At 43.2% G+C, this 288358-nt stretch overlaps 3 protein-coding genes and 1 long non-coding RNA gene across 5 annotated transcripts; 3 read left to right on the forward strand and 1 right to left on the reverse strand.

Moving 5' to 3' along the window:
• The first annotated feature begins 57792 nt into the window (after nucleotides 1-57792).
• On the forward strand, nucleotides 57793-61183 carry LOC130369529 (protein spinster homolog 1-like). The gene is made up of 2 exons (XM_056574889.1): nucleotides 57793-58013; nucleotides 59597-61183. Exon 2 carries the CDS (start codon nucleotides 59622-59624, stop codon nucleotides 61134-61136), a length of 1515 nt encoding a protein of 504 aa, XP_056430864.1. The 5' UTR covers nucleotides 57793-58013; nucleotides 59597-59621; the 3' UTR covers nucleotides 61137-61183.
• Nucleotides 61184-72810: 11627 nt separating this feature from the next.
• On the forward strand, nucleotides 72811-83334 carry GRXCR2 (glutaredoxin and cysteine rich domain containing 2). The gene is made up of 3 exons (XM_056574890.1): nucleotides 72811-73143; nucleotides 74884-75081; nucleotides 83110-83334. Exons 1-3 carry the CDS (start codon nucleotides 72811-72813, stop codon nucleotides 83323-83325), a joined length of 747 nt encoding a protein of 248 aa, XP_056430865.1. The 3' UTR covers nucleotides 83326-83334.
• Nucleotides 83335-83381: 47 nt separating this feature from the next.
• On the reverse strand, nucleotides 83382-91523 carry LOC130369532 (uncharacterized). Of its 2 annotated transcripts, none has more exons than XR_008892802.1 (3): nucleotides 90990-91039; nucleotides 83790-83911; nucleotides 83382-83649 (listed from the first exon to the last, which is right to left on the reverse strand). It is a non-coding gene; the product is annotated as an uncharacterized LOC130369532 (long non-coding RNA). The 2 variants fall into 2 exon arrangements; XR_008892801.1 differs by lacking the exon at nucleotides 90990-91039 and adding an exon at nucleotides 91255-91523 and having other exon boundaries at nucleotides 83388-83649.
• On the forward strand, nucleotides 91089-212300 carry PRELID2 (PRELI domain containing 2). Its single transcript, XM_056574891.1, has 6 exons — nucleotides 91089-91263; nucleotides 125536-125593; nucleotides 127727-127800; nucleotides 137323-137483; nucleotides 171484-171589; nucleotides 205237-212300. Exons 1-6 carry the CDS (start codon nucleotides 91189-91191, stop codon nucleotides 205291-205293), a joined length of 531 nt encoding a protein of 176 aa, XP_056430866.1. The 5' UTR covers nucleotides 91089-91188; the 3' UTR covers nucleotides 205294-212300.
• The last annotated feature ends 76058 nt before the right edge of the window (nucleotides 212301-288358 follow it).

A 288358-nucleotide genomic window follows, 5' to 3' on the forward strand; every position in this document is an offset into this window, starting at 1 on the left:
GTGTTATAGGTCCCTATGGGACCTATAACACTGCAAAAAAAATTTTTTTTTAAAGTGTTAATAAAGGTCATTTAACCCCTTCCCTAATAAAAGTTTGAATCACCCTCCTTTTCCCATAAAAAAATAAAACAGTGTAAAAAAAATAAAAATAAACATATGTGGTATCACCGCGTGCGTACATGTCCGAACTATAAAAATATATCATTAATTAAACCGCACGGTCAATGGCGTACGCGCAAAAAAATTCAAAAGTCCAAAAAAGCATATTTTGGTCATTTTTTATAACATTAAAAAATGAATAAAAAGTGATCAAAAAGTCCGATCAAAACAAAAAGCATACCAATAAAAACTTCAGATCACGGCGCAAAAAATGAGCCCTCATAACGCCCTGTATGTGGAAAAATAAAAAAGTTATAGGGGTCAGAAGATGACATTTTTAAACGTATACATTTTCCTGCATGTAGTTATGATTTTTTCCAGAAGTGCGACAAAATCAAACCTATATAAGTAGGGTATCATTTTAACCGTATGGACCTACAGAATAATGATAAGGTGTAATTTTTACCGAAATATGCACTGTGTAGAAACGGAAGCCCCCAAAATTTACAAAATGGTGTTTTTTCTTCGATTATGTCGCACAATGATTTTTTTTTCCGTTTCGCCGTGCATTTTTGGGTAAAATGACTAATGTCACTGCAAAGTAGAATTGGCGACGCAAAAAATAAGCCATAATATGGATTTTTAGGTGGAAAATTGAAAGGGTTATGATTTTTAAAAGGTAAGGAGGAAAAAACGAAAGTGCAAAAACGGAAAAACCCTGAGTCCTTAAGGGGTTAAGGGTGTCCTTACACCAAGTCTAAGTGTGTTGTGGTTTTTTTTATTTTAAAATATCCAAATAAAAGCTACATTTTATTATAAGGAAGAATAAAGAATATTTTTTAACGTGACATATAATTGCATAAACTATACAGCTATGAAATAAGTAACCCCTAGAAGATGCAGGGAGTACAGGTACATCCTGTGTCCGATCACGGTTATGAGGTGAGTGCTGGAGCTGCACTTGCATTATAGACCACAGGTCCCTGCTGTTATCAACAGCCAGGGACTCGCCAGTAAAGCGATTGCACTGATGTCCGCAATTAACTCTGGTAGTCTAGCACTCCTCTGTGCTCTCTCTTCTGTCTGATAGGACAGGAGAGAGCACAGAGGAGTACTATCAGATAGGAGAGAGCACAGAGGAGTCCTATCAGACAGGAGAGAGAACAGAGGAGTCCTATCAGACAGGAGGGAGCACAGAGGAGTCCTATCAGACAGGAGAGAGCACTGAAGAGTCCTATCAGACAGGAGAGAGCACAGAGGAGTCCTATCAGACAGGAGAGAGCACAGAGGAGTCCTATCAGACAGGAGAGAGCACAGAGGAGTCCTATCAGACAGGAGAGAGCACAGAGGAGTACTATCAGACAGGAGAGAGCACAGAGGAGTCCTATCAGACAGGAGTGAGCACAGAGGAGTCCTATCAGACAGGAGGGAGCACAGAGGAGTCCTATCAGACAGGAGAGAGCACAGAGGAGTCCTATCAGACAGGAGAGAGCACAGAGGAGTACTATCAGACAGGAGGGAGCATAGAGGAGTCCTATCAGACAGGAGAGAGCACAGAGGACTACTATCAGACATGAGGGAGAACAGAGGAGTGCTATCAGACATGAGAGAGCAGAGAGGAGTGCTATCAGACAGGAGAGAGCCCAGAGGAGTGCTAGCCCACCCTCACTTACTGGACTTTGTCCATGCCTGCGCTCAGCTTGGACAAAACCATGATTTTATAAGCCATGATTTCTATAAAAAGGAAATAAAATTTTCCTACGAAGTATATAAGAAATGTTAATGTTTTGCCAAGATGTAAAACATATAAAAAGTTTTTGTATCTGACAGTGCCCATTTAAGGGGTTAAACAAATTTTCTGAAATATAACTATACTTTGATAACAAATAAAAAAGAAAATTTCCTGATTTCTGCTGTGTGCCGATGTGGTGGTTGCAACATGATCCAAGGTCAAGACTGATTCTTCTTCTGTTTAGATTACACATTACATAATCCAAAGCATTTAGGGAAGAACTGGAAGAATTACAAAGCAACCATGATAAATGTGATAATTGTATGTATGAGCCCACGGATATAATTTCCCTTCACCTGAGATGAGTAACTTATGGTGGGCTGAGCAGCACAGTCATCACGATAATAAGGGATAATTAAAAAGGCAAATGCATTCAGTGAAAATTTGGGTTCAATATCTTCTAGATTAGAGAGTAGGTGAAAAACAAACATACATAGCAATATAGAATATGCTTTAAGTAAAATATACAATTTAGAAAAGTTAAGCAAGTAGTAGAGACTATAGGCTACAGTCACTTAAGAGCTCATGGTCAATCTTGTGACATAAGATCAGTAACAAAATAATTTTATTGCATATGATGTACTTAAAAGCAGTGTAGATGGTCATAAGTATGGGCATCATTATAGTTTTTGCATTCCCTGCATTTTTTCAAAATGTGTGCTGTGTTACCATTTAATTTACCGTATATACTCGAGTATAAGCCGACCCAAATATAAGCCGAGGCCCCTAATTTCACCCCAAAAACCCAGGAAAAGTTATTGAATCAACTTTAAGCCTAGGGTGGGTAATACATCACCTCCCAGTCATCATTCAGACCCCCGTCATTAACACCCCCGTCATCATCACCCTGTCATCATCCAGACACCTGTCATCATCACCCTGTCATCATCCAGACCCCTGTCATCATCCCCACCTGTCAATCCCTTCAATCAGTGGTCTTCAACCTGCGGACCTCCAGATGTTGCAAAACTACAAATCCCAGCATGCCCGGACAGCCATCGGCTGTCCGGGCATGCTGGGAGTTGTAGTTTTGAAACATCTGGAGGTCCGCAGGTTGAAGACCACTGCGGCCTTCGTCATCATCCAGACCCCCCCTTTAGTTTTCTACTCACCTCCCCTCTGTGGGAAGGAAGGGTGAGCTGGCCGGGCCATCTATGCTGCAGGGAACGTCCGGTGGGGAGGGTTAGTCGTTCCGGGCTGTCCATCTTCACCGGGAGGCCCTCTTCTCCCCTCCGGGCCCGGCCCCGAACTAATGACGTTGCCTTGACGACCACGCACAGGGACGTTCATGCGCAGGCATGCTCACTGCACCCCTTATTAAATTCTGTGAGGGGTGCAGTTTCCAAAATGGGGTCACGTGTGGGGAGTTCCACAGTTCTGGCACCACGGGGGGTTTTGTAAACGCACATGGCCCCTGACTTGCATTCCAAACAAATTCCCTCTTCAAAAGCTCAATGGCGCTCCTCCTCTTCTGAGCATTGTAGTTTGACCGCAGAGCACTTGACGTCCACACATGGGGTATTTCCATACTCAGAAGAAATGGGGTTACAAATATTGGGGGTAATTTTCTCATATTACCCCTTGTAAAAATGTAAAATTTGGGGAAAAACCAGCATTTTAGTGAAAATATTTTTTTTTTTCATTTACACGTCCAACTTTAACAAAAAGTCGTGAAATACCTGTGAGGTGTTAAGGCTCACTGTACCCCTTGTTACGTTCCTTGAGGGGTGTACTTTCCAAAATAGTATGCCATGTGGGTATTTTTGCTGTTCTGGCACCATAGGGGCTTCCTAAATGCGACATGCCCCCCCAAAACCATTTCAGCAAAATTTGCTTTCCAAAAGCCAAATGTGACTCCTTCTCTTCTGAGCATTGTAGTTCGCCGCAGAGCATTTTACATCCTAACATGGGGTATTTCCATACTCAGAAGAGATGGGGTTACAAATTTTGGGGGGCATTTTCTCCCATTACCCTTTATAAAAATGGTAAATTTGGGGAAAAAACTGCACTTTAGTGAAAACATTTTTTTTTTCATTTACACATCCGACTTTAACGAAAAGTCATCAAACACCTGTGGGGTATTAAGGCTCACTGGACCCATTGTTACGTGCCTTGAGGGGTGTAGTTTCCAAAATGGTATGCCATGTGGGGGATTTTCTGCTGTTCTGGCACCATAGGGGTTTCCTAAATGTGACATGCCCCCAAAAACCATTTCAGAAATACTCACTATCCAAAATCCCACTGTTGCTCCTTCCCTTCTGAGCCCTCTACTGCGCCTGCCGTACACTTGACATACACATATGAGGTATTTCCTTACTCGAGAGAAATTGGGTTACAAATTTTGAGAGGATTTTTCTCCTTTTACCCCTTCAAAATTCAAAAACTGGGTCTACAAGAACATGCGAGTGTAAAAAATGAAGATTTTGAATTTTCTCCTTCAATTTGCTGCTATTCCTGTGAAACACCTAAAGGGTTAACACACTTACTGAATGTCATTTTGAATACTTTGAGGGGTGTAGTTTTTATAATGGGGTCATTTCTAATAAGAAAGCCCTTCAAATCCACTTCAAACCTAAACTGGTCCATGAAAAATTCAGATTTTGAAAATTTTGTGAAAAATTGGAAAATTGCTGCTGAACTTTAAAGCCCTCTGATGTCTTCCAAAAAAAAAAACTCATAAATTTTATGATGCAAACATAAAGTAGACATATTGTATTTGTGAATCAATATATAATTTATTTGGAATGTCTATTTTCCTTATAAGCAGAGAGCTTCAAAGTTAGAAAAATTTAAAATTTTAAATGTTTTCATAAAATTTTGGAATTTTTCACTAAGAAATTATGCAAGTATCGACAAAATTTTACCAATAACATAAAGTAGAATATGTCACGAAAAAACAATCTCGGAATCAGAGTGAAAGGTAAAAGCATTCCAGAGTTATTAATGCTTAAAGTGAAAGTGGTCAGATGTGCAAAAAACGCTATGATCCTACAGTGAAAAATGGCCTGGTCCTTAAAGGGGTACTACGGTGCTTAGACCTCTTATCCCCTATCCAAAGAATAGGGGATAAGATGCCTGATCGCGGGAGTCCTGCCGCTGGGGACCCCCGTGATCTTGCACGCGGCACCTTGTTTGTAATAAGTCCCCGTGTTTTCTCCGGGTCTGATTACCGGCAACTACTACAGGGCGGGCGGCGTGTGATGTCACTCCTCCGCCAATGTGTGATGTCACGCTCCGCCCCTCAATGCAAGTCTATGGGAGGGGGCTGACAGCTATCACACCCCCTCCCGTAGGCTTGCATTGAGGGGCGGAGCGTGACGTCACACGTGGGCGGAGGCGTGACGTCACACGCCGCCCGCTCTGTAGTCGCCAGTAATCAGACCCGGAGCAAACACGCTCCGGGAACTGATTACAAACGGGGTGCCGCGTGCAAGATCACAGGGGTCCCCTGCGGTGGGACTCCCGCGATCAGGCATCTTATCCCCTATCCTTTGGATAGGAGATAAGATGTCTAAGCACTGGAGTACCCCTTTAAGGGGTTAAAGGGGTATTCAGGAAAAAAACTTTTATTTATTTATTTTTTAATCAACTGGCTCCTGAAAGTTAAATAGATTTGTAAATTACTTCTAATAAAAAATCTTAATACTTCCAGTAGTTATCACCTGCTGAAGTTTAGTTGTTCTTTTCTGTCTGACAACAGTGCTTTCTGCTGACACCTCTGCTTGTCTCAGGAACTGTCCTTAGTAGGAGCATATCCCCATTGCAAACCTCTAATGCTTTGGACAATTCCTGGGACAAGCAGAGGTGTTAGCAGAGAGCACTGTTGTCAGAAAGAAAAGAACAACTCAACTTCAGCAGCTGATAACTACTGGAAGGATTAAGATTTTTGAATAGAAGTAATTTTACAAATCTGTTTAACTTTCTGGAGGCAGTATATATATATATACCATATTTATCGGGGTATACCACGCACCGGCCTATAACACGCACCCTCGTTTTACCAAGGATATTTTGGTAAAAAAAGTTTTTTACCCAAATATCCTTGGTAAAATGAGGGTGCGTGTGTGTGCATGCGTATACCCCGATACACCCCCAGGAAAGGCAGGGGGAGAGAGGCCGTCACTGCCTGCTTCTCTCCCCCTGCCTTTGCTGGGGTCTAGAGCCCTGCTGCCGCCGCTTCTCTCCCGCTGGCTATCTGCCCTGCTGCCCGTTCTCTCCCCCTGACTATCGGTGCCGGCGCCCCATTGCCGGCGCCGATAGCCAGGGAGAGAGAAGCGGCGCCGGCAATGGGGCAGCGGTGCCGATAGCCAGGGGGAGAGAAGGGGCAGCGGCCTCCGGTGTGCGTCCCATGCGTCGTTGCTATGCGCTGCATGGCACGGCGCAATGACGAGTGACGTCACTGCTTCTCGCAGCGCATAGCAACGACGCAGGGGACGCATACCAGAGGCCTGGAGCAGCGCGGACCCGATCCCGGCAACAGGTAATTATACAACCGGGGATTGGGGAGGCAACGGGGCAGCGGCGCCGGCAATGGGTGCCTCTGCCCCTTCTCTCCCCCTGTCTGTCAGCGCCGCTGCCTCATTGCAGGCACCGCTTCTCTCCCCCTGGTTATCGGCGCCGGCAATGGGGCAGCGGCACCGATAGCCAGGGGGAGAGAACGGGCCGGCAGCAGCAGGGCTCTAGATCCCAGGACAGGCAGGGGCAGAGAAACCAGCAGCGACGGCAGGTCTCTGCACCTGCAAAGCCACTGCAGTTCATTGATTTAAAGCGCCCGCTTTAAATCATTGAACTGCAGCGGCTTATCGGCGTATAACACGCAGGTAGACTTTAGGCTAAAAATTTTAGCCTAAAAAGTGCGTGTTATACGCCGATAAATACGGTATATATATAAAAAATCCCCTGGAATACTCCTTTAAGAGGTTAAGATTACAATATGTTTACAACAAGGAAATAGTTAAAAAAAAATCTACAAAAAACAATTGTAGAATTTCTGTTTTTATTTTCTAACCCAAGAAAGCAATACAAGTGTATAAAGTGTATTCATGTACAACAAAAAAATAGAATGACTCCTATTTTATATAAACAAACATTTTACTTTTAGTTTGCACTCACTGGCTACTTTACTAGGTACACCTTGTGAGTACCAGGTGAGACTCCATTTTGACTTCAGAACTGCCATCGTTCTTCATGGCATACTTTTATAAGGTGATAAAAACATGCCTCTGAGATTTTTGTCCATGCGGACATGATTACATTACACAGTTTCTGCAGATTTGTCTGCAGCACATTCATTGTCTCATCAGACAGGGAAATGTGCTGCCCTAATTAGACCATGATCTCTGTCCCTGCCTACTGGATGATCTTCCTAGGCAGGGACAATTCTGCCTATAGGCAAAATAGGCAGCCGCCTAGAGCGCACTCTTGATGGGGACGCTGCTCTGCCCGCTGCAAGAAAGTTAGTAACCAGCTGGCATCTGAAGCACCCGCTGCAAATCAGAACCATGTGCCCTGCCAGAACCACCGTCTCGTGGGGGGGGGGGTTGTTACAGTGTGTCACACCAGTAGTAGTGGATTACATGAGGAGGAGGTTTGTTGCAGTGTGTCACCCCAGTAGTAAAGAGATTACATGAGGAGTGGGTTTGTAACAGTGTGCAGTGGCGTTGCTAGGGTTGGTGTCAACCGGTGCGGTAGAAAATGGTGTCACCCCATACCTTCCCCCCTCAGTAAGTTTTTAGCCTGTTGTGACAGACACCACTGTTGTAGCACATTGTGAGAAATTCCAGTATAATAATCAGATATACCAGTTGCCACAGAATGGGAAAGTATTAAAGAAGTTTTCAACATTTAAATATACAGCTCCCAGAATTACTTAAAGGGGTACTCCACTGGAAAACATTTACTTTTATATAAACTGGTGCCAGAAAGTTAAACAGATTTTTAAATTACTTCCATTTAAAATATTAATCCTTACAGTACTTATAAGCTGTTGTATTCTCCACAGGAAGTTGTGTAGTTCTTTCCAGTCTGCCCACTGCTCTGTCTGTCCATGATAGGAACTGTCCAGAGCAGGATAGGTTTGCAATGGGGATTTGCTCCTGTCACGATGCCGGCTGGCAGGAGGTGGATCCTCTGTGCCAGAGAGGGATTGGCGTGGACCGTGCTAGTGGACCGGTTCTAAGTCACTACTGGTATTCACCAGAGCCCGCCGCAAAGCGGGATGGTCTTGCTGCGGCGGTAGTGACCAGGTCGTATCCACTAGCAACGGCTCAACCTCTCTGACTGCTGAAGATAGGCGCGGTACAAGGGAGTAGACAGAAGCAAGGTCGGACGTAGCAGAAGGTCGGGGCAGGCAGCAAGGATCGTAGTCAGGGGCAACAGCAGGAGGTCTGGAACACAGGCTAGGAACACACAAGGGAACGCTTTCACTGGCACAATGGCAACAAGATCCGGCGAGGGAGTGCAGGGGAAGTGAGGTATAAATAGGGAGTGCACAGGTGAACACACTAATTAGAACCACTGCGCCAATCAGCGGCGCAGTGGCCCTTTAAATCGCAGAGACCCGGCGCGCGCGCGCCCTAGGGAGCGGGGCCGCGCGCGCCGGGACAGGACCGACGGAGAGCGAGTCAGGTACGGGAGCCGGGGTGCTCATCGCGAGCGGGCGCCACCCGCATCGCGAATCGCATCCCGGCTGGAGGCGGAATCGCAGCGCACCCGGTCAGTGGATCTGACCGGGGCGCTGCGGGAGCGAGAGTGTAGCGAGTGCTCCGGGGAGGAGCGGGGACCCGGAGCGCTCGGCGTAACAGTACCCCCCCCCTTGGGTCTCCCCCTCTTCTTGGAGCCTGAGAACCTGAGGACCAGATTTTTATCTAGGATATTGTCCTCAGGTTCCCAGGATCTCTCTTCAGGACCACAGCCCTCCCAGTCAACCAAAAAGAAGGTTTTTCCTCTGACCTTTTTGGAGGCCAGTATCTCCTTTACAGGAAAGATATCTGAAGAACCGGAGACAGGAGTGGGAGAGATAAGTTTAGGAGAGAAACGGTTGATGATGAGTGGTTTAAGAAGAGAAACGTGAAAGGCATTAGGAATACGAAGAGAAGGAGGGAGAAGAAGTTTATAAGAGACAGGATTAATCTGGCACAAAATTTTGAAAGGACCAAGATAGCGTGGTCCCAATTTGTAGCTGGGAACACGGAAGCGGACATATTTAGCGGAGAGCCATACCTTGTCTCCGGGAGAAAAAATGGGGGGAGCTCTTCTCTTCTTATCAGCAAACTTCTTCATGCGTGATGAAGCCTGTAAGAGAGAATTTTGGGTCTCTTTCCATATGGTGGAAAGATCACGAGTTATTTCATCCACAGCGGGTACACCAGAGGGCAAGGGAGTAGGGAGGGGGGAAGAGGGTGACGGCCGTACACCACGAAAAATGGGGATTTGGAAGAAGATTCAGAAACTCTGAAGTTATACGAGAATTCGGCCCATGGTAGAAGATCTGCCCAGTCATCCTGGCGGGAGGAAACAAAATGCCGTAAATAATCACCCAGGACCTGGTTAATTCTTTCTACTTGCCCATTGGATTGAGGATGATAAGCAGAAGAAAAGTTTAATTTAATCTTGAGTTGTTTACAGAGAGCCCTCCAGAATTTAGACACGAATTGGACGCCTCTATCCGAGACGATCTGCGTGGGCAACCCGTGAAGACGAAAAATGTGTACAAAAAATTGTTTTGCCAACTGAGGCGCAGAAGGAAGACCAGGAAGAGGGATGAAATGTGCCATCTTGGAGAATCGATCAACGACCACCCAAACAACAGTGTTGCCACGGGATGAGGGTAAGTCTGTAATAAAGTCCATACCAATCAAAGACCAAGGCTGTTCGGGAACAGGCAGAGGATGAAGAAGACCAGCGGGCTTCTGGCGAGGAGTCTTATCCCGGGCACAGACAGTGCAGGCTCGCACAAAATCCACAACATCCGTCTCCAGAGTCGGCCACCAATAGAAACGAGAGATGAGTTGCACGGATTTCTTGATGCCAGCATGACCTGCGAGATGGGAGGAGTGACCCCATTTGAGGATTCCGAGGCGTTGGCGTGGAGAGACGAAGGTCTTCCCTGGAGGAGTTTGCCTGATGGAGGCTGGAGAAGTGGAGATCAGGCAGTCAGGAGGAATGATGTGTTGCGGAGAGAGCTCTACTTCCGAGGCATCCGAGGAACGAGAGAGAGCATCGGCCCTAATGTTCTTATCGGCAGGCCGAAAGTGAATTTCAAAATTAAATCGGGCAAAGAACAGAGACCACCTGGCCTGGCGAGGATTCAGCCGTTGGGCAGACTGGAGATAGGAGAGGTTCTTGTGATCGGTGTAAATAATCACTGGAAATCTTGATCCCTCCAGCAGATGCCTCCATTCCTCAAGTGCTAATTTAATGGCTAGTAGCTCTCGATCCCCGATGGAGTAGTTCCTCTCCGCCGGAGAGAAGGTCTTAGAAAAAAAAACACAAGTAACAGCATGCCCGGAAGAATTTTTTTGTAGAAGGACCGCTCCAGCTCCTACTGAGGAGGCATCAACCTCCAATAGGAAGGGTTTAGATGGGTCAGGTCTGGAGAGCACGGGAGCTGAAGAAAAGGCAGACTTGAGCTGTTTAAAGGCGTCTTCCGCTTGAGGAGGCCATGACTTAGGATTGGCATTCTTTTTGGTTAAAGCCACGATAGGAGCCACAATGGTGGAAAAATGTGGAATAAATTGTCTGTAATAATTGGCGAACCCCAAAAAACGTTGGATAGCACGGAGTCCGGAGGGGCGTGGCCAATCTAAGACGGCAGAGAGTTTGTCTGGATCCATTTGTAGTCCCTGGCCAGAGACCAAGTATCCTAGGAAAGGAAGAGATTGACATTCAAACAGACATTTCTCCATTTTGGCATAAAGTTGATTGTCACGAAGTCTCTGAAGAACCATGCGGACATGCTGGCGGTGTTCTTCTAGGTTGGCAGAAAAAATCAGGATATCGTCCAGATACACAACAAAATATAAGAGATCACGAAAAATTTCATTAACAAAGTCTTGGAAGACGGCAGGGGCGTTGCACAGGCCAAAGGGCATGACCAGATACTCAAAGTGTCCATCTCTAGTGTTAAATGCCGTTTTCCATTCATCCCCCTCTCTGATGCGGATGAGATTATAAGCACCTCTTAAGTCCAGTTTGGTAAAGATGTGGGCACCTTGGAGGCGATCAAATAGTTCAGAGATGAGAGGTAGAGGGTAGCGGTTCTTTACCGTGATTTTATTAAGACCGCGGTAGTCAATGCAAGGACGTAGGGAGCCATCTTTTTTGGACACAAAGAAAAATCCGGCTCCGGCAGGAGAGGAGGATTTGCGGATAAAGCCCTTTTTTAAATTTTCCTGGATGTACTCAGACATAGCAAGAGTCTCTGGGGCAGAGAGAGGATAAATTCTGCCCCGGGGTGGAGTAGTGCCCGGGAGGAGGTCAATAGGACAGTCATAAGGCCTGTGAGGAGGTAGAGTCTCAGCTTGTTTTTTGCAAAAAACATCCGCAAAGTCCATATAGGCCTTAGGGAGACCGGTTACAGGGGGAACCACAGGGTCACGGCAAGGAGTACTGGTAACCGGTTTAAGGCAGTCCTTGAAACAAGAGGGACCCCAACTCTTGATCTCCCCTGTGGACCAATCCAGGGTTGGGGAATGGTGTTGAAGCCAGGGTAGTCCAAGGAGAATTTCGGAAGTGCAATTGGAGAGGACCAAAAACTCAATTTTTTCGTGGTGAGGTCCAATGCACATTAGGAGGGGTTCCGTGCGGTAACGCACGGCACAGTCCAATCTTTCATTGTTAACGCAATTGATGTAGAGAGGTCTGGCGAGACTGGTCACTGGGATGTTGAACCTGTTGATGAGAGAGGCCAAAATAAAGTTTCCTGCAGATCCGGAGTCCAAGAAGGCCTTAGTGGAGAAGGAGAAGGTAGAGGCAGATATCCGCAAAGGCACAGTAAGACGTGGAGAAGCAGAGTTGACATCAAGGACTGTTTCACCTTTGTGCGGAGTCAGCGTACGTCTTTCCAGGCGGGGAGGACGGATAGGACAATCCTTCAGGAAGTGTTCGGTACCGGCACAGTACAGGCAGAGATTCTCCATGCGGCGTCGTGTCCTCTCTTGAGGTGTCAGGCGAGACCGGTCAACTTGCATAGCCTCCACGGCGGGAGGCACAGGAACGGATTGCAGAGGACCAGAGGAGAGAGGAGCCGGGGAGAAAAAACGCCTCGTGCGAACAAAGTCCATATCCTGGCGGAGCTCCTGACGCCTTTCGGAAAAACGCATGTCAATGCGAGTGGCTAGATGAATGAGTTCATGTAGGTTAGCAGGAATTTCTCGTGCGGCCAGAACATCTTTAATGTTGCTGGATAGGCCTTTTTTAAAGGTCGCGCAGAGGGCCTCATTATTCCAGGAAAGTTCTGAAGCAAGAGTACGGAATTGCACGGCGTACTCGCCAACGGAAGAATTACCCTGGACCAGGTTCAGCAGGGCAGTCTCAGCAGAAGAGGCTCGGGCAGGTTCCTCAAAGACACTTCGAATTTCCGAGAAGAAGGAGTGTACAGAGGCAGTGACGGGGTCATTGCGGTCCCAGAGCGGTGTGGCCCATGACAGAGCTTTTCCAGACAGAAGGCTGACTACGAAAGCCACCTTAGACCTTTCAGTAGGAAACTGGTCCGACATCATCTCCAAGTGCAGGGAACATTGTGAAAGAAAGCCACGGCAAAACTTAGAGTCCCCATCAAATTTATCCGGCAAGGATAGTCGTAGACCAGAGGCGGCCACTCGCTGCGGAGGAGGTGCAGGAGCTGGCGGAGGAGATGATTGCTGAAGCTGTGGTAGTAGCTGCTGTAGCATCACGGTCAGTTGAGACAGCTGGTGGCCTTGTTGCGCTATCTGTTGTGACTGCTGGGCGACCACCGTGGTGAGGTCGGCGACAACTGGCAGAGGAACTTCAGCGGGATCCATGGCCGGATCTACTGTCACGATGCCGGCTGGCAGGAGGTGGATCCTCTGTGCCAGAGAGGGATTGGCGTGGACCGTGCTAGTGGACCGGTTCTAAGTCACTACTGGTATTCACCAGAGCCCGCCGCAAAGCGGGATGGTCTTGCTGCGGCGGTAGTGACCAGGTCGTATCCACTAGCAACGGCTCAACCTCTCTGACTGCTGAAGATAGGCGCGGTACAAGGGAGTAGACAGAAGCAAGGTCGGACGTAGCAGAAGGTCGGGGCAGGCAGCAAGGATCGTAGTCAGGGGCAACGGCAGGAGGTCTGGAACACAGGCTAGGAACACACAAGGGAACGCTTTCACTGGCACAATGGCAACAAGATCCGGCGAGGGAGTGCAGGGGAAGTGAGGTATAAATAGGGAGTGCACAGGTGAACACACTAATTAGAACCACTGCGCCAATCAGCGGCGCAGTGGCCCTTTAAATCGCAGAGACCCGGCGCGCGCGCGCCCTAGGGAGCGGGGCCGCGCGCGCCGGGACAGGACCGACGGAGAGCGAGTCAGGTACGGGAGCCGGGGTGCGCATCGCGAGCGGGCGCCACCCGCATCGCGAATCGCATCCCGGCTGGAGGCGGAATCGCAGCGCACCCGGTCAGTGGATCTGACCGGGGCGCTGTGGGAGCGAGAGTGTAGCGAGCGCTCCGGGGAGGAGCGGGGACCCGGAGCGCTCGGCGTAACAGCTCCTACTATGGACAGTTCTTGACATGGACAGAGGTGTCAGCACAGAGCACTGTGGTCAAACAGAAAATAAATAAAAAAAGAAAAGAACTTCCTGTGAATCACTTATACAGCAGCTGGCAGGATTAAGATTTTTAAGTAGAAGTAATTTATAAATCTGTTTAACCTTGTAGCACCAGTTGATAAAAAAAATGTTTTCCAGTAGAGTACCCCTTTATGCAGTGGTGAGGTTATGCTGGGAGTTGTAGTTTCACTCACCATAACTGTAGAACTTACAAGTGACTACAGCTCTGATAGGACATAGTGAGGAGAATACACAATGATATCAGTGACTACAGGTGACGTCTTCTCTATAGTCTTTCCTTATCTAATTCAGATGGCACATACCGCCTCGTCCAGCTAAAACTTCTGTCTGTAGAATGCGACGCCCAGATGACTCCTTACTATGTCAGCGCATTCTCATCCTCTATATGAAAACAAGTATTATTATAAACCTGCCAGACACTGTACACTGCACTCTTTGATTATAAACCTTCCATACACCATACCCACTGAATATAATACTACCACACATCTGTACATTCTGAATATAATACCAACACATACTGTACCCTCTGAATATAAATCTTCCACATACTGTACCCCTGAATATAATACCGCCACACACTGTACCCGCTGAATATAATACTACCACATACTGTACCCTCTGAATATAAATCTGCCACATACTGTACCCTCTGAATAAAATACCGCCACACACTGTACCCTCTGAATATAATACCGCCACACACTGTACCCTCTGAATATAATACTACCACATACTGTACCCTCTGAATATAAATCTGCCACATACTGTACCCTCTGAATATAAATCTGCCACATACTGTACCCTCTGAATATAAATCTGGTGGTGTTGCTAGTGGATGATTGGGGTGCTAGTACTGGGGGGTGTTGCTGGAGGATGATGAGGGTGCTACTGGCCATCCCCCCTGGCAGTATCACCCCCATCATCCATCGGCAGGATCATCCTCCTGGCAGGAGCATCCCCATCATCCACCATCAGGATCTGCTGATGGAGGTGCTGCTGCTGGGGAGGTTTGCTGGTGGATGATGAGGGTGCTACTGCCAGGGGGGGGAGCATTAGGTAGGCAGCAGTTCCCCCACTTAAGGTAGGCAGCAGTTCCCCCACATTAGGTAGGTAGCAGTTTCCCCACATTAGGTAGCATAGATTCCCCACATTTGGTACCAGTTACCCCACATTAGGTAGTAATTTCCCCACATTAGGTAGCACAGATTCCCCACATTAGGTAGCACAGATTCCACACATTAGGTACCTCAGATTCCACACATTAGGTAGCAGTTTCCCCACATTAGGTAGCACAGATTCCCCACATTAGGTAGCAGTTTTCCCACATTATGTAGCAGCTTTCGCACATTAGGTAGCAGTTTTCCAACATTAGGTAGCAGTTTCCCCATATTAGGTAGAAGTTTCCCCACATTAGGCCGCAGGTTCCCTTGCATGTTCCCCACAATAGGTCAAAGTCTACCCACATTAGATCGCTGGTTCAAACAAACCACCCCTCCCCCCACACAAAAATAAAAATAAAACACAACACACAGTCAGAGAGAGACACACACGCACAGTCAGAGACACACACACAGTCAGAGAGACACACACTCACAGACAGAGAGACACACACACACACACAGACAGAGTCACACACACACACAGTGTCACACGCAGTCACACACACAGACAGTCACACACAGACAGAGAGTCACACACAGACAGAGAGTCACACACAGACAGAGATAGCGACAGACACACACACACACAGAGATACACACTCACAGACAGAGAGAGAGACACACACACACACAGAAAGTCACACACAGTCACACACACAGAGTCACACACAGACAGTCACACACACACACACACACAGTCACACACACACACACACACAGAGTCACACACACACACACAGAGAGTCACACACAGTCACACACACACACACAGAGTCACACACACACACAATCTCACACACACACACATAGAGTCACACACACACACACACACACACACACAGACAGAGACATACAAACAGAGATAGAGTGAGACAGACACACACTCACTCACCCATCCAGCGCAGCGCTCCTTCTCTCCGGGCGCTCTGCGAGTGACGTCACTTCCTCCGGGGCGCCCCTGCGGAGGCACGTCGGGCCGGCGCAACAGAAGACGTGGGGGCTCAGGCCGGTTCACTGTGCAGGTGACGGGGGGGGGGGGATGGGGGGATGGTCCTACTAGTACAGAGAGACAGCGCAAGTGAGGACGGGGGGGGGGGGTTGCCGCTTATACGGAGACAGCGCAACTGAGGACTGGGGGCGTACCTGGTGTCATCCCATAAGGATGGTGTCACCCGGTGCGGGCCGCACCCCCCGCACCCTGGTCGCAACGCCACTGACAGTGTGTCATCCCAGTAGTAAGGTGATTACATGAGGAGGAGGTTTGTTACAGTGTGTCACCCCAGTATTAAGGTGGGGTATGTCAAGGGGGCGGAGCCAGTGGGCAGGGTCAAGGGGTGGCAAAATTAGCTTTCGCCTATGGGGGCAAAAATCTTTGCACAAGCCCTGTTCCTAGGAAACAGACCCCCACCTGGGTGATATTCCTACATTGAGAAAGTGCAGAGCGTTGTGTGGTCAAAAAACAGTCAGACACATCGGGAAACCAAATCGGTAAACAAAAGGTAGACCAGAAATTATGTTGGAGTCCAAAAAGCCAAGAGGTGAGACAGAAGACAAACAGACAATTATAACAGGTCAGGCATGCCAAGATGTAAGGTAAAAACATCCGCAGGCAAAGAATAGTCAGGCACAAGCAAGAGGTGAGAACACCAAAACAAACAAAATACAAATGCTAGTAAGAGGGATAAGAGCAGCAATCACAAGCAAACATACAGCATAGAGAAGAGTTTAAATATCCAGCCCTCAGACAAGCTTCACTCTGATTGGTCTACTTTCTTTCCCTTTCTGAGGCTCAGTTTGAACTTCAGCAAGTTGTCCTGACCACGTCTACTTGCCATAATGTAATGAGTTTGTTACATTATGCACTCCGGCCGCACAGGCTGGCCGTGAGCGCATGGTCCCCTTACCTGCTGCTGCCAGCAGGGCTGGGACTCGCATTGCGGGACGCGCCCACATGCGAGCCCCAGTCCTTCACTCTCCGGGGGTTTTTCCGGCCTCCGCCTCTCTGCTCCAGCGCGCGTGTACCCGTCCCATAGGGCGCGTGAGGCGGAGCTTTAAGATTTTAAGGGCCAGTACGCTCATTAATGTAATTCACCTGTGGCTCATTTATAAATTCCTCCACCCTCCTCACTCCCCTGCCAGATCTTTGTTGCCTTGTGCCTTAGAGAAAGTGTTCCTTAGTATTGCCTTGCTGTGTATCTGATCTTTTGCTTTGTGACTTTACCTTGCTCCTCTGTTGCCTGCCTACTGAACTCCTGCTACATCTTGACTACGCTACTGTGCCATCTGCCCTGACCTTCTGCTATCCAGACTACGAGCTGCCTTATCCCTCCTGTGCCTTGCATCTCCTCAGCCGCCTGTGTGGTCGAGCCATGCCAGGGGTAGCGACCTAAGTGCCACCTGCAGCAGCAAGTCCATCCCGCTTTGTGGTGGACTCTGGTGAAAACCAGCAGGCACATTAGACTCCGCTCCCTGGTACGGTCCGAGTCATCTGTCACACAGGTCCAGCGCATCCACATCCACCGGTGTTCCTGTCTTCTGAAACGTGAGTGTTACAGTGTTGCTGCCATTTGATTGACTTTGTTAATTCGTGTTAACAAAGAATTGAAAGGTTAATTTAACTATTTGTGTTAACAAGCAATTGGACAGCCTTATAAAGTGGCCAGTGAGTTTATATCTTGCAATATATGCCCTGAGCTTTTAGGTTCTAATCTCTTAAAAATAATTTTCTACTTTTTTCGTCATGTCATTTTTAGGTTTAAATTCTGTGATGAATAATGGCTTAATATATCTTTTGGTTAAGTTCACATTTAATATTTTCGTTATTATTTTGCCCTCATTTTAGAGCTCATTTTAATCACTTATTTTAACCAACAGCAGGAGTGGATCTACTTCCATTTTTTGTGCTAGACCTAAATGCTCCTGAATAGTATTTGTCTGGATGCTATATAACTCAGTTATCTGGGCTATAAATAAACCTGATATACAAAGTGCTGACTTACTAGTCACAAAATAGTAGCGTGTTCGGGAGGGAGGAATCCCGGCAGGGGTCTCCTATGCTTCCCGCGGGTAACAGTTTTGGCGCTGCAGGGCTACACCGGCGGAGTGGAAATTAGCAGTCAGAGCTTTTTTGAGGTTAATGAACACTTTTTATTAAAAAGTCATAAAAAGGATCAGGTGTTGACAACGCGTTTCGGAGGGGCTCCCTCCTTCGTCAGGTCCGCGTCAAGTCACAAAGATCCACGTCAAGTCACAAAGGCTTAGAGCAATGTTTCTCAAGCGCGGTCCTCTAAACCCCTCCAACAGGTCATGTTTTTAGGATTTCCTTAGTCTCTCATAGGTGATATAATTGTGGTGATGCCTGATTCAATCACCTGTAGAAATCCAGAAAATATGACCTGTTGGGGGGTCTTGAGGACTGCACTTAAGAAACACTGCCTTAGAGGGAGCATTGCCAGCAATGCAGCTAAAATTCATGGAAGGCCACAGACAGGCAGTAGTAAAGAGAGGTTGCCTGGAATGAGAGAGCAGGGCCCAATTTGAACATTTGCACCAGGGCCCATGAGCCATTAGCTAAGCCCCTTCTTAAAATTTATCCATCTGCACTTTTTATCCCCCAGCTGATGCTTTCCCAGTCACTGAAGAAAAGAGATCAGTTTGTACAGTAAACAGAATGGACTAAAGGTTATCTGAATTCACAAAGTATACATTTGAATTCCCAATGTCCATTTTCTGAAAATGTAACTGGCATCTCTAAGACTATCCGCAAGGATTAACTAAAGCAAAACATATTTTAAAGCTTGTGTGCCTATTTCAAGCTAATAGCCCTGCTGTATGGTAAGCATTCTTCTTTTAATTAGTAAAGGGAATTCACTTAGCATGATTGAGGCACTTTGTCTGAGCCTTAGGCATTAGAATTTGATATCGACCTGACTAGAATTTTTTAGGTCTCTGTTCTCCTTTTTCTTGCAGAACAATGCCTGTTATTAACAGAAATATGAATAATTAACAGAATTATTTGCCGTTACAACCAGATTACAATGCATCAAGATTGATCTGTATTCTTAGTATAACAAGCTTTCTTATCATCACCACAAGTAGTCAACACATAAGGATTATGGTGTATGGTTTATAACCTCTACTGTAGTGACTGTATACTCAGAATGATACATTTTAAATCTGGCCATGCTTTAACCTGTTAAAGAGTACCTGTCACCAAACTAAACTTTTAATATATTGTTCCATATGTAATTATGATCTGGGAAATACAGAAGAAGGAGAGGCGCGCTCCTAGTGGAATATTGTATTATGTTCAGGTATCCTGTGCTAGATCATGCACCTTACTATATGGTGTTGCGCTGAGAGCACAACACCTTGATATGCATGTAGAGTCACTCGGAGCTGGTAGCTCCAGATTGGTGGCTGCCTCAGCGTCCTTGATTGTGACCTTCAGGTATGTGTCAGGATCCAGACTAGCGGCTGGTGAAGACACTGGAGTTGGACCCTCTGTGCCAGAGAGGCGATGGCGCGGGTCGTACTGGGGGATCAGTTCTAAGTAGTTACTGTTCTTCACCAGAGCCCGCCGCAAAGCGGGATGGATTGCTGCGGCGGTAACTACCAGGTTGTGTCCCCCAGTAGCGACTCGACCCCTCTGGCCGCTGAGACAGGCGTGGTAGAAAAGGACAAGGCAAAGGCAAGGTCAGACGTAGCAGAAGGTCAGGGCAGGCAGCAATGGTTCATAGTCAGGGGCAACGGCAGAAGGTCAGATACACAGGCTAGGCAAATACACAAAACGCTTTCTCAGGGCACAAGGCAACAAGATCCGACAAGGGGAGGACGAGGAAGTGAGTATTTATGCATTTTAACTTGACTGGGCCAGGCACCAATTAGTGGTGCACTGGCCCTTTAAATTCCAGTGAGCCGGCGCACGCACGCCCTAGGGAGTGGGGCCGCGCGCGCCGGGAGGAAGACACAGCAGGACCCGACTGGTAAGTCACTTGGGATGCGACCCGCGGGCGGGGACGTCCCGCCACGCGGATCGCATCCCCGCCGCAGGCAGGGGGACAGTGCTCCTGGTCAGGGACAGTGACCAGAGCGCTGCTACAAGTCGAACGCCATGAGTGCTCCGGGTAAGCCGCGGGACCCGGAGCGCTCGGCGTTACAGTACCCCCCCTTTAGGTCTCCCCCTCTTTTTGGAGCCCAGAAACCTATGGATGAGCTCCTTGTCGAGGATATTGTCCTTGGGCTCCCAAGACCTCTCTTCGGGGCCACAATTCTTCCAGTCAACAGGACATTTTTTTTTACCTCTGACGACCTTGGAGGCGAGGATTTCTTTTACCGAGAAGACGTCAGAGGACCCAGTGACAGGAGCAGGAACGGTGACCTTGGGGGAAAAGCGGTTAAAAATGAGGGGTTTGAGAAGGGATACATGAAAGGAGTTAGGAATACGAAGAGAAGGAGGAAGATGGAGCTTGTAGGAGACAGAGTTGATTTGACTTTTGACTCTAAATTGCCCGAGGTAACGAGGACCCAGCTTGTAGCTAGGGACGCAAAACCGAATATATTTGGCCACACTTTGTCACCAGGGCAAAGACAGGAGGAGTTCTTCTCTTCTTATCCGCATGTTTCTTCATGCGAGAAGAGGCCAGTGAGAGCGACTTTTGAGTCTCTTTCCAGACAGACAAGTCCAGGGTCAATTCATCTACGGCAGGAACTCCAGATGAAGTGGGAATGGGGAGGGGGGAAGCGGGTGACGGCCGTACACCACAAAGAATGGAGACTTGGCGGATGACTCAGAGTTTTTTAAATTGTACAAGAATTCAGCCCAGGGTAACAGGTCGACCCAATCGTCTTGGCGGGAGGAGACAAAATGTCGCAGGTAGTCACCAAGGATCTGGTTTACTCTCTCCACTTGTCCATTGGACTGCGGGTGGTAGGCGGAAGAAAAATAAAATTTAATCTTCAATTGGGTGCAGAGTGCTCTCCAGAATTTTTAGATGAATTGAACGCCTCCGTGGAGACGAAAAATTTGCAAAGAGAATTGCTTCGCCAACTGTGGCGCAGAAGGGAGACCTGGAAGCTGGACAAAATGAGCCAATTTGGAGAATCGATCAACGACCACCCAAACGACAGTGTTGCCATAGGATACAGGAAGGTCAGTGACGAAGTCCATTGCTATGTGGGACCAAGGCTGTTCGGGCATTGGCAGAGGAAGGAGAAGACCCGCAGGCCTCTGGTGAGGAGTTGTGTCACGTGAACAGACAGTACAGGACCATACGAACTCAGTCACATCTTTTTCAAAGGCAGGCCACCAATAGTGTCTGGCAATCAACTGAATGGATTTTTTGATTCCAGCGTGACCCGCAAAGTGGGACGAAGATGTGGAGGGACATACATTTTTCCTGGAGGAACTGGCACCAGAGAAGCAGGAGCAGCAGAGATCAGACACTCAGGAGGGATGATGTGTTGAGGAGAGGCTTCAGCTTCTGTGGCATCGGTGGAACGTGATAGGGCATCCACCCTGACATTCTTGTCTGCAGGACGAAAATGGATCTGGAAGTTGAAGCGGGCAAAGAACAATAACCACCTGGCCTGGCGAGGATTTAAGCGCTGGGCGGACTGAAGGTAGGACAGATTTTTGTGGTCAGTGTAGATGGTGATAGGGTGAAGGGATCCTTTTCATAGGAGATGTCTCCACTCCTCTAATGCCAACTTAATGGCCAACAATTCACGGTCACCAATAGCGTAGTTCCTTTCAGGAGAAGAAAAAGTTTTAGAGAAAAAACCGCAAGTGACGTTTATTCCTTTAGCGGTTTTTGAAGAAGGACCGCCCTGGCTCCTACCGAAGAGGCGTCTACCTCAAGGAAAAACGGTTTCAGAGGATTGGGCCTAGTCAAGACTGGGGCGGAGGCGAAGGCGGCCTTAAGGCGAGTAAAAGCTTCTTCCGCTTGGGGAGGCCAGGATCTTGGATTCGCATCTTTCTTTGTTAGTGCCACAATGGGAGCCACGATAGTGGAGAAGTGGGGGATGAACTGACGGTAGTAATTAGCAAATCCGAGGAAGCACTGGATAGAGCGAAGTCCCAAGGGGCGTGTCCAATCCAAGACCGAGGAGAGCTTGTTTGTGTCCATTTGAAGACCTTGTCCTGAGACCAGGTATCCCAGGAAAGGAAGACAGCTACGTTCAGAGAGGCACTTTTCAGTTTTGGCGTAGAGATGGTTAACACGGAGGCGCTGGAGCACTTGACAAACATGGAGGCGGTGTTCCTCTAGGTTGGAGGAGAAGATTAATATGTCATCAAGATAGACCACTATGCAGGTATACAATAAGTCCCGGAAGATTTCATTGACAAAGTCTTGAAAGACTGCAGGGGCGTTGCAAAGACCAAATGGCATGAAGAGGTATTCGAAGTGGCCATCTCTGGTGTTAAAAGCGGTTTTCCACTCATCTCCTTCACGAATTCTGATGAGGTTATATGCGCCCCTGAGGTCAAGCTTAGTAAAAATCTTTGCTCCGCTCAGACGGTCAAAGAGTTCCGAGATGAGAGGCAGAGGGTAGCGGTTCTTTACAGTGATTTTATTGAGGCCGCGGTAGCCAATACAAGGGCGTAGTGACCCGTCCTTCTTGGCAACAAAGAAGAATCCTGCTCCGGCAGGAGAAGAAGACTTCCTGATGAAGCCTTTCTTGAGATTCTCCTGAATGTACTCCGTCATGGCCTTAGTTTCTGGAATGGAGAAAGGGTAAATCCTTCCAAGGGGCGGTGTGGTACCAGGGAGCAAGTCAATAGGACAGTCGTAGGGCCTATGTGGTGGTAAGGACTCTGCATGCTTCTTGCAAAAGACGTCAGAAAAGTCCTGATAGGCCTTCGGAAGGCCGAGCAATGGAGAAGCGATGGAGACTTGGCTAGTAGGTACCGACTTAAGGCAACGTGTTTGGCAGGAAGAGCCCCAGGATTTAATGTCCCCAGTGGTCCAGTCGAGGGTAGGAGAGTGACGCTGGAGACTGGGCTAGCCCAGAAGGATGTCAGAGGTGCAGTTTGGCAGAACAAAAAATTCTATAGTTTCTTGATGGAGAACCCCCACGATCATGTGCACGGGTTCTGTGCAGTAACGCACGGTGCAATTCAGGTTTTCTCCGTTAACCGAAGAAATACGGATAACAGGGATGATAAATCGGTTGATGAAGGAGGCTTTGATGAAGTTTCCTGCTGAACCAGAGTCCAAGGCCTCCGCAGAGAAGGAGGCTTTAGCGGCTGGAGAAATCCGTACTGGAATAATCAGGCGTGGAGAGGAAGAATTTACACCCAGTGACGCCTCTCCCACGTTCACTAGGTGCGAGCGTTTCCCTGATGCTGAGGACGAAGAGGACAGCCCTTTTTAGAAATGTTCAGAGCTCGCACAGTATAAGCATAAGTTCTCGTTCCTCCGGCGAGTCCTCTCTTGCTGGGTCAGGCGAGAGCGGTCCACTTGCACGGCCTCCACAGCGGGAGGCACAGTAACAGGCTGCAAAGGATGCTGGAAGAGAGGAGCCAAGCGTGGGTTTCGCCTGGTGCGAACAAGATCTTTCTCCTGGCGGAGCTCCTGACGTCTTTCAATGTAGCGCATATCAATGCGGGTAGCCAACTGGATGAGTTCAGTAAGGGAGGAGGGTATCTTTCGTGCGGACAGACAATCCTTAATGTGGCTGGATAAACCTTTTTTAAAGGTTGCGCAGAGAGCCTCATTGTTCCAGGCCAACGTACAGAATTGTATGGCAAATTCGCCCACTGTAGAGTCTCCTTGGACAAGGTTCAACAATGCTGTTTCCGCAGATGAGGCACGGGCAGGTTCCTCAAAGACACTGCGGACTTCAGAAAAGAAGGACAGGACGGAGGCAGTGGCAGGATCCTTGCGGTCCCAGAGCGGCGTGGCCCAGGCCAAGGCCTTCCCAGATAGAAAACTGACCACGAACGCCACCTTAGACCGTTCTGTGAGGAACTGGTCCGACAACATCTCCAGGTGCAGGGAACATTGGGACAGGAATCCCCGGCACCTCTTAGAGTCCCCGTCAAACTTATCCGGGAGAGACAAGCGGACTCTAGCAGTGGTAGCGGCAGCTCGGAGAGGAGGGGATGCTGGAGCTGGCGGAGGAGATGGTTGAGGCTGTGGAGGCAAAAGCTGTTGAATCATGGCGGTCAACTGCGACAGCTGTAGTCCTTGTTCGGCAATCTGCTGGGACTGCTGGGCGACCACGGAAGTGAGGTCAGCGAGGCTTGGCAGCGGCACCTCAGCGGGATACATGGCCGGATCTACTGTCAGGATCCGGACTAGCGGCTGGTGAGGACACTGGAGGTGGATCCTCTGTGACAGAGAGGCGATGGCGCGGGTCGTACTGGGGGATCGGTTCTAAGTAGTTACTGGTCTTCATGACAATGTAAGAATGAATAGATTATATTGGGGACATGTTTTGCAAGAATTTTTGTAAGAATTTTTTGCAGCGCTGGGGATCTCTCATCTGGAGCCCACTGTGCCGTACTTAGTTGCATTTTAGTTCACCAGAGCCCGCCGCAAAGCAGGATGGATTTGCTGCGGCGGTAACTACCAGGTCGTGTCCCCCAGTAGTGACTCGACCCCTCTGGCCGCTGAGACAGGTGTGGTACAAAAGGACAAGGCAAAGGCAAGGTCAGACGTAGCAGAAGGTCAGGGCAGGCGGCAATGGTTTGTAGTCAGGGGCAACGGCAGAAGGTCAGATAGACAGGCTAGGCAAATACACAAAACGCTTTCTCAGGGCACAAGGCAACAAGATCCGGCAAGGGGAGGAAGAGGAAGTGAGTATTTATGCATTCTAACTTGATTGAGCCAGGCACCAATTAGTGGTGCACTGGCCCTTTAAATTTCAGTGAGCCGGCGCGCGTGCACCCTAGGGAGCGGGGCCGCGCGCGCCAGGAGGAAGGCACAGCAGGACCCGACTGGTAAGTGACTTGGGATGCGACCCGCGGGCGGGAACGTCCTGCCACGCGGATCGCATCCCCGCCGCAGGCAGGGGGACAGCGCTCCCAGTCAGGGACAGTGACCGTAGCACTGCTACAAGCCGAATGCCACAAGTGCTCCGGGGAAGCCGCGGGACCCGGAGCGCTCGGCATTACAGTACAGTATATTCAGATAAAGGAAAAAAAAGGATGAAAAAGTGGATGTTTTTCATGGCGCCTTGCCTATAATAAAGTTTTTTTAAACAAAGTTTTTTAAACAAAGTTTTTTAAAACAAAATTGCAATTTATTGGTAAAAGTGCAACTGAAAGGTTTCGAACCCAGACCGGGTTATTCATCAGGCAGAGTGTTACATAAAACGCGCCAACTTTAAATGTACAAACTGTCAAGGGCTACTGGGTCACAGTTACAGTGAGGTTAAAAACTAATGATAATTTATTGCTACTAAAAGAACACTGCTTTAAAACCACTATGCGTAAAAATATATTTCATGACAATGTAAAAATGAATAGATTATATTGGGGACATGTTTTGCAAGAATTTTTGTAAGAATCTTTTGCAGCGCTGGGGATCTCTCATCTGGAGCCCACTGTGCCGTAATTGCATTTTAGTTCTCATAGGAACAGTTCGCTTTAGTGCTGTATCAACAGAACGATCCTTTCTGTTATTCATAAGGTATTCTTCAGTGCTGTGGACCCATTTCTGTTATGCGCAAGTGTCATGTAGTTTCCCGAGGTAGATATTAGTATACTGAAGGTTGATATGTTTTCATCTTGAAGCCGGATATCGCATTCTGCATCTTGAAGCCGGGTATCGCAGTTGCGCCAGTTGTTTTTCTTTAGGAGAGGGAATCTCCGACTTTGGTTTTTCAAGGTCCAGCAGGGTACGCGGAGATCACAATGAGTATGTGTATATGATACTGAATGGGATAATTAGCTTGTAGGGCTACAGTTTGCTTGGTTGTAAATCAGCTATGAAATCTGTCAGCATCGGAGTTTATCTTGTCTCATGGTCATTTATATCTCCCAGGTTTTTTGCTTTATTTTGCAGCGCTGGAGACCCCCAGATTCAGGCCCACTAAATAGCGCACAGTGTCTCCGTAATTAATTTTGGTTAACTGTGAGGAGGGGCCGTTATTAGACCATTTTCTTTGTGATTAATAGTTGAATGTTATACTTTATCACTATGTGCATCCTTTTGTGTCGGTATGAAGAATTAATACATTTTATTAATATATGAAAATAAATGTACAGGGCGATCTTATCAGGTTTAACATATTTAGAATATGTACAGGGCGATCTTATCAGGTTTAATATATTTAGAATATGTACGGGGCTTCTCATCTACTTTTTGGAATGCCTGTTTAATAAATGTCTTAGATATTTCTTTTCTTTGAAATGGTTTTCCAGAATTCTTGCATCCTGTTTAAATGTGTTATCCTCTGTGCACTTTTTTCGAATACGTTGGGACTGGCTGTAAGGCACGTTTTTTAGCCACTGTTTGTATCAAACTATGTCCACTATCAAACTTCAGATAACTATTAACATCAACTGTTTTGAAAAATGTAGAAGTGAGGAATTATTTTTCATTATGGGAAATGCATAAGTCCAAGAAATTTATTTTTTCAGGACTCGCCTCTAATGTGAATTGAAGATCCCAGTAGTTGTTATTGAGAGTAGTAAGGAGGATCTTAAATGATTTTTCAGGTCCAATCCAGACAAAGAACAAATCATCAATGTTCCTGTGGTACATGATGATATGTGGTGTTAGAGCAGGATTTCCAAAAATGAATTGGATCTCTGAGGCGCCCATGAATAGATTAGCATAAGCTGGTGCGACCATAGCAATCCCTTTGCATTGTTGGTAGACTTTTTTTATGGTACGTAAAGAAGTTGTTATGTAGAATGAATTCCAGGCCTTTGATCAGAAAGCATTTTTGCGCAGGTGGGAGTTTGTTATCTAGTTCAAGAAAACCTAAACTGTGTTAAATGTTAGTGTATAATGATGAAATGTCACAGGTGATTAATTGGTATCCGGATTCCCATGGTATTTCTATTAGAGTTTCGATGAGTTGCCTGGAATCCCACAGATAGCTAGAAATTTGTAATGTCGATATAGTGAGTTAGGTTGCTATTGAGGGAATTGGTGTTTGAAATAATGGGACCTCCAGGTGGGTTACTGAGGGATTTATGGATTTTTGGCAGAAAATAGAAGTGTGGTTCATTTGCATTACTGATCTTAAAATATTTTTCTTTGTCTTTATTTAAGATTTTCTCTCTGATGCTTTTCCATTTGAGCAAAAGGATTGTGTGCTATTTCTTGGTAGAATTCCTTATGTGACAAGATCCTTTTTTTCATGGCCATGCTTTCTTTTTTAGTAAGATTAGATCTGGTTTGTTCTATGGGTTGCTTGAGTTATTGTGAGACCAATTCATGGAATACTTCAATATTAGGACCCCTTGCATGGGTTGGGAAAAAAGTAGATAGTAGCTTGACCGCTCTATATATTATTATTCCATCATTTGTGTCCATTTTGTCCAAGGAATTCTGTTTCTCTCCTGCCCCATTGTTTTCTTTTATGGCAAAAAATCTTTCTACTGTTAGCTTTCTGATGAATCCTTTGAGATCCAAAAGTAGTTGGAAGTCATCCCTTTTGTGGGATGGGCAAAAAGAGAGACTTTTTTTTTCCAATAGAGAGGTTTCATATGGCGTGAGATGGTATTTTGATTTTAATTGATCTGCTGTTTGTGTTCTTGTTTCTTTCCTCATTTCTTTTCTCTCTCTTTCTTTTCCCTCCTTGCTTTCTATTTTCCTTTTGTTCATCTTTTTCAGGAACATAGTGGGAATATTGGGTTGCTTGGCTATACCCATCCCTAAAAAAGGTTCAGATGGAGATTGATTGTTATCATACTGTAATGTTCCACATGTGTTATTCTGTTGGTTGATATTCCTATCTTTCAGATTTAACGCTAGGGAGCTTCTGTTGTCAGTGTTATCTATTATGACTATGTTTTCGTCTCCTTCAGGTAGGTTTCAAGGTGTTTCTGAAGGTGTAGGAATATGAAATGAGGGAGCTTCATGTATAGATATTTCAAAATCTATCAGATCAGACATCCCCTGGTGGATCCTCATTGGTGTTTCACATTGGTGGGTCTGAGGAGAGAATGATAATTGGTTTTCCCTTTTATTCAATATATCCCGGATTTCTTTATTGACACTTTCATATTTTTGGGATAAATTGTGGCTGGCTTGGATAAAAAGTGATTTGGGAGTACTTATGCATTCCTATTGGCTAGTAACCAGCATTTCTGGAGTTTGAAACATTACTTTAACTCTTGATGTATGTGAGATTCCATGCTCTGTGTGTGTGTGTTTGCTGTAGGGATTTTTATTAGATCCTGTTCAGTCTTTCCTGAGTTCTTTCTTGGGGTTAAAATATTGTTCGTATTTTTGTTCCTTAGAGGTTCCTCTTTTTTTTAAAATAACATATTGGTGAACTGTTTGTTGCTATATCCTGTTGATCCAGTTTGGTTATGCCTTGGTGTTCCGTCCTTCTGTTGGGGTTTCGTCTGATGTGATAGCTTGTTATTCTCTCTTAGGTGGTCTCCAGTGTACTTTTCTCGTTTGGAGTTATTACTATTCCAAGCCCAGGGGTCACCTTGTGAATGGTCAAGCCTATCTCTATGCAGTTTACTGGCCGTTTTTTCAATAATTTCCCTTTCTAGTTTGGAAAACCTAGAGATGATATGGGAATTCATTTTGACGTAGTTTGTGTACTCTGAAAACATTTTTAGTTCACCCACAACATCATTATTCAATTCTTTACACAATGATAACCTTTTTTTCACATAAGAAATCCAACATTTTAAATGTGCATGAATCTATTAGTTCATACAAACCTTTAGTATAGTCATTGTCATTTTTAAAGGTAGATCCAAAAGTCAGTCTTAAACCTCTAAGGGTAATTCTTTTTTGCAGTATGTGTTCAGAAATTCAACATCTATCTGGTGTTGCATTTCATCCTTCAGTTTTGTCTCTAATTTTAAGAATAGTCTAGTCATAAGTTCCAAGTCTTCATCATCCAGGTTGCTGCTGTCGCCATTAGCAACCTGGTTACCTGTGATTTCTTCAGATGTAGGTTCCGTTAGCTTGCAGATAAGTTCATCTCTCTGCTGTAGACGATGAGGATAGTAATCCATGCTGTGTATCCCACTGGAGCTGCAAACCTCAGAGAGCTGCATCTCTAGTCGGAATGGGGTGTTCGTCCACCCGTATGATAAATCTAGGAAATAAAGAAAAAGAAGAGGCGCGCTCCTAGTGGAATATTGTATTATGTTCAGGTATCCTGTGCTAGATAATGTGCTGAGAGCAAAACACCTTGATATGCATGTAGACTCGCTCGGAGCTGGTATATCCAGATGGGTGGCTGCTTCAGCTTCCTTGACCGTGACCTCCAGGTATGGTATATTCAGATAAAGGCAAAAAAAAGGATGTTTTTGATGGTGCCTTCCCTATAATAAAATTGCCAAAGTTTTTTTTAAAACAAAATGGATATTTATTGGTAAAAGTACAACTCAAAGGTTGTTCTTCGTTAGGCACAGGGTGTTACATAAAATGCGCCAACTTTAAATGTTCAAACTGTCAAGTGCTACCAAGTCACCGGGTCACAGTTACAGCAATTTTAAAAACTAATGATAATTGATTGTTACTAAAAAGAACACTGCTATAAAACCGTACTTAGTTGCATTTTAGTTATCTTAGGCCCAGATTTATCAAAGAATGTCTACGGTTGAGCTATTTCCCCACATTTATTTTGGTGGGTTTGACTAGCATGCATCTTATTTATCAAGATGATGAATTTTGCGCAGCTCTGCTGTGGTCGGAAAGGCTCTACCACATACACTTTTTCTAGATGCTTGTGAGGGAGGGAAGTAGACACTTTCCCGGGTCCTGAATTTGGAAGGCTAGGTGTTTTTACTTAATTTCACAGGGCTGTCGGGACATTTTTACTTGCATTTTAGACGCTACAATCAAATTTGATTGCGGTGTCTATGGGGTTAAAGCCGGACATCACCGTGATCAGTGTTGTCTGGCATTAGAGATGGGTCCTGCGGCAGATAGCGGCCAGCTCCTGAGCGCGTCATAGAAGGGGAGTGGGACGCTGTCGTCCACAAGATGTTAAAGGTTGAATTGCGGAATGAAGAAGTGATTCTCACACCAACTGGTAGGTGGTGCAGCTTTGCGTCTAAAAAAGTACCTTTCTGCACAAAATAGCGACTTTAACAAAAGTCGCAAATGATAAATATGTGACCACTTGTTACGCCGAGCGCTCCGGGTCCCCGCTCCTCCCCGGAGCGCTCGCTTCTCTCTCTCTGCTGCAGCGCTCCGGTCACGTCCTCTGACCCGGGGCGCTGCGATCCCGCTGCCAGCCGGGATGCGATTCGCGATGCGGGTAGCGCCCGCTCGCGATGCGCACCCCGGCTCCCCTACCTGACTCGCTCCCCGTCTGTTCTGTCCCGGCGCGCGCGGCCCCGCTCCCTAGGGCGCGCGCGCGCCGGGTCTCTGCGATTTAAAGGGCCACTGCGCCGCTGATTGGCGCAGTGGTTCCAATTAGGGTAATCACCTGTGCACTTCCCTATATTACCTCACTTCCCTTGCACTCCCTTGCCGGATCTTGTTGCACTTGTGCCTAGTGAAAGCGTTCCCTTGTCTGTTCCTAGTCCGTGTTCCTGACCTCCTGCCGTTGCCCCTGACTACGATCCTTGCCGCCTGCCCCCGACCTTCTGCTACGTCCGACCTTGCTTCTGCCTACTCCCTTGTACCGCGCCTATCTTCAGCATCTTCAGCAGCCAGAGAGGTGAGCCGTTGCTAGTGGATACGACCTGGTCACTACCGCCGCAGCAAGACCATCCCGCTTTGCGGCGGGCTCTGGTGAAAACCTGTAGTGGCTTAGAACCGGTCCACTAGCGCGGTCCTCGCCATCCCTCTCTGGCACAGAGGATCCACTACCTGCCAGCCGGCATCGTGACAGTAGATCCGGCCATGGATCCCGCTGAAGTTCCTCTGCCAGTTGTCGCTGACCTCACCACGGTGGCCGCCCAGCAAGCCCGACAGATCGCCCTTCTAACCCGTCAGCTGTCGGAAATGTCCACCATTTCGCACCAACTTCAGTCGCAACTTCTCCAGCAATCTTCTCCTCCGCCAGCTCCTGCACCTCCTCCGCAGCGAGTGGCCACTCCTAGCCTCCGCCTGTCCTTGCCGGACAAATTTAATGGGGACTCTAAGTATTGCCGTGGCTTTCTTTCGCAATGTTCCCAGCACTTGGAGATGATGTCGGACCAGTTTCCTACTGAAAGGTCTAAGGTGGCTTTCGTGTTCTGCCTTCTGTCTGGAAAAGCCCTGTCATGGGCCGCACCGCTCTGGGACCGCAATGACCCCGTCACTGCCTCTGTACACTCCTTCTTCTCGGAAATTCGAAGTGTCTTTGAGGAACCTGCCCGAGCTTCTTCAGCCGAGATTGCCCTGCTGAACCTGGCCCAGGGTGTTTCTTCCGTTGGCGAGTACGCCATTCTGTTCCGTGCTCTTGCTTACGAGTTGTCCTGGAATAGTGAGATTCTCTGCGCGACCTTTAAAAAAGGCCTATCCAGCAACATTAAAGATGTTCTCTCCGCACGAGAGACTCCTGCTGACCTACATGAACTCATTCATCTAGCCACTCGCATTGACATGCGTTCTTCCGGATGGCGTCTGGAGCTCCGCCTGGATATGGACTTTGTTCGCACGAAGCGTTTTTTCTCTCCGGCTCCTCTCTCCTCTGGTCCTCTGCAATCTGTTCCTGTGCTTTCCGCCGCGGAGGCTATGCAAGTTGACCGGTCTTGCTTGACACCTCAAGAGAGGACACGACGCCGCATGGAGAATCTTTGCCTGTACTATGCCGGTACCGAACACTTCCTGAAGGATTGTCCTATCCGTCCTCCCCGCCTGGAAAGACGTACGCTGACTCCGCACAAAGGTGACACAGTTCTTGATGTCAACTCTGCTTCTCCACGCCTTACTGTGCCTGTGCGGATATCTGCCTCTACCTTCTCCTTCTCTACTATGCTCTTCTTGGATTCCGGATCTGCAGGAAAAATTTTTTTGGCCTCTCTCATCAACAGGTTCTACGTTCCTGTGACCAGTCTCGCCAGACCCCTCTACATCTATTGTTTTTACAATAAAAGATTGGACTGTCTCGTACGTTTCCACACAGAACCCCTCCTAATTTGCATCGGACCTCATCACGGAAAAATTGAGTTTTTTTTTTTCCTCAGGTTCTTTGGCCCCAAGAAGAGGGGGAGACCCAAGGGGGGGGGTACTGTTACGCCGAGCGCTCCGGGTCCCCGCTCCTCCCCGGAGCGCTCGCTTCTCTCTCTCTGCTGCAGCGCTCCGGTCACGTCCTCTGACCCGGGGCGCTGCGATCCCGCTGCCAGCCGGGATGCGATTCGCGATGCGGGTAGCGCCCGCTCGCGATGCGCACCCCGGCTCCCCTACCTGACTCGCTCCCCGTCTGTTCTGTCCCGGCGCGCGCGGCCCCGCTCCCTAGGGCGCGCGCGCGCCGGGTCTCTGCGATTTAAAGGGCCACTGCGCCGCTGATTGGCGCAGTGGTTCCAATTAGGGTAATCACCTGTGCACTTCCCTATATTACCTCACTTCCCTTGCACTCCCTTGCCGGATCTTGTTGCACTTGTGCCTAGTGAAAGCGTTCCCTTGTCTGTTCCTAGTCCGTGTTCCTGACCTCCTGCCGTTGCCCCTGACTACGATCCTTGCCGCCTGCCCCCGACCTTCTGCTACGTCCGACCTTGCTTCTGCCTACTCCCTTGTACCGCGCCTATCTTCAGCATCTTCAGCAGCCAGAGAGGTGAGCCGTTGCTAGTGGATACGACCTGGTCACTACCGCCGCAGCAAGACCATCCCGCTTTGCGGCGGGCTCTGGTGAAAACCTGTAGTGGCTTAGAACCGGTCCACTAGCGCGGTCCTCGCCATCCCTCTCTGGCACAGAGGATCCACTACCTGCCAGCCGGCATCGTGACACCACTGCATGGTCAAAAAGAAAAAGTTCTACGGGTAGGCAAAAAGAGTGAAACTGTCTATATCAAAAGACACATAAAAGTTGCCAAATATGCTGCTTGCGCCTGAACTGCGCCAAGGCATAGACAAAAAAAAAATGCTCTAAAACAATGATAAATCTCCCCCATAGTTTATCAGAGTTCTTCCAGGAACAGTTCGCTTTAGTGCTGTATCAACAGAGTGATCCTTTCTGTTATTCATAAGGTATTCTTTAGTGCTGTGCTGTGCTGTGCCCACCACAAACATGCTAGCATAATAATAACAATACATAGGCAGTATATTATACTATCCTGATAATGGGGTTAACATACTTCCACTCTAACATAACACACATATTTATACATACTATATACCCAAAAGACTATCTTGCAATTTTGCTATAACACAACAAATGTACCCAATAATGTTTCACATAGTCATGTTATAATCAACATACCTGAAAATAGACTAAATATGTTAAACCTGATAAGATCGCCCTGTACATTTCCATATATTCATTAAATGTATTAATTCTTCATACCGACACAAAAGGATGAACATAGTGATAAAGTATAACATTCAACTATTAATCGCAAAGAAAATGGTCTAATAACGGCCCCTCCTCACAGCGAACCGAAATGAATTACGGAGACACTATTCACTATTTAGTGTGCCTGAATCTGGGGGTCTCCAGCGCTGCAAAACAAAGAAAAAACTGGGAGATATAAATGACCATGAGACAAGATAAACTCTGATGCTGATAGATTTCATGGCTGATTTACAACCAAGCAAACTGTAGCCCTACAAGCTAATTATCCCAGAATGCGACACCCGGCTTCAAGATAAAAACATATCAACCTTCAGTATATTAATATCTACCTTGAGAAACTACATGACACTTGCACATAACAGAAGTGGGTCCACAGCACTGAAGAATACCTTATGAATAACAGAAAGGATTGTTCTGTTGATACAGCACTAAAGCGAACTGTTTCTATGAGAACTAAAATGCAACTAAGTATGGCACAGTGGGCTCCAGATGAGGGATCCCCAGCGCTGCAAAAAATTCTTACCAAAATTCTTACACATTTACGTATAGGCGCAGTACCACCATAAAGAACAAGCTGGTTAGGAGAAAATTCACAGCTTCAGAAGCTAAAAAGCATAAAACATGGTCCTTTACGACTGCAACATAAAAACCGAGAGGAGGGAATTACAAAGCAGCCTGCAGTAATTGAATGAAGAGACCGAGCACAGCACAAAAGACTCGGGAGGAAGATAAATCATGCAGAGTGAGAACACACCCTACAAACCCAGGATGAAAAACACAAAGAAGGTATTTGTGAGAGAAATATAGGTGCTCGACACATAAAAAAGTATGTGTGCATGATCAGCATTAGGTATTGAGTAAAATATTAAAAATATTTTTGTGGGATATGACAGGTACTCTTTAAGGGTAAAACACACGTTGCAGATTTTCTCCAGCAAAAAAATGTGCCAAAGACAGAAGTGGATAAGGATAAAAGTGGTAAGTATAACACCTTCTTACATTTTTCCCCTTCCAGTTGGATCCACTTCTGCCTTTAGAACATTTTTTTCCTGTAAAAAATCTGCAACGTGACCTTGTGGAAACTGTGGAAATTCCGTCGGCGGAATTTCGCTGCAGAATTCAGCTGTACAGTAGAATTCAGCTTGCAGCAGAGTACCCTTCGTTTTAATGAAATTCTGCTGCTCTGTTCAGACTGCAAAATCATTGCAGGGAATTCCAGCGGCAGAAAGTGTCAAAAAGAGTCAAAAAATGAACATGTTGATTGTTTGGGTGGAATTCCAGCGGGAATGCATTGCAGTCTATGTCCAAAGTATCCGTCGGTGCCTGATGCAAGGGGACATTCATCCAGCCTTAGTAGTGTGGACAAGGCTCAGTCAATCAGCCCAACCATACAGAAATATATGAAATAGAAGCATGGCAATAATGAGTTGCTTGTTTTACTTAATATGCAGGTCGCAGGATTCTGCCTTGCCAGATAGTCTTTGAATAGTATGAAATTCAGGAAGAGATACTCGAAACACAACCTGCTTAGCTAATACAGAAGCATGTAAGATGATATTAGGATGTCAAAACAAAAGTGTGTTCACTCAGAATAGCAAGACATCTAGGACTAAAATCCATACCTGGAGCGGTTTAGTAATTACTAAGATGGCATTTTACAATGAAAGCTTTCCTGCTGCACAGCACTCGTAGCTGAAGAGTCAGTCAAGTCCTTATTTTAAAAAGCTTTTTAATTTTTACAATAATCATAAGCTCTCTGGATATATGAGAAGTGTTATTTCTAATATGACAATTCACGCTGTGATAGAATCATTAGGAAGGATATTTAGAATGGCTACTTTTAGCGATTTTCTAGATATTACAATTTTTAATTTCGCTAACCAGGGATGCATTTCATTTACTCTGTACAAATATATAGACATGTTTGTGTAATTTAATATGGCTTGGAAATGCAAGCTTTAATTAGGATTTCTTGGCGTGCGTGTTTAATTCCTGTCCCACTGAAGGGATCTTAATAAGGTGACTTCCTGCCGAATGAAGCATGAGGAATTGTTTTCATAACCGAATGATAAAGTAATGATTATGATCATGCATCAATGACTAGGTGGATTTGGGGTTGAACATTTCACTTTACTCGAAATTCAACAGCATGATGAACAGCTGGGACGGGGTACCACAGATGTTTTTACGTGTTCAGCTGCAATTTGTATTAGTTTGCTTTCTTCTATACATAAAAAATAGGGAAACTTTAATAATATGGGAGAGGGGCAAATGATCATAGATAGGGGAGAGGTAACTTGGGTAGTCTGGGAGGGCTATTGGACTCTGTTAGCCTGATTGGCTGGTGGTGTGCATTGGGTGGATGGAGTGGTTAATTTGGTCACAGTAGGAGGAAAAAGGGACCTAGTTTTTGTAGCAGCAGTCTGTAATAGTGTGGGGGTTCCTCGAAGCGGAATATAAAAATGGCGAGGAAGGTGGAGGGAGGGAACTAAGTAGGTTCCCTCTTGGGGTTGATGGTTTTAGGTTTTGCAACTGTCTGCTTTGGTTAATTTCACTTGGGATGTGAGACATTGGCTTTAGTGGCACAATGGAAAATTTTGTGACATGCAGGGGATTAATTCTGGTGCCTCCAAGCCAGTGGATAATTATCAGCTGGTGTGAAAAACCTGCAGGTGTGGTAAATAGGGGACCATCTTTAATTGTCAGACTTTAATTGTGGACTTTTATTGATGGATTGGAGTGAATAACTGTCTCATTTAGCAGAAATTACTTTATGTTAGGAATAGCAGAAATAATCCTACTACTATTTCTTCTCCTGTCTACTAGTGTGTTCCGGGTGGTTCATATACTGTTTTACAGCTGGTCTATTACTCTGAATCAGCTGGTCAGGGCTGGTTAGGAGTGGAGTTCCTGATCAGTTAGTCTCTCCTTAAAGGCTTTTGAAGTGTGTATTATAATATGCTGTTTCCAGCATTCCTTATGTGTTATCTAGTGGCTTGTTCTAGGCTAGTTTGTTCTTTCAGTTTCAGTTGGTTGAGCTGCTGCTCTTAACCTCGTTGCTTAGTTCTTTGATTCAACTTCTGTTCAGTCTTAGTCTTGCTTCTTGGCCTTAGTGAATGCTTCTTGTTCTGCTAAGGTTAGTATTCAGTTCAGGGTTATCAGAGGGATATTTTTTAAGACAGTGAGTCTTAGTGTTGTTTAGTGTTAGGCATAAATCTAGGGAAAGACTAGGGATATAGCTAGCTAGGGTCAATTCATGTTTATCATCTTCTGCTTCAGTTTTTGACCACCAACTCATCATTCGCTTGTTCTATCATCCATGCATCATCATCATCTGGTTTTTATACTATACTGGCAAGTTGCTTCTTTCTTAGATGTACCTTCCAGCATATGTGCTTTGTATGTTTATCTTTGTATGTTTACCTGTTTAACAGACAAGTTGGTCCTTCTTTAAGTTCTAGGGGTATCTGTGTACCGGGAGCAACAATTAGGACAGCAGTTGAGTTCTAAAGGGGAAGTCCAGGTCAGATATCCAGCTGACATTGTCGCCTTTTCAAAAAATGCCAAGCAATGATCAAAAAACTCGAACCAGCAGACCACCTTTTCCAAAGACATCTGCCTTCAGGATCTGTAATTTTTTTCATCTAAAACCAACAGAAGCTTAATCTTGTTGACTATAAGTAACCTTTTAAGGCTTCAAGAGTTTCTCCTAAGCACATTTAACCTCCATTTTTATGTCTTAAAAAGAATGCAGTAATTCACACTACAGTAATCCATTATTCCCAAAAGAGATTGTGCTATGCTTGGTTTTCCTTTGTATCATAATTTCTGGATGGAAAGTTGCAGTACACTGCAGGAAATAAGCATTTCTGAGAGGGAACATTCCATTTATAAATATGGTAAAGTGAAACATTCAGAACATACATAAATAGTTTTACATTTAGAAATATATATCTTCAATATATATCTTCAATATAAAATTATGTTTTTGAACATGGTGTATATCAGTCAATGCCTAATAAAAACATAAAAAGCAAAAAAAATAATTATTAAAAAAAGCAGCTTTAGGAGGGATGAAAACACTTGTCATGCAGTAGCTCGGATCACTATTCAAAGCTATTGAAATGCATTCATTGAGATAATTAGTTCTGCCTGTTGTATTCTGTAATAAGTGGGTTAAAGTTGGAATCCAGACTGCAGGTTCTAGATGCCTGGACTTATAGTTTGTCTAAGCAGAATGGGGCAAGGATGTGGGGTGGGTGAAGCACAGGAAGCAGAAAGAAAGGTGAGAGGGAGAGAAGGCACAGGTAGAAGTAGGTATCACCAACTTCCCCCTTTAAGGCAGCAGCAAAGTACTGTCACAAGCAGCAGCAGAGACAGCACATCTCAGGTGCAGTGGGTACTAAATAGCAAGGCAGACCACACTACCAGGATGGGACCTGTGGTGAGAAGGGTTCAGAACTGATCTCCCACTTACTAACATAGAGCCCTAGCATTTTTTGTAGCCCCCACTAGAGTATGCTCAATACATATAAATTGTACAGCTTGTATTGAGTTAAATAGCAGCTGTATAAATTCACAGGCTGTGAGATCACCTTGTGGTGGCTACAGGCAGCCATTTTTACCATGCACTATACAACTAGTATTTACAACAACAACAACAAAAATTCCACTTTTCTATAGACTATAAACATAGAATGGGTTTGGACACGGTTCAACTGGGCATTTTTAGCCTAAGTCAAATTTATCAAGAGGGTCTAGAACTGAGACTCTCACCAATCACTCTCTTCCGTCTCCTTGCAACAGTGCTTCCCTTGTTTATTTTAGCAATTAATGGGGTCTCAGTGCCCTGATCCCAACTGATCAAAAATGTTTGCATGTCTCTATGACATGTCAAATGTTTTATAAAATGACAGTTACATTTTAATGTGTTTCTGTCAGTTAAATAAAACTATTGAAATATCACAAAGACGCTTTACTGTCACAGTGGTGCGCCTTACTCCCTGGCTCTCAGAGATCTTTGTCTTGCTGCTTCATTATAAGTCTATGGGACAGAAAGGCAAAGATTTATGAGAACTGTAGAATAAAGTGTACCACCACACTCTTATTCCCGCTATTTCTCCTGATCAGTGGGATGACAGGGGCACTTTAAAAAACAAAAAAACACATTTTTATTTTTCAAAGGGCTCAGTAGCTGTTGAGGCACATACTTTGTAAAAGCCTCTGCTCAAATGAGAGCATTACCCTCCTAGCCAAGCCTTACTCTGGCTTAGGAGTTCTACAAAGTTTGGGAAATATTAACAAAAAAAATACCTGTACTGTTGACATTCAGTTTGGACTTATCTCTGCAGTGACATTGCTAGGGTGGTGCAGACCACACCGGGTGATACCCCCAAATGAGGTGACACCACCAAGCGGGATGTAATCATCCCTTGATGGTGTCAACCCATTTGACCGTCGGGAGTTACACCAGGAGACACATGTCCAGGAGCCCCAGGTGAGCACAGCTCTCAACTCTGTGTGTCTTTAAAGTATTCACCACTGAATGACTCTGGGGCTTTAGAGTAGGAGGTATGTCTTTCCAATGCTGCCTATGCCGTAAGTTAGAGAAGAGAAGAGGACGGGAGCATCAAAGTGATGCTGAGGAGCTGTGGGAGTCATGTTACAAGTGAGTTTTGTTTTAATTTTTTCCTTCATATATGGGGACAGTAAAGGGGTCCTGGCTACTATACAGGGGCAGTGAGGGGGTCCTGGCTATTATACAGGGGCAGTAAGGGGGTACTGTCTACTATATTGAGGCAATGTGGGGCTACTAACTACTTTATGAGTACACAGAGGAGCCTAATCATTTTATGGGGGCACAGTAGGGGCCCAATACTATATGGAGACAGAGTGAGGGTCATAACTAATATATAGAGCAACGTAATCCAAATGGAGAGTTTGTAAATTGTTGGGGATTGTGCTGAAATGAAGAGTCTAAAATGTTTGTTAATTAGATTTTGCATTGTGGATGGAAGAAGTCTTCATGATGCCTGCGCCAGAAGACAAGGAAAAGGGAACAACTTTGATCAAAGAAGACACTATATGTGAGTCACCAGACATAACCATATATGATTGCTAATATGGTCTGCAGAGCCTGTGTAGTGCTGGTATTTACCTCTCTATGGTCACTGAATGGGGAAATATTGGTCTGTATATAGTGGATTTGATTCAATAACTGGATAGTGGTATTATCCAGTCACTATGTAATGTAGTGGTCATTGTGTGGTGGTATTATGTGTCCTTTGTGTACTGGTATTATTTGCTAATATTTTCAGAATACTGTATATGGTCAGTAACAGTATGATGGTAATATATATGGTCATATGGCCTTAATATACTGGATTTGGTCAGTAACAGTATGTTGGTAATATATATATGGTGATAACATTTACACCTTGCTTACTAGTAGTTTTGGAAATATTGGTCCCAGTATATGGGATCTGGGCCTGAGTTGAGACAACAGACAGGGCATTGACTGGCCAGGCTAGCTCCTACAAAAAAAAGCAAAGTTAAGTCTGCAGGCTCTGTAATGTGGACTCCAACTAGACCTAACAATTACCTGTGGCGGTGGACATAACATAGGCCATTACAAAAAGTATGTCACTGAAAAAATATACACACTAAAAAATAGCGGACTTGTAGTGTACAAGATAATGTAACCCCCCAAAAAGATACATTAATAAAAAAAATATAAGATTAAAAAAGTGTAACTTTATTTATCACAGTAAGAATCAAGATAAAAATTCACATAAGTGGCACCAGCACAAATAGAGTGGAAACTATACAAGTGATAAACCCTTAAGCAATGGACCTTAGGGTTGTCATTATATAGTGTGGTACATGCAGTGCACTACAGGTGCATCTTAAGTAAAAATATACTGCATTTATAGTATACCAAACCACAGAGGCACTAAACAACTGCACATGAAGGAAAATAAAGCCAAAAGCAGGGAGAACAGACTAAAAATTCATACCATGTTTAGAGTCCAACCCATGTATAGCTACCCCGAAGCACATTTCGCTTTTGTTCACCATGTCAGAGGGTGTGGCTAACTCTAGTCATGGTACTTGTATGGAAAAAAAACAAAGCCACAAGACCTCTAACCAAGGATCACCAATACTCTATTTAGACAGTCCCCTCGGTAAAATCTTAAAATTGTTTCATCTCCCTCCATTCCAGAGGCTTATGGGTCATCACTACAGGCATTGTTAAGTGCCATCTCATCTCTTTTACCTCAGAGGAGAGGTGGGTTCAGAGTTCTTGTTACGCCGAGCGCTCCGGGTCCCTGCTCCTCCCCGGAGCGCTCGCGGCGTTCCTCTCTGCAGCGCCCCGGTCAGACCCGCTGACAGGGAGCGCTGCACTGACATTGCCGGCGGGGATGCGATTCGCATAGCGGGACGCGCCCGCTCGCGAATCGCATCCCAAGTCACTTACCTGTCCCGGTCCCCGGCTGTCATGTCCTGGCGCGCGCGGCTCCACTCCTTAGGGCGCGCGCGCCAGCTCTCTAAGATTTAAAGGGCCAGTGCACCAATGATTGGTGCCTGGCCCAATTAGCCTAATTAGCTTCCACCTGCTCCCTGGCTATAATACCTCACTGTCACGATTCGGCTGGCTGGAGGTGGATCCTCTGTGCCAGAGAGGGATTGGCGTGGGCCGTGTTGGTGGACCGGTTCTAAGTTGCTACTGGTATTCACCAGAGCCCGCCGCAAAGCGGGATGGTCTTGCAGCGGCGATAGCAACCAGGTCCTATCCACCAGCAACGGCTCAACCTCTCTGACTGCTGAAGATAAGCGCGGTACAAGGGAGTAGACAAGAGCAAGGTCGGACGTAGCAGAAGGTCAGGGCAGGCAGCAAGGATCGTAGTCAGGGGCAACGGCAGGAGGTCTGGAACACAGGCTAGGAACACACAAGGGAACGCTTTCACTGGCACAATGGCAACAAGATCCAGCGAGGGAGTGCAGGGGAAGTGAGGTATAAGTAGGGAGTGCACAGGTGATAACACTGATTAGGCCTGCTGCGCCAATCAGTGGCGCAGTGGCCCTTTAAATTGCAGAGACCCGGCGCGCGCGCGCCCTAAGGAGCGGGGCCGCGCGCGCCGGGACAAGACAGACAGGGAACGGGTCAGGTACGGGAGCCGGGATGCGCATCGCGAGCGGGCGCCTCCTGCGTCGCGAATCGCATCCCGGCTGGGAGTGATATTGCAGCGCACCCGGTCAGCAGGTCTGACCGGGGCGCTGCGAATGAGAGGATGCTGCGAGCGCTCTGGGGAGGAGCGGGACCCGGAGCGCTCGGCGTAACAGTACCCCCCCCCCTTGGGTCTCCCCCTCTTCCTGGAGCCTGAGAACCTGAGACTTTTGTCTAGGATGTTGTCCTCAGGTTCCCAAGATCTCTCCTCTGGGCCACAGTTCTCCCAATCCACCAAAAAAAATCTTTTACCTCTGACAATCTTGGAGGTCAGAATCTCCTTCACAGAGAAGACGTCAGACGAACCGGAAACAGGAGTGGGAGAAACAACTTTGGGAGAGAAGCGGTTAAGGATGAGTGGTTTAAGGAGAGAGACATGGAAGGCATTGGGAATACGGAGAGAAGGAGGAAGAAGGAGTTTGTAAGAGACAGGGTTAATCTGGCACAAGATTTTGAAAGGACCAAGATAGCGTGGTCCCAGTTTGTAACTGGGGACACGAAAGCGGACATACTTAGCGGAGAGCCATACCTTGTCTCCGGGAGCAAAAATGGGGGGAGTTCTTTTTTTATCAGCAAATTTTTTCATCCGGGATGAAGCCTGTAAAAGAGAATTTTGGGTTTCTTTCCATATGGTGGAAAGATCACGAGTCACTTCATCCACAGCGGGCAAACCAGAGGGCAAGGGAGTAGGGAGGGGAGGAAGAGGGTGACGGCCGTACACCACGAAAAATGGGGATTTAGCAGAAGATTCGGAGACTCTGAAGTTGTATGAGAATTCGGCCCATGGTAGAAGATCTGCCCAGTCATCCTGGCGGGAGGAAACAAAATGCCGTAAATAGTCACCCAGGACCTGATTAATTCTTTCTACTTGCCCATTGGATTGGGGATGATAAGAAGAAGAGAAGTTTAATTTGATCTTGAGCTGTTTACAGAGGGCCCTCCAGAATTTAGACACGAATTGGACGCCTCTATCCGAGACGATATGCGTGGGCAAACCGTGAAGGCGAAAATGTGTATAAAAAATTGCTTTGCCAACTGAGGCGCTGAAGGAAGACCAGGAAGAGGAATAAAATGTGCCATCTTGGAAAATCGATCAACGACCACCCAAACAACTGTGTTGCCACGGGATGAGGGCAAGTCCGTAATAAAGTCCATACCAATCTGTGACCAAGGCTGTTCAGGAACAGGCAGAGGATGAAGGAGACCAGCAGGCTTCTAGCGAGGAGTCTTATCCCGGGCACAGACAGTACAGGCCCGCACGAAATCAAGAACATCAGTCTCCAGAGTCGGCCACCAATAAAATCGAGAGATGAGTTGAAAGGATTTTTTGATGCCCGCATGGCCTGCGAGGTGGGAGGAGTGTCCCCATTTGAGAATCCCGAGACGCTGGCGTGGAGAAACGAAGGTCTTCCCTGGAGGAGTTTGCCTGATGGAAGCTGGAGAAGTGGAGATCAGACAGTCCGGAGGAATGATGTGTTGCGGAGAGGCCTCTACTTCAGAGGCATCAGAAGAACGAGAGAGGGCATCGGCCCTAATGTTCTTGTCAGCAGGGCGAAAATGGATTTCAAAGTTAAAACGGGCAAAGAACAACGACCACCTAGCCTGGCGAGGGTTCAGTCGTTGGGCAGACTGGAGATAGGAGAGATTCTTGTGATCAGTGTATATAATAACTGGATATTTTGATCCCTCCAGCAGGTGCCTCCATTCCTCAAGCGCCAATTTAATGGCCAGTAGTTCTCGATCACCAATGGAGTAGTTTTTCTCCGCCGGAGAGAAGGTCCTAGAAAAAAAACCACAAGTAACAGCATGCCCGAAAGAATTTTTTTGTAGAAGAACTGCTCCAGCTCCCACTGAGGAGGCATCTACCTCCAATAGAAAGGGTTTAGTTGGGTCAGGTCTGGAGAGCACGGGAGCAGAAGAAAAGGCAGACTTGAGATGTTTAAATGCGTCTTCCGCTTGGGGAGACCAGGACTTAGGATTGGCATTTTTATTGGTTAAAGCCACGATAGGGGCCACAATAGTGGAGAAGTGTGGAATGAATTGTCTGTAATAATTGGCGAACCCCAAAAAACGTTGGAGATAAGCGCGGTACAAGGGAGTAGACAAGAGCAAGGTCGGACGTAGCAGAAGGTCAGGGCAGGCAGCAAGGATCGTAGTCAGGGGCAACGGCAGGAGGTCTGGAACACAGGCTAGGAACACACAAGGGAACGCTTTCACTGGCACAATGGCAACAAGATCCGGCGAGGGAGGTGAGGTATAAGTAGGGAGTGCACAGGTGATAACACTGATTAGGCCTGCTGCGCCAATCAGTGGCGCAGTGGCCCTTTAAATTGCAGAGACCCGGCGCGCGCGCGCCCTAAGGAGCGGGGCCGCGCGCGCCGGGACAAGACAGGCGGGGAACGGGTCAGGTACGGGAGCCGGGATGCGCATCGCGAGCGGGCGCCTCCTGCGTCGCTAATCGCATCCCGGCTGGGAGTGTTATTGCAGCTCACCCGGTCAGCAGGTCTGACCGGTGGCGCTGCGAATGAGAGGATGCTGCGAGTGCTCCGGGGAGGAGCGGGGACCTGGAGCGCTCGGCGTAACACTCACTTCCCCTGCACTCCCTTGCCGGATCTTGTTGCCTTGTGCCAGTGAAAGCGTTTAATGTTGTCCAAAGCCTGTGTTTCCAGATCTTCAGCTATCCTCATTGACTACGAACCTTGCCGCCTGCCCCGACCTTCTGCTACGTCTGACCTTGCCTCTGCCTAGTCCTTCTGTCCCACGCCTTCTCAGCAGTCAGCGAGGTTGAGCCGTTGCCAGTGGATACGACCTGGTTGCTACCGCCGCAGCAAGACCATCCGGCTTTGCGGCGGGCTCTGGTGAATACCAGTAGCATCTTAGAACCGGTCCACTGACACGGTCCACGCCAATCCCTCGCTGACACAGAGGATCCACATCCAGCTAGCCGAATCGTGACAGTTCTTACTAGGTGTTTTCAGTTAGGGGAGGTTCATTGTTGGTCTTTATGGATGTCAATCTGCGTGTTTGGACTATGATTTGCTGCCACTTTATATTTATACCAGTAAGAGGTCTAGAGTTAGCCACGCCCAGGGCTCAAGTCCTGCAGGAACGCGTGGGAACTGGGCACTTTTTCCACAGCTAGAACACTGTTCCCATTAGATGGACCAGCCCTATAGTGGAAATCTTGGGTAAGTGTTCCTCCACTCTTTTTTCCCAGGACTTGACCCCTGGCCACGCCCACTAACAAAGTGCCTAATAAAAAAACATGCATTGGAGTAGATAGACATGGGTTTGACCTTTCACATGACATTATGGGCATTCACACAACGATTTGTCTACACGGGGACCGGATCCGGCTGGGAGATGGGAAAACCAGGTGCTCCCGTATTCCAGCCGAACCCGTACCCTATCTCATTCATTTGAATGAGCCAACCGGAGTCAGATAGTGACTCCGGTCGGCTCATTTTTTGCACCGTATCTGTCTTTTGATCGGACCTAAAACTGTAGTATACTATGGTTTTAGGTCCGGTCACAAAACCGGATACGGTGCAAAAATTAGCTGACTGGCATCACTATCTGACTCTGGTCAGCTCATTAAAGTGAATGATAATCACTGTCTTCTATTGGATCTTCAAAATCAGTAAAGAACAAACTGTTATCCAGTTAAAGTTGTAACCAATGTCGTAATTGTTGTGCCCGGCTCCTAGCCAAGATTCTCTAAAAAGAACTCTATAATGTATCTGGACTGTTGAGCAGGTACATGGACATCTGTGTATATATTGCCATAGTAACATATTTTTGCTCACCAGTTTGCATGAGTAAGTATTTGTGTTATCATAGTTTAATGTAATAAAATGTATATAATCTGTTGTACATGAAAGTCATGGTGTAGAGTGTTTTCTCGGTGTCTTGCAGCTCTTTAGGGGAGGTATCCTGATCTATTCAGCAGAGACGACATTTCCACCTCACCGCCAGCACCGTGTACAGTGAAGCAGATACAAAGATTAAGTGTCAAGTAACCGTTAGTATAACACATAGAGTCACTGGGGGAGATTTATCATTAGGTGGCTATTGTAGACACAGATCTACCCCTTTACACTGCTTGTGTAATTTACACTTTTGCTCAAGGTTTACAAAAACTGTGCACTCCTTTCATAAATTTTGTGCAAATATAGAAACGCCCCCCCCCCCCTATACACTACTTCTGTAACTCAAGCGCTGCGGAATCTGTAGGCACTATATAAATAAATAAAATAAATAAATACCTCACACTTCATAGAGCTGTGGCATTTTCTGGCAGTACACTACTCACATAGCTAGAAGTGCTGGAGAAGCAGTGTGTGCCTAACAAAACTCTGCACAATAGTAAAATCATGAATCTTTATAAAGTACACAGAGGGGGAGATTCTCAAAGAATTTTGCGCCAAAAATAAAAAATAAAAAATGTTGGCGGAAAAAGTATCGACCACATTTTCAAAGAGCTTTGTGCCACAGTTTACACTGTTCCCATCAGTCTTCTAAATGTGGGCGTGTCCACGTGTATTGTCTGCTTTACATGATATTTTCAAAGTGGTGTGAGTCCAGTAAAATTTCACACCAGCTTTTTGATAGTATAGAAATCACAGAAATGGTTGTAGTTTTATTGTTTTTATTTTCTTCTTATTGTAGATATGTGAATGTGGAGGACTACCTCAGATTCAGCGGACTGCGATGATGAACAGCGTTTTTTTTAATGTCAATAAAAGTGTTTTTTTAAGAAAACATTTTTTTCAATGTGTTGTATTTTTTTATAATGTCATTTTTAGGCTTAGTAGTGGAAGCCGTCTTGTAGACAGAATCCATAACTAAGCCGGGGCTTAGTGTTAGCCCCAAAATCAGTTGGCACTTACCCCCAATTATTTCTCCCCTGTACCCACCACCACAGGGGTGCCGGAAGAGCCGGTACCAACAGGCCCGGATCGTCAAAAATGGCGCTCCTGGGCCTAGGCGGTAACAGGCTGGCGTTATTTAGGCTGGGTCCTTGCCCACCCCTGGTAACATCAGGCTTTTGCTGCTTTGTTGGTATCTGGCTGATAATGAAAAAATGGGGGAACCACACACGTTTTTTTATTTATTTATTTGTAACTGGTATATAAGACAGAAAGGTTAGGGCACACTGGGTGGCAACTTCACCTGTAAGGAATGTGCAGTTCAACCTCGGCGATCTTTATGAGTGCCCCCTGCGGGGTGCATATATTGAAGATGAAGTATTAATAAATATGGTACAAAAGGGGTGTATGTGCACTCACTGCTCAATACAGGTCACTGCGTTCCGGCGTCCGGGTCACGGGAAGCTGGGTCTCAGCGTGGATGCATCTATGTAGTGCTCATATGCGTCCACGCTGAGACCCAACTTCCCATGACCCGCACCCCGGAACGCTGTGACCTGTATTGAGCGGTGAGTGCACATACACCCTTTTGTACCGCATAGGGTTCCAACTATTTTCAGTATCAGCCAGATACCAACCAAGTAGCAACAGCCTCAAGTTACCAGGGTGGGCGAGGACCATTGTTACTGGCTCTCCCCAGCCGAAATAATGCCAGCCTGTTACCGCCTAGGCCCAGGAGTACCATTTTTTACGCTCCGGGCCTGTTGGTACCGGCTCTTCCCGACAGCCCTGTGGTGGTGAGTAGCGGGGTAATAATTGGGGGTTAGCGCTAGCTGTTTTTGGGGCTAACGCTAAGCCCCGACTTAGCAATGGATTCTGTCTATAAGACAGCTTCCCCTACTAAGCCTGAAAATTCAATTATAAAAAACACAACACATTGAAAAACATTTTTTATTTAACCCCTTAAGGACCAAGGACGTACCGGTACGTCCTTGGTCCTGCTCTTCTGATATAACGCGGGGTTACACAGTAACCCCGCGTCATATCATGGCGGGCCCGGCGTCATAGTGAAGCCGGGACCCGCCTCTAATAGCGCGCAGCGCCGATCGCGGCGTCGCACGCTATTAACCCTTTAGCCGCGCGCTCAGAGCTGAGCCGCGCGGCTAAAAGTGAAAGTGAAAGTTCCCGGCTAGCTCAGTCGGGCTGTTCGGGATAGCCGCGGCTAATCGCGGCATCCCGAACAGCTGACAGGACAGCGGGAGGGCCCCTACCTGCCTCCTCGCTGTCCGATCGCCGAATGACTGCTCAGTGCCTGAGATCCAGGCATGAGCAGTCATGCGGCAGAATCGTTGATCACTGGTTTCTTATGAGAAACCAGTGATCAGCATAGAAGATCAGTGTGTGCAGTGTTATAGGTCCCTATGGGACCTATAACACTGCAAAAAAAAAGTGAAAAAAAAAAAGTGAATAAATATCATTTAACTCCTCCCCTATTAAAAGTTTGAATCACCCCCCTTTTCCAATAAAAAAAAAAAACACAGTGTAAATAAAAAGAAAAATAAACATATGTGGTATCACCGCGTGCGGAAATGTCCGAATTATAAAAATATATCATTAATTAAACCGCTCGGTCAATGGCGTGCGCGCAAAAAAATTCCAAAGTCCAAAATAGTGCATTTTTGGTCACTTTTTATATAATTTAAATGAATAAAAAGTGATCAATAAGTCCTATCAATGCAAAAATGGTACCGTTAAAAACTTCAGATCACGGAGCAAAAAATGAGCCCTCATACCGCCCCATACACGTAAAAATAAAAAAGTTATAGGGGTCAGAAGATGACAATTTTAAACGTATTAATTTTCCTGCATGTAGTTATGATTTTTTCCAGAAGTCCGACAAAATCAAACCTATATAAGTAGGGTATCATTTTAATCGTATGGACCTACAGAATACATATCAGGTGTCATTTTTACCGAAAAATGTACTACGTAGAAACGGAAGCCCCCAAAAGTTACAAAACAGCGTTTTTTTTTTTCAATTTTGTCGCACAATGATTTTTTTTCCCGCTTCACCATAGATTTTTGGGCAAAATGACTGACGTCATTACAAAGTAGAATTGGTGGCGCAAAAAATAAGCCATCATATGGATTTTTAGGTGTAAATTTGAAAGAGTTATGATTTTTTAAAGGCAAGGAGCAAAAAACGAAAATGCAAAAACGGAAAAACCTTCGGTCCTTAAGGGGTTAAAAAACACTCCCCCACAGCCCTCGACAACCATTTTATTGAAATTTAAAAAAGCTGGTCATCGTCGCAGTCCACCGAATCTGACATAGTCCTCTGCTTTCAGGTATTTAAAATGAGAAGAAAAGAAAAACAAGAAATATGGGTAAGTAAATTTTTTGTGCTCTCCCCTGGGGAGAGTGCATATAATGCAGTGTGTTCATAAACAGGGAGCCTCCAATTGTTGCTAAACTACAACTCCCATCATGGGGGCTGTTGTTAAGCAACAGCTGGAGTCTCCCTGTTTGGGGACACACTGCCAGAAAGGCTCTGTTCCCATTATGCAAAATGCACAATGGGAACAAAGTCAGGCCTGGACTATGCAGCTCGAACTGTGCATCCCCTTGGTGGGGCACTTTTAATAATACTACTCCCATCATGGACAGACTCCGTTCATGATGGGAGTTATAGTCCAGGGGCTGAGGTGCAGATCTCAGCAGGTCATTCTGCTGAGACCAGCTGCAATCTGCATTTAATTATTTAACAAGCCGGAGGCTCATACGGCTACACTTTACTGCCGGCTCCAGGCTCCTGTATACATCTCTCACAATTCATAATCGCCGCCGCCAGGAGACCGGAGCTCTGATTGGTGAATAGCTATTCACCAATCGGAGCTCCTGTCTCCCGGTGGCGGCGATTATGAAATTATAAAAAGTGTATACAGTATTCCCTGCCTGGAGCCGGCGGGGAGCGCAGTGTAGCCGCATGTGCCGCCGACTTGTTAACTTGATGGGCAGATCGCACGGGTCATTCTCCAGAGACCCGCAGCATTCTGTATTTATTAAGTGTAAAAGCTGGCGGCACATCCAGCTAAACTGCGCTCCCCACCAGCTCCTGTATACACCACTCATAATTCAGAATTGAGCCGCATGTGCCGCTGACTTTTACAGTTAATAAATGCGGATCGCCACGGGTCTCTGGAGAAAGACCTGCTGCAATCTGCCCCTCAGCCAGTGGACTATAACTCCCATCATGGGCAGAGTCTTTCCATGATGGGAGTAGTAGTCCTAAAAGTCCCGAAGCTGGGGGATGTGCAAGTGCCATCCCTCAGCCCTGCCACAGAGTCTGCCCATGATGAGAGTTATAGTCCAGGGACTGCGGGGCAGATCTCAGTAGGTCATTCTCCAAGGTCCTGCTGTGATCCGCATTTATTAACTGTAAAAGGCGGCGGCACATGCGGCTACACTGCGTTGCCCGCCGGCTCCTGTATACACCACAAAAGTATCATAATCCCCGCCCGGGAGACGGGAGCTCTAATTGGTGAATAGCTATTCACCAATCAGAGCTCCCATCTCCGGGCAGTGGCGATTATGAATTATGAGCGGCAGGGGCAGACACAGACAACAGAGGGCCCCTGTGCAAAGAATATGCCTGGGCTCCCCCCCCCCCCCCCCACCCAGGTAATATGTTTGCTAGGTAAGCAGGTAGTAAATTAGGTAAGTAGAACATTCTCTAAGTAGGTAGGCAAGTAGTAAGTTTGCAAGTTATTTAGGCAGGTAGTAATTTCAGTTTGTAGGAAGGCAAGTAAAAGGTTTGCCGCTAGGTAGGTAGGTTACTGTATATACTCGAGTATAAGCGGACCCGAATATAAGCCGAGGCCCCTAATTTCACCCCAAAATCCCAGGAAAAGTTATTGACTCGAGTATAAGCCTAGGGTGGGAAATACATCATCCCCCCCTGTGATCATCCAGACCCCCGTCATTAACACCCTCATCATCATCACCCTGTCATCATCCCCCCTTCATCATCCCCTTGTCATCATCCCCTTGTCATCATCCCACACCCCCCCCCCTTCATCATCCCCTTGTCATAATCCCACCCCCCCTTGATCATCCCCTTGTCATCATCACCACATGTCATCATCATCACCGCTTGTCAATGTCTGATACAGTGGTCTTCAACATCATCCAGCCCTCTCTCACCCCCTTTAGTTCTGTACTCACCTCTGCTCGGCGCTGGTCCGGTGCTGCAGGACTGTCCGGTGGGGAGGTCGTCCGGTGGGATAGTGGTTCCGGGCTGCCATCTTCACCGGGGGGGCCTCTTCTCCGCGCTTCGGGCCCGGAATAGAGGCGTTGCCTTGACGATGACGCAGAGGGACGTTGGTAATGAACGTACCTCTGCGTCGTCGTCAAGGCAACGTGACTATTCCGGGCCTGAAGCGCGGAGAAGAGGCCCTCCCGAGGAAGATGGCAGCCCGCAACCACTATCCCACCGGACGACCTCCCCACGGACAGTCCTGCAGCACCGGACCAGCGCCGAGCGGAGATGAGTACAGAACTAAAGGGGGTGAGAGGGGCTGGATGATGTTGAAGGCCGCAGTGGTCTTCAACCTGCGGACCTCCAGAGGTTTCAAAACTACAACTCCCAGCAAGCCCCGACAGCCAATGGCTGCCCAGGCTTGCTGGGAGTTGTAGTTTTGAAACCTCTGGAGGTCCGCAGGTTGAAGACCACTGAGGATTCACTCGAGTATAAGCCGAGGGGGCTGTTTTCTGCACGAAAAATGGTGCTGAAAAACTCGGCTTATACTCGAGTATATACGGTATACGTTTGTTAGGTAGGCAGGAAAAGCATTTGCTAGGTAGGTAATATGTTTGGTTGGTAGGTGGGTGGCCACGTTACATTTGGTAGGTAGGCCCTTAGTCCAGTGTTTTCCAAACAGGCTTTGGCTGTTTGGGCATGCTGGGAGTTGTAGTTTTGCAACAGCTGGAGGCACTCAGGTTGGGAAACACTGGACTAAGGGCCCAACTACCCACCAAAATGCCACTTTCTGCTGCAAAACTCTAACTTCCAGCTTAAGACTGTCCGAGCATGCTGGGAGTTGTAGTTTTGCAACAGATGGAGAGACAATGTTTCGAAAACACTGCCGTAGTTAGTATTTCCCAACCTGGGGGCCTCCAGCTGTTGCAAAACTACAACTCCCAGCATGCCCGGACAGTCTTAAGCTGGGAGTTAGAGTTTTTCAACAGCTGGAGGCACCCAGGTAGGAAAACAATAGACTAAGGATCTACCTACCAAACCTGAGTGTCTCCAGCTGTTACAGAACTATAACTCCCAGCATGCCTGGACAGCTAAAGACTGTCAGGGGAATGCTGGGAGTTATAGTTTTGCAACAGCTGGAAGTCCCCAGGTTGGAAAATACTGACTAAGGCAATGTTTTCAAAACAGTGTCTCTCCAGGTGGTCCAAAACTACAACTCCCAGCATTCCCGGACAGTCTCTAGCTGTCAAGGCATGCTGGAAGTTATAGTTTTGCAACAGCTGGAGGCACACTTATTTGTAAACACTGGTGTAACACTGGAGGCACACTGATTTGTAAAACTGGTGCTGAAACAATGATGACACTGAGCGCACCGTGATTCACTGACCTGCAGGAAAAGCAGAAGGCGGCGAACAGAGAACGGGACACCAATATTGGAGCAATGGGGGAGCATAGACAGTTGAGTTAGTTTCTTTTGGAATAATTTTCATCCCTGGCACAGTGGATAAAACTAAAATAAAATACTAAAAAAGCCAGCAAGTAGAAGTAAAACGTCCGTCTTTATTCAGGGTTCTTCCTTAAAAGCCTTCACGGTGGCAGACAAAACCGTGAACATCAAAAATATGAAATATTGCACAAACAGAGGGGGGTCCCAAGCATGGCTGACGCGTTTCTGATCTATCGATCCTTACTCATAGCCTGTAGATCCTCAAATGAGGCACCCTTATATGCTCCAGGGCTTATTCCCCATTCCCACAGGAAGGGGAGGGACAGGTCCACATCACATGTGCACGTGATTAAAACAAAAACATGGGAACAAACACAGATAAATTATTCGGAGACATATCAGTTATGTAATATTAAATCTGTTTTGCTATTTAGACCATGGGGTTGAACGCAATTCAAAAGATAAATCCACAAGATTTCCCTATTGTGGAGGGATCGAATATGGTCATCTCTCCTTTTATTTAGCTTCACCTTCTCAATGCCTAAGAACCTGAGGGAAGTGGTGTCTGAATTATGACATATTAGAAAATGTTTAGATATGTTAGAAATGTTCAAGCTTAAAGGGCCAGCAGCATGTCTAATGTGCTCTTGCATGCGTTTTGTAAGGGACCTTTTGGTGGAACCCACATATGTTAAGTGACATTGTGTGCACATGATTTTATATACAACAAAAGTGCTATCACAGTTTATAAAGTTGTGAATGATATGGCATTTGCCATCCACTGTACCTTCTATTTTCTGGCATTTTTCGGCAAAGGGACATACCACACACCACGATTTACCACACTTGTGGAAGCCCTTGGTGCTAATCCACTGGGTGGTAACACTAGCCGTGTCCACCATACTGGGAATAAGGAGATTGGATAGAGTAGGTGCCCGCCTCGCTGCAAATCTCACACCTGACTTTATGATCTCCCCTACCGTGGAATCTGTTGATAGCAAAGGTAAGTGTTTAATTACAATGCGTTTGATGTCATTAAATTCTGGACTGTACGTGGTGACAAATGTAGGACAATCTTGTGATTCAGTTGGTTGCTTACTTGTAAAAAGGGATTTTCGATCCATAGGATCCACTCTCGACTGAGCTTTTTTCAAGAGCCATTCAGGGTAACCTCGAGCCGCCAGGCGTGTGCATGCTGCATCAGCTTCCCTGCGGTACACCTCGGCGGAAGAACTGTTCTGCTTAATTCGTATAAGTTCACCTACTGGTACGGCTCTTACTGTTTGTTTGGAATGGCATGAATTCGCCCTTCGGATGGTATTGCCTGATATCTTTTTTCTGTAAGGATCAACCTCAATTTTATTTGTATCAGGGTTGCCACGTAATATGACATCCAAAAAGGGGGTTTCCCTTTTACACCATGTGTGGGTAAACGTAAGATTGAACCGATTATTATTGATATATGTCATGAATGCATTAACGGTCAGATGGTCAGACGACCAAATGATGGCCACATTGTCTACATACCTCCCATACCATGCGAGGCATGTGGAAAATGGATTGGTGTCAGAAAAAATAAACTGCTCCTCCCACCAAAAAACAAAAAGCTTAGCCCGAGCTGGTGATGACTTTGCTCCCATTGAAGCACCCGTGCGCTGCAAATAAAAATTGCTACCAAACATAAAATAATTGTGTTTTAACACAAAATCTACCACCTCAATAATGTAATGTCTCAAATCCACAGAATATTTAGAAAATCTCATCAGTATATCCGAGATAGCTGATAATGCCAGGTTTTGCAGAATACTGGAATAGAGCGATTCAATGTGGCAAGTAAGCCACGACAGAGAATCGCTCCATGTGAATTCATCCATGATTTTTAGCAAGTGCTTAGTGTCCTTGATATAACTTGGGCATTGCATAACCAGAGGTTGCAGTACTGAGTCCAACCACTCGCATAGGTGCTCGTTATGGGATCCGATCCCCGCCACGATCGGACGCATCGGCGGCGGGAATCAGTCCTTATGCAGCTTGGGTAGCGAGTGGAAGATAGGAATAATTGGAGCAGGCACGAAAATATAATCCACTTCTTTTTGGGTCAAAATAGATCTGGCTTTCCCCTCTTCCAACAGAGTCAACAGTTCTTTTTTAAAAGATTCAGTGGGATCCCCACAAAGTTTAAGGTAAGTTTTATCATCAGATAGTAGATTTTCATTTAAATTGATATACAGTCCCGTGTCCATACATACTACCGAGCCGCCTTTATCGGCGGATCGGATCGTCAAATTTTTGTTTTTCTTTAATTTCTTTATGGCAGCAGCCTCCTTTTTATTCAAATTAGGACGAGTTGTATTGGACATTACTTTTGATTGTAGATTAACCAAATATTTCATGATAAGGTCCTGGAACCAATCAAAAATTGCTGGTCTGGTCTGTATGGGGTAAAAATTTTGGTTTTTAGTGGAGAAGGTATGTGCAGTATTCACTTCATCACAAATAGATATCCCACTATTTTCAAGGAGACAGAGATCTCTAAAACAAATTTGTTCTGCTAATGTATGCATTAGTGGTAAATCAGGGTTTATAGAAAGCTGAGGTGGGTCCAATGGTTCATCAGCATTTTCCACAAAAAAATGTTTCTTAACTGTTAAAGTTCTCAAAAATTTATTTATATCCAAAATTGTCCAATAAACATCAAAATGATGTGTAGGAGAGAAACCCAGTCCTTTCCAAAGGACCGAGGTTTCTTCATCTGTAATGATTTGTGCAGAAATGTTAATGACTTGAAAATCCTCTTTTATTACTTTTTCCGTTTGTCCTTGTTACTGTTACGCCGAGCGCTCCGGGTCCCCGCTCCTCCCCGGAGCGCTCACAGCGTTCTCCTGTTCGCAGCGCCCCGGTCAGACCTGCTGACCGGGTGCACTGCGATAATGTCCCCAGCCGGGATGCGATTCGCGATGCGGGACGCGCCCGCTCGCGATGCGCATCCCGACCCGCTTACCAGACTCGTTCCCCATCTGTGCTGTCCCGGCGCGCGCGGCCCCGCTCCCTAGGGAGCGCGCGCGCTGGGTCTTTGTGATTTAAAGGGCCGGTGCGCCACTGATTGGCGCATGGGTTTTAATCAGTACCTTCACCTGTGCACCTCCCTATTTATACCTCACTTCCCCTGCACTTCCTTGCCGGATCTTGTTGCCATTGTGCCAGTGAAAGCGTTTCCTTGTGTGTTCCTAGCCTGTGTTCCAGACCTCCTGCCGTTGCCCCTGACTACGATCCTTGCTGCCTGCCCTGACCTTCTTCTACGTCCGACCCTGCTCTTGTCTACTCCCTTGTACCGCGCTTATCTCAGCAGTCAGAGAGGTTGAGCCGTTGCCGGTGGATACAACCTGGTTGCTACCGCCGCTGCAAGACCATCCCGCTTTGGGGCGGGCTCTGGTGAAAACCAGTAGCAACTTAGAAGCGGTCCACCGACACGGTCCACGCCAATCCCTATCTGGCACAGAGGATCCACCTCCAGCCTGCCGAATCGTGACAGTTACGCTCCGAAGCTCTTCTTCCTATGTTTTCTGCCACCGCGCCTTCCTCATTTTTTGACTGTCTTCTTGCATTGCGATTCTTGTGAGTGTTCACATATTGCGGTTCTGAGTCCCCGCTAGTGTCCGTGGTATCTGAACGATCTGAATTTTCAGTAAACTCCTGGTCAGAAGAACTAAATTTACATGGAGCGATTCTCTGTCGTGGCTTACTTGCGACATTGAATCGCTCTATTCCAGTATTCCGAAAAACCTGGCATTATCAGCTATCTCGGATATACTGATGAGATTTTCTAAATATTCTGTGGATTTGAGACATTACATTATTGAGGTGGTAGATTTTGTGTTAAAACACAATTATTTTATGTTTGGTAACAATTTTTATTTGCAGCGTACGGGTGCTTCAATGGGAGCAAAGTCATCACCAGCTCGGGCTAACCTTTTTGTTTTTTGGTGGCAGGAGCAGTTTATTTTTTCTGACACCAATCCATTTTCCACATGCCTCGCATGGTATGGGAGGTATGTAGATGATGTGGTCATCATTTGGTCGTCCGACCATCTGACCGTTGATGCATTCATGACATATATCAATAATAATCGGTTCAATCTTAAAGGGGTATTCCAGGCAAAAACTTTTTTATATATATCAACTGGCTCCAGAAAGTTAAACAGATTTGTAAATTACTTCTATTAAAAAATCTTAACCCTTTCAGTACTTATGAGCTTCTGAAGTTAAGGTTGTTATTTTCTGTCTAAGTGCTCTCTGATGACACCTGTCTCGGGAAACGCCCAGTTTAGAAGAGGTTTGCTATGAGGATTTGCTTCTAAACTGGGCGTTGCCCGAGACAGGTGTCATCAGAGAGGACTTAGACAGAAAAAAACAACCTTAACATTAATGCTTATGAAGAAATATAAAATCCCATCCCTTCCCCAATATCGCGCCACACCCCTACCCCTTAATTCCCTGGTTGAACTTGATGGACATATGTCTTTTTTCGACCGTACTAACTATGCAACTATGTAACTATGTAACTTCAGAAGGATTAAGATTTTTTAATAGAAGTAATTTACAAATCTGTTTAACTTTCTGGAGCCAGTTGATATATAAAAAAAAATTTGGGCCTGGAATACCCCTTTAAGTCCCAGGATGCCCTTGGTCCCAGTGGGGTTAAAAGGTCAAAAGATTAAAATATATAAACTAAGAAGACACTGTGAAGTACGGGCATATACTCGGCAGGCCTGGAGAAATATTTTTCTAAAAGATGTTTTTATGTACTTGATGTATTTCTAGGTGTATATTAATATTAATATATATATATATATATATATATATATATATATATATATATATTTCAAAGAAGAAAGCAGCACTCCTAAAGCTTGAGTAGGTGCCTCCAGCTAGGATCCGGGTCCAGGATCCTGCATACGTAGTTCCAAGGAAAATGCTGTGGCACTCAAGGTATGGTGAAAAAATGAAAACTATTTATTCATCCCAAATGTGCAAAGAGCGACGTTTCGATGATCTCACACCATCATTATCAAGTGGCTTGATAATGATGGTGAGAGACCATTGAAACGTTGCTCTTTGCACATTTGGGATGAATAAATAGTTTTAATTTTTTCACCATACCTTGAGTGCCACAGCATTTTCCTTGGAACTACGTATGCAGAATCCTGGACACGGACCCTAGCTGGAGGCGCCTACTCACGCTTGGAACTATATATATATATATATATATATATATATATATATATACACACAAATCAAAAAATATGTTGCAGTCTCTTGTAATACCTTTTTTATTGGACTAACAGAATTTTGTAGAGACAAGCTTTCAGGATTCCTCCCTTTATAAAGTCCAATAGCCAAGGACTAATGATCAAAGGACTTTATAAATTATCAGGGAGGAATCCCGAAAGTTTGTCTCTACAAAATTATGTTAGTCCAATAAAAAAGGTATTACAATCTGTATCACTGGACTAATACGGCTACTCACATTTACTATACAGATAAACACATACCTGAAGATGGTTTAGAACCCTGTGATGTCACACATGCTTGTGATGATGTCACCGTAAGCTGTACAAGGAGGTGCGCGCCGGCTACAGTCTCTTCAGTGTGTTTTGCATTCACAACCTGTGGTGCAAAGTGTTTCTTAGAGAGTTTCTATTTGCGATAGAGAATTCAAGATTTTGACCGTTCCTTGTCTGAAGAGAGAACCACAAGGTAAGTCTCAGCCTCTTCTATTCATACATACACAGGGCTTTTTGTTTGACAGTTTTTTTTTTATTGCTGTTGCTTTTTTTTTTTTAGCAAAAAAAAACAAGAAATTAATTTCCAAAAGAAATAACAAAAGTTATATTTCTCATAGAATTGTGACAATACTTGGCTTAGGCATTAAACATAATAAAACGCACAGATAGTATCATGACCAGAGCTTTTTCTTGCAAAAATGCAATTATGCCCAAAAAAGCCCCCAAGAAAAAGAGTCCTAATTCATGAAGTTCTAAAAGATATAAGTCTATGAGAAAGATTTGGTGGTGTAGTAAAAGAATAACAGAAAGATTAGGGCAGAAATATAATAGTATATAATAGAATTCTGTGTGTACTAACAATAGAAATACTCCGGGTACTCCGAAAGGGAAAACATTTTTCAAATCAACTAGTGGCAGAAAGTCATATAGGATACAGATAGATCCCAATGAGGTGGGGTAGGTTCATTATTAGTAAATGTATATAGCAGGATAGCCCAATTGTATCTACAGTATGAAGTTCACATGGCCCAGTGACCATACAGCCAAGCCCTTATAATCCACCATTACTGGGACAGATTCAGAGTTGTCAGATATTACCAGGACCGGACAGGTTCAGGGTTATCAGATATTACTAGGACCGGACAGGTTCAGGGTTATCAGATATTACTAGGACCGGACAGGTTCAGGGTTATCAGATATTACTAGGACTGGACAGGTTCAGGGTTATCAGATATTACTAGGACCGGACAGGTTTAGGGTTATCAGATATTACTAGGACCGGACAGGTTCAGGGTTATCAGATATTACTAGGACCGGACAGGATCAGGGTTATCAGATATTACTAGGACCGGACAGGTTCAGGGTTATCAGATATTACTAGGACCGGACAGGTTCAGGGTTATCAGATATTACTAGGACCGGACAGGTTCAGGGTTATCAGATATTTCTAGGACCGGACAGGTTCAGGGTTATCAGATATTACTAGGACTGGACAGGTTCATGGTTATCAGATATTACTAGGACCGGACAGGTTTAGGGTTATCAGATATTACTAGGACCGGACAGGTTCAGGGTTATCAGATATTACTAGGACCGGACAGGTTCAGGGTTATCAGATATTACTAGGACCGGACAGGTTCAGGGTTATCAGATATTACTAGGACCGGACAGGTTCAGGGTTATCAGATATTACTATGACCGGAGAGGTTCAGGTTTATCAGATATTACTAGGACTGAACAGGTTCAGGGTTATCAGATATTACTAGGACCGGACAGGTTCAGGGTTATCAGATATTACTAGGACCGGACAGGTTTAGGGTTATCAGATATTACTAGGACCGGAAAGGTTCAGCGTTATCAGACATTGGTAACCTCAGGGAAGACGTCTCCATATAAAACACTTATAGAGAAGCGTCTTCTTCTGAGGCTGCGATGGTCTTAGTGTTATCTTGTGGTTCTGTGCTGGACATTTCTGCTCTGTATGAAGGATCTATTGTATAATGACAGGAATGATGACATGTTGTCTAATGTCTTCACTTATCTCTCTCTCTCTAGTGTTTTCAGGCTCTGACCTGTGACCATGGCCTCTCCACAAGACCCATTGCTGAAGGAGGAGGAAGAAGCAATGGAGGACCATAGTGATATGGATGTAGAAAAGGGCGATATCCCTGAGAGGCAGAATCTGCCATCTCTAAGCGTGATGTCCACCGCACGTTCCATCATCACCGTAGTGATCCTCGCCTTTGTTAATTTGCTCATCTATGCAAATCGCTCCAGCGTGGCGGGGGTGCTGCCTTATATACAGAAAGCATATGACACCAATGCTAGTCTGTCCGGCTTATTGAATACATTGTTCATTGGAAGCTACGTGCTGGTCGCACCAATTGCCGGATATTTGGGCGACCACTGTAATAAGAAATATACTGTTTGCGCAGGAGTCATCGTTTGGCTGAGCATGACACTTACCCTGTCCTTCATCCCTGACGGGTATTTCCTGCTCTTCCTGCTGACGAGTGGACTGGTTGGAGCCGGAGAGGCGACTTTCTGCACCATCGCCCCCTCCATCATTGCAGACCTTTTTACAAGTGACCAGCGGACCCGCATGCTGAACGTGTTTTACTCCGTCATACCTGTAGGCTGCGGACTAGGATACATCATCGGGCCCAAAGTGACTGATGCAGCAAGGGGCGATTGGCACTGGGCATTTCGGGTCACCCCTGGCCTGGGCCTCATAGCTGTGGCTTTGATGATTTTGGTCACAAAGGAGCTTCCAAGAACGACTACAAACGGGAAGAAGAACAACAAATCCCAGAAATTTGCCAAATGGGCGACAGATCTGAAAAAACTATTTAAAAATCGAAGCTTCATGTTAACCACCATGGGATCGACGGCTGTATCCTTCATAGTGGGAGCCATAGGTGTATGGGGTCCGTCATACCTGACCCACGCACGAACACTCCTACAAGAGAAGGACCCTTGCCGTGCTGAACCGTGTGACTATCACGACATCCTAATATTTGGTGTGGTTACAGTCGTTTCCGGCATTCTGGGAGTTGTAGCAGGGACGGAGATAAGTAAAAGATATCGCAAATCCAACCCACGGGCGGACCCGCTTGTGTGTGGATGCGCGATGATGCTCTCTGCCCCTTTTCTTCTGTTGGCATTGACTTTTGGCAACATCAGCCTCGTTGCCACCAACATCTTCATCTTCATCGGAGAGACGCTTCTGTCAGTAAATTTCACCCTCATATCTGACATTATACTAAAAGTAGTAACTCCGTGGAGGAGATCTTCAGCCCTGGCCGTGCAGATGACAATCTATCACCTCCTAGGTGACGCCGGCAGCCCGTACCTCATCGGCCTGATATCTGACACCTACGAACGAGGATATGCCAAATCCCCTCTTCTGAAATACCGCAGCCTGGAGTATGCCCTCATGACCTGCACCATAATGGCAGTCATCGGAGGGGCCTTCTTCATGGCCACGGCCCTATATATAGAGAGGGACGAAAAAGAAGCAGAGATGGAATCAGAACCTCCGTCATCCTCCTCCTCCTCACTGCTTCCTGCCGATGAGGACCGCGCTTCAGACTGAGGAAAAGTCATTGCTTACATTTATCTCGTTGACTTCATTAAAAAAAAATTAAGAAAAAAATAACTGCATTTGTTCTATGTTCCACTTTACCCCTTATTCTCTACCCAGAGGCGGACACAGACAGCAGAGGGCCCTTGTGCAAAGAATGTGCCTGTTCCCCCCCCCCCAAAACATCAATTGTTCAGCACCCCCCCCTCCATGTGTCACTCACTCAGGTGAACCCCCATATGTCACTTGCTGTTTAAGTTTCTAATTATTTATTAAGGCCTCCCATATGCCGCAGCTCATTCAAGCCCCCCACATTAGGTAGCATAGATTCCCAACATTAGGTAGCATAGATTCCCCACTTAGGTGGCATATTTTCCTCACATTAGGTAGCATAGTTTCCCCACATTAGGTAGCATAGATTCCCTACATTAGGTAGCAGTTTCTCCACCTTAGGTAGCATAGTTTGCCCATATTAGGTAGCATAGTTTCCCCACATTAGGTAGCATAGTTTCCCCACAATAGGTAGAACAGATTCCCCACATTAGGTAACATAGTTTCCCCACATTAGGTAGCATAGTTTCCCCACATTAGGTAGCACAGATTCCCCACATTAGGTAACATAGTTTCCCCACATTAGGTAGCACAGATTCCCCACATCAGGTAACATAGTTTCCCCACATTAGGTAACATAGCTTCCCCACATTAGGTAGCATAGTTTGCCCACATTAGGTAGCACAGATTCCCCACATTAGGTAACATAGTTTCCCCACATTAGGTAGCATAGCTTCCCCACATTAGGTAGCACAGATTCCCCACATTAGGTAACATAGTTTCCCCACATTAGGTAGCATAGCTTCCCCACATTAGGTAGCATACTTTCCCCACATTAGGTAGCATAGTTTCCCCACATTAGGTAGCACAGATTCCCCACATTAGGTAACATAGTTTCCCCACATTAGGTAGCATAGATTGCTCACATTAGGTAGCCATAGCCCCCCAAACACACAGACAGACACAGAGACACACAGAGACACACTTACCTGCCCTGCACAGCGCTTCTCCTCTCCGGCAGCGGCCTGACGAGTGACGTCACTGACGTCCTCCTGAGCGGGTCTGCAGAAGTACGTCACTTGTACGACGTCCCTCGTCAGACCCCGGTCGGCCGGAGGCAGACTCACTGTCTAAAGTGCCCGCTGCGCTATTATACTCCGCAGCTGCTTTAGAACAGTGAGCAGCGGCGGCGCCAACCCTACCATGAACCTACTAGGCACAAAAAAAAAGGGGGCAGCAAAATGCTGCCCCTGAAAAGTGCCACCTGGGACTTATGGTCCCACCAGGTCCCATGGTAGGGCAAACCAGAGGCGGCTCTAGACTTTGTGAGGCCTTAGGCGAAACTTGAACATGAGGCCCTGCTTTATTTTCTGCTGAAATTACATGGTGGTCCGGCTGTGAGATGGTTATACTGTGACATCACTGTGTATTATCCCTGTACTGTGACATCACTGTGTATTATCTCTGTACTGTGCCATCACTCTGTGTATTATCCCTGTACTGTGCCATCACTGTGTGTATTATCCCTGTACTGTGAAGTCACTGTGTATTATCTCTGTACTGTGCCATCACTGTGTATTATCCCTGTACTGTGACATCACTGTGTGTATTATCCCTGTACTGTGACATCACTGTGTATATTATCCCTGTACTGTGACATCACTGAGTGTATTATCCCTGTACTGTGACATCACTGTGTATATTATCCCTGTACTGTGACATCACTGTGTGTATTATCCCTGTACTGTGACCTCACTGTGTGTATTATCCCTTTACTGTGACATCACTTTGTGTATTATCCCTGTACTGTGACATCACTGTGTATTATCCCTGTACTGTGACATCACTGTGTATTATCCCTGTACTGTGACATCACTGTGTATATTATCCCTGTACTGTGACATCACTGTGTATTATGCCTGTACTGTGACATCATTGTGTATTATCCCTGTACTGTGACATCACTCTGTATATTATCCCTGTACTGTGACATCACTGTGTATTTTTCCTGTACTGTGACATCACTGTGTATTATTCCTGTACTGTGACATCACTGTGTATTATTCCTGTACTGTGACATCACTGTGTGTATTATCTCTGTACTGTCACATCACTGTGTATCATCCCTGTACTGTGACGTCACTGTGTATTATCCCTGTACTGTGACGTCACTGTGTATTATCCCTGTACTATGACATCACTGTGTATATTATACCTCCCTGTACTGTGACATCACTGTGTGTATTATCTCTGTACTGTGACATCACTGTGTATTATCCCTGTACTGTGACATCACTGTGTGTATTATCTCTGTACTGTGACATCACTGTGTATTATCCCTGTACTGTGACATCACTGTGTGTATTATCTCTGTACTGTGACATCACTGTGTGTATTATCTCTGTACTGTGACATCACTGTGTGTACTATACCTGTACTGTGACATCACTGTGTATTATCCCTGTACTGTGACATCACTGTGTATTATCCCTGTACTGTGACATCACTGTGTATATTATCCCTGTACTGTGACATCACTGTGTATTATGCCTGTACTGTGACATCATTGTGTATTATCCCTGTACTGTGACATCACTCAGTATATTATCCCTGTACTGTGACATCACTGTGTATTTTTCCTGTACTGTGACATCACTGTGTATTATTCCTGTACTGTGACATCACTGTGTATTATTCCTGTACTGTGACATCACTGTGTGTATTATCTCTGTACTGTCACATCACTGTGTATTATCCCTGTACTGTGACATCACTGTGTATTATCCCTGTACTGTGATGTCACTGTGTATTATCCCTGTACTATGACATCACTGTGTATATTATCCCTCCCTGTACTGTGACATCACTGTGTATTATCCCTGTACTGTGATGTCACTGTGTGTATTATCTCTGTACTGTGACATCACTGTGTGTATTATCTCTGTACTGTGACATCACTGTGTATTATCCCCGTACTGTGACATCACTGTGTGTATTATCTCTGTACTGTGACATCACTGTGTGTATTATCTCTGTACTGTGACATCACTGTGTATTATCCCTGTACTGTGACATCACTGTCTATTATCCCTGTACTGTGACATCACTGTGTATATTATCCCTGTACTGTGACATCACTGTGTATATTATCCCTGTACTGTGACATCACTGTGTGTATTATCCCTGTACTGTGACATCACTGTGTATATTATCTCTGAACTATAACATCACTGTGTGTTATCTCTATACTGCAACATCACTGTTGATACTTACACTGCACTGTGACATCACTGTATATATTAAGCCTGTATACCCTTATGCCACTGTACATATTTACCTTGCACTGCGAGTGACAATACAGGGTAAATATGCACAGTGACATCACAGTTCAGAGTTAATATAAACAGTAATGTCTCTGTACAGGGACAATAAACAATTTTGCCACTACAGGGTTAATAAACGCAGTGTTGTCACAGTAGAGGGTAACTATACAGTGATGTCATTGTACTGGGAAAATATACACAGTGAAGTCAGCATTCAAGAATAATAAACTGTGATGTCACTACAGGGTTGTTATACACAGTGACATCAAATTACAGGATGAAGCACAGTGATGTCAGTTTATTATGAAGCACAGTGATGTCACAGTTTATAATGAAGCACAGTGATGTCACAGTTTATTATGAAGCACAGTGATGTCACAGTTTATTATGAAGCACAGTGATGTCAGTTTATTATGAAGCACAGTGATGTCAGTTTATTATGAAGCGCAGTGATGTCACAGTTTATTATGAAGCGCAGTGATGTCACAGTTTATTATGAAGCGCAGTGATGTCACAGTTTATGAAGCGCAGTGATGTCACAGTTTATTATGAAGCACAGTGATGTAACAGTTTATTATGAAGCACAGTGATGTCACAGTTTATTATGAAGCACAGTGATGTCACAGTTTATTATGAAGCACAGTGATGTCACAGTTTATTATGAAGCACAGTGATGTCACAGTTTATTATGAAGCACAGTGATGTCAGTTTATTATGAAGCACAGTGATGTCACAGTTTATTATGAAGCACAGTGATGTCACAGTTTATTATGAAGCACAGTGATGTCACAGTTTATAATGAAGCACAGTGATGTCACAGTTTATTATGAAGCACAGTGATGTCACAGTTTATTATGAAGCACAGTGATGTCACAGTTTATTATGAAGCACAGTGATGTCACAGTTTATTATGAAGCACAGTGATGTCACAGTTTATTATCAAGCACAGTGATGTCACAGTTTATTATGAAGCACAGTGATGTCACAGTTTATTATGAAGCACAGTGATGTCACAGTTTATTATGAAGCACAGTGATGTCACAGTTTATTATCAAGCACAGTGATGTCACAGTTTATTATCAAGCACAGTGATGTCACAGTTTATTATGAAGCACAGTGATGTCACAGTTTATTATGAAGCACATTGATGTCACAGTTTATTATGAAGCACAGTGATGTCACAGTTTATTATGAAGCACAGTGATGTCAGTTTATTATGAAGCACAGTGATGTCACAGTTTATTATGAAGCACAGTGATGTCACAGTTTATTATGAAGCACAGTGATGTCCCAGTTTATTATGGAGCACAGTGATGTCCCAGTTTATTATGAAGCACAGTGATGTCACACTTTATTATGAAGCACAGTGATGTCCCAGTTTATTATGAAGCACAGTGATGTCCCAGTTTAATATGAAGCACAGTGATGTCACAGTTTATAATGAAGCACAGTGATGTCACAGTTTATTATGAAGCACAGTGATGTCACAGTTTATTATGAAGCGCAGTGATGTCACAGTTTATTATGAAGCGCAGTGATGTCACAGTTTATTATGAAGCGCAGTGATGTCACAGTTTATGATGAAGCGCAGTGATGTCACAGTTTATTATGAAGCGCAGTGATGTCACAGTTTAAGATGAAGCGCAGTGATGTCACAGTTTATTATGAAGCGCAGTGATGTCACAGTTTATTATGAAGCGCAGTGATGTCACAGTTTATTATAAAGCGCAGTGATGTCACAGTTTATTATGAAGCGCAGTGATGTCAGTTTATTATGAAGCGCAGTGATGTCACAGTTTATTATGAAGCACAGTGATGTCACAGTTTATTATGAAGCACAGTGATGTCACAGTTTATTATGAAGCACAGTGATGTCACAGTTTATTATGAAGCACAGTGATGTCACAGTTTATTATGAAGCACAGTGATGTCACAGTTTATTATGAAGCACAGTGATGTCACAGTTTATTATGAAGCACAGTGATGTCACAGTTTATTATGAAGCACAATGATGTCACAGTTTATTATGAAGCAGTGATGTCACAGTTTATTATGAAGCACAGTGACATCACAGTTTATTATGAAGCACAGTGAGGTCACAGTTTATTATGAAACACAGTGACGTCACAGTTTATTATGAAGCACAGTGAGGTCACAGTTTATTATGAAGCACAGTGACGTCACAGTTTATTATGAAGCACAGTGACGTCACAGTTTATTATGAAGCACAGTGATGTCACAGTTTATTATGAAGCACAGTGATGTCACAGTTTATTATGAAGCACAGTGATGTTACAGTTTATTATGAAGCACAGTGATGTCACAGTTTATTATGAAGCACAGTGATGTCACAGTTTATTATGAAGCACAGTGATGTCACAGTTTATGATGAAGCACAGTGATGTCACAGAGACTACAGAATGTACAACTGTACGTATGATGAAGATGGCGGGATGCTATCGGAACGTCACACATACATGGGGGAATAAAACACTTTGTTTTTGCACCTTATCTGGGAGTGCCGCTGGATCTTTAGTTTTGTAGATAGATAGATAGATGATATATAGATAGATAGATAATAGATATGAGATAGATAGATCAGTGTATCCCAACCAGGGGGCCTCTAGCTATTCCAAAACGACAACTCCCAGCATGTCTTTGGCTTTATGAGCATACTGGGAGTTGTAGTTTTGCAACAGCCGGAGGCCCCCTGGTTGGGAAACACTGCTCTATCTATCTATCAATCATCTATCTATCCATCTATCTCCTATCTATCTATATCATATCTATCTATCTATCTATCTATCTATATCATATCTATCTATCGCATATCTATCTATGATCTATCTCATATCTATCTATCATTTATTTCCTATCTATCATCTATCTATCTATATCATATCTATCTATCATCTATCTATCTATCATCTATTAATCTATATTTCTATCTATCTATCTCATATCTATATATCTATATATCATCTATCTATCTATCTCTCATATCTATCTATCTATCTTTCATCTATCTCTCATCTACCTGAGATAGATATGAGATAGATAGATAAATAGAAAGATAGATAGATACATAAATAGATGGATATGGATAGATGGATAGATAGATAGATATGAGATAGATAGATATGAGATAGATAGATATGAGATAGATAGATAGGAGATAGATAGATAGATAGGAGATAGATGGATGGATGGATAGATATGATATAGATAAATAGATATGAGATAGATAGATATGAGATAGATAGATATGAGATAGATAGATATGAGATGGATAGATAGATAAATAGATAGGAGATAGATGGATAGATAAATAAAAAAAAACTCCAGAAGAGCAGCACAACAAAATTAAGAAAACCAATGCAATGGTGCACGCTGGGTGTGGACCTTGGTGAGAGGTTCACTTGTACTAGAAAAAAGCAAGAGACCAGCAGCACACAGAAAAATTAGTGCAAAAAAGGTGGAGATTTATTGCATTATCCCAGTGTACAAAAGAAGCGACGTTTCAGCGACCTCTCGTCGCCGTTCTCAAGCTCCTTGAAAACGGCGACGAGAGGTCGCTGAAACGTCGCTTCTTTTGTACACTGGGATTATGCAATAAATCTCCACTTTTTTGCACAAATGTTTCTGTGTGCTGCTGGTCTCTTGATTTTTTATTTTTTTTTGGATAGATAGATAGATAATAGATAGATGATTGATATAGATCAGTGTTTCCCAACTAGGGGGGCCTCCAGCTGTTGCAAAACTACAACTCCCAGTATGCTCATAAAGCCAAAGGAATGCTGGGAGTTGTAGTTTTGCAACAGCTGGAGGCCCCTTGGTTGGGAAACTGATCTATCTATCTATATCATATAAATTTATCTATATCATATCCATCTATCTCCTATCTATCTATCTATCTATCTATCTATCTATCTAATCTATCTGTCTATATCATATCTATCTATCTATCATCTATCCATCTATATCATATCTACGTATCTATCATCTATCTATCGATCTGTCTATCATCTATCTATCCATCTATTTATGTATCTTTCTATATATCATCTCTCTATCTATATATCATCTATTTATCTATCTTTCTATCTATCTCATATATATATATATATATATATATATATATATATGTATCTATCTATATATCATCCATATACCTATCTATCTCTCACATCTATTTATCTATCTATCTCTCATCTATCTGAGTTAGATAGATAGATATGAGATAGATAGATATGAGATAGATAGATATGAGATAGATAGATATGAGATAGATAGATAGATATGAGATAGATAGATATGAGATAGATATGAGGATATATAGATAGATATGAGATAGATATGAGATAGATAGATATGAGATAGATAGATGTGAGATAGATATGAGATAGATAGATAGATATGAGATAGATAGATATGAGATAGATATGAGATAGATAGATATGAGATAGATAGATATGAGATAGATAGATAGATATGAGATAGATATATATGAGAAAGATAGATGCATAAATAGATGGACATAGATAGATGGATGGATGGATAGATATGAGATAGATAGATAGATAGATATGAGATAGATAGATAGATATGAGATAGATATGAGATAGATAGATGGATATGAGATAGATAGATAGATAGATAGATAGATATGAGATAGATATGAGAATAGATAGATAGATATGAGATAGATAGATAGATAGATAGATATGAGATAGATAGATAGATATGAGATAGATAGATAGATATGAGAAAGATAGATAGATGCATAAATAGATGGACATAGATAGATGGATGGATGGATAGATATGAGATAGATAGATAGGAGATAGATATATAATAGATAGATAGATAGATCAGTGTTTCCCAACCTGGGGGCCTCCAGCTGTTGCAAAACTACAACTCCCAGTATGCTCATAAAGCCAAAGGAATGCTGGGAGAACAGCTGGAGGCCCCCTGGTTGGGAAACACTGAACTATCTCCCACTGTCTGCTACAACTTTCCCCCTCTCCCCCAAGAAAGTTACTTACTTTAAAAGGGCAGCATCAGCAGTGGGCAGGTAAGTCTTCCATACTGGTGGTGTCCGGGCCTGTATACACACAGCGGGACAGCGGGCCTGCTCCACAAGGTCCAGCATACAGGGGAGTGAGAGAGGGGGAGGAGCTTCCTGTCTGCTCTTCCCAGTCTGCATAGCGCGGCCCCTGCGTGGTGACAGGGCTGCTGGCTGAAGATTTATTTAAAAAAAGGATGCCGGAGTAGATGGCTCCGGGGGGCGTCGGGTGCAGCGGGGGCTCGGGCCCCTTACTGGTGGCCATGAGAGCTGCTAGTGACCTACTGCTGCTAGGGGGGACACAAGGGGGGGGGAAATCATGATGTAGGGGGGGCCGTGGCCCCCTCTGCCCCCCCCCCCAGAGACGCCACTGGCTGCAGGGGTGGTTGAACGCAGCGTCCATCCGGGTGCTGTCAAACTTGCTGTGGTCGGGGAGTATGCGGTGGTATGTGGCCTATTGCTCGCCTCTGGGGCCGGACCTGGAGAGGGCAGCGGGCCCCCTCTCACGCTGGGCCCCTGTGCAGCTGAACCGGCTGCGCAGGCGATATGTCCGCCCCTGATGAGCGGTGTATCAAGGAGCCGGCTTGTTAACTTAATAAATGCGGATTGCAGTGGGTCTCTGGAGAATGACCTGCTGCAATCTGCACCTTAGCCTCTGGACTACAACTTCCAGTTATTGTCCAGGGGCTGAGGTGCAGATCGCAGCAGGTCATTCTCCAGAGTCCCGCTGCGATCCACATTTTCTAAGTTAACAAGCCGGCGGCACATGTGGCTACACTGCGCTGCCAGCTGGCTCCTGTAAACACCTCTCATAATTCATAATCGCCACCGCCGGGAGACAGGAGTTCTGATTGGTGGATAGCTATTCACCAATCAGAGCTCCCGTCTTTCAGGGCGTGGATTCTGAAATGTGAGAGCTGTATACAGGAGCCGACGGGGAGCTTTGTCCCATGATGGGAGTAGTTGTAGTTTAGCAGTGTTTAGGGACGGCTCCTGCATCCCCCGGTTGTCTTAGTAGAAAACTTTCCTACGTGTCCTTTTTGGTGGTGTATTTTTGCCTAAAAAAAACGTATTTGTGCAAAAAACTGCATCTAAACAAAATAAACGCACATGATAAATTAGTATCCACTGTAGACTGCATTCCACAATGCACAAAAAAATAGAGTACTTGCTTTTTGCTCTATCAAAAAAGACACACAAAAAAGACGCAATGAAAGTCAATGCGCAAATTTTTGCGCAAAAAATACACAAGAAAAAGGGGTAAACTCAATTATAAATCTCCCCCACTGAGTATATATATATATATATATATATTCATGTACACATATCTGTCATTTCACTAGGGCTGTAGCACTAACCATAAAACAGTCCACAGTAATGTCTCTATATCTTGTCATATGTCTAATGTATTTTCTCGTGTGTCCTCATGCTCAGGATACTTTCCTGGCCACAAGGTATACCTGTAACCTGTTATGCACGTATCAAACAGTCAAAGGTAACAAATGTCTAGACTAAATTATATATCTAGTGCTCTGGGGAGAAGTGTGTTATGCCAAGGGATTCCAGTAGCCAAGGTATTGGGTAAAAGGCCTCTGGCAGCCCAATCTGTCTTATATTGTGTTAACAGTTGCATAAAGTATTTTATAGTCAAGCGTAACTTTATTTGTCATGTTTCTTGAGAGCGTGTATGGACATTATACAAGAACTCTTTATTTTCATTGTTCATACTAAGGTTCAGCCTGGAAATGGATGCTAATGGCAATGCCCCAGGACTGCATGTGGCCCCTGTGGCCATTTCGTTCCTCCGCCCTCCCGGACAGGGCGTCGAGGGTTACTTTATTCAATTGGGGGAGTTTTTGATATCCCAGTACGGGATGATGTGGCCCCGTATTGTCCTCCTGCCCTATCAGGCAGAGACCCTGCATGTCCCCAGGGCTCCCCTGCAGAATACCCCCATTATGTATATAGGTTTGCCTCATTTAATGTATTGTTGCTTTAATGTTTGTACCACATAATTGCTATCCAGAGGTCTCCAGTGACCCCCCCCCCCCCCCCAAGTGACCCTATGGGCTCCCTGCACAGGCCCCCTATATAACCAGGGGAGGGGCTGCAATCTCTCTCTTAGCACATTGCTACTTCTGCTGAGGTTAAGTCCAGTCAAGTTGTTCCAGTGTCTGTGTCCAGAGCATTGGAGGCCTCCAGCCTAAATTCCTGCAGCCACAAGTCAATCATCAGTAAGTGAAGTCCATCTGTAGTCACCGTGGCCTGCACTTAAGTCAGTCTAACTACTGCAGGTCCCAGCAAGCCTGCAAGATCCCCCTGTATCACCTACCTGGGATATTTGGCTGTACTGCAAAGACTATATCACCTGTCTTGCCTCAGTAAAGTTGCCGTTACCCATAATCTGGCATTGGTGTCTTCATTGCCCCTGCCTAATCCAGGATCAGCGGTATTACCATCGGGTGATTAAGGCTAAACCACGCCCTGGCGTCACGACAAGAAGAGGTTAATACCATCTGCTCCTTGGGCCATAACATCTGCTCTGCATCTACCCTGCACCTCAAACCCCAACACCACAAGTGGTTAGTTGGAATGGTCAGTTAAGCACAGGGTTGTTACATTTCAGCCATCGGACACTGCAACACTCATCATCCCTCACACAAACCAACTACAAGCCTACTTCTGGTGTCCAAAACCTGACAACTTGCCAGCTAAGTATCCATGCTAACTGTCTATCTCCCACTTCTGCCTACCACATTGTTCTTGAGCATTGTAAACCAGCCCTACAAAGGTGGAGGTTCACTAGAGTCCATTCATTTGCCCTCAACACAGTTTAAAGCAGCTACAGCAACAGATCCCCCCCCCCCCCCCCCCGGAATTCCACAGATATTGAGTTGTATTTCATATATTGTATCCATCGCAGAAACGATGAGTGTGTAAATAAAGACTTAATTTCATACTTGGCCTGCTGACTTTGATGTGTTTGTAAACTGAGTCACATAGAGGATGTGAAAGCTAAGGTGATGTAGTTGTCACCTCACGTATATGATTACTTCTTTCATGAGTATTTATTAATACTTAATAAGGTGGTGTTGGTTGAAGTTACATGAGAAGATCTTAAGCCTTGTGTGAATTATTTATCACTTGCAGAAACGGATGAAGACAAAGTGCACAGAAAGCTACATTGACACATTCATGTTTAGTTTTGCAAGAATTAAAAGAATATAGAAGCAAACTTCAGCAGCTTATGGATGAACTGGAGAGAAAATTAAGCCAAAAGTATGAAGACAGACCTAGGAAAGTAAGATTTAAGATCTCATCAGCATTCAGTGGCCGGGTCTTGAAGCAGGTGTTTGAGGATGGCCATGAACTGGAGTCACCGGATGAAGAGTATCCTCACAGTTTTCTACATGAAAGTTTTGAGTCCTCTGAACATTATTACAACCCAGCAGAAATGCATTCACAATTCTATCCAACAGCTCGCCTGACGGCTCAGAGAATAAGTGTTTTCAAAGATGGCACCTCTTACCGACTAGCTGGAGACCCCATGTTTTCTGGTTGTCATGGGATAGGCAAGAGTGTAAGTACAGTGGCTGTGGTTTTTATTTGTCGTACAGTGGCTGTGGTTTTTATTTGTCTTGTTGTTGGCATGTTTTTCAATTAAATTATATCTTCTTTCTTTACTACTAACTCTGACATAACAAACACAGCATAATTCTGTTTTCACACTGTGCAGTAATATAACAGGTTTCATTGTATCCTTTCATTTCCAAGCATTTTCTCAACATTTTGCAAATACGGCAATATGGCTGCAATATATAAATGCTAATGTATACATAAATTTTAGGCTGGACTTACACAGAGTTCATTAAGATAAGGCTCTTTTCGGTGCCCGTTTGTTGTATGTGTTGAGACATCTCCCGGTGTACATGGTAAATCTATCCCTAGATCTCTATTAGGCTAAGTTCTCACTTAATACAATGTAAATTTTATGGCATACATAACTTCAGAAACCTGGGAAAAATAGATACCGACATCCTTATACCACAGTTTGCCCCTGCCTGACCCACTCATTTCAGTGTGCTACAGCGGTCTAAAATATTATTGTTTTTTTTTTTGTGGGACTGAGAAGTGTGGTTGACCATAGACGCCAAGTTAGGACTTCTATTACAGTCTGAGCAGAGCAGTAATTTGACAGTTCGCAAAAAACACAAGAATTGCAGTGTATTTACTTTTCAAGTAATGAAATGTAATCACATAGTGAAGTCTTATACGGGGACTACACGTAGTAAAAAAAAAATGTAAATGGTGTTAAAAATTTAAAATACCCTAAAAGAAAAAAAAATGCTAAAATATGGTCATTAAAAGGTTTAGGTAGTTTGTTTCATAGTTAAAGGGGTACTCCGGTGGAAAACTTTTTTTTTTTTTTTAAATCAACTGGTGCCAGAAAGTTAAACAGATTTGTAAATTACTTCTATTAAAAAACGTAATCCTTCCAGTACTTAATAGCTGCTGAATACTACAGAGGAAATTATTTGACATCACGTGCACAGTGCTCTCTGTTGAAATCTCTGTCCGTTTTAGGAACTGTCCAGAGCAGCATATGTTTGCTATGGGGATTTTCTCCTACTCTGGACAGTGCTTAAAATGGACAGAGATGTCAGCAGAGAGCTCTGTGTTCCAAAAAGAAAATAATTTCCTCTGTAGTATTCAGCAGCTCATACGTACTGGAAGGATTAAGATTTTTTAATAGAAGTAATTTACAAATCTGTTTAACTTTCTGGCACAAGTTGATTTAAAAAAAAAAAAAAAAAAAAAAAAAAAAAAAAGGTTTTCCACCAGAGTACCCCTATAACATTCAACACAAAACGGCTGTCTGGAAATGTTGTGAGATATAGGTTTGCAACATCTGAAGGTCCACAGTTTGGAAGGCATTGATCTAGAAGTTCCCTGCTGTCCTCTTATATATGGATCACAAATAACAGTGACATGTTAACAGGCTATTAGATCCCAGTGATCTGTACATACAGATAAGCAGAGAGGACATACTTTTTCTGATTTTTTTGTTGACGGGAAACCATTTATTTCCCTTCCCAGTCACATCATCGGGTTGGACTGTCAAGTGAACACTTTGATGGTGCAGACTGCACTGTGGATAGAAGCATCAATCTGAGCATATAATGAAATAAACTTTTGGCTCAGGATTCATGCCATTAGCCTGTTCATTTACATGGTGCCAGTGAGAAAAGGGTAAACTCAAATCTATATAATATTACTGCTATTTATGTACTATAATTACTTTACCATAATTCTTTTATAGACATCTGATGTAATAGACTTTGGCAAGATCATAATTTACACCAGTAATTTAAAGATTATAAGAACTCCTGTTATCAACACAGAAGTGTCAGACAATACCAAATGGTCGCCAAAAGAAGGACGGCGAGCGCATCAGAGAGATTTATGTCATACAGCTATGAAGAGCTATGAGAACAGTCTGGTTCACCAACACACCCAGGTGAGAAATATGAAAAAGATAACGCCTTTTCTTCTTTTTTTTTTATTACATACACTGTTTGTGTGTTACACTAGATGTATAGTAAAGGAGATCTCCATCGATATAAATAGTGCAGCATAGATTAGGGAATATTGTCATGATTCTTGCGTATGCCTATTTAAGCTGACATGCCATTTATAGTTTTTTCTGCCAGCTTGACTCCTTCTCCCTCTCTGGTATGACTCTTTTAACAAAGGCAAACATTTTTTTTTAATATCGCTGATTTTGCAAATGCTTTAGGGGTGGAGTCACATCATAATGAATGTACGGTGAGTTCTATCTAAGGGCAGCAAGTGATAGACTAGTGACAAAGATCTTGTGTTAACTAAATCACCTTGCAGAATATCCTGTGTTTTATTGTGTATAATGAGATGCAGCTTTAGCCTTTCTTCCAGTGAGGGGTTACACCCTGCTTGTTCTTATAAGCAGGAGGAATGGGAGATAAGTATCAAGCTGCATATCATAGGACACAGTACAAAAACTGCACATAGCATATAGTATAGACAGGCCAGAGTCAGGAGAGTTGTATAACACTACAGCTAATAGTTGTACAGACTGACCTGCTATATTACTGTCTCTCATATAGACAATGCATTTCGAGAGCGGGCCGCTCTCTTTTTCAAGTCCTTTACAGAAATTACATACAATCAATGCTTTATACATAAAAAGTTTGAAAAAACCCGGGAGTTTTGCAGGATGGGTGACGTAACGCACTTGGAACATCACATCCTGTTCACACAGGTAAGTGTATGTGACCAATCAGAGCATGTGTGAACAGGATGTGATGTTCCAAGTGCGTTACGTCACCCATCCTGCAAAACTCCCGGGTTTTTTCAAACTTTTTATGTATAAAGCATTGACTGCATGTCATTTCTGTAAAGGACTTGAAAAAGAGAGCGAACCACTCTTGAAACGCATTGTCTATATGAATAAAATAACTAAAATCGAATCCACGGTATCCATGGTTCTTTGAAATTTGCGGTGTGCACCCGAAAATTACCTGGCTTTTTTCTTCCCCGCTCGCCCCCCGCCAGTGGAAACCCAAGCATCCTTCAGCCACCCTCCACATCTACTATAGATGTTAAGCTCTGAGCCCAACATCACCAGGTACGTGAGTAATCGGCAACCCCGATTTAACCATCTCACCCCTGGTAACGGCACAAGGCAGTGCCTTCCCCTGTCTGCTTCTTTTTGTCTTTGCATATATCTGCTCAGATTTCATAAAGTAGCATATATAACAGTATATTCTGTCCCAGAAGTCTGAGCAAGTGCAACTTTTAACTCTGTGTGTTTAACCCCTTAAGGACCAGGCCATTTTATACCTTAAGGACCGGAGCGTTTTTTGCAATTCTGACCACTGTCACTTTAAACATTAATAACTCTGGAATGCTTTTAGTTATCATTCTGATTCCGAGATTGTTTTTTCGTGACATATTCTACTTTAACTTAGTGGTAAAATTTTATGGTAACTTGCATCCTTTCTTGGTGAAAAATCCCAAAATTTGATGAAAAAAATGAAAATTTTGCATTTTTCTAACTTTGAAGCTCTCTGCTTGTAAGGAAAATGGATATTCAAAATATTTTTTTTTTGGGTTCACATATACAATATGTCTACTTTATGTTTGCATCATAAAATTTATGAGTTTTTACTTTTGGAAGACACCAGAGGGCTTCAAAGTTCAGCAGCAATTTTGAAATTTTTCACAAAATTTTCAAACTCACTATTTTTCAGGGACCAGTTCAGTTTTGAAGTGGATTTGAAGGGTCTTCATATTACAAATACCCCATAAAAGATCCCATTATAAAAACTACACCCCCTAAAGTATTCAAAAAAACATTCAGTAAGTGTATTAACCCTTTAGGTGTTTCACAGGAATAGCAGCAAAGTGAAGGAGAAAATTCAAAATCTTCATTTTTTACACTCGCATGTTCTTGTAGACCCAATTTTTGAATTTTTGCAAGGGGTAAAAAGGAGAAAATTTTTACTTGTATTTGAAACCCAATTTCTCTCGAGTAAGCACATACCTCATATGTCTATGTTAATTGTTCAGCGGGCGCAGTAGAGGGCTCAGAAGGGAAGGAGCGACAAATGGTTTTTGGGGGGCATGCCGCATTTAGGAAGCCCCTATGGTGCCAGGACAGCAAAAAAAAAACCACATGGCATACCATTTTGGAAACTAGACCCCTCAGGGAACGTAACAAGGGGTAAAGTGAACCTTAATACCCTACAGGTGATTCACGACTTTTGCATATGTAAAAAAAATATATATATTTTTTACCTAAAATGCTTGGTTTCCCAAAAATTTTACATTTTTAAAAAGGGTAATAGCAGTAAATACCCCCCAAAATTTGAAGCCCAATTTCTCCCGATACAGAAAACACCTCGCATGGGGGTGAAAAGTGCTCTGCTGGTGCACTACAGGTCTCAGAAGAGAAGGAGTCACATTTGGCTTTTTGAAAGCAAATTTTGCTCTGGGGGCATGCCGCATTTAGGAAGCCCCTATGGTGCCAGAACAGCAAAAAAAAACCACATGGCATACCATTTTGGAAACTAGACCCCTCGGGGAACGTAACAAGGGGTAACGTGAACCTTAATGCCCTACAGGTGTTTCACGACTTTTGCATATGTAAAAAAAAAAAATTATTTTTTACCTAAAATGCTTGCTTTCCCAAAATGTTTACATTTTTAAAAAGGGTAATAGCGGAAAATACCCCCCAAAATTTGAAGCCCAATTTCTCCCGATTCAGAAAACACCCCATATGGGTGTGAAAAGTGCTCTGCTGGCGCACTACAGGTCTCAGAAGAGAAGGAGTCACATTTGGCTTTTTGAAAGCGAATTTTGCTCTGGGGGCATGCCGCATTTAGGAAGCCCCTATGGTGCCAGGACAGCAAAAAAAAAAAACACATGGCATACCATTTTGGAAACTAGACCCCTCGGGGAACGTAACAAGGGGTAATTTGAACCTTAATACCCTACAGGTGTTTCACGACTTTTGCATATGTAAAAAAATATATATATTTTTTACCTAAAATGCTTGTTTTCCCAAAAATTTTACATTTTTTAAAAGGGTAATAGCAGAAAATACCCCCCAAAATTTGAAGCCCAATTTCTCCCGAGTACGGCGATACCCCATATGTGGCCCTAAACTGTTGCCTTGAAATACGACAGGGCTCCAAAGTGAGAGCGCCATGCGCATTTGAGGCCTAAATTAGGGACTTGCATAGGGGTGGACATAGGGGTATTCTACGCCAGTGATTCCCAAACAGGGTGCCTCCAGCTGTTGTAAAACTCCCAGCATGCCTGGACAGTCAACGGCTATCTGGCAATATTGGGAGTAGTTGTTTTGCAACAGCTGGAGGCTCCGTTTTGGAAACAGTGGCGTACCAGACGATTTTCATTTTTATTGGGGAGGGGGGTTGTATAGGGGTATGTGTATATGTAGTGTTTTTTACTTTTTATTTTATTTTGTGTTAGTGTAGTGTTTTTAGGGTACAGTCACACGGGCGGGGGTTCACAGTAGTTTCTCGCTGGCAGTTTGAGCTACGGCAGAAAATTTGACGCAGCTCAAACTTGCAGCCGGATACTTACTGTAATCCTCCGCCCATGTGAGTGTACCCTGTACGTTCACATTGGGGGGGGGGGGGGGGAAATCCAGCTGTTGCAAAACTACAACTCCCAGCATGTACGGTCTATCAGTGCATGCTGGGAGTTGTAGTTTTGCAACCGCTGGAGGCTCCGTTTTGGAAACAGTGGCGTACCAGACGTTTTTCATTTTTATTGGGGAGGGGAGGGGGGCTGTGTAGGGGTATGTGTATATGTAGTGTTTTTTACTTTTTATTTTATTTTGTGTTAGTGTAGTGTAGTGTTTTTAGGGTACAGTCACACGGGCGGGGGGTTCACAGTAGTTTCTCGCTGGCAGTTTGAGCTGCGGCAGAAATTTTGCCGCACCTCAAACTTGCAGCCGGATACTTACTGTAATCCTCCGCCCATGTGAGTGTACCCTGTAAGTTCACATTGGGGGGGGGGGGGACATCCAGCTGTTGCAACACTACAACTCCCAGCATGTACGGTCTATCAGTGCATGCTGGGAGTTGTAGTTTTGCAACAGCTGGAGGCACACTGGTTGTGAAACACCGAGTTTGGTAACAAACTCAGTGTTTTGCAACCAGTGTGCCTTCAGCTGTTGCAAAAGCTACAACCCCCAGCATGTACGGACAGCGGAAGGGCATGCTGGGTGTTGTAGTTATGCAACAGCTGGAGGCATACTACTTTGGCTGGGGATGCTGGGGATTGTAGTTATGCAACAGCTGGAGACACACTGGATTGCTACTTAACTCAGTGTGCCTTCAGCTGTTGCAAAACTACAACTCTCAGCAGTCACCGACAGCCAACGGGCATGCTGGGAGTTGTAGTTATGCAACCACCAGATGCACCACTACAACTCCCAGCATGCACTTTAGCTGATTGTGCAAGCTGGGAGTTGTAGTTACACAACAGCTGAAGGTACACTTTTCCATAGAAAGAATGTGCCTCCAGCTGTTGCAAAACTACAAGTCCCAGCATGCCCATAAGGGCATGCTGGGAGTTGTGGTGGTCTGCCTCCTGCTGTTGCATAACTACAGCTCCCAGCATGCCCTTTTTGCATGCTGGGAGCTGTTGCTAAGCAACAGCAGGAGGCTGTCACTCACCTCCAACGATCCAGCCGCACAGGTCAGTCCCTCGTCGTCTCCGCCGCCGCCGCTGCTCCTGGGGCCCCGATCCCAACAGGGGCGCCGGGGATCGGGGTCCCCAGCACCCGGGGTGCACGTCCCGCACCCGCTCACGTCCTCCGGAAGAGGGGCGGAGCGGGTTGCGGGAGTGACACCCGCAGCAGACGCCCTGATTGGTTGGCCGGTAATCCGGCCGACGAATCAGGGCGATCGTGAGGTTGCACCAGTGCCACCTCACCCCTGCAGGCTCTGGCTGATCTGTCTCTGACGGCCCCGATCAGCCAATAATTCCGGGTCACCGGGTCACTGGAGACCCGATTGACCCGGAATCCGCCGCAGATCGCTGGACTGAATTGTCCAGCGATCTGCGGCCATCGCCGACATGGGGGGTCATAATGACCCCCCTGGGCGATATGCCCCGATGCCTGCTGAACGATTTCAGCAGGCATCGGGGACCGGCTCCGCTCCAGATGGTTGCGGGGGGCCGGTAAAACACATGACGTTCTCATACGTCATGTGTCCTTAAGGACTCGGAAATGGAGACGTATGAGAACGTCATGTGTCCTTAAGGGGTTAAAGACACACACAAATTGGACTATGCCACAGAACAGATGCTCCTTGAACTTCTACTGTAGGTAGCATCTTTGTCCCACGCTGCCTGGTTAGAGAAGAGAAGAGGACTGGTGGAGGCTTCAGGATGACACAGAGGAGCTGTGGGGAAGCGGGCAATGTCTATGGGCCTTTAAAGCCTCATCTAAGTTAACACTGATTGAACATACTGTAGGTTCAAGTTTGAAAAAAATCTTTTAGGACATCTACTCAATAAGTTATATGTACACCAAAATGGTACCATACAAAAAACATAAATCTTCCAGAATCTGATTATTCCAGCTGAAAAGAAATATGCTATTTTATTACATAGTGCAAGGGTTCAGAAAAGTTCAGCTGACCCAAAGTTACACTTTGCTCTTGCATTAAAGGATTTACAAACCACTGACTGTGATGAAAAGCTAAACACATTTGTACAGATCTCAGTTGCACACCAAAAAGTTAAAACTTTAATTAGATAAGGTTACTCAGATGTAGTAGAAAAAATCTTCCATGTGTCCATTTTTCTCTTCATGAGCAGTGAGACACACTCTTTATACTTCTTTCATACAAGACTTTTTACAGCACAACTTTCCAGTTTTAGCTGACAAAAAAGTATTTAGTCAGCCACCAAATGTGCAAGTTCTCCCACTTAAGATGAGAGAGGCCTGTAATTTTCATCATAGGTATACCTCAACTATGAGAGACAGAATGAGTAAAAAAAAAAAAAAAAAAAAAAATCCATAAAATCACATTGTCTGCTTTTTAAAGAATTTATTTGCAAATTATGGTGGAAAATAAGTATTTGGTCAATAACAAAAGTTCATCTTAATACTTTGTTATATACCCTTTGTTGGCAATGACAGAGGTCAAACGTTTTCTGTAAGTATTCACAAGGTTTTCACACACTGTTGCTGGTATTTTGGCCCATTCCTCCATGCAGATCTCCTCTAGATCAGTGATGTTTTGGGTCTGTCACTGGACAACACAGACTTTCAACTCCCTCTAAAGGTTTTCTATGGGGTTCGGATCTGGGGACTGGCTAAGCCACTGCAGGACCTTGAAATGCTTCTTACAAAGCCGCCCAGACGGTGTATTTGGGATCACTGTCATGCTGAAAGACCCAGCTATGTTTCATCTTCAATGACCTTGCTGATGGAAGGAGGTTTTCACTCAAAATCTCACAATACATGGCCCCATTCATTCTTTCCTTTACATGGATCAGTTGTCCTGGTCCCTTTTCTGAAAAGGTTTCCACCCCCATGCTTCACAGTAGGTATGTGTTCTTTGGATGCAACTCAGCATTCTTTTTCCTCCAAACACACCGAGTTAAGTTTTTACCAATATGTTCTACTTTGGTTTCATCTGACCATATGACATTCTCCCAGTCCTCTTCTGTATCATCCAACTTTTTTTATATATATATATATATATATATATCTATATCAACTGGCTCCAGAAAGTTAAACAGATTTGTAAATTACTTCTATTAAAAAAGCTTCATCCTTTCAGTACTTATGAGCTTCTGAAGTTAAGGTTGTTATTTTCTGTCTAAATCCTCTCTGATGACACCTGTCTCGGGAAACGCCCAGTTTAGAAGCAAATCCCCATTGCAAACCTCTTCTTAACTGGGCATTTCCTGAGACAGGTGTCATCAGAGAGGATTTAGACAGAAAAGAACAACCTTAACTTCAGAAGCTCATAAGTACTGAAAGGATTAAGATTTTTCAATAGAAGTAATTTACAAATCTGTTTAACTTTCTGGAGCCAGTTGATAAATAGAAAAAAGTTTTTTCCTGGAATACCCCTTTAAGCAGGGGAACACGTCTGGCACTGAATGATTTGAGTCCCTGGTGGCATAGTGTGTTACTGATGGTAGCCTTTGTTACTTTGGTCCCAGCTGTCTGCAAGTCATTCCCCAGGTCCCCCCCCCCCCCCCCGTGTGGTTCTGGGACTTTTGCTCACCGTTCTTGTGATCATTTTGACACCACGGGGTGAGATCTTGCGAGGAGCCCCAGATCGAGGGAGATTATCAGTGGTCTTGTAGGTCTTCAATTTTCTAATAATTGCTCCCAAAGTTGATTTCTTTACCCCAAGCTCCTTGCCTATTGCAGTTTCAGTCTTCCCAGCCTGGTGCAGGTCTACAATTTTGTTTCTGGTGTCCTTCGACAGCTCTTTGGTCTTGGCCATAGTGGAGTTTTGGAGTGTGACTGTTTGAGGTTGTGGACAGGTGTCATTTATACTGATAACAAGTTCAAACAGGTGCCATTAATACAGGTAACGGGTGGAGGACAGATGAGACTCTTGAAGAAGAAGTTACAGGTCGGTGAGAGCCAGTCTGTAGGTGACCAAATACTATTTTCAACCATAATTTGCAAATAAATTGTTAAAAAATCAGACAGACAATGTGATTTTATGAATTTTTTTTCTCACTATCTCTCTCATAGTTGAGGTATACCTATGATAAAAATTACAGGCCTCTCTCATCTTTCTAAGTGGGAGAACTTGAACAACTGGTGGCTGACAAAATACTTTCTTGCCCCACTGTATGTAGTCCAGGGTAATACTTTGAGTTGGATGCAGCTGTCAATCGCTGAAAGTAGCACTAGAAAAAATCTGTGTATTTTCTTAATATCCATAAGAGCAGGTAGGACATTTTCATTTATAGTGTGCCCTATTTGCTTTTTCAGGTTGACAAGACCCATGAGTGCTCACAGTGCAAGGGCTCTGGATGTGCACCTTGTTCTCTATGTCATGGGAGCAAGTTTTCAATGTTAGCCAACAGATTTAAAGAATCTTACCGCTCTCTGCGTTGTCCTGCTTGTGATGAGAATGGCTTACAGCCTTGCCAGATGTGTGCTGATGAAACAGAAGAATTTGGAAGACCTATATCTCCTCGACCATAAAAATGTCTTCCTATTAGATTGGAAAGTGTTGGCAATAAAAAAAATACTTCTTTATTTGTATGGGTGACATACAATCATTGATTGTCGCTATTACAGTGTATGGAAATGTAAAAAAAAAAGAAGCTTGTTCAGTAATTGTTTAATGTGTCTGGTGATGCTTAGCTGCTATCCATAAAGCTGTCTAGATGCATGTCAATTGCCTGGGGAGCCAGAATAAATGCCTAGCTTGGCCACCCTAATGAGATCTTCCTTTGCCAGCTAATTCGTGTCTTCATTGGTTCCGTATACCCTGGGTGATTAGTACGATCTATACTAATTTACCATCTGCATTCAAGCTGGACAAAGAGGCTTCAGCATTTTTACCATTAGAATTGTTGTTTATATAAAGTGAGATTTTACTATGATGGGATAGAAATCCAATGAAGAAGACCAACAGAACAAATCTCCATCTAATAGGTGTTTACCTGGCTTGATCATGGGGCAACATCTGACTGGCAGCAGATGACCACACCAAGGCACTCCTGTCAGGCAATCCAGACAGGCAGCAGTGTTGGCCTGGGAGTAAAGGTTCCTTTTCTTTATCCCCCTATAAAATAATTAAGAAGTTATTGTATCATTGAAAATGTTGTAAATATTCTATGGTCAGCTCTCACAAAAAGTCCAGCAATTGACTTGTCCAGATATCAGCAGTTTGACAACTTTGCATTTGTGCAATAAACCACTGCTGTGTCTAAAAGCTCTTTTACATAGGCCAAATATCAACTTAATAAGCCTGGGTAGCAACGCTTGTGCCTGAAAATAGGCCTGTTTAAAAGAGCTAGCGATTAGCCACCAAATAAGAAAACATCATACAGAGATTAAAATATAACCTTTAATAGATTGCTATTAAAAATGTCAATACAAAAGTTAACATAAACAAGTATGCAAAATGTGACTAGTGAATAGATATAAAAATATAATTCAGCAACACATAGCACCAGAGAACAGGAATAAAATGTACGGCTAGGTAGTACACTGGTTAATGGGGACTGGGCAATGTACACACTGTCCCTAAACTATCTGCCGTGACCCTCTAGGGGACACTTACACAAGGCATAAAGTAAGGTGCAAAACAAGTAAATGTTACGCCGAGCGCTCCGGGTCCCTGCTCCTCCCCGGAGCGCTCGCGGCGTTCCTCTCTCTCTGCAGCGCCCCGGTCAGACCCGCTGACCGGGAGCGCTGCACTGACACTGCCGGCGGGGATGCGATTCGCATAGCAGGACGCGCCCGTTCGCGAATCGCATCCCAAGTCACTCACCTGTCCCGGCCCCCGGCTGTCATGTCCTGGCGCGCCCTAGTTCACAACAGTATTCAAAATTGACCACAATATGGCAGCATAGATATCAATGGTATATAGCAAATATGCAGTTGGAATACATAAGAAATTAGTATATTAAATACAAGATATGTTAATACATGCAACAGTGATTTTCCTGCTTAGACATATTATGAATGAAACTTTGTCTTGATAAATGATAACATATAAATTATTGATGGCTATACAGAGGGGAATTTCCCTTTCTAATTCTATAATTTTGGGCTACTTCTTTTAGAAAATATGAATCAAAAGTACAATTAAAGTTATTCTGTTCAGATAGATGTCAGTGTCTGCAGATTCACTAAAGTTATACCTGGACAGCAATCTATAAATTCATCCACAAGTTGTGGGTAGGAAAATATAAATTATCCCACTACAGTTTAAACAAGGCTACCTTATCTTGATCAGATAAGAAATTAACCAATCACGTCTCTAGAACAAAAACATACTAGGCTCTTGTCTCGCCAAGATGTAACTATTTCACTGACCAGAGAGGGCAATCTTGTCCATGAGTTGCATTTGTCATACTTATTGTAGGCCCCAAAAATGAATCACTATGTTTAATAGAATAATAGCATGATGTGTCTATCATGTTGTATGTTTTTAATAGACCACAATGTATTCTAAAGTTTCATCTCTACAAAAAGTGCCAGTCTGAGAGAATACTTCTTGTCTCTTTAGATATTTATGGCTGTTTAGATAAGACAGATAAGAGGGCTAGTTAGGCAGTCTTGTGAATGTTATTCTGAATAACAATTAATTACCCATTTGACACAGAGAGAGATTCACTCGTCTGTGTGAGAGAGACCTCCATGATATTCTTATCTTTCCAATAAATTTGGATGTCTTGGTAGACTCCAAGATGTCTATGAGAATACAGGTTTTAATTACTTTAACTTACATTTTTATTATGGCTCCATATGTCAAGTGTGAAACATGGGTTTAAGACCAGTTATTGACAGTTAATGGTAATGATGCTAATTGCTTATGCAATAGCACCCCGTAGGGTATGGGTAGTTATTTATTTATTTTATTTATATAGCGCCTACAGATTCCACAGTGTAGTTGACATTACACCGACCAAAAAGGCATTATGGGTGATATGCCCAATGCATTCTGGGTATTATAGTGATTTCATAGTCATGACCATATGTACACCCCCAACCTACATTCATTGGGGAATACCAATTTAGGGAGGGGTGTCTAACTAATTAAAAAGTCTGGTAAACCAGATGTTAGGGACTGTAGAGGAGAAACACCAAGAAGAAAGGAAGAGAGACTAGTGAAAAAGAAAGACAAAGAACTCTCTCTCACACACAGGAAAGAAGTCCAACAAGGTGGAAAAGCCATGTGAGATGTCAGCAAGCCTGACTGATCACACGGTACCAGACCAATGGCCATCCATGACGATGAGATGGACCGCTCAATTTTCCTAGGACCAGAAGCGAGGTTCTTACAAAGACTTGGTAAGAGACACAAAAATGGTATTCCATTTAATTGAGACCAATTTGGATAATATGGATGCCATTATACCTTTTAGATTGGCGAATAAATTAATTAAATTAAATAATTAATTATCTCCATACTGAGATTATAGTTTTAGGATATTGCGAGACTTCATTCTACCTGCAGAAGAATCAAAACTCATAATCTATCAAAGCATTAAATAACTGCTTATACATATTGATAGAATTCCTACTCGTCAAACTAAGTGTTATAAGTTTATTTCCCACACAGGAAACTTGTTTCAAGTTCTTCCTCCTAAAATATAGTCTAGCGAGATCATAAAACTCTGCTATTTGTCTTAATGTCTTACCAAGATCATATATAGAAAATAATCCAGAATGGGGTGGAAGTATATAAAATTTCTTCCATGTTTATATCCTCAGATAGATTTGCCCATTCTTGGAGTCATGTAATATGTAGTTGGATAGAAGGGGTGGAGTGTATTTAGCATTCCATATTGATGTCTATGATTAGATATTGCCCATCTTGATATCATAAGGTTCCTCTGGATAGAGTGATGTGTAACCTTTTTATTGTATGATATCCTAACCTAGTAGCTTTTGTTTTATTGCAACAAGTTACTTACTGCTCACATGTATTGGTCTACTATGTGTTGTCAATTAACAAGCTTATAATGTTTACTAATATATCTAATTGATGTTTATCTGCATATATCATTGTGTTTATTACTTATTTATGTTTATAATCTGCATACTTTATCATACCTGTGTATTATTGTATATTGCAAAACTACATCCTTAAGCGTGAATGTCATCCCGTCATAAAAAAAAAACAAACTTGTTGATATCTGAGGAAATAGTCAGACTTAAATGTGAATTGTATTGATTGGCTTTGTCTCCAATTCACCAGGTCATAATTTTGATATTTTTAATAATTTTCATAATTTAACATTTTTCATAATTAATATTTTTATGACCATAATTCACAATTGAGTTATTACCACACGCCAGTAATAATAGGGGCACGGGGGAAACATAAGAAAAAATATTATGCTCACCTAGCCCCAGTTCAAGTAGGTCTGCCATAGATCCCGTTCTCCGTGTAGTCACGGTGTCCTGACAAGTGCTGGTTTCAGGACCTTTCCCGCTCAAGAAATCAGTGGCTGCAGCAGTGTCGTATCACATGTCAGGCCTGTGTTTGGTTCAGTGGGAAAGGTCCTGAAACTAGCACTTGTCGCTAGCAGATCGAAGATACCGGGACCGCACAGAGGAGAATGGTATCTGCGGAGGGCCGGGGTGAGGTAAGCATCAAGTTGTTTTTTTTTTTAAATGTTTCCTGCCACAGCCTGGCACAACATCAATGGGGGCATGTGACATGGAGGGGAGAAATGTGACAAGGGGGGAGAAATGAGACATAGAGGGGGTGATGTGACAATGGGGGAATGACATGAAAAAGGGTGATGCAAAGGGATGTGGACATGAAATGGAGGATGGACTTTAAAAGGAGCAAAGAAATTAAATGGGGGACAGATGTGAAATGGGGGGAGATCGAACATTAAATCTAGGAATTTCAACATTTGCTTATCAAATCGCAGTTGCATTCCGAAATCAAAATATTTACCTCCCTAATCGCACATTTTCCCCAAATCTTGCAGCCCTACTACCTACATACCTGGCTACCTACCTATCTACATACCTGGATACTTATATACCTGCAATCTGAAGAGGGAAGCAGCACTCAGGAAACACAGTAAAGTTGGTGCACGCAGAACCAGACCTTGGTCAGGGATCCAAATGTAGACAACAAATTAGGATCAATCCGCAGCACACAACCCTTGTGTGATGCGCATTGATCCTAATTTTTTACCTATATACCTGGCTACCTAAAAACCTAGCTAGCTACCTGGATACTTACATACCTGGCTACCCAACTACCAAATTACATACCTACCTACATACCTGGTTACCTAACTACCTAACTAGCTACCTGCATGCCTGGCTATCTAACTACCTAGTTAGCTACCTACCTACCTGCTCTTTTACTGTGCAGAACACCAAGAAAAGGCATTATAATAGCTTGGGGCCTATAGATGGGGAGATTGTGTAAAGGAGGGGAGGGCACTAGAAAAATGAGTCAACATGGCAGTCTAATCTGGATGGAGAAGAAAACGAAAGGACGCCGCTGATCAGAAAGACATAGATTGTGAGCCCCTAAATGTAACTGTAATCGCTTAAATGGTATAAAGATCCTGTGCACAGTTGATATCTACCTCTATATGGCCCTGTATATATTCACTCAGACGGTATACAGATCCTGTGTAGAGCTGATATCTATTGCCATATAGTCTTGTATATAGTCATTCATATGGTATACAGATCCTGTGTCCAACTGGTATCTACCTCTACATGGTCACTGTATGGAGGAATACTGGTCTGTGTATAGTGGTTTTATTTAGCACAGTATGGTGGCATTATCCAGTTATTGTGTGGTAGTATATATTTCCTTCCAGTATACTGGTATTATTGGTCATGTAAAATTATCTTACCTACTACCGCAGTATTATCAACTATCTCATTATCTGCTCAATCTCAGACCAGAGGAGAAGATGCCGAGGGAAGGACAAAGGCAGGTGAGGGGACCTCTGTCCGCCATCTTGGCTGATCTGATAAACGCGGCGGTGTTGCGAGCGATCAGATCAGCCATTTTAAGTGCCACACTGCCGGGATCTGTATTGATCACGGCATCTGAGGGGCTAATGGCAGACATCAGCGCGATCACTGATGTCCGCCATTACCTGCTGACAGCCCCCGGGACCATCATGCATGAAGTGAGTGCAGCTCCTGCGCTTGCTTCATAGCGGCGCTGTAAATTTTTCAGGGATTTGAGGGTCCTTCACGTTAGAAATCCCCATAAATTATCCCATTTTAATAACTTTACTTTTCCAAGTATTCAAAATGACATTCAGCAAGTTTGTTAACCCTTTAGGTGTTTCACAAGAATAGCAGCAAAGTGGAGTAGAAAATGCAATTTTTTTTTACACCAATATGTTCTTGTAACCCCATTTTTATTTACATATTTAAAAGGGGCAAAAGCCCCCCAACTGACACTCAAACCTGATCCATTTACCGCTACTGTAGGACACAATGCTATTTTGTATCCCACAAAGAAAACATATAATGAAAAAAAAAAAAACATCCAAACACAGTCACTAGTAAGCTAATGTTAGGCCTATTAAAACCTATGGCTTATCGACATTGAAAAACCTTTTTGATAGTATCCCGATGTTTACCGGCTGTGGAGCCTCGAAATATGAGTTATCCAGCATGCAGCGATACGTGTACAATAACTTATCTACAAGATACAGCATGGACCAATACAATTCTATGGGCAGCGTGTGATGGTCTGTAGGACACTACCAGCTGTATCACAGACACACACTTAACTTTTTTTTTTATCCATATTCCAGGGGTAGACAAATTATCATAGGCTATAGGTGCCAGTTTCAGCCACTTGTGTGCGGTACTTGACTGACTGGCAGCGGGACCATGTACATCCATAGTGCTGGGCATGGTGGGTGTATGGATGTGGTACTACTGCAAAGCTCTGTGTACACACTTGCCACCGTTTTCTGTGAATTTTTCGGGAGTGCGAAATTCAGGAAATGTAGGAGCACCTCTGGGCATGTTATGTATTGTAAAATACAAGGATGTGGGTACTTACAAACGCACTATTCACCAACCTGTGCAGCTGCTGCAAAACTAAAACACTCAGCATGCGCTTAAAGCGTACCCGTCAGATCCAACAAAAAACATTTTTTTAATATATCACTCAATACCTAATCCTGACCATGTACATCTAATTTTTATGTGTCTAGCACCTTTATTTTTTATTAAACTTATAATTTGGCTCACTAGTTTGAATTTCTCTCAAGGGGAGGGGGCGTGGCCCCACTGTGCAGGTCTCCGCCCCCTCCCTCAGTATGCTGTCTGCTCACATCTCCCCAAGCATTAGCAAAACTACAACTCCCAGCTTGTCCTCACTGACAGTAGCGGGACACAAGCTGACAGTGGGAGGATTTATCCTCCAGCTGTGAGCCCTGCACTCACAGCTGTCAATCAAGGAAGTGTGTCCATGACATAGGTGATGATGCATGGACACAGCAGGACTAGTATGTGTCCAAGCAGGCGGGGGGGGGGGCAGTTGTTTGACTGGCTTTTTCAGTATGAAATACTGAACATTTTCTAATGAAAGCAATTGCAAAAGCTCGTGTATCTGACAGTGCCCATTTAAAGTCAAAGGCTGCCTGGGCGTGTTGTAGTTTTGTAGCTCGTCTATCAGGCGTGCTGGTGTAGTAGTTTTGCATCTCGGCTGTAAGGGCATGCTGGGTGTTGTAGTTTTGCAACTTGCCTGTCAGGGATTCTGAATGTTGTAGTTTTGTAGCATGACTATCAGGGCATGTTGGGTGTAGTAGTTTTGCAACTCAGCTGTAAGAGCATGCAGTGTGTTGTAGTTTTGCACCTTGCCTGCCAGGGCATGCTGGGTGTTGTAGTTTTGAAACTTGACTGTCAGGGCATGCTAAGTGTTGTTGTTTTGCAACTTGGATGTCAGGGCATGCTGGGTGTTGTAGTTTTGCAACAGCCATAGCCAGAGGTCAGAGACACAGCCTAAAGAGCTCAGACATAAAAGTGTGAGATAAAAACAGCAAGGAGCGACACTAAAGGCTGCAGTGTACAGAGCCTCGTGTAATGTATACACTGTGTATAGACCTTGTCAGACTGCAGTATAGACATGACACTAGTGAGCACCCCTCCTCCAGACACACGTTCACACACACACACACCCTCTAAGTGACATTGGGGGCAGGGCAGCTTTACTTCTATAATCCTCTATATGTAGTTATGGGTGCGCTGTCCGCGACTAATAAAGTTATGTGAGAGTAAAAAAAAAAGAAAAAAAAAAAGAAAAAAGCATGGCGCCTTAGGTCACGGAGGTACCGAACGAGACAGCAGCGTGGAGGGGAGAAGTGGAAGGCTGGCAGAATGGGCGCCGAGGTGGTGGCGCACAAGGTGTACTGTTATCCCTTCCAGCAGGTGGTCAACACTTACCTCAACAAGGTGAGTGCGGCAGATGATGCGGGCCGCTGCGTGTGAATAGAGCCAGAACGTAAAGAACGCACACTACCCGATACTCTGCACACAGTGTGGAAGCAGCGGGCAACTCTCTGTACATACATCCTCTGTTACATCACCGGACTAGCCTGCCTGTGATAAACCTCCATTAAAGGGCTGTATTAATACTACTTATTAATATGTGGGGCTTTACATTTGTTGTGACCTCAATTGTGGGGTCGGTGATTCCCTTTGGGGGTCCTCAGTCCTCTTTTTCACTGCCCGTCTCCATTGCTGTCAATAAGGCCGCATACGCTTTAGACTATATTATCATGGCGGAATTCCACAGGAATATTCTGCTTGGAAATTCCGCTGCAGCACAGTCCCTTGGATTTCAATGGGATTCTGCTGCACTTTGCACACAGCGGAAATCCAGATTCTGATGTCTGCGGAAACATTCAACCAGTTCCGTATTTCTGCGTATTCTGCTTGGAAATGCATTGCTGTCTATTAAAGGAGAAATGCGGCATAACATTTTTCATTTCTCCTGTGCCCGGGCTGCAAAAACGACAAAAAAAAACAAACTTTAACTAACCTTCCTACGTTCCCCTGTTGCGTGGATATCTGCGTCCCTTTCCTCCAGTGCTGGTCTTCTTCCTGGTTCGTGGTCTCGGTGACTCATACTGCGCTCAGCTTATATCCTGCCTTGGCCGGTGATAGGTGGAGTGCACTGTCATGTAAGTAGCATGGGCCCCGCCTTCTCCCTGCTGCCTGGGCTCCTTACATGACAGTGCGCTCAGCCTATGACTGGCCGAGTCGGGACATTGCTGCGGCCGGCGATACACTGAGTCACCGAGCCCAGGAAGAAGACCAGCACTGGAGGACTGGGACTCCGATATCGGGGGAACGTAGGAAGGTGAGTTAAATTTTGTTTTTTTTTGTTTTTTGCAGCCTGGGCACAGGGGAAATGAAAAATGTTTTGCTGCATTTCTCCTTTAAGATGGCGCACTGATCCTTGTGCTGCCATTGACTTCAATGGGTTAGCAGAAGATCCAAAATAGTGGCAAATTTGTGGATGTTCCACGGACCCATTGAACTCATTTGTAGTAAAATTTAATTTTTTCCCACTTTTAGGGTTTTTTGTTTTCACACAGTGAACTGTATGGTAAAAATTATCTTTATTTTGTAGGTCATTGCTATTAAAATGATAACCAGTTTATATAGTTTTTCTATTACTGTACTACTAAAAAACTAAAACAAATTTTTGACCCATCCAGAACGAAGGGTGTACAGGTACGCCCTTGCGTCCAGGTACTTAACCCCTTAAGGCTAGAATTCCACTTTTTTTTTCAAAAACGCCAACAATAACGCCAATTCTGCCGCATGGCGTTTTTTTGGCCAAAAAACGCTGTGGGCAGATGTTAGCTGTAAATCTATGAGAAATCGCAAATTTCTTATTCCACTTGGCATTTTTTCACTTTGGTGTATTTTTTTTAAACCTTTTGGCGTTTTTTTTCAGCTCCTTTGCATTTTCCAGAAAACGCTGTATGTAGCTCAAACCAGCGTTTTTAGTCAAAATCGTGGCGTTTTGCTTCAATAGAAGTCTATGGGAGTGAGAAAATGGCAAGAAAAACAATATGTGAGGTTTAACTTTGGCGTTTTTGCAGGCATTTTTTTATCTTTTTTGGACTTTAGCGATCCAAAAAAGTGATGGAGATACCTGTTTTGAATAAAATTTCGTAGGGTACCATTAAAAATAATAAAATAATAAATACAGTAGTGAAGGAAAAAATTGTATCTAACGAAATTTATATTTTTTCTAAAAAAAAAAATGTATTACTTTTTAAAAAGGGATCCATTTATGTGTGCGGGGAAATAAAAATGTAGCCGACAATTATAAAAATGTATTGTGTGTTTCACATTTTTTTTTCGTTTTATTTAACATTTTTTTAGTTAGTACTACTACTCCCAGCATGGAACACACTGTTCCTTGATGGGAGTAGTAGTACCTGTACTAATAGACAGATCGCCCGTTGCGATCTTTCTGCATAATGTATAGATGCGGCGGCCGCTCTTCTATGGTCCCCTGCCCTGACGTATATATACACATGTATTCATATTTCCTGTGATTGGCCAGATGGTTCCAGCCAATCACAACTCTCTGTGAGAAATAGGAATATGTGTATGTATACGGCAGTGCAGGGGACCATAGGAGAGCGGTCGCGGCATCTATACATTATACAGGAGCATCACAGCGGGTGTCAGGAGTGATACCCGCTGTGATCTTTCCATAACTGCAGGTAATAATACTCCCAACATGGAGTACACTCTGCTCCATGCTGGGAGCTGTAGTACCTGCATTAATAGACAGATCGCAGCCGGTGTCAGAAATTACACTCGCTGCAATCTGTCTATTAATGCAGATACTACAGCTCCCAGCATGGAGCAGAGTGTGCTCCATGTTGGGGGTAGTAGTGGCTGCAGTTATGGAAAGATCACTGACACCCGCTGTGATTGTCCTGTCTATAGCAGAGATGGAGCGACTGTATACAGCGCTCGCATCCCTGTTCTGCACTATACTCCGGGCCGGCCACTCACTCATTGATATTTCCCTCACAGCTGTGATTGGCTGCAACCATCCGGCCAATCACAGCTGTGGGTGGGAAATATGAACGAATAATGTTCTATTTACATCTCCGGACGGAGTATAGTGCAGAGATGTGAGCGCTGTATACAGCCGCATCTGTGCTATATAATGGACGATCGCATCCGGTGTCAGGCCTGAGACCCGGGGCGATCTGCCTATCACTACAGGTACTACTACTCCCAGCATGGAGCAATGTGTTCCATGCTGGGAGCAGTAGTACTAACTTAAAAATTTTTAAAAATTGATAAAAAAAAGTGAAGCACACACACTTAATAAAAAAATAATAAAAAGTTTGTTATAAAATACCGGTATATACATTTCGTTTAATAAAATGTTTTCCATCACTGCAGCATCCTTTTTTTTTTTTTTTTTTTTTTTTTTTGTACCCAACAAATTTTGGGTATCAAAAAAAAAAAAAAAAACGGCAAAAGGTGACAAAAATGCAATTTCCACCCAAATGAAAAAACGCCAGACGCACTGGCGTTTTTTAAGGCGTTTTTTTTTAATCCCAAAAAACGCTGCACAAAAATCCAAGTGGAATCCTAGCCTTAAGGACACAGCCTTTTGCGTTTTAGTTTTTTCCTCCTCGCCTTCTAAAATTCGTAACACTTTTTTTAATATTTCCATTCCCAGACCCATATGAGGGCTTGTTTTTTGCGTGACTAGTTGTACTTTGTAATGACATCACTCATTTTACCCTAAAATGTATGGTAAACCCCCCCAATTTTTTGGGGGGAAATTTAACCGAAAATCATAATTTTGCTAATTTGATGGTTTCGTTTTTGCGCTGTACACTTTACAGTAAAAAATACATGTTTTCTTTATTCTCTGGGTCAATACAATTAAAATGATACCCATACATACTTTTCTATTATTGTACTGCTTTTAATAAATCTCAAACTTTTTTTTTTTTACAAAATCAGTTTGTTTAAAATTGCCGTATTTTGACCACTTCTAACTTTCTTATTTTTACGTATTCGGGGATGTGTGACGGCTCATTTTTTTCATATCAGATTTGCGTATATGTGACTTTTTGATCGCTTTTTATGAAACAATGTTTGCAGTTTAATGTGACAAAGTTGAAAATGTACTTTATTTTTTTTTTTTTTTTTACGTTTACACTGTTCGCCGTAGGCGTTCATTAACATTATATTTTTATAGTTCGGACATTTACGCATGCAACGTCATGCTGCGGCCAGCACGTCCCCTGCACGGGACAGCCGCGGCCCCGTACAGGAGATCACAGGGGGTCCCAGCGGTCGGACCCCCCGCGATCAAACACTTATAAGTGTTAATCACGCTGCAGATGTCCTTGAAGCGAGCGCAGCTCCTGCACTCGTATCATAGCCGTGCCATTAATGTACGGCGCTGTGCGCTAAGAGGTGCTATGCAGTGCCGTACATTTACGGCGTATGTCCTTAAGGGGTTAAGGACTGAGGGCGTACAGGTACGCCCTGGTCCCATTAACTGGGGTTAAAACCATTCTCACGAGCGGAGAACGCTTTAAACCTGGTGGGTCCCGGTTGCTATGGGCAGCCAGGACCCACGGTTAATGCTGGGCACCGCCGATCGGTGGTCTGATGCTCCCAGCCAGCCATGCAGGCTGGAGCAGTAGAGCACCGATGACACTGATCAATGCTATGCTATGGCATAGCATTAAACAGTATATGCAATAAAAAGATTATTATTATTACCGCACGGTCAATGGAGTACACGTAAAAATGTGCATTTTTGTCACCTCATATACCATACATTTTTTTTTTTTTTTATAAAAAGCAATCAATAAGTCCCAACAAAACAAAAATGGGGTACTGATAAAAACTACAGATCACAGCGCTAAAAACGAGCCCTCATATAACCCCATATGCGGAAAAATAAAAAAGTTATAGGGGTGACAATGACTATAAGATGACAATTCTAAACATGCTAATTTTGGTGCATGTAGTTATAATGTTTTTTTAAGTAGTAGAAAAAAAATTAAATAAAACCTACATAAACTGGGTATCCTTGTAACCGTATGAACCTACAGAATAAAGATAAGGTGTCATTTTTTTGGGAAAATTTCACTTTGTAGAAACGGAAGTTACAAAATTGCTATTTTTTTCGCCCACAATCGCACTCTTGGAGAGACTGCATCCTCATCCGCAGGACAGGGAACAGGAACAGAATTTGCATATAAGGATGGTTACTTTTTTATGTCTTCCAGCCTCTAGATTTGTGATTACAGATCTTCGATCATATCCAGAGAAGCAGGCTGCACTTGAGAAGGAAGTGTTTTCCCTTATGGACAAGAAAGTTCTGGCTCAGGTTCTGGTACAAGATCGGGGTTTTACTCAACCCTGTTTCTGGTAAGAAAGCCAAATGGCTCCTTCCGTACCATCATAAATTTAAAGAGGCTGAATCGTTCCTTGAGATACGACCAGTTTCGCATGGAAATTATTCAGTCGGCAATCCTGAACCTGAGCCAGAACTACTTCATGATTGCCCTGGATTTAAGGGACGCATATTATCACGTCCCGATTTTTCAGCATCACCAGAGATTTCTCAGGGTGGCGGTAGTCTTAGGGAATTCCCTTGTACACCTGCAATTTCAGGCTCTTCCATTTGGTCTCTCCCAAGCTCCAAGGGTCTTCACAAAGCTAATGGCAGAGGTGGTGGCCCATGTCAGGGAGCAGTATGTCGTCATTGTTCCATAACTGGATGACTTCTTTTCAGATCATTTCAGACTCAAGGGAGCTCCTGTTAAAACTGGTTCATTCTTGTGAAATTGGGTCTAGAAGTAAATCTAGAAAAGTCCCACCTTATCCCATCTCAGATATGTACTTTTTTAGGGATAGGTCTGGATTCGGGGGGCCAGATTGCCTTTCTCCCCCAAGCCAATATAGCACTGATTCAGGACAGTGTGGCTCTTCAGGTGGAGGGGGTCCATATCTCCATCAGGCGAGCTATGTCGGTCCTGGGTCTCTCACCTTTTGCATCCCTGCAGTCCAGTGGGCCTAGTATTATACCAGGAAGCTCCAGGAGCTCATTCTTTCCCAGTGGGACAGATCGGAGAGCTATTTAGACGACCTGTTGGTAATTTTACCCCCAGTAAAAAGATCCCTCTCTTGGTGGCTAATGTTAGAGAACTTACAGAAGGGGGTTCCTTGGATGAGGAGGACAGAGGAGTTTCTTCTCACCACGGATGCAAGCCCCATGGGGGGTAAGCTCACAGGGGTCCCCTAATCTTACAGGGACAGTGGAGTGCAGAGGAATCTCGAGAGTCCCAGAATGTGAGAATTAAAAGCAGTGTTTTATGCCATTTCCCAATCTCTCCCACCTAGTGGCTGGGAAGGATTAAAGAATTATGACGGACAATTCCACAGTGGTAGCCTACATAAATCAACAGGGGGGCACCAGGTCACTAGCCCTAATGAGCATTTGTTATCACCTGTTCAGGTTGGTCGAGCTATATCTAGCTTCCCTCTTTGCTCTTCATCTGAAGGGATCTCTGAACTGTGTAGCAGATTTTCTGAGCAGGCATCGCCAGGGAGTTTTTCCCCAGTTATGTCATCTTTTGGGGGGTCCCTCTTATAGACCTCTTCGCTTCCAGGACAAACAGGAAGCTGAAAAAATTCTATTCTCTGTCCCCAGCAGACAGGCAATTAGCCATAGATGCTTTTTCTCAGGATTGGGGGAGGGGTCTCCTGTACACTTTTCCTCCCTTCAGACTGTTACCACGGGTCCTCAGGAAAATAAGACAAGACAAAGCAATGGTGATAGTCATTGCCCCCTTCTGGCCATCGAGCAGACCAGAGCAGGAGATACATAGCATACATAGTCCTATACATAGCACTGAACGGTATTAGCAATCAAAGGATTTCTATAGATAGACCCCTATGGGGACATAAAAAGTTGAAAAATGTAAAAATAAAAAGTGAAAAATCCCCTCCCCCAATAAAAATAAAAATTGTCTGTTTTTCCCAAAAAGCGCAATTTTTTTTTTAGAAACATTTTTGGTATCGTCGCGTGAGTAAATGTCCGAACTATCAAAATATAATGTTAATGATCCCGTACGGTGAACGGCGTAAACGTAAAAAATTTAAATAAAAGTCCAAAAGTGCTGCTTTTTTTGTCACATTTTATTCCAAAAAAAATGATTAAAAAAATTATATAAAAGTTTTTTATATGCAAATTTGGTATCGATAAAAAGTTCAGATGACGGCACAAAAAATTAGCCCTCATACCGCCCTATATATGGAAAAATGAAAAAGTTATAAGTGGTCAAAATAGGACGATTTAAGAAAGATTACTGATTTTGTACAAAAAGTTTTAGATTTTTTTTTTTAAGCAGTACAAAAATATAAAAGTATCTAGCCATGGGTATCATTTTTAATCGTATTGACCCACAGAATAAAGAACACAGTCATTTTTACTGTAAAGTGTACCGTGTGAAAACGAAACCCTCCAAAATGTGCAAAATTGTGGTTTTCATTTAAATCTCCTCCCTAAAAAATATTTTTTGGGGTTTGCTGTACATTTTACAGTAAAATCAGAGGTTTCATTACAAAGTACAATTGGTCACGCAAAAAACAAGCCCTTATATGGGTCTGTACATGGAAATATGAAAGAGTTACGGATTTTAGAAGGCGAGGAGGAAAAAACGAAAATGCAAAAATAAAATTGGCCTGGTCCTTAAAGGGTACCTCTCATCAAATAAACTTTTGATATATTTTAGATTAATGAATGTTGAATAACTTTCCAATAGCATGTTAATTAAAAATATGCTTCTTTCTATTGTATTTTTCCCGATCAGTCCTGTCAGCAAGCATTTCTGACTCATGCTGGAGTCCTAAACATTCAGAGCTGCCAGCCTGCTTTGTTCACAGCCAAACAGGCTGTGAACAAAGCAAGCTGGCAGCTCTGAGTGTTCTCCTTTGTGAACAAAGCAGACTGGCAGCTCGTAGTGTTTAGGACTCCAGCATGAGTCTGAAATGCTTGCTGCCAGGACTGGTAGGGAGACCCCTAGTGGTCATTTCTTCAAAGTGGAAAATTAAATAGAAAGAAGCATATTTTTTAATAACATGCAATCGTAAAGTTATTCTGCATACATTAATCTATAATATATCAAAAGTTTTTTTGATGAGAGGTACCCTTTAAGGTGAAAATGGGCTTGGTCCTTAAGGGGTTAACCATGGGTATCATTTTAATCGTATTGACCCACAGAATAAAGAAAATATGTAATTTTTACCATAATGTGTTCAGCGTGAAAATGAAACCTTTCAAAATTTCCTAAATTGTGGTTTTCTTTTAAATTTCCCCCCACAAATAATTATATATATTTTTTTGTTGCGCCGTACATTTTATGGTCAAATGATTAATGTTGTTACAAAGGACAATAGGTTGCACAAAAAACAAGCCTCATATGGGTCTGTGGATTGAACTATAAACGAGTTATGATTTTTAGAAGGAGAGGCGGAAAAAACAAAAATGCAAAAATAAAATTGGCTTAAGGGGTTAATAGTTAGGACAATTCTGCAGTAAAAGGGTGATTTTACATGCAATCTCTAGACTGCATTTACTGTTCAATACTATGCTATTGCATAGCATTGAACAGTGAGCCTGGCTCTCCCAGGCTGCATAACTGCAGCATCGATCTGGCAGCCAGAGGATACTTACCTGCCATTTTAGCTCAATGGACCCCCAAGATCCGATGAGCTCCACTGAACTACTGGCAACTTTCACTTTTAATGCCATGATTGGCATTAATCACAGTTTGTAAAGAGTTAATGACAGCAATGTTCGAATCACTGCTGCCAGTCATCAACTGTGAGGACCTGTCTACTGTCAGTAGCCGTCCCTCAGCACCTATGAAGAGAGCTCAGCTCCTGTGCTTGCTTTGTAGTCATTTAAAGGGGTACTCCGCCCCTAGACATCTTATCACCTATCCTTTGGAGTCCTCTGATCGGGGTGTCCCGCAGCTAGGAACCTCACGATCTCTCCTGCAGCACCCCCTGTCAGCTGGTGCACGGAGCGAACTTCGCTTCATGCCTGATGACTGCTGATGCAGGGGTCAGAGGCTTGTGACATCATGCCTCACCCCTAAATACAAGTTTATGAGGGGGGGGGGGGCAGGGCCGTGATATCACGAGCCTCCGCCCCTGCATTGCCAGTCATCGGGTACGGAGCAAAGTTCGTTCCGTGCACCAGATGACAGGGGGTACTGCAGGAGACATGGCGGGGGATAAGATGTCTAGGGGCGGAGTACTCCTTTAGTGTCCCAGGGCATACAGTTAAAACCTGGTGCAGTAAGTCCTAGTCGACAAGGGCATGCATTTATGCCCAAAGATGTCTATGGGGTTAATATCCACATTGGCATTAAATGATGATTTTGTCAAATGCTGCTGCACGTGGAATCAGCCTAGGAATTTCCTTGTGCACATTTCACATGGGATTTTTGCAGTGTGAACATACTCTTAATGAAATAGTTCAGAGAAGGAGCATGTAAAGAATTCCAGAGGCATATTTCAGGTATGTAAATACTACAGAGCAGAGTCTTGTACAAACCAGTTTCATACTTTAAATAATGCTTCTGAATGAACAGCCTAAAGGGATTGTATTGCCTAGGTATTATTCCCTTATTACAGCCAGATATAGAAACATCATCTTTTTTTTCTAATCTTTCTATTTTTTGAGTATTGTTTTGCAAATTTTTTTTTGGACATTATGTTGTTAGCCTCTTGCCTGAGCTGTTTAAGCAACATTAAAGGGGTACTCCGGTGCTTAGACATCTTATCCCCTATCCAAATGATAGGGGATAAGATGCCTGATTGCGGGAGTCCCGCTTCTGGGGACCCCCGTGATCTTGCACCCGGCACCCCGTTTGTAATCAGTCCCCGGAGCATGTTTGCTCCGGGTCTGATTACCGGCGACCATAGACTTGCATTGAGCGGCGGAGTGTGAGGTCACACGGGGGTGGAGATGTGATGTCACACGCCGTTGGCCCTGTGGTCGCCGGTAATCAGACCCGGAGCGAACACGCTCCGGGGACTGATTACAAACGGGGTGCCGCATGCAAGATCACGGGGGTCCCCAGCGGCGGGACTCCCGCAATCAGGCATCTTATCCCCTATCCTTTGGATAGGGGATAAGATATCTAAGCATCGGAGAACCCCTTTAAGAAATGTTCTTTGCAACAGACCAAATGGACATAGGTAACAATAGACAGGAGCTGTCCCATTCACATGAATTGTAAAGATGTTTGGGCGTACCCCATGACCTTTGCAAAGACCATTTTAGACGGAAGGGGAGGCTGAGCTTTGTTTACCTCTGTTATCTATACATTGGCGCCACCTCTTACTGTACTCCTATCTGTGATAAGCACTGCTGGGAAATGATCTGTACAGAACAGAATGTCTTAGCTTACTTTTTGGCCTAGTGGCCAGAATAAAAAAAAATTATACTATAATGTGATTAGTAAAGGCCACATACAAGCCTCATATAGACCCCGCAGACCACTGGAAATTAGTACAAGAAAAGAAAAAAAAAAGGGGGGGGGGGGGGGGTTGTCGCTAAAATTCCATATTTATTAGTCCGTTTAAAAACCACCAAATAGAAAAAGTGATAACCAAAAGGTGTATAAGAGACAAAGAAATTCAAACTAAGTAGATTCGGTCGCCAAACTCTACTGAATGAGCCAATATTTATACTCTAGGGGGGAGATTTATCAAAACCTGTGCAGAGGAAGAGTGGTGCAGTTGCCCATAGCAACCAATCAGATTGCTTCTTTCATTTTCCACAGGCCTCTAAAGAGGCCTGTGGAAAATGAAAAATGCAATCTGATTGGTTGCTATGGGCAACTGCACCACTCTTCCTCTGCACAGGTTTTGATAAATCTCACCCTAGATGTAGATTGTAGATTGTACCAGTAGTATGGCATATTACCACTGAGTTTGCTGTTTGGCTACATCACAGTGGTATGCCAGATGCTAGTGAAGAAGGAACAGGGCGCTCACATGTGCATCTATACGGGATCGCTGCAGGATTGGAGAGGTGAGTAAAAAAGTGTTGTTTTACTACATTTGATTTTTATTTTATTTTATTTTATTTTTTCAAAATGTGGATAAACCCCTTTAATGTCAAATCAATAGAGGTCTGACTATTGGGACCCTGCCAGCCATCAGAGCAAAGTGACAGGAGCTCTAGGAAAGTGTTTGCCCACTTAGTTTCTCCTTTAGCTTTGCTCAACATTTCCAGAGGCCACATGTGATTCCAATGGCCAACCATGTGATTGTCTCCTTTTTTGTGTGCATAGACTAAGGCTCCATTTGACAACACATCCCACGTATACAGCAGCAACCTTATTAACATGGACTACTGACGTATGTGTGAACTTATAGGCACCGCCCCATTGATTTAAGTGTCCCGAATGTAGTCACCTTGTGACCACATTCAAGTCATTTTGTGAATCTTTGGACCCTAAAATGCAGCAAACTACCCTTTAAGGTCCGAGTCAAAACTGGTATTAACCTCAGAAAATTACCTAAATGTAATGACTAGGCATCTACATTGGGCCATTGATGTCAAAGAGGCCAATTTATACTGTTGTAGAACAGCTCTTGAAAAATGCCTGAACAGTGTAACAAATAAACATGACATTAAAGGTACTGTATATGTTACAGCTCCCGTTAAAGGGGTACTCCGGCCCTAAGACATATTACCCCCTATCCAAGGGATAGGGGATAAGATGTCTGATCGTGGGGGTCCCGCCGCTGGGGACCTCCGCAATCTCTCATGCAGCACCCACCTGTGTGAGCTGCACGCAGCTCTGGAGGCTCCTCCTATAGACTTACCGTCACGTCCCCTCCCATGGACTTGCATTGAGGAGGCAGGGAATGACGTCACCCGGGAGTGGGGGTCGTTACGTCATTATACTCTTGCCCCGTAGTCGTGAGGTTTCAGACTCGGAGCCTATACAATGCATGCAGCTCACAGAGGTGGGTGCTGCATGAGAGATTGCGAGGGTCCCCAATGGTGGGACCCCCTCGATCAGACATCTTATCCCCTATCCTTTGCATAGGGGATAAGATGTCTTAGAGCCGGAGTACCCCTTTAAAGGTCTTTAATACACCTAGATGTGAAAGAATATCTAACATTTGATGCTGAGAAGTCTGTAGCCATATTTTGTGATGTGTTCTCCTGTGGCGGGCTCCAGACAGGCAGTACTGTTCAATCAGTTCTATGGAAGATTTTTTGTTTTGCAGCATTAATCATCATTTTGGCTCTTACATCCCCTATGATTTAGTTCACTGTGGTTAAGAAAACCTTCTGTAATACCCTTGTCAAGTTGGGCGTACAGTAAACACATGCCAAGGACGTTTTTCAGTCTTGTAATTGAGAAGAGGCTGTTACTTGGGTTATTTTGCAATGAAATGTCCCCTCCGTGTGTCTTTTGCATTTATTTAGTGTGACAATGCTGGCGGTATTTGAAAGCATCTATATTAAAGCATTGTTGCCATGAGCGAATCTCTCCTCCGTCAGTGCTTCAGAGCGTATGTCATGTAACAGTACATAAAAGATGAGAAGTTCACCTTGAAGACAGGACCATAAATCCAGCTCACTTGGGTCTCACAAGGTCTATAACTGTGGACTGGAAGCTACCTCTGGAATCTTAAGTGAGGCTGTTTGATACCTTTTTCTCTTTCTCTGCATTTCATTTGTACTCTCTTCTTGCCATTCGGGATACAGTCTTTGAAGATAAACTATCTACTTGATTTAATTGTGCTCCAAACACAAGGAAGATAGTAAGTGGAATCCTGTGTTCTTTCCTGAGTAGAAAGATTTTTCTCCCACCGGTCAGTTTTACTTTAATGCTGATCTGTCAGTATACTATGATATCACTATTCAGATCTTAGGGGCTGCAAGGAGAAATTACTGAAACACTAGGCCCTCACAAGCCTTTGACAAGGAAGTAGGGCTGGGCGGTATACCGGTTCATACCGAATACCGAAATATTTGTGCTGCACGATATGAATTTTAACCCGTACTGCAATACCGATTTGGCCCCTCCCCCTCGGGAATGAATTATCAGCCCAGCGCTGCACTGTCCCCACATTGGGGAACTAATCACATGTGACCCGCGAGCGCTGTTCTGCCCCCCCCCCCCCCCCCAATTAATTATCAGCCCAGCGCTACTACTCGCATATGTCACCCGCAAGCGCTTCCCTCTTGGTCCTCCTGTTTGTTGCGGCCGCCGGTGCTGACACTCTATACCAGTGGTCTTCAACCTCCAGATGTTGCAAAACTACAACTCCCAGCATGCCCGGACAGCCAACGGCTGAAGTCCGCAGATTGCAAACCACTGCTCTATACTGTATCCTTATGCCCGGGCTGCAAAAGGTAAACAAAATAAACTTTAACTCACCTTCCCCGTCGGTCCGGACTTGCTTCCCAGGGAATGGAACGTCGGAGAGCCGTCAGCCTATCATTGGCCGCAGCGATGTTCAGCCTCGGCCGGTAATAGGTTGAGCCCACTGTCATGTAAGAAGCTGGCTTCTTACATGACAATGGGCTCAGCCTATCCCCGGCCGGGGCGGGACATCGCTGCGGACGGTGATAGGCTGTCCAACGTACATGTCCCCAGCGTAAGGCTGATGTCGGAACATGCGATAGTTTTATTTTGTTTACCTTTTCCAGCCCGGGCATAGGAATACCGCACAGTATAGTGTCAGCGCCGGCGGTCGCAACAAACGGGAGCATGAGGAGGGCAGCGCTTGTGCGTGATGTGAGTAGTACGCCAATGGGGACAGTGCGGAGGGGGGGGGGATACCATTATATACCGTGGAACCGCCATAAGTTACAAAAATACCGCGATACACATATTTGGCCATACCGCCCAGCCCTACAAGGAAGCATATTATAATAACAGGTACATTTTAAGTGGACTGCTAAATAGGTGCTAGGAAAACAAATTAAGGCATACCTTAAAAAAAAAATAATTTAAAATTAAATACCCACAGTGTGTTTTTTTTTTTTTTTTCACCCCGCAATTTCCCTGTGTTATCGCAGCTAGCTCTGGAAGCTCTGGAAAAGGACATCAGATTAAACAGGAGATGTCAATCAAGAGAAAGAGGTAGAGGTGATAATACAAAGAAGCCACTCTCGGCACAGCTGTTTTTGAGGCTAAAGCTAAGCTCCAGCTTAGTAATGGACTCCTTCTATGAGACGGCTTCCACTACTAAGCCTGAAAATTCACCATGCAGCATTCTATGCTGGGCTGCTTCTCCAGTCTCGGAAACTTCTATGTTTCCAGGACTGAAGGTGTGACGCCACGCCATGCCCCCTCCCATTCATGTCTATGGGAGGTGGTGTGTCAGTCATCACGCCCCCTCCCATAGACATGAATGGGCGGGGGGGGGCGTGGCATTACTTCTCCAGTCCCGGAAACAGAAGTTTCGGAGACTGGAGAAGCAGCCTCGCATAGAATGCGGGTGCTGCACGGAGATCGCGGGGGGTCCCAGCAGCTTAGTGACCAGACATCTTATCCCCTATCCTTTGGCTAGGGGATAAGATTTATTTGGCCATAATACCCCTTTAACTAACGCTGTTCATAAGCGCTAGTTAACTCTTTTCTTGCTGGCCTGGCACATAATACTTAGCCAAGCAAAGGCTAAGAGTAAAGCAGCAATCTATACAGATTTCTGTTTTACTGTATATTGTTGCTGGGCAGGAGGTATGCAGCTTAAACCTTCTGCCCAGCATGATCTGTGCCCGCGGCTGTATAGCTTCAGGCACAGCTCAGTCCCGATAGCAAAATGGACAGTATCCAGCGCTCCACTATGCTGTTCTGGATACTGTATGGCAGCGGAGGCAAGTAGTAATGCCCTGCATCACTACTTACCTCCAAACATGCTGAAACGATGGTGTTTTTTTTTTTTTTTTTTAATGCCTAGTCTTGGCATGCTGCGATTTGGGAAAACTGAGTGTACATAGTGTAACACTGAGATCAAGGGAAAAAAAACATCAACCCCAAAAAAAGCTAAATGGGTTTGGTGTTTTAGATGTTCCTATTCACTCCCTGCCAAGATCTGGTTGTAAAGTTTTTCCTGCAGAAAAACGCTGTGCGGCACTGTTGGCGTTTTTTTTGAGAAACCTAGCCTAATGAGACTTTGCCTGCATTTTTGTCCCTAAAAAGCTGGCTTTTCTTTTTTTTTTTTTGATTACGGAGGCAAATGCATATGTAAAATAAAGTACCTTGTGAGGTTCTGATCCTTTGCCTAAAAATGCTTCAAGAGGCCTGTGTAGTGCTGCTCATGTCTAGCTTGTTCTGAACTTAATACACCGATTAAACCCAGTCTTTAGCTATTTTTGATTAGTTGCAGATCATTTAATGTTGTTAAGGTACTGAGGGAAGGGTCTTTCTTATAGGAAAATGCTGGCAGGGAGACATCATATTTCTCCCCAGTGACCGATCTGTCCCTTCTTCCAAGCACCCTATGTGCTCAAACTGGCAGACATCTTTTTGCCCATCAGGAGTGAGAGGAAGAGGTGCTGCCACCAGCCTATTACTAGTATAGCAAATGATGCATCTTCATTTTGCCTAGTTGTGAAGGCTTCTTTTACTAAGGAATGGCCTAAGCATGTTTTGTCTTTGGCTTGGAAGGAGAGCCGACCAGCTAAATGAATGGCTTCTTTACAGAATGATATAGCTGTCTGCCTTTCGGTCTTTACAGGCATTGTCACTGAGTGTCTTTGTTGTTGTTGCTTTTAATTCTCCAGGGCTAGCATGATCCAGACTGTACTTTAGTCTATTTATAGTGTAGATGGATCGGCACTCATGCAGAAAGGAGAGATAGAGGTCCATGGACCAGTGGTCAAAGAGAAAAAACTGCTTTGTCATTTTGCTTCTCCTAAAAACTGCAGTGACAAGGAGAGTAAATGATGTCGCTAATAGGGAGCATAACTGGGTCTTTGCTTTGGTTTTGCTTTGGTTCCTGGCGCTGGACTCTGACATCTACGCCTGTGGAATCACTGGAGTGAACACATCTGTAATTGTGGCAGAGATTGAAGCTTTTATGGTTTGTTTTTGTGTGTAACGTTCGCAGGTTATTGTGGGACCTATGCTGCCAACTGCATTAGCAGAGCTGGCAGAAAAGGAGTTAATAAGTGTACACGGCGGCATATACAGCATGGCCGATCCTTTAGCTGACAAATCTGTGGTGTCTTAATTGAGATAAAATGCTTTGCTGAACAGAGGCAAACAACAAAATGTTAACGTGCTTGACAAGGCGGCAGATGGCTGGGAGGTGGCACTACTATATTGTCCTAGTTGCCGTTGGCTTGCAGGAAGGTTATTTGTCTTGAGTCCTGGCTGCTGTAAGCTTTTGGCATTGTACTTGTGTGTTCTGTCATTAGAGAAAAGTGACTCTTTGAGCAGCCACTATACAGAGGGAGGCAGCACAGACCTGGTGAGGTCTGTACAGATGATTTATTTATCTTCCAATTTCATTTCTGTAAAGATAATGCTAAATAGGTGCGGTGCGGTTATCTGGTGCACAGGACTGCGACATGTAATGAGGAGCCTGGTAATCCCTACCTCTTCAGGAACCCTTTATAATTGCACATTGAGGATTTGTCCAGCCTTTTGTAGTCGGATAACATAACACCGCGCTTTTACAGATTGTAGCTGCAGAAATAAGCTGAAAGTATAATTATTGCATGCGCAGTTCAAAGAGATACCCCTACTTCAAAGACCTGTGTATAGAATGGAAAACCACCTGGACAAGGCTTCCTGTACAGTTTATTTGAAACAGGACTAATGTGCTTTTATTTATATATATATATATATATATATATATATATATATATATATATATATATATATATATAATATATATGTGTGTGTGTGATAAGAGAAGGTAGAGCTCCGGAGTTTTCGTGGATCATAGATGGCATGAAGGAAGGGCAAGCAGGTCCTTGGCAAGTCTTCATGACTCTGTGGCTTCATAGGATAGAGCCCTAATGCAGCTTCCTGATAATTTATACAGTATAGGCCTGGGCTGAGGGGTGGAGTGCTTACCAAGTGGAAAAAAAAAGGGGGGGGGGGGGATAGAAAACACAATGTGAATTCATCTAGAGAAAAAAAAACAGACATGGTGGCACATCCACAACATGCACCTTGATCTAATGCTTCTCAACAGCATTTATTAAACTGGTGTGGCAAGACAGCACAAAAAAAGTCGCACACAACTCATGTGCAACCTTTTTTTTTTTTTTACCAAATCACCACAAAAAAACCCGTCCGAATACTTTGATAAATTCCCCCCCCCCCCCCCTAATGTAAATGATCTTTTTAGGGTCTAATTTTACTCCTTTCAAGATTGTTTTTTCTTTCATGATCAAAATGTTATTGTTGTTAGTATATTTTTTTTAACCCCTTAAGGACTGAGCCCCTTTTAGCAATTATGACCACCGTCACTTTACGAATTAACGCGAAAACGCTTTTACCGAATATTCTGATTCTGAGATTGTTTTTTCGTGACATATTCTACTTTATTTTGGTGGTAAATTTTTGGCGTTGCTTGCATCCTTTTTTGGTGAAAAATCCCAACATTTCATGAAAATTTTGAAAATGTTGCATTTTTCTAACTTTGAAGCTCTCTAATTATAAGGAAAATGGATATTCCCAATACATTTTATTTTTCTTCACAAATACAATATGTCCACTTTATGTTGGCATCATAAAATGGACATACTTTTGCTTTTTGAAAAAATTAGAGGGCTTCAAAGTAGAGCAGCAATTTTCAAAAATTTCATGAAAATTGCAAAATCTGAAGGGACAGATGTTACAGAACTACAACTCCCAGCATGCCTGGGCAGTCGAGGCATGCTGAGAGTTGTAGTTTGGCAACATCTGGAGGGCTACTGTTTGGGCACCACTGTAACAGTGGTCTCCAAACTGTGACCCTCCAGATGTTGCAAAACTACAACTCCCAGCATGCCCAGACTGCCTTTGGCAGTCTGGGCATGCTGGGAGTTGCAGTTTGGCCCCCCTAGTGGTTGCCACAGTAAAGATCGATTTACTTTCACTTTCAATTCCCCCCCCCCCCCCCACTGTCGATTCCCTACCTGAGCAAAGATCCAGCAGGCTCCAGTGAAGATCCCAGGTCCCCAGGCATCTTCTCCTGCAGGTACGGCCTCCATCTTCTTCCCAGAGCCCCTCGACATCCAGGGGCGGGCAGAACGGGGGGTTGCCATGGCAACCCCCTGTCCTGCACTGCCATTGGTCAGAACTCCGTCAGTTGTCTCTGACAGCCAGCTGTTGTCTATATTAAAAACATCTCCCATTGACTTCAATGGGACACTGTAAACTGCATGAAAAAGTATTGTCATTTCTTTCCACAGGTTTAAGCTGTGAAGCTCCCAATGAAATCAGAGAAAGTGAGTGTTATGGGTGAGGTATTTGCAGCGTGCATATGCTGTGTAAGCTGTGCTGCAGTTCTCTCTACACCACACAGCAAACAGAACCCTGTCATGAAGCTTCCATTGATTTCAATAAGAGCATTGATGTGGGACCGTGAAAAAAAAGTGGCACATCACTTCCCTTTTTTGTGCAGTTTCAGCATCAAAAGCCACACAGTTTATGCTGTGAACATATCTGAACAGCTATCGGGCATTATAGAAGAACTTTCTTCACACTTGACTGCTCATAAATACGACCTCATATTCTTTTAAGGAAATTTAGTTTGGTTTAAAGGGGTTATCCAGGAAAAAAAACTTTTTTTTTGCATATCAACAGGCTCCAGAAAGTTAAACAGATTTGTAAATTACTTCTATTAAAAAATCTTAATCCTTTCAGTACTTATGAGCTTCTGAAGTTTAGGTTGTTCTTTTCTGTCTAAATTCTCTCTGATGACACGTGTCTCGGGAACCGCCCAGTTTAGAAGAGGTTTGCTATGGGAATTTGCTTCTAAACTGGGCGTTTCCCGAGACACGTGTCATCAGAGATTACTTAGACAGAAAAGAACAACCTTAACTTCAGAAGCTCATAAGTACTGAAAGGATTAAGATTTTTTAAAAGAAGTAATTTACAAATCTGTTTAACTTTCTGGAACCAGTTGATATATAAAAAAAAAGTTTTTTCCTGGAATACCCCTTTAAGTCCTTTCTGAACAAGTCAACAATAATAAAAATAATCCATAAAAACAGGACACTAACCATGTAACTGAAGACAGTCAAGGGAGCGTATACTGTATGTGATGCTGGTGAGGGACATGTGCTCTATGATATACCTGACAACACAGATCATTTGGTAACTGCTGTGTAATGAAATTCCAGTGAGCGCAAAAACCATTTAAGGTCTGTTTTAGTTTTCTAAGCATTAAAACAGCTGCAGATAATGGAGAGATATTGTAGTTTAAAAAACAGCGGTAATGCTCCTGCTGAGTTGCTTTATCGCTTCCTTTACCACCATCTCCTGTGAAGTACTTAATTTTCTCCAGGTGAATGCGTCATCCTGCAAATAAGCACAATAGACGCTCTTCCAATGGCATGATCCCCAGGCCATTATTTTCAGCCCTTCTAGAGGGAGCTTTCTGCAGCAATCCAGTTCCAATCTGCACTTCTCTCATAATGCTCAGAGCTGTGGGGAGGAACGCTTACTACATGCGAGAACTTACAGCCAAGACAAATTACAGCAGGCACACAAAGCCAAAGTAATAATTCTCCAAACATTGACATTAGTCAAAGCTTTGTCGATTGCTGAACCTTTATAGCCTGGAGGAAAGAAAAAAAAAAAAGGAGGGTGGCTTGATCAAAACCTTTTAATATGTTAAAGGCTTAAATAAGGTTCAGGAGGGAAGTGTATTTAATAATAAACTAAATACAAGACCAAGTGGGCACAATCTGAGGGGAAGGTCAGAAGCAATGGGGGGAAAAAATTATTTTACTGACAGAGTAAAAGGTACTTAGAGCGTACTTCCAGCAGTAAAAGAAAACATACCTGGAATAGCCATATAGCAATCCTACAACAAAATGACAGTAATACAGTGGTCCCTCAAGTTACAATATTAATTGGTTCCAGGACGACCATTGTATGTTGAGACCATAACTCTATGGAAACCTGGTAATTGGTTCTAAAGGCACCAAAATGTCATCCAAAAATAGGAAAAAGTGAGGATTAAAGAAAAATAAGTAGATAACTAATATAGATAAAGCAAATCCTTACATATAAAAGTAAGAAAGATCTGCTGGGAGCCATAAATCACTGTCTATGTCAGTGTTTTCCAAGCAGGGAGCCTCCAGCTGTTGCAAAACTACAACTCCCAGCATGCCCGGACAGCCAAAGGCTGTCCGGGCATGCTGGGAGTTGTAGTTTTGCAACAGCTGGGGGTACCCTGCTTGGGAAAACACTGGTCTATGTAGAGGACAGGAGCTTCTTCAGGGTCCTGTACAGAACACACAGCGTCCTAAAAAAAGGAAAATGGAGCCGCCCTCACCTGGTGTCCAAAGGAGCAGCTAACCCTGGCACAGGTAAAGAGTACAGAAGATGTAACACCACCCTGTACTGTAGGGGGCGCTACCAGACACCCCGTCAGTGCATACGCTTCAGTAATACCGGGGTTTTACCAGTGAAATCCCCATTCTGATTGGTCGGTTCTTCCAGCCATTGACACGTTTCACAGATCTGGACTGTCATAGCATTGTATGTTGAGTCTGGTTTCAACTTACAATGGTCCAGAATAGACCATTGTATATTGAAACTATTGTATGTTGAGGCCATTGTAAGTTGAGGGATCACTGTATAAGAGCAGGCTAGATAGTCGTCAGTCTTAAGCGTTTTGTAATATAAGTACTGTATGTATGTGTGTATGTAGTGTTCTGCCATTTACTGTTCTCTGCCAGCAGGGCAGGAAACTGTTGATTTTGTTGTTATAGCCCTCGGGCTAACAAGATGGCATTTGATACATAAGTGATATCATTTTAAGTACTAACTGCTATTCAGGGGACTGACTAGACTGCCAAATGCTGTTCAAGTAAAGTGGTGGTGAGAGGCAAGCATTACCATCCCTCCTTACAGCGAAGCCTTGCTTTAGTCATGCAAAACACATTTGGCTAAAGAAGTTATTGAGCTGTAGTTTTTTTTGCAGCTGGGGAGGATTGGGTTTAGTAATTTAGAGTTTAAATGGGAATGTCTTTAAAGGGGTATTCCAGTATAAGAAAATGTATATGTTGCTGGGGTAAAAGAAATAGTGATCGTTACCTACCCCAGTCACCTGCAGCTCAGATTGTAGCTTTTTTGGCCCCCTGCTTTTTTTTTCCCTCCAAGATGAGATCTTAGCAGAACCTGCCTACTTAACCAGTCATTGGCCACAGTGGTGTCCTGTCTCTGGCGGGGATTGGCTGGGAGCAGAAAAAAGCACTAAGAAGAGACAAGCAGCTGGTGACCAGAAGGAGCCACAATGAGAGTTATGCAGGGACTGGGCTAGATAAGTATACTTTTTTTTTTAAACATTAGCCCCAGCAAGATATAAAACTTTCTTTTATATTCCCCATTATCGGTTGTTTAATTAGATGTAAGCTACTTTTGTTGACTTCCCTATTGTCTGCATTGACCAGTTTTGCCTTTACAGCGGCTCTTCACTGTAATTCCTATAATAATGGACGTTCTAGTCTTACAACAACTGGAGAGCTACGAGTTGGGGAATACTGGTCTATAACAGAAAGTACTGTGGACCCTGTTGGAACAATAGCGGCAACAGGTTGGGGCTGATGAGTATACTTTTTAATTCATTTTTTTTTTACCCCAGCCTGGCAACATTTAGCATGGCTAGCGATTGGGATTCTTATAAGTGCAGGCAGGGCCTGGCCTTAGTGCTGCAAAAAGTGATAGGTGCAGCCTGAGCACTTGCCACTAGCGCAGCATATAAGAGCAACCTAAAAATAATTATTTTAAATATAATAGACCACAGTTTCCATGCAGAGATGGAGTACAACCTTTTTCCCCAGAGACCTAGAAGTGACAAAAGGGATGCATACAGTCCTATCTATGTGTGCAATGTAGTGTATTATCCTCCTTTTTTTTTATTTTTTATTTTTTTTTTAACCCTTCAGTACAATAGAGCTGTCACTCACAATCCAAATGTTGATGCAATGACTCTGCTCATCCTGTACCTTTCTACACAGCAAAGGTGAAAATCGAGCTGCAGAAGCAAGAAACCATGAGCCGGTTTCCTCTGTTCCAGTTACTTGTGGACAAACAGACATTCTTAATATTTATGTGAATAGTCAAATGAAAATGGGAAAATAAATAATTTTCCAAAAAGTCGTTTATTTATAAATAGTCTTATTATTCAGTAGTTTTGAAGAAATAAACATATGTACCTGCTCATTTTTGACAGAATACCATATAAGAAGCCCTCCATGACAATTTCAATACATTAGATTGTTAGTAGTTAGCCCAAAAATACTTATTCTACTGAGGCTCAAATTACGCAACGCTTGTGAGTTGTGACACTGTGTCCCCAGCACTGACACTGCCAGGAGAAAGTAATAAGAACAAAGTCAAAAGACATGCTGTAGAACCTATTATTATTATTAAAAGGTTCATAGGGTCAAAGCCAGTTATTATGGGCCAGCATGTAACTGGGTGTCATGAGAGTTTCCATATATTAAAGTTCTCTGCAACTGACCTGGTCCACAAAGAAAACCTCCCTAAGATACTCTGCCTCTTTAATGGCCTTATTTATAAGACTTAGTCAAACTGAGGATGTGTAGATATAATTGGCAGACTCCAATGGTTCTCCATAAAGTATACCTGTTGTTAACCACATTTTTGTAATAATGTACATAAAACTATTATTTGCATATTTGTACTATACATTGATTAATTTTTTTAATATTTTTGGGTGAAAAAATGCTTTCCCTGCAGCTATTCCCTGTGTGTGTCTATGAGGAGTCAAAATACAGGAAGTGAGGGCGGGTCAAGCAGGGCTCTGTGCATGCTCCTGCTTGTCCTCGGTGCACAGAGCCCTGCTTGTCCTCGGTGCACAGAGCCCTGCTTGTCCTCGGTGCACAGAGCCCTGCTTGTCCTCGGTGCACAGAGCCCTGCTTGTCCTCGGTGCACAGAGCCCTGCTTGTCCTCGGTGCACAGAGCCCTGCTTGTCCTCGGTGCACAGAGCCCTGCTTGTCCTCGCCGCACAGAGCCCTGCTTGTCCTCGCCGCACAGAGCCCTGCTTGTCCTCGCCGCACAGAGCCCTGCTTGTCCTCGCCGCACAGACAGAGCCCTGCTTGTCCTCGCCGCACAGACAGAGCCCTGCTTGTCCTCGCCGCACAGACAGAGCCCTGCTTGTCCTCGCCGCACAGACAGAGCCCTGCTTGTCCTCGCCGCACAGACAGAGCCCTGCTTGTCCTCGCCGCACAGACAGAGCCCTGCTTGTCCTCGCCGCACAGACAGAGCCCTGCTTGTCCTCGCCGCACAGACAGAGCCCTGCTTGTCCTCGCCGCACAGACAGAGCCCTGCTTGTCCTCGCCGCACAGACAGAGCCCTGCTTGTCCTCGCCGCACAGACAGAGCCCTGCTTGTCCTCGCCGCACAGACAGAGCCCTGCTTGTCCTCGCCGCACAGACAGAGCCCTGCTTGTCCTCGCCGCACAGACAGAGCCCTGCTTGTCCTCGCCGCACAGACAGAGCCCTGCTTGTCCTCGCCGCACAGACAGAGCCCTGCTTGTCCTCGCCGCACAGACAGAGCCCTGCTTGTCCTCGCCGCACAGACAGAGCCCTGCTTGTCCTCGCCGCACAGACAGAGCCCTGCTTGTCCTCGCCGCACAGACAGAGCCCTGCTTGTCCTCGCCGCACAGACAGAGCCCTGCTTGTCCTCGCCGCACAGAGCCCTGCTTGTCCTCGCCGCACAGAGCCCTGCTTGTCCTCGCCGCACAGAGCCCTGCTTGTCCTCGCCGCACAGAGCCCTGCTTGTCCTCGCCGCACAGAGCCCTGCTTGTCCTCGCCGCACAGAGCCCTGCTTGTCCTCGCCGCACAGAGCCCTGCTTGTCCTCGCCGCACAGAGCCCTGCTTGTCCTCGCCGCACAGAGCCCTGCTTGTCCTCGCCGCACAGAGCCCTGCTTGTCCTCGCCGCACAGAGCCCTGCTTGTCCTCGCCGCACAGAGCCCTGCTTGTCCTCGCCGCACAGAGCCCTGCTTGTCCCCCCATACTTAGACATTACACGTATTACACATTTATTTAGACTCTTCATATAGACACACACAAGCAATAGCTGTAGGTACCAAAAATATACACATTTTTAACCAATGTATATTACAGATATACATATACAGTAATGGTATTATCTACATGATCTAAAACGTTTTTGTTAACTACAGGTACACTTTAAGGAGCATTCCCACAATTGTCTATTAACTCTTTTGAAGGCAAAATACAATTGTCATGTCAGTGTGGTCTGACCACAACCTATAAGCTTGGCTATTCATGCACGTGTCCAATACTACAAACTGCTCCTGCTGAGCTCATCTTCATCATCTAACCTGTAAGCAGGTAGTAAATGTTAATAAGGAAACCAATTTTATTGTTTTACAACTGACTGTACAAATACAGCTGGCACATTGCAGCAGAACATATCTATATTACATCCTTGGGTAAGGTTACAAAACTCCTGGTGCTACCACACAGTATACAGTCTAAAAAAAAAAATACACATATGCTTTTTCAAATGCAACAATTCTTCTTTCTTTATATAAGATTCATCAACATACAAGAATCCAACATGTTATAATCACCCAAGGGAGTCAAAGCGTCCGCTACATGTTATAGGGAGACATTACATGCTTCTTAGGATTCCATGTGCTCCTGCACCAGAGCTTTCATTTACAGCCGTCTCCATTCACTGCAGGTCTGATAGAAAGTCTGAAACTTTTCAGGGGCTATGCCCCCTTTCTCAAGCTTCATTACGCACAGTAAGTTTCAAAACACTTTATAGGTTGTACAGAACTGAAAATTGTCATTTGTTGTGTTTGCAGCATATTTACTGAAATCAAAAGCTATTTCAATCAAACTTTTTACAACATTTTAACTTTTAAACATTAACAGGTCAAGTTAGATTTTAACATAGATCCCTTTATTTGATAGCAGCTTCACAAGTCTTGCATCCATTGAACTTGTCAGTTTTTTGGACAGTTTCTGCTTGAATTTGTTTGCAAGATGTTAGAATAGCCTCCCAGAGCTGCTGTTTGGATGTAAACTGCCTCCCATCCTCATAGATCTTTTGCTTGAGGATGCTCCAAAGGTTCTCAATAGTAGGGATCGACTGATCGGCCGATATTCACGCTTCTGGACATTATCGGTATCAGCAATTACCTTGCCCCCATAGCCGCCATTGATGCAGAGGTATTCTATGCAGCATGAGATGGTGCATTGTCATGCATGGAGATGATTTTATTACGGAAAGCATAGTTCTTCCTTCTGTACTAGGGAAGAAAGTGGTCATTCAGAAACTCCACGTACTTTGCAGAGGTCATCTTTACACCTTCAGGGACCCTAAAGGGGCAGCTCTCTTCCCATGATTCTGTCCCAAAACATGACTCCACCACCGCCTTGCTGATGTCACAGCCTTGTTGGAACAGGGTGGCCGTCCACCAATCATCCACTATTCCATCCATCTGGACCATCCATGGTTGCACGGCATTCATCAGTAAACAGGACTGTTTGAAAATTAGTCTTCATGTATTTTTCTGCCCAATGCAGCCGTTTCTGCTTGTGAGCATTGGTTAGTGGTGGCTGAATAGAAGGTTTATGCACAGTTGCAAGACTCTGGAGGACTCTACACCTTGATGTCCGTGGGACTCCAGAGGCACCAGCAGCTTCAAATATCTGTTTGCTGCTATGTAATGGTCTTTTAGCAGCTGCTCTCTTGATTCCGATACATGGATCTGGCAGAAATGTTCCTCAATTTGCCTTTATTTGCTCAAACCCGTCTGTGCTCTGAATCAGCCACAAAACTCTTAATAGCGCGATGATCACGCTTAAAGGGGTACTCCTAAGAGAGTCTCCTAGGACTGTATCCACCTTTTCCAGCCCACCGGAGCACCTGAAAGCTGAACTAATTTATGCAGGCTAAAGTCCGCAAACGCCGAGCCGCAAGGTTCGGGATAAATAGAATCACTGTAACTTCGCTCATCTCTAATCACGGGTGTCCGAGATTGTTTTCAGTGATCAAAAGAGCCCTAAGACACAGTGCCAAACTGAAACCAAAATATTTAGATTGTAGATTGTTGGGGGGAAAAGACACAGATGGTTGTATCTTTTCATTATTTCAGCAAACACTCCTTTTGATATTGAATCTGAGTGCATTCCCTGTATTTCATTTTTCCTTTCTTTTTTTTATACTACACATTCGATTTGTTTCTCTTTTTAACTTCATGCTATTTTCCCTGTCAACATTAGGTGTCACTGTACCCATTGTAAGTCTGACAAATTCCAGCTAAAACTATTCTCATGAAAAATATAAAATATATTTGCAGCAATGAGTGATGTATTCCATTTTGAGCTCTTACAGAGTATTTTTGCATGTAAAAGCTATTTCAATCTTAATCATGTTTGCTGTGAAAAAAGAAGACCCTCTGCAAAGCTTGCTTTAATCCCTATGCTATTTTTGGCAGCAATACACAACACCAACTTGTTGGGAAGTAACAGGTTTAGCAGTCTGATGAGTAAAGAAGTGTCATACCAAAAACCAATCTTGTATAGGACATCCCCATTTTTTGGGCCGGTAATGCTATAAGGAGGTTGTTACTTGCTAGGATTTTTTGCAGGTTTTGCCTTATTTAGTACTTGAATGTGATCTTTCATAAACCTATTTTAAGATATGTTATCATAAAGAGGCCTGTGGAAAATGAAAGAAGCAATCTGATTGGTTGCTATGGGCGACTGCACCCCTCTTCCTCTGCACAGGTTTTGATAAATCTCCCCCAATATATTTATAAAGGGAATTACTCCCAGGCAACACTTCTCTCCTATTCACTGTTAATCCTATGGTTCCCCCATACAAGTAGCATATATGTCATACATTTGTGTAACTGTAATAATTTAAATTGTTGCTATCATAAAAAAAATGTCGTTGAGGTGTGATCTTTTTAATCGGTCAGGGTCTGACCCCCCCCCCCCCCCCCATTGTCACTATAGCAATCCAACAGAAGCATGCAGCTGAGCCCTTTTCTCTCCTCACTTCAGGAGACTGGCTCCATAGAATCCTCCACTTGCAGTGAGGAGAGAAAATTGCTTAGCCACACGTTTCTTCCGGTTCATTTTTGTTATTGGTCTCTATGGTATGTCAACATTTTGTTATATATCTCAATGGGGGAGATTTATCAAAACCTATGCAGAGGAAGAGTTGCCCAGGTACCCATAGCAGCCAATCAGCTCGCTTCTTTCATTTTTAACAAGGCCTCTGCAAAATGAAAGAAGGAATCTGATTGCTTGCTATGGGCAACTGGGCAACATTTCCTTTACACAGGTTTTGATAAATCTCCCTCAATGTGTGTGTATATTCCAGCATCACGTCCAAACGGCTAAAGATATTAACATGAAACTTGGCACACGTTACTTATATGTCAACAACAAACATAGGATAGGTGATTTAACCCTTACTCACCCCCATTTGCCAGGGTCAGGGTTTTTGTTTAAAGTCCCATACAAGTCTATGGTAAATATATGTTACTACATAACTTTCAAACGGCTGGAAATATTTTGATAATACTTGGTCACATGTTACTTCTATGTCCACATAAAATATAGGATATTTAATTTAACCCTTAACTATCCCCATTTGTGAGGGTCGGGGTTTTTGTTTAACCCCTTAAGGACACATGACGTACTGGAACGTCATGTGTCCACTCCCGATCTATAACGCGGGGCCACGGCGTGGCCCCGCGTCATAGCGGTTCGGGCCCGGCCTCTAACAACGGCCGGGACCCGTGGCTAATAGCGCGCGGCATTGATCGCTGTGCCGCGCGCTATTAACCCTTTAGACGCGGCGTTCAAAGTTGAACGCCGCGTCTAAAGTGAAACCGAAAGCATGCCGGCTAGCTCAGTGGGATGTTCGGGATAGCCGCGGTGAAATCGCGGCATCCCGAACAGCTGACAGGACAGCGGGAGGGCCCCTACCTGCCTCCTCGCTGTCCGATCGCCGAATGACTGCTCAGTGCCTGAGATCCAGGCATGAGCAGTCATGCGGCAGAATCATCGATCACTGGTTTCTTATGAGAAACCAGTGATCAATGTAAAAGATCAATGTGTGCAGTGTTATAGGTCCCTATGGGACCTATAACACTGCAAAAAAAAAGTGCAAAAAAAAAGTGAATAAACATCATTTAACCCCTTCCCTATTAAAAGTTTGAATCACCCCCCTTTTCCCATAAAAGAAAAAACACAGTGTAAATAAAAATAAACATAAATGGTATCGCCGCGTGCGGAAATGTCCGAATTATAAAAATATATCGTTAATTAAACCGCACGGTCAATGGCGTGCGCGCAAAAAAATTCCAAAGTCCAAAATAGTGCATTTTTGGTCACTTTTTATATCATGAAAAAATGAATAAAAAGCGATCAATAAGTCCTATCAATGCAAAAATGATACCGTTAAAAACTTCAGATCACGGCGCAAAAAATGAGCCCTCATACCGCCCCATACACGGAAAAATAAAAAAGTTATAGAGGTCAGAAGATGACAATTTTAAACGTATAAATTTTTCTGCATGAAGTTATGATTTTTTCCAGAAGTGCGACAAATTCAAACCTGTATAAGTAGGGTATCATTTTAATCATATGGACCTACAGAATAAAGGTAAGGTGTCATTTTTACCGAAAAATGTACTACGTAGAAACGGAAGCCCCCAAAAGTTACAAAATGGCGTTTTTTTTTTTCAATTTTGTCTCACAATGATTTTTTTTCCCGTTTCACCGTAGATTTTTGGGCACAATGACTGACGTCATTACAAAGTAGAATTGGTGGTGCAAAAAATAAGCCATCATATGGATTTTTAGGTGCAAAATTGAAAGAGTTATGATTTTTTAAAGGCAAGGAGCAAAAAACGAAAATGCAAAAACGGAAAAACCCCCGGTCCTTAAGGGGTTAAAGGGGTAGTCCCGTGGTGAAAAACGTATCCCCTATCCTAAGAATAGGGGATAAGTTTGAGATCGCGGGGGGTCCGACCGCTGGGGCCCCCTGCGATCTCTCTGTACGGGGCCCCGGCTCTCCGGCCAGATAGCGGGTGTCGACCCCCGCACGAAGCGGCGGCCGACACGCCCCCTCAATACATCTCTATGGCAGAGCCGGAGATTGCCGAAGGCAGCGCTTCGGCTCTGCCATAGAGTTGTATTGAGGGGGCGTGTCGGCCGGCGCTTCGTGCGGAGGTTGACACGCCCCCTTCCCGCGGGCTGTCGGGGCCCCGTACAGGAGATCGCAGGGGGCCCCAGCGGTCGGACCCCCCGCGATCTGCAACTTATCCCCTAGCCTTAGGATATGTGTTCCCCACTGGGTCACCACTGGACTACTCCTTTAAAGTCCCATGCAAATCAAGGGGAAATGTCTGTTCCCACATAACTTCCGTACGGCTGAAGATATTTCAATACCTGGTACACATATTACAGGACGGGATGGGAGGTCGGGACAGGAGGTCAGTTAACCTTTTACATATCCTGTAAGTAAGTGTACTTATTTCTTTAAAAAAAAAAAAAAAATCCTAGTTTGTGTCTAATCTTAAGGACCAAGCCAGTTTTGGGCTCAAAGGGGTTTGCACTAAATTGTTGTGTACAGGTTGAAGATGCCATAAAGATGAGATAACTACCTTGATCTCCTCACACATCACTTCTGATGGATGTGGTAGGAGATTGGAGCAGGTGGCTATATTTTTTTTTTCCCCCCATTTTTGGCAGCCTCAAACCAAAAAAACTATTTTATGGTATTGTATAATTTTGGGGCTTGTGTAAGTTAAAGGGGTATTCCAGGCCAAAACTTTTTTATATATCAACTGGCTCCGGAAAGTTAAACAGATTTGTAAATTACTTCTATTAAAAAATCTTAATCCTTCCAATAGTTATTAGCTTCTGAAGTTGAGTTGTTGTTTTCTGTCTAACTGTTCTCTGGTGACTCACGTCACTATGGGGATATTCTCCCATCATGCACAGCTCCCGGGACGTGACATCATCATTGAGCAAAAACACAAAGGGAGCCAGCACTGGATGACCACTGGGGATGTGCCCGTAATCCACCCGAACGCCAAAGACGGGTACACTTCACACTCTCTCAAAAGGAAACAGCAGCAATCGCCAGGTCCAGTGTAGTAGCAAACTGATGTTTATTGCATCAATAACAGCAACGTTTCGGCTAAAAGAGAGCCTTTCTCAAGCATGCTTGAGAAAGGCTCACTTTTAGACGAAACGTTGCTGTTATTGATGCAATAAACATCAGTTTGCTACTACACTGGACCTGGCGATTGCTGCTGTTTCCTTTGGAGAGAGTATCATCATTGAGCAGTTAGAAAACTTCAGAAGCTAATAACTATTGGAAGGATTAAGATTTTTTAATAGAAGTAATTTACAAATCTGTTAAACTTTCCGGAGCCAGTTGAGATATATATATATATATATATATATATATATATATATATATATATACATATATATATACATATATATAAAAAGGTTTTGCCTGGAATACCCCTTTAAATATGTATGCATTAAAAAACATGTCCTTTTTTCTTTAACTCTTTATGCCATTTACCATAATTGACATTACATATTTGTATGGTTTGATAGGAATACTGTCATTTATGATATTACACAAATATGCCTGTGTGCATATATTTTATATAAAAATGTTTGACATGTCAAAAGCGATAAGCACAGCTGTGCACTTCAATCCCTGGTTTACCATCTGTCCTAATTCATTGCAGGAAATGAGCTCCATTGTTCAGAGGAGTAAGTGAGGGTAATGGGCTCTATTGGACGGGGCGGGGTTTTTTGATCGTGGACGCAGATGAAAACCGGGGGAGGGGTGTGTGTGTGTTGGTGGCAGCGCTGACGCAGATGAAGACCGGCCAGACACACACACACAGGGGATGGGGATGTGCCTCCATCAAGTCTTGTGTGAAGTCTTCTGGCATTTAGCGCTGCCTGCCCGAAGCAGGGCTAAATGCCTGAAGAAATCACATGCCCGGCACCCGGAACTGCATGTGTCGGGCGATACAAATTACACATCCTTGGTGCGGGCCACAAAATTTTGTTGCGGCCTATGGGCCGGGAGTTTGAGACCGCTATGTATGAACATAGCCTAAGTGCATGAAGCCCATCACCTGCAAAGAGTAGGTGGAAATTTATGAAAACCTGTGTGCCTATAGCACCTAATCAGATTACATAGTTACATAGTTACATAGTTAGTACGGTCGAAAAAAGACATATGTCCATCAAGTTCAACCAGGGAATTAAGGGGTAGGGGTGTGGCGCGATATTGGGGAAGGGATGGGATTTTATATTTCATCATAAGCATTAAGCAGATTGCTGCTTTTATTTTTAGAAAGGCCTCTGATAATGAAAAAGAAGGGTTCTAGACCAGTGTTTCCCAACCAGGGTGCCTCCAGATGTTGCAAAACTACAACTCCCAGCATGGCCGGACAGACAAAGGCTGTCCGGGCATGATGGGAGTTGTAGTTTTGAAACACCTGTAGGTACCCTGGTTGGGAAACAAACTGCACCACTCTTCTTCTACACAGGTTTTGATAAATCCTCCCTATAATCTGCAGTGGATTCTGTGGGGGACATGTATCAAAGATTTTACCCCTGTTTTGTGTGTATTTTTTTGCGCAAAATTTTGCGCTAGCCCTTTTTTTGCGCATTTTTTTGCGCACGTTTTGGTAGAGCATGTCCTCCAGATGTGGCTGAATCGGGATACCTTGGAGTGACATCTATAGTACACATGGATTTATTAACTGCGTACTTTTCCTTTACACCAAAAATTTTGCCGCAAGAGCTGTTTTTTTTTGCGCAAATATAAGCCATCTTGGACTTAACGTAGCAAGATGCTCTAAATCATCGATTCTATTTTCCAAAGAGTGGATTGAGGAGATTACTATATTTACCCGCAATATATGAAGCTCATTGCACTTGATTGATAAATTTAGAGCTTCTGCACATAATTTAGAATTCGGGAAAAGGGGAAAACTGCTTCTACCATACACAAATAATGATACATGTCCCCCTGTATGTGTAAACCATAATAGTAGAATAGTGGTTGTGCACTGCATGGTCATCTTTGCTGGGGCAGGGTCAGAGACATTCTTTACTGATAACTGGTATAAGAATACCCAATTGTCATTATATTCATACATTTCATAGGGAAGAAGATTAAGCAGAGTTCTAAGAAAATTTGTTCCAGCATTATTGATTTATGGGAAATGTAGGTATGGCCCCCTCTAGAGTGGGAGACGCTCTGTGCAGCGGCTAGTAGATCAGAGAGGAGGGGACCCGCCTTTATTCACAATTCTGTCATAGGGAACTTCATCATCTCCAGCTCTGAAGAAATGGGTTGCCGCTCATGTCTGCAGCATTGATCATTGTATTAATCACACCCAGTATTATGGATGTAAGTTCTATTACTCGCTCATGTCACATACTTACAATGAGAACAGATAATCGTGGCTTCTCGTGTTCCCATGTGCAGTTTGTTTCATGGTTTTCAAGGCTGCTGTCAGATTCTCTCTAAAATGTGTTCAATCAATCATCACAGACAAATCCCCTCAGGTATACAATACAATAACAGCCCAGCAGACTCTTGGACATCTTCATAACAATGAATGCATTCATGATAGTATGCTGATAGAATTTGTATCTGTGGATCTAGTAGCAATCTATGTATTTTAGTTTTTTTTTTTATATTTAGTGACTACGTTTTATAATACAGCTCTTTAATGGATACATTATGGGTTTCACATACAGCATTTTTATTTAGAAAAATGGCATATTTTTATTTATTTATTTGCTAAAAAAGTTATCACTTATCCACATTTACAGAATAGGGGATAAGTGTTGGATTGAGGGGGATATATGATCACAGGGAATCTCAAAAATGGCACCTAAACCTTAGTTTTGAATAAAGTGACAAGTGGTGTCACAGAACCATTCATTGTCTATGGGAGTGCCAGTAGTGTACGGAGCACTGTGATTGGCTGTCTCTGACACTCTCTTAGACTATAAATAGCATGGCTACATGGTGAAGTTGTTTAGTAGCCCTTTTAAAATTTATGCTCTGGGCATGTAGAAGATTTATGAAGCTGCCTAAAGGAAATGTTCTCTCTGTTGCCCATAGCAACCAATCACCGCTCAACATCCATGATATATAGTGCTCTTGAAAAGTGAGATCTGTGCTGTGGGCAACAGACAGCCTTTTTTAGATGCTCCATGGGACTTTTATATGATGTCAAAGAATGCATGTCAAAAAATGTCTAAAAAAAAATAAAATTAATGCCTTTTTAAGAAGCCAAGTTAAAGGCCACAGCAAGACTACAATGCAGTTCTACTAATGTGTAATACTAAGTTACGGTATACTTGTTTCTCAGACTGTCTTATAAATCTGACCATCTTTAGACGGTCTGGTTCACTTATTAGTTGGCTTACTTTGTGCCAAAATGTTGGTGCAATATTTGGAGCAAAAAGGTGCAAAAGTTTCTCAAACAAATAATGACTGCATTACAAGAGATGTGCGCCAGGTTTTGGTGAAAATTGCCCCCAAAATCTGGTACACTTGCAGCAGTAAATCTACTACTATGTGAGATGGTAGCGTAAGGGTGAGTGAAAAAAACGAGTGAATCTGGTTGCTACACCTCTGCTCTTTCTTTGCACCTTGCACCAAAGTATAGTGCTTCTCTTCATTGAGGCCGTTCCGCACAATATGGGGAGCCTACTACTTTCTCAAAACCTGTGCAGAGGGAAAACGGACAAGTTGCCCATAGCAACCAATAAGATTTCTTCTTTCATATTTTAGTTGCCTTTAAAAATAAAAATAAAATTAAAGAAGTGATCTGATTGGTTGCTATGGGAAACTGGTCCACATTTTTCCTCTGCACAGGTTTTGACAAAACTCCCCCTATGTGAATACATATGCCAGTTAGACTAATAGGCTGCATCCAGCTAGACTCATAGGCTGACGGTTATCAAAGGAGTCTAGTGTAGTTGTGTTTCTCCACCCTTTTTTTGACAGTGGTTTTGACATGCACACAACAAATTTATCAAAAAGTCAAAAGAACAATGATAAATTTGATGTGTTACCAGTACTTTGTACATTTCCGTAGTGTTGTTGTTTTTCTTAGGTCTCCTTTTAGATGGTGTGGATTTGTGCCTCGATTTTACTCTTTGTGCTAATTTTACTAGTCGCAAATAATAAATATGTGACCACTGCGTAGTGAAAAGGATAAATGGTTTTCTGCAATACAACATTGTGAAGGATGTCTATTTGAAGTGTCACACAAAAGGCACAAAAAACTCTCACTTCGCCTAAGCTACGCCAAATATAGACAACAAAACAGCTCTAAGTGCAATGATAAATGTCCCCCATACTGTGTATTATTTATTAATGTCTTCTTTTTATTCTTTTAGTATCCTACCCCTTTAGAGAAAAATGTAACTGCAATCACAACTGTGGAAGAGCAAATAGGTAAGCATTTATATCAGTAGACTCTACAGCAAGCAAGCTATATAGACAAACTATAACTAGACCACCAAGGACGTTATTTGTATTATTTGCTATTTCATCTAGAACTTTAGTTCATATGTATAGCAGATCTGTAAGCTTCAGTTAAAATACATAGCATGTTCTAACTAATCTAGCTCTTAAAGAGTGGAGTCCTTTTAAATAGGATCGGCAAAGAAGATCAAGTAAGATTAAAGGGGTACTCTGCCCCTAGACATCTTATCCCCTATCCAAAAGATAGGGGATAAGATGTCTGATCGTGGGGATCCCGCAACTGGCACCCATGATCTCTGTGCAGCACCCGGCGTTTGTTAAGAACGGGGGTCGTGATGTCATGGCCACGCCCCCTCGTGATGTCACACCACACCCCCTCAATGTAAGTCTATGGGAGGGGGCATGCCACACCCCCTCCCATAGACTTGCATTGAGGGGGCATGGCTTGACGTCACGAGGGGGGGTGACTTAACATCACGAACCCCCTGCTGCCCGCTCCAAGCATTTGGAACAAAATGTTCCGAACGCTGAGCCAGCAGGGTACCCCTTTAATATGGGTTCCAGTCTATAACTAATTGTAGCCACAAATGTGTATAGGTAGCTGCAACCCGACAATAGGGACAATAGTATTACTGCCAGACGAGTACTAGTGTGAAAAAGGTTGTGTATCCCATACAACCTGCGAACAATTGTATAAACTGGGGGTACACTTTCCTCAAGTCTGGGCTTGATTGTCACCAATAAATGGGTGTATATAAAATATATGTAAAAAATGATGTAGATCCAATGAATTAATTTAAAACAATTTATTTTTACAATGATAGTGCTTGTGGTGTCCTTTGTAGGGCCCTTACATCGGACTCGCCACGATAAACAAGGTAGTGAATGTATAAAATATTCATACAATTAAATAAAATAAATTAAATTAAATAGACATTATAATTAAATTTATATATAAAAAAAGTGCTGGTATCCCAGTGATTACAAATATCTTATAGTCTGAGTAGCCATGTCTCTGTATAGCTCGTATCTGGTCAGGATACTGCATGCGGCAGCTTGTTGGTAAGGGGTTAAAATCAATGCGCTCTGCGGCGCTGGGGTTTTCTTGTGTGTATCCCACTCTATCCTGGCAGCACAGGGATAGAGATTGGTGAGTGGGATATAGATAGTCTCTTAATTATAATCCTGTGGGTGCATGAGGCTGCGTTCTGCAGCGCTGGAGGCCCTTCAAATGTGGACCACTCTACCCCGGCGGCACCGGGAAAGTTTTGAGTGGATTTGGCACACTGTACCTCTTACCAGCAATGTCCTGGAGCCTGGTTGCCGTAAAAAAGGTTTTCGCCGGGGAGACGTTCGCTGGCAGGCGGGATGTGTACAACCCAGAAGCGTGCTCTGGTAAATTTCTTGCAATTAGGTGAATGATGGTAAAGATCGTCGGGCTTGCCAATACTGGGGTACAGGTGATAGAGGCTAGACGCGTTTCGAGGTACTCATCTACTTCTTTTTCAATAGCAAGCATGCTGCCGCATGCAGTATCCTGACCACATATGAGCTATACAGAGACATCGCTACTCAGTCTATAAGATATTTGTAATCAACCATACAAGGCACGATCTCCGTGCATACATCTATAAGCGCTATAGACTATTTGCCACACTGGGATACCAGCACGTTTTTACACTGAATATTATATGTCTTATTTTATTTAATTGTATGAATATCTTATACATTCACTACCTTGCTTATCGTGGGGAGTCCGATGTAAGGGCCCTACAAAGGACACCACAAGCACTATCATTGTAATAATTGTTTTACATTAATTCACTGGATCTACATGATTTTTTACATATATTTTATATACACCCATTTATTGGTGACAATCGAGCCCAGACTTGAGGAAAGTGTACCCCCACTATAACTAATTGTGATGCAAACATTATTACAAAGTTTCAATGTACTTCTGAAATCAAGATATATATGTTCTTCAGCAAGCAATGTGTCTCTGTAAAAGGCAATCGTATGTGTGATGATAGGGAAGAAGATTTAATGCTAACTGCTTTACATTTCTCTCTCTCTAAAAAAAAAAAAAAAAAAAATAAACAGATCCAGCAACAGGCATTGTTTATAGGCGAAGAATAGCAACCTGCAACAATGTCGTTCCGTCCTTTCTGCGAAAGGTAATTCTGTTTTCTATCTATCTAATCTTTGCCACAAGCACGTCCTTGTGAACAACTTAAGTACAAAATATGGAGAATTTTATAAAGAATTAGTTCCCTCGGGAAATGTATAAAGCTAGTGTGCTTTTGGTCCATAGTAAACATTAGAGGGTACCAGTGAAGAGATGCATTCTACAATGGGAAGTACAGCTGCCAAGGCAAGCGTATGGCACCCAGTGAATTCCGAGCACAATCCCATTTTTAATGCGGATATGTTAGCATATGTGTGTAAATGAATATAAATACCGTAAATAACTAAACATAGCATAAAATCGTCAGCTTATGCATTACATGTGAGCATACCATAATAGTACTCGTGCACAGAATTCTCTGAGCGAAATATGTTCGCTTTGGCAATCTGACAACCCAGCATGAACTGCGTCTCTTTACACCCTATGTGAAGAACTGGCCGGAGTGTAACTTTGCAGGTACCCTTTAAATAAATTAAAGTCCTAATACATTTGGAAGCACTACTACAATATATTATAAACATCTTATAAAAAGTTTTACACATTTTCTCCATAACAGATTGGGCCTGCAGAGCCGCTATTTTGTTAGGGAAAAAGTCAATGGTCTCTACCAGTTTTATACAGATTTGTAATAGCACTCCCATAGAAGTGCACAGAGCCTTTTATGTAAATCTATATAATTCAAATGTCATGAAGAGACAGATATGGGGGACTTAAAGGGGTACTCCGGTGAAAACCCTTTTTTTTTTAAATCAACTGGTGCCAGAAAGTTAAAGGGGTTCTCCGGGGCTTACTCATCTTATCCCCTATCCGGGGACTGATTAAAACGGGGAGTCGCGTGCGTGATCGCGGGCGTCCCCAGCTGCGGGACTCCCGCGATCAGGCATCTTATCCCCTATCCTTTGGATAGGGGATAAGATGTGTAAGCACCGGAGAACCCCTTTAAACAGATTTGTAAATTACTTCTATTAAAAAATCTTAATCCTTCCTGTACTTATTAGCTGCTGAATACTACAGCGGAAATTCTTTTCTTTTTGAAACACAGAACTGTCTGCTGACATCACGAGCACAGTGCTCTCTGCTGACATCTCTGTCCATTTTAGGAACTGTCCAGAACAGCATATGTTTGCTATGGGGATTTCCTTTTACCCTGGACAGTTCCTAAAGATGGACAGAGAGCACTGTGCTCGTGATGTCAGCAGACAGTTCTGTGTTTCAAAAAGAAAAGAATTTCCGCTGTAGTATTCAGCAGCTAATAAGTACAGGAAGGATTGAGATTTTTTAATAGAAGTAATTTACAAATCTGTTTAACTTTCTGGCACCAGTTGATTTTAGGGAAAAAAAAGTTTTTCACCAGATTACCCCTTTAATCAAGGCTTGAAAATGCAAGAAAATCTACTAAAAAGTTGTAGATTTTTGCATGGCACTTCAAATTTTTGTTGTGCATTAAAAAAAAAAAAATAAATAAATAAATAAAAAAGGCAAGTGCAAAAAAAAATGACTTGTTTATGCAAGCATTGATAAATTTCACCCATAGTTTTAAATTTCATTGGACATCACTGTGCATCAGTCCCCCTAGTGATAACAGGTAGTCGCTGGGGGATGTGCTCAGTGAAAAGGAGCAGTCCGTCTGGAACTTCACCTTCAGACGTATATGTGTGTACTAGACGTGTTGTGTAGTGGTGACCAGCAGATTTACCTGTGTAAATAGCAAAGCTATAAAATGGAAAATACAATGTGCAGGCATACAATTTCTGTTTGACTTTTTCTTTCATGCATCATCAGTCCAGAGAGAGTGGATTTTCAAGGTAGGAGAATTGTGCTGCCCCCAGTTGCCGAGTTCTGCCTGTCCATGTCTTGCATGCAACAGTTGGCAAAGGGGATCTTGTGAAATCCATCTTTTTAAATAGGCTATAACCAGCTGGAAGCAACTCCAAATGAATCATGGAATGGGCAGATAATTTACTTAGCTTTTAGCAGTAAAGGGAATCAGACTAGGGACTAAGCAGTTTGCATAAATCTTTAAACATTTGCATGACCTCACTATCATTTGTTAAGGTCATTGAGTGCATATGAATACCAAGCACAACAGCAGTCGGTCAGCTTTCATCATTGCTTAACTATTAATCCTCGAGTCTAATTACAAGGATGAATACAGATTCTTTTTTCCACATCTCGTATTTCATCAGGTCATACACAGAAACAATTTGCATTTAGAAAGTGCCTTTCATCCAGACAGTGTAACAAAGCGTCTGATTATTTTATTTGAGAAATATATAAATTGGTAAAGAATGAAGTGATGTGCATGCATTGTGCAGAGGAATAATGATATACCTATAAACATCCCAGGATGTTTCCTGTCCACTGGGACTTCATAGGGACTTTAATTGTTACACACTCGGGTAAAGTGTGTTAAAAGCTCAACATTATGGATATCCTTGGTAATAAGGATCCTATAAAAGTGCTAATACAAGAAATTATAAAATATATTATAAGTAATAATATATATAATGTGTGTGTGTGTCTTTTGCCAGAAAGTTAAACAGATTTGTAAATCACTTATATTAAAAAAATCTTAATCCTTCCAGTACTTTTTAGGGACTGTATACTAAAGAGAAATCCAAAAAAGAAATGCATTTCCTCTGATGTCATGACCACAGTGCTCTCTGCTGACCTCTGCTGTCCATTTTAGGAACTGTCCAGAGCAGGAGAAAATCCCCATAGCAAACATATGCTACTCTGGACAGTTCCTAAAATGGACAGCAGAGGTCAGCAGAGAGCACTGTGGTCATGACATCAGAGAAAATGCATTTCTTTTTTGGATTTCTCTTTAGTATACAGCCCCTAAAAAGTACTGGAAGGATTAAGATTTTTTTAATAGAAGTGATTTACAAATCTGTTTAACTTTCTGGCACCAGTTGATTTAAAAAAAAAAAAAAAAAAAAAAAAAAAAGGTTTTCCACGGGAGTACCCTTTTAACCTCTTCAGGACGCAGGGCGTATGGATACGCCCTGCATTCCGAGTCCTTAAGGACCGAGGGCGTATCCATACGCCCGTGGGAAATCCGGTCCCCACCGCTAGCCGGTTGGGGACCGGAGCCGGATGCCTGCTGAAATCATTCAGCAGGCATCCCGGCACATCACCCAGCACACCCCCCCATGTCGGCGATCGGAGAAAATCGCATGTCAATTCAGACATGCGATTTTCTCCAATTCCGGGCTGATCGGGTCTCTGGTGACCCGATCACCTGGAAAATAGGGCTGATCGGAGTTGTCAGCAACACTCCCGATCAGCCTAAAGGATTGGAGTGAGATCGCAAAGCTGCGATCTACTCCTATCCCCTGCCATTACTCAGAACGGAGTTCTGACCAATGGCAGCGCAGGACAGGGGGTTGCCATGGCAACCCCCGTTCTGCCCGCCCCTGGATGTCGAGGGGCTCTGGGAAGAAGATGGAGGACGTACCTGCAGGAGAAGATGCCTGGGGACCTGGGATCTTCGCTGGAGCCTGCAGGATCCTGATCAGGTAGGGAATCGACAGTGGGGGGGGGGGGGGGGAATTGAAAGTGAAAGTAAATCGATCTTTACTGTGGCAACCACTAGGGGGGCCAAACTGCAACTCCCAGCATGCCCAGAGAGCCAAAGGCTGTCTGGGCATGCTGGGAGTTGTAGTTTTGCAACATCTGGAGGGTCACAGTTTGGAGACCACTGTTACAGTGGTGCCCAAACAGTAGCCCTCCAGATGTTGCCAAACTACAACTCTCAGCATGCCTCGACTGCCCAGGCATGCTGGGAGTTGTAGTTCTGTAACATCTGTCCCTTCAGATTTAGCAATTTTCATGACATTTTTGAAAATTGCTGCTCTACTTTGAAGCCCTCTAATTTTTTTAAAAAGCAAAAGTATGTCCATTTTATGATGCCAACATAAAGTGGACATATTTGTTTGTGAAGAAAAATTAAATTTATTTGGAATATCCATTTTCCTTACAATTAGAGAGCTTCAAAGTTAGAAAAATGCAAAATTTTCAAAATTTTCATGAAATTTTGGGATTTTTCACCAAAAAAGGATGCAATTAACGCCGAAAATTTACCACCAAAATAAAGTAGAATATGTCACGAAAAAACAATCTCAGAATCAGAATATTCGGTAAAAGCGTTTTCGCGTTATTAATTCGTAAAGTGACGGTGGTCAGAATTGCGAAAAAGGGCTCAGTCCTTAAGGTGAAAAAGGGCTGCGTCCTTAAGGGGTTAAATACAGACTGTAAAATCTTCACAAAAATTTGGGTGAGACGTATTCAGAAGGTTGTAAAATTCATTATTGGAGACGAACAGAAAGGCTTCATCTCAGGGAGAAATATTTATACAAACATACAAAGAACCTTCCTGAATATGCAGGTTCTGTCGATAGACGCTAATAAGGCTTTTAACAGGATGGAGTGGGGCTTCTTAGATCAGGTAGTGGAAGAAATTAATTTAGGGGAAATTATACAGCAGGCAATAAAAGTAACTTATAGCTCTCAAAGCGCTAAGATCAAAATAAATGAGGAATATACAGGAAGCTTCACCTTGTATCGTGGCATCAGGCAAGGCTGTCCATTATCCCCCATACTCTTCGCGATAGCGATTGAACCTCTGGTACAAATGGTCAGATCCACAGAGATATTTGAAGGTTTTGGAGTTAACGGATGCAGAGATAGCAAAATTTATATCCCAATAAGTAATATAGCAATATTAAAAACTAATGATAGTCTAGAATATTTGGGAGTTAAAATCTAAAACAAAAATAAAGATTTTACCCGACTGAAGTTAGTATAGGCACTGGCAAAATACAGGGGAAAATAAATATATGGAACAAGCTCCTCCTTGCAGTAGCAGATAACACATTATTGCTAAAAATGTTGCTTCTTCCAATACTGTTAAATTTCCTAAGAGCAGCCCCATTATTGATAAATAATAAATATTTTAAAGGCACAGAAAAATAAATGAACTTATATGGGGCCGCAAACGTGTCAGAATAAAACTGAAATTTCTGAATTCCCCGGTAAAAATGGGTGGTATGAGTATTCCCAATTTCCGATACTAGTACATATTGGCACAACTGAACCTACTTCCTATAGAAGGTAACCTGATTAAATATTTGTTAGTGGGCTTTATGGAAAAAGGGGTAAAAGTGCATTTAAAGAAAGAAGAAACCCAAGATGGGAAATATGTAAACACGAATTGTTGGATTATTTGTTTAGTGCACAGTTAGGGGTTAAGAAAGGATTAGGAAAAATGTATTGGTTTTTGGTTAACTACACAATGGGGGGAGGGTGAACCAAAGAGTAGGTTAACTCCTTAAGGACGTAGGGCGTACCTGTACGCCCGGTCCCGGTGTGTAAAAAGGGGTCACGCCGTGACCCCGCATCACACCCGGTCGGTCCCGGCTGCTAATCATAGCCGGGACCCTGGGCTAACAGCGCGCGGTATCGATCGTTGTGCCGCGCGCTGTTAACCCTTCAGACGCGGCAATCAAAGTTGACCGCCGCGCCTGAAAGCGAAAGTAAACACTTCCCAGCAGCTATAAAATCACGATGTTCCGATCAGCTGGGACGCAAGCGGAGGTCTCCTTACCTGTCTCCGCGGCGTCTGATCGTCGATTGATTGTTCCAGACCTGAGCTACAGGCTTGAGCAATCGAGCCCCTATCTCACTATGGCTCGGCTTTGCAGGGATCAGCATAGGAGATCAGTGTGTGCAGTGTTATAGGTCCCTATGGGAGCTATAACACTGCAAAAAAAAGTGGAAAAATTTTTTAACAAAGGTCATTTAACCCCTTCCCTAATAAGTTTGAATCACCCCCCCCCCCCTTTTCCCATAAAAAAAAACTGTATAAATAAAAATAAACATATGTGGTATCGCCATGTGCGGAAATGTCCGATCTATAAAACTATATCTTTAATTAAATCGCAAGGTCAATGGCGTGCGCGCAAAAAAATTCCAAATTCCAAAATAGTGTATTTTTGCTCACTTTTTATTTCATGAAAAAATGAATAAAAAGTGATCAAAAAGTCCAATCAATACAAAAATGGTATCTTTAAAAACTTCAGAACACGGTGCAAAAAATGAGCCCACATACCGGCCGGTACGCAGAAAAATTTAAAAGTTATAGGGGTTAGAGGATGCCAATTTTTAACATATAAATTCCTTCATGTAGTTATGATTTTTTTCCGAAGTACGACAATATCCAACCTATATAAGCAGGGTATCATTTTAACCCTATGGACCTTCAGAATAAATATAAGGCGTAATTTTTACCAAAAAATGAACTGTGTAGAAACGGAAGCCCCCAAAAGTTACAAAATGACATTTTTTTTCTTCAATTTTGTCGCAGAATGAATTTTTTTTCCGTTTCTCTGTGGATTTTTGGGTGAAATGACTAATGTCACTGCAAAGTAGAATTGGTGGCGCAAGAATTAAGCCATCATATGGATTTTTAGGTGCAAAATTGAAAGCGTTATGATTTTTAGAAGGTGATGAGGAAAAAATGAAAATGCAAAAACGGAAAAACCCTGCGTCCTTAAGGGATTAAAATGGGAACAGGAAATTAGGGAAATGAAGCAAGAGGCTCCTATTACACAGGTATACCCCTTAGTCAGGGGTCCAGACCATGGCTGTGTGCCTTATCATTTAATTTCATGTTAATTCCAAAATTGTGGGGGAAGCATAGAATTTTCCTTTTAGTTGCACAATAGGATTTGCTCTTAATATTCCATGTACATCATAACCTAGGCCTTGGCAGGAAAGTGGTTAAATAAGTGTGGGTGAATCTGGGAGTATGGCTCAGTTACCTTGTGATTAAGCAGAAGCAGAAAATACTTACAATTTTCTACCCAAGCTAACATTTACTTGCTTGAAGCAATTTTTCTCATGGCTGACAGGCCAATTCATTTTAAGTGTTATTAATTTTCCGGGGAGATCTGCATGTTGTATGTAATGCATAAATGTCATTTCTTCCCATGAGCCTTTACATTAAAGCATTTTCGCACAATAGAGTAGCAGACTAAAGGCATCTGTTTAATAATTGTTACAGCTTTATTTCTGCTATGGTTGGTATGAAGCTAACCATTGTTTTATAGAAAAGGACCTGGCTTGACCAGTAAAGGGCAGTACAATGAGTGGGAACTTTTCAGAGTAAAACTGCAGGGTATTTCAATAAACTTCAGTACTTTGTGATAAAGACCTTGAAAATCAATGTGCTCAATATGTTTTAATGGCGCACATTTATCACTGTACGTCTCCAGGCTTTTGAACTCGCCATTATATTGTTTGGGCTTGTTTTTTTTTATAACTCCTTTTGTGTAGTGCACATCATCATTCCACAGGCTTTGGTAAATGTTGTACATGTACACATAGCTTTTCATGTGAATTCTGCTTTTTCTTTTTGAAGTGCTTCAGAAATCCAATGATAACAATAAAACATCCATTTAGATGTAAAAACTTTATATATTTAAGGAACAACTGGAAAATACAAGCATTTATGCGAACTAGATATTTTTTCCCCTTGAAACTTTTTTTTAATTTACATCTACTTCAAAAGTCTCCATTGTTCAAATATATTGTAGGAGCAAAACAAAAAACAATAATGGCTTCGGGTGCATGCACACCACATTTTTGCTATATTGTTTCCATATACGGTTTCAAGTTAAAAACCGTATGGAACTGTATGCATTGACTTAACATTGTAAACCGTATGTCAAACGCATCATCTGGTTTAGTCCGTTTTGCATCATATACGGTTTTGTCCGTTTTTGTTTACCCGTACCCAAAACCGTAGTCTACCACGTTTTCTGGTCCGGGTGAAAAACTGTATTAAACCGTATACGTTTTTTGTTTTTTTTAACATGGGCGTGATTGGGAACCGTACAGAACTGTATATCCATACAATTCCAACCGGTTTTCACCATACAGTTTTGGACTTTGCACAGTTTTTTTAATTGGAATTTCAATCAAACAAGTGAAACTTTATTCAAAATGGAGTTAAAAACATATACGTTTTTTTCTTTAAAAAAACGGATGCAACCAGACATCGTTTTTCATCCAAAAATCAGAGACTGGAACTGTATTGCAAAAATGTGGTGTGCATGCAGTCGTGCACCCTTAGCCGTAACCCTTACATGCCAAACAAGAAAAGCACTGAACAGACCTTATTGACTTTGATTAGTTGGGTTTCTAATATGGTATCTGCCATTTTTGATACTGGACACCCCTTTACAGCTGTACCTGATCTGTACATTTAGTTTCCTGATTTTTGGTACTTCTGGGTCTCTTAAAAAGAATCTGTCATCAGTGTCACCTGCACTAACCTGTTGGTACAGACAAATAATGCAGGTAACACTAATCATGATAATAATACTTACCTGTACCCGCTACATGCTCTCCCCCTAGCTTCCTCTCTGTCTTCCTTTCCGGTACCGGTTTGGAGCATGGGCGACGCTTAATGACGTCAGTGCTGCTCTTTGCTTGCAGCGGCAACCGGCAGAGAAGTGCAGCAGTGGTGATGTCAAGAAGCTCTGCCCATGGCTCAAGTTGGCCCCAGAACGAGAAATAAGAAGGAAGATAGCGGGAGAACCAGAGCACTGTATGTTTCCTGGCTTTTGAACTTGCAATTCGTTTGTTGGGCTTGTATTTTATAACTCCTTTTGTGTAGTGCACATCATCATTTCACAGGCTTTGGTAAAACTTTCACATGTACACATAGCTTTTCTTGTGAATTCAGCTTTTTCCTTTTTTTGGGGGGGGAGAAATCCAATGATAACAATAAAACATCCATAGGATTTACTACTGATGCACCAGAATGTGGGTGTATCAGTAGAAAATCTGCAACATTAAGCCCATTTATTAAAACTTTTAAGCTAAAAAAAACCTGTCCTTGTTAACCTTCGTAACAAATTGCAGTGCCGTTTGCGTTTTTCCAGCAGCTTAAAACATTACAACTAAATTCCGGTTGCTTTAGTCAACAAGGCTACTTTTTTTTTTTTTTTTTGTCTGATATTTTTGATACATGAGGCCTCTACTGAGTGGTCCACATTGCATTAAACACTTTGCTTTCAGGGTGTATAGTTGCTCACAGGTTCATGAAGTATTTGAACATGCTTAGCCTGTCTTACAACAGTACCTGATGCAAGCCTAATTCCTTTCCAGTGATCCACAGAACACATTTCTAGTGTAATGGTTGATGGATTTATCAGGGCACCCTTGATTGTTTTGCAGTGATTTGTTGTGTTTATGGCTTTTCTGCTTTTCTAATGCACATTTGAACCCAGTTTCAGTGGCACAAAGCACATATAGGCGGAGATTTATCAGAACTTGTGCAAGGCAGAAATGGAGCATTTGCTCATAGCAATCTATTATGTCATAGCTTTCATTTAAAAAACATTTTTTTTTCAGTTTTGATAAGTCTCCCCTATGGCTATCTTGTATTACAGGTAGATGGAAACAAGAAACTGTATTTGAATCTTGTTTTGTTTATTCACAGTGGAGCATCCTTAAGATAGCAAATATATATCTAGAAGAAGAGTCATGGCTGGACATGAAAACGCATGTGATGAATCTAAAGAGTCGATGCTTAACATGGGCCCAATATGCATCAATGAGTGAAGAATCTGTGTATCGGGAAAGCAAACATAATTCCAATTGGTAAGAAACATATGTGAACTGGTGATGCAGAAGTATTATAGGAGCAAGACCTGCAGTGCTTGTCTAGTTATGCTACCAGCGGCTATAGCTCTAAGCAGTGTTGTTTGCAATAATAGGTTTTCAATTACTAGTAATTATTATTGACTGTTCAGAAATGCAGTTTTAGTAAATGCTGTTTACTGCAGGCAAAAGAGATTGAACTGGCTACTACTAAAAAAGAACACCTCGCCAGGACACATTTTAAATAACTTAGGCCATATACAACATGTCAATAAAGAATTAATGTAAAGGAGGCTAAAAGTGCCCAATGTTCAGTCATTAAACTGAACTTTGAGAAATACCTTACACCTGCTTTATATGGCTAATCAGACAGCTAGTTTGCCTAGTGTAAGGTAGGTCTTGTCAACCACCTTTGGCCTATAAACAATGGGGAATGTAAACTTGTAGTCTACTTTAATACAATGCCATTTGTTAGAAGGTTCCATTGACAATAGATTGGCCAAAAAAGTTCCCCCATTGATCATATATATTGTGTGGAAAAACCTGACAATAAGTATTCATTTTCTCTGCTAAATCACCATGCTTTGGCGGTAGTAACATACGTTTAACATCCGAGATAACTGTTTTCCCAGCAGTTTAACATATTAGAGGCAGGGTCAATAGTGACAGTGGCATCTAAGGAATAAAAAAAAGAAAGAGTTCCCTATAGGGAAGGACAGGCAGGGATTGTCCTCGGTGCCCAGAGCCCTGCTTGTCCTCGGTGCCCAGAGCCCTGCTTGTCCTCGGTGCCCAGAGCCCTGCTTGTCCTCGGTGCCCAGAGCCCTGCTTGTCCTCGGTGCCCAGAGCCCTGCTTGTCCTCGGTGCCCAGAGCCCTGCTTGTCCTCGGTGCCCAGAGCCCTGCTTGTCCTCGGTGCCCAGAGCCCTGCTTGTCCTCGGTGCCCAGAGCCCTGCTTGTCCTCGGTGCCCAGAGCCCTGCTTGTCCTCGGTGCCCAGAGCCCTGCTTGTCCTCGGTGCCCAGAGCCCTGCTTGTCCTCGGTGCCCAGAGCCCTGCTTGTCCTCGGTGCCCAGAGCCCTGCTTGTCCTCGGTGCCCAGAGCCCTGCTTGTCCTCGGTGCCCAGAGCCCTGCTTGTCCTCGGTGCCCAGAGCCCTGCTTGTCCTCGGTGCCCAGAGCCCTGCTTGTCCTCGGTGCCCAGAGCCCTGCTTGTCCTCGGTGCCCAGAGCCCTGCTTGTCCTCGGTGCCCAGAGCCCTGCTTGTCCTCGGTGCCCAGAGCCCTGCTTGTCCTCGGTGCCCAGAGCCCTGCTTGTCCTCGGTGCCCAGAGCCCTGCTTGTCCTCGGTGCCCAGAGCCCTGCTTGTCCTCGGTGCCCAGAGCCCTGCTTGTCCTCGGTGCCCAGAGCCCTGCTTGTCCTCGGTGCCCAGAGCCCTGCTTGTCCTCGGTGCCCAGAGCCCTGCTTGTCCTCGGTGCCCAGAGCCCTGCTTGTCCTCGGTGCCCAGAGCCCTGCTTGTCCTCGGTGCCCAGAGCATTCCAGATCCAAAATCCAGAAGGTTCTACTCAATTTCCAAGGCCTGTGTTTACCAAGGGACTCCAATAGGTTCAATTTTTGTTGTGAATACATGCTTTTTTTTTAAAATAGGAACAAGATGGAATAACATCTTCAATATTTTACACAAGGCTAAAGTAGTGGATTTGTTATTTTATTTTTATGTTCATTATTATGGGGGCAGTCATCTTGCTATTTTTAACAGCATTTAGAAGTGTTATACAGCAATCCCATGGACATAGGCAATAAGACTGGAGCAGTCCTACTGAAATAAATATGGGAGGTTTCTTGGTGTGCTCTGTGCCCTTTGTAAAGGTCATTCCACAGGGAAGGGGTTATCTTCTGTTTAGTAGTAAGTTATAATCCTTGCAATATCATAAACAATTTAAAAGAAGTTAAAGAGGTACTCCGGGACTTAGACATCTTACCCAAAGGATAGGGTATAAGATGCCTGACCGCGGGAGTCCCGCCGTTGGGGACCCCCGGGATCTTGCACGCGGCACCCCGTATGTAATCAGTCCCCGGAGCGTGTTCGCTCCGGGTCTGATTACGGGCGATCACAGGGCGGGCGGCGTGTGATGTCACGCCTGCGCCCCCGTATGACGTCGCGCTCCGCCCCTCAATTTAAGCCTACGGGAGGGGGTGTGATAGCCGTCAAATATGTCAAAATATTATTTCTAGATAACATGATAGCATTTTAAAATGTGGCTATGTCCTAAAAGTAAAGCTAAAGTAGCTCCTTCCAAGGGTTTGAACAGTGTTTTTCCAAAGTAATGTGGTGATTGTACTTTTATATGGGATCAATATTTCAGTTGAATTCAGTTGTATTCTGCCTTGGAGAGAATAGTCCTTCTGAAACCTGTACATTTAAGACACTAAGTATTAATAAGTTTGAAAATTGCATTTAATGAAACTAATAAAAGCTTAGACATCTGTGATGAAGTGGTAGCAGTGTGACTATGAAATTGCATTGAGCAGTACAATTCTTTTCTATGATCACAATGGCACAATGTTTTGCCAGCTGAGATGTTTTTTTCCAAAGAATTATGAAGTCTACAGGGCCTGACAGCCTATCTCTAGGATGAACGCAGAGCTGGAGGTCTATTTAAGAGAGACATTTAGTTAATAGGACAGTATATTAGCAATGTCTCTCCATATAAACCACATACCCGTTGGGAATACCAGGAGAAATGTCACAAATAGAAATAAAGAAATCATCTGACCGCCTCCAGTACTAGAATTTAGAGGAAAATGTGGTACACATCATTGTGTAGTATATTTGCTGCAAGCATAACAATGTAGGCGTGCTCATCAACAAAACAACCCTAGTTCTGTAGCAATAGTATATCTGAATTGACTCATGTATACAATTGATTTAGAGAAAGTAATATTAGGCATCTTTGTGAGTATTTTACATTGTTAAATCCAAAGTACAGTAAAACCTTAGGTATCCTTAAACGTGTACTCCACTGCCTCAGCATTTGGAACAAACTGTTCCAAACGCTGGAGCCCGGAGCTCGTTACGTCATAGCCCCACCACCTCATGCCATCACGCTCCGCCCTCTCAATGCAAGTTTATGGGAGGGGGCGTGACAGCTGTGACAGGTCGCAAGCAGCGGAGTACCCCTTTTAACCCCTTAACGACACAGGACGTAAATGTACATCATGTAGAGGTGGTACTTAACGCAACAGGACGTACACTTACGTCCTAAACATAACTGTGAGCATCGGAGCGATGCTCGGGTCATGCGCGGCAGATCCCGGCTGCTGATAGCAGCCAGGGACCTACCGGTAATGGCGGACATCCGCGATCGCGCGGATGTCCGCCATTAACCCCTCAGATGCCATGATCAATGCAGATCACGGCATCTGCAGTATTGCGGTCACTCAAATGGATGATTGGATCGCCCGCATCGCTGCCGCAGCTATCCGATCATCCACAACGGCAGACGGTGGTCCCCTCACTTGCCTCCGCTGCCTTCCACGGGTCTTCTGCTCTGGTCTGAGATCGAGCAGACCAGAGCAGAAGATGACCAATAACACTGATCAGTTCTATGCCCTATACATAGAACTGATCAGTATTAGAAATCGAATGATTGCTATAAATAGATTGCTATAAATTTATATACATATTTGGTATCGCCATGTGCGTAAATATCCGAACTATTATGTTAATGATACTGTACGGTGAACGTAAAAAAAAAAGTCCAAAATGTCTTCTTTTTATAACATTTTATTCCAAAAATATTGCCAAAATGTATTAAAAGTTTTATATAAGCAAATATGGTATCAATAAAAAGTACAGATCACGGCGCAAAAATTTACATGGCATTACAACGGACAACTGGTCTCGTAAAAAACAAGCCCTCATACTAGTCTGTGGATGAAAATATAAAATAGTTATGATTTTTTGAAGGCAAAGAGGATACACAGGACGTAAATGTACGCGAAGTACCTCCAAGCCAGGACGTACATTTACGTCCGTGGTCCTTAAGGGGTTCAATTATTTTACAGAGTTCACCATGATCACCTCTGGCAGAGAATTCCAGTCTCTCTGCTTTTACAGTAAAGAACCCCCGTCTGTGCTGGTATAGAAACCTTCTTTCCTCTAAACATAGAGGATGCCCACTTGTTATAGACACAGTCCTGGGTATAAATAGATCATGGGAGAGATCTCTGTACTGTCCCCTGATATATTTATACATAGTTATTAGATCACCCCTAAGCCTTCTTTTTTCTAAACTAAATAACCCCAATTCTGATAATCTTTCTGGGTGCTGTAGTCCTCCCATTCCCCATATTACTCTGGTTGCCATTTTTGAACCCTCTCCAACATCTTTCTTGTACACTGGTGCCCAGTACTGTACACAGTATTCTATGTGTGGTCTGACAAGTGATTTGTACAGCGGTAGAATTATTTCCTTGTCGTGGGCATCTATGCCCCTATTGATGCTCCCCATGATTTTATTTGCCTTGGCAGCAGCTGCCTGACACTGGTCACTACAGTTAAATTTACTGTTAACTAAGACTCCCAAGTCCTTCCCCATGTGCATTACCTTACATTTATCAGTGTTGAACCTCATGTGCCACTTCTCAGCCCAAACCTCCAACCTCCTTTAGAACACAGGAGTGAATGCCATCTGGACCTGGTGATTTGTCTGTTTTGATTTTTTGTAGGTGGCACTGTACTTCTTCCTGGGTTAGACAGGTGACCTGTACTGGGGAGTTTACCTTATCTCGCTGTATTTCACCTGGCATTTCATTTTCCTCGGTGAATACAGTGGAGAAGAATTTGTTTAATATATTAGCTTTTTCCTGATCCCAGTTTATAATTTCTTCCTCATCATTTTTTAAAGGACCAACACTTTCATTTTTAACCTTTTTGCTATTTATATAGTTAAAAAACATTTTGGGGTTAGTTTTACTCTCTTTGGCAAGGAGTCTTTCTGTCTCTATTTTTTCATATTTTGCATGTTTTTTGCATATTTAAATTTTTCTCTATAGCTTTTTAATGCGTCTTCACTGTCGTCCTGTTTTAGTAGTTTTAAATGCTTTATTTTTTGTCATTTATTGCCCCTTAACATTTTTATTTTTCCATATTGGTTTTCCTACAGTGAGAATTTAAGATATTTTTAAAAGTCTCCCATTTAGTGTCAGGTAGGACATTATCCCAATTTATTTTGTTAAGGGCTTCTCTGAGTTGATCAAACTTTGCCTTCCTAATGTTCAATGTTTTTTTGGCCCCTTTAGAGATTCCCTTATTGAAGAACAAGCTATAATGTATTATATTATGATCAGTATTTCCTAGGGGTCCTTCTACTTGCACATTAGTTACTCTTTTTCAGGTCTGTTGAATAATATTAAGTCCAGTAGGGCGCCCCCTCTGGTCGTGCCTTGCACCATTTGGGACAGATAATTGTCTTTAGCTATAGTCAGAAACCTGTTTCCTTTATGAGATTCACAGGTCTCAGTCTCCCAGTTTATAACAGGATAGTTAAAGTCCCCCATTATTATCACCTCATTCTGATTTGCTGTCTTATTTGCCTCAGTAATTGATCTTCTGGCTCTTCCATTATGTTTGGTGGCTTATAGCTAACCTCTATCAGAATTCTTTTATTTTCATCTCCATATATTTCTACCCATAATGACTCCACATTATCATTTCCCTCCCATATATCCTCCCACAGTGCGGCCGTCAGACTCGATTTCACATAAAGTCAAATTCCTCCCCCTTTCCATTTTGTCCGTTCCTTCCTGAATAGACTATGACCCTGTATGTTGACTGCCCAGTCACAGCTATCGTCCAACCAAGTCTCTGTTATACTATGTCATAATTCTCCTCAGATATCAACCACCCCAGTTCCTCTGTTTTATTGGACAGACTTATAGCATTAGTCAACATGCAATTTAAATTTGTATGTTTTCTTCCTATGAAGCCTATCCCTATTAACCATTTTAACCCCTCCACTCCACCCCCAGGTATAATAATAAGTCCACCCTCTCTATCTACACTGTCTTTCCCCTCTACATTGTAGCTTCCCCCCCACCAGTCCCTAGTTTAAACACTCCTCCACCCTTCTCGCCATCTACTACCGAAGCACAGCTGCACCCTCCCCATTGAGGTGCAGCCCGTCCCTACAGTAGAGCCGGTATCCGACAGCGAAGTCGTCCCAGTTCTCCATGAACCCAAACCCCTCCTTCCTACACCAGCTTCTGAGCCACTTGTTTACCTCCCTTATCTCCTGCTGCCTCTCTGGTGTGGCTCGTGGTACAGGTAATATTTCAGAAAATATTACCTTGGAGGTCCTTGCTTTAAGCTTGCGGCCTAAGTCCCTGAAATCATTTTTAAGAACAATCCACCTACCTCTTACTTTGTCATTGGTGCCAATATGTACTATGACTGCTGGGTCCGCTCCAGCCCCACCCAGCAACCTACCAACCCGATCCGCGATGCGCCTAACTCGAGCACCAGGAAGACAACACACTGTTCAGCAATCCCGGTCTTTGTGACAGATCGCCCTGTCTGTCCCCCTAATAATTGAGTCCCCAGCACCTGTCTGGCCTGCCCTGCACTCCTCCCCCACTCCTTACTGTAGCTGAAACCTCCCTGGCGGTCAGAGGTGGAGTCCTGCTGCAGTACTGCTAGCTCTGAAATGACATCCCCCTCATCTGCCAACCGGGTAAACTTGTTGGGGTGTGCCAGTTCAGGACTAGCCTCCCTGACACTTTTCCCTCTACCCCGTTTTCTAACTGTAACCCAGCTAGCTGCCTGACTGTCCTGCACCTCCGTCCCACTATCCTCCCCCACCTCTACCCCAGAGAGTAATTGCTCAGTGAGCAGGAGACTCCTCTCCAAGTTGTCAGTGCGTCTCAGTGTTGCCAGTTGCTCCTCTAGATCCAGGATCTGGGCTTCCAAATGAACAACTCGCACACATCTCGTACAACAATATGCACCCACAAACTGCTGTTCAAGCATTGCATACATTGTGCAAGATGTACACTTGACTGCCTTTACCAACATTGAGGCTATACTAGATTTGGGGATTGCAAATTTCAAATATTTCAATTAGACTACCATAATTTAAAGTCCCTTAATTTTAAGACCCTTAACAACAAATTAACCCATAGGGGTTAAATAATCCTCTTCGAAACGTGTTGACAATAATAATACTTAACTTTTATTTGTGCTTTTTTTAAAAACAAATGTGAGAAAAAAAAGCACAAATAAAAGTTAAGTATTATTATTGTCAATACGTTTAGAAGAGGATTATTTAACCCCTATGGGTTAATTTGTTGTGAGGTGTCTATACCTCTTAACGTATTGTCTGGCAAAAAAACAGTAGTGAGATTAATTTTAAGTCCCTCTCACCTTTATACGTACACTCACTTGTATACTTTACACTCTTGTATACAGACACACAATCACTAGCTCAATCGCTTAGTGTACTTGCTTTTATAGATACCAGATACCAAATCTCTCTTCCACTGTCTGGCAGTGAATGCAAAAAAAAAAAAAGAAAGCAAGAAAGGAAAAAAAAAAAGGGGGTTAATGGCAGACATCAATGCATTCGCTGATGTCAGCCATTACCAGCAGGTCCCTGGCTGCTGATAGCAACTGGCACCTGCCATGCATGATGCGAGCAATGCTCCGGTGCTCGCTTCATGTACAGGACCTAAATGTACGTCCTTATGCGCCAAGTCCCAGTGGATCAGGACATACATATATGTCATGTGTCCTTAAGGGGTTAAATTTAAAAACATTTTGTTAGAATTATCACTTGAATGAGGTTGATCCTCCCAGGAACTGATAAAGGTAAATACCTCCACAGCTTAGACTTCTCTCTCACGTAGGTAAGTAGGGGAAGAATATTTTGGGGAAATTCATGGCCAACTTCCCTATTTGAATTTCTACTCTACCTTAAGGCAGCAGTTGGTTGCTAGCCAAGAGGCAGGATGAAATTACATGAAGACCAACCTAGACCAATTAACTTGGCCCATTGGCCCGATATTCACTCCCTTTTTTAAAATTAAGTTCACGTCTATCGGACTGATTCCCTGAATTGTCAATCAAACTATATACCCTTATATCTTGAGAATAGAAGAGTGTATCAAGAAACTGTAAAAAGGTGCGTGATCACTAAACTATCAGGAAAATGTCAATTTCTTTGGGTTGGCCAGAGGGATCTTTGTGCCCGACACCACTGGACATCTTCAGAGTTCTTATGGAGTCCATATCTTGATTGATCAGAAATTAGTTTAAACCCCTTCCCTCAATTGGATGTATATTTATATCCTCTGCGGGCTCCCAGTGTATGACGCACGCTCAGCAGCTGAGCACATATCATACTCGGCAGGTCCAGGTTGCTATTAGCAACCGGAGACCCACGGCTAATGCCGAACATCACCGACCGGGCCAGTGTCCGGCATTAACCATTTAGATGCAAAGATGATCTTGGCGTCTAGATGTGTTAAATCCTTATCCTGGCTAGCTCAGCGGGCTGATCGGGACTGCTGCGGCAAAATCGTGGCATCTCGATCAGATGAGAGGACAACGGGAGATCTCTTACCATCCTCCTTGCCGTCCGATCGGCGCTCCAATGTGCAGCCAGCCATGGCAGGCTGTAGCAATGGAGGGCCGATAACACTCATCAATGCTGTTCTATGGAGCAACATTGTATACACTGATCAATCTGAAGATTGCATGTGATAGTCTCCTATGGGGACTGAAAAAGGTTAAAAAAAATTGTGATTGGTTGCTGTGGGAAAATCACTCTATTTTTTTTCTCTCATAGTTTGATAAATCTGGGGCAAGGTGTCATTGTTACCGAAAGGTGCACTGGGTAGAAACAAAAGCCCCCAAAATTTGCAAAATGGTGTTTTTGCTTTTTTCAATTTCTAATTTTTTTTGTTTATTTTGCTGTACATTTGCAGATAAAATGAGCGATGTCATTACAAAGTGCAAATGGTGGAGCAAAAAAACAAGCCCTCATATGGGTCTTTAGATGGAAAAATAAAAGCATTGAGGGAGACTTATCAAAACCAGTCCAGAGGAAAAGTTGCTGAGTTGCCCATAGCAACCAATCAGATCGCTTCTTTCATTTTTCAGAGGCCTTTTCAGAAATGAAAGAAGCAATCTGATTGGTTGCTATGGGCAACTCAGCAACTTTTCCTCTGAACAGGTTTTGATAAATCTCCCCCATTATGTCTATTATAAGGCGAGGAGGAAAAAACAAAACCTCAAAAAAAAAAAATTTGACTTGGTCCTGAAAGGGTTAATGTTGTGGCTGTTCGGTGTGTGACTGATAAAATATAATGAAAACTTATTTTATATGTGTGTAGATATACAGTAGATGCTTTAGCACAAACCATTGTATAGCAGGGCCTATTGTTCTGATGTGATATTGTTCTCACACAAGTGCAGAGCTGACTTTAGTTCAACACATATTGTTCAACATTTCAACGACAAAAAAAAAATTAAATAGGCCACGTGTTTTATGAAAGATATATTAACAATGGCCATGTTCCCTTGTATTGATGTAAAATTCTGCTGTATTAAACCTTTACATGAAAGAAAATAGCAGTGCTATCAGTTAGTGTGTAACATTAAAAAGCGTCTGCACCTTTTCCTGTAGCCCCATCAAGCAGAGGCTGGATTGGTAGTACACAGTCTGCTGGAGGAAAAAAGTTAAACAAATTTGTAATTTACTTCTATTTAAAAATCTTATCCCTTCCAGTACTCATCAGCTGCTGTATGCTCCAGAGGAAGTTCTTTTCTTTTTGAATTTCTTCTGCTGACACCTCTGTCCATGTCAGAAACTGACCAGAGCCGAAGCAAATCCCCATAGCAAACCTATCCTGCTCTGGACAGTTCCTGACATGGACATAGGTGTCAGCAAAGAGCACTGTGGTCGGACAGAAAATAAATGAACTCCTTAACGCCGGCTCCCGCGATATAAACCGCGTTTGAAGTGAAACTGAAAGTATCCCGGCAGCTTAGTCGGGCTGTTCGGGACCGCCGCAATGAAATCGCAGCTTCCCGAACAGCTTACAGGACACCGGGAGGATCCCTGTCTGCCTACTTGCTGTCCGATCGACGATTGACTGCTCCGTGCCTGAGATCCAGGCAGGAGCAGTCAAGCGCTGATAACACTGATCAGTGGCATGTTAATACATGCCAGTGATCAGTGTAAAAGATCAGTGTGTGCAGTGTTATAGAACTATAAAAATATATCGTTAATTAAACCGCACGGTCAATGACGTACAAGTAAAAAAATTTCAAAGTCCAAAATAGCGTATTTTTGGTCACTTTTTATACCATTAAAAAATAAATAAAAAGCGATCAAAAAGTCCGATCAAAACAAAAATGGTACCAATAAAAACTTCAGATAATAGCGCAAAAAATGAGCCCTCAAACCGCCCCGTATACGGAAAAATAAAAACGTTATAGGGGTCAGAAGATTACATTTTTAATCATATAAATTTTCCTACATGTAGTTATGGTTTTTTCCAGAAGTACAACAAAATCAAACCTATATAAGTAGGGTATCCTTTTAACCATATGAACCTATAGAATAAAGAGAAGGTGTCACTTTTACCGAAAAATGCACTTCGTAGAAACGGAAGCCCCCAAAAGTTGGCGTTTTTTTCTTTAATTTTGTCGCACAATGATTTTTTTTCCCGTTTTGCTGTGGATTTTTGGCTAAAATGACTAATGTAGAATTGGTGGCACAAAAAATAAGCCATAATATGGATTTTTAGGTAGAAAATTGAAAGAGTTATGATTTTTAAAAGATGAGGAGGAAAAAATTTAACTGCAAAAACTGAAAAACACTGAGTCCTTAAGGGGTGAAAAAGAAGAACTTCCTCAGGAGCATACACCATCAAAGTACTGGAAGGATTAAGATTTTTAAATAAAAGTCATTTACAAATCTGTTTAACTTTCTGGCACCAGTTGATATAAAAGAAAAAAAAATTCCACTGAAGTACCCCTTTAAAGCTAATGTGAAAATCAGAAAAAGAATGCACACTGTGTTGATTTGCAGTGTAGCCAGGACCAGGCTCGGGGGGGCGAAACACCTCCACACTCCAGGGAGACCAACCTAAGGTCCTACCAAATGAGTTAACTAGAAGACTTTAATTCTCTATAGGCAGGGTCAAAGGGGGCACATCCACAATGTATTTCACGTTGTGGGTGCGCCAATGGCAGTCACAGAAGGACTGGGTATCTTTTGTGTGTCAGCTTGTAGCAGCAGATTTGTACAGTAGGAAATCCGCCTCTACAAGGGGACACTCATAGTTACCCGACTGGTTAGTGCATTTTGGATAGGCTTCTTGAGCTTAACCCCTTAAAAAATGTTTCCCACCGGAATACCCCTTTAATACCAGCTGGTGCCATAAAGTAAAACAGATTTGTAAATGACTTCTATTAAAAAATCTTAACCCTTCCAGTACTTATCAGCTGCTGTATACTACAGAGGAAGTTCTTTTCTTTTTTAATTTCTTTCCAGTCTGACCACAGTGCTCTCTGCTGACACTCTTTTAGGGTACATTCCCACACGGCGTATTTGCTGCGTATTTGCTGCTGCGTATTTTCCCTGTTGAAGTCAATGGGTAGGAAAATACGCAGCGTGGGAATGCACCCTTATAATAAAAAAGTACAAAACTTTACAAAACACAAAACAAGTTCATTTCACTGTAACAAAATTAGCAAAACTGAACATAAAAACAAACTATCCGTCTCAAAATAACAACTTAAACCTTCCTAACCGGCCAGCCCAGATAAACCAAAAATAAATAAATAAATCTTTACCTACTATAGTCCAACACACACACACACACACACAGCTAATGAACATAAATAAAGCTTTCCTCGCTGTGATCAAAAGCTAAAAATATCCAAACTAGGAAACATAACCCCCTCCCTCCCACCCCCACCCCTGTAACAGAACAAAAATATGGCTAGCTGCCATAACTAAAATAATCCAACTTGGAGAGAAAAACCCAAAAAAAAATTCATTAGTTTTTTTTTTTTTTTTTTTTTTTTTTTTTTTTTTTTTTTTTTTTTTTTTTTTACACACGCTGCCCAGATAGATAAACAACGGGAGCAGGTAAGATTTGATCAGGTGTACTCTTTCCCTGAGGGTCATAGACCAACCCTTCCACTTGTCCACCTTCTGATCGGCATCCTGGAGCTTACCATCCCAGTTTTTGGTGGGATAATCATCCTGGCCGAATGTGATGCCTAAGACTTTTGCTGATTCTTGGGGCCCTGGAAGGGTGTCCGGGCAATCAAACGTGGGATCCCCCCCCTCCCAGCCAGAGACTCTCACACTTATCTCGGTTGATCTTAGACCCGGATGCCTCCGAGTAGCGGTCCACCTCTGACATCACCACATCGATATCTCTCTCTCTCTCTCTCTCTCTCTCTCTCTCTTTTTCTCTCTCTCTCTCTTTTTCTCTTTTTCTCTCTCTTTCTCTCTCGGAGACGAAAATAGTGACATCGTCAGCGTACGCCACCACTCTCTGGGTGACAGCCGGCTCCGCCAGACTCATCCCGACTCCCGCCAATGGTCCACGACTCACCCTCCTAAGGAAGGGATCAATCGCTAACACATATAAGAGTAGGCGCAAAGGACAACCCTGACGGACTCAAGACCCCACCTCAAAAGAGCGGCCAGACCACCCGTTCACCAGCGGGAAACTCTCTGCCCCTGCATACAAGATCTTAAAGGGGTACTCCGGTGAAAAACTTTTTTTTTTTTTTTTTTTATCAACTGGTGTCAGAAAGTTAAACAGATTTGTAAATTACTCACTGACATCTTACTCACTGACATCTTTCAGTTTCTGTAAGGATCGGGCGAGCGGTACTTCCCAAAATCCGTATCGTACTGACACCTCATCAGCAAGGATTTCACTCTGGAGATATCCTGTCGGCTACCTCCAGTCGAAACGAGAAGCTCGAGTTTCCTCCTCAGACCCTGATACAAGCGGTACCTGTTCAGGGACCTGAGGCTCGAGAGCTGGCGGAAGAACCCTGCAACCCGCTTCTTGAATATTTCCCACCACTCTGACTTACTGCTACATAGGCCCAGTAAAGGTACCGGACTCTGAAGAAAATCCTCAAAGGACTGTCTTATCTCCACTTCCTCCAGGAGTGACGAATTCAGCTTCCAATAACCTTTTCCCATCCGGGGGGGTCTCTGAAACATTCAGGGAAAACAAAATCATACAGTGATCGGAGAACTCCACCTCAACCACGGACACTGCGGAAGAGACGGCTTCCTCCTTTAAATAAAACCTATCTATCCTTGACCTGCGACTACCTTGATGATAGGTGAAACCCGCGTGCCCCGAGGGGCTCCGGATGTGGGCGTCCTATGCTAATCAGTGCCACACTATCGCAAGTCAGCGGACCATTGGAGCCTCTCCTATCTTGGGACCTGGTGACATTATTGAAGTCCCCTCCAAAGATCACCTGCCGACTCGTAAAAAGAAAGTGCTTAATCCTCAAAAAGAAATCTTTACGGCCCCGCTTAGTTTGCGGGGCCTAGATGTTAATGAGCCGGAGCTCTTGTCTCTTCATGAAGACATCTAAGATCAGGCACCTCCCCATTTCTAATTCAATAACCCGTCGGCATTCAACAGGAGCGGTGAAAAGGACTATACGGCTCAACCGCAAGAGACCAGTGGGAGGGACCACGCCTTCACTCTCTTCTGGCTTTTACCAGAGAGGCTAGATCTGACAACCTGGTCTCTTGTAAAAAGAAAATGTCGGCATCAACACGGCCGAGAAAATCAAAGGCTGCATATCTAGCCGTATCAGACTTTATGCTGGCACAATTAATAGATGCCAGCGTCAATGGGGTGAGTGCCGCCATACAGGGTGATTAAATTAGACTGCCACACCCTTTACTTTTTCTTTCCTTTCTTTTTGGTCCCCTCATCCCCCCCGAAGAAGATGAGAGAGCAGGACCACTCTTTGATCTTTTTTTGAACTCGGATAGATCCATATTGTCCCCGTCTCCCTCCAGCCCCGGTCTAGCCCTGCCCTCCGAGGAAGGTGCCTCAACAGGACAGGGCCCAGTTCCCCCCAGAGGCTCTTTTTCCCTAGGCACCTCGCCCTCACCTTCCCCCTCCAAGGAGGGGGAGGAGATGGTATCGAGAACGAGGTACCGGTTTGACAGGTCAATCAGAGGGGGTGCAGCCAGGCTTCCGTTTTGGACCTGGCCTGTAGTACCAGGAGCTTCAGAGGGCTCTAACCTCTTCTTTCTCCCTTTCCTTTTGCCCTTATCTTTCTTTTTGGGCCTCACCCCACTGTCCTCATCCACACTTTCATAGTGGGAGGAATTGGAAGGGTCTGCCATATTGCCTTCCTCTCTGTGAAGTCTTCTGATCTCCTCATCCAGCACATTGTCCTCCAGGGCTTCAGCAGTTACAGGGCCAGCTTCAGGAGCAGGGACTGAAGCTACCCCCGCCACCTGGGCACTCTCCAGCTCCCTACTCCTTCTACGATTTTCTTCCCGCCTTAGTTTGGCAGGGCCCTTTTTCCTCCTCACTAGCCCTATGGTGCCCCCATCCCTGCCCATACCCTCCCCAGCCGAGGCAACTTCACAGCTCTCCTCAGCTGGAGCGGCCGCTGCACAGGCAAAGGCACTAGGACAACGGATGCGGCCAGATGACCCACCCCACCACACAAAGCGCAGACCTGCACAGTACAGGCTGTGCTAAAGTGGGTGGGGCTGCCACACCTGTGAGAGACCTTAGGTTGCCCCTGATAGAAGACCTGGATCCTATCACGTCCAAGGAAGGCGGCTGACGGAATGTGGGCAACCGTACTCCCTGAACGTTTGAGTTTGACGGAAAACGTCCAGGCCCCGGACCAGATGCCGTGCTCATCAAAGTTTTTCTTGGGCATGTCCGTCACATCCCCATACCGTCCGAGCCAGGTCATGATGTCATAACAAGAAAGTGACTCATTACGGGTCAAAACGGTCACTTTCTTGGCAGAGTTCTGATGGGAAATCGCCTTTACGGAGAAATCCTGCCAGCCGGGCTCGTTCTTCGCCACGTCGTAGTTTGACCAGAAGAGTTCAAGACCCTCTGGCCGAACGAAACTGATGTCAAACTATGACGAACCGTAGGGGTGAATCAGGGCAAAGATGTCACTCGCCCTGAATTCCATCTGAAGAAGGAGCTCAACCACTTTTGTGCGAGGTGGGCACGCATCCTTGCCCCTCCAAATCAGACAGACCACATTCCTACGGTTATTGTCCTGCCCGGGTGTCGGGAGGGACCAGACCACCTCCCCATTCCGCTCTCGGAAAGCCCCCAAACCGTGCCTCTCTATCCAGAAAGACAGGTCGACCTCACCCCTTCCCTCTACGTGGATCTACCTGTCGCCCCTGCGTAGAGCCTCCAGGAGGCGCTGTTGCAGGTGGCTTCCAGAGCCGGACAGAGACGGGGACCCCCCTGAACCCCCGGCAGTGACATTGGCATAGCTCCTAGGAGCAGTCACTACCAGGGGGGCAGCCGGACCAGACACACACCTAGATCGGACCAGACACACACACAGAACCATTAATACCACCATTCACACCACTACTCTCATCATGTTTATTTCTTTTCATGCTAGACTTCCCATTCATACCTCTACTACTACCACCAACATTCATTCCACTGACATTTCCACATACACCTCTCATCCACAACACTACTACTCCCATCATTCTCACATCTTGCACTCATAGCATCCTGCCTAACAAATTCTGGGCTGGCTGGGACCTGTAGTGTTGCTGGCTTTAAATAGATTTTCTGTTCTGGCTTAGCTGCTGGGGTCGACGCTAATGGCTCCTTCTCCATGGGTGATGTGACTTCCCCTCCGAGCGCATCCCAGCTCCTCCCACAGCGCCTGGACTTAGTTTGCCTGGCCGCATGGGCTCTGCCGCTGATCCCGGCACCCGGACACTCCTCCCCCCCCCCCTCACAGAGGAGTGCCCCGCAGTCCCCGCAGAACACACAGTACTCGGGGGATCGCCCCCCAAGCGCATGGACCCACCGCTCTCTGCCACTGGTGCCCGGACACTCCCCCCCCCCCCCCCCCCCCCCCCCCGAGTACACGGCAGCATAGCTTGCCTCGCCACTGCCCACCATGAGCCCATACTGCCCCTCCCTACCGGCGGGATGGGTGGGCTTCACATCTATTGCGTCCACAGCCTTTCCTGATGCCATGCTGTACCCCCCATGCTGGCTCTGTTCCACCACAGAAACGGGGTCTGGCAGTCTGGGGGGCCCAGCAGCCTGAACCAGCTTTGCAGCTGGCCAGACTGCTGGAAAGGAACAAATACATACTGTACAGATTCTTGGGTCTTTTGCTTCTTAGCTTTCCTCTTCATTGCCACATCATCACATAAATCATCCCCAAAAGTAAAATTCTGGAGGTGGGCTGGGGACTCCTGCATGACTATTGCCCTCAATAAGCCCCCAGCCTCACTCTCCACATCATCCTCCTCCTCACTGTCACTGGAAGGAAGTGCCACCTGGGCCGGTTAAATGTAGCTGTCCTGGGTGGTCTGGGTATCACAGGGAGCAGGCACAGCATGTTCCTTCACCCTCTCCTCCTCCTTTTCATCACCACCATCCTCACTTTCTTCACCGCCACTACTCTCCCCATCATCCGCCTCCACCTTACCTGGGGATTTCGTGGTGGCAAACCGGTCTTCATTCACCAGCTTATCCGGAAAAAGACCGCTCCCCTCCAGGATCTCGGCTCTCCTCTCCTCCAGCTTTTCTACCTCAGCATTCAGGGCTGTGATTTTTTTCCTCAGCTCTGGCTTATTCCTCCTGGACCCAGAGTTTGCCAAACTCTGAGTCCCGTGCAGGTCTTCTCTGGCAAACCTTAGCTCCTTACCACGCTGCTCATATTCTGAAAAGCGTGCGGTCATGCGGGAACAGAAGGTCTCGCTGGATTCCTTGGCTCCTCTTACTGCCCACATCTCAATACTCTTCCTCCTTGCCTTCCTTCCACTGGATCTCTGGCTGGCACCCTTAGCCGGAGGAGCAGAGCCTGCATTGCTTCAGACTCTGCTAGATCTTCTTCCTCCAGCCAGAAAAATGGCTGTCGCTGTTTTCTCTCCACCCGCCGCCAGCCTGGAAGAACGGGTAATGGAGGCCCTAGGCTCCATGCAGGGAGGCTGTCCCCAGGAGGCTGCCACACTCCTGGGAAGGCTGCTGGATCACCTGCTCTGCTGAAAGTCTCTGGAGTACAAAAGAGGGACACACCCGAATGCTTCACACACTGCTCCTGACTGCTGTATTCCACAGGATGTGCTCTCTGCTGACACCTCTGTCCGTGTCAGGAACTGTCCAGAGTAGGAAAGGTATTTATAGGGATATGCTTCTAATCTTGACAGTTCCGGACATGGACAGAGGTGTCGCAGAGAGCACTGTTGTCAGACTGGAAAGAACTTTATTTGCAATGTGTCTACTTAATGTTTGCATCATAAAGTTGACATGTTTTTACTTTTAGAAGAAATGAGAGGGCTTCAAAGTTCAGCAGCAATTTTCAAATGATTTCACGAAATTTTCAAAATCTTGAATTTTGCTGAAATGGTTTTTGGGAGGCATGTCACATTTAGGAAGCCCCTATGGTGCCATAACAGCAAAAAAAAAAAAAAAACACATGAAAAAAAAACACATGGGAAACTATTTTGGAAACTACACCCATCAAGGAACGTAACAAGGGGTCCAGTGAGCCTTAACACCCCACAGGTGTTTGACAACTTTTCATTAAAGTCGGAAGTGTAAATGAAATTTATTATTTATTATTAAAAATGTATATATATATAAAATGTTTTAATTTTTTTTAAATTTTTTTTTTTTTTTTTTTACTAAAATGCAGTTTTTTCCCCCCAAATTTTACATTTTCACTAGGGGTAATAGGAGAAAAAGCCCCATAAAATTTTTAACACCGTTTCTTCTGAGTATGGAAATACCCCAAATGTGGGTGTAATGTGCTCTGCGGGCAAACTACAATGCTCAGAAGAGAAGGAGCGCCATTGAGCTTTTGGAGAAAGAATTTGTTTGGAATAGAAGTCGGGGGCCATTTGTGTTTACAAACATACCCCATATGTGGATGTAAAGTGCTCTGCGGGCGAACTACAATGCTCAGAAGAGCATTTGTCCGGAATTGAAGGCCACGTGTGTTTACAAAGCCCTCATGGTGCCAGAACAATGCCCCCCCCACCACATGTGACGCCATTTTGGAAACTACACCCCTCACATAATAAGGGGTACAGTGAGCATTTACGCCCCACAGGTATCTGACAGATTTTTGGAACAGTGATCCGTGAAAATTAAAGATGTAATTTTTCATTTGCACAGCCCACTGTTCCAAAGATCTGTCAAACGCCAGTGGGGTGAAAATGCTCACTGCACCCCTTATTAAATTCTGAACAAATGCTCCAGACAAATGCTCTTCTGAGCACTCTAGTTCGCACTCTAGAGCACTTTACATCCACTTATGGGGTATGTTCTTACACAGAAGAAATAGGGTTATAAATTTTAAGGGCTTTTTTCCTATTTCCCTTGGGAGTTGTTGTTTTGCAATAGCTGGAGGCTTCATTTTGGAAACACTGCCGAACAAGACGTTTTTAATTTTTATTTAGAGAGGGTGTGTGTATATGTAGTGTTTACCCTTTATTTTGTGTTAGTGTAGTATAGTGTTTTTAGGGTACATTCACATGGGCGGGGGTTTACGGTGAGTTTCCCGCTAGGAGTTTGAGCTGCGGTGGAAAATTTACCCCCCCCCCCCCCCCCCCGTGTGATTGTACCCTGTTCATTCACTAACTGACCTTGCATGCTGGGGGTTGTCCTTTTGCAACAGCTGGAGGCACACTGGTTGGAAAACCTTGAATTAGGTTTGTTACCTAACTCAGTATTTTCCAACCAGTTTGCCTCCAGCTGTTGCAAATCTACAACTCCTAGCATGTACTGATCGCTGAAGGGCATGCTGGGAGATGTAGTTATGCAACAGCTTGAGGCACGCAACTACAATTCCCAGCATGCTGAGACAGCTGTTTGCTATTCGTGCATGCTGGGAGTTGTAGTTTTGGAAGATTTTGAGGGCCACGGTTTAAAAACCACAGTGATCTCCAAACTGTGCCCCTCCAGATGTTTCAAAACTACAAACAGCTGTCTGGTCATGCTGGGAGTTGTAGTTTTGCAACACCTGGAGGGCTACTGTTTAGAATCTACTGTATTGTGGTCTCCAAACTGTAGCCCTCCAGATATTGCTAGACAACAACTCACCGGCTTCTGTAGTCAGCAGGATCGCCGCACCAGGGAGAGGATCGTCGATCGCCGCCGGTAAATGACATCCGGCGCTGGTCCCAGCACAGTTCCCAGACTGCCGTGGGGGAGCAGAGCGGGGGAACCGAACTTTAACCCCTCGCCCGTGATCTGCTATTGGTCGGTCTCTTCTGAACGACCAATAGCAGGGATAGGAGGGGTGGCACCTCACTCCGATCCCCCTCATTACCGGAGACCCGTATGACCCGGAATCGCCGGTCTGAATTGACCAGCGATTTGCGGCGATCGCAAAGTTTTTATACCTGAGACTTGTCTTTTAAGTCCCAGGGAGCCAGGGCGTACCTGTACTCCCTGTGCCCTAGACGGGTTAAGTTAACCAGCCAACTGGTGGTAATAGACGAGGAACCACCAATTTATCAATTTTTTTCTTTTCTTTTTGTATTGCCGTGGTTTTGGAAAATGCGCAATTCAACATTAATTTGAAACTTGATTTTTCTGCAACATGCAAATAGGATTTTTAAATCCGCAACATATATTTTACAAATCTGTGATGTGTGAGTCTACTTTGTGTCCTGTAAGTGTCATCATGAATGTTTGTTTTTCACTCTTATTCCTTGCTGTCAGGGAATGATTAGGGGAGGGGGTGTCTAGTTCTGCTACAAGTTACAATACTTATCTTTAAGGACTGCTCCGAAATTTTTTCACTGTTGCCTTGCTAGAATGACATTTAGCTGTCAGTGTTCAGCACTCTGCACGTTGTCCAGATTAAATCCTTGTATGATGTGCGACATTTATCTGAATTCCATACTATAAGAATAATGCAGAGTTATGCCAGTACATTGATTCCCTCATGTCAACAGACACATATAAGAAAGTTCTAAATATTCCAAAACTAGTGTATGTTGACCTCAGTGAAGTCGACAACACTCCCCTCCATACATCTCTATGGGAGAGGCGGGAATGCATGAACGCTGCATCTCCGCCTCTCCCATAAAGATACATGGAGGGGGCATGTCCATTTTAGCCTAGTTCCTTTTTTGCCTATTGCCAAATGCGGAATTGTCTGACCTATTAAAATATAACAACTATCGATCACGATCCCGCACGTGAATGGCATAAATTAAAAAATAAATAAAAACCTCCATAATTGTTGATCTATTGTCATATCATAAATCAGCAATAAATTAAAGGGGTATTCCAGGCAAAAACATCTTATCCCCTATCCAAAGGATGCAAAGGATCTCCCTGCAGCACCCGCATTCTATGCGGAGCTGCATCTCTAGTTTCGCAAACCTCCGGGTTTCCGGGACTGGAGACGTGATGTAATGCCACGCCCCATCCATTTATGTCTATGGGAGGGGGCGTGGTGGCCATCACGCCCCCTCCCATAGACATGAATGGAGGGGGCGTGACGTCATGTCCTCAGTCCCGGAAACCCAGAGGTTTCCGAAACTAGAGGTGCAGCCCCGCATAGAATGCAGGTTCTGCAGGGAGATCGCCGGGGGTCCCAGCCGCGGGCCCCCTGCGATCTGACATCTCATCCTTTGGATAGGGGATAAGATGTTTTTGCCCGGAATACCCCTTTAATACAAAGAGATCAAGAAGTCCCATCGAGACCAAAATGGTACCAATAAAAAATACAGATCACAGTGCAAAAAAAGTACCCTCAAAGAGTCCTGGAGATGGAAAATTAAGTAAGTTATAGGGGAATAGGGCAATTTGACCCACATAATGAAGGTAACGACCCAGATTTATCAAACTGTGTGAGAGAAAAACTGGAAAAAATTTGCCCATAACAACCAATCACAGCTTAGCTTTCACTTTACCAGAGCTAGCTAAGCTGTGATTGGTACTTATGGGCAAAATCTTTCCAGTTTTTCTCTGTTTCCAGTTTTGCTGTAATGTGCACTGTGTAGAAACTAAACTCCCCAAATTTGCTCCAAGTCCCCCCCCCCCCAAAAAAAAAAAAAAAAAAAGCTAATCTGCTCTAGACTTACCGCGTTTCTCCAAAAATAAGACCGGGTCTTATATTAATTTTAGTCCCAAAAAACACACTAGGGCTTATTTTCAGGGTAGGGCTTATTTATTTATGGGGGGCTGCAGGAGTGTGGAGGATGGGGGACTGTAGCAGGATGGAGGGCTGTAGCAGTGTGGAGGATGGGGGGCTGTAGCAGTGTGGAGGATGCCGCACCCCCCCCCCCCCCATCTTCCACACTGCTACAGCCCCCCATCTTCCACACTGCTACAGCCCCCCATCCTCCACACTGCTACAGCCCCCCATCCTCCACACTGCTACAGCCCCCCATCCTCCCACAGCCCCCCATCCTCCACACTGCTACAGCCCCCCATCCTCCACACTGCTACAGCCCCCCCATCCTCCTCACTGCTACAGCCCCACATCCTCTACACTGCTACAGCCCCACATCCTCCCCTTCCCCCGTCGTCCTCCACACTCCTACAGTGCCCCCCACCCCTCTGCCATAATAAACTACAGTACCTTACACCTTCATACCGGCGGGACCTCCTTCTGTTGCTTAGCAGCCGGGGGCAGGGACACGTCCGTGACGTCGGCTGTGCATACGCGCCGACGTGTAACCCATACTGCCCAGTGTCAAAACATAGTGGGCGTTCTTTAAGTCTTAGATCGCGGGGGGTCCGAGCTCTGGGGCCCCCGACGATTTCCTGTTTGGAGCCCCGGCTCTCCTTCACAGGGGGCACGACCCCCGCCCGAAGTGGAAGCCGCCACGCCCCCTCTATATAGCCCTTGAGAGAGCTGAAGATTGCCAAACGCCTCTCCCATAGATGGCTCGGACCCTCCGCATTCTAAAACGTATCCCCTCTCCTTCGGATAGGGGCTAAGTTTTTTTTTATTTTTTTTATGATACTTCTCTTTTAAGGGGTTAAACCATCATTTGACAAACCCAATACCTATAAGGCTGCCCATGGACTTCTGGTTTACCCTGCCAGTGAATTATGTATTTTGTCAAGTTCCAACTAGTACAATAATAAAGCCCTTTTATTATCAGCAATTTGCTAATATTTACACCACATGTTCTGTACCATATATTATGAGACTAGAAAGCTTACAAACATTCTGAGAACAATTGTAATAAACTAGTTGTCACTACCCAATTTTTTAAATCAAATGTTATTTATTTAGCCTAGTGATGTATTTATATAGTTAATGTATGCAAAGGGCATCCATATACAATAGGAACACATTTTTATTGTGGAATAGTTCTTTAATGCTTTTTGGTTATAAGTAATATTTTGCCAGCGATTATGTTTATTTTGCTGTGAATTTTATTTTCAGCTGATGTAGTTTTTGTCAATCATTCACATATTTAGGACGCTTCTTAACAGTCGTATTGATTGCAGAATTGTGCTTCTGTTCCCCAAATTATAGCCTATGAGCAGTGATGCCTAGAATAATATCTGGAAATCTTATTTTACATGCCTAAGAAAATGCTCACGGTTGAAAAGAGCTGCTTGTGATGATAATGTTTATGTAACAGTGGCCATTTACTAGATAGCAAATACAACATGGATCAATGTTATAGTCCTTTTGAAGTTACCTTGGTTTCTTCCCTTACAATTACCATGCAATTCACAGAAAGATACAAAGCAGAATAATCACCAAGCAGAATTGGAACATATATTATGTCACAAGTGGAAGAGCTGGTCTAGTTGTAAATGTGCTGTGCATTTTTAAATAAGTATCTTTTTAATTTGTGTTTGTAGCAAAGTTGCCTGCAAAATAGTTGTATGCCACAGACAGATTTCGGCATACAGGTGGATGAAAGAATAAAGGATTCGTAACATGTAACAGAAATGTAAAGTAAATATAAAAAAACTAAAATGATATAAAAAAATAAACGACAGAAGCGATCAATATGAAACTTTATGTAATTGCCATAAATAGGATGTTTTCTTTGTTTAAACTAGACCAAGCTATCAAGACACCCTATCAGTATTGCTGATAAGAGCCAAAAGCTCTGAAAAATAGGGTTGTATATTCTCTATATGAACTTCCGACAGACAGCAGGACAAATAAAATAGTTGTATTCTAAGGGCTCATCCACATATGTCGAACGTCAGTCTACATTTCCTTCAAACACTTTTTAGCAATCAACGAAGGAAAAAGATGGCTGACTGATGCTAGAACTGAACCCATTTGAATGGGATAGGTCACATTCATCTGGCGTCTCAAGTTGGTCTCCAGATGGTTAGACACCCCGAACAAGAAAAGTCCTCTTGCTGCGTCCCCCTATCCGGCATTCAGAAGTAATGGACACCAGATGCTAATCAACTGACATCGCACATATGTGAATCCCGCCTACGTTTCATAGAAACACCTTCAAGAGCATGTATGCATGCTCTGTCCTTTGTAGAAGCTACTGTGGAGGTAAGGGAAGAATTGTCCTATAGTTAGTAATGGGACCCCTGCTACCTGCCTCCAGTTACCCATTTTAATGGATATCAGTCTGTCCAGTTAAAAGCAAATGATTTTGAATCAATTTCACCTGCTTTGGCACAAAAGAGAGCGAGAAGCGGTGCACTACAGAGGTAACATCAAGACAACCATGAAAGTAAGAAGAGGTGCACTGGAGAGGTAACATAAAGGCAACCCCCACAAAAGGATTGGTTTTGCAGGTGGTAGCCATGGGCAAATACTCTCATTATTCTTCCTGGCTGGTTCTTCTCCAGTTTCGCATTTTGCTAGTGTCTTTGTCAGTAGTGGTAACATAAAGTGGTACCTGCAGCCTATTCATGTTGCACAGGTAGTCCAGCTCCTCCAGGATAGCACATCATCTTTGTAAGAAGATTTGCTGTGTCTCCCAGCACATTTTTAAGAGAATGAAGCAGTTAGCAGGACCTGGGCCATTAGTTGAGAAAAGCTGCATAGAAACAAAGGGCATAAACCCAGCAGCAGGACAGACCTCTGCTCCTTTGTGCCAGGAAAATAGGAGTAGCACTGCCATAGCCCTACAAAATGGCCTTCAGTGGGTTACGAGGGTTACTAGTGTGAATGTTACTGACCAAACTGTCGGAAATATACTCTTATGAGGATGGCATTAGGGCCTGAGAGCTTCTATTGGGACACCTGGCGCATTTGGCCAATAGTTCCTCTTTATCTAGGATAGTGCCTGGCCTTATGCATCCAGAGTGTTTATGCAGGTCCTGGTTGACAGAGACATTAATGTAATTGACTGACCCTCATCTTCCTTAGACCTTATTCCACCTGAGAACCTTTGGAATGTTATTTCCAATGCCACCAGCTCCACAGCCTGTTCAGGAGCTTACCGATGCCTAAGTCCAAGTTTGGAAGGGAAAACCCCAGAAGACACAATCTTCCATCTCATTAGAAGCATGGCAAAATGTTGTCAGAAGGGCCCACTTCCACACGACTGGATCCTGACTAATGCAGGCTGCACACTGATTTTGAAAGATATTCACAACTTCTCTGGATCACTGTAGGTTGCAGACTTAAATGGGCACTGTCAGATACAAAAACTTTTCATATGTTGTAAAGTATGCAAAACCAATAGGTTTTGCAATTACTTTCATTAGAGTATTTTCAGTATGAAAAACAGACAGTCAAACAACTGCCCCCCCCCCCTGCTTGGACACATACTAGTCCTGCTGTGTCCATGCATCATCACCTATGTCATGGACACACTTCCTTGATTGACAGCTGTGAGCGCAGGGCTCAGAGCTGGAGGAAAAATCCTCCCACTGTCAGCTTGTGTCCCACTACTGTCAGTGAGGACAAGCTGGGAGTTGTAGTGTTGCTAATGCTAGGGGAGATGTGAGCAGACAGCATACTGAGGGAGGGGGCGGAGACCTGCACAGTGAGGCCACTCCCCCTCCCTTTGAAAGGAATTCTGACTGGTGAGCTAAATTAAAAGTGTAATAAAAAAATAAAGGTGCTAGACACATAAAAATTAGATGTATATGGTCAGGAGTAGGTATTATTTGAGTGATATATTTAAAAAAAAAAAAAAGTGTTTTTGTTGGATCTGACGGGTACGCTTTAAAGCAGCCTGCAGTCTACAGGTGGAAGTCACTGATCACACAGCCAGTGGCTCTCTGCTCCATGATAGCTTTCAACTTTGTCTGTGTTGTGAAAACGCAGTTGAAAGTAGGGCTAGCCAATGGATCAGTGAAATGTGCCCCAGATCCCCGAACAGGCTCTCCTTGTAGACCTGGCCATGTCACCATGATTATTCAGAGACATTTTAATCTATAGATATACACCTTAAATGTTTAAATTGTACTGAGTATTATTTTATAATCAGTGAAGACTTGTTCATAGGATAAATTGTATATATTTATAAACCTGGTATGTCTGAGTTTCTTTATTGATCTTAATGCAAGTGCCAAGATGTTCTATAAATGCAAACTGATTGTATGTACATATTTATATGCATGGCTTAGGCGGCAGGATATTTGCTTACATTTTCGACTGCCGCTTTAGCCCAAAACTGAGACTTGTGTAGGGCTTCGGTGTTCAAACTACAGATTTTGCAGACGCCCGGCGCAAATCTATTGGACTTCCACCAAATCTGTAGATTGAGTGCCACAGTTCTCACTCAATTCTCAGGCTCAGTTGGCGGCGTGAAAATTCCAACATATATCCTGCCACCTGAGCCATCCCTTGAGCTTTAAGTTATGAGGATTTCTTCTAGGAAGTCTGTAGAGATTAGTTTTACTTGTGGCTACATAAATGGATATTTATATTTTATGTCCATTTCATGCTAACCTACAGTATTTAGTAAAGCGTTAAATTCTCAAATGCTGCATTTGCTTTAGTAATCCTGACATTAGTCTTTTGTGACAAGGGAAATGGACTTACGATTAAAGTGTCCATTATTGGGTTATCTGAATCGGACTTGGTGAGACCTTGTAGCGTTTTGTCAGAAGATGCCGGGTGTTCTGTGTCAGACACTTTAATTAAAGTCCCATGTGAAAAACAATTAGGACGGAGCCCTATACCTCACTAGTCAATAATTCAGGAGATGAATCTCAATAATAGACTTCTCTCCATGACTCTGTCATTGTAATGGTGCCTCCTGACATGGTTTTTCTACAGTGATCGATAATTGGTCAATATTCTCCAGTAAATTGCCATTTGCACATCTTTCTGCAAAAGATAACAACTTGTGTTGATAAATTTAGTGAGACAGGTGCAAAATATCTAATTCAATATATGTATTTCTTTCATTCTGATATATTTTATATTATATTAAAATCTTGACGTTAAAACTGTATTGTTATATCCATAGTATCTTTGTTTGGGATGTACAGTGGATATTGTTGGCGAGATTTATCAATGCATATCTGACACACTCTTTTTGCTGTAATTTGACGCATTTATTTTGCACAGTAAGTCTTTGCCCACAAAAAAAATTGCACCTTTTTACAAGTAGACACATTTGGCAAAAGTGAATGTGAATTGCAGGGCTTCATTCTTGACTATGCAGTGGACGAAATATACTAGCTGTGTTTTAATATGCGCACAAATAAAACACAAACAATAAAAAAAATGGAAAATTATACCACATCTGCCTTGCCTTTTAGAAGTGACATCCTACAGCAAGTTCTGAGGGGATTTTTCATTTGTATTAGTCGTAGAATCATAAGACTCTATTAACGTTAAAAGCAAATCAGCAAAAGACACTGATATTGGTCACCTGCATCCGTGAGACACAATATACGCATCATATCAATAACCCCTATTTGTTATTTTACACAGATTTTCGAGTTGGGTTTTTGAGTCTAATCTAAGAAATGCAGCATGATTCCATGGATTTTTAAAAGGGTGAAAAAAACAAAACAAAAATGTAATAATCAACTTCCTACATCCTACGCCACCTATGGCCTGGAGCATACTTGCGCAGTTTTTTTTTTTTTGCACAAAAATTATTTCTATTCACATGATAAATTCAACAGATCCATTTGCACACGCTTAGCCACGCCCCCTCCAGGTGCAAAAAAATACAATATAGCGAGCAGAAGCTGTATGACCTCTTAACACACGCCAAAAAAATTATGCAAAAACAATGAAAAATGCCCTCCTTAGTATCTTTTCTGTACAAATATAGCTAGATCCTGTTCTAGTGGGCACCACTGCTAGCTTGCATGTAAATAGCAGGCTGGCAGTGAGATTAACCCCTTAAGGACGCAGCTCATTTTCACCTTAAGGACGCAGCCCTTTTTTTGCAATTCTGACCACTCACTTTATGCATTAATAACTTTGGGATGCTTTTACCGATTGTTCTGATTCTGAGATAGTTTTTTCGTGACATATTCTACTTTATTTTAGCTGTACATTTTTGTCATTACTTGCATCCTTTCTTAGTGAAAAATCCCCAAATTTCATGAAAATTTAGAAAATTTTGCATTTTTCTAACTTTGAAACTCTCTGCTTGTAAGTAAAATAGATATTCCATATACATTTTATATTGATTCACAAACACAATATATCTACTTTATGTTGGCATCATAAAATGGACATATTTTTACTTTTTGAAAACATTAGAGGGCTTCAAAGTATAGTAGCAATTTTCAAAATTTTCATGAAAATTGCAAAATCCGAAGGGACAGATGTTACAGAACTACAACTCCTAGCATGCCTGGGCAGTCTAGGCATGCTGAGAGTTGTAGTTTTGCAACATCTGGAGGGCTACTGTTTGGGCACCAATGTAATAGTGGTCTCCAAACTGTGACCCTCCAGATGTTGCAAAACTACAACTCCCAGCATGCCCAGACAGCCTTTTTAGTTTGGCAACCACTAGGAAGGCAGCAGTAAAGATCGCTTTACTGCCACCTTCCTTGATGCTCCACGCCGTCGCCTCCCTACCTGCGCCGCTGATCTCCGCTGATGCCACCGATGATCACCAGTCCCCACCGCATCTTCTTCACAGGTTCCGGCCACCATCTTCTCCCCCTGTTCTGCCAGTACTCATTGCTGAATGAGGGGTCTCAGGACCCCCCTTGGCGATGTGCCGGGATGCCTGCTGAATAATTTCAGCAGGCATCCCGGTCCGGTCCCCGACCGGCTAGCGGCGGGGACTGGAATTACCACGGGCGTATCCATGCGCCCTACGTCCTTAAGGACTAGGGATGCAGGGCGTATGCATACGCCCTGCGTCCTGAACAGGTTAAATCTTACTTTTATTAGATTGTTGTATCAAGTCAGGAAGTCATGGCACCAAACTGAATATATGTGAACCCACCTACATGCTAACAGTTTATTGCTCTTTCACCTTTCTCAACTGACTACTTTTGATACTTACCTTCTTTTTGTAATGATGATGTTAACTATACCTGTGTATACCAACGTTCTTACTTATACTCATATGCATTTGTATATCAATAACGACTAAAACCCACAGTCCTCAGTGTTCTACCCAAGGTTATATGATGGAGATCAGTACAAATGCATAAATAAAAGGATTTTAATTTGCTCCTAAATGTCATACAATAAAACACATATATTAGCACCAATAGTACAAAGATGGAATAAACATGAAATAAAAATGCTCCGCAGGGCCCTTGCGGTTTACAGCATCTGGACTCAATTGTCAACCCACAAACATGCATAAAAAGTGAACATTTATTGTGGAAAAAATTGCTGGCACTATGAAAGTTCTGTAAAAACACATTGCTGAGTGTCCACCTGTAAGGAAATGAGATATGCAAAATATGCACTAAGGTTCCACTTAAGTTGTTAGGTGGTGGATGTCCACCTATAATGTAGAGTCCACCTAGAAAAAAGTCCACCTAAGATGATACAGGATCCACAAATGAGTTCACTTGCAAAAAGAAATTCCACCTCCAAGTATAGCAATAGATAGTCCTATATAAGTATAGTCATGCAGTTCCACTCGCTAGTTGGTGCATAGAGCGTAGGTTTTCTGCAGGAGGAAACACATTTTTTCACAGGGTGCTTCTCACCCCTCCACGCCGAGGCTGCAGATTCCTCTCCGGGGCTCTAGCCAGCGGCGATGGATTCCGTAACAAGCCGCGTGTCTACCGGCGTCTTAGATGTCCCTCGCGGCTGCAAGCTGGTGAGCTTCCGGGTGTGGCGGTCAGCTGATCGCTCCCTTGGATGTTCACACCTGTGGTAGCGGTGGTAGTATCTTGTGTAGATGGAATCAGATGGGTGGAGATGTTTAGCCATCAGTCGTGAACTGGTGGTAAAGTTGGTTAACCCCTTTCAGTCCAAATAGAAGTTATGCAATCCGGCACTGTAACGCTCAGTGTTAATGTGGGTCCGGTACCAATAGTTGTAAAAATATTGCGTCGGGGTATTAAAAATAATGTCCGAACCCCTTCCTCAGTGGTGTATGAGGACTGTGTTTGTTTGTTTTTTGGTCTTTATTGATATACATTCCTCCCTCTTTGGGTGAGAGGGTCACAGTTAACCTCGTGTTGTCTGTTGTGAGCTCCACTCTTTTATAATTTTCATATGCATTTGTACTTATAATCCTATACCTGATTTATTTTTATCGCTGTGTACCATAGAATGTGGTGGGGTGTTAAAGTTTAACTCCACCCCTAGACATCTTATCCCCTATCCAAAGGAGGGGATAAGATGTCTGATTGTGAGGGGTCCCCCCGCGATCTCCCTGCAGCACCCGGCTTTCGTTTAGAACACCGGGTGCGGCATGGAGGCTTGTGACGTCATGGCGTCACATCGCTAGTCATCAGGCACGGAGTGAAGTTCGCTTCGCGCACCAGATGACAATAGAGATCGCAGGGGGTATTAAAGCTCACTACATTGACCTCATGAAACTGAGCTACAATACCCCACACAGCCTGAGGGCTAGTGTGTTGCTGTGTTGGTGAGAAACCCCTTCAAAGGAAAAGGAGCCTTAGTTGTATTTTACTCACCTGTACAATTAAAGGGGTATTCCAGGCAAAACCTTTTTTTATATATTTATATCAACTGGATCCGGAAAGTTAAACAGATTTGTAAATTACTTCTATTAAAAAATCTTAATCCTTCCAATAGTTATTAGCTTCTGAAGTTTTCTGTCTAACTGCTCAATGATGATGTCACGTCCCGGGACGTGAGTCATCAGAGAGCAGTTAGACAGAAAACAGCAACTCAACTTCAGAAGCTAATAACTATTGGAAGGATTAAGATTTTTTAATAGAAGAAATTTACAAATCTGTTTAACTTTCCGGAGCCAGTTGATATATAAAAAAAAGTTTTGGGCTGGAATAACCCTTTAAATGCCTACAACTATGTCTGTTTTCATGACTGTTACTTTGTCTCAAATACATGCAAGGCTGCGTTCACATGGCCGTCTGGACCCGTCCCGTTCTTCTCCTGCCAAAATAACAAATGGACTTTAAAAAAAAGCAGACAATAATGTATGCAAATGGATGGGATCTGTTTGGATCCGTTATTGTTCAGTTAATAAACCCCCCCCCCCCCCAAATTTTTTTTTTTTGTTCTGAGCATGCTCAGAAGTAAAAACAGATCAAAAAATGGATTGAAAAAAACTGACGCAAAAAGATGACATTAAAGGCTCATCCGTTTTCCATAGACTTCAATGTTAAATTTACTGTATCCGTTTTTTCTTCAGTTTTTTTTTTTGACGGGAGAAAAAAAATACTGCACCATCTTTTCTCCTGTAAAAAAAAATGGAAATGAGCACAGACAGGTGCAAGCGAATGGGAAAGGATTGTAAAAATAATCCCATTGACATCAATGGGATTATTTTATAACCTTTTGTAATTGTTTACAACCAACAACAACGGAACCTACATGGGAAAAAAAACAGGGACCAACGGCTGTGTGAACGCAGCCTAAACCCGGAAAATGCTGGAAAAAAAGAAAGCAAAGCATAATAAACAGTTAACATTAGCATTTAGATGTTTGGCTCTGACTTCCTTTTTTAATGGCTGTGTATATTAGGCTTGAAAGGTGTAATCCAAAAACCATTAAGGCTAATACTAGAATATTAAATGTATTAAATTATCAAAAGAGGCCAGTTTGGCTGAGAAACAATTGCTCTCTTTAAGCGGCATTCACAGCTATAAGAAAAATATATCTTAATGCTTACGAGTGCATTGCTAATCCCAAGTGCTTTCAAAAATGTATCTGTATATTCATGTCTAAAAGCTGCAAATCTACCGTATTTTTTCACCGATATCTGTTTTCTATCACTGACAGATGAATGGGAATGTTAAAAAAAGAAGTGACAAAAAAAAGTTAAATGTCCTAATGACATTTCTATTAGCTCACAAATTTTTGTTTTTGTTTCCAAAAGCATGGTATAAAAAGTGAGGCGTAAGACAATTTTGGTAAAACCTTAAAGGGGTTGACCAGCAAAAAAACAACCTGTGTATGGTGCCAAAAAGTACAATAAAGCAACATACTAATTTATGTAGGTTTTATTTATTTTACTACTTTTAAAAAATTATAACTTTGTGCACCCAAATTAGTATGTTTAAAATTGTCATCTTCTGACCCCTATACCTTTTTTTTTTTTTTTCCTCATACAGGGCTATGTGAGGGTGCATTCACATGTGCATATTTTTGCTGCAGATTTTGCTGCCCGTTGAAGTCAATGGGCAGAACAATTTGCAGCAGCAGGTCTGCAGCAAAAATACACACATGTAAATGTACGGAGTTCTCTTTTTGCGCTGTTGTCTGTAGTTTTTATCGGTACCATTTTTGTTTTGATGGGATCGCTTTTTGTAAAAAAAAAAAATATTCATGGTATATGAAGTGACCAAAAATGTACAATTTTGGACTTTATTTTATTACGTTCACGCCATCAACCGTGTGGTTGAACAAACCTAATATTTAAATAGCTCAGACATTTACGCATGCGGCGATACCACATTTGTTTGTTTATTTTGATTACATTATTTTATTAAAAAATGGGAAATGGGGGGTGATTCAAGCTTTTATCAGGGCAGGGGCTTATTCACATTTAACTTTTTTTTTTCTTTTTTTTTTCTTGTCCCCATAGGGGGCTATACCATGAAATCTTTAGATTGCATATCCTGATCAATGTTGCTCCACAGAACAGCATTGATCAGTGTTATCAGTGCTCTGCTGTTCCAGCCCACAGAGCCTGGCTGGTGACATCAGAGCACCTATCGCATGGCAAGGATGCAGGTAAGGGCCCTCCCGCCATCCTCTCAGCTGATCGGGACATTGCACTGGAATATTTTTTAAATTTTTTTTAACATTTCAGGTGCCTCTAAAGGGTTAATGTCTTGCGTCGGCCATGATGTTGGTGATGTTCAACATAAACCGTGGGTCCAGGCTGCTGATAGCAGTCAGCATCCGCTGCGTATGGAGCATACACAGCTCATGAGCATGCTTCAAACAGTGATAATCAGACCAGGGCATGCAGGTACGCCCTGCATCCTTAAAGGGGTATTCCGCCCCTAGACATTTTATCTCCTATCCAAAGGATAGGGGATAAAATGTCAGATCGCCACGGTCCCGCTGCTGGGGACCCCCGGGATCCCCGCTGCGGCACCGCGCTATCATTACAGCACAGAGCGAGTTCGCTCTGTGCGTAATGACGGGCCATAAGGGGGACGGAGCAGCGTGACGTCATGGCTCCGTCCCTCATGACATCACGGCCCATCCCCTTAATGCAAGTCTATGGGTGGGGGCGTGACGACCGCCACGCCCCCTCCCATAGACTTGTATTGAAAGGGGCGGGTCGTGACATCACGAGGGGCGGAGCCGTGATGTAACGATGCGCCGGCCCCTGTACCGCCCATCATTACGTGCAGAGCGAATCCCGGGGGTCCCCAGCAGCGGCACCGCGGCGATCTGACATCTTGTCCCCTATCCTTTGCATAGGGGATAAAATGTCTAGGGGCGGAATACCCCTTTAACTGCCAGGATGCAAACGCCCTGCGACCTTAACAGATTAAACTTTTAGTATGAAATGGGTTAACTTGTATGTATGTATGTAAGAAACTTTATTTAAAAATATAAATATATATAATTTTTTTTTTTTTAATCAATTTATTATTCTCGTTAGGGGATTTTTTATGGGCAATGCTTTGATTGCTCATAGAGATCAGTGCAGCATGCCTGTACTGCACAATCTCTGCTATCTGTAGTCTATTGGTAGAGTCATAGAGGTTGCTCCAGATTTGCTGAGCGGGGAGTCACTGAAGCTTGTCTCCAAAGGTGGGGCAGAGCGCTCTGAGGACGGCTGTCGGACCCCCTCCGCAATCAGAAACGTATCCCCTATCCTGTAAATTAGGGATAAGTTTTATTTCCCCAGAGTAGCCCTTTAAGGGGGTTAAGGTTAACCACTGTTGGTAAAAATGTTCAAAAGTTGTTCTTAGGCTATGTTGACGCGTCATATTTTTCCTATCTTTTGTAAAAAAACAAAAAACAAAACTGCCTTTATTTGACTGTTTTAAGGTAAAAAAAAATGGACAAGTAGTTTAGTTCAATGGAAAATTTGTTTTCTGTCTACAAAAAACAACCATCTTGTTTAGGAAAACAACAAAATCAAATAAACTCTGTGTGAACATGGTTTGAAGCTATAAGATACTGTTCAGTTCAGAAATAATATATTGAGTAGGAGATTGTTACTTGAGCCAATTTTAATAAAACATTTTATGTACTTATTTATTTCTTTTTTTTATACAAAGGACCGAATTCAGTCAGAAAGGGACCATATCAATCACAGGTGCTGGATACCTTAACTGTGTCTTTGAAAAATTTGCACAGGCGTTTTTGAAACAAGGAGCTAAAAAGGTAATGTCTTTCTCGACTTTGGTTACATACTTAAATTTACTTTCAAAATAGGAAGTGTCTGCTGTCACCAGGCTTACTTGTTTTCATACTATGGGGTGACCACAGTTTTTGGTACAATTGGACATTCTAGCAAAAAAATTGTACAAAATCTATCAGTACAGGAGCTTAGCTAAACTGTTATCGCCCCCATAAATAGTACAGAAAAGTCTTCCAACACTGTCCATTTTGGGCATAAAAAGGTGATTGTCTTATGTGTGTGCAGCACCCCAAACTTTCTCCTGAGAGATCTTTTCAACAGAAAGAAGGACCAGGCATGCTAAACTTTGGTGTCCGTTCCTTTCATTCTTAGAAGCACTCAGACGAGCATGCATGTGTATGGAGGATGTCAGGAGGAATAGCTGTATTCTGAACAAGTGTTTGGCGAATAAGGCTTGATGGTGTATGGGGCACCTTTAACCTGTTAAGGACCAAGGGCGTACAGGTACGCCTTTGCTCCCTGGTACTTAAAGGAGAACTGCAGACCATAAAAATTATCCGCCATAATGCCGGCAGTAAAAAAAAATAAAGATGTACATACCTTCCTCCACTCCCCCGGGGCCTCCGGTAACCGTCTCCGGTCTCCGCCGCAATCTACTTCCTGTTTGCCGGTGGTCGAATGAATCAGCCAATCACCAGCCGCAGCGCAGTCCGACTCGGCCGGCGATCGGCTGAGCGGCAGTGTGACGTTTTTGGCCCCGGCCGCAGGTGCCGGTGTAGTGAAGAATTTTGTGTCCTGAAGCGTTTTCACACTGCCGCTCAGCCTATCGCCGGCCGAGTCGGACTGCGCTGCGGCTGGTGATTGGCTGATTTATCTGACCACCGGCAATAAAGTGGATTGCGGCGGAGACCGGAGCCGGTTACCGGAGGCCCCGGGGGAGCGGAGGAAGGTATGTGCGTCTTAATTTTTTTACTGCCGGCACTATGGGGGACAATTTTTATGGTCTGGAGTTCTCCTTTAAAGACCAAAGGCGTACCTGTACGCCCGTGGGAATTTCGGTCCCCGCCGGGCGGGGACTGGACCGGGGTGACTGCTGATATCGATCAGCAGGCACCCCGCGCAAATGCCCAGGGGGGTCATCGGACCCCCCCATGTTGATCGGCGCAAATCGCAAGTGAATTCACACTTGCATTTTGCACGATTCCGGGTCATTACGGGTCTATGGTGACCCGGAAAATAAGGGGGATCACAGTTGTCCAAGACACCCACGATCCCCCTGAAGGGACAGGAGGGTGCCACCCCTCCTATCCCTGCTATTGGTGGTCTAGACGCGACCACCAATAGCAGATCGGGGGCGGGGGGCTTTACTTTAGTTTTACCCGTTTTGCCCACCCACAATAGGCGGGGCAGGACGGGGAAACGACGGAGGACCGGTGCCGAAGTCCACTTACCCATCGGCGACGGCTGCTGGCGACGATCGGTGTCGGAGATCGGCGCGGGCGGCATGTTGTGCGGCAGAAGAGGACGGCTCCCTGGATCCGACAGAAGCCGGTTTGCCATGTGGGGTTTTTTCTGCTGTTCTGGCTCCATAGGGGCTTCCTAAATGTGACATGCCCTCCAAAAACCATTTCAGAAAAACTCACTCTCCAAAATCCCATTGGCGCTCCTTCCTTCTGAGCCCTCTACTGCGCCCGCCGAACACTTGACATACACATATGAGGTATTTCCTTACTCGAGAGAAATTGGGTTACACATTTTGAGAGGATTTGTCTCCTTTTACCTCTTGTAAAAATTCAAAAACTGGGTCTACAAGAACATGCGAGTGTATAAAATGAAGATTTAGAATTTTCTCCTTTATTTTGCTGTTGTTCCTGTGAAACACCTAAAGGTGTTAACACACTTACTGAATGAATGTCATTTTGAATAATTTGAGGAGTGCAGTTTTTTATAATGGGGTCATTTGTGGGGTATTTCTAATATGAAGACCCTTCAAATCCACTTCAAACCTGAACTGGTCACTGAAAAATTCTGATTTTGAACATTTTGTGAAAAATTGGAAAATTGCTGCTGAACTTTGAAGCCCTCTGATGTCTTTCAAAAGTAAAGACATGTCAACTTTATGGTGCAAACATAAAGTAGACATATTGTATTTGTGAATCAAAATATAATTTATTTGGAATGTCTATTTTCCTTAAAAGCAGAGAGCTTCAAAGTTAGAAAAATGCAAAATTTTAAATTTTTTCATAAAATTTTGGAATTTTTCACCAAGAAGTGATTCAAGTATCGACAAAATTTTACCACTAACATAAAGTAGAATATGTCACGAAAAAACAATCTAGGAATTAGAATGAAAGGTAAAAGCATCCCAGAGTTATTAATGCTTAAAGTGACAGTGGTCAGATGTGCAAAAAACGCTCTGGTCCTACAGTGAAAATTGGCCTGGTCCTTAAGGGGTTAAAGGGGTATTCCAGGAAAAACTTTTTTTTTTATTTAACATCAACTGGCTCCAGAAAGTTAAGCAGATTTGTAAATTACCGTATTTATTGGGGTATACCACGCACCGGCCTATAACACGCACCCTCATTTTACCAAGGATATTTGGGTAAAAAAAGTTTTTTACCCAAATATCCTTGGTAAAATGAGGGTTCGTGTGTGTGTGTCTAGAGCCTTTCTCTCCCACTGGCTATCTGCGCCACTGCCCGTTCTCTCCACCTGACTATCGGTGCCGGCGCCGATAGCCAGGGGGAGAGAAGGGGCAACGGCACCCATTGCCGGCGCCGCTGCCCTGTTGCCTCCCCCATCCCCGGTTGTATAATTACCTGTTGCCGGGGTCGGGTCCGCGCTGCTTCAGGCCTCCAGTGTGCGTCCCCTGCGTCGTTGCTATACACTGCAGGGCGCGGCGCAATGACGAGTGACGTCATTGTGCCTCGCAGCGCATAGCAACGGCGCAGGGGACGCACACCGGATGCCTGAAGCAGCGCAGACCCGACCCTGGCAACAGGTAATTATACAACCGGGGATGGGGGAGGCAACGGGGCAGCGCTGCCGGCAATGGGTGCCGCTGCCCCTTCTCTCCCCCTGTCTGTTGGCGCCGCTGCCCCATTGCTGGCGCCGCTCCTCTCCCCCTGGCTATCAGTGGGGAGAGAAGGGGAGAGATATAAAAATTTTAGCCTAAAAAGTGCGTGTTATACGCCGATAATTACGGTACTTCTATTAAAAAATCTTAATACTTCAGTAGTTATCAGCTGCTGAAGTTCTTTTCTGTCTGACAACAGTGCTATCTGCTGACATAGTTGTCTGTCTCAGGAACTGTCCAAAGTAGGAGCAAATCCCCATAGGAAGCCACTTCTGCTCTGGACAGTTCCCGAGACAGACAGAGGTGTCAGCAGAGAGCACTGTTGTCAGACAGAAACTTCAGCAGCTGATAACTACTTGAAGGATTAAGATTTTTTAATTGAAGTAATTTACAAATCTGTTTAACTTTCTGGAGCCAGTTGATATAAAAAATGGAAAAAAAAATTTTTTTTCCCTGGAATACCCCTTTTTAGGAGTATCTGTAGCAGAAGTTTAAAGGGTACCTCTCATCAAAAAAACTTTTGATATATTATAGATTAATGTATGCAGAATAACTTTACAATTGCATGTTATTAAAAAAATATGCTTCTTTCTATTTAATTTTCCACTTTGAAGAAATGACCACTAGGGGTCTCCCTACCAGTCCTGGCAGCAAGCATTTCAGACTCATGCTGGAGTCCTAAACACTACGAGCTGCCAGTCTGCTTTGTTCACAAAGGAGAAAACTCAGAGCTGCCAGCCTGCTTTGTTCACAGCCTGTTTGGCTGTGAACAAAGCAAGCTGGCAGCTCTGAGTGTTTAGGACTCCAGCATGAGTCAGAAATGCTTGCTGATGCGACTGATCGGGAAAAATACAATAGAAAGAAGCATATTTTTCATTAACATGCTATTGGAAAGTTATTCAACATTCATTAATCTAAAATATATCAAAAGTTTATTTGATGAGAAGTACCCTTTAACCCTTGTTAATTTGGGGGTGTTATTGATAAGCATGGGCCTGACTTAAATGTTCAGTAATTTGCAGTTCTGATGATGGGAGGAATGCTTTTTTTTTTCAATTGGCTAATAATTTACTAATACAAAATGTTAATGATTTAAAGAGGAGATGCTATATTGAATAGACAAATATAAAACTACACTAGTTGTAACTTTTTTGTGGCATGGATTCAACAAGGTACTGGAAATGTTTCTTACATTGTTGACATAATAAGACTACAGAGGTGCTGCAGATTTTTGGCGACTCATGTGGATCTTCTCTTCCAGCGCAACCTAAATGTGCTCTGCAGGTGCTCTGAGATGTAGGAACTCTCAGTACATCAAAATGTTTTTCTGTGGAACTAGCTTGAGATGACTTGTGCTGGATGACAGCTCACTGCTGTAAGTTTCACTAGAAGAAGGCTAACCGCTCCAGTTACAGTAGTAAACAGCCCAATGCTAAGACATTTTGGTACAATTAGACCAGAGCTTTCCAAACTTTTCATGTTGCTTACATGTTTTTTTTTTACATGCATAGTTTTGGCACACTCTTTTACTAGCATACGGAGGTTAAACTAAAAGATACAACCTATCTCATGAAAACCTTTCATTTCTACTTGTAAAAATATACTTTACATTTATATTTTATTACAATTTATGTATATGTCCATATCTGAATATGTTCTACACCCCTGTGCCATTTAATCACCCTCTGTGCCATTTTATAACCCACCTTCATCACTCCCTATGCCGTTTCATCCCCCACCTTCATCACCCCTGTGCCATTTTGTGACACCCTGTGCCATTTTGTGACACCCTGTGCCATTTTTTTATTCACCTTCATCACCGCTTGTGCCGTTAAATGACCCACCTTTATCACTCCCTGTTCCATTGCATCACCCATCTTCACCCTTCCTGTACCATTTCATCACCTCCTGTGCCATTTCATCACCCACCTTCATTACTCCTTATGCCATTTCATCACCCACCTTCATCATCCCCTGTGCCATTCCATTGCCCCTTGTGCCACTTCATTACCCACCTTAATCACCCCTCTACCATTTCATTACCCCTGTACCATTTTGTGATACCCTGTGCCATTTCATTATTCACCTTCATCACCCCCTGTGCCATTAAATGACCCATCTTCATCACCCATGTACCATTTCATCACCCACCTTCATCACTCACCTTAATCACCCCTGTACCATTTCATTACCCCTGTGCCATTTTATTATTCACCTTCATCACTCCCTGTGCCATTTCATCACCCACCTTCATCACCCCTGTACTATTTCATCAACCATCTTCATCTCTCTCTGGGCCATTTTGTCATCCATCTTAATCTCCACCTGTTCAATTTCATCACCCCCTTCATCATGCCCTGTGCCATTGTATCACCCCTAGTACAATCTTTTCACCCCCCCCCTTCCCTTCATCATCCCGTGCCATTTCATCACCTTCTCTCATCATCCCTGTGCCATTTATGATCATACACTTGGCCTTAGAATCTCAGTCTCTCTGTTCCATCCAGGTTTCCACGCCAGACCAAGGTCAGGCTCTACGGCTCCTTCTGAGATATTATGTCTCCTACCGAGAGACATCCTCCTTCTCTGCTCCTTGGGCACAACATCAGGGACATCACTCATCAGAAGTCCCCGGCAGTCACCACTGCGTACTGACTTAAAGTCGCTGCTGCGCCGATTGCCAGTTTATAACCACGACCCAGCAACACACCTGCAGACTTCCACCAATACACTACAGTGTCGTGGCACACAGTTTAGAAAGCTCTGCATTAGACAAACAATTCTACCACATTACAAACACTGCCACTTCCACTGCCACTTCGTCAATGTAGCTAACCATTAAAAAGGCAGAAACTAAAGACAGAAGGCAGAATATTATGTTTTCTTCTTGAATATTCGTCATTATTGTTGCTGCCTTTACTATATTCTGCTATATGCTTTTATAGTGAAATAATAATTAAAATCTCTTTTGATATCATTAAAGGTGCTTCAATAAAAGATGTCAGAATAGAAAGGGAATATTGAAAACGTCAGCTTGAGACCCAAAAATTTTCGTAATTGTCTTTGGTAATTGTCACCCAGTGAATAGCATAATGATTGCTGTCAATCATATAATCCTTTTAAGTGTTATCTGCAAGTGTGGGATGGCTAATGGTTATGTTGAATAGTTTTCCTGTATTTCTAAGAATATCACTACAAGCAGCGCAAATTATATGCTTTGTTCCCAATGTCCTGCAGCTCAGATCAACTTGTTTGAACTCTTGTTAAAACAACTGTATATTGATGATACTTTGTTGATGCCTCACTTCAAAATAATCCCTAATGGATCTTACAGCATTACACATAGATTTTGTATCTCATTGAAGCAGTAGGTTAAAGATCTACCTGTTTAATATACTGCCAATAGGTCAAACTTAACCGGAGTAGTGTTCTGTAAAGTGGAATATAAAACTATATCAGCTGTGACAGAGAAAAAATAAAAAGTTGCACTCACCCCAGCACAGTAAAAGAACTTCATTTCCAATTGTTGAAACATCCAAGGAGAGGTAATGTGGACACAAGCAAAAACATCATCTCTAGTTCACTGTTCTCCCTGAGCTGATGGGCAGAGCTTCTTTTTCCCTCCTCCACAGCTTTGTCCTGTGTTTTGCAGACACAGGACAAAGCTGAGCTGATTTTCAAAGCAGAATATTTGAGCAGCAGGGGGGATTTGAGTACAGGAGAAAGAAGCATTTTTGACTAATAAGATAGATGACAAATTTTCATATGTACACATGTACTATGGATAAAGTGGGGATAAAAGTATTTAATCAGCTAAAATCTGTGCAAGTTCTCCCACTTAAAAAGGAGGCCTGTAATTTTCATCATAGGTATACCTCCACTATGAGAGACTTAATGGGGGAAAGAATACAGGAAATCACATTGTAGGATTTCTAATGAATTAATTGGTAAATTCCTCAGTAAAATAATTATTTGGTCACCTACAAACAAGCAAGATTTCTGGCTCTCACAGACCTGTAACTTCTTTTTTAAGAGTTTCCTCCGTCCTCCACTCGTTTCCTGTATTAATGACACCTGTCCACAACCTCAAACAGTCAAACTCCAAACTCCACTATGGCCAAGACCAAAGAGCTGTCGAAGGACACCAGAAACAAAATTGTAGACTAACACCAGGCTGGGAAGACTGAATCTGCAATAGGCAAGCACCTTGGTGGGAAGAAATAAACTGTGAGAGCAAGTATTAGAAAATGGAAGACATACAAGACCACTGATAATCTCCCTTGATCTGGGGTTCCACGCAAGATCTCATTTTGGGTGTCAAAATGATCACAAGAACGGTGAGCAAACATCCAAGAACCACACCGGAGGACGTAGTATTGTGAGATTTTGAGGGAAAGCCTCCTTCCATCAGCAAGGGCATTGAAGATGAAATGTAGCTGGGTCTTTCAGCATGACAATGATCCCAAACACACCACCTGGGCATAGAAGGAGTATTTCAAGGTCCTGGAGGGGCTAAGCCAGTCCCCGGATCTCAACCCCATAGAAAACTATTGGAGGGAGTTGAAAGTCTGTCTTGCCCAGCGACAGCCCCAAAACAACACTGCTCTAGAGGAGATCTGCATAGAGGAATGGGCCAAAATACCAGCAACGTGTGAGAAAACCTTGTGAAGACTTACAGAAAATGTTTGACCTCTGTCAACAAAGGGTATATAATAAAGTATTGAGATGAACTTTTGTTATTGACCAAATACTTATTTTCCACCATCATGTGCAAATAAATTCTTAAAAAATCAGACAATGTGATTTTTATGGAGTTTTTTTTTTCTTATTATTATGTCTCTCGTAGTTGAGGTATACCTATGATGAAAATTACAGGCCTCTCTCATCTTTTTTAAGTGGGAGAACTTGCACAATTGGTGGCTGACTAAATACTTTTTTCCCCACTGTATATGCAAAGTTTGTTCAAATGACAATGCCTATTAAGGAGTCAGCTGACAGTTATTAAAAATGTATGGCGACCATAACATAGCAAAAAAAAAAAGGTAAAAAACTTAAATATAATGGCTGCAAATGTTTACCCCTATGGTGACATAGTTTGTTTATACATATAATATATAGCAGATGTGCTAAGAGAGGTAGGAGATAAGTCAATGTTTTCTTTTTTTCTTTTTATATGCAGCAGCCAGAAAAATTAAAAAGAAAAACATTTGCAGAGGTACCCCTTTAAGGCCTGAAAATAGATAAAATAAAAGCTGTTAAATGCCTCTATTCAGTCTTTTATGACTGGTATACTGATAGAACTGTAAATGTATTATTCATTGGTTGGAAACACAATAAGAGATTGATACTCTTTAACCTCTTAAGGACGCAGTGACCCCGCATCATACCAGGTTGGTCCCGGCAGCTTTTGATAGCCGGGACAGATCATTGTGCCGCGCGCCATTAACCCTTCAGACGCGGCACTAATACTAAAGTAAAAGCTTCCCGGCAGCTCAGTCGGCTGATCGGGACTATCGTGATAAAATCGCAATGTCCCGATCAGCTAGGATGCGAGCGGAGGTCCCATTACCTTGCTCCGTCGCATCCGATCGGCGTTTGATTGCATGAACTACAGGCTTGAGCAATCAACTGCCTATAACGCGAATCCATGCAAAGCTATGGCTTTGCAGGGATCAGTGTAAAAGATCAGTGTGTGCAGTGTTATAGTCACCTATAAAAGTTTGAATCCCCCCCCCTTTTCCCATAAAAAAAAACTGTGTAAATAAAAATAAACATGTGGTACTGCCACGTGCGGAAATGTCCGAACTATAAAAATATATTGTTAATTAAACCGTGGTCAATGGCATACACGCAAAAAAATTCCATAGTCCAAAATAGCGTATTTTTGGTCACTTTTTTATATCGTGAAAAAATGAATAAAAAGTGATCAAAAAGTCTGATCAATGCAAAAATAGTACCGATAAAAACTTCAGAACACGGCGCAAACAATGAGCCCTGATAGCGGCCCGTGTGCGGAAAAATAAAAAAAGATATAGGGAGGGGTCAGAAGATGAGAATTTATAACATATAAATTTTCCTGCCTGAAGTTATGATTTTTTTTCAGAAGTACAACAAAATCAAACCTATATAAGTAGGGTATCATTTTAACCGTAAGGACCTACAGAATAAAGATAAGGTGTCATGCCTGATGAAGCTGCAGGTGTGCAGCGAAACGCGTTGCAATGTGGGTAATTAATCAAAGTTACCTTCACATCTCCATGCCTGGTTCAGCGCCGCAATACCTTATCCTATTAAGCCATTTCCTAATCTGATGCTCTATTACCCAGGAAGGCTGCAGACGGACACATTGCTCTTACATGCTTTCACCATTGTTATGTATGTCGGTACACAACAATTTCTGGTAAGCGGTGACTCCCCCTCCCAGGTATCCTTCTAGTCAAGAGATACTTCACAAGGAGTGCCTTTCCTCTTAATTTATTTTCTATACACTATACACACAGAGGAGGAGATCCTGCACTTCTATGTCTCTATACAGTGTATAGAGACATAGAAGTGCAGGATCTCCTCCTCTTTGTGTACAATTTATAGCGACATAAAAGTGCAGGATCTCCTCCTCTGTGTGTACAGTGTATAGAGACATAGAAGCGCAGGATCTCCTCCTCTGTGTGTACAGTGTATAGAGACATAGAAGTGCAGGATTTCCTCCTCTGTGTGTACAGTGTATAGAGACATAGAAGTGCAGGATCTCCTCCTCTGTGTGTACAGTGTATAGAGACATAGAAGTACAGGATCTCCTCCTCTGTGTACAATGTATAGAGACATAGAAGTGCAGGATCTCCTCCTCTGTGTGTCAGTTGCGGATCCAGAGTCTAGTCTCGGGAGGGGCACTATAAGGCTATAATTATGCAGGGGAATGTCGGCACACAACATATATTATCACACAGAGTATAGTGGCCCTCAGGGGGGTGGGGGGCGATTGCCCTGTTGCTTTCCCCCCCCCTGGATCTGCCCATGACTCACATGTGATCGATTTATTATGGCACAGGTAATGATAAGTTGTAATTGATTGTTTTGAGTACCTATGCCTCTGTGTTTTACAAGCATAGGGGCGGAAGGTGCTGCCGTTGGACATAAGGACTGTAATTTATTCTCCCATATTTAGTGCTTCAGAAATTTGTATAAAAAAAAAAATTCTGTTATATATTTAATGGTAGTTCCCCTTTGAGAACAGGCCATGTTAATAACAGAAGAGTATATATGTCCGTATCCTTGACTATAACACTTGAAATTGTGTTTGATGTAATTATCCATGAGGTTTTATTTAATGCAAATGATTTCTTTTAAGTAATGTGAAGTGTTGCATAATTTGTAGAAATTACCAATTTTGATTGTTGTTAAGAGGATTTTGCCTCTGCAATTGCTGATTAATACAGAGGTAGTTGTTTTCTTCCTCTGGGCAGCATGCTGTCTCAGAAGCAAGGAATTAAAATGATTTTGATGCTCATGTTACACATTTAAAATTCTAAAACGAAATATTGTTACTACAGCGAAATCTCTCCCAAAGACCACCTTCTTGAAAAGACCTTCTCAAACTGAATTTTCTGTGACATATTTTTTAGTTCCTCCTTTATTATGCAATCTATTAGAAAATCGCCATTTTTTGGGGGTTGTCCCAAAGAGGTTTGACTGTATATATCTAGATTGAGCCTCATAATGATCCATTATGTTAGTTTTCACCCTAGGGCTGTTAAGGATGTGTGGAGAGGGCTTAGGAATCAAGCCGACTTCATACACAGCGGCACCTGGCTTATTTCAGGCCTAAGGCTACTGCTAGTAGCTGCCACAGAGAAATCCCTGCTGGTCGACTTTTAATGGACAGTGGCCTTTAAACGGCCGACCATCATTAATGGGGCATTGGTTTTCCAGTTGCATCACAGGCAGCCGATGGCAGCCCAATGTAATACGGTAGATCAGTGTATGTACAAAGTAAAAAAAAAAAAAAGGTATAGGGGTCAACTTTCTTTTAAAGTTTGTAACCTTTTAAAAATTGTAAAATGAAAACTATACAAACTGGGGATTGTTGTAATCATACTGATGTGACAAAGCTTTTTTCACCTCATAAGAATTTTGTTTTCCTGTTTCCATCATATGGTAAAATGAAGAATGTTATTACATACTGCCATTGATCGCGCAAATAACTTGAAAAAAAATTTAATGTCCTTGGTCATTAAAGAAGATCCCCTGCGATCTCCCGTACGGGGCCACTGCTCTGCTCCTGTAAATGACCTACCCAGCATGTCAGCTGGTCGAAACACGCCCCCTCCATTCATCTCTACAGGAGAGGCGGAGACACAGGAACGCTGTGTTTCTGCCTCTCCCATACAATGAATGTACGGAGTGTGTTTTAACCAGCTGTCGTGTTGGGGCGAAACGTCATTTACAGGAACAGAGCCGTGAGTGAGCTGGGGCTCCGTATTGGACATTGCGGGGGGTCCCAGTGTTCGGACCCCCCGCGATCAGACTCGTGTCCCTTATCCGCAGAATACAATTTTTTTTTTAGCTGGACACCTTCTTTAAGGAGTTGAAGGAGTTCTCTTACCTTATGGTATATTTCTAAGTAATAAGAAAATAAAAGTCAATGACAAAAAATATGACTACCACAAACAAAAAAATATCTATCATATTTTTCTAGCTCATTTTACATTTATCTCCAGACTTTCATGACTGCCTTCTTAAAAAAATATCTTCTTTTTAATGGAAAATGCTGAATGTGAAACTATCTTTAGGCTGGATTTTCACATTATAGTTTGATGATAATTTTCAGCCAAAACCAGACATTTTTTGTGTCTGTTCAATGCCTGGTTTTGGCTAAAAATACTACTCATAAAACCCTTTCAGACTTTAATAAAGACACCTGCATTCTAAAAATTGCCATTACTGCTATCATTGCTATAAACATGATTTTTTTTAGTGCACATTTTGATCAAGCTGTGTGAGCCCATCCCCCCAGAGACACTGTGACCTCAGTTTGGATTACACCTACAATGCAAGCTAAAAGGAGCCTTTGCAGTGGGCTGCTGTATTTGGTGATGCCCATTTTTTTAAATAATTGGTTTGTAATGGGGAAAATATCAGATTCCCGGTGTCATCTTTTGCTTAATAGATTTTTTACATGGAATCAGTGGTTATATTGCCTGTTAAGTCAATACTATCACTTTTTTAATGCTTTGTCCAATCATGTAGAATAAATCACTGCTTGCCATAAATCTTTTTAAGATAGGATTACATACAGTATATTGATGGTGCTTTGGCTCCACGAAAGCTTAGCAGCCCATCAGATTTTACTAGGTTATGTACTGTATACTGCAGCAATACTGTTCTGCCCGTTTGCCATTGAATACAAATTTAGTGTCAGATTATATGTGAACAGACCTTAGTAATGCAGTTTCAGGTATTCAGTCTGAAATGTGAAGCCAGAACTGTCATCTTACATGATTTCAACTGCACAAAAAAAACTAAATGATACTTTAGCTGCTTTAATACACAGTATGCATCTTTTGGGAACCCATCACACTGAAAATACAATCTGTGAGCAGCATGTTATAGAGCAGAAATAGCTGAGCAGATTGATATATTTATTTGTGCTAAGAGATTTAGGGGAACTAGTAATTTATTCATGTAACATGCAGTAGTTCATAAAGCTGTAAAAAAGCTTACCCAGTTCAGCCGATTATCAAACAGTTTTGGTAGAGAGGAAGGCAAACACTTCCAAAAGATAGGAGCCAATAAATGCTTGGCTCAATGACCCTTCAGGTATGTTCCAGAGTGCAAAAGTGCCCCAAAAACAGACAGAAAATACACCCCCAAAAATGCAAGGTTTCCAATTTCCATTGACTTCAATGGCGAAGGTTAACCCCTCAAGGACGCAGGGTTTTTCAGTTTTTGCACTTTCGTTTTTTTCTCCTTACCTTTTATGAATCATAACCCTTTCAATTTTCCACCTAAAAATCCATATTATGGCTTATTTTTTGCGTCACCAACTCTACTTTGCAGTGACATTAGTCATTTTACCCAAAAATTCACGGCAAAACGGAAAAAAAAATCATTGTGCAACAAAATTGAAGAAAAAAACGCCATTTTGTAACTTTTGGGGGCTTCCGTTTCTACGCAGTGCATATTTCGGTAAAAATGACACCTTATCATTATTCTGTAGGTCCATACGGTTAAAATGGTACCCTTATATAGGTTTCATTTTGTCATACTTCTGGAAAAAATCATAACTACATGCAGGAAAATTTATACGTTTAAAAATGTCCTCTTCTGACCCCTATAACATTTTTATTTTTCAATGTACAGGGCGGTATGAGGAGTCCTTTTTTGCGCCGTGATCTGAAGTTTTTATCAGTACCATTTTTGTTTTGATCGGACTTTTTGATCACTTTTTATAAAAAGTATAAAAAGTGACCAAAAATACACTTCTTTGTACTTTAGATTTTTTTTTATGTGTATGCCATTGACCGTGCGGTTTAATTAATGATATATTTTTATAGTTCGGACATTTACGCAAGTGGCGATACCACATATGTTTATTTTTATTTACACTGTTTTATTTGGGAAAAGGGGGTGATTCAAACTTTTATTAGGGAAGGGGTTAAATGACCTTTATTAACACTTTTTTTTACTTTTTTTTTTTTGCAGTGTTATAGCTCCCATAGGAACCTATAACACGCCTGTGATCAGTGTTATCGGCGCTTGACTGCTCATGCCTGGATCTCAGGCACGGAGCAGTCATTCGTCGATCACACACCGAGGAGGCAGGTAAGGGCCCTCCCGTGTCCTGTAAGCTGTTCGGTGAAACCGCGGCGATCCCGGGTTACTTTCACTTTCACTTCAGACGCGACGGTGAGCTTTGATCGCCGCGTCTGAAGGGTTAATACAGAGCATCACCGCGATCGGTGATGTCCTGTATTAGCCGCGGGTCCCGGCCGTTGATAGCCGCCGGGGCCGACCCGATATGACGCGGGGACACCGCGTGACCCCGCGGCATATCGCTGGAGCCAGTGGAGATACGAGGCTGGCGTGGGAGACTTTCTGACTTCTTATCCTCACCATCCCTTCAGGCACAAACGTCTCCCGGGGATGAAGAGAAAGAAGATCTTACCATTTATTACGCATTTATATATATATATATATATATATATATATATATATATATATATATATATATAAGGCATGCAGTTTTCAAAAAACAGTGCTGAAAACCATAGCTGAAAAAGGGAAGTGCTTTGTCATTCTTCAGAGTGGTTGCGCTTGGAAGCTCACACTGAAATGAATGGAAGTGTGAACGGAAAAAAAAATGTCTGAAAAGAAAGCGCTGAAATCAGAGGTGGTTTTTGAAGCAGTTTTGACAGGCAGATTTTAAGAAACTTCTTTTAACCCCTTAAGGACCGAGCGCTGTTCCATTTTTGCACCAACTTTGTAACTTTTGGGGGCTTTTGTTTCTACGCAGAAAATTTTTCGGTAAAAATGACACCTTATCTTTATTCTGTAGGTCCATACGATTAAAATGACCCTACTTAACCTGCATTCACACCTCGTTTTTTACATACGGGTGCCGGATCCGGCTGGGGGGGGGGGGGGGGAACCGAGCGCTCCTGAACCCGAGCCGGATCAGCCTGTGACTCCATTTACTTTAATGAGCCGACCGGAGTCCAATGGTGACTCCGGTCGGCTTAGTTTTAACCCGTTCCCAGTTTTGGACCGGACCTAAAACAGTAGTATACTACGGTTTTAGGTCCGGTCAGGAAACCGCATATGGGTTAAAACTGAGCTCATTAAAGTAAATGGAGTCACGGGCTGATCTGGCTGGGGTACGGGAGTGCCCGGTTTCCTCCTCGCCCAGTCGGATCCAGCACCCGTATGTAAAAAATGAGGTGTGAATGCAGCCTTATATAGGTTTGATTTTGTCTTTCTTCTGGGAGAAATCATAACTACATGCACAAAAATTAATATGTTTAACCCCTTAAGGACATAGACAGGCATTTATCAAGCGATTTACTTACCTTTTTTTTTACTAAAAGTGTTGCACAAATGTCGCACCTGCGACTACGCGATTTTTCGTGCGACATTTTGACTGGAAAGCGAGAAAAGCAAGTTTTCCAAAACTTAACTACGTAGTAATAATTTTAAAAAGTGACTACGGGTAGTCTGGTATTTATCAACTGCGACAGTCGCAACTGCGCAAAAAAAAGTCGCAAGCCCTCAAAAACTGCGTAAATGTAAGCCAGCCCAGAGCTTTTGAGAGCAAATTTTATATTTCATATATATTACAATATATTACAACTGTACATCACTCTGCAGCCGCCCGGGCTCTGTCTGATTCTAACCCTGCTACCCTAACATAATGACATCCCCCCCCCCCTTGTCTCCTGCGCCGCACATCTCCCATCTGTCTGCTACCTGTTGTAAGACTACAACTCCCAGCATGCCCATACAGTGAGTCCATGCTGGGAGTTGTAGAATTGTAGCGGGCGGACAATGTGCGGCGCGGGCGGGTGGAAGACAAGGGGGGGTGGGGGTATGTACAGCAGTGTCCCCATCCCCATCACTATCTTAGGGTAGCGGGGATAGAATCAGAGGATCCCAGGCGGCTGCAGAGTGATGCCAGCCCTGGCTCCTTTTAACATACCTCGCAGCCGCGCTCTGCTAGATGTTAAAAGGAGCCTGGACTAGCCTTACTTCAGCTGCCCGGGCTCCTCATATATCCTTCGGCGCCGTGGTAAGGAGCCCGGGCTAGCCACACTTCAGCTGCCCGGGCTCCGTCAACTATTATCTCTGCAGCGCCTGGTAAGGAGCCCGGGCTGACATAACTCTGCAGCCACCCGGGACTCCCACAGCCGGGCAGGGAGATGTGTAGGTTCCGCCCCTGTCATCCCTCAGCACTGCGGTACACGCCGAGAGATGGCAGGGGCAGCTTTTGCACATCTCCGTGCCCGGCTGTGGGAGTCCCGGGCGGCTGCAGTATTAGGTCAGCCTGGGCTTCTTACCACAGCGCAGCGGAGTTTGGGTCACGTGACCCCGCTGGAAATATGAAATTACAGTGACTCTCTGATCACTGCAGCCAGGGAGCGGAGCGCATTACCACCCGCTTCCCTAGCTGGCCCGCTTACAACTCCCAGCATGTTCTTACAGTAAGGGCATGCTGGGAGAGTTGTAGGGGGGTGTGACAATCTCCCGCACCACATGACTACAATAGGCGGTAACAGGCTGGCGTTATTTAGGCTGGGGAGGGCCAGTAACAATGGTCCTCGCCCACCCTGGTAACGTCAGGCTGTTGCTGCTTGGTTGGTATTTGGCTGAAAATAAAAATAGGGGGGGACCCTATGCATTTTTTTTTTAAAATAATTAATTATTTATGCAAAAAAAAAAAGATAAGATTTCCCCCTATTTTTTTGTTTAGCCAAATACCAACCAAGCAGCAACAGCCTGACGTTACCAGGGTGGGCGAGGACCATTGTTACTGGCCCTCCCCAGCCTAAATAACGCCAGCCTGTTACCGCCTAGGCCCAGGAGCGCCATATTTGACGCTCCGAGCCTGTTGGTACCGGCTTCTCCCAGCACCCCCGTGGCGGTGGGTACCGGGGTAATAATTGGGGGTTAGTGCTAGCTGTCTAGGGGGCTAACGCTAAGCCTCAGCTTAGTAATGGACTCTGTCTATAATACAGCTTCCACTACTAAGCCTGTCAAGTAAATAAATAAAAAAAACACGTTTAAAAAAAAATTTATTCCAAAAAAACACTCCCCCAAAAGTCCTCATTAACCATTTTAATAACATTAAACCAAAAAAATGCTGAACACTGTACTCCCCTGAATCTAAAGTAATCCACAAGATACACAGATCTGAAATGAGAAGAAAAAAAATTAGTATATTTAGGGTGAAAAAAGCGGTAAAAAATGTAAATATATATATCACACATTTTTTTCAAAGCTGCAAATTTGTGTACTGAAGTAATTTATTGGTTTTTGCTTATGTGTGCTAAAAAAAAAAATGGTGTTCAAACGTGATTTCTTGGTTTTTGCTTATGTAAGCCAAATTTATCAACCCACCATGATAGTATAATAAATGTGTCACACATAAGCAAAGCCAAAAGCAAGAAAAAAATGCCTACAGAACTTGCTTGCCAAATCAACAATGATAAATGTCCCTTATAGTGTTTTTCCGTTTTTGCACTTTCGTTTTTCCCTCCTTACCTTTTAAAAATCATAACCCTTTCAATTTTGCACCTAAAATTCCATATGATGGCTTATTTTTTGCACCACCAATTCTACTTTGTAATGACATCTGTCATGTTACCCAAAAATCTATGGCGAAACAGAAAAAAAATCATTGTGCGACAAAATGGAAGAAAAAAGCTTCTGTTTTTCGCCTTATCTTTATTCTGTAGGTCCATACAATTAAAATGATACCCTACTTATATAGGTTTGATTTTTTATTACTTTGGGGAAAAAATCATAGCTACATGCAGGAAAATGTATACGTTTAAAATTGTCCTCTTCTGACCCCTATAACTTTTTTATTGTTCTGTGTACAGGGTGGTATGAGGGCTCATTTTTTGCGCCGTGATCTGAAGTTTTTATCGATATCATTTTTGTTTTGATTGGACGTTTTGATTGCTTTTCATTCATTTTTTTATGCTATAAAAAGTGACCAAAAATACACTTTGGAATTTTTTTTTGCTCGTACGCCATTGACCGTGCAGTTTAATTAATTATATATTTTTATAGTTCGGACATTTACGCACGTGGCAATACCACATATGTTTTTTTGTTCACTTTTTTTTTTGTAGTGTTATAGCTCGCATAGGAGGTTATAACACACACACACACTGATCTTTTACACAGATCACTTCAAAGCCATAGCTTTCGGACATTCGATACAACATGTTTATTTTTATTATGGTTACATATTTTTTATATGAAATTTGGGAAAAGGGGGGTGATTTAAATTTTAATAAGGAAGGGGCTAATGGGTGTTTTTTTTTTTTTTTACTTTTTAATCAATTTTTTTTTTCCTTCACACCTTTAACCCCTTAAGGACTCAGGACTTTCCGTTTTTGCACTTTCGTTTTTTCCTCCTTACCTTTTAAAAATCATAACCCTTTCAATTTTCCACCTAAAAATCCATATTATGGCTTATTTTTTGCGTCGCCAATTCTACTTTGCAGTGACATTAGTCATTTTACCCAAAAATGCACGGCAAAACGGAAAAAAAAATCATTGTGCGACAAAATCGAAAAAAAAACGCCATTTTGTAACTTTTGGAGGCTTCCGTTTCTACGCAGTGCATATTTCGGTAAAAATTACACCTTATCATTATTCTGTAGGTCCATATGGTTAAAATGATACCCTACTTATATAGGTTTGATTTTGTTGCACTTCTGGAAAAAATCATAACTACATGCAGGAAAATTTATACGTTTAAAAATGTCATCTTCTGACCCCTATAACTTTTTTATTTTTCCACGTACGGGGCGGTATGAGGACTCATTTTTTGCGCCGTGATCTGAAGTTTTGATTGGTATGATTTTTGTTTTGATCTGACTTTTTGATCACTTTTTATTCATTTTTTAATGTTATAAAAAGTTACCAAAATACGCTTTTTTGGACTTTGGAATTTTTTTGCGCGTACGCCATTGACCGTACGGCTTAATTAATGATATATTTTTATAGTTCGGACATTTACGCACGCGGCGATACCACATATGTTTATTTATTTATTTTTTTACACTGTTTAATTTTTTTTATGGGAAAAGGGGGGTGATTCAAATTTTTATTAGGGAAGGGGTTAAATGACCTTTATTAACACTTTTTTTTTTTTTGGCAGTGTTATAGGTCCCATAGGGACCTATAACACTGCACACACTGATCTCTCATCCTGATCACAGGCGTGTATTAACACGCCTGTGATCAGCATTATCGGCGCTTGACTGCTCCTGCCTGGATCTCAGGCACGGAGCAGTCATTCGTCGATCGGACACCGAGGAGGCAGGTAAGAGCCCTCCCGGTGTCCGATCAGCTGTTCGGGACGCCGCGGCGGTCCCGAACAGCCCGACGTGCGCTGCTGGGATGCGATCCACCCCACTGGACCACCAGGGATGGTTTAAATGCCCCTTTAGATGCCACTGTCAACTTTGACAGCGGCAATCTAAAGGGTTAATAGCCGGCCACGTCAATCGCCGCATGTCGGCTATTAACGCCGGCCCCCAGCTACAGGAATCAGCTTGGGCCGGCGGATATAATGCTGGCATGAGTCAGGAGCCCGCGCCATACAACGGTTGCCGTCTTAGGTAGAGCCGGCTCCTCCTTAGACGGCAACAGGTTAACTATGTGAATATACTCACCTCCCAAATCTGATGACTATAACCTGTAATATTATTACATTATGAAAATTACACAAAAACGTAGAACATTAAGGGGGATCTACGCGGTGCCCCTAGTATCAGTTGTTCCATCCAGCATAAATAATATGAAATATAGGACTAACAGTGTCCAGGATGTGCTCTATAAAACTTAACTTTTAATGTCAAATTAAAGATATTAACAAGTGTCTAGTATTATGAAAAAGTATGATTATCTCGGTCTAATAAGAGACATTAACAAGGTGTGTCCGGGACTCTGCAGGGCCCAGCCAGTCCCGAATCACCTCTCACTAGAGGGTGCAGTTTAGTTGCACACCTATAGAGTATAGTAATCAAATAACCCAACGCGTTTCTGCTCGCTAGTATATAGCGGGCGTCCTCAGGGGGTATAGACAAAAGAATAAATCAATGACCGAGAGGATATGATATGTAAATTCCGTCATCCATATCCAACAACTGTTAAGAGAAAGGTACATCTCTATAAATGCAAAATAAAGGAGTCAATTAAATATGCAATGACATCCATAGCATAAAATATAAATAAGTATAGTGACCCAGGAGCCTGGAAAAAATTTTTACTCTATCCCTAATAAAACCTGCAAAAATTAATGTATGCAAGGTATTTATTCCTGTGGGGAAGAAAAAAGCTGTCCCTAGGGTCACTTATGCACACAGAGATATAATGCAGTCGGCATAAACCGGGTCCACCTATAAGAGAAAGAGAGACCATTTTGAGGGAACGGACCTGAAAAGAAAGCCCCACACTATACACTGATAGTGTATCATTACTCACGGTTAGCCGAACTGTGAACTGTATGCAGGCGCAGTCCCGCTGTCAGCGGGAGCCGGAGTTGTCCGGCCGCTCTCTCCTCGTGTGGGGAGCGAAGGCGTCTGACGTCATATCCGTCGGCTATTCTGCTTATATGCAGTGCGGCGCGCACCGCCCCTGTGACGCCAGAAAAGGGGGCGTGCGATCGCATGTAAACAAAGACATGCCGCGCTGTCAATGTCAAGTAGCAGATGCCGATGTCTGTAGGCGTATTAATTAAACAGTAAAGGAACAGGTAAGGAATGGAGGAGTTCAATTATTCTAGATACAGGCTAAAGATGGCGAGAAACCGAGGCATAGCTGACTGTCACTCATATGTAGCTGTCATTGTCGCAATTGACAGGAGAGGTCAATATGCAAATAAACCTGGTGTAGGGACAATGCTATCAAAGATGCATTGTTCTGATCCAAGATTGGTGTATCTATGGTCATCCCACAATCGGGGTATTAGAATCAATTGTAATTGTACATAAAGATCAAAACCCCTTACTGGGGCTATAATTAGTGATTATATATGCAGAGGATGAAATAGAGGCAAGAATCCAGACCACCCCACGGTAAGTGGTAATACTACTGCTGGTTGTAAGGTAACCCTCAAAAAAAGGGGGGGTGAGGGTAAAGTAAGTTGGCTATGGAGGGGGTGGGGGGGGGGGCCGATCCTAACTGTCTATAGGGAGGGAGTGGGGATAGCGGGGCCCTAGGGATCCTGAACTCGCCCTAGTAGACCCTGTAATCAGTCCCTAAACCTAGGCGGGGTGGCCGCCCTAAAAAGGGCGGTCCCGCACAGGAACCTCCTAGACTAAAACTGTTAGGCCCTTTGGATAATAGGGTTCGGGTGATAGTTATCTCCTGTCCGACCAGCTACGGTCGTCCCTAACTACCTGGAATACACCCGTGGGGAGAAAGTGTAAACTATAAAAAACATGCAAAATGGAGCTGCTCATTTAGACCTCTGGGAGATAACGAATCTAGGTGGTATATCCACCTACATTCTTTTTGTAGGATCAACCTGTCCAGGTTGCCTCCACGTACAGAGGGAGTTACTTTTTCGATTGCTGTAAATTTAATCTGGCTCAGGTCTCCTCTATGTACTTCTATAATATGTGTTGCCACCGGGGTGTCTCGTGCATTGCGTATATCGCCCACATGTTCCAAAATTCTTGTTTTGAAAGGGCGAATGGTCTTGCCTACGTAGAGGAGCGGGCAGGTACACACAGCTACATAGATGACACCTGTAGAAGAGCAATTCATAAATTGTTTGATTTTGATCGAAGACTGTGGGACTGTGGTACTTTTCAAGACATATTGGCATGCCCGACAATGTCCGCATTGGAAACACCCCTGTGGAGGTTTAGAACTATTAAGCCAAGTATGTACCTGAGTGTCATTAGTGGAAAGATGGCTATGTACCAAAAGGTCTCCCAAGCTTTTACCTCGTCTATAAGTTATCTGAGGTTTAGTGCCTACCAAGTCAAGGAGATCAGTGTCCATTCTTAGAATTTCCCAATGGCGGGAGATAATCTCCCGTATTGGAGCAGCCATTTTATCAAAAGTTCCAATTATTCTCGCTTGATGCGAGTGATTGGATTCTCTTGTTTTTGGAGTAAGTAGTTCCGTGCGTGGTCTGGATGCTGCCTCTCTGTATGCCTGTTTAATAATGTATTGTGGATAGCCTCTATCTCTGAATCTTGTGATCATATCTTGGGCCTCCACCTGAAAGTCCTGGGTTCTTGAACAGTTCCTCCTGAGGCGGAAGAACTGCCCCTTGGGGATCCCCCTTTTAAGGGGGCCCGGGTGGCAGCTCTCCCACCTCAAGAGGCTGTTAGTAGATGTCTTTTTGCGAAAAATTGTACTCTGCAAGGTATGGTCACTATCAATGAATATCTTGATGTCCAGGAATGCCAATTCTTTATCCTGAATCTCGTGAGTAAAGAGCAGTCCCAGACTGTTTTGATTAAGAGATTGTATTAATCGGGAAAAATCATCTCTAGTCCCGTTCCACAGAACAAACACGTCATCAATATACCTCAGCCAAATTATGGCTAGGTCACTAAAGTGTTCCCGCTCATCGCAAAACAAAGTGGTCGCCTCCCACCAGCCCAGGGTGAGGTTCGCGTAGCTGGGGGCACAGGGGCTCCCCATCGCGGTGCCCCTGAGCTGGTGGAAGAAGCGACCTTGAAACAGAAAGTAATTTCTTGTAAGAGTAAAATGTAACAACTGAAGTATTAACTGGTTATGCTCTTGGAACTGGGATCCCCGTGTACTGAGATAGTATTCAACCGCATGTAGGCCCACTGTGTGGCGGATGGACGAGTATAAGGCCTCGACATCTACGCTAGCCATCAGAGTATTATTGTTGACAGTGATCCCCTCAATGCGTTTCAGCAAATCCATCGTATCCCTCAAGTGTGAGGGTAAGCTGAATACGAATTGCCGAAGAACCTTGTCAATATAGATCCCCACGTTTTGCGTGACACTTCCCACGCCTGACACTATAGGACGGCCTTTAAGTGGTAACAGGCCTTTGTGAATTTTGGGAAGGGCGTAAAACGTGGGGATCGTGGGAGCGGTAGGTGATAGATATTCAAATTCTTTTTTGTCTATGAGGCGCTTGTCAAGGGCTATTTTGAGGATCACATTAAGTTCTCTACAGTAGGCTGACGTCGGATTAGAGGGAAGGATCTCGTAGGTGTCTTTGTCATCTAAAAGTCTTTTGGCCATCCGTACATATTTGGATTTGTCCATAAGGACGATATTACCGCCCTTGTCAGATGCTTTTATGATGAGTTTATCATTGTGCTGGAGTTCAGACAGGGCTCGTCTCTCCATGAATGAGAGGTTGTCCCTGTATCCCCTCGTCATGGGAACTGTTCTGAGGTCCCTCAGAACTAATTCCAAGAATACATCTATACATGACGTATCGGATACAGGGGGAAACAGTTTGCTTTTAGGCCTAAGGTCCGTAAAGGGTCCCTCACCTTCTATTCGCTCGCCCTCATCCATTAGTCCAACTAATTGTCTGGCGACTGCAAGTTCATCCTCAGTCAAACCATGATCTATACACGCTCTTTTGTCTTTCATTTTAAAGAACTTGTGCCATTTTAATTTTCTGGCAAATAGATGTAGATCTTTAGTCCATTCAAAGGGGTCATGGTTGACTGAGGGAACAAATGAGAGGCCCTTTAGAAGGACTTTCGTCTGAAATTCAGAGATGGAGACACTAGATAGATTAATAACTTGGGTTTGTACAGAGTTAGTTAGTGTCGGTATTGAGGTCTGCGAGGTGGAGGTTCGCGAAGTTGGTACGGATCTCTCTGATTGTTCCCTAAAAAAGGAGAGGGTGCAGAGGATGATTGTTGAGTAGAGCCACATGGTGGGGTGTGGTGAGGGTATGAGCCCCTGGGATCTGATGGTATATAATTATTATAGGCTCCCCTGGACTCTCCTCTCCCCCTTCCTCTCTTGTTCCTCCCAGTACCTCTATAAGGGCCTTTTTTACGAGATTGTGATCCCCCCTCCGATTGATCTGTGTCAGAAGAAGTAAGGTCAGTTTCTGTGTCTCTTGATTGGGTATTTTTCTCCAACACACTGTATACCCTATTTTCTTTGAAGTCAGCCAGATCTCGGATAAATTGGGTGTGCTTACGTTGTTTGATCAAATATTGATATTTCTCTATTTGGGACTGTAATTGTGATTCTTTATTAGCAAAATCAGGGTCTGTTTTAAATCTTAACACCACTTCTTTTTGTTCTTGTAGTTTGTTAGTTAATTGTTCTAAATTAAGTTTCTCTGCTTCCAAGAGAATAGTCATAAATCGTAGGGAAGAGGCTGTCGCCTCTGCCTCCCATTTATTTAAAACTGCAGGAGTTCTAAGACGTCTTGAGGGCAAAATTGGTACCCTCAATCCTCTAGGAACTATGTTATTCTTCAGGTAGCTTTCGAAACCTTGAATCTCCCAGAAGGAGGTAAGATGTTGTTTATAAAGGTTCGTGAGCTCTCTGAATGCAGATCGTATGGACGGTGTATATTTAGGTTGTGTGAAGTTGTTCTCTGAAAAGACGTCTCTAGCCTCTGTTACCCAGCCATTAGTATCCAAAACGGTATTGATAAAACCTGCCATTTATAAATATTCAGAAAAATACACAAAAACGTAGAACATTAAGGGGGATCTACGCGGTGCCCCTAGTATCAGTTGTTCCATCCAGCATAAATAATATGAAATATAGGACTAACAGTGTCCAGGATGTGCTCTATAAAACTTAACTTTTAATGTCAAATTAAAGATATTAACAAGTGTCTAGTATTATGAAAAAGTATGATTATCTCGGTCTAATAAGAGACATTAACAAGGTGTGTCCGGGACTCTGCAGGGCCCAGCCAGTCCCGAATCACCTCTCACTAGAGGGTGCAGTTTAGTTGCACACCTATAGAGTATAGTAATCAAATAACCCAACGCGTTTCTGCTCGCTAGTATATAGCGGGCGTCCTCAGGGGGTATAGACAAAAGAATAAATCAATGACCGAGAGGATATGATATGTAAATTCCGTCATCCATATCCAACAACTGTTAAGAGAAAGGTACATCTCTATAAATGCAAAATAAAGGAGTCAATTAAATATGCAATGACATCCATAGCATAAAATATAAATAAGTATAGTGACCCAGGAGCCTGGAAAAAATTTTTACTCTATCCCTAATAAAACCTGCAAAAATTAATGTATGCAAGGTATTTATTCCTGTGGGGAAGAAAAAAGCTGTCCCTAGGGTCACTTATGCACACAGAGATATAATGCAGTCGGCATAAACCGGGTCCACCTATAAGAGAAAGAGAGACCATTTTGAGGGAACGGACCTGAAAAGAAAGCCCCACACTATACACTGATAGTGTATCATTACTCACGGTTAGCCGAACTGTGAACTGTATGCAGGCGCAGTCCCGCTGTCAGCGGGAGCCGGAGTTGTCCGGCCGCTCTCTCCTCGTGTGGGGAGCGAAGGCGTCTGACGTCATATCCGTCGGCTATTCTGCTTATATGCAGTGCGGCGCGCACCGCCCCTGTGACGCCAGAAAAGGGGGCGTGCGATCGCATGTAAACAAAGACATGCCGCGCTGTCAATGTCAAGTAGCAGATGCCGATGTCTGTAGGCGTATTAATTAAACAGTAAAGGAACAGGTAAGGAATGGAGGAGTTCAATTATTCTAGATACAGGCTAAAGATGGCGAGAAACCGAGGCATAGCTGACTGTCACTCATATGTAGCTGTCATTGTCGCAATTGACAGGAGAGGTCAATATGCAAATAAACCTGGTGTAGGGACAATGCTATCAAAGATGCATTGTTCTGATCCAAGATTGGTGTATCTATGGTCATCCCACAATCGGGGTATTAGAATCAATTGTAATTGTACATAAAGATCAAAACCCCTTACTGGGGCTATAATTAGTGATTATATATGCAGAGGATGAAATAGAGGCAAGAATCCAGACCACCCCACGGTAAGTGGTAATACTACTGCTGGTTGTAAGGTAACCCTCAAAAAAAGGGGGGGTGAGGGTAAAGTAAGTTGGCTATGGAGGGGGTGGGGGGGGGGCCGATCCTAACTGTCTATAGGGAGGGAGTGGGGATAGCGGGGCCCTAGGGATCCTGAACTCGCCCTAGTAGACCCTGTAATCAGTCCCTAAACCTAGGCGGGGTGGCCGCCCTAAAAAGGGCGGTCCCGCACAGGAACCTCCTAGACTAAAACTGTTAGGCCCTTTGGATAATAGGGTTCGGGTGATAGTTATCTCCTGTCCTGTCTAATCCGACGTCAGCCTACTGTAGAGAACTTAATGTGATCCTCAAAATAGCCCTTGACAAGCGCCTCATAGACAAAAAAGAATTTGAATATCTATCACCTACCGCTCCCACGATCCCCACGTTTTACGCCCTTCCCAAAATTCACAAAGGCCTGTTACCACTTAAAGGCCGTCCTATAGTGTCAGGCGTGGGAAGTGTCACGCAAAACGTGGGGATCTATATTGACAAGGTTCTTCGGCAATTCGTATTCAGCTTACCCTCACACTTGAGGGATACGATGGATTTGCTGAAACGCATTGAGGGGATCACTGTCAACAATAATACTCTGATGGCTAGCGTAGATGTCGAGGCCTTATACTCGTCCATCCGCCACACAGTGGGCCTACATGCGGTTGAATACTATCTCAGTACACGGGGATCCCAGTTCCAAGAGCATAACCAGTTAATACTTCAGTTGTTACATTTTACTCTTACAAGAAATTACTTTCTGTTTCAAGGTCGCTTCTTCCACCAGCTCAGGGGCACCGCGATGGGGAGCCCCTGTGCCCCCAGCTACGCGAACCTCACCCTGGGCTGGTGGGAGGCGACCACTTTGTTTTGCGATGAGCGGGAACACTTTAGTGACCTAGCCATAATTTGGCTGAGGTATATTGATGACGTGTTTGTTCTGTGGAACGGGACTAGAGATGATTTTTCCCGATTAATACAATCTCTTAATCAAAACAGTCTGGGACTGCTCTTTACTCACGAGATTCAGGATAAAGAATTGGCATTCCTGGACATCAAGATATTCATTGATAGTGACCATACCTTGCAGAGTACAATTTTTCGCAAAAAGACATCTACTAACAGCCTCTTGAGGTGGGAGAGCTGCCACCCGGGCCCCCTTAAAAGGGGGATCCCCAAGGGGCAGTTCTTCCGCCTCAGGAGGAACTGTTCAAGAACCCAGGACTTTCAGGTGGAGGCCCAAGATATGATCACAAGATTCAGAGATAGAGGCTATCCACAATACATTATTAAACAGGCATACAGAGAGGCAGCATCCAGACCACGCACGGAACTACTTACTCCAAAAACAAGAGAATCCAATCACTCGCATCAAGCGAGAATAATTGGAACTTTTGATAAAATGGCTGCTCCAATACGGGAGATTATCTCCCGCCATTGGGAAATTCTAAGAATGGACACTGATCTCCTTGACTTGGTAGGCACTAAACCTCAGATAACTTATAGACGAGGTAAAAGCTTGGGAGACCTTTTGGTACATAGCCATCTTTCCACTAATGACACTCAGGTACATACTTGGCTTAATAGTTCTAAACCTCCACAGGGGTGTTTCCAATGCGGACATTGTCGGGCATGCCAATATGTCTTGAAAAGTACCACAGTCCCACAGTCTTCGATCAAAATCAAACAATTTATGAATTGCTCTTCTACAGGTGTCATCTATGTAGCTGTGTGTACCTGCCCGCTCCTCTACGTAGGCAAGACCATTCGCCCTTTCAAAACAAGAATTTTGGAACATGTGGGCGATATACGCAATGCACGAGACACCCCGGTGGCAACACATATTATAGAAGTACATAGAGGAGACCTGAGCCAGATTAAATTTACAGCAATCGAAAAAGTAACTCCCTCTGTACGTGGAGGCAACCTGGACAGGTTGATCCTACAAAAAGAATGTAGGTGGATATACCACCTAGATTCGTTATCTCCCAGAGGTCTAAATGAGCAGCTCCATTTTGCATGTTTTTTATAGTTTACACTTTCTCCCCACGGGTGTATTCCAGGTAGTTAGGGACGACCGTAGCTGGTCGGACAGGAGATAACTATCACCCGAACCCTATTATCCAAAGGGCCTAACAGTTTTAGTCTAGGAGGTTCCTGTGCGGGACCGCCCTTTTTAGGGCGGCCATCCCGCCTAGGTTTAGGGACTGATTACAGGGTCTACTAGGGCGAGTTCAGGATCCCTAGGGCCCCGCTATCCCCACTCCCTCCCTATAGACAGTTAGGATCGGCCCCCCCCCCCCACCCCCTCCATAGCCAACTTACTTTACCCTCACCCCCCCTTTTTTTGAGGGTTACCTTACAACCAGCAGTAGTATTACCACTTACCGTGGGGTGGTCTGGATTCTTGCCTCTATTTCATCCTCTGCATATATAATCACTAATTATAGCCCCAGTAAGGGGTTTTGATCTTTATGTACAATTACAATTGATTCTAATACCCCGATTGTGGGATGACCATAGATACACCAATCTTGGATCAGAACAATGCATCTTTGATAGCATTGTCCCTACACCAGGTTTATTTGCATATTGACCTCTCCTGTCAATTGCGACAATGACAGCTACATATGAGTGACAGTCAGCTATGCCTCGGTTTCTCGCCATCTTTAGCCTGTATCTAGAATAATTGAACTCCTCCATTCCTTACCTGTTCCTTTACTGTTTAATTAATACGCCTACAGACATCGGCATCTGCTACTTGACATTGACAGCGCGGCATGTCTTTGTTTACATGCGATCGCACGCCCCCTTTTCTGGCGTCACAGGGGCGGTGCGCGCCGCACTGCATATAAGCAGAATAGCCGACGGATATGACGTCAGACGCCTTCGCTCCCCACACGAGGAGAGAGCGGCCGGACAACTCCGGCTCCCGCTGACAGCGGGACTGCGCCTGCATACAGTTCACAGTTCGGCTAACCGTGAGTAATGATACACTATCAGTGTATAGTGTGGGGCTTTCTTTTCAGGTCCGTTCCCTCAAAATGGTCTCTCTTTCTCTTATAGGTGGACCCGGTTTATGCCGACTGCATTATATCTCTGTGTGCATAAGTGACCCTAGGGACAGCTTTTTTCTTCCCCACAGGAATAAATACCTTGCATACATTAATTTTTGCAGGTTTTATTAGGGATAGAGTAAAAATTTTTTCCAGGCTCCTGGGTCACTATACTTATTTATATTTTATGCTATGGATGTCATTGCATATTTAATTGACTCCTTTATTTTGCATTTATAGAGATGTACCTTTCTCTTAACAGTTGTTGGATATGGATGACGGAATTTACATATCATATCCTCTCGGTCATTGATTTATTCTTTTGTCTATACCCCCTGAGGACGCCCGCTATATACTAGCGAGCAGAAACGCGTTGGGTTATTTGATTACTATACTCTATAGGTGTGCAACTAAACTGCACCCTCTAGTGAGAGGTGATTCGGGACTGGCTGGGCCCTGCAGAGTCCCGGACACACCTTGTTAATGTCTCTTATTAGACCGAGATAATCATACTTTTTCATAATACTAGACACTTGTTAATATCTTTAATTTGACATTAAAAGTTAAGTTTTATAGAGCACATCCTGGACACTTTTACATTATGAAAATGCATCTAGTCCCTTTTGGACTCTTTTATTGAGTTCACCATGACCGCTTCCTCTGACAGAGAGTTCCATAGTCTCACTGCTCTCACAGTAAAGAATTCTGTTCTATGTTGATTCTTATTCGTGGGTATAAATAGTTCATGAAAGAGATCTTTGTATTGACCTTTGATATACATATGCATAGTTATTAGGTCATTCCGAATTTTGATCATATTGATCTTTCAGTGTACTGCACTGCATGCATTTATAACTTAGGTTGTTCGCAGGGCCGAACTGGGGATATGAAGCAGACCTGGAAGTGTTTGCATACCAGCCCCATAGCATTGCATCATTGAGGCAATTAGCGGCCTCAGGCAAGGCATTTGATTTGCCTGGCTTCTGTAGCAGGACTCTGCGCCATGACATCACATAAGATGAAAAGGTGCAGGTGCAGCATGAGGAAAGTCTGGCATTTGTTTTGCCAGGCTTCCATAAAAAAATTTAAAATAAACTATGCTGCGGCTGCACCCTGAAGTCCGAGTACGCAGCTACACCATATAAGAGAAAAACCTGGTAAATGAAATTCTAGACTTCTTCTACACAAGTTCCAAGAGGGAAGCCTGGCATTTCATTTGCCAGGCTCCTGTCTCCATCATGTTGCAGGCTTGATGCTGTGCCCTTTAGCTCATGCTTTGAGACAAAGGGCACAGTCTCAAATGTGGAACACGACAGACTTAAGCTACCTTCACACTGCCGTCAGACTCCGTCTGAATGAATTTTAGGGCAAGTACTATATTTTTATTTTCTCTGCTAAATTCCACTAAACTACTGGATCCCTGACAGCCCCCATCAAGTGAATGGGTTCAGTCAGGACCCGGCAGTTTCAGTGCAAGATAAAAAAAAGGGCTGAACGGGATGGATGCCAACAGCAGTGTGAAAGCACCCTTAAAGGGGTATTCCGGGCAAAAACATCTTATCCTCTATCGAAAGGATAGGGAATAAGATGTCTGATCGCGTGGGCCCACCGCTGGGACCCCCGGGATCTCCCTGCAGCAGCCGCCGTTACGCCCCCTCCCATAGAAATGAATGGAGGGGGTGTGGCGTGACGTCACGTCCCCGTCTCGGAGGCCCGGCGGTTTCCAAACCTGCAGGCGCAGCTATGCATAGAATGTGGGCTGCTGCAGGGAGATCGCAGGGGGTCCCAGATGCGGGCCCCCGTCAATCAGACATCTTATCCCCTATCCTTTGGATAGGGGATAAGATGTTTTTGCCCGGAATACCCCTTTAATGATAATAAAAGGGTGCAGTAAGTCTGTGAAGGACTGGGTACAAAGGGGGAGATTTATCAAAACCTGTGCAGAGGAAAAGTTGACCTTTATAGAGGTCTTTATAAAAATTAAAAAGGCAATCTGATACGTTTCTATGGGCAACTTGTCAACTTTTCTTCTTCATAGGTTTTGATAAATCTCCCTAAAAGTCTCAATAAATATCCAAAAGCAAGGCCACTACAGTAGAGCCCTGCATTGGGATTGGGTTCCTGCGGGACCCAATGAAAAACGTGCTTTGGGCGGACAGGTTCCCTTTAACTGTAGTTAAATATGTTAACCCCTTCATGACCCAGCAAATTTTGATTTCTGGCTCATGTATTTTTCCTCCTTACATTCTCCTTACTTTTTGACTGACAAAGTTGTATTAGGGCTTATTTTCTGCGTGAAGAGTTGGACTTTCCAATGAGTCACTTTTTCTTTCTTTATTATACAATGTATTACAAAGCCAGAAAAAAATTATACACAGGGCAAAATTGAAAAAATATGGAATTGCACAATTTTGTAGGACAATAATTTTTTCGGAGTTCAAAATACAGTAATTCTGACATTGCATGTTTATTCTATGGGTCAGTACGATTTCATTGATACCAAACCTGAATAATTTTTGTTTTGTTTTAATGTTAAACAAAAATTTAGACCTTAAAATATAACAAAAAACTTTGTTCATTACCATGTTCTCACCCCTATAACTTTTTTATTTTTCCACCTACAGAGCTGTTTTGGGGTTTTCTTTTTGTGCCATGAACTGTAGCTTTTTAACAGTATCACTTTTGTGTAGTTCTGTTTTTTTGGTCACTTTTTATCAAAAAAAATTTGGGGATGTAATGTAACCAAAAATAAGCAATTTTGGCGTTTGGAATTTTCTTGCATCTACGCTGTTCAACGTGCAGGATCAGAAACATAGTAATTTAATAGCTCATACAATTATAAATGCGGCTATACCAATATGTGTATTTTCTTTTTATTTATTTTTTGTACAGTGTTTTATAAAAAAAAAATGGGAAAAGGGGGGTGATTTTAATTAGGGGAGGGATTTAAAAAAAATATGTTTTATACACATTTTTTGGCCCCCCTAGGGGCCTATCATAAGCCATCATCCGATGGCTTACATAGATCAATGCAATGCTATTGCATTACATTGATCTATGAAATCTGTGCTTGATTGCTAAGGGCTGCCTAAGTGAGCCCTAAGCAATCACGTAGCCAGGGAAGACGCCTAGGAGCAGGTAAGACCTCGGGCTTCCTTAGCAACCCATAGCCCCCCGCGATGCTATGGGACCACTAGACTCCAGGGAATATCTGCATTTAGTGTTTAAATGCCATGCTTTATACAGATTTAACCAGTTAAATGACGGACCACGGCGCAATCGCTGAAGTCTGTCATTACCGGCAGATGTCAGCTGCTGATAGCAGTGGACATCTCCTGGCCAGGATGCAGACCCGACCTGCGGGCCCCCATCATGTCCTCCCACCCGACCCATGACGTACATGTATGTCATGGTTTGGGAAGTATTAATAGTTATTTAAAAAACTATATATATATATATATATATATATATATATATATATATATATTACAAAAAATAAAGGCAAAGTGCCTCTTTTCCTCACACAGTAGTAACAGCAGGTTTCCCCTTTCCAGAACCCCCCAACATATCAGGTCTCCCCTCTGCACCCCCCCCCCCCCCATTCAAATACACACACACACACACACACACACAGCAGCAGGGCTCCACATCCCAGCCCCTCCATACACACACACACACAGCAGGACTCCACATCCCAGCCCCTCCCATGCACACAGAGCAGGACTCCACATCCCAGCCCCCCCCCCCCTTACACACGACACGCACACAGCAGGATTTCACATCCCAGCCCCCTCATATACACATACAGCAGGACTCCACGTCCCAGCCCTCCCCATGCACACACACACAACAGTACTCAACATCCCAGACCTCCCCCCCCCCCCCATACATACGCACACAGCGGGATTCCACATCCCATCTCCCCCATACACACACAGCAGGACTCCACATCCCAGCCCCCCCCCAATTTACTTTAAAACTTAGCAGTACTCACCTGTTGTGGCATTTCCGTCTTGGCTGCATGTCCTTTTTTTTCTGCAACCCACACCTTCCAAGACGGACACTGTGTGACTTGTGTCTGATTCGTGGGACTGGCTTGCTTAAGCCTCTCCTGCTTATCCACGCCTCCAGAACAACATATAACCTGCCCTGAATTACAGGGTGTTTAGGCTTGGGAGAGAGACACAGCACTGCACATAGCGCTGCTGTATGCACAATGTGTACAGCAGTGCTATGTGCTAGCTACACAATTGTGTAGCTTAGCAGCCATTGTGATGCAGCAGCTTTGATGTATACTGTGCACCAGGTTGCTTAAGAACATTTGGGTGGGCTTGCTAGCATTGGGGCAGGCTTGGGAACTGGGACAGAATATGGTCGTAAGGAGGAAGTCAGCTCAGAGGGGCAGAAAAGAATGCTTGGACCTGTAGTTTAGAGAGAGCATGCAAAAATGAAACAAGCAGGAGCCCAGGAAGTTACATCGGAGGCACATACAGGAGCAAAAAATGGCACAATGGCTTCATTGAAGAGAGGGTAATATTGTATGCTGATCTGTTTTTCTTTTTTCTTTTATTTATTTTATTCAGTTTGTTGGATAACCCTTTTAAGACTGCATCAAGGTACCAGCTTCTACCTTGTACTTGGCAAGAAAGACTGTTGTGATGTTATTCAGGCTGCCCTTACTTTTGTGTTATTAGACCATATACTGCACTTTTAATTTGCATTTTGTCTTATTGTTATTTCTTACTAACGTTCTTTATTGTTTTTACAGAGTATTGCCGTCATGGAAAAGATCCTGGAGGAAAAATATGGCAACCCTGTTGCCTAACCTTGCACCTTGCTGAATTGCATCATAACACAGAAAAGAGCCTTAAGGCTTTATTGTTGCAGTATTTTTCAAGGTTCAAATGTTTTTTTATTGCTAAAGTACTCATAGAATGATTGAAGCAGTCAGTTTGCTAAATTGGATCCATCACCTCTAACTTCAAAGCTACTTCCATGTGAGAGCCTGCAAATAAGGACCCTGGAATGCAGTGGAAATCTAATTATGTTGAAATATGTACTTCAGCCTCTACATGTGTGTTGAGGGAAATAAGATGCATTTATGAAGAAGCGGATTGATGTAAGAATGAAAAGCCTGTTAGCCGGCCTTCAGGATGTCTATTGCTGTTCATTTTTACACCTAAATACATTCTATTGATGTAGCCAGCACCCAGTTTGCACTTGGTGTCTCTTCTGTTTGCAGAACTTATTTAAAGCCACTGCGGCAGATTTACAATTGCTATGTGCATGAATTATGCCATAATTTGCTTAAAAACGCTGACTTGCACCACATTTATTTTGAGTGTTAAACACTTTTCCACCAGACAGGCATGTATTTGATAAAATGGGTGTGGCTGACCATGCAACATTATGCAACAATAATGCATTAGAATTTTAACAATTGGTTTACACTTAATACTAGACATCCTAAGAATGCAACACATTTATTAAATAGCATGAGCCATTGTGATAAATTTGGCACATTCTTAGATTATCTGGTCTGGGTTTATACAGTTTTAGTAAATATGGGCTACTGTGCTTCTGTTGAAAACAGGTTTTTAGTTGAGGGCAAGCGGGTACCATTAGTTTGGAACAATACTTCAGTAGTACAGAGTGGTTATCATTGTACAGTCTGAGCCAGCCTATATTTGTATGTGAGGTGGAAGATTGAAATACTAAACATGACTGTGATGTATGTCAGTGTTACCCAGCTTCTCAAAGCATAACCTCAGAAACTCATAGGAGAGGTGACATTTATTTTATGTCATTATCAAAATCTGTCAATATAGAGCCCTGCTGAAGATCTGTTAGAATAATTGCACCTGTTAAATGTGCAGACAATTGGTGGGACAACCATGACTTGTAATTGTACTTGAATGGCAGGTTACTTAAAGGAGTACTCTCAACACAACTCTCTTATTTAAATTAATTTTTTCATAAAATTCTACTTTTGTTGTAAATTAAATTGATTACAGAAAATGTCTCTATGCAAAGATATATTCTTCCTACATTGAGATGACAGGTTAAGTTTAAATGGTTGTCAATGAATGCATCAACCTTTAGCTGTGGTAGAAAGGCATTGACAGACATCTTACTTCTTGGACCAACCCTAGCTGGGCTTATGAAGAGTGAGCATATACCTTTTTATGTGCAGTAGCTTCGACCTTGGCAAAAACATTAGCGAATAGATTGTGACAGCCATGGGTATACAGAGAAGCTTGAAGCTGTACTTCTGGTGTGCATTTTAGACCCAATAATGTGTCCATGACTACATATTTGAGCAGGATGACTCTAAGATTCCCTAAATTGCTAAGCTTGGCCGTTTTTTTTTAATGCTTGTGCACCAACCAAGAAGTCGAACAGTGGCCAGGGAAGCATTTATGATCTAACATGAGCATGGTAAAAAAAAATATTTAACTAAATAAATTCAAAAAGTATTTTAAGTGGAACCTATGCAACCCCTTTTAATATCCGAATTCCACAGGAAGGAAGACATAGGAACGCATTAACACTGACATGTAACACTGTCCATGTTGTTTAATATCCCTTATAGAATGGAGCCTTCCAGATTAAACTTGAAACTTTTTGTATTCCTATTTGCTTTTTAATCCCCTACATATGTGACGAGTGACTTATTCAAATTTGTAATAAACATGCTCTTTTTCATTTTCTGCCATAAAACTGTATATTTGCCATCTCTTAATGTAACACATTTTATTTCTTGCCGAAGTGACCGCATGGAGATGCATTTCAAACCTTTAAAATACAATAAAAAGAATACTGAATGGCAGAGTCTGAAATTTTCATCTTGCTGCAGTTATGAGTAAAGAGAAGACTAAGTTCCTTCAGAAAAGATTTGACACGGAACTTATATTTGGCCCTTCAGTGTACTTGGACTAAGTCCTCTCTCAACTGTAAAATAGCTAAGAATCCACTACTCTAGAGATTTATTACAGGAGCAATGAGATTGAATCCATCTACAAAACTGGAAGTTCCTCCTTGGCGCTTAAATTTAGTCTTAGAAGCTTTCTCAGGACCACATTCGAACCTCTGGATGCTATCTTAATAAATGCATTTACTTTTAAAATGTTCTTCCTCTTAGCGATAACTACATTTAGGAGAGTTGGGAAACTCCTACCCTGTTAGCATTTCCTCCCTATACCAAGATTTTGGATTATAGGGATGTAATGCAGACCTTACCCTCCTTTCTTTTTAAGGACCAAGGACGTACCGGCGCCGCGCGCTATTAACCCTTTAGCCGCGTGCTCAGAGCTGAGCCACGCGGCTATAAGTGAAAGTGAAAACTGCCGGTTAGCTCAGTGGGCTGTTCGGGATAGCCGCGGCGAAATCGCGGCATCCCGAACAGCTTGCAGGACAGCCGGAGGGTCCCTGCCTCCTCGTTGTCCGATCGCCGAATGACTGCTCAGTGCCTGAGATCCAGGCATGAGCAGTCAAGCGGCAGAATCATCGATCACTGGTTTTCTATGAGAAACTAGTGATCAGTGTGAAAGATCAGTGTGTGCAGTGTTATAGGTCCCTATGGGAGCTATAACACTGCAAGAAAAAAGTGAAGAAAAAAAATCCTATCACCCCCCTTTTCCCATAAAAAAAACACATATATGGTATCACCGCGTGCGGAAATGTCCGAATTATAAAAATATATCGTTAATTAAACCGCTCGGTCAATGGCGTACGCGCAAAAAAATTCCAAAGTCCAAAATAGTGCATTTTTGGTCACTTTTTATATCATTTAAAAATAAATAAAAAGCGATCAATAAGTCCTATCAATGCAAAAATGGTACCATTAAAAACTTCAGATCACGGCGCAAAAAATGAGCCCTCATACTGCCCCATAGACGGAAAAATAAAAAGTTATAGGGGTCAGAAGATGACAATTTTAAACGTATTAATTTTCCTGCATGTAGTTATGTGTTTTTCTAGAAGTACGACAAAATCAAACCTATATAAGTAGGGTATCATTTTAATCATATGGACCTACAGAATAAAGATAAGGTGTCATTTTTACCGAAAAATGTACTACGTAGAAACAGAAGCCCCCAAAAGTTACCAAACTGCGGGGTTTTTTTCAATTTTGTCGCACAATGATTTTTTTTTCCGTTTCACCGTAGATTTTTGGGCAAAATGACTGTCATTACAAAGTAGAATTGGTGGCGCAAAAAATAAGCAATCATATGGATTTTTAGGTGCAAAATTGAAAGAGTTATGATTTTTTAAAGGCAAGGAGCAAAAAACGAAAATGGAAAAAACCCCGGTCCTTAAGGGGTTAAAGGGGTATTTGACGATGCTACAGGGGTATTTTTTATTTGACGATGCTACAGGGGCTTTAAAGTTAGTGTAGTTCATAATATAGTGTCTGTTCCTGTGTGTGTAATGGTTTTCTCACAATTCTCAAGTGATTTTCACCCCAATATTTATTTTTAACAGCATATAAAATGACTGTTGTCTCAGATTTTTCCCAGGTTGCAATGCGGCCGAGACCTGACTCACTAGTCAGCTGATGACAGGGAGCCTGTCTGCCTCAATGGATGGAGTGATTGCTTGGTGGGAGAGAGATCAATCTGCAACTAATGCAACAGCTGTAGGCACCCTGTTTGAAAGCCACAGGTCTTTTGAATGGATGCAGCTCATTTATGTTTAAATGGGTTGATGTGTGGGAGGGAGGAAAATAAAACCTTTAAAGTTCTCTTTGAATTTCATAAATCACAACAGATCATTCTACCATTTTTCTCTGAAAAGCCAGAGAATGAAGGGAAGCAAGTGTTTCATAATCTTGATTTAAGATGCCTTCTAAAATACTTGGGAAAATGTGGCCTATTGATGTTAAAATCAGGCTCTGCCAATCATTTTATTCAAATAATTGAATAACAGAGCTATTCAAAAACTGTACATAATTGGTATTGCCAAAGCTGTAACATCCCCAACCTGTGAAATGAATAATGAAGATGCAACCACGCCAGGTGACAGAGTTATCCACCAGTTCACATTATCGTGGTACTATCACCGATACTGCACAGGGAGCACTCCGTTTTTCTTCTTTATTTTCAAACTGTGAAATGAATGTTATACATCCCGCTGGATAGACAAATAGGCCATAATAACATTGTTTAAAATTAATTTCCATTCCAAAATAAGGAACATAGTTTAAACAATCAAGTAGTTCTATGCTCCGAAAATGGTATAACTTGTCCTTCCATCTAGTGTGCAAAAGCTGCAATATAAGTTGAGTGCCATAAAAACAAAACCCAAAAAATTACAAAATAATTTCTTTCTATTCCTCCTAGAAAAAAAAATGTTTTTTCCAAACTTTTTATTAATACCTTTGTATGGTGGGATTTAGAAAATATCAATTTCACATTGAACAGGCCTTTATATAGTTATGTTGCTAAACGATTACAATGGGGTGGTGGAAAAAAACAAGGAGTCCTTAGAACTTGAATTTTCTGCTAAATACTAAACTTGTATCTGTACATGTTTACTTATTTTTTTACAATCTGCAACTATACTGCACTTTATAAGAAGTTGTTAAAGACATTGCGCAGAATTACAGAACAATGGCGAAAAGAATAAGGATAAAAATAAAGAGATGTGTAAAACAATAATCTTAGAAACTGATCACAATGGAAAGGGAATAAACGACTTCACCTTCACTTACATTATGCTTACTGTATAACATATTGATTTGTTTGGTAGAAATTTAACATTTTCCAAAATGTCGATTTATCAGTCGGCATATAATGTGTTATTGTGACCCATGCTAATGGAAATTACTAGTACACTTTTCATACATTAAGTGGCTCCTATGAAATCGACCTTAATGTATAAAAGCAGATAGTTAATAAATCAGGAAACATTTCTAACACAGGACAAATGAATGTCAACTCAGGTATATCATTTTAATGTCTTTTATATGAAACCACTGATCAGATCCTTAGTGGTTGTGCTTTATATTCTTTGGCAATATGTTACATTCTATGGTACCATGTGGTGAAGTTTTGTATAATAATTTATTAACACTTATGTAAACTGACAACAGAAGGGATGGTTTACTTTTTGTGACCCCTAGCTAAATACTGGTGAACTGCATCAAGTCCCTACGGGCTCCTTTACAGATGGTCATTTTATTCCTGTGCTTTCAAATGCTAACTAAAAAATGCTGCAAGCTATCACCATTTTTCATGGCATCTTTTACAAGGTTGTGATGTTTTTATATTGTAACATTTAAAACTATGATTTTTATTTCTGGCGATTTTGAAATCCTAAATGGAAGACTATATGGGTATGTTTTTGTCTTTTTTTTTTTTTCTTGTATTTTTCCCCAGAGCATGCTATAGTTTGAAAAAACAATGTAGACTCTATGCTATAGACTTTGAAGCAGTAGATCTCAGTGTGCTTCCAAAGCTACAATCACCAGCCTGTCTGGGCATGCTGGAAGTTGTAGTATTGCAACAGCTGTAATCACATTGGTTAAGAAATCTTGCTTTATAGCAACATTTGTCTGCAGCATTCTTGGCAAAAGACACAAAAAAATATAAATTTAAGTGCTACCATTCATTTTAGGCCTAGTTAGACCCCTCTCCAGGGTCTGGGAGCTTAATTGACAGACTGACCTTGTTTAAAAAATAAACTAGGGGTCTCAGTGGTCACATAGGCACTGATTATGCATTTATAGCAGTATACCACAAAGACCCTTTATAGGGAGTCTGTGATTGACAGCTCTAGCAGTCTCCTGATCAGACACTAGAGCTTTCACTCAGAACTGAGAGGTGAGGCAGTGCTTCCTTACAATACAGAGGGCTCGGGGTACTCCACTGGCCAGCGTTCGGAACATTTCGTTCCGAGCGCTGTGTGTGCGCTGCAGGGGTTGGCCACACCCCCTCGTGCCATCAGTCCACGCATTGAGGGGGCATGGTCTGATGGCACGAGGGGGTGTGGCCGCCCCCCCGCAGCGTGTGCACAGCATTCGGAATGAAATGTTCCGAGCGCTGGCCAGTGGAGTTCCCCTTTTACTCAGAGTCCATCTCCTGGCACTTGCAAAGTGGAAGCCAGAACATCAAACTACATAGGTCTCGGTCATGCAGGTTAGATGACTTAACATAAGGTGTCATTAAACTCCCTTCCTTGCTTTCTGTATAGGGTACTCAGATTATCTTTAAAACTTTACTGTTATTTAAAAAATATCAGATGGGGTCTCAGTGCTGTAAGACCCCCCCCCCCCCCCCCAATCTCTATATTTAGCTGGGAGAAGCATGTGGCATATAAGGGCCCATTCAAACTATTTATTTTCAATTTGGAAAATAAGTTTCAGCAGCCTCCCATTGTTCCCAATGGGATTCTGCTACACCATTTAAACTACAGAATTTCTTTATTGGATGTTCCCCTGCAGAAATTCCATTCCCCAGACTTATGTTCATTCTTTTCACTCTGAAATGCATTGCTGTATGTAGAGATGGCATATCTCCGAGCAGTCCTACCTCCGACTTATTTTGTCAATGCTGGGCGGATATTACATAGTGTGATTGAGCCCTAAGTCTTTGGAGCCTGACTCATTCAATCAAATGGCAGTGAAGCTCATGCCATCTAGAGAGCTAGACCAAATTATGTTTTAATGTGCTTACATACACCAAATAACTTTTATAATATTGTGACAACATATGTTATGTATAGTAGCTCCTAAAATGTCTATAAAGTACATATTCTACACATAGTAACGTGTTGTATGTCCAGACTATGTCCTGTAATTAATGTCAAATAAATATTAAAGAGATGCTTTTAAAGTCAATGGATTCTTTTGTTTGATTGGTGCCAGCTCAAGGTTATTCTAGATTAACACCTTTCATTTTTGCACTTTTGTATTTTCCTCCTTACCTTCTAAAAATGATAACGCTTTAAATGTTCCACCTACACACCCGTATGGGGGCTTGTTTTTTGTTCACCAATATTACTTTGTAAGTACATCAATCATTTCACCACAAAATCTACGACGAAACCAGAAAAAAATTATTTGTGGGGCTTCCTATTCTACGCAGTGCGCTTTTCGGTAAAAATTACACCTGATCTTATATTCTGTAGGTCGTATGGTTACAAGGATACCTAATTTATATAGGTTTTATTTTATTTTACTACCTAAAACAAATTATAACTACATGCACCAAAATGAGTATGTTTAAAATTGTCATCTTCTGACCCCTATAACTTTTTTTTTTATTTTATGAGGGCTCCATGCACCATGATCTGAAGTTTTTATTGGTACCATGTTTGTTTTCATGGGACTTTTTGATCACTTTTTATCCATTTATTTTTTTTAGAGTATACAAAGTGACCAAAAATAAGCACATTTTTTTTTTACGTAAACGCGATTGACCTTGCAGTTTAATTAACCTTATATTTTTATAGTTCAGATATTTGCACACGCGGCAGTACCACATATGTTTTTTATTATGTTTACATTTTTTTATATTGAATTTGGGAAAAGAGGGGTGATTCAAACTTTTAATATGGAAAGGGTTAATGGGTGTTTTTTTTTTAACTTTTATTCAACTTTTTTTTTTTTACACTTTATTAGTCCCCTTAGGGGAATTTTAAGAGGAATCATTAGATTCCTCATACAGATAAATGGAATTCCATAGAACTCCATTGATCTGTGTGCTCTGCGCTCGATTGATAAAGCCTGGATCAGCCAGGCTCTATCAATCTCAGAGCCGTAGCAGCAACAGAAGGAGAGGTAAGCCCTCCGGCTACCATAGCAGTGGAACCCCCCCCCCCCCCCCCCCTCGCGTTGGTCCAGGGACTGGTTAAAGCTGCCTTTAGACGCCGCTGTCAACTTTGACAGCAGCAATCTAAAGGGTTAATAGCCGCCCGTGGCGATCGCCACATGTTGGCTATTAGCAGTGGCTCCCAGCTACAAGAATCAGATGGGGGCCGGCCGGTATGGCGGGGGCTCGAGTCGGGAGCCCGCACCATACACCAGTTGCAGTCTCAGGATGAGCCAGCTCGTCCTTAGACGGCATGCGGTTAAAGTAATAGTTGTTGCTTCTCATTTCTGAATTCCCCTGATCAGGCTGGTTGTTGTCAGGTAATGCAGAGATGAAGCTCTGTAGACATTATTCTTTATATATGAGCAGCACATAATGTTTAGCAGTTCACATACAGCATTGAAATAATTATTGTTGCTCCAAATTCTACTTTAATGAACATTCCCAGACACATTCCATTGGACCAATGACTCCTGATATGGATGTTTCGTTAATAGTTTGTCTTGAGATTTACTAGGCCCCAGGTTTTGTTTATAAATTGTGATATTGTGTTCAAGTGTACTGCCTATATTATCAGTGTTATGTTATTTTTTTACAGTAGTAATAAGATTACCTACAGTAAATTATATGAGCAATGAATGATTCCATTTTGTAATTACTAAATAATGAGCAGAATTTGTATGGCTTTCATGAATGTATTTCAAGGGTAGTTGTGGGCGAATATTAAATGTCAGGAACACTAAACAGAACTGATACATGTCAATCCCTTGACAGTAGATACATGTGAAAACTACAGTTTTTGTCAACATTACTGGCACTCTTTAAAATAAGGGTTCCTGCATTATTCTGCACTCAATACTCCATAATGACAAAGTGGAATCAGAATGTTCAAAATCTTTTCTAATTTACTGAAAAGGAAAAATTAAAATATTGCATTGATATAAATATTCAGACCCTTTACTCTGTATTGTTAAAGCACCTTTGGAAGCGACAAAGGGGAGAGTTTCCAGTTTTCTTAGGTATGATCCACAAGGTTTACACACCTGGATTAAAGGGTTTTGAGCCATTCTTCTTTGCAGATCCTCTCAAGCTCTGTCAGGTTATATGGAAACCATTCCAGGTCAGTGGAAACCATTTTCAGGTCTCTCCAGAGATGTTCGATTGAGTTCAATTCTGGCTTTGGATGGACCACTCACGCATATTCACATAGTTGGGATATTGAGTGCAGATTGGTGGGTGGGGGACTTTGATTTTTTTCTTTTTTATTATATATAAATATATGTATATATTTTTTTTTTACTTTAGCAGTAAGCCGCAACAAAACAAAGGAAAAGGGTCTGAAGACTTTCCATATACATTGTAGATCATTTGATAGCACACACGAGAGTAACTTACAAGAAAAGGTCCAAGCTTTAAACGAGTACTGCACGGAACAAAACGTATCCAATAGAAGTAAAGTGGGAGGTCTTACTGCTGAGACCCCTGTGATCTCCTTTACAGGGCCCCAGCTCTCAACACTCAACTAACCATACTTATGAGTAGAAATTAGCCAGCCGAATCTCTCGAACCCAGATCCGAACTTTTTTTTTCCCAGCTCAGCAAACACTTGAGCTTTTACCAGTTTTGCTTGCACGAGCCGGTAAATATCGCAAAAAAAAACATGTTTTTTTTGGTGGACAGAAGAAGCAGGGGGCAGTGAAATGATGTAGGGAAAGCAGCAGATCACATGATAACACAGGTCTATAATGTGATTTGTTGCTTACTGTGTCAATCAAGCACAACGGCCAATAGGATGCGGACCTTCAGAGCACTGGAAACTTCTGCAGAGGGAGAGAGACAGACATAGGGACAGTTGGTGATTAGAAAGAGATAAAGATTAAAAAGAGACCTTGTGCGTGAATAGGATTCAATCCACATACAAGAAGAATCCTATAGGGGATCCTATACACCAAAACAGCATATAAGGAGGGGACATCTTAATCACAGCCTCTGAAGGGCTCATCTTTTGCTACCACAAAGCCAGGTCATTGATCTGTGCCACCCGCCCACAAAGCATATTCAAGTTGATCTATAAACCTATAGGGCCTGTCAACACAGTAGTGAATATAAGAGATTTCCGCAAACACCTTCAGTACGCATTGTGTCCTGTCATCCCTGATATGCAAAAAGCATGTTGTAGTTACATGTATTTAATATTGTTCCACTAACACCTTGAGAACGCAAAAAGCCTTCAAAGCGTTGAAACTTAGGCTGCTTTCACACTATAGAATTCTCTGTTTTAAAGATCCGTTATAATGACCCGTTAATAAAACCATTAAAAACGTCCGTTACAAAATCCCATTATAGTCTATGGGATTTTTACATTACCCGTTTAACCCGTCATAGCCCGTTATTAATATATTTGTGACAGGAGAGGTAACGGGAGAAATAGTGCATGCACTATTTCTCACGTTACTTTCTCCCGTCACAAAATAACATATCCGTTATTAAAGGGGTATTCCGCCCCTAGTCATTTTATCCCCTATCCAAAGGATAGGGGATAATATGTCAGATCGCCGCGGTCCCGCTGCTGGGGACCCCCGGGATCCCCGCTGCGGCACCGCGCTATCATTACAGCACAGAGCGAGTTCGCTCTGTGCGTAATGACGGGCGATACAGGGGACGGAGCTGTGTGACGTCATGGCGCCGCCCCTCGTGACATCACGGCCCGTCCCCTTAATGCAAGTCTATGGGAGGGGGCATGACGACCACCACGCCCCCTCCCATAGACTTGTATTGAAAGGGGCGGGCTGTGACATCACGAGGGGCGGAGCCGTGACATAACGATGCTCCGGCCCCTGTACCGCCCATCATTACGTGCAGAGCGAACTCGCTCTGTGCTGTAATGATAGCGCGGTGCCGCAGCAGGGGTCCCCAGCAGCGGGACCACGGCGATCTGACATCTTATCTCCTATCCTTTGGATAGGGGATAAAATGTCTAGGGGCGGAATACCCCTTTAATGACGGGTTAAAACGGGTAATGTAAAAATCCCATAGACTATTATGGGATTTTTTAACGGCCACTTTTAATGGTTTTGTTAATGCGTCATTATAACGGATCTTTAAAACTGAGAATTCTTTAGTGTGAAAGCAGCCTTAGATTTGACAAGTTGGTTGGTGAAGAATCGTCCAAAACAGATGAAAAAAAAAAAAAAAACGCCATGTTCTCTTCCAGGAAGAATATTTGTGGCAGTACTAGTACAGATAGCGGCAACAGCAACCTGGTTACTAGTACAGATAGCGGCAACAGCAACCAGGTGTCGTGTGATACCAGCCATCCCAAGTTCTCAATGCCTTTGAGAGGTTATGTGGTTTCACAGGATGATTCGGCTTTACAGGAATATTTCTGTCATACGACTTCTGAGGAGGAAGATTCTGACAATATGACAGTGAGCCACCAGTCAATGGATTCCTTCACGTCTACGTTCACATGGAGAAGTGGAAAGGTCCATCCTAGATGCTGTGCTTCCTCATCTCTGGCTTTGCCTCCCTCCCTACTGCTATGCAGAAGGATAACACTAGCCACGAAATGGAGTTGTTTGGGGACAATCAAGCTTTGGAGTGTGTTGACAAGGTGGTGGAGGTCGAATCAGTGGTCAAGCCCAGCACAAGCGGGACTGGTGGTGGTAGGCGTGGGGGAGAAACTGTAAGGCGTCAAGGTGGTTATGCTGAGGGGGAAGCAAGGAGTCCAAGAAGTCCATGAAGAGAGGAGTGGCTTGGACGATGAGAAGTTTGATGTTGAGGATGATGTGATGTTGGACAGGATGTTGGAACCTGGGCATGAACTGATGTGTTTAGAGCAGGAGGCAGTGTCAGCTAAGAAGAGCGTAGCCAAGGTAGGGGAAGAAATCCTGTGAAACGTAACAGGCATAGGGCTGGTGGTCTGATGAGCTGATGGCGATGCTGCTGCATGTTCAGGTTCTATTAAAAATAAAACATCCAGATGAGGGGCACAGTCCTCTTCCTCATCTGTGTCGTGCCCTCCCCGATCCTGTCAGTTATCCATTATTTTGGTGTGAATAGGCCTAAAAAATGGGCGAACTGTAATAGTTACCATGGGTTACCGCACTTTAAAACAACTTGAATTAATTCCTAACAGTGTTAGACAGGAGTTTAGAGGTGTTAGGCAGTGCTATAAACGTATTTAGGGGCTTATTTCTTTGCCGTTTCGAGTCAAACCGAGCTGAACTGAACTCACGATTTCCCAAAAAGTTCGGCGAGTCCGGCGAACCGTACTTTTCAAAAGTACACTCAACTCTACTTCTAAGCCTTCCAGCCTTCACCTTTTGAAGTCGGGTAGGAGTGATGGCCCCTTCAGCCAATCACCAGCTGAGACAAGACGGGAGATTGAAGGCAACTTTATCAGCTCTACTACTAGGTATATAAAGTCAGTTTTGTTTGCTGCTTTGTGTTTTGTGTGGGATGTTCTTCCCTAGAAGCAATTTCTTACTACATGACTAATATTGATCACAATTTTGTTCAGCTGTTGTTAGGCTTTAACAATAGAAAGTCATAGCGTGCTATTAACAATTTCTTTACCGTGATGGTAGATCTTCTGGGATTCCAAACCAGTGCCTGATTGTTTCTGACCATCCACTACCAATGAAGGAAAGTTTCTGATCATAATTTTAGCAGCAGCAGAGACCATCTATTGCTCACATACAGTGGGGCAAAAAAGTATTACGTCGGCCACCAATTGTGCAAGTTCTTCCACTTAAAAAGATGATAGAGGCCTGTAATTTTCATCATAGGTATACCTCAACTATGAGAGACAGAATGAGAAAACAAAATCCATAAAATCACATTGTCTGATTTTTTAAGAATTTATTTGCAAATGATGGTGGAAAATAAGTATTTGGTCAATAACAATAGTTCATCTCAATATTTTTGATATACCCTTTGTTGGCAATCTAGAAAAAGGGAGAGGAGAGCGCTCCTTGGTGTAATAAAAGAGATAACTATCAAATTAAAATGTAAGCATGAAAGCCGCTTGCCACAGGTGGTTGTGTAACATCATACACAACAATGGTAAGCACATCGGGTATCAAGGTATTTACAGCCCTCCAGCTAGACAGTGGTAGAAAATTGGTATGGCTTCAGGATTGCAAGATGAAAAACAACATGGGTTTACTTCAGGGAGATCATGTCAAACAAATCTTATTGATTTTTTTGACTGGTTGACTAAAATAATAGATGGCGGAGGGGCAGTAGACATTGCATATCTAGATTTTAGTAAGGCTTTTGCCACTGTCCCACATAGAAGACTTATCAAACTACAGTCATTGAGCTTGGACTCCCATATTGTTGAGTGGATTAGGCAGTGGCTGAATGACAGACAACAGAGGGTTGTAGTCAACGGAGTATATTCAGAGCAAGGTCTTGTTAACAGTGGGGTACCTCAGGGATCTGTACTGGGACCAATTTTGTTTAATATCTTCCTTAGTGATATCGCAAAAGGTCTCGATGGTAAGGTATGTCTTTTTGCTGATGACACAAATATATGTAACAGGGTTGATGTTCCTGGAGGCATACGCCAAATGGAAAAGGATTAAGGAAAACTAGAAGAATGATCAGAACTCTGGCAACTGAAATTTTATGGGGATATGTGCAAGATAATGCACCTGGGGCGTAAAAACCCTCGAGGAGAATATTGAATATTTGACACAGTCCTGACCTCAGTATCTGAGGAAAGGGATTTAGAAGTAATTATTTCAGAAGAATTAAAGGTAGGAAGACAATGTAATCGAGCAGCAGGAAACACTAGCAGAATGCTTGGATGTATAGGGAGAGGTATAAACAGTGGAAAGAGAAGTGCTCATGCCGCTGTACAGAACACTGGTGAGACCTCACTTGGAGCATTGTGCGCAGTACTGGAGGCCTTATCACCAAAATAGATACTCTAGAGAGAGTTCAGAGAAGAGCTACTAAACTAGTACATGGATTGCAGGATAAAACTTACCAGGAAAGGTTAAGGGACCTTAACATGTATTTATTGGAAGAAAGAAGAGACAGAGGGGATATGATAGAGACTTTTAAATACATAAAGGGAGTCAACACGGAAAAGGAGGAGAGCATATTTAAAAGAAGAAAAACTACCACAAGAGGACATAGTTTTAAATTAGAGGGGCAAAGGTTTATGCATTAATGTCAGGAAGTATTACTTTACTGAGAGAGCAGTGGATGCATGGAATAGCCTTCCTACAGAAGTGGTCACTGCAAATACAGTGAAGGAGTTTAAACATGCATGGGATAGGCATAAGGCTATCCTTCATATAAGATAGGCCAGGGACCATTGATAGGATTCAGATTATTGGACAGACTAGATGTGCCAAAGGGTTCTTATCTGCCGACACATTCTATGTTTCAATGAACGCCGACTCCACGAGGCGCAAGATACAATCAGAAATAGCAAGGTAAAATCAGGTAGTTTATTTCCCAAGATGCAACATGTGCAACACACAGAAAAATAAACATAAAGAAAAACCAATATGGCGCAATGATGCTGAAAAACTGAGCCTACAGAATATATGGGATCAGAGCCATGGGCAGTATTGCAGCATCAGTCGTTACATAAAACACCAGACATCACGCAAGTGTCCAGTTCGTACCAGTCCAGTATGTAAATATAAAATGCCACCTAAATAGCAGATGTTGGGTACATGAATCCGTGAGAAGTATACATATAAGACCATTTTAGGAAAAATATTTGTGAAATACATAGTACACCTAAAAGAGACACACAATACTAAAAGAAAAATTAGAAAGTAGAAAAAAGAGAAACATACAAAATAACAAGTAAAATAAATATAAATAAATCTATATTTATTTTATTTGTATGAGATATTGTTTTTTTATGTTTCTCTTTTTTTCTATTTTCAAATTTTACTCTGATCCCTATATTCTGTGGGCTGAGTCTCCGGGCAGTTTTCCCACATCATTGCACCATTTTGGTTTCTCTTTGTTTATTTTTCTATGCGGCTATGTATTTATTCATATTATATTTCAATATGTTTGCATTTAGTTTATTTTTCATAAATTTTTTATTTACCCTTATGTCAAATTATTTTATTCCACTGATAATGGTACATATAATTTTAGTTTTTTATGTATGCATTGTATTTGTTTGTCCGGCCCCGTCATTTCACTGGCGTGGCTAATTGTTATCCCTATAAAGTAGCAACCCAAATGCTCCTTGTTATGCCTGATGAAGCTGCTATCCCGCAGAGAAACGCGTTTCATCTTGGGAAATAAACTACCTGTGATTTTACCTTGCCATTTCTGATTGTATCCTGCGCCTCATTGAGCCGGCATTAATCCTGAAGTCATACCGATTTTCTACCTTTGTTGGCAATGACAGAGGTCAAACGTTTTCTGTAAGTCATAACAAGGTTTTCACACAGTATTTCACAGTATTCCTCCATGCAGATCTCCTCTAGAGCAGATATGTTTTGGGTCTGTCGCTGGGCAACACAGACTTTCAACTCCATTCAAAGGTTTTCTATGGATGTTGAGATCTGGAGACAGGCTAGGCCACTCCAGGACCTTGAAATGCCTCTTACAAAGCCACTCATTCATTGCCTGGGCGGTGTGTTTTGGATCATTGTCATGCGGAAAGACCCAGCCACGTTTCTTCTTCAATGCCCTTGCTGATGGAAGGAGGTTTTCACTCAAAATCTCACGATACATAGCCCCAACCATTCTTTACTTTAGACAGATGAGTTGTCCTGGTCCTTTTGCTAAAAAACAGCCCCAAAGCATGATGTTTCTACCCCCATGCTTCACAGTAGGTATGGTGTTCTTTGGATGCAACTCAGCATTCTTTCTCCTCCAAACACGACGAGTTGAGTTTTTACCAAAATGTTCTACTTTGGTTTCATCTGATCATATGACATTCTCCCAATCCTCTTCTGGATCATCCAAATGCTCTCTATCAAACTTCAGACGTACCCAGACATGTACTGGCTTAAAGGGGTACTCCGATGGAAAACTTTATTTTTTTTTTTTTAAGTCAACTGGTGCCAGAAAGTTACACAGGTTTGTAAATTACTTCTATTAAAAATCCCAATCCTTCCAGTACTTATTAGCTGCTGAATGCTACAGAGGAAATTCTTTTCTTCTTGGAACACAGAGCTCTCTGCTGACATCATGACCACAGTGCTCTCTGCTGACACCTCTGTCCATTTTAGGAACTGTCCAGAGCAGCATATGTTTGCTATGGGGATCTTATCCTACTCTGGACAGTTCTTAAAATGGACAGAGATGTCAGCAGAGATCACTGTGGTCATGATGTCAGCACAGAGCTCTGTGTTCCAAAAAGAAAAGAATTTCCTCTGTGTATTCAGCAGCTAATAAGTACTGGAAGGATTAAGATTTTTTCATACAAGTAATTTACAAATCTGTTTAACTTTCTGGCACCAGTTGATTAAAAAAATTTTTTCCCACTGGAGTACCCCTTTAAGCAGGGGGACACATCTGGCACTGCATGATTTGAGTCCCTGGCTGCGTAGTGTGTTACTGATGGTAGCCTTTGCTACTTTGGTCTCAGCTCTCTGCAGGTGATTAACAGGGCCCCCTGTGTGGTTCTGGGATTTTTGCTCCCCATTCTTGTGATCATTTTGACACCACAGGGTAAGATCTTGCACGGAGCCCCAGATCGAGGGAGATTATCAGTGGTCTTTTAAGTCTTCCATTTTCTAATAATTGCTCCCACAGTTGATTTATTCACACCAAGCTGCTTGTCTATTGCAGATTCAGTCTTCCCAGCCTGGTACAGGTCTACAATTTTGTTTCTGGTGTCCTTCGACAGCTCTTTGGTCTTGGCCATAATGGAGTTTGGAGTGTGATTGTTTGAGGTTGTGGACAGGTGTCTTTTATACTGATAACAAGTTCAAACAGGTACCATTAATGCAGGTAACGAGTGGAGGACAGAGGAGACTCTTAAAGAAGTAGTTACAGGTCTGTGAGAGCCAGAAATCTTGCTTAATTTCCACCATCATTTTCAAATAAATTCTTTAAAAATCAGACAATGTGATTTTATGGATTTTATTTTCTCATTATGTCTCTCATAGTTGAGGTATACCTGTGATGAAAATAACAGGCCTCTCTCATCTTTTTAAGTGAGGGAACTTGCACAATTGGTGGCTGACTAAAAACTTTTTTGCCCCACTACATATTTAATAAAATTGTGCATTTATTTGCAGAACTCAACAAGGTTAGTAAGTTATATCACCACGTATTCAAGCAAGTGATATTACACCAGGAAGTTCACCTTTGTTTTATTTTTTTTCTATTTTCCTGTAAGGCCTCGTTCACACTGCCCTCGGGCTCTGTTAGGTGGAACTCCATCAGCAGTTCCGTCAAGTTTAGTGGAGTCTCCACTAAATTCCTGTAAAATTACCGGATCACCACTGGGCTCCATGCAAGTGAATGGGGGCCGTTGGCACCCAACAGTAGCAGTTTGCATCTGACCCCTTTCAGGGTCCTATTGGCTCAAGAAATAAAAAAGCTGATCGGACCCTTAATGGGTCAGATGCAAACGGCAATAGGAACCTAGCCTAAGACTGGTTTGATGAGCAATACTGCAAAAGATGCTCATTGATCTTTCAGTAAAAGATACATTCACAGATGTCAACTTTAAATGGGCACTGTCAGACTCAAAAATGTTTTAGATGTTGTACATATTGGCAAAACATTAAAGGGGTTCTCTGCTGCTTAGACATCTTATCCCCTATCCAAAGGATAGGGAATAAGATGCCTTATCACGGGAGTACTGCCGCTGGGGACCCCCGGGATCTTGCACGTGGCACCCCGTTTGTAATCAGTCCCCGGAACGTGTTCGTTCCGGGTCTGATTACCGACAATCACAGGGCCGGCGGCGTGTGATGTCACGCCTCCACCCCTGTGTGACGTCACGTTCCACCCCTCAATGCAAGCCTACGGGAGCGGGTGTGATAGCTGTCACGCCCCCTCCCATAGGCTTGCATTGAGGGGCGGAGCATGACGTTACATGGGGGCGGAGGCATGACGTCACACCACGCCGGCCCTGTGGTCGTCGGTAATCAGACCTGGAACAAACATGCTCCGGGGACTGATTACAAATGGGGTGCCGCGTGCAAGATCCTGGGGGTCCCCAGCGGCGGGACTCCCGCGATCAGGCATCTTATCCCCTATGCTTTGGATAGGGGATAAGATGTCTAAGCACCGGAGAACCCCTTTAACTGCATACAAAATGTTATCTCCTTTTTCTAGAAATCATGGGTAATACAAAAAGACCCCATACCATCCAGAACATAATCCTGTCTGGCTGCAGCATCATCTTTGTCCCACTGAAGCACATACAGGAACAAAGTCTAGTACATGAGGGCGGAACGAATACTCTTTTATGCTCACTCCTGTCCTGTCTGATAGAGGAGGGGTTACAGAGAAACCTGCAGTGATTGGATGTAGAGACACTGCACAGCAGACTTAGGGAGGAAGGGAATGCATGGTGAGTGAGGGCAGAATAACTGCTTGCCTCAGACACGCCCCTTCCTGAGCTGTGGATGTCAAAATGAGTGACTGGCAGAACAGAGGGATTTGTGAACCACATACAGAAGCTAGACATATAATAAAAAAAAAAAAACATGTAAACCATCCGCATGACCTAGTGAGTAACATATATAAAAAAAAACTATTCTGTGAATTGACAGGTACGCTTTCAGCCAAAATTTCTGTCTGACTTTTGATTAAATGAATTTTGACTTGACGTTGATGATAATTTATGAACACGGTATGTGTTATCTATTACATCTTCACATCAAATTGTAGATCACTAAGGAATTGACTAAGAGTGTTAAGAGCAGCACAATCACAATCTGCTATATTTTGCTGTAATGAGTTGCCAGGCAAATGAAAGTAAATCGTTCACTTTCCGCCTTTGTGTTTTGGTCATTGAGATGAGGATATTATCACTGAGCTCATAGATCATAGCACTGCAGACAGATCTTTGCCGAGAACAATCACACGGCACAATAGTCACAGCTGGAGGACAACAGCATAATCATTGTTGTGTTGTCCTACAAATAATGGCTGTCACTGCTGAGATTTACTGAGCTATGCCCTGCATAGACATGTTCAGAATAGATTTCTGCATTGCAGCATATTATCGGAGAGATTTATGACTTAGTAACTTGACATTATATTTCATTCTAAGATGTTGCCCCTATCAAGGGGGTCACTACCTTAAATGTGAGTTAATAAACACTTCACTTAGGTGCAGACTGCTACTGTTACATCTTTGCAATAGCTTTGATCTTGACCTATCATAGATGTGGCCTTATAGACGGGACATCTCTCACCTCTATTTAGAGAAAGCATAACTGAACTCCACTTCACTGGTTTATGCTCATTCACTCCCACACATAAGTATGTTGTTAGTAGAGGTAGATCATTGTTGGCATACTTGGCGTTGTAAGCCACAGGTGGTTTTGCTGAATGGTTCTCTGCTATAACACTACCTCTTAATACCGTATATACTCGAGTATAAGCCGACCCGAATATAAGTCGAGGCCCCTAATTTCACCCCAAAAATCCAGGAAAAGTTATTGACTCGACTATAAGCCTAGGGTGGGAAATACATCAACCCCCCGCCATCATCATCCAGACCCCCGTCATTAACACCCCCGTCATCATCACCCTGTCATCATCCAGACCCCGTCATCATCCAGACCCCCGTCATCATCACCCTGTCATCATCCCCGCTTGTCAATCCCTTCAATTAGGGGTCTGGATGATGACGGGCCGTCGTCATCATCCAGACCCCCCTTTAGTTTTCTACTCACCTCCCCTCGGTGTGAAGGAAGGGTGAGCTGGTCCGGGCCATCTATGCTGCAGGGACCGTCCGGTGGGGAGGGTTAGTCGTTCCGGGCTGTCCTTCTTCACCGGGAGGCCCTCTTCTCCGCTCCGGGCCCGGCCCCGGACTAGTGACGTTGCCTTGATGATGATGCACAGGAACGTTCATGCGCAGGGAGGTCTCTGTGCGTCATCGTCAAGGCAACATCACTAGTCCAGGGCCGGGCCCGGAGTGGAGAAGAGGCCCCCCGGTGAAGATGGACAGCCCGGAACGACTAACCCTCCCCACCGGGCGGTCCCTGCAGCATAGATGGCCCGGACCAGCTCACCCTTCCTTCCCACCGAGGGGAGGTGAGAAGAAAACTAAAGGGGGGGTCTGGATGATGACGAATAGTGTTGAGCGGCATTGGCCATATTCGAATTCGCGAATATTCGCGAATATATGGACGAATATTCGTCATATATTCGCGAATATTCGCATATTCGTTATATTCCCGTTTTATTTTCGTATAATCGAAAATACGCGTATGCGAAAATTAACACGTGAAAATTCGCATATGCGAAAATTAGCATATGCTAATTTTCGTATATGCGAATTTTCGCACACCAGTCTCACACAGTAGTATTACAGCCTTCTTTACACCACACAAGCTGGAAGCAGAGAGGGGTGATCACTGTGATGTGTACTGTGAAGAAAAAAATAAATAAAAAACGAATATTCGTAATTACGAATATATAGCGCTATATTCGCGAAATTAGCGAATTCGCGAATATGCGATATTCGCGAATAATATTCGAATTGCGAATATTCGCGAGCAACACTAATGACGAAGGCCCGGCAGTGGTCTTCAACCTGCGAACCTCCAGATGTTTCAAAACTACAACTCCCAGCATGCCCGGACAGCCGATGGCTGGAGGTCCGCAGGTTGAAGACCACTGAAAGGGATTGACAGGCGGAGAGTTCACTCGAGTATAAGCCGAGGGGGGCGTTTTCAGCATGAAAAATCGTGCTGAAAAAATCGGCTTATACTTGAGTATATACGGTAAATGCCTTTCTTGAAAAATGGAATAGAAGTTACAAGTATTAGATTTATGAAGCGATGAGCCAGAGATTTATTCTGGCTGACATATTTGGAGTCAAGAACATATTTTTCCCCTAGTATGGGGTAATTGACATTAAAGGGTAAAACATTGTTTAGCTACTTGGTACATGTCAAAGTAACATCCATTTGAATGCCAGAACTCTAGGTTTGTAAACATTTGGAACATCACACTGGCTTGTTCTTCTTTCTGTAGAGCAGTCTGGTGACATCTCTTATGGAAGAAATTGCTAAATATAGCCAAAATCACACATAACTTTAAATTATCAGTCAAACATACCCTTCTCCCATTAAACTGTTCAGGATAGGAAGACTATTTGGATATAAGGTATTTAAACAAAAATGGCAGGGCCCTGCATGCTGTTTGTGCAATTTTGGCCATCATTAGTAGACTTACTTTCCACTTCTTTTTCTTCCAATGCTTTGTACTCTGAAGCCGTGCTTAGGCATAATTATTTGTTAATATAATGTGTATCCCTTTCATGTAGATTTTACATGTTCTAGCTGGATCAAAGCCTAGGCCTGATCCCACCTCATGAACTGGAGAGAATAAAAAATAGCTGTTCACCATGGTGGGGATTCTCTGGGGCTCACTAACTATAGAGAGCACTAAAAACACCTTGTTACCACTCCAAAGGGTTAATACAGTGTTTCCCAACCAGGGTGCCTCCAGCTGTGGCAAAACTACAATTCCCAGCAATCTGGGAGTTGTAGTTTTGGGAATAGTGTCCCTGGGGTTAGCACCTTACTCGTCTTCCAGGATAGAAGAATCGGTTGCTTCCAACGGCGCCTGAGGAATCAGGGTCACTGCGATCATGATGGCTTCAGGTTAGGTAAAACACTTCTTTATTTACATTGAGGCAGGTAAAACAACATGTTTCGCAAGGGGACCCTCACTTCTTCAGGTTTATACACTTAAAAAACACAAGCAGCTTTTTTTTGTCACAGTTTGGGGGACACTGGTTGGAAAACACTGAGTAAATATAAGAAAACCATACAAGTTTTAAAAAACTCTTTTGAAATGGCAGGTACTCTTTAAAAAGTACCTGTCACCAAACTAAACTTTTAGTGCTTTGGGTCATAGCCGAAATGGCCATCGTGAGTACTCAGCAGTGATTAAGATTATCTATCTGAGTGATCTAGTACCACACTCGACAGCCCTATATATCTTGCCGTGTTGATAAATCAAGGGATACATCTCCCTCTTAAAGGGTACCTCTCATCAAAAAAACTTTTGATATATTATAGATTAATGTATGCAGAATAACTTTACAATTGCATGTTATTAAAAAATATGCTTCTTTCTATTTAATTTTCCACTTTGAAGAAATGATCACTAGGGGTCTCCCTACCAGTCCTGACAGCAAGCATTTCAGACTCATGCTGGAGTCCTAAACACTACGAGCTGCCAGTCTGCTTTGTTCACAAAGGAGAACACTCAGAGCTGCCAGCCTGCTTTGTTCATAGCCTGTTTGGCTGTGAACAAAGCAGGCTGGCAGCTCTGAGTGTTTAGGACTCCAGCATGAGTCAGAAATGCTTGCTGACAGGACTGATCTGGAAAAATACAATAGAAAGAAGCATATTTTTCATTAACATGCTATTGGAAAGTTATTCAACATTCATTAATCTAAAATATATCAAAAGTTTATTTGATGAGAGGTACCCTTTAAGTGGGCTAAATGGTGTGGGCACTGTATTTTATATCAAAAGTAGTTATAAACACCTCCAAGATGGAAATGCCACTGTAGACGTGGTTCTCGCATGAAGGTGCTAAAGTCACTTATTTATGTGACATTCACTGTTTGGTTGCTCTTGGTGGATGTGCGGCACTCACTACCAGTGACCTGCTGTGCACCGCAGGCACAGTTATGAAGGCTCTCTGGCCAATTCTGACCCTACCTATTTTTAGAATTTTCTAATTCAATTGTTTGTTTAAGACAGTGGACTGCAGTTAAAACCATGTGCTGTCACTCTCCGACATGTTTCGCCACGACTGTGGCTTTATCAAGGAGATGGACTGACAACTGTCAGGTATGATACAGAGCTTTTTAAAGCTTGGAATTTTTTTTTAACCCCTTAAGGACCTAGGGCGTATGGATACGCCCTGGCTTTCGGGTACTTAAGGACCCAGTACGTATCCATACGCCCGTGGGAATTTGTGTCCCCGCCGCGCGCCGGGCAGGCACCGGACCGGGGTGCCTGCTGATATCGATCAGCAGGCACCCCGCGCAAATGCCCAGGAGGGGTCATCAGACCCCCCCATGTCGGCGATCGGCGCAAATCGCAAGTGAATTCACACTTGCGATTTGCGCCGATTCGGGTCTATTGTGACCCGATGACACCCGCGATCCCCCTGAAGCTATAGGAGTGAGGTGGCAGGGGTGCCACCCCTCCTATCCCTGCTATTGGTCATCAAGTTGCGATGACCAATAGCAGATCGGGGGCGGGGGGCTTTACTTTCGGTTTCCCCGTCCTGCCCACCCACAATAGGCGGGGCAGAACGGGGAAACGACACAGGACCGGCGCCGAAGTCCACTCACCCATCGGCGACGGCAGCGGGCGGCGATCGACGGAAGAAGAGGACGGCGACGCAGCTCCGTGGAAAATACTGAGTTAGGTAACTGAAGGTTTTCCAACCAGTATGCCTCCAGCTGTTGCAAAAGTACAACTCCCAGCATGCACGGTCTGTCAGTACATGCTGGGAGTTGTAGTTTTGAAACAGCTGGAGGTTTGTCCCCCCATGTGAATGTACAGGGTACATTCATACAGGCAGGTTTACAGTTAGTTTTCTGCTTCAAGTTTGGGCTGCGGCAAATTTTTTGCCACAGCACAAACTCCTAGCGGTAAACTCACTGTAAACGCCAGTGCAAATGTACCCTAAAAACACTACACTACACTAACACATAATAAAGGGTAAAACACTACATATGCACCCCCTTACACTGCCCCCCCCCCAATAAAAATTAAAAACGTATTGTACGGCAGTGTTTCCAAAATGGAGCCTCCAGCTGTTGCAAATCACCAACTCCCAGCATTTCCGGACAGCCACTGACTGTCCAGGCATGCTGGAAGTTTAGCAACAGCTGGAGGCACCCTGTTTGGGAATCACTGGTGTAGAATACCCCTATGTCCACCCCCCTTGCAATCCCTAATTTAGTTCTCAAATGCGCATGGTGCTCTCTCACTTCAGAGCCCTGTCGTATTTCAAGGAAACAGTTTAGGGTCACATATGGGGTATCGCCGTACTCGGGAGAAATTGCACTACAAATCTTTGGGGGACTTTTTTTCCTTTTACCCCTTCTGAAAAGGAAAAGTTGGGGTCTACACCAGCCTGTTAGTGTAAAAATGTTTTTATTTTTTAAACTAACATGCTGGTGTTACCCCATACTTTTTATTTTCACAAGCTGTAAAAGCAAAAAAAGACTCCCAAAATTTGTAACGCACTTTCTCCTGAGTATGGAAATACCCCAGATGTGGGCGTAAAATGTTCTGCGGACGCACAACAAGGCTCAGGAGTGAGAGCGCACTGTGTACATTTTAGGCCTAAATTGGTGATTTGCACAGGGGTGGCTGATTTTACAGCGGTTCTGACATAAACACAAAAAAAAGAAATACCCACATGTGACCTCATTTTGGAAACTGCACCCCTCACTGAACGTAACAAGGGGTATAGTGTGCCTTAACACCCCACAGGTGTTTGACAAAATAGTTGGATGGGAAAATGAGAAAAACATTTTTTTTCGCTAAAATGCTGGTGTTACCCTAAATTTTTCATTTTCACAAGGGAAAATAGGAAAAAAGCCCCCCAAAATTTGTAACCCCATTTCTTCTGAGTAAGAACATACCCCATGTGTGCATGTAAAGTGCTCTACGGGCAAACTACAATGCTCAGAAGAGAGGGAGCGCCATTGGGATTTTGAAGAGAAAATTTGTCCGGAACTGAAGACCACGTGTGTTTACAAAGCCCCCATAGTGCCAGAACAATGGACCCCCCCACATGAGACCCCATTTTGGAAACTACATCCCTCACGTAATGTAATAAGGGGTACAGTGAGCATTTATGCCCCACAGGTGTCTGACAGATTTTTTGGAACAGTGATCCGTGAAAACAGCCCACTGTTCCAAAGATCTGTCAAACGCCAGTGGGGTGTAAATACTCACTGCACCACTTATTAAATTCTGTGAGGGGTGTAGTTTCCAAAATGGGGTCACATGTGCGGGGGTCGACTGTTCTGGCACCACGGGGGGGCTTTGTAAACGCACATGCCCCCCGACTTCCATTCCAAACAAATTCTCTTTCAAAAAGCTCAATGGCGCTCCTCCTCTTCTGAGCATTGTAGTGCACCAGCAGAGCACTTGACGTCCAAACATGGGGTTACATTTTACACATCCAACTTTCACAAAAAGTCGTGAAATACCTGTGAGGTGTTAAGGCTCACTGTACCCCTTGTTACGTTCCTTGAGGGGTGTAGTTTCCAATAGGGTATGCCATGTGTTTTTTTTTTTTGCTGTTCTGGCACCCTAGGTGCTTCCTAAATGCGACATTCCCCCCAAACACCATTTCAGCAAAATTTGCTTTCCAAAAGCTAAATGTAACTCCTTCTCTTCTGAGCATTGCAGTTCGCTCGCAGAGCATTTTATGTCCTAACATGGGGTATTTATATACTCAGAAGAGATGGGGTTACAAATTTTGGGGGGCATTTCCTCCCATTACCCTTTGTAAAAATGATAAATTTGGGGAAAAAACTGCACTTTAGTGAAAAATTTTTTTTTCATTTACACATCCGACTTTAAAGAAAAGTCGTCAAACACCTGTGGGGTGTTAAGGCTCACTGGACCCCTTGTTACGTGCCTTGAGGGGTGTAGTTTCCAAAATGGTATGCCATGTGGGGGTTTTCTGCTGTTCTGGCATCATAGGGGCTTCCTAAATGTGACATGCCCCCCAAAAACCATTTCAGCAAAATTCACTCTCCAAAATCCTATTGTCGCTCCTTCCCTTCTGAGTCCTCTACTGCGCCCGCCGAACACTTGACATCCACATATGAGGTATTTCCTTACTCGAGAGAAATTGGGTTACAAATTTTGGGGGGATTTTTTATCTATTACCCCTTGTAAAAATTCAAAAACTGGGTCTACAAGAACATGTGAGTGTAAAAAATGAAGATTTTGAATTTTCTCCTTCACTTTGCTGCTATTCCTGTGAAACACCTAAAGGGTTAAAAAACTTTATGAATGTCATTTTGAATACTTTGACGGGTGCAGTTTTTATAATGGGGTCATTTATGGGTTATTTTTAATAAGAAAGCCCTTGAAATCCACTTCAAAACTGAAGTGGTCCCAGAAAAATTCCGATTTTGAAAATTTTGTGAAAAATTGGAAAATTGCTGCTGAACTTTGAAGCCCTCTGATGACTTCCAAAAGTAAAAACATGTCAACTTTATGATGGAAACATAAAGTAGACATATTGTATATGTGAATCAATACATAATTTATTTAGAATATCCATTTTCCTTATAAGCAGAGAGCTTCAAAGTTAAAAAAAAATGCAAAATTTTACATTTTTTCATCAAATTTTGGAATTTTTCACCAAGAAATGATGCAAGTATCGACAAAATTTTACCACTAACATAAAGTAGAATATGTCACAAAAAAACTATCTCGGAATCAGAATGAAAGGCAAAAGCATCCCAGAGTAATTAATGCTTAAAGTGACACTGGTCAGATGTTCAAAAAATTGCCAGGTCCTTAAGGCATATTTAGGCTGGGTCCTTAAGGGGTTAAGGGCAGGAGGCGTGTTAGGAGTAGTTAGAGAATATAATCTGAATTAGTTTAGAAAATATGGTTTGATGAAAGGTACTCTTTAAAGGGGTACTCCGCTGCTCAGCGTTTGGAACAAACTGTTCCCAACGCCAGCTCCAGCGTTCGGAACAGTTCTGGGTTCACTCTAGCACAATGCACCTGTATTTCCGCCACAATCCCAGGTGTGACCAGTGGTCTGATGACCTGTGCCCATAATACGGATGCAAAAATATGTCCGTGTTATGCTAGTGTGAATCCAGCCTTCTGCTTATAACAATGCAATGTGTGCGTGCGGTGGATGGGGAAACATTTCTATTTTTGCACATCCTGTTTTTTATATGTTGTATTTAAAGGGGTACTCTGCTGGAAAAAAAAAATTAAATCAACTGGTGCCAGAAAGTTAAACAGATTTGTAAATTACTTCTATTAAAAAATCTTAATCCTTCCAGTACTTTGAATTTTCTTTCTGCCTGTCCACAATGCTCTCTGCTGACACCTCTGTCCATGTCAGGAACTGTCCAGAGCAGGATAGGTTTGGTATGGGGATTTGCTCCTACTCTGGACAGTTCCTGGCATGGACAGATGTGTCAGCAGAGAGCACCATGGTCAGGCAGAAAGTTTATTCAAATAGAAAAGAACTTCCTCCGTAGCATACAGCAGCTGATAAGTACTGGAATGATGAAGATTTTTAAATAGAAGTAATTTACAGATCTGTTTAACTCACTGGCTCCAGTTGATAAAAAAATAAAAAAAAATCAGCAGAGTACCCCTTTAATATGATACTAATAATAAATCTGCTGTTTTTTTTATTTATTCTTGACTTCATTAGTAATGTCTTATGTAGCAGACTAGCTCTATTGCAGAGGAAATAAACATGCAGATTCAATTCTTTCTCACCAATTTTCTCAGAATGTATTTTTGTATACCATATGTAATGTTCCTTCAGTATGAAGTTGTTATTTCTCCCGGCGTCCCTTATTTCACACTTCCTCCTGCAATCATCTTGTAGTGAAAAAAAAACAAAAAAAAAAACTCCTATCAATCAAGAGTTTTTGGCACCGAGTCAACTCCTGCTGGTGTGCAAGAGTAAAATATCTTACTGGAAGATGAGCTGAACTATAGTCTATTCATACACACCTCTCTCACTATGTTGCCTGTCTTTGTCCTTTATTTATTATCATTACTACATGTTAATTAAACTATACTATACAGGAAAATTAATTTGCACTGATGCCACGGCAGCATCAGTAGCCTATAGTGAGAATAAAGCTCCTTACTTCATATACAATTCTGCAGCATTCCAAAAATGATAAAAAAAATTATCTCAAATAGAAGTAATATGGTAACATAGTTCATAAGGTCGAAAAAAGACCAGAGTCCATCAAGTTCAACCTATAACCCTAATGAGTCCCTACTGAGTTGATATAGATCTAGAATCCATAACCTGTAATGTTATTATTCTCCAAAAATGTATCCAGACCCCTTTTCAATTCTTTTACCGAGTTCACCATGACCCCCTCCTCTGGTAGAGAATTCCAGTCTCGCTGCTCTTACAGTAAAGAACCCCCGTCTGTGCTGGTGTAGAAACCTTCTTTCCTCTAGACGTAGAAGATGCCCCCTTGTTATTGATACAGTCCTGGGTATAAATAGATCATGAGAGAGATCTCTGTACTGTCCCCTGATATATTTATACATAGTTATTAGGTCTCCCTTAAGCCTTCTTTTTTTCTAAACTAAATAACCCTAATTCTGATAATCTTTCTGGGTACTGTAGTCCTCCCATTCCCCGTATTACTCTGGTTTCACGTCTTTGAACCCTTTCCAGCTCCACTATATCTTTCTCGTACACTGGTGCCCAGTACTGTACACAGTATTCTATGTGTGGTCTGACTAGTGATTTGTACAGCGGTAGAATTATTTCCTTGTCATGGGCATCTATGCCCCTATTGATGCACCCCATGATTTTATTTGTCTTGGCAGCAGCTGCCCGACACTGGTCACTACAGCTAAATTTACTGTTAACTAAGACTCCCAAGTCCTTTTCCATGTCAGTCGTCCCAGGTGTGCTCTCATTTAATACATAATCCCAGCCTGGATTTGTCCTCCCCATGTGCATTACCTTAGTAACCATTATCAGTGTTGAACCTCATCTTCCACTTCCCAGCCCAAACCTCCAACATATCCAGATCCATTTGTAACAGTGCACTGTCCTCTATAGTGTTTAGCGCTTTACAGAGTTTAGTATCATCTGCAAAGATTGCTACTTTACTATTCAACCCCTCTACAAGGTCATTAATAAATATATTAAATAGAACAGGACACAAGACGGACCCCTGTGGTACCCCACTAGTAACAGTCACTTAAACAGAATAAGTACCATTAATAACCACCCTCTGTTTCCTATCACTGAGCCAGCTACTTACCCACTTACACACATTCTCCCCCAGCTCAATCCCTCTCATTTTATGCACCAACCTTTTATGTGGCACTGTATCAAATGCTTTGGAAAAATCCAGACATCCAGCGATTGCCCATGGTCCAGTCTGGAGCTCACCTCCTCATAAAAGCTGATCAGGTTAGTTTGACAGGACCGATCCCTCATAAAGCCATGCTGATATGGAGTCATACATTTATTTTTAGCAAGGTACTCCAAAATAGCATCTCTTAGAAAACCCTCAAACAATTTACATACAACGGAGGTTAAACTAACAGGCCTATAATTCCTGGGGTCCCCTTTTGACCCCTTTTTAAATATTGGCACCACATTTGCAATGCGCCAGTCCTGGGGAACATTCCCTGTTACTATATATATATATATATATATATATATATATATATATATATATATGCAATCTCCACCACAGCACAAATAATCAGAGGTCCAGGATCAAGTGGAAAGGCTTCCAAGTTTATTCACACCATAAATGTGATAGCGGTGCAACGTTTCGGCAAACTGCCTTTATCAAGCATGATCAAGCATGCTTGATAAAGGCAGTTTGCCGAAACGTTGCACCGCTATCACATTTATGGTGTGAATAAACTTGGAAGCCTTTCCACTTGATCCTGGACCTCTGATTATTTGTGCTGTGGTGGAGATTGCATATTTATGGACTGCTGACTTGCCAGTTGGCTGACCACGTGCACTTACAGAGGGGGTCTTTGCTGGCTCTTTCGTTTGGAGTGATTACTATATATATATATATATATATATATAGGTGTCTGTCTATTACATTACTTATTTCCTTTAGAACACGGGGGTGAGTGCCATCTGGACCTGGTGATTTGTCTATTTAGATTTTTTGTAGGTGGCACTGTACTTCTTCCTGGGTGAGACAATTGACCTGTACTGGGGAGTTTACCTTATCTCACTGTATTTCACCTGGCATTTCATTTTCCTCGGTGAATACAGTGGAAAATAATTTGTTTACTATATTTGCTTTTTCCTGATCCCTGTTTATAATTTCTTCCTCATCATTTTTTAAAGGGCCAACACTTTAATTTTTAACCTTTTTGCTATTTAAATAGTTAAAGAACATTTTGGGGTTAATTTTACTCTCTTTGGTAATAAGTCTTTCTGTCTCTATTTTTGCGTCTTTTATCTGTTTTTTATTTTTTTTTACATATTTTCCATTTTTCTCTATAGCTTTTTAATGCTTCTTCACTGCCATCCTGTTTTAGTAGTTTAAATGCTTTATTTTTGTCATTTATTGCCCGTTTAACCGTGTCATTGCTATTTGTTAAAACATACAATGGCTCCAATTGTGCCTCTTCTTACTAATAGAGTTAAGCGAACCAAATCTGGCAAAGTGCGGACAGAACTTTGGTTTGGTGCGAAAGCAAACTTTGACTGGTTTGCTTCAGCGGAACCTATTAAATGGCATTGATACCATGGGAAAATAGGAAAAGGAAGAAGAAACATGTGATCTCAGGGAAGCCAATTGCCTTGCTAGAAGGAAAAAATCCACCTGATCTAAAGGAAGCCAATAATGCTTTGCATACCATTCTGGCTTTATAGAGGTGGATCAAAGGTCAGAGGGAGAGTAGCTGTTAGGAGCAGAGCTGTGTATGGACTTGTGCGGGCTTAAAGGGGTTATCAGGACTAGTAAAGCAGAGGTGATTTCTTTAATAAAACAGCACCACATCTGTCCTCCGGTTGTGTGTTGTATTGCAGCTCAGTTCTATTGAAATGAATGGAGCCTAATTTTAATACCACACACAATACAAGGCAAGCTGTGGTGCTGTTTTGGCTCTGTTTTTCTATTCCTGGATAACACCCTTTAAGAGAATCTGTCAGCTGTATTTGGTGCTAAGAGCTGCAGACACGGTCAGATAGCTGTTAGGGTATAAAGCAAGATGTGTCTTTCCTGAAGATCACGGTTGTTGCCAAATGTATATAGATACAGTTTTCCTATTCATGTGTCAAGGAGGCGGAGCAGAACTGCTTAAGTGCTACAGCTTGGCACGCCTCCTTGCTAGCTCATACCTCCAAGTCCCTTCTTGACTGAAGTACAGTGCTTTTTACATCATTCGAGGAGGTCCTGGGGGGTGAGTGTGGATGTGTGCCAGGCTGTGGTACTTAAGCTGTTTTGCTCTACCTCCTTTATATTTGGCTGAAAATTTAAAAAAGATGATTATATAAGTTTGGCAACCACCAATAAAAACTATCAAGGAATTGAGTAGTAAAGAAAATAAGGTTTAAAAAAGTGAAAAAATAAATATGAAATATTGAGATTCTGGATAGATAAAATTGTTGCTGGGCTCGTAACGAAAAATAAAATATATATACTCACTTATCTGACTGTGATTAGCGCACTTGACCAGTGTGTATTTCTATCTGATAAGGAGAGAGTTACAGTCCCTGGCCAATTGCAGCATTGGTGAGGTTATTTCTATGTTCTCCAGAATTTGTGAAGTGCTGCTGATTTGATCTGAGTTTTAGTCTCACCTTGTCTGCGTCTGAGCACACTTGCACTTTGTATTAGCAATAGCTTTCTGTTAGCTTTTAGTGCTATTCTGATATTCTTGTTATTATGTGTACTTGGCTGGGTTTAGTCTATCTCGTTTGCATACTCTGTTGTGACTCGTTTAGTCTATCTCATTTGCATACTCTGTTGGTGTGTGTTTACACCTGCTTCTGTGAGTTTTGAACCTCGACCCCTGTTTAGACCTGTTTGTGTGTTTATTTATCTGTTTAGTATTTCTACCCGTATTACAATGTGTTTTCGATTTTGAGTTTCCTCTAAGGTCCTTTTTCACACAGTTGTGTGCCCCTAACTTAGATTCTATTTGGATTTGGTATTTTTTGTCTCTCAATATTTTTTGGAGTTTGGTGTTGTAGTTATCCAGTTTGTCTTAGTGTTAGATCCATTTCCTGAGCTTTGCTTTGTCCCTAACATAGTCATTTTGTATCTAGTTAGAATTAGTTCTGTGTATCCTGTTCTTGGTCCGTGTTCAGACCAATTGGTTTGTTTGTGTTTGTTCTTGTTATTCTGGTATTTGCTTACTTAAAGCGCAACTGCCATCAAATCTGGGCCACATAGCCTACACACAGCCTCTGTACTGTGTGCAGATTGTGTATTAGGCACTGTTTTTACCTTCTGTCTGTCATTCTTTATTACCCCCAAAAAACAGTTTTGATAGAATCCGCATACAGTCGGATAGGCGTGGCTGGGGTTCGCAATGCCCCGCCGCCACCAAGCCTATCCCCTGCACGTCAGCGTTGGGACTGCTGTGTGATTGACACACAGGTCCCAACGCATTTGCCCCTTCGCTTATCCCCCGTGAACGCTGCGGAGTGTGTTGTCATGCTCTGCTGTTCAAAATTTTTTTATTCAGATGTGCACCTTTATTATTACTGAATATCTAATAGCGCCCGCTATCCTCTTCTTTCTTCTTGCTGTGCTGGTAACCGGAGATGCGCACTCTGTTGCTTCTATTCCCAGTGCTTAGAGGCAGAGAGGAAGTGCGATCCCTGCCTCTAGCACTGGGCATGCGCTCTGAGGAGGTAGGTGGCGTGAGCGAGCGCTTGCTGGGGGAGTGAACGCTTGCCATGATGACACACGCCGCTGCACGCACGGGGGATAAGCAAAGTTGCGCTTTAAATTTTATGTCTGTCTTCAGTCTAGCCTTTTTTGTTCCCTACATCCCTGGATAAATCTCACCATATATGATTCCTGTTTATCTTGTTTTGGTTCTTAGGCTGTTGTCTGTACACTATGGGGGAGATTTATCAAAATTCGTGTAGAGGAAAAGTTGACCAGTTGCTCATACCAACCAGATTGCTTCTTTCATTTAAAAAATTAAAGAAGCAAATTAGTCTGATTGGTTGCTCTGCACAACTGGGCAACTTTTCCTCTGCACAGGTTTTGATAAATCTCCCCCTATTTTCTATTACCATATTTTCCTGATGTCTGTTTTGTGCTACTTTGTTTTCCTGCTGTAATTCTGGTTTATTGACTGTGTGTCCCTGATCTGTACAGTACTTGTTTATTATATTGACAATGACGGCCCTGCACCTTAGTGAAGGGACTGGCTCCAAACTGTGAGCCGCCATTTAGGGCAGTTGTGCAAGTAGGCAGGAAAGAGGGTTCTAGGATAAGTTTAGGGCTCACTCTTCCCTGCCCTTCGTGGCGCACAATCATGACACTGGCTCTCTCAGGGCTTTCCCTGCCACAACTTCAGCTTCCCACATTTCTTCCTACTCTTCCCAAGACAGTCCCACTTGTTATGTAAAAGTATATAATCTTAAAAAAGAAATAAATACTGTATATACTCGAGTATAAGCCCCAAAAACCCAGGAAAAGTTATTGACTCGACTATAAGAAAAATAAAAGTTATTGACTCGGCTAAGATAAATAAAAAACAAAAATAAACAACAGTCTGCTAGGGGTGTAAAATAATAAAATACATGAGCCTTACTACAAGTCTAGAGCCTGTTTTTTGCTGTTGCCTCTTTTGTTTCTCCTGATAATGTTTTAAACACATTTTATCCTCAGTAATTTCTATATTTGATTATTTTAAACCTATAGGAGACTAGCATCTGTTTACTATTAATCTTAGAAAACACCTTTTAATGGGTATTGCCACATCTGTAAAAGTTCAAAGTATTAAAATATCATATTTATCCTAGATGGTAAATTGCATTAAAAAAATCAAGAATTGCATGTTTTTGGCCAAATTTTCTCAGAAAAAATTATCAAAAGTTTTATGTAGTCCACAATTTTACCAGCTCACCACACAAAAAAAAACAACCCCACCCACTGAGCCCCTTACTGGCTGTCCCGGCATGCTGGGAGTTGTAGTTTTGCAACAGATAGAGGCACACTGATTGAGAAACACTGCCCTAAACTAACGGAATATTCTATATCTCATCATGGCAGTGCTAAGCTTGTGTTTCACCTAGAGCAGTGGTGGGCAACCTTTTTTTTCAACTGAGCCAAATTTCGCCAAAACCACGATTGAAATGTATTTTGAGAGCCACATTTTTAAAACCGAAAATACATAGGATGGTACACTGTTTTTAGTTTCAATAAGTTTTTATTATATGTGGGGGCACATGACAGGGGGGGGTCCTGTCATTTGCCCCCACATATAATGCCCCCCTGCCATGTGCCCTTAATATATAATGCCCCCCTGACATGTGCCCCTTATATATAATACCCCATGTCCTGTGCCCCTGACAATATAATGCCCCCCTGACATGTGCCCCTCACTTATAATGCCCCCTGTCATGTGCCCCCACATATAATGCCCCCTGACATGTGCCCCTCACATATAATGCCCCCTGGCATGTGCCCCTTATATATAATACCCCATGTCCTGTGCCCCTTACAATATAATGCCCCCCTGACATGTGCCCCTCACTTATAATGCCCCTGTCATGTGCCCCCACGTATAATGCCCCCTGACATGTGCCCCTCCCATATACCGTATATGCCGGCGTATAAGACGACCCCCAACTTTCACAGTTAAAATATAGAGTTTGGGATATACTCGCAGTATAAGACTACCCCTCCTACCATGATGTATGGTACCTTGTAGTCCCCCCCCATTAGGTAGGCAGTATAGTTCCCCTCACATTAGGTAGGCAGCATGTTCCCCCACATTAGGTCTGCAGTTCCCCCACATTAGGTCAGCAGTTCCCCCACATTAGGTCAGCATCTCCCCCACAATAGTAGGCAGCTCCCCCACAATAGTAGGCAGCTCCCACACAATAGTTGGCAGCTTCCCCCCCCCACAATATTAGGAAGTTCCCCCACAATAGTAGGCAGCTCCCCCCCACAATAGTACGCAGCTCCCCCCCCCCACAATAGTAGGCAGCTCCCTCCCACAATAGTAGGCAGCTCCCCCCCCCACAATAGTAGGCAGCTCCCCCCCCCCACAATAGTAGGCAGTATAGTTCCCCCACAATGGTAGGCAGCTCCCCCCAACAATAGTTGGCAGTATAGTTACCCCACAATAGTTGGCAGTTTAGTTCCCCCACAATAGTTGGCACTATAGTTCCCCCACAATGGTAGGCAGCTCCCCCCCACAATAGTTGGCAGTATAGTTCCCCCTCAATAGTTAGCAGTATAGTTCCCCCACAATAGTTGGCAGTATAGTTCCCCCACAATGGTAGGCAGCTCCCCCCCACAATAGTTGGCAGTATAGTTCCCCCACAATAGTTGGCAGTATAGTTCCCCCACAATAGTTGGCAGTATAGTTCCCCCACAATGGTAGGCAGCTCCCCCCCCACAATAGTTGGCAGTATAGTTCCCCCACAATAGTTGGCAGTATAGTTCCCCCACAATAGTTGGCAGTATAGTTCCCCCACAATAGTTGGCAGTATAGTTCCCCCACAATAGTTGGCAGTATAGTTCCCCCACAATGGTAGGCAGCTCCCCCCCCCCACAATAGTTGGCAGTATAGTTCCCCCACAATAGTTGGCAGTATAGTTCCCTCACAATGGTAGGCAGCTCCCTCCCCCCACAATAGTTGGCAGTATAGTTCCCCCACAATAGTTGGCAGTATAGTTCCCCCACAATAGTTGACAATATAGTTCCCCCACAATGGTAGGCAGCTCCCCCCCACAGACATACAGCTTCAAGCCATATACAGTGTATGGCTGGAGGCTGTATGTCTGTATACTGCCCCCCACAGTGTTCCGGTCACCGCTCCTCCGGCCCGGGGTCACCATCACCAGTAGGTGCAAGGACCGGAGGAGCGGTGACCGGAACACTGAAGATGACGCATCGCCGGTCACTTACCAGGCTCCGGCCAGCGCGCATCTTCCTCCGGTCCTCCTGCGCCTCTATGGTTGTACTCACGGGACGTCACTGAGGTCCCGTGCGTACAGCCATAGAGAGGCGGAGGATCGCAGGAAGACCGCAGGAGGACCGGAGGAGGACGCGCGGCGGGCGGGGAATGGTAAGTGACCGGCTGACATCCTTATGTCCCGAAAAGATTTTTCGGGACACAGGGATGTCCGGCATAGGAAAACCTATGATTATCTGCCCGGGGTGGCTCCTGTGTGCGGCTGCAGGCGGGGGCCGGCCAGAGCAGGTAAAAACTAATACTGTATACTAAAAACCAGGGGGCCTCCAGTTGTTGTGAAACTACAACTACCAGCATGCCCGGACAGCCTTTGCCGGTCCGGGCATGATGGGAGTTGTAGTTTCACAACAGCCGGAGGCACCCTGGTTTTTAGTATACAGCAGTGGTCGGCACTATGCGGCCGCTGCTGCTCTGCATACAAGGGCCTGATACTAGTATCAGGCCCATGTATGTTACCAGTGTACATGGGCGGCCGCCGCGGCCCGACCGCACTGCAAGAGCCGCATTAAAGTACGTGAAGAGCCGCATGTGGCTCGCGAGCCGCAGCTTGCCGACCACTGACCTAGTGGGTTTACCATTTTGTTTAAGGTCTTTGCCAACCTAGGAGGTCAATTATGATTTGCATAGTAATTTTCACATGAACAGGTCTCTCAGAACTTGTGTACATTGTGCTGAAAATATTTGCCCTTTGGGTTTACTGCACTTCATCTTATGATCATACCATTTAGTATGAGAAGAGAATTTTAAGATGTCTGGAATTGTGGCAAGAAGCTTATGGAGATCCCTTAGGTGATTTTCCCAGGTTACTACTATAGAATTTTCTTGTTGATATAATATTGTTTATTTAGCTTTTAATCATTTATGAACCTGGGTTCAATTTTGCCTGAGCTGCTCTGGTGAGCGGATGTGTAACAGCTGGCTTTTTCTTGAGTACAGTCATTATATTTTAGCATATATTATTTGTGTTCAGCAGATTAATTTTCGCAGAGCTTTATTTATTTAATTTTTTTTAAATATATTTTTATAAGAACAAAAGCCATACAGAAAACAAATGTAGGGAGACCCAAAACGGGGATGATAAAAGGTATAAAAGTCCACACCACTCCTTATCTCCCTTGCCTACCACATAAAAGATATATAAAAAGAACAAGGTACAAAATAACCCTATCCCCTTCCTTCACCCCTCGACTTCTGGGGGAGAACTCGTTTCGCCAAAATCTAGAGGTCCGTTAGAATTTAGCTATCTGGAAGCTGTAGCACTCCCAAAGTGCCCTTAAATGGGCACTGTCATGAAATAAAAAGATTGATAAGTTGTAGTACTTAAGTACTACAACATAGCTCTAATATACTTTAATTAATGGATTCGGCAGTGACGTCACTAGTGAATTTCGACTCATTGAAGCCTGGCATTGAGTCGGAATTCACTCACTGCGGTGCTCGCTCCCACCTGTCAATCAAACAGGCGGGAGCAAGCGCTGAGAACAGACGAAGCACGCATTGGCTCCCCTGCTCCCTGGCCTTGCATGCCGGCCCCGCCTCCCGGCATCCCGTTGCTGCTGTCCTGCCCATCGCTGCCGTCGCTGCACTGTCCTGGTATGTCTGGGGGGTGGGGGGTGTTCGGGTAGCCGGGTTCGGGTTGCGCCGAGGCCATGTATTGTTTTTAACACAGGGTGCCTCCAGTTTTTCCCGACTACAACTCCCAGGATGCCCTGACAGCCAATAGATGTCAGCGCAAGCTGGGAGTTGTAGTGGGGAAACAGCTGGAGGCACCCTGTGTAGATGAACTAAGGGCGGAAGTCAGCCCCAGCAGGCATCACTGCCGTCACGCCTGCTGGGGAAGTCTGCCTTGTAGTGAGCACACTACCAGGCAGACAAAACTGGATTTTTTTTATATAGTAAAAAAAAAAAAAAAATAGGCAGGGAGAAGGTTAGGGATAGATGGGAAATAGGCAGGGACAGAGAGGGGGAAAAAAAGGGATGGTGGGAGCTACCCTTTAAGGAGCTCCAAATTGTACCGTGTGTTGAAAAGGTTTAACTATTTCAGCTATCCCCGATGAGTCGAAATGGGTAACGATAAAGGATTTCCATTTAGTGAAGAACTTCTTAGTACCCGAATTACGATGGCGTTCTGCATCTAAACGGTCAACCCCCAGATAAATCTTCAGCTGAGCAATCAACAAACTTAAGTCAGGGATCTGCGTCTCTAGCCATCTCAAGAAAAGACACCTTAAGGCCACCCAGTGGCGTACCAAGGGGGGGGGGCGGGGGGTGCGGGGGGTGCGGCCCGCCCCGGGTGCCACTCTCAAGGGGGGTGCCAGGGGCGGACTGACCCGCCGCCACCGCTGCTGAGGTCCGGGACACTCGTCCCAGATCCCCAGCTGACAGCGCTACATTCTCCTGTATGCGCGATACACGCACATACAGGAGAAGGCGTCCCCTCTGTGTGAGCCGCATCTTCAGCTACACAGAGGAGACGTGACCTCCGCCCCCACGCAGCACGCAGTACAGGCGCCGGTGACGTCACTCATCGGCGCCTGTACTGTGGAGGGGAGAAGATACGGGTCCTGCTGCTGAGGAGATCGCTGCGTGGGACGTCAGGTGAGCATCCTTTTTTTTTTTCTTTGCATATACCTACAGGGAAGGGAGGGGGGGTGCTCTGCATTTACCTATAGGGAAGGGGGGGGAGAGGGGGGGTGCTCTGCATTTACCTATAGGAAAGGGGGGGGGTGCTCTGCATTTACCTATAGGGAAGGGGGGGAGATGGGGAGGGGGTGCTCTGCATTTACCTATAGGGAAGGGGGGGAGAGGGAGGGGGTTTCTCTGCATTTACCTATAGGAAAGGGGGGAGAGGGAGGGCTCTGCATTTACCTATAGGGAAGGGGGAGAGGGGGGTGCTCTGTATTTACCTATAGGGAAGGGGGGGAGAGGGAGGGGGGTGCTCTGCATTTACCTAGGGGGGAGGGGGGGTGCTCTGCATTTACGTAAAGGGAAGGGGGGGAGAGGGGGGGTGCTCTGCATTTACCTAAAGGGAAGGGGGGGGGGAGAGGGGGGTGCTCTCCATTTACCTATAGGGGAGAGGGCGGGTGCTGTGCATTTACCTATAGGGAAGGGGGGGTGCTCTGCATATACCTATAGGGAAGGGGGGGGTGCTCTGCATTTACCTATAGGGAAGGCGGGGAGAGGGGGGGGGTTCTCTGCATTTACCTAAAGGGAAGGGGGGGGGAGAGGGGGGTGCTCTCCATTTACCTATAGGGGAGAGGGCGGGTGCTGTGCATTTACCTATAGGGGAGGGGGGTGCTCTGCATATACCTATAGGGGAGGGGGGGGTGCTCTGCATATACCTATAGGGAAGGGGGGAGAGGGGGGGTGCTCTGCATTTACCTATAGGGAAGGGGGGTGCTCTGCATATACCTATAGGGAAGGGGGGAGAGGGGGGTGCTCTGCGTATACCTAGGGCTGGGCGGTATGACCATATATGTGTATCACGGTATTTTTTTTAACTTACGGCGGTTCCACGGTATATAACGGTATTCCCCCCCCCAAAATCATGTGACCCACCAGCGCTATTCTGCTCCCCCCAATTAATGATCAGCCCAGCTGGGTACTACTCACATATGTCAAGCACTGCCCTCCTCCTCTTTGTTGGGGGCCTCCGGCGATGGAACTCACTGTACGCCAGTGGTCTCCAACCTGCGGACCTCAAGTTGTTACAAAACTACAACTCCCAGCATGGCTGTCCGGGCATGCTGGGAGTTGTAGTTTTGCAACAGCTGGAGGTCCGCAGGTTTGAGACCACTGCTGTACGCTGTATACCTATGCTCGGGCTGCAAAAGATACAGAAAATAAACTTAACTCACCCACGTCAGCCACACGCTGGGGACGGGAACGCCGGACAGAGTTCCATCGCCGGCTGTCCGGGAATGCTGGGAGTTGTAGTTTTGCAACATCTGGAGGTCTGCAGATTGGAGACCACAGGCGTACAGTATAGAATTCCGGCGCCCGACGGCCCCCAACAAAGAGGAGGAGGGCAGTGCTTGACATATGTGAGTAGTACCCCGCTGGGCTGATCATTAATTGGGGGGAGCAGAACAGTGCTGGCGGGTAACATAGGATTAGTTCCCCGATGTGGGGACAGCGCTGTGCTAGGCTGATAATACATTTCCGAGGGGGAGGGGCCCAACCGGTATTGCGGTATGGGGGAAAATCCATATCGTGCAGCCCAAAAAATGTGGTATTCGGTATGAACCGGTATACCGCCCAGCCCTAAATATACCTATGGGAAAGAGGGGGGGGGTGTAGCTCTGCATATACCTATGGGAAAGAGGGGGGGGGGTGTAGCTCTGCATATACCTATGGGAAAGAGGGGGGTGTAACTCTGCATATACCTATGGGAAAGAGGGGGGGTGTAACTCTGCATATACCTATGGGAAAGAGGGGGTTACCTGGCTACCTACCTACCTGCCCTTTTACTGTGCAGGACACCAAGGAGGGAATTATTACAGTTTGTTGGCCTATAGATGGGAAGATTGTGTAGAGGAGGGCACTGAATATATGCAGAGTCTGACATGTTTTTCCTGCAGATGTTAAGAGATCCACATGGCGGTCTTATCCGGACGGAGAAGAAAAGGAAAGAGGACGCTGCTGATCAGAAAAGATGTAATTGTGAGTCCCAAAATGTAACTGTAATCACTTATATGGTATACACATCCTGTGCACAGCTGATATCTACCGCCATATGGTCCTGTATATAATCACTTATATTGTATACAGATCCTTTATAGTATACTGGTCTGTGTATAGTGGTTTTATTCAGTACAGTATGGCGGTATTATCCAGTTATTGTGTGGTGGTATATATTTACTCCTTGTATACCAGTATTATTGGTCATGGAAATTTACCTACGTTAAAGTGTTTCTTATATATATAAATTTTAGTTTATTGTGTGTGGGATTTGGGTGGAATAGGAGCGTGGCAGAAGATTGACGAGCTGCAGAGCCTAGCAGGGGCCCTTGCCTTTTTTTGGTCCGGGGGCCCCGAGTGTTGTCAGTCCGCTCCTGGGGGGAGGGGAGGGAGGGGGTGTAATTAAGGTGGGGTGCGTGTGTGTGTGTGTGTGGGGGGGGGGGGGTGCCAAACAAAGGGTCCGCCCCGGGTGCCAAATGCTCTAGGTACGCCCCTGAGGCCACCAGTACTACAACTTGAATTATGTGTGGGATATACCTGCCCTCCCCCTCTTCTCCCTCTGGGGGTCTAAATTGGAGAAAAAGCAGGGCCTGAGGAGTAAAAGGGAGAGAAACCTTCCACTTATCGCGAATATATGTACATACCATCCGCCAGTAGTCAGCCGAACACAGACAGCTCCAAACTCCATCATATAAATTTGTCAGGGGCGTAGCTTTATTTTGTTTTAAGGAATTCATCCAAATTTACTGTACAGAAATATAAAGTATCCAGTTCTAAAACATACACAACATTACTCAGTATATTAGTATATTAGTCCTGGTATAGCATAGCCAGTCTACATTTGTAAGGGGTGCATATAAGGCTTCCTTTTATGAATGATGAAAGAACATACCAAACACAGTAGTCCACAGTAGGTATAGAAAGCTTGATGACTATAAACTCACAGGTTGATGCAGTGAGCTTAATGAATGCAAACCAATCTTAAAGGCACACTACTTGAATGCTACTAAACTTAAATGGGTACTCCGCCCCTAGACATCTTATCCCCTATTCAAAGGATCGGACACCCGCGATCTCTCCTTCAGCTGCATGGAGCGAAGATTGCTACGTGGCTGATGATGCGCGATACAAGGGCCGGATTATCGTGACATCACAGCACCGCCCCATTGTGATGTCATGCCCCGCCCCCTCAATGTAAGACTATAGGAGGGGGCGGGGCGGCCATCACAACTCTCTTTTGAGGCCAGAGACTGCTCACTACTCCACTGGTCAAGTTGCTGATGGGAAGCTATCCTTTACCCTTAGCATGCCCTAAAAAGTAGACACTTGCAGGGTGTTTAAAACCAATATGTATTGCTAGAGCTAGTGACTCCAGTGGTCCTTTCTTGACTTAAAAGCCACTAGCTACTACAGACTTGAACTCAAAGCCCCTTGTACAACAAAAGTACAGTCACCAACCACTGCGTGTTAAACACAGTTTTAGCTCGAGTTTATAGTGGAGGCAATGGGCCTCATTTACTAAGGCTTTCCCAAGTAGGTTTTGTAGGGTTATTGTATCACATGTTTTGTGCGCCAGAATTTGCGAGAAAAAAATGCAAAACCCTACTTACTCTCCACTTATCTCAGAAAACTTAAAAAATGGGCATGCCTGGTGGGAAAAAGGAACGTGTCTCCAAAAAAGTGGCTGTGTTTCTGACTCTGACATTGACATTTACTAAAAAAAAAAAAAATTGTAGTGGGTTTGAGTTCTAGAATACCTGACAGCTCAAAGCAGGTGTAAAAAAAAAAAAAAAAAAAGGTAAAGGTAATTTGTCATCAAAAAGATACCTTTTGTGCAAATAAAGATTTTATGTTAAACATATATTTTTATGCAAAGTGTCCATCTTCCAATAGGAATAAAGCTTGTTCTGTGGTTTCACTTATTGGCGATAGTATCCCTGCAAGTTGACACCTTGCTCTTAAAAAGATTCTTAAAACACAACAGGGAATTATTAGCCAAGCTGTGTCACGGTAGAAAGAGTCACTCATCTGGAGACAGGATTCTTGCCTTTAGTTAGTACAGATCAGGGTGCTGGCTGGATGGCAGAGAGGCATTTGTCGATGACTGAAAGGATAAAGTTTTGTCTTAAGGAGAGCAACAAAAGGCGGAGTCTGGCATGCAATGGGGAGAAATATGCAAAGTAGCCTTCCTGCAGAAGAAAGAAAGCTTTCTGGTGCCACCTATCGGCCTCTTTAAAACAGCATTGAAACACAACTGGGAATTGCTAGTTGAGCCAGAATCTTTTCCTGAAGGAAACGTTATAGTAGATATAATCCCCAGTCATATTTCAAGCCTCTTTTTCCAGAATAGGGGATAAGTGTCTGATCACGGGGGGGTCCGACCGCTGGGACCCACTGCGATCTCCCAAACAGGGCACCCGCATTGCCGCACTGTGCGCCGGATAATGCATATAGCATCGACCTAAGGTCGACCGTATGCCCCCTCCCCATACAGCTCTATGGGAGAGGTGGGGAGGCACGAACGCTGCATCCCCACCTCTTCCATAGAGATACATGGAGGGGGCATGTTGGCCGCAATGTCATGTTGCAGCCGACATGCCTCCTGCACGGGAGAGCCGTGGCAGAGCCGAGTCTCAGTGCAGGAGATCGCGGGGGGTCCCAGCGTTCAGACCCCGTGGATAAGGGATAAGTTGTTTTCGCTACATATTTCCTTTAACCTCTTAAGGACAACAGGATTTTACATTTTTGACCTTTTGTTTTTTCCTCCTTCCTTTCTAGAAATCATAACATTTTTAATTTCCCACCTACAAACTCACATGAGGGCCGATTTTAAAATTGTTGGAAAAAAACAGAAAAAAAAAACACACAACAACATTTTGCATTTTTGGGGGGCTTCCATTTCTACACAGTGCACTTTTGAGTAAAAAAGTTACATTATATTTATTCTGTAGGTCCATAAAAAATGATAACCAATTTGTATAGGTTTTTATTTTAATACTTTTAAAAAATGATAACTTTTTGTATGAAAATGAGTATGCTTAAAATTGTCCTCTTCTGACCACTATAACTTTTTTATTTTTCTTAATACAAGACTGTACTGTATGAGGGCTCATTTTTTTATCTGTCCAATTTTTGTTGTGATTGGACTTTTTGATTTCTTTTTATTCATTTTTTATGATAAAAGAAGTGACCAAAAATGCACAAAAATACATATTTTTTACGTGTACGTCAATGACCGTGCGGTTTAATTAACATTGTTTTTTTATAGTTTGGACATTTACGCACATGGCAACACCACATATGTTTATGTTTATTTTTGTTTAAATTACTTTATTTGCAAAATGTGAAAGGGCGGTGATTTAAACATTTATTGGGGGGGGGGGGATGTTATTTCACGTATTTTTTTTCACTTTTTTTAAGTCCCCATAGGGACTATTACATGCATTATTACATGATTATTAAATGCATATACAATGCATACACTGTTCAATGCTATGATATTGTATCAGTGTTATTGGTGCTCCATTGCTCCAGCCTGCCATGGCTGACTGGAGCCTCAGAGCACTGATTGGATGGCATGGAGCCAGGTAAGGCACCTCCTGCTGCCCTGTCAGCTGACCGAAACCGCAGCAGTCTCGATCAGCCCACTGAACTAGCCGCGATTACTTTTCTCCCATTTGGTTAATGCCAGACATCAGCCCAATTGGTGATGTCAGGCATTAGATGCGGGTCCTGGCTGCTTATAGCAACTGGGACCCACCGGGTATAAATCATATAACGGGAAAGGGGGAATGGATGTAAATATACATCCATTGTCCTTAAGTCCCCCAACAAAGGATTCTCTGCTAGCCATCCAGCATCCTGCGCTATACTGATGGAGGCCAAAAACCGCAAAACAGATGTCTACGGGAGGAATCACATGGTTGGGGCTATCCAGAAGATCTGGTGTCTTATTAAATGTTGTAAGTACACTTTATGGCTTGCCAGGAAATGTCTGTTTATGAACTAGAAGTTAATGTCCATCCAGGACTGCAACAGGCTGGTCTGTAGCTTCCTCATGGATGTTGCTAGTATAGACACTTCAGACATCTCCTCTTTCCTCAATGTGTGTGTCTCTCGGTAAAGCTTTGGCTCAATGTGTAACCTCAATGTGTGACCCACTTCCTTTCCCCTTTTTTCTACTCTTTTTTCCCCCTATCACTATTAAGCTATTCTTCTTGTTTGACATGTCAACTTTATTAGAATTTTGTTGTAGTGCAGTATGTGTGATATATAGTGTAGGGTCTTTTTAATGAAAAAAAACAACAACAACAATGTCCACAGATAGGTAATGCTTCCAATGGGTTTAACATGAATGCAAGCTTTCTTTCTCTCTCTCTCTCTCTCTCTCTCTCTCTCTCTCTCTCTCTCTCTCTCTCTCTCTCTCTCTCTCTCTCTCTCGGAGAGCTACTTTGCATGTTTTGTTTTTTCAGGAGAGATCACAGAGGGGTTAAGAGATCCCATAAGGACGTAGGGTTTTTCCATTTTTGCACTTTAATTTTTTCCTCTTTACCTTTTAAAAATCATAAACCTTTCAGTTTTGCACCAAAAAATCCATATGATGGCTTATTTTTTGAGCTACCAATTCTACTTTGTACTGACATCAGCCATTTTACCCAAAAATCTACAGCAAAACAAAAAGTAAAAATCATTGTGTGACAAAATTGAAGAAAAAACACCATTTTGTAATTGTGGGGGCTACGCAGTAAATTTTTCGGTTAAATTTACACCTTTTCTTTATTCTGTCGGTCCATATGATTAAAATGATACCCTACTTATATAGCTCTGGGAAAAATCATAACTACATGCACGGAAATTAATATGTTAAAAATTTTTATCTTCTGACCCCAATAACTTTTTTATTTTTGGGGTGGTATGAGGGCTCATTTTTTGCGACGTGATCTGAAGTTTTTGCAGCATCATTTTTTTTTATTGATAAGACTTTTTGATCGCTTTTTATTCATTTTTTTTATTAAATAAAAAGTGCCCAAAAATACGCTATTTTGGACTTTGGAATTTTTTGGCGCTTACGCCATTGACCGCGCGGTTTGATTAACAATATATTTTTATAGTTTGGACATTTCTGCACGCGGTGATACCACATATGTTTATTTTATTATGGTTACATATTTTTTATATGGAATTTGGGAAAAGGGGGGTGATTTAAACTTTTAATAAGGAAGGGGTTTAGTGTGTGTTTTTTTAAACTTTTTATTCAACTTATTTTTTTACTCTTTTAGTCCCCTTAGGGGACTTTTAGGAGGAATCATTAGATTTCTCATACAGATCAATGTGGTTTCATAGAACCACACTGATCAGTGTGCTCTGCGCTCGATTGATAAAGCCTGGCCCTGCCAGGCTTTATCATTCTCAGCGCAGCAGCCGCCGTGGAAGGAGAGATAAGCCCTCAGGCTACCTCAGCAGTCCTTAGACAGCAACTGGTTAAGCCATCAAATCATTATCACATTATTAATATGGAATGTAATATGTATATTAACAAAGGATCCAGCACTGACAGAAGGTTACCTCCTTCCCTCTTCCCAGGGCCGGATTGAGAGCATCATGGGCCTGGTGCTGAAGATTTTGATGGGCTTTTTTATAGAAATATATAAAATGAAAACGCAACACAAAGCAATTTTGTTTAACACAAATAAAGTGCATTTGTCACATGTTTTAAGCACATTAAAGGAAAACATATTTTCTCCCGCACTATCCACCGGTATTGGTGGATAGTGCGGGAGACGCTGATTGAAACAAGCCCTACCTTGGTCTCCGTTCTCCGCGCCGCTGTTCGCCCGCACTTGTAGTTTTAATCTCTGTGTATATCCGGCTGTAACTGGCAAAGACGGTGCTTCTGCGGGCTAACTGACACTGACGTCAGTGCCGCTCATGAATATTCATCCCTCCTGTTCTCCCTCTCTTCGCCGCTCCTAATCAGAGGGAGGGATGAATATTCATGAGCGGCCCGCAGAAGCACCGCCTTTGCCAGTTACAGCCGGATATACACAGAGATTAAAACTACAATTGCGGGCGAATGGCGGCGCGGATCAGACCAAGGTAGGGCTCGTTTTAATCAGCGTCTCCCGCACTATCCACCAGTACATGTGGATAGTGTGGGAGAAAATATGTGACAGTTTTCCTTTAAATTACCAGGATAGATGAATGATAGGGTATGGAAACTTTGCATATCTTATATAGAATCTGTTCTTCAGCTATAAAAAAATAAAAATCACTTTTATGGGGGCCCAGAGTGTCAAAGAGGTGTGGTAGAGGGTCCGCTATACTCCCAGACTGTAACATCTATCTGATGTAAAGTTCCACCCACTGCTTCTTTGGTTAGCACCAGGGCTTCCTTGCCAGCGACGTGTTGACATCCTGTGCATGCGCCGTGAATGGGGATTGGGGTTCACAAGCTGCAAGTCTGAATTCAAAGCTGTCAGACTGCTCATCCATCACAATCCTCCTTCAGTGCTTAGGGGATGCATGTGTCAAAGAAGGTGCAGAGAAGTGTTGTGGCCTTGTAGCACAGCGCACCCTAGCCACACCTCTCTGACACTTAATGCACCCCTACAAAAAAATTTTTGTTTAGCAAAATAAAGGATCAAACAACATCTATGAAGATATGCAAAGTATAAAACATCTTTTTTGGCTATGCTAGCAATTTCATATGCATGAAATGTACGCCAGATGCACTTTATACAATATTAATTACCAATAAAGTGCCATAACAGAAACCTTATAGAAAATATTTCTGCAATTATCCGGCACCCTTGGCCCCTCTATACAAACACTCTATGGGTATGTTCACATGACAGAATGTCCGTTGGGAATTCCACATTAATATCCCACAGCAGCAGAGTCCCATTGATTTAAATGAGAAGCTGCTGCACTGTTCACACGGCATGTTTCTTGAGCATAGACTCGTCTATTCTTTTTGCGTATACCACATGGAAATGCATTGCCGTCTATGAGACTGTGCATTCCCAAGCAGTCCTAGTGCCCTCCGGTTAGTCAAGTGTGCGGAATGTCTAAACTTGTTTTCCATTGTTCGCAAGTGTGAACCCCGCCTATCTATAGTGCCCAAATGGTTATAATGCCATATCTTTGTGGGACTCACAGGCAATATCTTCGCTCATTAGCGTAATCCTCTTTTATTTTTTTTTCCCATCTGGCTTGGACCGCTGTGATAATTTCTTCCAGACATATCGTTTCTGCAGAATTAGTAGGGAAACATTTTAGGTGCAGAAATTACCCAGCACCACATAAAGTAGTACAGCTATAAGAAGATATGTTATTCAGAAACAAGGAAAAGGTCTTCACACCTAGCTTTTTCATGCTCCTGAATGGCATATCTGTTTATAATAGCTGAGCTGATATAAGCAGATACGCCATTGAGGAGCATGAAAAAGCTAAATGGGAAATTATCACCAAGCTTTTCTGTGTTCTTGAATTGCATATCTGCTTATAGGCACTTCTGTCTTATAGCAGATCTATTATGAGCAGATATGCCATTCAGGAGCATGGAAAAGCCAGGTGAAAAATTGTCACTAAGCGTTTTCATGCTCCTGAATGCCATTGCTGTTTTTCCCACCTACAGACTCATACAAGGGCTTGTTTGCTGCGTCACCAATTCTACTTTGCAATTACATCACTTATGTTACCATGAAACCTACAGTGAAACACACAAAAAAATATTAGTGGGCCAAAATAAAAAATAAAAAAAAATGCATTTTTGCAGTTTTTTGTGGCTTTCTAAACAGTGCATTTTTTTGCAAACAGTGACATATTGGGAGCAATTTATCAAAACCTGTATAGTTGGAGAGTGGTGCAGTTGCCCATAGCAACCAATCAGGTCGCTACTTTCATTTTTCAGAGGCCTTTATAAAAATGAAAGAGGCGATCTGATTGGTTGCTATGGGTATCTGCCCCACACTTCCATGACACAGGTTTTGCTAAATCTCCCCCAATAGCTTTATTCTGTAGGTCCATATGATCACAACAATACCCAAATTGGATCATTGACCATGCGGATTACTCAACATTATATTTTAATATTTTGTACATTTACACATATGTTTATTTTTGTTTACATTTTTTATATGCAAAATGAGAAGGGAGGTGATTCAAACCTTTATTAGGAAAGGGGTTAATTAAATTGTATTACTTTACTTTATTATTTTATTTTTTAACACACTTTTTTGCTGGAAGGGGTTAAGCACACTTGTCTATAACTTCTAGGCAAATGTGTCTATAATAGCTGAGCTCTTATAAGCAGATATGCCATTCAGGAGTATGGAAAAGCTAGGTGAGAAATTGTCACCTAGCTTTTCTGGGCTCCTGAAAGGCATATCTGTTTACCATAGCTCAACTTATAGATAGATTTACCTATAACTTTTAGTCAGATAGCCCCTTTAACAGTGTTGTGTGACATCACTGTGCATATTAACCCTGTACTGGCATGTCATGGTATATATTAACCCTGTATTGTGATGTCACTGTGTATATTAACCCTGTACTGTAAGTCACAGTACAGGGTTAATATGCACAGCACCATCACAGTACATGATTAATATACACAGTAATATCACAGTACAGGGGGAGGCCTTGCTGCAAAGTACAGGGTTGTCACAGTACAGTGTCAGTGTGGCACTGCACATAGTAGTAGGGAGGGCATACAGCATGATGGGTATCATGGGTGGCATGGGCTGGCCAGGGCATGGTCAGTGTTATCATGACTGTGTAATGTTTTTGTAGCCGGCTGCTACAGAGTAGTGGAGCATGGTGGTGGGGGAAAAGGCACAGGAGGCTGCAGCTGCACTGCCAAACACTGTGTTTACATACTGAGGTGCATGGGTGGACTGACAACTCATGGGGCCACCATCCATCCATGTGCAATACAAAAAATGTAGATTTTTATTCCTTTGGGACACAATCCCTTTTGGCCTTGAGCCAAGATAGATAGATAGATCAGTGTTTCCCAATCAGGGGGGCTTCAGCTGTTGCAAAACTACAACTCCCAGTATTCCCATACAGCCAAAGGCTCTTTAGGCATGCTGGGAGTTGTAGTTTTGCAGCAGCTGGAGGCACCCTTGTTGGGAAACCCAGATATAGATAGATAGATAGATAGATAGATAGATAGATAGATAGATAAGAGATAGATAGGTAGATAGATATGAGATAGATAGATAGATACCGTAGATATGAGATAGATATGAGATAGATATGAGATAGATAGATATGAGATAGATAGATATATAGATAGATAGATAGATAGATAGATATGAGATAGATAGGTATATAGATATGAGATAGATAGATAGATATGAGATAGATAGATATAAGATAGATAGATATGAGATAGATAGATAGATAGATATGAGATAGATAGATAGATAGATATGAGATAGATAGGTATATAGATATGAGATAGATAGATATGAGATAGATAGATATAAGATAGATAGATATGAGATAGATAGATAGATAGATAGATATGAGATAGATAGATAGATAGATATGAGATAGATAGGTATATAGATATGAGATAGATAGATAGATATGAGATAGATAGATATAAGATAGATAGATATGAGATAGATAGATAGATAGATATGAGATAGATAGATAGATAGATATGAGATAGATAGATGGATATGAGATAGATAGATAGGTAGATAGATATGAGATAGATAGATAGATATGAGATAGATATGAGATAGATAGATAGATAGATAGATATGAGATAGATAGATAGATAGATATGATATAGATAGATAGATATGATATAGATAGATAGATAGATATGATATAGATAGATAGATTTGAGATAGATATGAGATAGATATGAGATAGATAGATAGTTATGAGATAGATAGGTAGGTGCTAGACAGATAGATTAGTGTTTCCCACCTGAGGTGTCTCCAGTTGTTGCAAAACTACAACTCAGCTGTCCGGGCACACTGACAGTTGTAGTTTTGCAGCAGCTGGAGGCTCACTGTTGGGAAGCATAGAAAGATAGATAGATAATCACATCTCTCTCTCTCTCTCTCTCTCTCTCTCTCTCTCTCTCTCTCTCTCTCTCTCTCTCATATCTATCTATCTGCATTTTCTAAACAGGGTATCCCCAGCTGTTGCAAAACTACAACTCCCAACATGCCCAGACAGCCGTTGGGAGCATGTTGGGAGTTGTAGTTTTGCAACAGCTGGAGGCTCACTGTTTTGAAAACACTGGGGGATTACCACCTATCAAAATGACTAACTGAATAACAGATGACCTCCGACCTTAAAAGCATCTAAGAAGCTGTGACATATATACATGTTTTTTTTTTCGTTTTCCATCACTATGTTACACTGCTGTGATACACTCCATGGGGGAGGGGGGATTTACTAAGCCTGGCATCTCACATGCCAGTCTTTAGTAAAATTCTGCAGCCCTTGGATTTGTCCAATGAATCAGGTACTGCAGTGGTTTGCCCATGCACCAGGGTTTGAAATCTACGCTAGTTCTGGGCTAGTAAAGTTTTCAGCTAATATATGCTACCTCTCTAGTGTTTATTGTAGTAAATTTGGCGCATACAGTGGCCATACCCCTTTTATGCTAAGCCACACTCACTTGCTATAAAGTGGCCCGGCCATTGTAATGGCAAAAAGTTTTACATTATTATGCAAACCAGGTGCTTGCACAACTTTGTTTTTAATATTTTTATTTTTTACCATAGTTTTGCCTGTTAGTTGATAGCACAAAAGTGTGCAATAGGATCGATGTTCCTGGAAGTGTCTGTAACATGGAAAATGATTAAGCTTTACTATAAGAGTAGTCCAAAGGATGAAAACTGCAGTTCAACATTTTAAAATGTAGACATTACGAGTATTGTAATGGTCGTTTTATCTTGGCAAAGATTTAGGAGTTGTGATTTCTGACAGCCTCAAGATCAGTCAACAGTGCAGCCAGGCAGTAGGGAATGCTAAAGATATTCTGGACTGCATAGCTAGAGGTATAACCAAAACGAAGAGGGAGATTGTGATCCTGCTGTATAAAGCTCTAGTGAGGCCACTCTGGAATACTGGGTATAGTACTGGCAACCTCACCTATATAAAAGATGGTGATAAAATACAACAGGTCCAAAGTATAGCTGCAAAAATTGTGGAAGAAATTAAAGGGGTTTCCCCCTATCTGATCTCAGGGGTCTGACACTCATGCATGGCCCGCCACTCTATTCTATCAGGAGACTCTGGTCCCTGTTCTTGTAATTGCAAGTGGCCCCAGAGGTCAGAACCCTGTGATCAGATTCCAACAGATGGGATTGGTAAATCCATAGTAACTGAATTTCAACATGCCTGGGATAAACCTATATCTATCCTAAGTAAATAACGTAAAAAGTATTAATGTACAAATTTAAATGTGGTGGAATTTTGTGATCAACCACTTAAAAAATACAGGATCATTGAAGAAAAGTTACTGTGTTCTTCCAATCAGGGTTCCAATGGGATGTGATGAAGAGGTTACTTCTTATTTTGCATACTGTTGGGAATCTCCATTAATGAAGGCTTTGTGGGAACGGGATTTTTCTGCCAACAATCTTCAATGTTTTTATTCACATCTCTGCCCTCATGCTCTGTTTCCTTTAAAGAGACAAGAGCAAACCAATGTCATATGGAGAAATATGTTTACCTAAAGGGGTACTCTGCCTCTTAACAGCTCATCCCCTATCCAAAGGATTATTTGTTTCAAGGTGGGAGCTAACTTATTTGCCTCCCACACCCCGGTCACCCCACCCATTGCGGCACAGTCACGCTCCCTTTGATCAAAAGCTGTGAATCTGTGTAATAATGAATGCACGCACATGTGAGCCGGTAACATCATCACGGTAACATCATCATCATTTTAGCACCTGACTTGTGATGCATTGTCTTGGGCCTCATAGTAAGCTTGGAAAGGTCCAGAACTACACTCAGACTGCATAAAATGAACTTCCACGGAAAAGAAAGACACAGAAATTTGATATCAGTCAAGTGAAGTCAATGAAAGGAGAACTCCAGAACATAAAAATTGTCCCCCATACTGCCGGCAGTAAAAAAAATTAAGATGTACATAACTTCCTCCGCTCCCCCGGGGCCTCCGGTAACCGGCTCCGGTCTCCACTGCGATCCACTTCCTGGTTGCCGGTGGTCGGATGAGTCATACTGCACTCAGCCAATCACCGGCCGCAGTGAAGTCCCAACTTGGTTGACGATAGGCTAAGCGGCAGTGTGACGTTTTTGGCCCCTGACGCAGGTGCCGGTGTAGTGAAGAATTTTGTATCCTGAAGCATTTTCACACAGCCGCTCAGCCAATCGCCGGCCGAGTCTGACTTCGCTGCGGCTGGTGATTGGCTGAGCACAGTTTGACTCATCCGACCACCGGCAACCAGGAAGTGGATCGCGGCGGGGATCGGAGTCTGTTACCGGAGGCCCTGGGGGAGTGGAGGAAGGTATGTACATATTTATTTTTTACTGCCGGCAGTATGGGCCACAATTTTTATATTCCGGAGTTCTCCTTGAAGTATATTAGTACGTAGACTAACTTTGCTGCCCCTGTCTCACATTCAAAGAACCAAAAATCCTGGAATACCCCTTTAATGATGTGTCCATATTCTGTTGTGTGATTACCAGAATAATTTCCAAGGATCCCACCCCAATCCAACGCGACTTGTACTCCTCTGTCCATGGACTCTCAGACACTGCCCTAATGCCTGTATAGCCTGTCCAGCCCCAGTCTGTGCTGTCGGTATTTGTAGTTATTGTGAATTGTTGCTATAAATGTGCATTGGCTTTTTTATTGCAGTCAGTGTAGCTAAGCATAAATACCTTGCATTCCAACCTCTGAATGTATATAATATTCATGTACAATATGAATGTTGTGAAAAGCCTTTGTGCTTACCGTATGAGAATTACCTTTTCTATGTGCAAATAGCTGAAAAGTACCTCATTGGACATAAGTGTGCTCAGGGTTTTCCACGAAACCACACCACAGGGCTGCAATGTGTGTGAAGAAAACGCTTTTAATGACAGAAAAGACATCGATATAAAGGGAAAGGTACAATGATTGAATTCAGGACTTGGTGTTTTTTTCCTTTATTCTGCTGTTTAGTGGAAGGAGGAGGGGGAACACATCACTGACAAAATGTTCTTTTTTTGTTCTTACATGCAAAAAAATCCCATAGAACAGGGATAATTATAGCGTCACAACTGTCATTTTCCTCAGACATCCTGATCATTTCCCTCAGTGAAGGTAACTTATTTTTCTCTTGTATGCACAATAACATGAGAATCAAAGTGCCTCTTGTCACACAGTCAAAAGAGAGCCCCATGGGCTGCAACAAAGGCCATTGCCAGGTAGAGCGGGAAAACTGACAAAATCCGAGATGTTCCCTGGGGAAGCTGTTTACAAAAAAAGTCATAGCTGAAGAGGAGGCGATGGCGAAATAAAGGTCAGGCCGCTTCCTATCGAGCGCCTGCTAAATCGTATTACACAAACACTTGTTTCCAGTTATTGGTAATGCATTGTTAAAGAATTAGAATAGTAATATCTTTTTTATATAGCTCATTCATTTCATTGCCACTCTCAGCTAGGCGATGTTAACGCTTTACCACCTGCAACGTTACTCGTTAGTTCATGAAGCTGAGTTCTAATGTATTGGTATTTGTGTCTTAACCAATCGCAGAGAAACACTCTAGATAAGGTATTGTGCCATTGATGAGTGAGAAAACAAGTTACTGAATGTAACCCCTAGTCATCATAAAACAATATACCTTAATAAACACATTAAAAACCTTTATTTAAAAAAGAAACAAAATACAATGTAGTATATTTATAGTGAAAAACTTTGCCTAAACAGTATACCTGCCCTGATAAGAGCAACTCCATCCCCATTCAACTCCAGCGTTTCCCTGTTGCTGCTATGTTCTAGCAAACAAAAATAGGAGCTAAAAGATTTCTATCCTATAGGCTATGTCAGTTGCCATTTTACAGTAAAAAATTGGCAAAAATAGGCTGCAGACTGTAAAATGTATGGTCTAAAAGTAATGTTTACATATACAGATGTTTTTTTACTATAAAAACGTCTGTTTGTGTATGCATACATTACTTTTAGACCATACATTTTACAGTCTATGAAGTGAGTGCAAGAGTTGTTTTTGCTTTATAGACTGTGAGTGATCAATCACAGTCAATGAGGGAGATTGGTGATCCTGCCAATATCCATCATTAAAGGAGTACTCCGATATTAAAAACTTATCCCATATCCTTATGTGGTGAACCAGGAGAGTTGTGGTGTCCGGGGTGTTGCGGAAATGTTACAGGGTCTGGTGGTATTAACCCTTGAATGTCGTGACGCCAGGGTGAGGTTTCCTCAATAGTAATGTTCCCACTGCCAACCGTCCCACAAACAGCAGGGAGAAATAACGTAATGTCCACAGCAGATTTCAGGAATAAACTGAAGAAACTTTACTTGCAGAATTTATGAAACAGTCTTTAACATAACAGGTCTTTTCAAGAGTGAACCGGGATGCAGATTCCTCACAGGTTTGCTGGGACTTGGAAGCAATGAGCTTTTATGCAGGCCACTGTGCTACTAATTTAGGAAATTTCAGCTGGTATTAGTCACACAGGATTTTGATAGATGGATCTTTGAGTAACCCACGTTTAGTGGCTGCAGGTTCTTTCAGGCTTTGACCTAGATGAATTGATATTTCTGCTGAGATGGTTGTGCTTGGCTTTGTAGTGCGGGAACAAGAGAGAGAATTGATTGACTACAGCCCTTTATATAATAAGGGGCTGGATTAAGCTCATTGGCTACAAAACGGCCCGCCAGGCTCACTTGCTCCGTGCAGGTCCCGAGACTCAACTAGCAGTTTGCTGATAACACTGCAATATCATAGCATTATTCAGTGATGACAATTCAATGATTGCATTTAATAGTCTCTGATGAGTAATTAAAGTAATAAGCTTGAAAAAGGCCACATGGGCGGCTTAAACATTGCTATGGAATGGAATAAAACTACTTGAATTTCTACTCCTGTGTTTCCCATTAACCCCTTAAGAATATGTGCCATAAATGTACGGTACTGTAGCAAGTAACTTCACACACAGTGTAGTACATTTACGGGGTGACAATGAAGCGAGTACAGGAGCTGCGCTCCCTACATAGCAAGTGAGGTATGGCTGCTATCAACAGCTGAGGACTCACCGATAATGGAGTACATCAGCAATCCCTCTGATGTCTGCCATTAACCTAATAGATGCCACTATCAATGCCTATCATGGCATCTGTAGTGAAGGTTTTGATGCGTTGGGGGGCTCATCATACCCAGCTGTACAATCATGGGGGTCCGATAAGTGCAAATGGCCATCGGAGGTCTCTCACCTCCCCCTGGCATGTAGGATGGCCGAGTTTCTTGTACAAGAAGCTTGCTGATAGTACTGATCAGTACTGTTATAATAGTACTATAGCGATTCACCTTATAGCAATGTAATGATTGCTATTAATAGTCCCTTTTGGGGACTCAAAATGTATAAAATAAATATAAAAATATAGTTTTTTTTAAATATGTAAAAGCCCCCTTCCCCCCCAAAAAAAAATATGTTACCCCCTTTCCCCAATAAAAAAATTGTAATACAAATAAAAAAATTAAATATCTGCTATTGTTGTGCATAAATGTCCGATATATATTAAAATATAAGCTTGCTTGTAACATTTTTCTTTTGCGAAGAATCATTCCAATGTCGTATCTCACAATTTAATGAATAATCAGCTGAGATATATTCATTAGAGAAAAATGGTAATCACTTTAGTTATAATCTAGTAAAGTGCAAGACATTTCCCACTGTAGTTGGATATAAAAAAAAAAAAAACTTAGTATAACCTTAGAGAAGAGAAAATACAATGAAATGCAATTGATTTGTCACCTGAAAAGCTAAAGGGTTATTATAGTCCTTTTTTTTTTGGAACTGTTGCATTGTTATTATTAAATGCTGATGGCTTTGTGGGTTACTGTAGCATTTGGGTTCCTTCAAAACAAAACAAAAAATCTTACATTAGTAAAAATTATTTCAAAAGAAACCTAAAAAAAGAAAAATATATAATGTTTTTTTTTATCTTGCACAGTGAATGGCGTAAATGTAAAAAAAAATACTAAACACCAGAATTGCTGATTTTTGCACACATCACACGTAAAAAAAAAATTATTAAAAAGCGATCAAAAAGTTCCACCAAAACAAAAATGGTACTGAAAAAACTACAGATCACAGTGCAAAAAAAAAATTAGCCCCCATATAACACCATATATGGAAAAATAGAAAAGATATAGGGGTCAGAAAACTAAATTTTTTAACATACTTTTTGTCAAAAAAGTTTGACCGTTTATAAAAGTAGTACAAAAATAGACAAGCATGTAAACATGGGTATAGTTTTAATCATATTAACCCATAAAATAAAGATTATATGTCAGTTTTAGGAGAGTGTAAAAAGGAAACCCCCAAAAATGTTTTTTTTTTTTCCCTTCAACATAGTTTTTTGCTTCACTGTATATTTTATGGTAAAATGAAAGCTGTTATTGCAAAGTACAATTGGTCCCACAAAAAACAAGACCTTACATGGCTCCGTGGATGGAAAGAAATAGTTATGGCTCTTAAAAGGAGAGCAGGGAAAAACCAAAATGCAAAAGTGAAACCTTTCTGCGTTCTCAAGTTGTAAATGGGCTATGTCCTTGAGGGGTTAAAAAAACCAAACACCAAACATATATATGTGGAAATGTTTAAACTTAAAACATAATGTTTATGATCCTGTAAAGCAAAATGCGTAAATATAAAAAAAATTCAAACAGCAGAATTGCTGATTTTTCATAATATGGCAATTTTACCCATACTTTTTTTTAAAGTAGTACAATAATACTTTTATTTATTTACCTCACAAATTGAGGTCACAAGTTTATTAGCTGATGCCCTCTTCTGCCCAGCTTCTGCTGATTGACAGATTTCCATCTATAAGTATAGGCAAAAAGCTGGCTGGTGAGTGGGGGAGCGGAGTGGTAGCTCATGAATATGGAAGACTACAGAGTGTGCACATTTATTGAGAGGACTTGTACCGTCGTCTTGGTCTACACCTGATAGGGGGTTTATGAAAACTATCATAAAAAAAAAACAGAGAGTAACACAACGCTGAAATCAGGAACTTTGACACTACTTTGTGTTGCCCTGAGGGCAGCAAAACCCAGTGACAAAAAAAACCTTTAACTCCTTAATGGTGTCATCAGAATTAGAATGATTTTACATATATAAATTTACGTAAATTTTGGTTAGTGCCAAACTTGAATGTTATAGGTCTATTTTAATCCCCAAGGTATTTAACAAATTTTAGCTTTAATGATAAGTAAAAAAAAAATTCTTCTGAGTTCCAGCAGCCATAACTAATTTTTTTTTTCTTCTTAAAGAAAAATTGACAGATGTATCACCTACACTAATCTGTTCATACATGGTAATAGTCCGGGTGATGCTTATTCTAACGCAAGATGTTTACAAAATGTCTAATATATAAATCATTTTCTTGGTGCACTGGGGGCATTCCTCGTGATCAACAGGGAAAACATGTCCGTCCGGGACTGCCGCAGGTTCATCAAGAACCTGCTTAGAGACTATTCCATCTTGGACAGCTCAGCCTTTGATGAGGAAGAAGAGGAGTGAAGACCCCTCTCCTTCTCCCATGTCTCCCTGAAGATACAGCCCAGCAGTTTGGCCCTGTGATCCGCCCCCTCCCCACCCCCACATAGTCACCCACACCCCTACCCCGATCACAGATTGTATTGTGTTGCTTTTTCGATCTCTTGTGCCTTTCTATTACAGGATTGAGTGGAGTGTTAGAGTAGCATGGTGTGCGATGTATAGCTTAGGGAACCTTTGCTGTGTATTGTACTATCATGCTTTCAATCAAAACTGGGGGCATTCCCACCTACACTTGTCCTGGATAGTGTTGAGCGGCATAGGCCATATTCGAATTTGCGATATTTCGCGAATATATGGACGAATATTTGTCACATATTCGCTAAATTCGCATATTTGTAATATTCGCGTTTCTTTTTTCTGCATATGCATAAATTTGCATATGGGAAATTTGCATATGAGAAAATTTGCATATGTGAAAATTTATGAACTTTATAGCAAGTATACCAGTGTAACTTAATAGAAGCAGCAGAAGGGAGGGATCAATATTCGCGAATATTCGCATATGCGAATATTCGTGGGGCGGTCTCACACACTAGTATTAGAGCCTTCTTTACACCACACAAGCTGGAAGCAGAGAGGGATGATCACTGTGATGTGTACTGTGAAAAAAAAAAGAAAAAAAAGCGAATATTCGTAATTTCGAATATAAAGTGCTATATTCGCGAATATTCGAGAATTTGAGAATATGCGATATTCGCGAAAAAATTTGAATTGAGAATATTCGCGAGCAACACTAGTTCTGGAATACAGCACCCTTCAAAGAATATGCATCTTCTCTCTAGGGCATGTCCGATACGTGCTGTGTCCGCGTCATCATGTACCGCCTTGGACCTTGAGTGCGCATGTGCAGCTTCCCTGAGGTTACAGCACATATCCACAAAGTGCTGGAGAGAAGAAAATGCATATTTATGAAGGGCCAGTGTGATCAGAATGGTGCACCAAGGAGATGGGAACCATGATGCTGTGGACAGTAATCATAATCATAAGACAACCCCTTCAGCGGAATAGATGACTGTGCTCACTACCCAATATACATATTAGCCTTTAAGCATCAACCAAAGTTGCCTTGTAGATGATGTGGTTCTTCTTTGCCACTAAGTTTTGCAAAAATTTATACTTGATCTCTGTCATAGATGTACAAAATGTTGCTGCACAGTATTGTCCTATGAAGAAAGACCTGTCTTCGAAACACAAGTTATCTGCCAGGTTACACTCTGCTGTTATCTATTGTACTGGTCAAAGAAAGACACATTTTGTAAAGAAAAATAAAATACAAAATAAAAAAATCCCAAAATCTTTCTTCATTCTAAAACTGTACTTTTCCAAACCTTTTTCTCCCCCGATGCTTTAATCAAACACAGACTGTCTGCTGTGGTGCTTCAGCCTTTGACCTTCTCTAAGTAATATTTTTCGATAGAGACTTTCCAATCACAAAAGAGGGATTGGTATATGGTTCTTATAGCATTATATTTTGTTTGATTTGTACTTTTTAGAAACTTAAGTGGCTCCCTGAGAGGCAATGACATTTTCTTGTCACTTTGCTAGGAACAGTTTGATAGTTTACTCTGTACCAGCCCTGGCCTTTTCATCAGGCCAAGTTACAACTAAGCCTTTTACTTTTTGTATTTGAAAATAATAAACAAATAAGTTAATTTGTAGTGGTCTGGAAAACAAGAACAGAACATTGTTCATATTTTTTGCTCCATTAGTTTATTATCTGAGGTAGAGTGGAAAATTGACATCCACTTTAGTGAGATTCGGCAATGTTTCTACATAATTATGTTGAAATACTATAATACAAATGAGAGATTTTTACTTTGAGTTTAATCTTTTTAAAACTAAATCTTTATTTAAAAATACTTAGGTCATTTTATAGTTGTGCAAATTTGACCAAATGTGCTTAAGTCAGCTAGGTAAAGTACATTTTGTAAATAAATAAAATACACATGGTAGCAGTGTAGACCCTCTTTACCATGATTAGTAAAGGCAGACAGAAAACATAAGAAAAGGCAGACAACATGACAAAAATCCATGGAAAAGCACCACATGCTATTATACTCTAAGTGAGTCGTTGCCTTCAGATATAATTGCCCTTAGGGATGGAGGGTTTTCCAGATTTTGCACTTTTGTTTTTTCCTCCTTACCTTTTAAAAATCATAACCCTTTCAATTTGGCAGATAAAAATCCATATGATGGCTTATTTTTTGCGCCACCAATTCTACTTTGTAATGACATCAGTCATTTTACCCAAAAATCTACGGCGAAACGGGAAAAAAAAATCATTGTGTGAATAAATTGGAGAAAAAATGCAATTTTGTAAAATTTTGGGGCTTCTGTTTCTATGCAGTGCATATTTCGGTAAAAATGACACCTTATCATTATTCTGTAGGTCCATACAATTAAAATGATACCCTACTTATATAGGTTTGATTTTGTCGCACTTCTGGAAAAAAAACATAACTACATACAGGAAAATTTATACGTAAAAATTGTCATCTTCTGACCCCTGTAACTTTTTTATTTTTCTATGTATGGGTTGGTATGAGAGCTATTTTTTTGCGCCATAATCTGACATTTTTAGCAGTAGCATTTATGTATTGATCGGACTTTTTGATCACTTTTTATAAATTTTTTCATGATATAAAAAGTGACCAAAAATACTCTATTTTAACTTTGGAATTTTTTTGCGCGTACACCATTGACCGTGCGGTTTAATTTTTAATTAATGATATGTTTTTATAATTCGGACATTTCTGCACATGGCGATACCATTTGTTTATTTTATTTTTATTTACACAGTTGTTTTTTTTATTGGCAAAAGGGGGGTGATTCAAACTTTAATAAGGGAAGCGGTTATTTTTTTTTCACTTTTTTTTTGCAATGTTATAGCTCCTATAGGGGGCTATAACACTGCACACACTGATGTTTTACATTGATCAATGGTTTCTCATAGGAAATCAGTGATCAATGATTCTGCCGCTTGACTGCTCATGCCTGGATCTCATTCGGCGATCGGACAGCATGGAGACAGGTAGGAGACCCTCCGGCTGTCTTGTAAGTTGTTCGGGATGCCGCGATTTCAACGAGCTAACCGGTATTAGTTTACTTTTGCTTTAGACGCGGCGTCCAACTTTGAACGCTGCGTCTAAAGGGTTAATAGCTGCGTCACCGTGACCGCTATTAGCCACAGGTCCCAGCGTGGCCCCGCGTTATAGAAAGGGAGTGGGCTGAGGGCATATATGTATGCCCTCCGTTGCCAAGGAGTTAAAAGGGTACTCCACTGGGAAAAAATGTTTTTAAATCAACTGGACCCAGAAAGTTAAACAGATTTGTTAATTACTTCTATGTAAAAATCTTAACCCTTCTGGTACTTACTGTATCAACTGCTGTATGTTCCAGAGGATGTTCTTTTATTTTTGAATTTCTTTTCTGTCTGACCACAGTGCTCTCTGCTGACACCTCTGTCCATTTTAGGAACTGTCCAGAGTAGGAGCAAATCTCCATAGCAAACATATGCTGCTCCAGACAGTTCCTAAAATGGACAGAGGTGTCAGCAAAGAGCACTGTGGGCAGACAGAAAGGAAATTCAAAAATAAAAGAACTTCCTGTGGGGCATACAGCAGCTGGTATATAATGGAAGGATTAAGACTTTGAAATAGAATTCATTTACAAATCCGTTTAACTTTCTGGCACCAGTTGATTTAACCCCTTAAGGACGCAGCCCATTTGGGCCTTAAGGATGCAGACAATTAAATTTTTACGTTTACCTTTTTTCCTCCTCGCCTTCAAAAATCATAACTCTTTTATATTTTCATCCGCAGACTAGTATGAGGGCTTGTTTTTTGCACAACCAGTTGTCCGTTGTAATGCCATCACTCACTTTACCATAAAATGTATGGCGCAACCAAAAAATACTATTTGTGAAATTAAAAAGAAAACCGCAATTTTGCTAATTTTGGAAGGTTTTGTTTTCACGCTGTACAATTTACGGTAAAATTGACATGTGTTCTTTATTCTTTCGGTCAATAGGATAAAAATGTTACCCATGATAACATACTTTTCTATTACTGTTGCGCTTAAAAAAAATCGCTAACTTTTTAACCAAATTAGTATGCTTAAAATCCCCCTATTTTGAAGACCTATAACTTTTTCATTTTTCTGTATAAGCGGCGGTATGAGGGCTCATTTTTTGTGCTGTGATCTGTACTTTTTATTGATACCCTATTTGCTTATATAGAACATTTAATCCATTTTTTATTAATATTTGGGGGAATAAAATGTTATAAAAAAGCATCTATTTTGGAATTTTTTTTATTTTTACGTTCACGCCGTTCACCGTGCGGTATCATTAACATTTAATTTTAATAGTTCAGATATTTACGCACGCGGCTATACCAAATATGTATATAAAATATTTTTTTAACACTTTTCGGGGTGAAATGGGGAAAATGGGACAATTTACGTTTTTATTGGGGGAGGGGGTTTTTCAAATTTTTTTACTTTATTTTTTTTGCTTTTTTTACTTTTATTTTTACACTTTAATAGTCCCCATAGGGGACTATTTATAACAATCTCTCGATTGCTAATACTGTTCAGTGTTTTGTATAGGACATAGCACTATTCAGCATTATCGGTCATCTTCTGCTCTGGTCTGCAGGAAGGCAGATCAGAGCAGAAGATGCCGGGAAGGCAGTGGGGGCAGGTGAGGGGACCTCCGACTGCCGTGCTGGATGATCGGATCACCGCGGCAGCGCTGCGGGCGATCCGATCATCCATTTTAGTGACCGCGATGTTGCAATATCTTTTATTTTTTATATACCGACAATCCATCTTTCATAGGATGACAGGTCTTCCCAGTTGTTACAGATGGCTGTTACGCCGAGCGCTCCGGGTCCCCGCTCCTCCCCGGAGCGCTCGCTTCACTCTCCCCGCGGCAGCGCTCCGGTCACGTCCTCTGACCCGGGGCGCTGCGATTCCGCTGCCAGCCGGGATGCGATTCGCGATGCGGGTAGCGCCCGCTCGCGATGCGCACCCCGGCTCCCCTACCTGACTCGCTCTCCGTCTGTTCTGTCCCGGCGCGCGCGGCCCCGCTCCCTAGGGCGCGCGCGCGCCGGGTCTCTGCGATTTAAAGGGCCACTGCGCCGCTGATTGGCGCAGTGGTTCCAATTAGTGTGTTCACCTGTGCACTTCCCTATATCACCTCACTTCCCCTGCACTCCCTTGCCGGATCTTGTTGCCTTAGTGCCAGTGAAAGCGTTCCTTGTGTGTTCCTTGCCTGTGTTTCCAGACCTTCTGCCGTTGCCCCTGACTACGATCCTTGCTGCCTGCCCCGACCTTCTGCTACGTCCGACCTTGCTTTTGCCTACTCCCTTGTACCGCGCCTATCTTCAGCAGCCAGAGAGGTGAGCCGTTGCTAGTGGATACGACCTGGTCACTACCGCCGCAGCAAGACCATCCCGCTTTGCGGCGGGCTCTGGTGAAAACCAGTAGTGGCTTAGAACCGGTCCACTAGCACGGTCCACGCCAATCCCTCTCTGGCACAGAGGATCCACTACCTGCCAGCCGGCATCGTGACAGTAGATCCGGCCATGGATCCCGCTGAAGTTCCTCTGCCAGTTGTCGCTGACCTCACCACGGTGGTCGCCCAGCAGTCACAACAGATAGCGCAACAAGGCCAACAGCTGTCTCAACTGACCGTTATGCTACAACAGTTACTACCACAGCTTCAGCAGTCATCTCCTCCGCCAGCTCCTGCACCTCCTCCGCAGCGAGTGGCCGCTCCTGGGATACGCTTATCCTTGCCGGATAAATTTGATGGGGACTCTAAGTTTTGCCGTGGCTTTCTTTCCCAATGTTCCCTGCATCTGGAGATGATGTCGGACCTGTTTCCCACTGAAAGGTCTAAGGTGGCTTTCGTAGTCAGCCTTCTGTCCGGAAAAGCCCTGTCATGGGCCACACCGCTCTGGGACCGCAATGACCCCGTCACTGCCTCTGTACACTCCTTCTTCACGGAAATCCGAAGTGTCTTTGAGGAACCTGCCCGAGCCTCTTCTGCTGAGACTGCCCTGTTGAACCTGGTCCAGGGTAATTCTTCCGTTGGCGAGTATGCCGTACAATTCCGTACTCTTGCTTCAGAATTGTCCTGGAATAATGAGGCCCTCTGCGCGACCTTCAAAAAAGGCCTATCCAGCAACATTAAAGATGTTCTGGCCGCACGAGAAATTCCTGCTAATCTACATGAACTTATTCACCTAGCCACTCGCATTGACATGCGTTTTTCCGAAAGGCGTCAGGAACTCCGCCAAGATATGGACTCTGTTCGCACGAGGCGTTTCTTCTCCTCGGCTCCTCTCTCCTCTGGTCCCCGGCAATCTGTTCCTGTGCCTCCCGCCGTGGAGGCTATGCAGGTCGACCGGTCTCGCCTGACACCTCAAGAGAGGACACGACGCCGTATGGAGAACCTCTGCCTGTACTGTGCTAGTACCGAACACTTCCTGAGAGATTGTCCTATCCGTCCTCCCCGCCTGGAAAGACGTACGCTGACTCCGCACAAAGGTGAGACAGTCCTTGATGTCTACTCTGCTTCTCCACGTCTTACTGTGCCTGTGCGGATGTCTGCCTCTGCCTTCTCCTTCTCTACAGTGGCCTTCTTGGACTCTGGATCTGCAGGAAATTTTATTTTGGCCTCTCTCGTCAACAGGTTCAACATCCCGGTGACCAGTCTCGCCAGACCCCTCTACATCAATTGTGTAAATAATGAAAGATTGGACTGTACCATACGTTTCCGCACGGAGCCCCTTCTTATGAGCATCGGATCTCATCATGAGAGGATTGAACTTTTGGTCCTCCCCAATTGCACCTCGGAAATTCTCCTTGGACTTCCCTGGCTTCAACTTCATTCCCCTACCCTGGATTGGTCCACTGGGGAGATCAAGAGTTGGGGGTCCTCTTGTTCCAAGAACTGTCTAAAACCGGTTCCCAGTAACCCTTGCCGTAACTCTGTGGTTCCTCCAGTAACCGGTCTCCCTAAGGCCTATATGGACTTCGCGGATGTTTTCTGCAAAAAACAAGCTGAGACTCTACCTCCTCACAGGCCTTATGATTGCCCTATCGACCTCCTCCCGGGCACTACTCCACCCCGGGGCAGAATTTATCCTCTCTCTGCCCCAGAGACTCTTGCCATGTCCGAATACGTCCAGGAGAATCTAAAAAAGGGCTTTATCCGTAAATCCTCCTCTCCTGCCGGAGCCGGATTTTTCTTTGTGTCCAAAAAAGATGGCTCCCTACGTCCTTGCATTGACTACCGCGGTCTTAATAAAATCACGGTTAAGAACCGCTACCCCTTACCCCTCATCTCTGAACTCTTTGATCGCCTCCAAGGTGCCCACATCTTCACTAAATTGGACTTAAGAGGCGCCTATAACCTCATCCGCATCAGAGAGGGGGACGAGTGGAAAACGGCATTTAACACCAGAGATGGACACTTTGAGTATCTGGTCATGCCCTTTGGACTGTGCAACGCCCCTGCCGTCTTCCAAGACTTTGTCAATGAAATTTTTCGTGATCTGTTATACTCCTGTGTTGTTGTATATCTGGACGATATCCTAATTTTTTCTGCCAATCTAGAAGAACACCGCCAGCATGTCCGTATGGTTCTTCAGAGACTTCGTGACAACCAACTCTATGCCAAAATTGAGAAATGTCTGTTTGAATGCCAATCTCTTCCTTTTCTAGGATATTTGGTCTCTGGCCAGGGACTACAGATGGATCCAGACAAACTCTCTGCCGTCTTAGATTGGCCACGCCCCTCCGGACTCCGTGCTATCCAACGCTTTTTGGGGTTCGCCAATTATTACAGGCAATTTATTCCACATTTTTCTACCATTGTGGCTCCTATCGTGGCTTTAACCAAAAAAAATGCTGATCCCAAGTCCTGGCCTCCTCAAGCAGAAGACGCCTTTAAACGACTCAAGTCTGCCTTTTCTTCGGCTCCCGTCCTCTCCAGACCTGACCCTTCCAAACCCTTCCTATTGGAGGTTGATGCCTCCTCAGTGGGAGCTGGAGCTGTTCTTCTACAAAAAAATTCTTCCGGGCATGCTGTCACTTGTGGTTTTTTCTCTAGGACCTTCTCTCCAGCGGAGAGGAACTACTCCATCGGGGATCGAGAGCTTCTAGCCATTAAATTAGCACTTGAGGAATGGAGGCATCTGCTGGAGGGATCAAGTTCTCCTGTTATTATCTACACCGACCACAAGAACCTCTCCTACCTCCAGTCTGCCCAACGGCTGAATCCTCGCCAGGCCCGGTGGTCTCTGTTCTTTGCCCGATTTAATTTTGAGATTCACTTTCGTCCTGCCGATAAGAACATTAGGGCCGATGCTCTCTCTCGTTCCTCGGATGCCTCAGAAGTTGAACTCTCTCCGCAACACATCATTCCACCTGACTGCCTGATCTCCACTTCTCCTGCCTCCATCAGGCAGACTCCTCCAGGAAAGACCTTTGTTTCTCCTCGCCAACGCCTCGGAATCCTCAAACGGGGTCACTCCTCCCATCTCGCAGGTCATGCGGGTATCAAGAAATCTGTGCAACTCATCTCCCGCTTCTATTGGTGGCCGACTCTGGAGACGGATGTTGTGGACTTTGTGCGAGCCTGCACTATCTGTGCCCGGGATAAGACTCCTCGCCAGAAGCCCGCTGGTTTTCTTCATCCTCTGCCTGTCCCCGAACAGCCTTGGTCTCTGATTGGTATGGATTTTATTACTGATTTACCCCCTTCCCGTGGCAACACTGTTATTTGGGTGGTCGTTGATCGATTCTCCAAAATGGCACATTTCATCCCTCTTCCTGGTCTTCCTTCTGCGCCTCAGTTGGCTAAACAATTTTTTGTACACATTTTTCGTCTTCACGGGTTGCCTACGCAGATTGTCTCGGATAGAGGCGTCCAATTCGTGTCTAAATTCTGGAGGGCTCTCTGTAAACAACTCAAGATTAAATTAAATTTTTCTTCTGCATATCATCCCCAGTCCAATGGACAAGTAGAAAGGATTAACCAGATCTTGGGTGATTATTTGCGACATTTTGTTTCCTCCCGCCAGGATGACTGGGCAGATCTCCTCCCATGGGCCGAATTCTCGTATAACTTCAGGGTCTCTGAGTCTTCCTCCAAATCCCCATTTTTCGTGGTGTACGGCCGTCACCCTCTTCCCCCCCTCCCTACTCCCTTGCCCTCTGGTCTGCCCGCTGTGGATGAAATTTCTCGTGACCTTTCCATCATATGGAGAGAGACCCAAAATTCTCTCTTACAGGCTTCATCACGCATGAAGAAGTTCGCGGATAAGAAAAGAAGAGCTCCCCCCGTTTTTTCCCCTGGAGACAAGGTATGGCTCTCCGCTAAATATGTCCGCTTCCGTGTCCCTAGCTACAAGTTGGGACCACGCTATCTTGGTCCTTTCAAAATTTTGTGTCAAATTAATCCTGTCTCTTATAAACTTCTTCTTCCTCCCTCTCTTCGTATCCCTAATGCCTTTCACGTCTCTCTTCTCAAACCACTCATCCTCAACCGTTTTTCTCCCAAATCTGTTCCTCCCACTCCTGTTTCCGGCTCCTCGGACATCTTCTCGGTCAAAGAAATTTTAGCTGCCAAAAAGGTCAGGGGGAAAAATTTTTTTTTAGTGGACTGGGAGGGTTGTGGTCCTGAAGAGAGATCCTGGGAACCTGAGGACAACATCCTAGACAAAAGTCTGCTCCTCAGGTTCTCAGGCTCTAAGAAGAGGGGGAGACCCAAGGGGGGGGGGTACTGTTACGCCGAGCGCTCCGGGTCCCCGCTCCTCCCCGGAGCGCTCGCTTCACTCTCCCCGCGGCAGCGCTCCGGTCACGTCCTCTGACCCGGGGCGCTGCGATTCCGCTGCCAGCCGGGATGCGATTCGCGATGCGGGTAGCGCCCGCTCGCGATGCGCACCCCGGCTCCCCTACCTGACTCGCTCTCCGTCTGTTCTGTCCCGGCGCGCGCGGCCCCGCTCCCTAGGGCGCGCGCGCGCCGGGTCTCTGCGATTTAAAGGGCCACTGCGCCGCTGATTGGCGCAGTGGTTCCAATTAGTGTGTTCACCTGTGCACTTCCCTATATCACCTCACTTCCCCTGCACTCCCTTGCCGGATCTTGTTGCCTTAGTGCCAGTGAAAGCGTTCCTTGTGTGTTCCTTGCCTGTGTTTCCAGACCTTCTGCCGTTGCCCCTGACTACGATCCTTGCTGCCTGCCCCGACCTTCTGCTACGTCCGACCTTGCTTTTGCCTACTCCCTTGTACCGCGCCTATCTTCAGCAGCCAGAGAGGTGAGCCGTTGCTAGTGGATACGACCTGGTCACTACCGCCGCAGCAAGACCATCCCGCTTTGCGGCGGGCTCTGGTGAAAACCAGTAGTGGCTTAGAACCGGTCCACTAGCACGGTCCACGCCAATCCCTCTCTGGCACAGAGGATCCACTACCTGCCAGCCGGCATCGTGACAATGGCACTGTAAATCTCATTCGAGATCAGACGAATCCTACAGAACAGGACGAGCCTTGACCATGGCTATAAGGAGATTATCATCTATAATGATCTACGGCTCGTTCTGCCCCCCTTCAATGTTCGCCCGACCAGCACAAGCACCACCCTGAAATTTTAAAGATTCCATTAATAGTTTTGCAAAAACTGTAGTGTATTCACTTGATTACGCAAGCAATCACATTGGCTCTTTAAAGCTTTAAGAAAACAAGCAAAAGAATGAAGAATCAATGTGATTAGTTGCTATGGACAAAAAAGTTAGTAAGTTATAGAAAACTTATTTTTTATAATTACTCAAAAAGAAAAATACTCACACTTGGGCTTATGTTCGGAACTAGAACCCTCTACTTCGTTTGATGAGGAGGCTTCCACAACTATATGCTTCTGAAAAAAAAAGAAAAATAATTCAGGAATCATTGCTAGTTAAAATTGTCAAAACAGTCAAATAAGTGAAAACTCACCTTTTTACTTTTTGACTTCATGTGTTCTTGTTTTTTTCCATTTTTTTTCTGAGAAGTACTTTGTATCTAAAAAATAAATTTTCTTGACCCTCAACCTCAGATGACTTTTCCATGGGGCCTTGCTTCTGAAAAATACAAATTACCAAATAATTGCAATTAAATAATATCAAAACATTCCAAAATGTGAAAACCCACCTTTTTTATATAGTGCCTTCTTGGGCTAGCTTTTTTTAGGCATTATATCTATGGGGAAAAAATTGCACTTTAATTTAAAAACAAAACTACAAAAAAAATATAGCAGAGTTGCACCACAACACAGTCCAAAATGGTCCTGCACACTTCCCTAGCCAAAGCATTCATGCCCCCATACAAACTGCAGGCAAAACTGCTCACAGCCTGCAAAGTGGCAAGCACATGGAGGAGGACAGAAACATGCTGCAGAGTGGCACCACATGGTCCAAAATCACCCTGCACACTTCCCTAGCCAAAGCATTCATGCCCCCATACAAACTGCAGGCAAAACTGCCCACAGCCTGCAAAGTGGCAAACACATGGAGGAGGACAGAAAAATGCTGCAGAGTGGCACCACATGGTCCAAAATCTTCATGCACACTTTCCTATCCAAAGCATTTATGCCCCCATACAAACTGAAGGCAAAAATGCCTGCGGCCTGCAAACTGGAAAGCACATGACTGACAAAAAAAATGCTTCAGAGTGGCACCAAATGGTCCAAAATCATCCTGCACACTTCCCTAGCCAAAGCATTCATGTTCCCATACAAACTGTGGACAAAAATGCCTGAGGCCTGCAAACTGGCAAGCAGATGGCGGACAGAAAAATGCTGCAGATTGGTACCACATGGTCCAAAATCTTCCTGCACACTTGCCTAGCCAAAGCATTCATGTTCCCATACAAACTGTGGGCAAAAATGCCTGAGGCCTGCAAACTGGCAAGCAGATGGCGGACAGAAAAATGCTGCAGAGTGGCACCACATGGTCCAAAATCTTCATGCACACTTTCCTATCCACAGCATTCATGCCCTCATACAAACTGCAGGCAAAACTGCCCACAGCCTGCAAAGTGGCAAACACATGGAGGAGGACAGAAAAATGCTGCAGAGTGGCACCACATGGTCCAAAATCTTCCTGCACACTTTCCTATCCAAAGCATTTATGCCCCCATACAAACTGAGGGCAAAAATGCCCGTGGCCTGCAAACTGGAAAGCACATGACTGACAAAAAAAAATGCTTCAGAGTGGCACCAAATGGTCCAAAATCATCCTGCACACTTCCCTAGCCAAAGCATTCATGTTCCCATACAAACTGTGGGCAAAAATGCCTGAGGCCTGCAAACTGGCAAGCACATGGCGGACAGAAAAATGCTGCAGATTGGTACCACATGGTCCAAAATCTTCCTGCACACTTGCCTAGCCAAAGCATTCATGTCCCCCACGCAGCTACAAGCACATGTTCCCAAATACACAGAAAAATTCACAAAACATACTGCATGGCAGCCATCCATTTACCCATCTTCAGTCAAAGGTGATTTTGGCAGAAAAAATGGCGGATGGTGGCAGATATAGCGGACAAGCTGCTTTAGGGCAATGCTGCCTCCTGCAGAGTCCAGAAAGAAGAGAGGGGGTATGACAGGGGGTTTGAGCACTACATCCCATTCCCATGTGACTTCAGGGGTGGGAAGGCTTTACTGAGCATTATGAGGACGTTATAATAACATGCATTAATGGGTGTTTTTGCAAACGTCCGTCAGTCATAGACTTCACAGTTAAAAGTAACGGCTGTTAATTTACCCGTTATTTGTGAGGGAAGAAAATTTAGTGCATGTTACTTTTTTCTTCCGTCACAAATAACGTCCATTATTCATAACAGGCTATAATGGGTGGTAACGGATATTCAAAAATTCTCATAGATATGAATGGGATTTTGTAACGGCCGTTAAACGTCCATTTTTAAGGGTTTTAAAATGGAAGTTTATAATGGATCTTTCAACAGAGCAACTTTATAGCGTGAAAGCAGCCTTACTTATAGCTTGTGGCTGCAGACTTGACTTGAGGCCTCCTATGACTCCAGACACACTCTTAGGCTCGACTGCACCTCAGAAAAGTCTCAGGAACTAAGGGACTAAACATATGACACCTCACATGATAACTGGTGATCACATGTTAACCTTTCTTAAAGATACAACATTCTTATATACATAACATAGGGGATAACATACAATTACAGTAGAATTGATGCGGGGGGGGGGGGGGGGGGGGGGGGGAGGGGACGCTGCAGGGAGGCTGCCTGACAGGGCAGCAAGGGTACGGGATAACTTGCTGACTTTAGCCTGCATAAATTAGTTCAGCTTTCAGGTGCTCAAGTAGGCTGTAAAAGGTGGATACAGTCCTAGGAGACTCTCTCCTAGGACTGTATTCACTTTTTTCAGCCCACCGGAGCACATGTAAGCTGAACTGATTTATGCAGGCTAAAGTCATCAGCTGCCGAGCTGAGAAGTTTGTGACGAATTGAATTACTGTAAGTTCGCTCATCTCTACTCTGGACCTTAGACTAGGCTGAAGGTTTAACTCCAAACAAGACAATAGGGGGGAGATTTATCAGAACTGTGTAAAAGAAAAGCAAATAGAAGAGAAAAAAGGTACTACAGAAGGCACCTAGTGTGTTACCCCAATAAGGAAAAAGTAGGCAAAAGGTATTATGCTCACCTGCAGTGCAATACAAATGCACATATCACCCAGGCTCAGTGGGTACAAAGTAGCAGAGAAGTCCAGAGGAATCGCTGGGCCGTAGGGATGTGCAGACGGATGGCAGTCTGTCTAAATGGGAAGGCAGCAGGTTAATGAAAAAGTCCCTCTATAGGCACTAAACCTCGGTAAGGAAATCACGAATGCAAGCTGGTAATAGTAAACGTATAGTTTAATCGCCAATGATGCGTTTCAGGTTTGGGCACCTTCCTCAGATTGGCATCTGAGGAAGGGTGCCCAAACTCAAAACGCGTCATTGGCGATCAAACTTTACGTTTACTATTACCAGCTTGCATTCGTGATTTCCTTACCAAGGTTTAGCGCCTATAGAGGGACTTTTTCATTAACCTGCTGCCTAAAAGAAAAGCTGACCAGTTGTCCGTAACAACCAATCAGATCACTTCTTTCATTGATCAGAGGCCTTTTTGAAAATAATAAAAAACATTCTGATTGGTTGCTATAGGTAAGTGCACAACTGTTTTGCTACACAGGTCTTGATAAATCTCACTTAAAGGGGTAGTCCAGTGGTGAAAAACTTATCCCCTATCCTAAGGATAGGGGATAAGTTTGAGATCGCGGGGGGTCCGACCGCTGGGGCCCCCTGCGATCTCTCTGTACGGGGCCCCGGCTCTCCGCCGAGATAGCGGGTGTCGACCCCCGCACGAGGCGGCGGCCGACACGCCCCCTCAATACATCTCTATGGCAGAGCCGGAGATTGCCGAAGGCAGCGCTTCGGCTCTGCCATAGAGTTGTATTGAGGGGGCGTGTCGGCCGCCGCCTCGTGCGGAGGTCGACGCGCCCCCTTCCAGCGGGCTGTCGGGGCTCCGTACAGGAGATCGCGGGGGGCCCCAGGGGTCGGACCCCCCGCGATCTGCAACGTATCCCCTATCCTTAGGATAGGGGATAAGTTGCTCACCACTGAATCACCACTGGACTACTCCTTTAATGACCCTAAGCACACGATCAAGGCAACAGAGGAGTGGCTTAGGGACAACTCTCTAAATGGTCTTGAGTGGTCCTGCCAGAGACCTGACTTGAACCCAATTGAACACCTGTGGACAGACTTGAAAATGGCTTTCACCCACTGTCTCCATCCAATCTGATAAGCTTGAGAGGATCTGCAGAGAAGAATGGCAAAAAATCCCCAAATCCAGATGTGCAAACCTTATGGCATCATCCCCAAGAATGGAGGCTGTAATCCCTGCTAAAGGTGCTTCAACTAAGTACTAACTAATGGGTCTGAATACTTATGTCAATGGAATATTCTAGTTTTTCATTTTCAATAAATTAGTAAAGATTTCTAACACTAGTGGGGAGATTCATCAAAACCTGTCCAGAAGAAAAGTGGCTCATAGCAACCAATCAGATTGCTTCTTTCATTTTTGAAAAGGCCTCTGAAAAAGAAAAAGAAGCGATCTGATTGGTTGTTATGCGCAACTCAGCAACTTTTCCTCTGGACAGATTTTGATAAATCGCCCCCTAGGTTTTCATTTTGTCATTATGAGTTATTGAATGCAGAATATTGGGCAAAATTGAATTTTTTTTTTTAAATAAGTGGAAAAAAAGTGAAAGACCTGAAGACTTTTTCATGGTAACTGAAGTGTTCATAGATTTAGCATAACGGTAAAACTAATGTGCGATTGATATTAAAATGCGTCATTAGCGGGTATGGATACGATCACAGCATGATGACAACATAAGATCCCGGCACTTGGCCTGTGTTCAATGGTTTTATATGCAGATTATGCCCAGAAAAGTCTGGTGACAGGGATACATTTGATGAACAAATAGAAAAAAATGCCAAGTGAACTAATTAAAGTAAATAGCTTTTCTTTATGGAATAAATATCTTTCAATTACACGGTTAAACAAACTTCCAGAATACAGTAATTTAGCACCTGCTGGAAAGTCTACACATGTTCAAATGTTCTTGTTCAAGTATAATATGCAGATTATATAACATTACCATTCCCTCCTGAATTTCTTGCTATATGGAGCTCATAATCTATTTATATTTTGTTTAATGTTTTAGGTATGCAGCGTTCCTTTTATAACGTATTTATGAGAGGAATAAAGCTCCCTTTTCAATTTCAATATAAGCTCTCTCATATTTCTATGCCACCTAACACAAAATGGATTGGGTCCATTTACTGCGTGTTAGCAAAATCAGGTGTGAAACAATGTTATTTCTGTATAATAAATGTATTGCCCTTAACTTGGTATTTGCAGTATTACATAGGCATTTATCACACCGCTCAATTCTGTCATCTACTAACAATTAATTCAACTTGAAATTCTGCAACCTTTAATAAAGTGTTAACTGAGTGCTATAATAAATGAGGTCAGCAGGAGGTATTATAAGGATATGTGGCAAATGTGTTCACAACAAGAAAAGAACAAGAAACGTTTTTGGGGAGCTTAGGATACGCAAAAGAAAATAACAGTAGAATAGTAGTTCTTATGTGGTTTTCACCCATTTTGGCCTTAAAGGGGTTCTCCACTGCCCTGCCTTCCGGAGCTCCGTTCGCAGCATCTGGAAGTTTATTACTCCGAACGCTGTGTGCGGGTTTCCGTGTTCGAGGCTGCCCCCTCGTGATGTCACGCCCACCCCCTCATGACGTCACGCCCACCCCCTCGTGACGTCATGCAGTCGCGCCCCCTTCCCATAGCCTTTCGTTGAGGGTGCGGGCGTAGCGTCAAGAGGGGGCGGCCTCGAACACGGAAGCCCGCACACAGCGTTCAGAGTAATAAACTTCCGGACGCTGCGAGCGGAGCTCCGGAAGGCAGGGCAGTGGAGAACCCCTTTAAGGACATGGCCAAATTTTACAAATCTGGCCTGTGTCAATTTATGCGTTAAAGGGGTATTCCAGTAAAACATTTTTTTTTTCATATCAACTGGCTCCAGAAAGTTAATCTGATTTGTAAATTACTTCCATAAAAAAATCTTAATGCTACCAGTACTTATCAGCTGCTGAAGTTGAGTTGTTGTTCTCTGTCTGACAACAGTGCTCTCTGCTGACACCTCTGTCTGTCTCAGGAACTGTCCAGAGTAGGAGCAGATCCCCATAACAAACCTCTCCTGTTCTGGTCAGTTCCTGAAACAGACAGAGGTGTCAGAGAGCACTGTGGTCAGACAGAAAAAAACAACTCAACTTCAGCAGCTGATAAGTACTGGAAGGATTAAGACTTTTTAATAGAAATAATTTACATCTGTTTAACTTTCTGGAGCCAGTTGATATGAAAAAAAGTGTTTTTCACCTGAATACCCCTTTATTAACTCGGAGATGCTTATTTAAAGAATTTGATTCTAAAATAGTTTTTTTGTGACATATTCTACTTAAACTTTAAAAATGTCTAAATTTAAAATTCTCTGCTTGTAAGGAAAATGGATAGGCCAAATAAATTACACATGGATTCACATATACTATATGTCTAATCCAAGTGTTTTTACTTTTTGAAGACATTAGAGGGCATAAAGTTTAGCATCAGGGCCAGATGAAGGCTGTCTGGAAGACGGAGCACTTCATTATGATGGGGCACTCCCCCGACAGTTCCCCCACATTGGGTACAGTATAGATCCCCCGCATTAGGTGCAGTATAGTTCCCCATGTTAGGTGCAGCATAAGTCCCCGCACATTAGGGGTGCAGTACAGTTCATCCACATTAGGGGTGCAGTACAGTTCCCCCACATTAGGGGTGCAGTACAGTTCCCCCCCATTAGGTGCAGTACAGTTTCCCTGCACATTAGGGGTGCAGTACAGTTCCCCCGCACATTAGGGGTGCAGTACAGTTCCCCACATTAGGGGTACAGTGCAGTTCCCCCACATTAGGGGTACAGTACAGTTCCCCCACATTAGGAGTTCAGTACAGCTCCCCCACATTAGGGGTGCAGTACAGTTCCCCCACATTAGGGGTGCAGCAAAGTTCCCCCACATTAGGGGTGCAGTACAGTTCCCCCATTAGGTGCAGTACAGTCCCCCCATTAGGTGCAGTATAGTTCCCTTACATTAGGTGCAGTATAGTTCTCCCACATTGGATGCAGTACAGTTCCCACACATTAGGTGCAGTACAGTTCCCTCCCCCATTAGGTGCAGTACAGTTCCCCCCACATCAGGTGCAGTACAGTTCTCCCCCCATTAGGTGCAGTACAGTTCCCCCCAATTAGGTGCAGTATAGTTCCCCCCCCCATTAGGTGCAGTATAGTTCCCCCCATTAGGTGCAGTATAGTTCCTCCCCATTAGATGCAGTCCAGTTCCCCCACATTAGGTGTAATATAGTTCCCCCACATTAGGTTGGCAGTATAGTTCACCCCATTAGGTGCAGTCCAGTTCCCCCACATTAGGTGCAGTATAGTTCCCCCACATTAGGTTGGCAGTATAGTTCCCCCACATTAGGTTGGCAGTATAGTTACCCCACATTAGGTGCAGTATAGTTCCCCCACATTAGGTGCAGTATAGTTCCCCACATTAGGTGCAGTACAGTTACCCCACATTAGGTGCAGTATAGATCTCTACATTAGATGCAGTATAGTTCCTCCACATTAGGTGCAGTACAGTTCCCCACATTAGGTGCAGTATAGATCTCTACATTAGATGCAGTATAGTTCCTCCACATTAGGTGCAGTACAGTTCCCCCACAGACATACAGCCTTCAGCCATATACAGTGAAAGGATTTTTCGGGACACAGGAATGTCCCGAATGTGACAGGGGCCCCCTGCGGGCCCGGTGCAGGCGCTCCATGAGCGCCAATCATGATCCGGCCCTGTTTAGCAGTTTAATTTCTTATGGAAATGTAATAAGGGCTGTAGTGAGCATTTCCATCCTATAGGTGTTTGACACAGTTTTGGAACAGTGGGCCATAAAAATGAAAAATTTAAAGTTTTACCCTAAAATTCTGTTGTAACCCCTTTTTTTCATTTTTACAAGGTGTAAAAGAAAAAAAGCCCCACGAAATTTGTAAATCTATTTCTCCTGTGAATGGAAATACCCCATATGTGGACATAAAGTGTTCAGCAGGCGCACAGCAGGGCTCAAGATGAAAGAAGAGTCATTTGGCTTTTGGACAGAAAATTTGGCTGAAATAGTTTTTGGGGGCCATGACACATTTATAAGCCCCCATTGTGCCCAGACAGTGGAAACATAAATACAAATAGGTCCCGGTGGGTCTTGGGCTCTGTAATATCAAAACAGATCCACTTATCAGAGGGAGTTACCCCTCCGGGGAACAATACCCATGACTAAAGACCCCCCTAAAATATAACTTTTATTGTTTTGATTAAAATAGAAATAACTGAATGGACAACACACGTGATGAGATTGTTTAAAACCATCAGGATGTGCTCAGGTGGTTGAATCCACTTAGACCACTAGGTGGTGCTAGTGCTCAATTTACTGTTATTCTCAATGCTTTATGCTCATACACTGAGTCATATGCACATATTGGATCTGGATTCCATTTTCTACCTGAGCACACCTGGCTAAAAACTGTGTAACACCTTCCCTAACATTTCACTAGAAGATCTAGCTTCATCAGAGGGACAACAGGTACCTGTTGTCCCTCTGATGAAGCTAGATCTCCTAGTGAAACGTTAGGGCAGGTGTGCTCAGGTAGAAAATGGAATCCAGATCCAATATGTGCATATGACTCAGTGTATGAGCGTAAAGCATTGAGAATAACAGTAAATTGAGCACTAGCACCACCTAGTGGGCTAAGTGGATTCAACCACCTGAGCACATCCTGATACTTTAAAAAAATCTCATCACGTGTGCTGTCCATTCAGTTATTTCTATTTTAATCAAAACAATAAAAGTTATATTTTAGGGAGGTCTTTAGTCGTGGGTATTATTCCCCGGAGGGGTAACTCCCTCTGATAAGGGGATCTGTTTTGTGATCAGACAGTGGAAACCACCCACATATTGCACCAGTTTGGAAACAACACCCTCAAGGAATGTAATAAGGGGGGCAGTGAGCATTTGGACACCACATGTGTAAAAACAAATTTCAGGAACAGGGGCAATACAAATGAAAAATTTTATTTTGTTCACCAATATGTTGGTGTAGCCCCAGACTTTTCATATTTACAAGGAGTAAAATGAGAATAAGCTCTAAAAAATTTGTAACCCAATTTTTCCTGAGAACGGAAATGCCCCATAAGTGGACATAAAATGCTCTGCGGACACACAGCAGGGCTTAGAAGTGAAGGCACGGCATTGGGCTTATGAAGAGTACGTTTGGCTGTAATGGATGTTGGGGGCCATGTCGCGTTTATAAAATCCTGATGTGCCAGAACAGTTGCCCCCCCCTCCCCAAATGGGATTGCCATTTTGGAAACTACACTCCTCAAGAAATGTAATGTGAGCCTTTACACCCCACTGGTATTTGACAGATTTTTGGAACATTGGGCTGTACATATGAAAAATTACATTTTTCATTTCTAGGACCACTGTTCAAGCCATTCCAATGCACATCACCACTTTAGGCCTCAAATGTACATGGTGCTCTATCACTCCTGTTCCCTGTTATGCACCCGCAGAGCACTTTATGTCTACATTTGGGGTATTTCTGTACTCGGGAGTTGTGTTGCAAATTTTAGGGGTCTTTTTCTCCTTTTACCTTTTGTGAAAATGAAAAGTATGGGGCAACATCAGCATGTTAGACCACCAAAAAAAATTCTACTAGATTTGTAGAAATGGGGTGCATGAAAATCATACCACACCTACAGAAAAAATGCACCAGATACTAGAGTATAGACAAAAAATAGAAACAATCTTTTTTTAAGTAAACATCAGATTAAAAGCTAGTTAAAACATTCATAGAACAAATATAGCAGCACCATTCACACACAGGGTATAGGTAAGGAGAGCACACAGTACATTAGATGGTAGCATTACAGAGGATACACATGTAAAGTACAAGGAGATGGTACAAATAGTAATCCAAATTTCAGAAGTACATAACATAAGGAGAACAATAACCTATGGGTGCCAAACCATACCTATACCAAACCACCGTTGCATCATGGGTGAATAAACTTGAGATCCCTTCAGTTTGTGTGTCCAGCGACTCTGAATGCCATCGATACGTTGGAGGAAACCTTTGCTTTTACATTGAAGTTGGATGTGGAGTGGCTGCAGGCACCTAAAACATTTGCTCTTTTTCATGGTTACACTTGGTGGAGTGTAACTCGATGTGGTAAGCATCACTTTTACTACATCTATTCCTGTTGAAAACGGGTTCAAACTACGGAGCACTGTCTGTGTCTTTTTTAGTCTGACAACCAAAGGGCATGCTGGGAGTTGTAGTTATGCAAGAGCTGGAGGCACATAGCTACAAATCCCAGCATGCCTTCTGGCTGTCCGTGCATGCTAGAAGTTGTAGTTTTGACACAGCTGGAGGCACAAAACTACAACTCCCACAACTTTGGCTGTGCATGCTGCGAGTGGTAGCCGCAAGTCGCTGGTCAAAATTGACCGGCCAATCACTGCAATCACCAATAAGGGGTTTCAGGATCTTGGCTATGCCTACTGTGTGATTACAGTAGTCATCATGTTGTGATCACCACCTGGCGATCGGTGGTGATCAGAAAAGGGCATGGCATACAAGTACGCCCTTTGTCCTTTATTACCAGGACACAAGGGAGTACCTGTATGCTCTATGTCCTGAACAGGTTAATTATTCTATTAAGGAAAAAGTCACACATTTTCTTCAACAACAACAATGGTTCTAAGAGTGTAAGAAATCATATAACATAAGTGATTGTACAGTTAATATGTAATGGATTTACAAAGTCTTTAGTTTTTTTCACTTTTTCGTGTGTTGTGATCTTGTACTTGAAAAAAAATATAATAATAATAAAAAAATCTGCACATCTTATCATAGGAAAGTAAGAACAGAATGTTAGAAATCTTTGCTAGTATATTGAAAACTAAAATATTGCATTGCCATAAGTATTCTGACCCTTTAGTTGAAACCCCTTTGGTGGTGATTAAAGCCTCCAGTCTTTTTGGGAATGATGCCACAAGGCTTACACACCTAAATTTAGGGATTTTCTGTCATTTTTCTCTGAAAATCCTCCAAGCTCTCCAGGTTGGATGGGGACCATTGGTGGAAGCAATTATCATGTCTCAGAGATGTTCTATTAGTCCAAGTCAAGGCCATTCACGGATATTCCAATAGTTGGCCACTCCAGTGTTGTCTTTTTGGAAAGGGACCCTTTGGCCCAGTACTCTTGTGGTGGCTTACTATTGATAAATTAAAAAAAAACCCATCTGGTTACAGGTTGAAGACCAGAACAGTCCTTACAGGCTTTGGACACTTCTCAAAAGCTTTGTACTTACTATGGGGCAAAAATAATTTCTTCCCTTATTTTTTCCTCTAAAATCACTGAAGCTTGCTTTGTGAGCTCCATATTATCTTTATACTTGCCTGTCTATTTGATTTTCCCCTTTTGTGTGCCCTCTCTTTCTTTTACCTGTGTGAGCTGTCATCCCAGCTTTCTCTCTCCCTGTCTACTTTTCGAGCTGATGTGTAACTCCCTTCCCCTCCCAACTGCTATCTATAACACTGAGGGCAAATCTTTCTAACCGATTTATCCTACTCAGAGTAGCAGTTAAATGGTAGAAAGTTTCTAAAGAATGCTATAAAGAAAGTTGCTTCATTTTGTATTTAGGAAACAGATGAACTATAAAAAAAAAAATCCAATGCAAAGGTGATTATGGTCCATTAAAGAGTTAAACACATGCTATACATTTTGCCTATACCATTAATCACCTGTTTTAAGCACATTTACATAATGATTGACAATGGCGCAGTTGGACAAACATGGTTTCACTGACAGGGTAATTGGTGGCATTGTTAGACAACAATTATTTATTGCCTGACTAATAGAAGAATGAACACAGGCTAACAGGCCCACTATGTTCTCTTGTTTTGTGTAGTAGAAGTCTGGAAAGAACTGAGAACCATCAGGGTCCTGTCACACTCTAAAAGCAATGCACAGGCACATAAAACATTACGTGACAAAGGAATAACATAAAAAGAAAAGAAACTGGCAGCCCAAATACTCTGATTTCACATACTTTTTGCAGGTGAAGTATTAGATGACTCTAAAGGCGAAAGAATAAAAAAATATGATTTAAAAACATCTAATGTTAGGATTTCTTTGCATTATAACTAGAGTTGTGCAAGCTTTTTGAAAGTTTGGTTTGCCCGGCTCGCAGAACTTTTTTTTTTTAACAAAGTACAATTTGTAAAGTCTCAAAACACTATCATATGTCGGAAGAAGGTAAAGATATATCCGCACTGACCCCCGGGTTTGGCGTCATTCGTTCCTATGTGGGGGAAGCCACGGGATCAGAGAGACAATGTAGCTGTGTGCGCTCAGAGGCGATAACCGGCTATTTCATCCGGCCTCAGTATACGTCATCGCGCTGTGGTTTTTTTTATCTGCAGGTGAGGAGGTGCATCAAGTCACATGACGATTCAGGTGAGTGGATGTGACGTAACATGAGATAAAAAGGTTATATTTTAAACATAGTTAATTGTAAACATTATTATTCTATATAAGCAGACAAGGGAAATAGAATGAAAATTAGTAGAATTAATAGAATGAATACAACTATCAACACCATCATTAATAAGAATTGGCATATCATTGTTGGTGATCCAGACCTAGTAGATATAGCCCAAAACAAACCTATTATAACCTATCAGAAAAACAAGACATTAGGGGACACCCTAAATCGGAATGGCATCAGAGCTAAGAATAAGAAACGCAGCAACTGGTTATCTGAAACCAGCCCGAAAGGAAATAAAAAATGCGGTACATGCCCCCAGTGCATTTACAATCATAATACAACGATGGTACCACTTGGCCATACTACTGTCAAGATCCATGATCTTATTACCTGCCGTTCTTCTTACATGGTGTACTTCCTAATGTGTAAATGCAATCTATTTTACATAGGCAAAACTATTAGGCAGTTACGAATCCGGGTGCGTGAGCACATCCAGTCAATCAGAACTGGTATTGGTGCTCCCCGATTCATAAAACATATTCGTGAGATACATGATAGTTCTGCAGTGGATTTAAAGTTCGGAGGACTAGAAATAGTTAAATTCTCCAATTCAGTATTGGACAGAAATACCAGACTCCTGAGAGCCGAAGCCGTCTGGATCATGCGCCTGGATGCGCAGGGCCCACTCGGATTCAATGATAAAATCGATCTGGCCGTATTTTTATAGCGTACTAATTTTCCTTCTATTGCCCTTGTCTGCTTATATAGAATAATAATGTTTACAATTAACTATGTTAAATATCTAACCTTTGTATCTCATGTTACGTCACCTCCACTCACCTGAATCGTCATGTGACTTGATGCACCTCCTCACCTACAGATAAAAAAAAACACAGTGCAATGACGTGTACTGAGGCTGGATGAAGCGCATGTGCGCGAAATAGCCGGTTATCCCCTCTGAGCGCACACAGCTACATCGTCTCTCTAATCCCGTGGCGTCCCCCACATAGGAACGAATGACGCCGAACCCGGTGGTGAGTGCGGATATATCTTTACCTTCTTCCGACATATGATATTGCTAGCTATCCTTTCTGTTTGTCCTAGCACCGCTACCCGGCCTGTTTTTAATTGATTCGCTCAGCTGCGGCGGACACCTTGCTGGATACATGTTCACATAGACTCATTTGTATTCGTTTGGTGCTGTCCATACTGTCTCTATCTACACGTATACATGTATAACACTG

This window comes from Hyla sarda, chromosome 4 (genome assembly GCF_029499605.1).
Source record: "Hyla sarda isolate aHylSar1 chromosome 4, aHylSar1.hap1, whole genome shotgun sequence".
Classification (NCBI taxonomy): Eukaryota; Metazoa; Chordata; class Amphibia; order Anura; family Hylidae; genus Hyla; species Hyla sarda.

Coding starts and splice junctions, on each gene's coding strand:
- LOC130369529 (XM_056574889.1), top strand. CDS start 59,622: ATGGCCTCTCCACAAGACCCATTGCTGAAGGAGGAGGAAGAAGCAATG.
- GRXCR2 (XM_056574890.1), top strand. CDS start 72,811: ATGGATGAACTGGAGAGAAAATTAAGCCAAAAGTATGAAGACAGACCT. Junction 73,144..74,883: donor GTCATGGGATAGGCAAGAGT/GTAAGTACAGTG, acceptor ATTCTTTTATAG/ACATCTGATGTAATAGACTT. Junction 75,082..83,109: donor TGGTTCACCAACACACCCAG/GTGAGAAATATG, acceptor TTGCTTTTTCAG/GTTGACAAGACCCATGAGTG.
- PRELID2 (XM_056574891.1), top strand. CDS start 91,189: ATGGGCGCCGAGGTGGTGGCGCACAAGGTGTACTGTTATCCCTTCCAG. Junction 125,594..127,726: donor AACTGTGGAAGAGCAAATAG/GTAAGCATTTAT, acceptor AAAAATAAACAG/ATCCAGCAACAGGCATTGTT. Junction 137,484..171,483: donor AGCAAACATAATTCCAATTG/GTAAGAAACATA, acceptor TTTTATACAAAG/GACCGAATTCAGTCAGAAAG.